This window comes from Pseudopipra pipra, chromosome 9 (genome assembly GCF_036250125.1).
Source record: "Pseudopipra pipra isolate bDixPip1 chromosome 9, bDixPip1.hap1, whole genome shotgun sequence".
In the NCBI taxonomy this organism is placed as follows: domain Eukaryota; kingdom Metazoa; phylum Chordata; class Aves; order Passeriformes; family Pipridae; genus Pseudopipra; species Pseudopipra pipra.
Genome location: NC_087557.1, coordinates 9,250,038 through 9,538,395, shown reverse-complemented (window position 1 = coordinate 9,538,395; position 288,358 = coordinate 9,250,038). Strand labels below are relative to the sequence as shown.

The window sequence follows — 288,358 nt, the reverse complement described above, 5'->3', positions numbered from 1 at the left end:
GAGAGTTCTCAACACTCCAATACATGGGTATTGTTTTTTTAAAAAAAATTAATGTTCCTGGACTGCAGCCGTGTCCCTCAGCAATCAGTTGGGTGAAAGTGTCTACAAGTTTTATAAGCACAAATGGTTAAGGAAAGTAAATTCAGAGGCACAAGTGAGCATTCAAAGAAAGTAGTCAGGTTCAGGAAAAAATATTTGCAATCTGAGCACTTACCCACTTGAAAAACAGAAGCATCAAAGATTAGTTAATCATCTAATTTCAACAGCACACGCCAAGTGCTGGCACAGAACACCTGATGCTTAATTCAGGCAGAACATATTGCTCCCCAACAGCTCTAATGCTCCCCAAATAATCATTATATTTTGGTAAACAATTTTCTGAGCATTAGAAAACACTTTCAGTAGGGAGAATAACCTTTAGAAGAATGGAGAGAGGGTGGCAGTTTGGCTGTAGTGGAAAAAAAAATACAGATAAAGAATAGGAATTCCTGAAAGTGTCATTTTCATTATATTTAAGAGGGAGTACAGAGGCATAAAAAGGGGAAAACCCTAGAACAGTATCAAATTGCCTGGATCTGCAACAATCATTATCAATTTTAACTATAAAAAAACTCCATATGTAAAAAATAATGATGTCTCTAATACTTGGTCCCTGTTCTAAACAAAATTGAGGGTAAATATATTGCATAGCTTAAAGAACATTCATTACTAGTTTTAATTGTGAAAGTTTGTTAGAGATCCAAACAAACAGCTGAAATGTCTAAAGAACCCAAAGAACAGTAATTGCAAAGACAATTTTCAGGTCAGCCAGTGAGAGAAGAGAGTTTTTGAAAAACCTGAAGTCCTCATACTTCCAAACAACTTAATAGATTTGGGTAGAGATAAAATAGAGCAATGAGTGTGTTTTCAACATTGGATGAATAAAATTAGATCTTTTAAAATGCTTTAAAGGTTCCCTGCATTTTTGCCCATTACCAAATCTGATTTTTAGTATATACTAATATTTTAATAATTCTGGCTTTATGCATTTGAGCTCCACTGCTGCTCAGAGAGGAAGAAAAAAAAAATATCCTCCTCATGCTACATAATATATGGCTAAAGCATTAGAAACTGAAAAATCCAAAAATGTTAAAAAAATGAGACAACCACATTTTAAGCATTACTATTTCAGGAAATTCAGAGATGTCTCAACTTCTGAGAAACTTGCCTTTCATTACAGGTATTACATGTTGAGGATAAGATGCCTACTTTCATTTTTCTGTTCAAGTTTTTATATCTTTTTTCTTTCATTTTCTTTCAATAATCCTATAAAATCAAAAGGTCACTAATGATTTTGCCCATTGCTTATATCTGACAAACGTTAATATTAAAAAAAACCCAGTATTTAGTGGAAAACTGGATGTATAAGAGAAAGTTTTAACTAAGGTTTAACTAAGGTTTGCAGCTCCAAAGGACTTCCAGTTCTTTGCACTTTTGCGAACCAGTGAATTTCCTTTTATAGTTGCAAGTTAGTATAACAGCCACATTTATGTTTACAAACTGTGCTTACATATTAAGCACTAGACAATGTTATTAATGGAATTTTAAAAGTTAGCACACTTGAGTTCATTAATGTAATGACATTAAAGGTGAGCATTTTTACTTCTTCAGAGTGAGATGACTTTTTGATTCACATAATGAAAAACCGAAGCCAAACAACCTGGGTTTTCTTTGCAAACCTACCATATGTTTTTCTAAAATAACAAATTTAACCTTCAAAGATGTGTATGGCATAAAAGAGGCAGTCAACTGGTAGTTTACTTTGCTTTTTATAGACGTATTACTCTCTATTTTCACTGAAAAAGGCCACACATGCTATTTTAAAGTCTGATGACTCCGGCCTTTTTAGTGTAAACCCTCAGCCCCTCCCTGCCTCCTCCTCAAATCCTCAGACTGTCCAGTGACTTGAACAAAGTATTGCTTTTTCTGCACAAGCATCTCGCTCCTAAATCAATATACCAAGGTGAAGGTAGCTTGTCATTTCCTGTCACAGGATACCCTTCTAAATTACTCTTTTTAAGAGTTCAGCAAATCATATTTCAAGAAATGACCATTTTTGCTTCCTTTCTGATTCAACATGTTAAAAATAAACACCAGCCACACTTGTGAAGTCCACAGCCAGATGAGGGTATTTCAGATCAAAAATAAACATAAAATTATTTCTTTTCCCAGCTATAGCAACTTACTTTTGGAATCAAAAAAGAAAGCAATCCTTAGGCTGGGTATTTTTAAAGACACTTAGAAAAGTAGAAAAGAGATTTGAAGAAATTACAGCAAAGTATTTCCCCTACTTTAAGATTTTATGTTGGAGCATGCATTCTTGATTGATAAAATCCAAATGTCTAAAAAAAGGCTTAATATATCTCAGTTTAATCTTTACTAATCTGAAACGTGTTGGAATTAAAAGCAGTTAAAGTTACAGGCTTTCATATCAAGATGTTTTGCTTTGGAGTTCACAATGTTTTAGATGAGGAACTGCCACATATGCTATACTGTTTACACAATTCTCATCTCTGAGGAAAAATTACAGCCACAAATTCCATGCAATGATCAAGACTGAAAGTCTGAAAAATGGGGCTCTCATTTGAGCAGCCAAACCAAAACCTTTTAAGAAGCAATAAGCTTAGACCAAATGACAATAGAATATTTTATTTGAGTTGAAAATTAACTAACCTCTATTAAAACTTCATTTTGATTATGAACAGTTTCAAGCTATAAATTAGGACACAGAGAATCATAGAAGGGTTTGGTTTAGAAGAGACCTTAAAAATCATCTAGTTCCAAACCCCCTGCTTTGGGCGGAGACACCTTCCACTAGACTGGGTTGCAGAGGGAAAAGACATCTTATATGATTCTCAAAACCCTGGTATGGAAGATTTAGGACTTCAGAGGAACTTCCCTATCTCTACAACTCTGGTCATGCCAACACATGTTTAACCTCTTATACCTGAGCAATTCTGTTTATTTCCAAAGTTAAGCACACACAGATTCTGTTTCACTTATTTCCATACATAGTTAATTTTATGTCTGTCAAGATAATTTTAGAAATATCTAAAGGTTTAAATCAAAGAAAGTAATCAGTAATCATCCACCCAAAATTACAGCTTTAAAATATTTGTTCTGAGGTTAAAATGAAAAAAACAGTGTTCAGAGTTCTCCCATTTCTTAAATCTAATTAACCAATGCTGAAAAAAAAATTAAAAAGTCCTTTTTTTTGTCAACTAGCATTCCTTAATTTCTTAACTGTATTATTTTACGTCTGTTTTATAACAACCTTTCACTACACTTGAGACTCAAATGTCTCCAGTGGTGGTGAAGGGGCTAAACAAATGGTCATTCTTCCTGTTCTAAATCATAAGGCAAAGTATTGACTCTGCATATCTCCTTCTGTACTCTTCTTGGTATAAAAGAAGGACAAAAAAAGGTTCAAAAACTCTCTACAATCTACTTCAGCATAACAGCATCAATGTGAAAAGTAAAATGATACACTCCAACACAAATACATGCATACATTTTAAAATGGGGATGTTCTGCACAGACCTTAATGTACCTCATTAGCTCAGCCAACTTTTAAGTTGCTTTAGTGTTTTGGTCAGTTTTTTGAGGTCTCTAAGAAGGCCTCCCATCACAAGAATGCATTTTTTTTTTCTTACATTTGTTTAAGATTATCAAACATTACTCAGAATGTAGAAGATTTCTTGTTTTAGAAAAGCACACAGACAATTTTTGAAAAGTGAGAAAAAGCATGGTTTTGTCACATGTTGATTAAGGTTAAGAAAATCTGCAAACGTCCTAAAATTAAACCATGGCTATGGTTGTGTTTTCCACCTTTAAGGGATCTGTCTAGGTTTCACACATGACAGATCTTCATTACATTGTCTATTCCTTCATTATTAATGAACACTCTGATTTTATCCCCTTTCTTGTATAAAGAGTCTCATGAACTTGCAGAGTCTGCTTTTCTTCTCTGAGGTAACCAAGGTCACTATTAGCACACTCAAGGAAGTAATGCAGTGCCTTGTGTACTTACTGCTGTTGCGTGTGTTTGCTAGTGTTGAGATTTCAGTAAAAGCATTATTGCTGCAACATTGAAGTCAGCATAGGAAAACTTGATCTTTGGTGTTTCTTTTCCTTACAAAGTGAAAGAAAAGCTTTAGGGTAAAATATAGCTTTTCCATTAAGCTCCCTTCCCAACTATACAAAATGCTATAAAAGCTACAGTGGCTTTTACTAATTCAGTGGTTGTTAATTTACAGTCAGATCAAAAGGTATGATCAGGTGTTTGAACTTTCTCTTTCCCCACTTTAGCTAATTCCATCAAACAAAATGTCAACCTTATTTTCTCTAACTAAAACTCATAACTTGCTAAAAAAAAAAAAAAAAGTGAGTTTAATAGTTTTCTATTTGGATCCAAAGTACAATGAGGTTAGTAGAAATACTCTCATTAAGCTTAAACAGGCTCTGGCTCAGGCATTTGTATGGTGACAACCAGATAACCAAGAAAGACAGACGTCTTTCATAAAGTGAGGAGCATTTTACATCAGTGTTTGCCATTTATAATGTTAACATATGCATATCAATGGTTTGGAACACAAACAAGAGGCATTACAGTATTTCACTGAAGAGACTAATAGTTATTGAAGTTCTTAATTGATTTGATGAGCGGTCTGCATTTTTTAAACTCAGGAAATCTAAACAGATGGAAATCCTGTTACAATGTATATGGATGAGTATGGACTTAAATTCTGAATAATCACAAACAGAATCATTCATAGATGCCTCATATTTCACCTTTGCCTGCACAAACCTCAAACGTTTTGCTGATTGTTTCTGCCCTTCCCTGTCCCTCCCCTTCCATGTTCTCAGTTTTTCTTCTACACCAGTCAAGCATCAATTTCAATAGGGGTTAATAAGTGAAAAGTCCAATCTTTGGGTTATTTTGAAAATTAATGACAAAGAAAAACAATTTGGATTATAGCCGATTTTTAAATATTGGAAGATTTCAGATTTGATTCTTAACATTTTAGCTTTAGTTTTTAATTTCTTCAACTGAGAATTTTGTAAGAATGCCTTAGCCAAGCAAAAAACTTTACATGGTCCTTAATTTTAGATAATGAAAAATGCCTTAGACTTAAACAAGATCCCACATGCAATTAAGACAATTAATGTGCGTTGCACATCCTAGACAGTTCATCTCAAAGTTTTGTCCTAGTACTGTATGACCACAGTAAGCCACTTACCCACATTGGCACATCAGGTTATTTTGCTTTGCTCACGCATGCAAATACATAATTAGTATTTTCAAATTAGCACAATCTTTAGTCATAACCAGGGAAAATTTACCACACCTATTTTAAACTCAAAGAAGCTGTCAATGCAATATTAATGCTTGCATTCTGGTGTGGCTAAAATAATTTCTGAGACTATAGATTGTGCATCAATGGGTATCTCTGTGATTGGCATGAAATGGCTGCGGTCAGAGTGAGCAGAGGCTTGGACTCCAACAAGCAGCTGCATTTGCCATAGGCTAATGCACCTGCTGCTGCCCACGAACCAATAAAAACCACTAAGGTGGTAACTAGACTTTCAAATCCATAGCACTTCTGTGTAATCCCCTCCTGCACCGCCAGCAACAAGCAAAATAAATAAAAAAAAAAGCTTACCGTACTTAATACTGGTCAGATGAAAAAATTATGCAAAGGAATGGAAGGGCAAAAGCAAAGATGATTGGGATGTTACCTATGATTTCCAATGTGAATTTTTTATTCCAATTGTGTTTTTAAATTATTGTTAAAGAAAAAAAAACAATCTGAGGTCCCAGAAAGCACATAAACACTTGCTCTAAAGCCTTTACTCACTGTTGTCCAGATTTCCCTTTCCTGTCACGTTCATTTTGTACCTCTCCATTTTTCAGACCTCCTACTTCTCCTCTTTATGGCTATAAACACTCAGTGTCCTGACATTTTCTTCCTAGTCATCACTCTTCTCCACTGAGAGGTTTCTTGTTACCTCTAAGGCTCACTCTGCATGGACAGCTTCGATGGCGTCCCCCCCACCCCACTGCCAGTCAACTGTGCTAAATCCAGACATTCCAGATGCCACAGATACTTGTCCATTACATTATCTCCCTTCAGCCCATCTGCTAAAATCAAATTTGCTGGATCGAGGACTAAACAAATGCTTCCCCTTCCCTGGCCTCTGGTACCACTAAGCCAGCTTAGGGTCAGTAATAACAGCAAAACTTCCAACTCAGGACTTTTGGTTTTGCATGAAGATGCCCAACTCAACAAATTAAATTTAAATGAAGAATTGAACTCTCCTGGTATATTAAATACTGATACAGTGTTGAGAATTATTTAGGAAAACTAATCTTTACACTATTTTAGGACCTAAAAGGCCTAAAGTTCAAGCCCTGGAATGGAATCAGAACTTGTTAACAAATAAATAGTAGCAGTAAGTATTTATCAATGCAGTTATCTTTGTAGTCCTCAATAACCACACTGCTATTTTGTATACACATGCACTGCATACCATCTGCTGATGTTTATTTTAATTCACCAGGAAAGGCCTGTGTTTAAGTTGGAATTTAAGTGACAGAATCAGAACAAAAGGAAAAGGGCAGCAGAATAAACTGAATAAATTCCAAATCTGACTTGTAAAGGCAGACAATATAAAAGCTATAATCTTAGTTTAATCCCCACACTTTTTAAACATAGTAATTACTAGACATCTGCTGGTAACACAGCCTTGCTATTGGATAACCTTAATTACCCTGTAATATTTCCTGACACTCCCCAAAATATGCCCTATGGATAATAATTCATTCACGGTTCAGCCCCATTATTAGCTACTAATTCAAACAATCAAGACAAAGACAACGAACAGATGACCTTGAACAATTACCCACTCACTGAACAGAATTTATTTCATGCTTTTCAAAGGCTTTACTGCTTTCCTGGTTTCACGAGCAGCACTCAAAAATTAACAAAACGCAAGCAAGAAAAGAGCTGCAGAACAAAAGATTTGCTGGGGTACCCCAGCTCCCTTAAACATCATTTTCTTGCATTAACAACATAATGGCTACGGCAATACAGTCCATTTTCTAAGATTAAATAGTGACCTAGACAGACTCGGTGCCAAACCTGATACAATTGTTTTATTCCAATAGAGCTGTAAGCTGTTCAATTATCTGCAAGAAAAATATTGGGAAACTTGGAATGAAAAAAAAAAAAGAAAAAAGGAAGAATTAAATACATCTAGCTAAAATGAATGGCATTCATGATGCAACTGTTGCAGAAGCAGATACAGTATCATTAACTTCAGTGCTGAAGCAGATGGCTGGGAATGTCTGAGGCTTCTCTTTGGGCTGCCCAGGAAATATTTCAAGCCACAGATCACACTGTCCTCATTTGAGCTGCCATGACCTGATGCCTTTCTTTCTGATTGTATAGGTAGAATCAAGTGTAAAAGATGGATCATTGCCAAATAAACCTAACTTCTACTACTCTGCATGATTGCTTATCTTGTTTATTTAGAGAAATTACCATTGCAATGAACATGAAAGGCGATATGGCTTTTTAAATTATTATTATCATCATAATTCAATTTTAGACATTCTGTCTTCAGATTAAGATAAGGAAAAGGCACACCAAGAAGTGTAAAAAGCTGTTGTCCTTTGTGCCTCAGTTTGTTCCATCTTTGAGAGTCCTTTGAAATCCATCTGAAAGCCAAAGCATTCAGGTTCAGCTGGAAATGGAACTAGAATTACTGAACTGCTATGAAAACAAGGTTGAAGAAAAAGATAGGGAAAAAAAAAGAAATTGTTAATTCAAATTGAAAATGGAAATTCAAAGTGAAATGAAATCTGTCTTTTCTGAGATGGTTCTGAGAATGACATTATCATTGTAAGAATATAGTTGAATTTCTTAAATACCTTTAAAAGTGAATGGCAGAAATAAGATATTATAAATAAAATTAAAACATAAAGAGATGCTACAAAGTTTCCCCATGCCAAAATCAGAACTATTACTAAAACAATAGTTTCTAAACCCAATCTATTTATATACCTTAATCACAATGACTTTAGAGATAAGATTTTTTTAATGTAAAGTGCATAAGAATGAAGAACCTTGTAAAGTTTAAAGCAGGATGTTTAGTCCTAGGTCCAGCCAAACAATCTGAAAGCCAGAGATAAAAGGACAACTATAGTTCTCCTTGACCTTAAAAGGTATGCAGTCTGCAAATATAAAGCACTTCAGGAAAGGTGGAGTGGAAAAAGGATTTTTTTGTCTCCAATGGAAAGCACGAGACTGCAATATCTTCAAAGAAAAATATTTGTGTCAACATAGCTTTACAGACTATTTGAGACTTCTTGTTGAAGCTATGCTCTCTGAACATGCTTTTCTTATCAATAACGCCTAATAAAACTCCTAAGATATAAAAGTCCACATTCCAGATACGAGGTATACAGGATGAAATTTCTAGTTCTGAGCAGATTTGTTTGTACCTTTCTACTACCCATCTGAATGTCCCCTTCCAGGATGGCACGGAAGTGTCAGCACATCTCTCTACAGTGTTGCACTTTTCTAGTGTAGTAACTGTAAGAGCGAGTCTGTGGTGAAATCCTCACTTCAAGATTGGACATATATACCAAAGATTGTTTTGGAAGCAGTTTCAGTAGCAATATACTGGCTTAAATTTGGTATAGTCTCTTCTGGCCTCAAAAATTGATTAATTACATCAACATTCCTCCTTATCTTCTTTTCCTTTGGTCATTACATCATCCACAAATCACCACCTGGGATTTTCATTAGGGAGTATGCTTTTTATTTCTAGAACTTCTCCAGAAATGAACATTTGACATTTCCTTTCCAAGATCAAGAGCAGTCTCTCAGGTCATAATCAAACATCTAGGAAACAAATTTGTTATCCTGGCTTTGTAAGAACAGTGTTCTCTGTTTCTTTTTCAAAAGTCTCCCATGTAATGGATTATCAACATAAAATAATTTCTTGTGGATAAGACAACAAAATAATCTCTTGGCCATGGGTCAGGAATGGCCTTTTTCTTATGCATAAATATTCAAATTATTTTTTTTGAAGGGAAAGTTTGAAGTACACTTGTTATTAATTTCTATAGAGACCAAATTAATGCAACTTGCCTGAAGCTCATGTCCTTGTTCATTCAGGAACTGAAATGTCATGTACAGCAAGATGGTCTTTTCTTCTAATTAATGTGGTCATGAAACAAATGAAACACAATATGCAAATAAGAGCTATGATGATTAAATAAAATGCTGTCCCTCCAGGAAAAAAACACTCAAAATATACTAGTTTCATACAGTTGGTTTTGAGAGGCCCATCTGTTAAAACTGAAAGTATTTTGCTTAAATTACATCTGGGTACTAATAGGTACTGTGTTTCAATTATTTCAGGGAAACTTAAAAGACAGAAGTTTTTGCTAAAGTTAAGGTTCAGAATGAACGGCATAACTGGTTATCCTGTGTTTAATCACAGATATTGGGCCAAGCTCAAAATTAAATTCACATTTCTGCTCACATCTGAAAAGCCTCCTAGAAGGTCAACATGAATCTAGACAACTTCTCTTTATGAATGTTACACAGCCAAAAGACATTAAAGATTACAGAACCTCATTTTTAACCTCACAATCTTGTGATTGCTACAAAATGCCACAAAGCCAACATAAAGCAACAAAACTTATTTATGGAATGAAGGTCTCTTACAATAAATATGATTCTAAAAAAACCCTACTGTTTTAATTCAGTGTTCTGTTGTTATTCAGCGTGTATGACCTAATCTCCTGGAAAACACAACAGTACCTTGTATGATTATTTTAGAAAATATGCCTTTATTAAGTGAATGTCAGAAACAGGGCATAAAAGTGACCAGTTTCACTGAGAAGAATTCTCTTTGAACCATTTCCTTAGCCAACTAGTTCAACAGAGGATGGTGTCCCCTTTCAGACTGAAGAAGGTCAAGCTGTTTAGTAACATCTTCACAGGAGAAATTAGACCTTCCTCCCTCTTATCCAATGGGAGTTTTGACAATGGATCTAAAACCATTTTCACCTACCGGACCCTTCTAGGGTCCTAGAGTCCACCACATCCTAGAGTCAGTAATTTCCTGTTCTTGATTACAGCTTCACAGAAAACATCTCTTTTACCCTATGACTCTGGAATTTTTATCATAGTTTTTTTAATATTTATGTTCCAGTGATCCCGGACAAGATTAAAGAGAGAGAACAGAAAAGGTGACCCTTTCCTCCAGAAAATCCAGACAGCCAGTCCTCTCGTCTGACATGTAGGAAACCAGTATCACCTGGAATGAATCAGGCACAAGAGCTGGCATGCAACTTTCTCCATCATAAGCAATTGTTGTGACCACCAAATTGTGTTCTCAATTATTTTTGTCTATCAAGACACAAAGATCTTTTCCAACAGTCTCCATCAAAACTCTTGAACTTCCATGAAAAGTCTTAATGTCAAATTATAGCTACTTTTAGTAACACATATTCTGCTGAATTTGATTTTTCAAAGGAAAATATAAAGTCCCTTGAAAAGTTACAAATACAGAAAGTAGTGTTATTGAAGTGATAAAAAAATCATCATCTGTATTTGCAAAGGTGATATTCTGGCAGAGTAGACCTTCTAGCTATGAGAGAGTTATCCAGAACCAGAAAGAACTTTGAGAGCAGCAGAATTATTTTTTTCTCGAGGCTTCAGATCTATTAAGATCTAATTCACACAACTCAATGGAAGAGCTGAACTTCAGTTGTTACCACCTGCTTCTAATTTCTCTTTTTTTCCCAACTCCCCTTCACATGAAAGCTTATTTTTCTTTCTTAGACTGAATGCTTTTTCCTATTTATGTTTTCCCTCTCCTTCCTGATCTCATGACTGCCTACTTTTATCTTCAGTGTAGTCAATTCCAAGTCTAAACCTAAGACTTGTCTAAACCTAAGACTTTGTCTAAAATGTATTTTTTTAAAATTGAAAGAAACAAACCTGCCTGTTTTTTTCGCTTCTCCCTGCTTCCAATACCTTCTCGATTCTCAATGCTGCCTAATTCTTTATTCTTCTTTTCTAAGCCTGATCTCTACTTTTATATCCTGCAAAACTTGTTTGCTTTGTCATGTATACTTTTATTCCATACTATCTTTCTTTTCCTATATTTATTTTCATGCACTGTCTTCAGAGACCAAATTTGTTTTCAATTGTAAAGATTTAAGGATTTCCTCCCCCCAAAATAATACTTTCATTTCTCAGCTTTACTGTGAAGCAAAATGTGTTTGGTTTTTTGAAATTAGCAAAGATCATCCTGCCCTCTTCTTGGTGAATACCAACTTGAATCATACAATCTTCTCTCTCTTAAGATGAGTGTTAAATTCCTCAAGCATATTTAGAACTTGCATCTTTAGTTTTGCCACAGATGCTACATCACCCTGTTTTCCAGTTGATGTGAAATCTCTTGCATATTGTACACTTGTAATTTTAGTCTACTGCAGTACGACTTGAAACATTTCTCCTTGATGATTTTTACATCTGCTCACTGCAGTACAACCTGTAACTCTGCAAGGGACAGAAATCATCATTTCATATATTTTCTGCACGGAGTAGAAACTATAACCATGTGTAAGTTGCCATTGTTGGTATAAGGAGGCAGTTTTAGCAAAACTGATGGTTTTTCCATTGCTATGTTGCCCACCGAAGCTCAAACATTGTCTGGCAACTATCCTCAAGGGCAATTGTCTGGCCAACTTAGCAGCGGGCCCCCTGCCATCCTAACAGATGGGCACCAAGTGTAAGTAGCCATAAGACCATATAAGTGCATTTAGTGTGAAACTTGGGGCATAATTCCCAGCCTTGATCACCATATGGCTTTTCCATACTGAGTTTGTGATAAATGGGATACTCAGTGCTAACTTAACTTTGAACATGAACAGCATTAGGGAAAATAATAAGTAGAATAGCTCCCACTATGCGATAATCAGGGGTAAGTTTGGAATCAGCAGAAACAGTAGAAGAGGAGGATTATTATACATCAACATCTTCCCCACACTTTTATTTTTGTTGATTCATTAAGCTTTCCATGACTCAACTTCTGAAAAACAATGAAATAGGCTCCTTCACTCCCTCCAGACACCTTTACAGGGAAAGAGGATGCAAAATTATGACAACCTATGCCTTCAAGAAAAAGACTTTGAATTGATTCACAGTCTCATAAATGAACTGAACCTACGTTTCACAGTAATTTCAATATTGAATTCTGCAGAACTGTTTTAACAGAGAGGCTCAGGATTTCATAGAATTCTTTACCATAGATATTTCAATGCTTTTATTCTACATTCTTAGTGGATATGGAAAGCACTTCACCTCCCTTCAACACACATTACTTCACACACATCTGATCTAGTGGTCAAGGGAAAAGGGAAGCCAATAGAACCTATGTTTGTGGCCACCATCTTTTTTCTAAGCAATTCCTAGTAGTGCATGCCTCAGTGCCTGTGGATTTTAGTTATTGCAGCAAACTGCATTGGTGTTTGCTAACAGAAGGGATTTAAAACAAACAGTAAGTACTGAAATAGGGAATTAGTTCCAAGAATGGGAATCTTAAAAATTCATACATTGGTTTTGATTATTTTTAGATAGCACTTCTGGGTTGTAGTTATTGTCAACAAAAGATTCTGCTTGTGACCTTTGAAGAGTGAAAAGAATCTAATTTTATCAAGTCTTGAGAAAAATATGAGAACTCTGAAGAAGCATTCATCTAGATTTAAGATTTCAAGTGGTAAGAAATCACATGAAAAAGAATTTAACTGGTTTCATTCTTTCGTTTTCTATCATACTTTAGAGTGGAGATCATGGTTGATTTATACCACTCTAAAATGATGCTAGCAAAAGGAAAGGAAAAGTCTCACCTCTCCCATCTCCAGTTACATATTTCTACCGGAAAGGGCAGTGTTGCCCTTCAATGATGCAGGACTAGAGTAGTTTGATTTATTTACAGAACCACTATCTTAGATAAAAAAGAGGAAGGTTTAATCCAGTATAGACTAATACAGATTTCGTTGGAAACAGTTACAACTGTGCAGCTGAAAGTCCAACAAAAATATATCTCTGTACTTTCAGCTCCCAAATCTGAGAGAGGAACACCTTTCATGAATACTCATTTGAATTTGCGTGCTTTCCAACCGCATTCAAATAATCAACTCTGCTGGCATGAACACTCACAGAAAGCAAATGCCAAAGGTGCTTATGTGAGCTTTTCTGGAAACACAATTTAAGTTGGGCCCTTAGAGTTTCAGTTGAAACATTTATTTAATTAGGAAGAGAGATAACTGACAGGCAGTATTTAATCAGAATCCTGAAGCAAGCATACTAGAGAATCAAACACGGTCATGCTTTTAGTTGGCACATACGACTCCTTCCTGAATAAACTTCCTGCTTACCTGAAAAGAGTTAAATTAGTGCCTCTTTATGTATTCATTACTTAGGCTACCAATAGTTTGTCTCATATACAGTTAGATATGATTAGAGCCCGTTACACTAATTTCCTCTTAAGAAGATTGGATCTTTTAATTTTCTTTTTAACATATAAAGTCTGAAGCTGAATTAGGTTATGTTTCAAAAATCAGGGAGTTAACTGGACAATACTATATTTTTGCAGAGCTATGCATTGACAGAAAGATTCAGTTTATCCATTACTTGAACAGGTCAGTGACACAAACCAAACATACCAATAGAACGTGTCCTAGTCAGCATCAGAGTTTAATTACGAATGAAAAATCCCCTTGGAAATACAGATTCTACCACAGGTATTGGAAGATCGAATTCACAACAGAGAGAATGGCTTTGTTCTTCAATTGCAGCTCTGTTAAAAAATGAGTCTAAAAGTTGCACAGCTTCCTGTTTATTATCTCTCAGAAACTTCCAGGTCCGATTCGCTCAATTTATCTGAAAAGTATTTTTCTCAGTTGTCAGCCCTGTGAAACTGACCTTAACTACGAGTGAAGCATGGGCTCCTTCTGGTGAGTGCAACTATGAACTCACCTCCAAAAATCACAGCTGAAATTGCCATTACTCCCCTTTCATGATACGATTTACTCCATAACCTGTCCATTGTGAAGTCTTAAATATGCCAAATTCAGGATTTGGATAAAGAACAAAAGAAAAACCGACTTGAGTAAGACGAAACTAGACTTGGATGAAGTCAAAATGAACAGCAAATGTGCTCTAACAGGCATTTATCATTCTATAAAAGCAGAAGTACTCCACTTTTGATAAAACTGAAGTTCTAAAAGTTATATCTTTAGGTTACAAACAGAGAGAGACATATTTACGACAAAACTAATGTGTAGAACTCACTGCCTATGAGTGATTAGACAAACCAAGTTTCATTTGTTGAATGGCTCAGATATTTGCATTCAAAAGTATTATAAACTTTTATATAGAATTATTCATTATAATGTTTCAGAAAAGGTTTATTCTGCTTGTGCTTGCTGACGCGGTTCTGATCCTTGTCAGCCAAAACAGAAATGTGTTGTAATTTAAGCTTTGGACTGCTGGGATCCACTCAACGGCCCAGATAACACTGCTTGGCAGTCACAGTTGCACTAAGGGGCTCCCGAGTGCTCCCTGACACCTTTGGGATCTGGGATCAGTGGGACCTGCGGGGGCTGCACTTGCCTGGCTGTTGGTGGTGCTGGGCCAGGGGCTCCCTCCCTCTGCTGCCCCATCCCCAGGGCACCCTGACAGCCACAGTGCTGTAGGTTGCTGCTGACTCCTCCCAGGTGCTCTGATATGAAACACAGGTCAATCCTCATCAGCCTTTGCCAGCCCAAAACTTGTTCAGAACGGAAGAATAGGGGCAGGTTCTGGTTCTGTTTGTTTGTTTTACAGTATTCATCCTAGGTCACGGGTTTATGGAGACTACTGAATAACCTGCTGTCCATAGTCATTTATAACAGCAATGAAAATTTCTAAAGCCCTTTTGAAAAAGTAATTTAAAAAAAATCCTTATTGTCTATCTTGTAATAAGCTGGCAATATTTTAAAATGTGACCAGATTTTTCTCTAATAAGTCTTGTTCTAAATTGTTAAAGACACATAATTCAAAAATTAATGCAATAGAAAAAAAATTTTTTAAAGAAATTATTTCTATTTCAAGTCTTCTTCCCAAAATATTTTATTTTCTAAGATATCAATAATTTGTTCAAAATCACAAACTGGACAGTGTACTGCCCCTTTCAGATTCCACTTTCATAATCCACAGAATCTTTGTGTTTAATCTTTTGTTAGAAGACCCTGAAGTTCTTTGATGCATGCACATTATTTTCTAGTGATTGCCACCACATGAAAAGGGTGTTAATCCTCTGCTAATTAACAACTTGTTGAGGTCAATGGGGGTTAGAACTTTACATTTTTGGATTTGGTGAATTTTTCATTCACTGGAATTTCTTGTTCTCATCTGTTCAGGTATTCTGTAATTTTTTTCCTCAGTATATTTTATTTCATGTCTGTAATAGCATCCCCTTGCCATCTTAGCCCAGTAAGAACATGCTAAGAGCTTCTTGTATGACGTGAGATTCAGTCTGCATGTGTTTTTCTACTCTACAACTACTTTGATTAAAAAGACTGTTGCTTTATGCAGTTTAGGTGGTTTCTCTAGACAGGAGATGGAATTTCCATTGCTTTTGATAGTCATACTACATGTTTATAAAAATAACACAATATTTCTAAAAGATTGTTAAAATATTATGAAAGGTATAAAAACCAATTCCTATTAATGGAAAAAAAATGAAAATGGTCTTGCTGATGTTATTTATTCAGTAAGTATTTATATTTATATATATGTATTTCTTTATTACTGTATTAATCTGATAAGTAGTTTTATTAACTCCAGACAATTTTAACTTCTTTCACTATTACTGTCACTGAGCACAAGAGTTTGCATAGTCAAAATTCTATTATTAAGATTTCAAAAACAGTTTTGTTGTTTTTTCAGCTGATATCAAGACTTAAAAAATGGTAGCTTGCTTTAGGGAAATGCTATAAGCCAAAAATGTTCTTATCTAAGCAACATTAACATGCACCTTATTTTTTCATTCCATGACTGTGAATTGTGCTTTTTTAATAAATACCACATAATATCTCCTCAGAGTCCTTAAATGTAACTATGCTGCCCTATCTGTGTATGTTCTTAAAAAGGTTCTGCAACTCAAAGAAAAGTAGATAGCAAGATAGTAGATGTTTTGTTTTGCCTTTAGTTACCACTAACTGGAAAAGGTGCAAGAGTAAAGGCATCATAGAAACAGTTTAATAAAACATGGTGAGGGTGGCAGAAACTGTGAAGAAAAAAATGGAAAGGGCACCAAAACAGTCCATATCCAGACAGTAATTAAGAAATAGGTCTAGCCTTAGTAATCTTGCCAGTGAATTCCACAATTTTATGACACACTGTATGAAAAAGCATTTCCTTTCATAGTAAACAAATCTACTTCTTCTATCTATTTCTGATCTCTCCAGATCAAGCTGAATCATCCCTTGTGAGAGAGGCAGGGAGCACAGGCATTTCCAATGTCTTCTCTACAACCTTCACTACCTTGCAACTGTTTTTCCTCATGGCTCATTTTAATTCTGTTTCTTGAACAATCTATTATAATCTTTGCAGTCTCCTTCACCCCCCCAAAAATACCTGCATTTACTTGACAGTTTTCATCACTATCTGAACAACCGATATTTCTAAAATACCCTAAAAAGGATGAGGAAATTCTCTTTGGAAACACTGTTTCTTAGTCTATCTTAAAATTAAAACAAAATGCTTGGAAAGAAAAGGAAAACCACCATCACCACAGTATAATTTTAATTACAATTTCTTCAAAAATTCTTTAGAAAGATACAAAACCATCTAAACTGAAGTGCAGGCTTAGCCACACGCCTGTGTAGACACTGTGACTGATTACATGCTATGTAAACAGTATTTCACAGACAGTACTGTAGAGATAGATGATAGACCATTAGGACAGTTTACAAAGGGAAGTGAGCGATCTTACCCTTTTAAATCTTGATTAAGGAAAAAAAAGATGATTGTATATGTTGTTGCTTGGTTTAAAATGATTTTGTTATCTGAAGCTCAGTAAAATCTCAGCACGACAGGGGTGATTCATGATGCAGGATGTGCCTATTTTTTTGGTGACAAACGAAATACCTCCAGGGTGCTGAAGTTCTGTGGCTCTTACTCAGCCATTGGAAGGATGGGAGGATGGGGGTTTCCCTGAGGTCCCCTCACTGAGCGCATACCTTTGGCTCCTAACAAGGCACCAATTAGCTCCATAATTATTTTTGAATAGTTTTGACTGTTGAGATGAGGCAACTTTCAAGATTTCATTTATGCACATATCTGTTGAAGTGAAAATAGCTGAAGAAAGAACACTTGTCTTTCTTTTCATTAGTCTCTTTCCAAAACTCTACTAAATAGTTTTCCCTTTTTATTAAATTATTAAGACCACTTTTAATTCGTTCTGCTATTAATTTGTAGTAATAGATTTTCGTGCAGATAAGCCAGTAATTCACTTGAAAGTCCATTCTCTCCTTAACACAGGAGTCAAGTTAGGAATGTGAGTGTAAATATTGGTATTAAAACAGTGCTATAGTTTCAGCATTTGAAGCAGTTTCATTACTTGAGGAATTGAAGTATCTAGATAAAGTTAAATTAGGCCACAAAAAATATATTTTTTTTTTAAAAAAATGATGACCTAAATGGTGAATTGTGACAGCAGCCAAGTAAATAACTTAACAAGAAAAAGCTTTGCAGAATATTGATTTAATGCATCACTTAAGCAACAGAATATCTCAAACCCGCATTATCCATGCTCTATTTCCCTGTACCTTGGACAGTTTATCTATTCACCTCTCTCAAAGGAACAAGCACATATTTCTACATGGATTGTTTGTCTATGATGTACAGTTTTTAACACTATGGTAAAATCAATCTTTAGTATAATTCTATTTTTTGTGAAAGATACTAGTTTATAGAAATTTTGGCATTCTGGAATTAAAAAGTTACAGAAATTTAACGAAGATACATCAATTATCATCTTTACCCTGTGAAAATACATCACTGCAAATTAGGGATTTTCACTCTTTTAAAAGACCCTAGACAGCATTTCAACTTAATTGCACAGAGTTTGTAAAAGAGCATTAAAAAAATGTCAAAAATCTGATATAAAATTACAATGATTTTAAATTATGTCTTGAAATGCTACACTCAGGACAAACACTATAAGGATAGTGCTGTATCTCAGACGGAGGGACAAAAAGCCGGAAAAAAATACTGGGTTTCTTTTTTTTTTTTCTTTTTTAAAGAAATGAATGAAAAAAATCTAATTTTTTATAACAGACTGTTTCACTACCCAAAGCAAAATCTGGTGTCGCAAAGATTATTTAAGCCAAAACTCAGACTCTATCAGTGTAACACCATTTAATATGCATGAATGACAGCTTGATGGCTAGAGAGGCATCTGATATGAATTCTCTGATTTCCTCTCTGTGGCTGCAGAGCTGGAGCTGCTGCTGCTCCCCGGCTCCATGTCACCCAGCTGCCACAGCAGGTTCTGCACGTAGACAGGACTGCTCTGCAGCACATGCTGACAGAGTTCTACCAAGGTTCTACAACAACTATGAATATTATGCAGGAGGCCCTTCCCTACATGCCTGTCCTGAGGAGGCACTTGAACCACCTATTGTCCAGTACTTCTGATTTTCCCTGATTAAGCACTCAATTTTATGGAAAATGGGCTAAGAGTACTCGTATCACTCAGCACAGTAACAGAAGCCCAAAGAAAACAATTTTTGTGGCAGTTTTCGAGAACATGGGCAGTCAGAACACTGTCCCCAGGACAGGGTTTGAAAAACTTTTATTCACAACACCTTCAGTAATTTCCATCACTGTTGCCTGGTGTCCAAGATATCTCACCAGATATCAGCTAAGAATACGGAGGTAAATTCAGTCTTGGGGAAATGAACCACTGCTAAAATCCATTTTAGCAACATCTATTTCACCAGTGTAAAAAAAAAAAAAATAAAAAATTCTGTTTTAAATTTTCAGGTCCCTTTTCAATCTTAGAGGAGGTGGCCACAAGGTCTTACTGATTTCCCTCCTACCCTTCATGCTGTGGTAAAAATCTCCCAAGCTATTTGCTTTGTAATATCTGCAAAGCAGATTTAAGGAATTACAGAAGTTACCTCCTGGCCAGTTTTATTTATCTTTTACAGCTAAGAGAGGCTATACGAGCATTGTTGGAGCCTATTCGACCACCCTTTGTGATCTCTCCAGCTGAGCAAGGCAGGGAATAAGACTCATCTGTTCACCTCATGTTGATTTGTCATTTGACATCTGTGTCAGAGCAACACCCTGTAAGAGCAGACACTTTGATGCCACTGCAGCTTTATCTCTGTCAGAATTAGAGCTGGGTGGACTATTTACTGTGAATAATTTATTCAGCAGATTTCACCCGTTCTTCAGTTTAAGAGTTCTCTATACATGTTCTAATTAAAAGAGATAATTGGCTTAATACCCAAGCACTTCATTCTTACTTGTTCCCTTTGTCCAGAGGTGTCCTGAATAAAGGCAGGGTGAAATCCTGATGCCACTTAAGACACTGAAACCCACTCTTCTCCTTGATTTCACTAAGGTCAGGATCTCAGTCAAGGTCCCTCAAGCAAAAAACCTCCAGTTTAGATTGTGATATACCACAAATGATGTCCATAATTAAATAGTGGGAAGGAACAAAAGATACAGAGCGAGGGATGGAGTAATAGGATATTTAAATATCATCATGATAGCTCTATTGAAAAAAAAAGTAAAAAAGGTGATGGAGATTATTTAAAGAAGGATGACATTCAGGAGGGCTCAGGGTAGGATTTTATTCCCCTACAAGGATCAGACAAATATGTGAACATACTTTTGTGACTGCAATTATTTGAACAAGTGCAGTTTGCATTGACTTCCTCCCTCTACCCCCTCCTTTCCTCTCCTCTGCCTACACCTTGTTCGTTAACCAAGATCAAAACCCTCTCGTTAAATGAATTCTCCACTCTTTAGTGTATAAGAAATTCATTAATCAATACCGAATATATAATTCAATATATAATTAAAGATAAAATGTCATTACTGGAGTAGCAGTTCTGTTCAACTATATAATAATCTATTTCTGAAAGCATCTCTACCCTGCATGCACCTAGCAAGGATGGGTGCCTGAAGGCAGTATTGAACTATATTCTCTGAAATGCCTAGTGTTTTGCTAGCAATTTCAAACTCCTCTGTACTTCAACATTCAGTCACTAAAGTATGCTGCTTAAATTATTAAATCCTTTTAATTTAAATTTTCATAAGCTACCAGAGGAAAAATGTGCGTCCTTAAAGTAACAGGTCTGGCTTCTTGCAAGGAAAACCATGGTATTAGTATTGCTTTTATGCAGCATTAACACCCCCTTAGGAAAATAACAAAATAAATTATTTCATTAAGGAGTAAAATGTGGAGGGCAGATGGTTTAAAAAAAAAAAATCCTTTTGAAAATGTCTTGGTTTAGGACCACCCAAAATTAGAACAAAAATGGGATAAACTACCTATTATCTTAATCCCTAAAAGACTGAGATATCAGAGGAGAGTTATTAATCAAAAAATGGGAGACCTCATTAGATCGAAATGATTGGAAAAGATGAAAAAAATATCTCCAAGATTTATTATATTGATCCACAAACAATGTTACTTTGAAAAATTTGGAATACATTTTTACTTTAATGTATTTTTACTGAAAAAGATGTTGCAACTGCTATTGGCTTGTTTCCTAGTGATGCTTTAATCTCATCTAAAATACTGCACTTCTGTTGCAGACTCTGCAGCAGGGATGGGACAATGGAGGGAATACTCTATTTAATTTAGTGTGAAATATATATAGTGTTAAATACTGAAACATTCATCTGTTTTCTCTGTGAAGAGAGAGATGATTTTTCCCAGGGAATGATTGATTCAATAAAAAATATCGAGAATTAGACCACATAGGAGTTTTTCAACCAAAAGACTTCTATATTTGAAAGTTGAACTGCTAAATACTACCATTTTTCACCAAATACTAGATTGCAAAAAATTTTGATAAGTTTTAGATTTTGCAACCAATCTTACACTAGAAGGAAATCAAAATGCCAGTTGTATAGTTCTGTAAGGAAATATAATAAAAGTTTGATAGATAATTTATAAAATAAATATGTTTATATATTATTGTGGGTTAACAGGGGATGGAAGAACTTGTATCTGAAATCAGAAAAAGCTACATAACCTTGTAAGAGGAGTCTGAGGGAAAAAGACCTGTTATGGTCACCAAGTCCGACTGCCCCTACAAAGCTTTCATTTTTTTGGGTGAAAACTGAGCCACCCGAGTTTCAGGCATGTGTTTTTTGGGGTAAATAATTTGTTTATACTGAAAGGACTTAAGGGAACAAGTGACCAATGAAAAGGGATAAAAACAGAAGGATTAAAAAAAAACAAAAATTGAGGAAATTACCCAGAAAAAAAGGGCATCATTTAAATCACCAGACTTTGTGGAATACACAGATGTGATATAGAAATCGTTCAAGTAACATTCATTTTAATGGTACTTAGGGGTTTCAAGAGATTTTGTATATTTTAAATTTGAGGTTTATCAGATGAAAAGCATGGTTGGTTCTACCTTTGTTGATCAAATCTTTCTGGATATCATAATTCTATGGCAATCTAAACATAGACAATATTTAAAACATTTGTATCACTCAATTTCATCTGAACTATACTGCAGTTACCAGCCCACTATTTACATAACCTTCTGTTTTATTTAGAAATTTTCTCCTGCAAACACAGTTGCTAACACTATGTTTTAATTTTCACTTGAATAAATTTGTAAAAATTTTAGAATTGATTAGCTGAAAATCCTTGAATTTTTTTCCCTAATATTTTAAGTTCATCTGAATGAGATATTGATGAGATATGAATTCCCCACCAACAATCCTGTAACCAAAATCAGGTTTATAAATACAAAAAACCCAAATAGCTCAACATATACATAAATTTCAGTACACAGATCAGGAACCTATTGAATCTGAAATGTTTTTTTGTAGTGGTTAAATTGCAGCCATATTATCTAAGCTACCATCAAAAGTTGTCCCTGAACAGACAGAAGACCTGCAGAGGAAACAGGAGTAAGTTCTTCTGACTTTCACTATTAGTAGGATACCAGTTTCCTGTCTGACTGCTGAAAATCTTCCCAGTATCTCATGTGGTTTCATTCACTTTTTCTACATAAAGAGTTAGAGGAGAAAGAGGAATGAGAAAAGACCCAGTTGGAAAAAACCACAAACAAAACATAACCCCCCCCAAGAACCCCACAAAATCAGTTATGATATTAACAGCTTAGCTGGAGATTTTTCTTTATGTAAATAGTAGATACTGCAACCTGGCCAGCTGGTTCATATACAGCAGAGATGACTTGCTCAGGCAACATTTCAGCTACTGTCACCCCTCCCAGTGCAGGAGATGAGAGCAAACCTTTATTCACAAAACTCTTGTACCAGATGCATTTGAAAAACAACTCGTGTTCGCTTACGGCTGTTCTTAACTAGGGTATACAAACATTTCCAGAATATGTGCACACACTGCAAGTGATGTACATGTTTCCAGGCTTTGGTAATTACTCTCCATGAAATGGCTTTTGGGTGCCCTTTGTCCACTTGCCCTCCCTCAATGATTTTCAATGACTTTGCTTCTTCTCTGCCTTTTTCCAGTTTCACCCGTATCTCCTGGGATATTTGTTTCTGACTGATTTCTTCTTTGCTTATACACTACCAACATCAAGGGATTTTACTAGCTAATATAGGATTGAAACTTTAGCAATTACCACCTACTGCTGTATTATAAAAAGCAAAGGTGTATAGAACAGCAAGAATTCTCTGGCAAAGTTGTAAGCAAATACACAGTCTTATAAAGTTCAATTATTTTCCACTGAAAGAAAAATGGATAGGATTAAAAGTGCTGGGCAACATGAAATCTGCAGCATACACACAACAGAACTCCATTTCATTTTCTAAGGAAACAGTTATGTTTTCAGAAGTAACCATTTACATAATACAACACATCAACATACAAACTGCACAAGTGCCTTTATTCTAAGTGTTTCTGAAAGAAATTTATCTGAATTTTTGATTTTTGCTTTTCTAAATGTAGTATGCATTACTAAGAAGAAGCCAAGGGGCAAATCTGCTCCTTCTCCCAAGTAGTCATGGAGCTTATATTTACATAGGAAAAAAAATCACTGGCTGATTTGCAAAGTTGTTTGGGAATGCACCCTATACAAGATGTTCAAGTCCATCCTACTTTTCCACACCCTCACACAAACCATATGCTCTCTAATACTTCCAAAGAATGAAAAAGCTACATTAGTAACTATAATTTCTAACTTCATTCATTTCTTTTTATCCTAGAGTTCCTGCCCAGGGGACATTGAAAATTCTTAGGAATAGGTCCTGTACTAAACAGGAATTATGTATCTCTACCAGTCTTTGCTAGATCAGCAAAAAAAGCTGCAACCCCAAAAAACTCTAACCCAAAAACCAGAAATAAAAATCCGTTCTGTCAAAGGATGGTCACAGAGGACCACACAGCAGTGAACTGACAGCCCAGTTCACACAGCAACATGTTATCTCACATGTAAAGCATCATCATAATAACAGAATTTGCAAAGTAATGTTATTTTCCACATTGTGGTAACTTTATGATGCTCTTTTCCGTTGTCTCTTACAGTTATGAACTCTTCCTTGGTAACAATAATGGAGAAAGAAGCAATTTATTATTCAAGGGGAGTGAACATGATATAGCTTAAGTCTTCATTTTGCTTTCTTTCCAATAGACATGATACAGAGAATAAAATGTCCATTTAAATACACAAGTATATGTAAAGATACATTTCTCTCTCTGGAAACAACAGTGAGGCAGAGCATTAATTTGGTCTCCAAAATACCAGGAGTCACAAAGCAGTCACTGTCTGCTTGTGTCATCCTTTGATTCATGGTTCAAGAAATGCAGTTAAATAATCGTTGCTCCAGATTCCCTAATTTTTAATGAAATTCACTCACGAGTTGTTTGAAGAAAGAGCTAAACAATAGTAAATTAATTCAGATGTTTATTCCCTTTCTTTAAATAGTTTTTCAGCATTTTAAAATCAAAAAATGACATTCATGAAGAAGATGTATTTAAGAAAAGACCATGCACTGGTCTTAAAACCAAAGAGTTTACTGCTCTCTGGAGTAAGGGGTTTTTTTTATTAGTATTTCTTCCCTCTTTAATTGAATTAAACGACAACAACAAAAAAGGCAACCAAAATTATGAAGACCACCAGCGCTGCGAAAAAAAAGAAAATGTCTCCCAGGGTTTTCAGTTCTCTTCCCTCAGTGTTCTGGAGTCCAGATGTGGAAAGCCCAGTGGAGCTGAAAACATTTTTGGAGGGTGGAGAGAAAGTTTTGATGCTACTGCTGTAGCCTTATTTTATCCAAACCAGACAATTATCTTTCTTTGTGAACATTAAAAAGCCAAACAACAACAACAACAACAACAAATTCCACCTTTTGTATACTGTTACTAAACATTATTTTTAAGTGAGCCTGCTAAAGAAAAATAAACTCTGCATCTTCTTAGGACTTAGAAGCAAAGAAGGCCTTTGCAAGGCCTTCTTCCTAACTCAGAGTAGAACATACAGCGTATTCATCTTCTCTGAAATCCTGTTGGTCAGGTGTGTGAGTCTATTTTTGAGATATATATTTTCCTGCTCACATATCAAGCAAACACATATTGATTTGCTGCAGCCATACCAGGTCACAGGCTACAGAGGAATGTTTCCATATCTTATGCAGCTACACCTGGAATATGGTGTTCAGCTAAGTGATGACAAGGGTGGTCAGTGAGGTGATGATAAAAGTTTATAAATAGCTTAAGAGGGTGAACTCCAAAGAGGAAGAAGCATTGTTTTAAGGTGGACTGAACAAGCTTGACTGGTAAAAACAAAAAGATGTCCTGACACCCAGGGCCAGGCATAAGGTGCTGAATAAGACCTTGTACATGGTACAATTGGCAGCAGAGCAGTCTGTACTTGGTCTTGCATACACCACAGACATACAATGAATTTACTATTCCAGATTAATTATTCTGGTAAATTTCCAAGCACTTCAACTGCTAAATTAGGCCCCAAGTTCAACAGTCCACCAACAGGAACCACACATTGGGTGTATTTAGAGCTACATGAGACATAGCCCCGGAAACACAAAAGAGGAAATAAATCTGCCCAGACAGAAGGATGGACACAAAACCTGTCGCTCCTCTATTTTCTGTAGTTCTAGGAAAACATGCATGTGGGATTTGGGAAAGGTCTTTTTAATAAGGGTTAATTGGAGAAGTATGTCACACATGACTGAGTACCGTTTCAAATTACTGCTCACGCTGGCATAACTAAATCAGACAAATGACAGAATACCAAAATAGGGGATAGTCAATCTTCTTCCCTTCTATTTAATCTTTATAGCTTCATTATTCTCAAATATCAGCAATTATAGATTTTACAGAATTGGTTACTTCTTCAAAAATATTGTTATGACCATATCATAATATTCCCCAGAGATCCAGAGTTCTGTAAAATCTTTCCTCTGTTGTTGAATTATTAGTCTAGGCTTTGGAACTGCTGGTCTCATTTATGTGCCTTATGTGATGCAAAATTCAAGAGAAATGATCCTGATACAGTCCTTTCTGAGCTTAAAACAAACAAACCAAAACCAAAACAACAACAACAAAAAAAACAAATTGGAAAAGAGAGAACAACCACACTTTAGCAAGCCAGATTAGTTATTCCTGTAAAAATCATTGTACAGTCTCTAACACTGTATTACTCTAAAAGTCAGGTCCCTATCCCTGAACCTGAAAAAGTCACTTCAGTTTCTCTCTGCTGCCCGAGTTAACTGCAAGCATTTCCTGACACTAGGAATGCAGGCAGAAAAAGGAAAAACGTCGACTTGAGAAAAGCACAGCTTCCAATCCCCACCCACCAGCTTCAGTCAAAGGGATGACTTCAGTGCCTTTCTTAACTAATCCTGTCACTGTAAAATCCTACAGTCATTCTTCCACACATAAAGGGAAAACGGACTCACTAGGAGGACCTAGACTCTTTCAGCTTGAACTGTTAACCAATGGTGGAAATGCAAGAATGCTGAAGTTGTGCCTTCAGAGCCAATAGAGTGGATTTGTGTGTCCCACATGACTGTGTTTCCTCTGTCTTTCACATGGGCAGTATTTAGTTCAATTCAGAACTGCAGATAGTATAGCGTGCAGAGCAGCAATGGGATGTCTGAGCACAAGTGGCTGACTTCCAGGCGACTTCAGGAAGCACATTTGTACATTTCTCCTGAATTTAACTGGGATTCTGCACCCTTGACACTCTCCGACCTTCCTTGTCTCTGCAGAAGGAGACAGCGACCTGCACAGCACAACAAAACTGTGAGTACGGGGACTATTTATTTTTATTTTCATGCAGGAAAGCAAATATCTTAAAAATGTCAAAATGTTACGTCCATTAAATCAATGATTACTTTTCTTATGCAATGAGCAAGTATCTAAAGTGATATTAAAATTCAGTAATATTTCTTGCATGCTTCAATAAGAGAAAGGAAAAAAAAAAGAAGAAAAAAGAAAAAGCGAGTTATCCTCCAGGGCAGTGCCTGCATGCACGCTGCATGACACACTGCTTCCTGACATAGCCAGCGTGCTGCTTTGTTCATAAAGAAAAACAAAGACAAAAAGCCCTACACACGTATGTTGTTCACTTTTATTTGTACTCTGTGTCTAATCAGGCCTGATCTGTCCCCAAGGGGAAAACATAAAGGCAAACTTTAACTCCGCCAGCAAGGGCAGCCCAGACTTTCCAGACATCTGACAGTTATTATAATTAGCTATGAAAGACAGCAAAGACACTTTGGGGCAAATAGCTCTTACATTTGGAACAATGAAGTCGAGCAAGGTTCCCATCCCACCCCTTCCACGGGGGGGAGGGGGAGAGGCAAGCCAACGGGGGGAGTGTTAGAAAGGGTTATGGCTGGACTGAAAAAACACTAGTATAATATCTGGACTCACTCAGCATGAGGAGAGGCTTTTTGATAAGCAACTTTACCTCTAGATTGCGGCTTGCATTCACTCAGATTCCTGGTGGGGTGGGAAAGGGTGTGGGGCTCTTCACGGTATAATGTCAGAAAGTCGGGGTGGAGGGGGCAGTGGAGATGAAGGGGGTAGAAAGAAGAGAATATCCATAGCAAGAGACACTGAAATTGCTTCCCAGAGCTTTACTGGCCAGATCTCCTTGAGCTCAAGTTGCTTTCTGGGCAAGATTTATGAGAGTTCTCAAACAGAAGCAACAGACAAAGCAGTGCTTTTTTTCTTCTTCCCCGGAAAAGAAATTGAACCCAAATGAATAACTGTATAATAAACAGCACTGATTTGTATTTTTGCTTTTTTTTCCTCCACATGCTCATTAGATCTTTAATAAGATCTTTCCCCCCTGCCTGCACGATCCTTCCCACCCCCCCTTCCCTACTAAAAGTTGGATTCTGAAAACTACGATCAGAAGGGAAAAAGCAAAGACAATAGAAATCTGACTCAGTCCTGGTTGGGCTGGATCTCAAATAATGCATGAAGTGAAAACAGTTTTTAAGTGAAAGATGAGCAGACTTCTTTAAAAAAAAATAAAAAATTAAGTGCAATAAAGAGAAATTGTTGAAAGACTCCAGACGCTACTAATTATGGCTTAAATAAATCTTCCTGGACAGATGTTTGCTTGCTCCTGCTGCAGGGACAGGAACGTTAAAAGAAGCATTTTTTAAAAAAAAAAAAAAAGGATTTGACGTGAATTTTCTTTACATATGATTTCTTTTTTTTTTTTTTTTTTTTAAATACACCATTTTATTCTTTGTCTGCCCTCCTGTTATCTCCCCCTCCCCCAACCGCCGCCCACTGTGAGCTGAGACACCTGAAGGCTAGACACAATGATCAACAGAGCACTGCGCTCGCCTGTCTGGATTCCAGCCAGATTTTTTTTTTTTTTCCCCTCCACAATCAAGGAGCCTGCACGCAATGCACGGCAAGCCCCTTGCTCTGCTATGTGCAGATCAGACAGAAGTCTGAACCGTGCTGCAGAAAGATTAAAGCCAAACACAAGCCTTTCCTCCTTATGTCGGCCAGGCTCGGTTTCAACTTTGTTATGATTCGCAAAAAATACAAAATAAGAAACTTTGTAAACATATATACACATTATTGTACAAAACATACGCACATGTACACACACTTTCCAACACAGTGTAAACAGGGGCATCCAATGTTTCCCATTTTACTGTGATTTCTACTCTAGCTTTACAGTCAATGCAGTATTTTACGTTAAGTTCATGCATCACTTACATAATTGCCGTGTAGCTCTCAAATACTAGGTAAAGATTTTGTGTATGCACATGATATATTACATAAAGGCAAATAGCTACTGTCCAGATACCCATGCCTGAATGCCCATCAAACTGAAATATTTGAAAACATTTGGGTTAAGATAGATTAGCGAGAGCTCCCAGACAGTTTTATGGTAGTTTTAAACAAGGCAGTAGCAAAATGCTTTGTAAGTAGGTTGTCTTCAAATGAAGAAGGGGAGCGTGGCAGGGGACTAGTTAGCTGGCCTTGCAACCCCTGGCCTTCCTGTTGCCACAGACCAGAGAAATGCCAACTGGCCCAGTGTCATCGTGCCAGAAAGTTGGTTTTGGGAATGCAGTACTCCCCAAAATAGTTGCTCTACGTTTGGTGTGGCTATGGGTGGGGTTAGCAGAGACATACAGAGGAAAAGGAGATTCAAAGCATTTATTCTATTTAATTTTTAAATATATGCCATGTGGGCCTATATTCTAAGTTCTTTGGAATTTCATTGTCTTCTGGTACAAATTACGGTGTGACACACATGATGACCAGTATTTATTTTTTAATATGAACTTTGTGTGAAAAAGACTTAGAAGAAAACATATTTTTAAACACACAACCTACGTACACTGCTTTTAATTTACTCCCTGAAAAGGCTTAAACTATATTTTAGTCACTCTAACAAGTATCTTAATGAAAAGATGGGAATTTTTCTTGGCTTTTTTCTTTAATATTGCTTATAAACACTACGAGGAAAGGAACCCAGCATAAGTATCCCATTTAGTCTTAAAAAAACTTCCTTTCCAAATAGCAGCAGAGACATGCAAACAAAAGGTTGCACGTAGTTGCAGCAATATCCACAGCAAGATTCCAGACTAGAAATTTAAGAAAAATTAAGTGAATCAAGAGCTGCGGTCAAATTTATATTCCTGTATTTTATTTTTTTTAAAAGCAAGGGATATGATGCTTTTCTAAAGGAACACTTTATATAACCTTATATGAAATATACAAGCAAACTCAACAATGGTCATACACAAGAAGTGTGCACTTGTAAGCTACATGTATATATGCATGTTCAGTATATTAAAGTGATAATTTTCTTTCTACTTTACCTGGCATATTATGCTTTAAAAAAAATAAAACGCGCCACTTGTTCCAAAAATGTATTTTGAAATAATGCCTGCAGCTACATTATGAAGTGCTGACTTTCATTTTCTTAGGGTAATGACAATAAGCAATCATATTTTTATCCTTTCCTAAAGGCTGAAATCCTATGCAAATCAATTCCTCTAAACTTCAGAAGGGATTTATACACTACATGGTATTAGAAGGACATTTCAACTGGCAATTTATGTAATGTTTGTCAATGCAAAAGTAGTGACTAATCACATAAGAATTAAGCATTAAACCTGAGAATATGAATACAGGGTCCTTGCCTCCATGTTTAGTTCAACACTGTCCCCTTCTCCCAGTAAGGTCTCTTGGGTTTTGTGAGTGCTGGGTGTTCAACAGCTCTGACTAAAGTAGGTGGAAGATACAAGTGACCAGTGTTTCTATAAGTATGGCATTATCCTCCTGCTGTTGTTGTCCAGCCACCTGAGATTTGGAGCTGTGTGTTCTACCTTTTTAAGCAATGAGTTTATTTACCTAATGTGAAAAATTCTGACCTCTGTTTTTTTGCTGACTTCTTTAAAATTTTTAAAAGCTGATGTTGAAACAATGCAATCATGGAAGCTCATGCATATTTATGACTCCATTCCTCAAAAATTTGGTATCTATTACAGCTTAGCCTGTGGCCTACAATTGGTTGTGCAAACTCCATGGTGCTACTCGCACAAATTTCAACTTCTAATTTCCTTTTTTAAACTTTCCTTTCCCCTTTTGCCCTCATACTTCCTGTTGCATCCTCCTGTTTGAGCCTTTCCTAGTTCAAGTAGAAGTGTAAGTTTTAGTCATAGGAATAAAGTGCTCAGGATTACCCCCAAAACTTTCAAAATTTTGGTAGTTTCACTTATACCTTTGCAGAGCTGAAGTAACTTGAGAACCTACCAGAAACATAGACAGTCTCAATAAGGTAATGGGGTCAAATGAGCTCATGCATTACAGATAGGAAGAGAACCGCACATTGCATTTTTATAGATAAAAATACAGAGTGTTTTAATGTAAACAGATTTCTGCTTGATATTTTAGCAAACTGTTACAAAGCTCAAACTACAGCAGAGCCAAAATGACTTTCAGCATGGTACAGTTAGACCAGATGGCCACGTGTTCTTTTCTTATTTAGATGAGACTTTTCCTTTCAATAACATCTTTCTTCCTGACCTGCTTAAAAATTCCAGCGAATGAAATCAGCACAGGATTTTCAATTCTAATTGACCATGTGCAGAGGAAAGGCCAGTAGAGAAATCAGTAGGACCATTGTAAGGCACACTGCATCAATCTCTCCTTTGTCCTGAATCTTTTCTAGTATGAGATGAAATAATTAAGAATATTTAATTTATATTATTTGTACAGTGCCAAATCTAGTAGCATTCTGGCAAAAATCACGGCAAGTTCCTCTTTTAGAAATGTGTGTAACAAGGAATATGTACGTCTATCAGACACCAGCCAAACAGGTACTTGACATCATTTAATGGCCAAATAGTAAAAGACCCAAAAAACCCCATAAAAGCAGAAACAAAACTGCCAAAACAAACTCAGGCAAAGAGTGACCAAAAAGATTGAAAGGTGTGGGTGAACTAAAGCATGAAATGCTTTGCCTTTTCTAATGAAGGCAGAAAATTTGAAGGATATGGTACTTAATCAAATTTTTATAAGGCACATTTTGGAAGTGTCAGAAAAATGTATTTTTCCACTGTCCAAAATGTTCACCCTTAAAACATCTGTAACCTTCAATTGCTATTAATTTGCCTATGTAGATTTTACATACACACATCCCACCCACACTACGTGGGTTGGTGATCAGCCTCACTTGTGACTGTGTGATCTACATGCCAAGTACAGATTGTAAATACTGTATGTATCACACACAAACATTATCCACAAAATTATATGCACAGATGACACCATTACAGTCTTACCTGCTATTTTGTTTGGCATTAGTGGGATATGTGTGAAGTAATACAACGATATTGGAAATTTAGCAAGTAGAGTTTGTAAAAGACCCATAGAGTTTCACCCACAGATTTACACAGCCCATGGATAAGGTAAGTGGTTAAAATGAATCCTTCAGAAGAAAAGTGAGGTGGGGGAAAAAGACCAATTGGAAGCAATACAGAGCAAGTTTGGTTGGTTGAAAAAAAATCAGCAACAGACTTATTACTGCTGTACTGTTTTGCACATATTAACTCTCCTGTTCAGAGCTTAGTTTGACATTATGCTTGAGTGGTTGTTGGTCTCATCACTATAAGTTTGAATCAAGAAACCACTAAACACCTGTAGAATATAATTTCTGGAAAGTAATAATGAAAATGGCTTCAATAAGACACTCTTCTTTCCTTCAGTTAAACCAGGTTTTCATTAAAATTCCAGTAATTTTTTAAGTTTAAGGTGGAAAACAATCCAGAAGAAAATGCAGTGGGCAGTATGGCCTTTGCTATATGTCAGGCATGCAGTCCAAATAACATTTGCGTGAAGAAACATGCCTGAGAACATAAAACAAAGCACAGACCTTGCGTCTGGCCAGGCAGACATGGTAAAAGGTCTGATTTCAGCTCTCCAGCATGATGTTTCATAGCCTTGGGCAAATCATTTAACTCCCTGGCTTCTCATCTACGTCATATTAGCAGAATTGAAGTTTTGAATATGTGATTATTATTATGAAGTCAGCATTGAGACACCACAGCAAAGGGTACTGTAGACACCTCAGATGCTTGAAAAGAATAAAAAATACTAGACAAAATGGTCTTTTGTTGCTGCTATTAAGTCAGGTCATCTTTGGTGTGGTGTTTCTACAACTAGACAAGACACAAAGCCCATTTCTCAAGAGATTAATATTATTCAGTTCTAGTCTAATTTTCTTAAGTTCTCCATGTACTTGAATATTCACTTTTTTTTTTTTGTAACCTGCAACACAACATCAGAATATAGGATGAATGGAAGGTACTACTCCATCTGTAATGATGCTCTAGATTCAACATTCATGCAAGGCCTAGCACTAAAATGCTGACTCCTGTAACAGGTTATTAATAGACTGTCCCATGGTACCAGTGAGACTCACTGCAGGTTAAAATGCTGCACTGCGTCACCAGGAGTACCAAACCTGAGCCCTAGACACTCACTGCCTCTAGTGTTTGTGCACCAAGGATCTGACCTTGTAATGGCATTGAGCGTATTCTTACTTCTAAAGCCTAAAGGTGACCCAAAAAATCACTTCCATGCTCAAAGGCCAGCATATACTTAAAGCATCATGCTGAAATAGGTCTGTAATTTCAACAGAGCACGTTGCAATGAGAAGCAAATACCTTTGATGGTTCTGCCCCCATTAAATCCCAGTTTCATCTTTCTGCTTCTATTGATGATTCTCTGATTTCCACCATTGAACAGACCAAAAGACAGCACACACGTAATGTAATATTTGTCTATGCTTTATATTTAGTAAGTGGTTTCTAAGATTTTTGAGGTCTATAATTTTAGCTTTGCTGAGGAGAAAGTATAAGCTGGGTTACCATCATATTCAAGCTAGAAACCCTTGGGTAGCAACACTAAAAATCACTGTGCAAGAACAGAAATCAGTGAGCCTGCAGTGACCATGAGATTTGACAGGAGATGCTTTCAGGCCACCATTTTGTGACTAACGGAAATGACCATGTCGCACACATGTAACTGGAAGTTTTGTTTTCCCTCCCTGAGTAAATACACGAGATCTCTGTCCAAAAGAAAAAAAAAAATCATTTTCTGATGAACGTTTCTATGAATCAATATTCGTGCGCAGTATGAAAGAACTACTCAGATTTCTTTCAGGTCTCTGGTGTCAGTGCTGCTCACAAGATGTAAAAAATTAATGAAAAAGGGAATGTGACAGACCTGCTGAACATCTCAGCAGATTTGCAGAAGGGGTGGGGCAGTGAAAAGTGGGCAAGGGGAAAATATCCTGCGTGGAAGTACAGCCTCGTGCAGTGCTCAGAACAAGGAGAGGAAGTGAGCAAAATGTGCACAATTATATGCAACTGATAGGCTGTATTTCACCAGCCAATTTTTACTGTCAAGGCTCCAGACTATATTAGGAGTCTATCCAGTCTCTTAAACCATGGGATGTGGATAATGGGATCCGATAAAATGATTAAAATCAGTTTGGTCTCATGATTTCAGCTACTAAGTGTAATAGACGCAAAACTGAAAGACTTAATTGTATGATAAAAGTACAAACACCTCTTTGTTTTACCTCTGCATTTTTCCAGTTTAGAGAAATTGATGATATTTTTCTGTTTGTTTGACTGAAAAAAACCAACAATGGCAAACATTTCTTGCAGCATCCCAGCCGAAACTGGTTTCATCTATCTAAACAAATAGGCTCAGAAGTAATTGTAGAAACAAATTTTATGCTACATCCCATGAGATATTTTACATAGAGTTTCTAGTTAAGAAACTTCAGAAACAAATATTGCTTTTAAGTAGTTTACAGAGTTTGATAACTGCCTTTTTATAGAAATAAAAATCTAATAATTTTCCAGGATGTCTTATCCATACACTGAGTTTGTGCTACAGTTTTCAAGCAATATTATTTTTAGTTTATTTGAAACAACTTTTCTTAGAGAATAATTTTCAAAAAAGAGGATTTAGAAAGATAAGTCTAGTAAATGACAGCAGTGAAGAAAAGCAGCTCTCAGGGTTGATTAAAATACTTGGAAAGGGTTAAAAATTCAGATCTTTATGTAAGAATTAAAAATGAAAGGAGAGTTAAAAAGGGGGAGAAGCGGGGGAAGAGCTAAGCTGCTGGTGACTTGAGTGTATTTATGGATTACTATGTCCTGAAAAGAAGAAAACCAGAGTTGTAAGATGACACTGCAGGGGTTGTCTGGACTTTTCACCAAGTGTAAAGTCTGTTTAGTCAGTGTCTTAATGCCTGATGCTGACCTTTGCCCTCTTCACTCCTCCCTGCTCCAGGTGCAACATTTTTGCAAGTGCTTTAACTTTACTGGAAAGTTTGTGCAGGTTTCACACGCTGCAAAGTGCAGAGTGCTCTACACAACATCCATTACGCCCACCCAATATCAAGGGTTAGCACTTTTTTTTTTTTTATCCTAAGCACACACAATTATTTGTTTTACACATTTTTCCCTTATTAGTATTACTGCATTAAATTAATAAAAACAAAAGCTTCTTTCTAAGGGTGCTTAATTTGCATAATTCTATACAACAAGATACAAGATTAAGTATAAACTCATGTCAAATACTCCCCAGCACTGTGAATTATAGCGGGAGTATGCAATGTATGGCGGCAACGCTATTGATCTCCCTTAAATTAATTCCCTTTGCTATGGAAATGGAAGACAAAACCAGAACCCGTTGCTACAAAACAGCCAAGCCACTACACCTCATTTTCCTCAGGAAAAAAAAATAAATTGATTTCTTGTAGAGTTATTAATTATAACAGGACTGACTTAAATTTTAAAGGAAAACAGCAGTTTTACAGACTAATAATAAACAGCTAAACTATATAAGGTCTGTACAATTTTGATTTACAAAAATAAGCAGTGTAGTAAAACGTATATTAAATACGAAATGCAATAAATTCTACAGTTGTCAGCGATGCAGATAATATGAAAGACAGCACACACATAACAATGTTTATTCATCTATGCTTTATATTTAGTAGGTAGCTTCTAAGATTTTTGAGGTCTATGGTTTAACTTTGCTGAGGAGAAAGTTTAAGCTGGATTACCATCATATTCAAGACCATTTGCAATTTTGTGTTATTTCTGAAAAGCCTACCATGGGCATTTCCTGCCACTGTGGGCAAGGAACCCATTTTCCCCATTCATACTAGGCTGCCAGACTGATGGCTTCTTTGGATTTGACCTGGCATTGAAGATCATTTTCACTATTAGTACATAATACCATGTACTAAAATTCACCCTACAACATCAGTATAAAACTTACTGGAAATCCAAGACTGTCCAGTATGTTTCCTGCACTTTGTGATCTATACTAGCTAACTGTGCCTAAAAAATATTTAAAATTATGATTTAGACATTTAAAACCTTTAGATAACTAACTTGGCTTCCCCACATTCCTTCCTCACTGAGCTATGCTGAGAAATGTTCATTAAGTTACAGAAAGGAGGGAAAGGATTGGTTAAAATAGGTGAATAGGAGAAAGTAGTTTTTATGGAAAACCCTACTAGTCAGAACTGTCTAGACAAAATAACCCAGGATAACACAGCCTCTATGTACAGCATTACTTCAAGGTGAGACTTGCACAAAAAGAGTTCTGATGAGGGTTTACATATAGGGAATGTCTATGGCACATGTGTTTGCATCTGGACTGAAGCATTCCTTTTACTGGATTGTCTTTTGGATGTGTTAAGTTGCTTTCAGGATACTGTGTCTTTCTAAATGAATATTTTGTTGTTTTTCCTATGACGATGTAATATAAAAATTAATTTAGGCTATCTTCATTATCTAGATAGTTTTAAGGGGTTTGATTTTGGGGGGACATTTTTCTATAAAACAAAATATAGGTGTTACTATAGTTGCTTATTCCAGGAGTAGGCACAGGTCAAGAAGTCAAAAATATTCTGGAAAGTGTGTCCTGAAACAATTTTCTTATGTTCTTTAATTTCATTTGTAACACATAGACTACAAGAGAATCAGGAAAAAAAAGTTGTTTATTGCGTGACAGACTATTTCTAGAGCTGGGCCGCTTTATCTCAGCACAAAGAGTGCTCCTGTTCACAGCACAGCTGCTAACAACTCATCAACACTCCTTGTTTAAGAGTAGGGTACCATTAGAAGTCAAAACTTTAAAGAAACCTGAAAGGTTATTATTGCAGTAAGCTATGCAACTGGATTTGATTTCCAGCCAGACTGTATCCCTTTGCTCCTGACACTGTTTACAAGACATATTTAGTGCAGGTGGTACTCTCCTTAATTTCACTGAAGGTCAAGTGTACTTGTCATAATTGTATTTTTTGCACAGCTGAGAATTCAACTACTTCTGCAGCCTGAAAACAGACATTGTTTCTGTGAAGGAAACACACAGCACTGAAGAGTTGGACTTGAGATAAACAGAATGAAGTAAATTTTCACACTGTTTTCTCCTGCTATCTCATCAAGATCATCACTTTTGAGGCTGCTGTGTATCAGTGCGTGCAGCCATTTGCATCCTTCACTTCCAGAACTTCAGAATCCTTTGTCTGGAAATGTGGTTACTTGCTTTAGGTGACTGCTATAGATTTTTTTTCAGAACTACAACCTAAGGTTAAGTTCTTGCTATGTTTTTAAATGACTGATTTTACAGTGATTTGCAAGTATAAAAGGGAATAAATCTAAAAGTAGTCAAGTTTCTAAATTAAGTATAGAAAAACTAGATTACCTCAAATATAAATTCATTTCATGTTCTGCTATTTTGGAACATCAAAATCTTGCCTTTCAGAGAAGACTCATATGAAGCTTATTCTCTGTAAATTCCAAACTGATTTGTTGCAATCGTCACGAAGTGTACTAAATCTGCAGAAAAAATAGCGTGGTAGAAATAGGACACTACGCTTGTGCCTTGATTCATTTACTCTTATGAATTATCAGCCTCTTCTACGTGCAATATGTGCATCTAAAATACAGAGAGTGGTCCACAGAACCTTTTTCTGTGAGTACATATTTCCCTCATTCTCTAACTTACATCATTCCTAGTGCTTTCGCTACACATTTTACCTGAAGAAAGGAAATTAAAGCAAAACATCTTTGAACTGTGCTTCATTATAGAATTCTTTTTTATGTCAGTTGAAAAAGCCATAACAACAAAAAAACCCCGAACAACCAGGTGTCTCCTTCTCTAAGTCTTATGTAATAGTTCAGTCTTGCATAACACTTAAAAAACCATCTTTCTTCAAGCAAATGACTTCCTAATATATTAGAGACAGGGAGAAGGGATCCTTTGCATAGTCAGGTTTGCTTCAGAGCATCAGCTTATAAAATTCTAAAACTAGAGACAGATTCCTCTCATGAAATCCATTTGCTGATTAACAGCTTCTTATCCATTTCTTCTACCCCCATCCAATCTGCTTCTTTAAACCACTCCACCCTGAATCACTGCGTTCCTCTGCAAACAGCAAAATGTAAAGATGGAAACGTTGGAACTGGTACCATAAATACCAAAAGTTACTCCAATTTTACTTAAAAGTGTAAACACAAGTAAAATAGTGCCTTTTTATGGAGCACTTTGAAAATACATAAATACTTTTATTAAACGGACACAGGAAAGATTAGGACTTCAAATCTGTATTTTCATTATTAGTGGAAACCTCAAAAAATAACCAGGTTGTAATCTCATTAGTTTCTGTCGTCATTTCCTCAAAATACAAAATAGTAAAACAAGCAGAGTCTCACAAAATTTCAGTAAACCAAAATATGGAACATTGCAATTTCAATCCGTGGAATTTATCTGACATTTTGTGTCTAAATCCAAGCTTCCTCTTTCCTCACCTCACTGAGACCTTCACTTTTTTAGTTGTATTTGTTTGTAATTATCAAGTTTTACTGTTTTATGTTATGACCAAATCCACACCTCAATTCCACAAAACACATTCGTTTTGTGTTTTTGTTTTTTGGTTTGGTTTTTGTGTTTTGTTGTTTGTTTGGTTTTTGTATTGTTTTGGTTTTTTTAAAGAGGAGAAAATATCCCTCTAACCACTATCCTATGTCAGTTTTACATTCAGGGAATAAATTTTACATAATTTTGTTTAGAGAATCATTCATCAGGTTATCCTTTCAGTACCAGTATTCTAGTTGAACTTTTCAGACTCAATCTTAAATTTGGGATAACTTAAGATTTTTTCCACGCAAAAAAAAATTAAAATCTATCATCACTCTAATGAAGGAAGCGAAACCTGAGTTACTTAAAAAGCTGATGAAGTTCCTGTCCTTTTCAAAGAGGAATCAAGAGGTTTTTGGCTGAAATACCGATTTAAATTTGTACCCAAAAAATACTGAACCAAAAGAAATAGTTCAAAGGGAAGAGGGACTAACACTGAATGTGTGTGAAGTGCATGAATCTATTTTTTAAATGCATAACTGAGTTGGTTCTCCAAGGAGATGGCAACACATCTGTACCTATGTGGGCATTTTTGTAGCAACTAGCACAGGGAATCCTATTTAGCGTCATCCCAGCAGGCTCCAATGGGTTAGGTCTCCATCGTGTATTTCCAACACGCTCCTGGTAAAAAGAACCTGATGCCTTGTACACACAGGTTGTGAGAACATCAAGGCCATTGAAAGGACCAGTGGGACTTGGCCGAATTCCAACCTTTTTGTTGTACTAACAACTAGATCTCTACTCTGTCCCCCTCCAACACCTCTCTGCTGGGTAACTCACCATGCAGTGCTTATATTCTGTCCTTTCCTTTCCTTCTTTGGAACTTACACAGAACAGACAGCAACGATTTCCTGCTGGATACCCTCAGGATTCACTGTGTGTTTCGGACATTGCAAAGGGAGAGCAGACAGTCAAGAAAATTTGAGACTTTTATGGTAGAGGAGCTTGTGGCCTTTGGCTACAATACCTTAATGAGCTTCCTGCTCCTTTTTTCCTTAGCTCTCTACAACAGGAGATGAAAAGCATAACGAAGACTAGAATTGTGCATCCCTCCTTGCCAAAGATTTGTCGCCCAGTAGCTTTAAATTTAGAATCTTGACTTGGCTGTCATTTCTTTTACTGCACAAATGTAAAAAAGTGAGGTTAACACAGCATGAAAGACAAATGTGGGGGAGACTACTCCTCAATTGTTCTGTTTGAAAACTCATACTTTATTTCATGACAAGTGAGAATCACTGAAAAAGGCATTCTGCATTGAAATATATTGGGCATACTTCATTATATGAGAACGTTTCTAAATGAAGACCTTCTGTATTGTTTTCCATTTCCTTAAAGAAGGCCTCAGACTGTACCACCTGTCTAAACATATTTACAGTCTTTCCACGCTGCTGCAAGCCCACTGTAGTGGAATTTTTGTAAGGGTCAAAGGTAGCATAACTGAGGAGGTTTTGTTTTGGTTAGTTTTTTAAGACACAAAACGATATCCATGCATTTTCTGCAAATGTAGCCACACATAAAGCTGGCTCATAATAGCAACATTTGTTAATCTAATTTAGAGATACAAACTTTCTGAGTGACTGCTAACCATTTTTTAAACTTTTTTTTAGTTTAGTGCTACATTCTGCAGTTTGCTTTTGACTTACATACTTTGTTCTCTGCTGCCCTCTTTTCCCATTTTTTTGTTTGTAAGATGCTAGTTGAGCCACTAAAGCAAACCCTGTCTATCTCCCAGCATACTTGCCAAGTCAATTTTACTTTTACTTCCTCATTCAAGGGGGAGTGGGGGGTGGGGGGGAAAAAAACATTTTGGATTGTATGATACATCCACATCTGAAGCCAGGAGCAGAGATGAAATCAGATGAAGCTTACCTAAAAATAGATAAGCAATTACTGAATAACCAATATAACATATTTATCACTTGAATCAATTTCTCAAAATTTGACAGTTGTTATCTTTTCTGAAATTTCTATTTGGAGGATTCCTCCCCCATCCTCCAGGAAAGACATCTGGCTAGCACTGAATGGAGTTTAGTGTTTGAACATCCCATCTGGTTTCATCATGTTAACACATGATTCCAAGTCATTCAAGAAGTATGAACAATGGATATTGTATTCCATATAGTGCCATGTGGATTTAATCTTTAAAAGATGGTGGCACTGCAGAACTCAATCTTTTAGTTAAAAGTCAAAACATTTGATGTACTGAAAACTCATTTCCCACAGCCTCAGAAGCCTCACATTTTACCCTACTCTAAGAACAAGGAGACAATGTCTCCCTCATATAGTGCCATTGCTGTTGTTACCTATCATAACACCTATCCTTGATAAATCACGAACACATTTCCTAAACATGACAGTTAAAAGCAGCATTAAGATGGCTTTTTCATGAGAATACTCATTATTTTCATACTCAAAAATTACTTCCAGATTGATTAAAAACAAAAGCAGAAGTTTTCTATGAGGCAGATGGAAATTGGGCAAATTTGCTTTCCAGAGCTGGTTACTCTATCTTTCACTGACATGAACAAAATCTAAACAGTCTCTCCAAAGCAAACAGTAAGTGCTTTTTTTTCAACAGACCAGCACAGTGACGCTGAAATAACATCTCATTTCTCTCTATACTCCCAAATAAAAATCCAAATTTCAGTTAATAACATTTCTTACTCAAACACTTCTTTCATATTTATCTCTTCATAAGGATGATTGACCCATGGCCCTGTAATACTGATCTTAACAAGTATTTTCTGTACTTCTTAAATGATCCCTGGTAGGAGCAAGTATTCAATAAGTGGCTTGTTATGAGAAGTTAATAAAAACTGATTTCAGACTTAAAGAGAATTATAGAAACTTCAAGTATAAGCAGGTATTTAAGTATTTGCTACCTGTCCCTTAAGCTACCTAACACAATTATATCACTCCACTAGAGCACTTAGGAAAGTTAATGGATTTTACCTGCTTGGGTGAGAAGATGGAGAAGTAAATACAGATATTTTGGAGGGAAACATCTTCTTAGTTGGGGGCAAACATGCTTTAGACCCCTGGAAATGGACCAGGAAAAATGACTAGTTTATCCTCAAAACTGTGAAGCCAGAGTCAGAGCCGTGTAACAAGACATAGATTTGACTGATGAGAAAAGACAAAGAATTCAGTGAAGACTGATAAAGGCAATTCAATTGCACCATCCAACTTTTTCTAAACTCTGTTGAAATGTATCCTTTCTTTAGTATCACCATAATTATCAGCCAACTCAAAGGCTGAAGTAAATTAGATGTGTGGATCACATGACATCAGGATTTTCACAAAAATATCTAAATCAAAAGTATTTAAGAGGCTACTGATGTGGCTAAAAGATCACTTTGTGTTTTCTGGAAGGTTTCTTTACCTGCTGTGTTTCAGTTGGCCAAACCTATTTAGAGGATCAGGACTATGGTATTTAATAAACAGAAAGGGCAAGGGAATTAAAAATGTGCTCAAATTTATGCAAGTGAATGAATTCCTTGTGTGATGAAGTGGATAAGTTCACAGCAAAGCTGGGTTGAAGGCTTGCTGTATCAGCTGGATTTTTTTTTTTTTAAATCTATGGAGATCATACAGATTGTTAAGACAGTGGATTAGCATTCAACAGTGTCACCTCTAGCTGATTACATCAGCAAAACTACTGAACTCCCTATTTCATGTGATAAAAACTATAAAATGTAAGATTGGAAGACAGATGATCAGAGTTGGCTGTTTTTAACAGTGTCTGTTTTTTCACTGTTCCTATTGCTTCTAATAGCTGAATCTTTAATATATAAGTGACTATATTCATGGATAACCACCTTAGTTTTACAGAACTAAGGGAATTGTTCATTTCCTTTGGCAATACTCCTATCAACTCTTTTCAAGTAATTCTGGTTGAGTGCTCATTCAGCGCAGATTTATGCAAGCTATAGCAGACAGCATGGGTCAGAAAGTCTTCAGAGTCTGTTTGTCTAATTCAAGTACTCTGCCTAGAAAGGCATTGCTTTTGAGTACTCAAAACCTATTCATTCAGTTCCTTATGTTGGCAGGCACAAAATACACAATACTTTTCAGTTTGTAATCATCTGCAACACCTAAATTACTACAAGCACTTGTCATACACTAAACAGAAGAAGGGACACTGAAAAAAGGAACTTCAGGAAACTGAAGTCCTAAGCTGAGTCTCCCTGAAAGCATTATTAAAATACATTAGATTTCTATGACCTTAAGTCATTAAAACCATGCAAGATTCATGCTTAAAAAAACCTAAAATCCTGTCTTCTAGAATTTAGGTAGTTAGATTAATCTTGTTTGGCTTTTTATAGTGACAATATTTGAATTCTCAGACAAGATCCAGAATTACAGTTGGTTACACTCAAAATCAGTTTCACCTAAGATGCAGCAAAAGAAACTTAAGAGACACAGCAAGACTTTCCAAGGGAGATAGAATTCATTCCAATGTTTTACTGCAAGTTTGACCGTGCTGGCCTAGCTAGACAACAAGAACTTGGTGCCAAATGATCCTCAATAAGATTAGCAATATATCCATTTAAAAGGGCAGTAGCACAGTGCCTGATATAGCTCTTGTTACTATATCAGTTCTCTAATGGGTGGGGTATTAATGATAATTTTTTTAGTTCTTGTATGGGGTAAGGAGCATTTTCTAGAAGATTGTATTCAGTCATCTTGCTCCTACCTATGATGTTTAACTTCACTAAAAGAAAGTAGCATGCCACCACAATTCTATCTTTAATTAGGGGAGGAGTATCTCAGCAGTTTGATATGTTTCAGTATTAAGAGAAAACATAAGTGGTTTTATTAAATCTATCTACTCTTGCTGGATATCTGCATAGATTCTACAATAAATGAAACTAACAGGTGGTCCTAATGTGAAGTCTAGAAATGGCAGTTGAGTTTTAACTTGGACTTTGGTTATTTGTAACTCATGTTTAGCCCTGTGGAGAATCTAAGTGCATTATGATCCAAATATCTAAATTCAGACTTAAATCTCCTCTCCTTTAACTACTGTATCTCAGATATTTGTGCAGTGCAGACATCTGATATCTCAGTCTCTCCCTCTTGCTAATACAATCTTGTTGTCCACATATAAATGGCAAGCTGCCAATTAGGGAAGCACACATGCTGCAATGCAAAGGAAAATAAGTAGATATGTCTGTATGTATTAACTACAAGTCAGAGTATTGTCTAGTGCAGCTGGAGTGAAAAACACTCCAAAAAAGCTAATTACAACACCAGTCTTTATTATTACGAGCAAAAGCTTTTGTAAGCTAGGGTTACAGTCCTCACTGCAGCACATTTCTCATTTTAAGTCTTTGTTGTTCTTTTTCCACTGATTTAAACTCTTGAAAATAAAATTGTGTCAAAGCTATTAAAACAACAACAAAAAAACCAAGGCAATTTATCAAACTATAGTACAAAGAATAAAATTGTCTTCATTCATTCCATCACCTCTATGGCCTTTTAGTTGCTTTTATCCATATGTAGAACACAATTTCAACATAGACACCAGAATGACATTAAAATATCTGTTAAAAAATCCCATTGGTATAGATTGAAATGTTTTTATAAGTTTCCTTTTCCCCCTTCCACCAAGCTACTAGTGAAGCCAGCAGAACACCCAGGCTCATATGGGCTTCTGTTCCACGTTCAGAATGATGTAATATGAGAAACTCCTCCCTGTTTATTCCCTGACTCCCAGGCTGTCAGAAGGCATATTATTTCCTTAATTCACCTTACTATAAAAGAAAGCAAACAGACTCTTTTGGCCACTGCTATGCAGTAACAAAGAAATCTAGGTAATCCTGTATGGTATATTGTACACACAGTTGTATATCATGCTCAAAAGCTAGCAGCAGTAATTTAGACCAGGATACTGATGAAAACATATGAAGATAACAAAACTAAAACCCTTGTATGTTCTTTATCTATATTTACTGTACAGGCACTGTAAATATCTTGATTATCTATAAGGTCGCTATATTTGTTGAGCCTGCTAAAACAAACAAAAAATAACCATAATTATATTTTATTTATCCTCATCTCTATTAAGAATAAGAGACTTAGCATAACTAAATTTTGTGGGCTCCATCATATGACTGTGCTGCATTTTCTCCTCATGAAATGGTTGACATCTTCTTGTGCGACACTACTCAGCATAAGCTGCTTTTCTGTAATTCACAGACCACTTCTGTACAGGACCGTTGCCATTTTTCATTTCCAAAAGCAACTATATGAAGTGATAGAACTCTCAGAAATGGAAAAAACTCGTCCTACTTTTAACTTAACAGAAAATGGCATTTCATCTTATAGCCCTGCCAGTGCACTTGTTCGTAATGTGATGTGATGTGTCATGTAGGTTGAAGCAAATTTCTTTGCCTCAAGGATCAAGTGCCACTTCTCACCAAAAACGTAAGAAGATTTCACTTCATGTTTGACTCCTAATTCACAAGTACTGCAGTCTTTGAATATCGGCTTTTCTGTCAAGCTGGAAGACGGTGATTCATAAAGTTAAACTTTGTGTGGAGTTGTACCATTTTTAAAGAAAACTCCTTCAGAAAACAGTTCTAGGGCTTAAAAGGGAATTTATAGTCAAAAACAGCCACACTGACTCCAAATTGCTGTTTTTCATTTAGCAGTAAATCGACTATTTTAAACAGATCTCTTCATTCTTCCTAAATTTCACTGAAATTTAGAGTAGAACAGAACTAGTTTTGAACTCAAAGTTTTGTGGGCTGGAAAAAGTGAGTTTTCTGCTTACCTGTGGTCACAAAATATTTATCAGTATGCTGGTTAAAAAAATAGCAATGAATGGTATACAGTCATTCATTTCTTTATGTGAAGGACTTCATATAAATTAGTAATCCAGCATTCAGTGGTCACATGTCTTCCACATACTGAGTAATGCTACTTTATCTCACCCTCATACAATCATAACAAAGTGGCCTCCCACTAAGTTATTTAGTGTTTAATGTAATGGGCCAGAAGTACCTTAAAGTTGCTTGGCATAATTAAGAGCCCAAGATAGAACTAAATGCAGAAATTGTGGGAAGCTTCTGCAAGCAACCTTATGTGTAACAGTATCTACCTAAATAATTTCTAGTAAAAAAAGCTTTCAGTCCATTTTGGACAAGTACAACTACCTATGCCTACTTTTCTAATAAAATACCCAGTAAAACCATTTAATAAAACATAAAAATGCCTTAAAACCAGTCCTCCAGATAAAGTAGAACTATCACAATCCCAGGTCCAAATGTACTTTTTAGCTGCTTTAAAAGAAAATTATGGATGCTACAAGTTATGCAAATTTATTCATAAATAATTTAGGGAGAAGGAGGGGAAGGATAGTTTATGGACTTTGATTAGTGTAGTCCTGTATTTAAAGTAATTTTTCTGCTGCCAGAAGATTATGCCATCACAAAACAGGTGATACCTGTAACAAACCAGAGAATAAAAAGATGATCTCAACCTCTGCTTATGACCAGAGCTAAGCCAATGCATAGCTGACAAAGGGCATCTGGTACCCTTTTGCCAGGTCTTTGAACCCTTCATCGTAATATTATAGATGAGAATGCTAAAGAGATGCCAACTCTTCTTGAAAAACATCTTCAACCTCTACCAAAATTATTGCAGGCTGCCATTTTCCAAGCTATGGAAGTGTGCTATTTGGATGTCAGACATTATAGAGGACTTCTCACGGAGAAAACTTCCACATTTCACAGGAATTCAGCAGAATAGGCTATTACCACAGCCTTCATTTTCCGTTTTAAATCTATTAAGAGGGCAAGATATACACTTCAAAACAAACAAACAAGGGGGGGGAATGTTTTAAAGGATCTGTAAAGGTTGATCTGTTTGAGGTGTGGAATGAATGAAAAATACAGGTACAAAACCTGTGCATCCTTTGAGCTACCTTCATATTTAGGACAAATGCCTGAGGAGAAATTCCGCGCTGCGAATCATGTGCTGGACTTGCTTTTGTTGGTTTGGAACACTAGAAAGTTGCCTTACAAGATAAAATGTGGGTTGTTTATTACAGAGTTATAGAAAAGAGTACTTTCCAACAAAAGATGGTTGTTTCTTTACAAAGGTGAAATTCCATTAAATTAGAAAGATTTATATGATTAAAAGAGAGACACACAAATATCTTCCATTATTAAGGAAGTACATGACGCTGCGCTTGGGATTAAAAGGTGGAGATTGACTAAAATTTCTTCTGGGAGTCTCATCAAGGTCAGTCACATCCAGATTAAAACACGAAACCAGAACTCCCCCCAAAAACCCACAAAAACCCCTCCAAAAAACAAACCCAAACACGAGTAAAACATTAATGCACGCTACTCTACATACTTCAAATCATTCTCGTACTTTAGGCTGTTGATTTTTTTAATATGAATTTTTACAGAAGATTCTCTGCAAACTTTAAGGCAGAGAAATCATTGTAACACTTTTTAACAAATGAGTATGTAATTCTGCATCTTTTGGTGATTAATAGGAAGAACCTTATTAACAGTCAATCAAATAAAGTAACAGAAGGAACATAAAGGAGGCCTCAGTTTGCTAAGTACTACTTGTCTTTGCTGAGAGAAATTTTGTCTAGAAGCACTGAAAATGCAGAGTCAGAGCACTCCCTATGCCATTTTAGAACTCAGTGTCATGAGGTAAAACGTTTTTCCTGGTATAGAGTTATTTAAAACTTTTCCTCGTAGTTAAAAATAATTAAAATGAACTGTTAAAACCTCTTCAATGAACCACCTTCACTACAGCAGAATATAGTATCTGCTGTAGCATCAACACTGACCAGGGCATGCCCTGTTCTGCACCTTTATCAGAGTGACTTGTGATGGCCAAATTCTTTCAAGCAGCCAGAACTCAGTGTACAGCAACATACATCCTCACAGAGTTTTGTTACCATCCCAACCGTGACCTTATTGCAGGTGAAAAGAGATTGAAATTCTGGAAGTGAAACTAGATGGAGAAGAAACATTGAAAAGTATTACATGTCCTAACTTGAACGCAAGAAGCATTTCAATGTTCATGTCCTTATATGTTAATTTAATTAGCAAAATGAGGTATTAGTAAAAAACAAGACTCATTGCATGCAGCAAAATATTATTCAACATATGGTGAAGAAAATGATTTATGAAAAAAAAAATTGTTGCTAAACATTACGATATACTCCTGAAACAAGTTTGCCATATCTGTCCCACTTCCTATAACAACTTTTTTTGGGGAAAAAGTACCATACAGAACTTGGAAAAAAACCATAAAATTCTGGGTTTATTATTTAACAAAACTCCCTTTCTGTACCAGAAATGAAAGCTTCTACTTCCACCTATGTCAATAACAATACAATAAAAGATGAGGCACTGGCTACTTACAAAAGAAAATAGTATTTGTTCTTTGTGTGAATGGAAAATTATCTCCTTTCAGGGAAAAAAGGAGTGGAAGAGGAAAGTATCCTTGAACTTTATGCTATCTCCCTATATGTTTTACTATAAAAAACACAAAAAATCTACTTATTTAACTGGTGACATTGTATTTAGATTTCTTGGCAGAAATAGTGTTTCGAGAAAGCAGCAGGCCAAGGTAGTTACAAAAGCCTTTACGAGAACATTTTAAACAAACAAAAATCGAGTTTCATCCTCACATATTCCTATCTCCTGGCTTTTCAAAAAAAATACAGGTAGCTGTGTTTAAAGGACTAAAATTGTGCTACACTTCAATTTGATGAAGCTGAACTTAAACTAGGACATCAAGAAATAATAGCAGCAGGTATTCCCCTACTCCTCTGCTGCCAAAAAAAGATGTAGTTCTATTACTTCATCCTCTGATTGAAAGTGGTGCATGTCAGTTTGAGTTTCTAGTGGTTGAAAAGTGCATTATGGGAAATTTTACATTTGTTTTGATTTTAAATCACTGTTGTGTATAAAGGACAAGTTTTAACTTCCGGAATGTGCATTTGGAGTATTGGAATTTGTCTTCATTTTTGATTCCAGTACTGACTGTCATGGTAGAGAGAACACAGTGAGGAATCTCAGGGCATTGTCCCTCCTTCTGAAGCCTTTCTAGGATGTATGACAGAAATACTTTGGAGAGCTGGGAGCCTTCAGCACTCCACAGCATCAGTTGACTCTTTCTTCTGAAATAAATGCAGCAATAAGTGTCCATCCCTTTCAAAGATTCAAAAAAAATTATTCTGTCTAATGTTAGCAGGTATCTTCTGTTCCCTACTTTACAAAGGTGAAACTGAAAGTTTACATCTCTTTTTTAATTGAATCTCTAAAGTGAACAGCTTTGGAAATTAAATGCCTGGACTCACATATCCTATTGGCAATCCATGGTAGTTCAGAACAGTTTTTCCATCACAGTCCTTACTGACAGCCTGGAGAGCTTCTGCACACAGTAGGATGAAATTTCCAAGAGGCAACCAATAGTAGTCATGCTAAAAGTAACATTTGGGGCAAATTCTTTAAGTCTTAATCCATCTGCATGCTTATGCTTTAACACATTCACAGTAATTGAAAGTATTTTTCACCTATACAATCATTATTTATTTTAAAAGGACATTTAACAGAAATATCTTCTTTAAATTATTTGCCAAACTGAGTTTATTGCTTAAAAGAAATCAGCTTTCTAACTTCTGTGAACTAAAGGGATTTTCAAAGGAGTTCCTACCCCAAATGTGGAGCACTATGAAAATAAACCCTTAAAATACTTAAATAACAGTCCTGAATCTAATTAGAAATTTGAATATGAATGTAAATTCCTTTTCCTTTATTTTCTTCTAGTTAGGTTTCTCACAAGGAACCTGCTGCTGAATCAGAAATAAATCTTTACCCTTAAGTTAGAAAATATTTAAAAATGGTGGAGAAGGGATGCATCAGGTCCAATCACAAGCACAGAGACAAGTATGCTAAAAGTAATTAACAATCCTAGAGGACAAAAAGAAATATTGTATTAAAACGTATGGTATAAGCAATTACTTTGAACCTTGCAATGTCAGAGTAGACTTTGGATAATACACTATTTAAAGCAGTCTTCATACTTTGGGAAAAAGGATACCACATAAAATAAACAGGAAATCTAGATAATATCCTGGAAACTGCTAGTTATCAAGAGTTTCCCTTGGAAACTATGTACCTATAAGTTTAAAGATAGCAGAAGTTTGCTACCAATACCTAGTCCTGTTAGGACTGTAGTTTTTCCTATCAGCACCTTTTAGATTAAGCCGGGGCTATATCAGGAACCTTATTTTACATTATTCTACTACTTACTGTAGTCATTAATCTCTCTGAAATATGCATTTAAGCAATCTACATGTACCAGTGCACACAGCACTGGTAATATATAATCTGACAATTCAAAGAATTCAGACTGTCCACTGATGAATCACCTTTCTTTCCAAAAGAAGCACCCTAAACATGGAAATTTTCAACCTATTTATGCAAAACACACATCAAAAGCCTAATACAAAGATCAGGTTTGATATAAGAGTACTTTCTGGGATGTGAAATTGAAGATATTCAAGTTAGTTATTAAAAAGGCTTGTGTATTATTTTCTTTTTAATTAGAAAATTTCTTAACCCTATATGCTGTACCTAATAGATCTAGACACATGATTTTCAAACGTCTCAAACATCCAAATAAATGAAAAATTAATGCCATTTTATATAAAGCTTTGCTGTGTAGGGTAACTTTTTTGTGGTAAAGAAAATACACCTTTTCCACAATAAACTTCTCTCGGGAACTGACTAGTTATTACAGTTCTGAGCTAGGGATAAAAGTTGACATAATACCTTATAGTTACCCTGAAAGCGCACCTTCAGCAGCTGTCTCTGACTTTTTACTGTTACAATAGGCATTTGAAGTGACATCTGAGCTATTTATTTTCAGTAAGAACCCAAGCACTTGTGTCAAGTAGCACCACATTCCACAGGCTGTCTCATTTAAAAGCTGTAAGTCTAGCTAGATACTGGCATGCATGATTCAAGGTGACAGAACTCAGTACTTAGCAGGAGAGGAAAACACATTTAGAAAATAACACAAGTCCAATTATGAACTCTGGAAATATATAAACTCATTGAGTGGAATGGAAGAAGCCTATGTTGAAGGTTAGGTAAGCGGGCTCGAATCTCTCGCTTAATCAGTCAACGATAAAAGAATATCTGCCAGTAAAGATTTTAACCTGACATGGTATGGTAAATGGTATGGCCTTCTTTTTGGATATAGCCTGTTGCTTTCATAGTATAAGCTACAATCAGGGGAAAAAAAAAATAACTAAGTTACGGGATACAATGTTGGGGTACGTTCTTTGAATTTACTGAATTCCTTCCAAAATGCCTTATGGTGGACTATTTAGTATTCATCACCATGCTTCTCTACAGCAACGGCTGTTAATCTTCTAAAATATACAGAAAAGGAAAAACATTAGCTCTACAAACAAGCTTATTTTGTCCTATCTTGTCATTTTTAGTAGAAAGCCCAACAGCTCATCTACAGGGGGAAAAAAATTAGCAGTTCACTGTAAATTAAACAGCTAAAGCAGGAATTTACTGTCTAGTGTATCTAAGAATCAGTGAAACAAATTCACTTTTCTTCTCTTTTCAAGGTCAGCACCAAGATGACAAACAGTCTGTATTACAGAGTTGTATCATATAGTCAGCATGCCAGACGATGAACCCATAATTCAACAAGCTCAGACTTAAGGTCCAGCACAAACACAGAGTTAAATGTGCTTTCCAGTACTTCTGAATATTGCATTCAGTCATTGCTGCTCCCTAGGAAAACAACCACCCCCCCAACTACACACACAGAAACCTCCTCCTTTTCCTTCCCCTTCGACCTCCCCCTCCAGCATAACCCAAAAACCAAAGTCAGAAGTATGGCAGGCAAGGGCCAGACTGAATTTTTGTCTGCACAACGTGGAGTTACTGAAATGACCTGAACGGCTCACTGAGATAAATAGCACTCCTCTGGTTTTACACTGGTACAGAAGAGATGAGGATCTAACTCCCCTTTTGTTGTTTAACTGACTTTAACGAGAGAAATTGGGGAGGGGGAGGGAAAGGTTTGCAACTACTTTCTGAAAAGGTATCTCTGAAGGGAAAATGCAGTCTTCAAAAAGGAAGAAAATTAAAAGCTTTTCCTCAAGTTTCCTTTCATTTCTTATCTTCCTAAAATACATATATACAGTTTGTTCCAGGAAATGTCTGAAATGCCTTCTGGTAGCTTTTAAATAAACATGAAAATCTCCTTTTGAGTTCAAAGAATTTCAAATAATGACAGGGGAACAGTTCTTGGATGGTAACACAGATGTAAACAAAGGTCACGAATCACTCTCAATAATTAAAATGCATTATCGCTACTTTTGGACTTTTAGTCTGCTATCACATAACTGAATTAGACTTGAGCAAAGCTCTAATGTGCTTCCACAGCAATCTTTTCCTGTACACTAAAACCAACAGACCTCAGCTACATTTCTCAGCTAGGAGCTAATGTTTCTGGGTACATGTTACTGTTGCAGTTTCATTTGTCAGTAAAGCCTTATTTACTTGCTTCCTGTTATTAATTATGGGAAACAGGATCTCTTCAAACTGTAGGAGAGGCTCTTTTAACTCCTGTCTAGACTTTTCAAGACAAAATATTGATGAGCCCTTTAATGTTCGTGCAGAGACACAATCTGAGCAAAAAAATCCCATCGCTACCTCAAACAGCTTAAGAACTTCTTATCACACATTCACAATAATAAAAAAAAAATCCTTTAAATCACTCGGGCTCACATCCTTATTGTTAGTCACTGAAGTAAGGTTTCCTTTCATAGTTGGATACTTTCTTCATCTGTCACACTGATTAATTAACAGCTCACAGTATGAGCCCTGGGCTTAAATAGCCTACTGAAACGAGGAGGAGAGATCAATGTTAATATTCCATAAAAAACTGAAGAGGAAAAATGCTTTCTTTAGTCTGAAGGGATCTGTCTTCTAATAAAAAAAATTAACTAATTTCTGTTTGGTTGCATTACACAAGGAGATGAAAGCATCCAGCTTGCAAAGGGAGATTGCAGTGAAGGATTAGGACAAAAGTTAGAGAAGACTTAAACATTTTAGATTAAGCTGTTGGTTGGAAACAACCAGGTCTTGAACACCAGTGAAATTATTTTCATCAAGAAAAAAAAAGAAGCCAGTTTATCAGCACACAACGAACAAATCTATAAAACCACAGTGTCATTGCCTGTAAAGATACAGGGGGAAAAGGCATGCAATTACATGAAACGGAGACTTGTTAAAACCTAAAACCTAAAGGTGGTTTTAGCATTTGTTGTTTCTCACACACACGTCTTTCCCAAACTGTTACAGTCTGGCAATAATTTCATGAGCTTGACTTTCAACAGCTAGAAGTTCTCCCCCTTTTTTAAGCCCCTCCAGTACTGCTGAGTGGGCAAAAATTACAGATGCAAGAAAAGCTGACAAATGAGTGCAAGGCCCCTCCTCTCCAGTGCCTCGACAGTCAGAGCCCCTGCCAAAACATGCCTGAAAGCTAGAGAGGAGACAAAGACACAAAGATTCCATTTTCTCAGAGAAAACAGATTTCATGTAGAAACTACTAGGAAGAAGAATACCACAGTGGCACGTGTGTCATTTCAAAAGCAGAGCAGGAATGAATGTTTCAAGAAAAAATGAAATCGTATTTGCTTATTCAGTAAGCTCAACAAATGCTGTTTAACATATAGCCCTTTATAAACTGCAAAGTGCTACAGGGGGTGGGAGAGGGAAAGCTCCCATAAATCTGGGAAAACATTTTCAGTCATGGAGAACCTTCAGTTTAACATGTTCCAAGCTAAGAGTTCACAGCTGTTACTCTAAATCATCTCCTGATAATGCTGTAGTACACATGCAACCAAAACAAAGTAAATCCAGCTTTTTTAGCTCAAATCTGTTTGAATACGTTTACTATTAAAAGATTCTTCCCCCAGGGTGTCATTAATAAAGTTGCAATGAGTTTAAAATCCTGGCACCTAGACACGTCCAAGTTTTCAAGCTTTTCATAACAAGTTTACTACTTTTGGCTTGTTACACTGTCGTGACTGGCACCCATCACTGAGCTGGAACAGGTCTGCCTCTGAGCAGGAAAACCAACAGCGGGGTGAGTGCAGGCAACCAGAGCAGGAAAAAAGGCAAGAGCATGATTTCCCTTTGAAACTAGTCAGAAAGTTGGGAAAAAGTCCAATTGATGGTGGGAAGATTTGGGACGATTCAAGAGTCTGACTAACTTAAAAATAAAAAGAATATTCACAACAGCATATAAGATTAGAAACTATCATTTCAAGTGTGATTCCAATTCATTAGGACTCAGTGGCAAAAGAAACCACTGTTAAAAATAACATGAGCTCCTACCAGATTGGGAATTTGGGAAGTAGAGGTGTAAAATGGAGATTTAGTCATCAGAAAGGTTTTCAAAGGGCTCCCAGCTCAAGCAATTAGTGCTCATCAACATACAGCATTCTTACAAACCTCATAATATAGCTTTTTTCTCTTATGAGAGGCTGCTTCTACATATCAGGTGTCAGAGGCACCCAAATTCAGCCCAAGTCTTCCAGTCTCTTAGCAAAAACACCAATGAAGTGTAAACAGAACCCAGAAAACATTACATAATGAAAATTCTAAAAATGTGATTAATACCCTGAATTGACAGGTTTGAGCTTGAGGATAAAATACAACTGCTGAGGGCTCTCTAAGAGCACTCCCAGGGCCCCCCCTGCCTGGCAGGGAGCACAGCTCACTGCTGGGCTCACCCTCACGTTCCCCTTCCTTCAGCCCAGCCACGCACTGTGGCATCTCCCCTGCCCACCCAGACTGAGGTCACGAGGATGTGGCACAGTTCTCACTCCAAACCCACGTGATGTCTCACAGCCCTTGCTCTTCCCTTCTGTCTGCTCCTGAAGACTGCGCTGACATCTAAGTCTAGGCATTTTCTAAATCTTCACAGTCAGACAGCATCTAAGCGCTTTTTTTCTTTTTATGCATTTTACAATCAAGCCACTGGTCAGCCCCTCCTAAATGCCATCCTCCTCATGCATAGCTGTTTCCATTTGGTCTCCATTCTCAACCAGACCAAATCACTACCACATATTCATCTTGTTAGTACACTTGTCGCCCCACTGCACAGATGTGGAAAAACCCGCATCTACCAGTGTGATGCTTTTATTAATGCATTCCCCTCACTTCAAATTCTCATCAATTGAATCCCAAACCCTTCCTCTAACCCACACATAGAAAGTAGAACTGCTGTGCTTCAATACACAGATCAATAGTGATATGATTGCCTGATTTCCAGGAATATTGCAAGAGAAAAGGAGACAGTTCTGAGGTCAAATTCTAGAACTGCTAACAGCAGAGCTATATTAAAAAAGGAAAGAAAGGCTGCAGTTAATGACTAGGTAAGAGAAACAGAGCAGAGAATGAAATAAGAAACAAGATTTATGAATACAGAGTGCTTACAAACATGCTTTATCTTATGCAGTTGATAAACTCATTCTTCTGACTACTATTACAAAGGAATCTTTTGAGAGAAAACTCAAGGTATATCAGATTATAAAAGGAGTGCGGCAATTGAAAGTATTATCGCTTCATTTCACATGTTCCCTCACTGGTCTAACATTATTCCTATTTGAATACTTTCAAAGATTACTTAAAGATCAAATTCTAGCATTATTTCAAACTATAGAAACTGCTGAAAGTCAAAATGAAATGTTACATCTTTGTCTAATGCTTGTCATTGCAACTGAGTTCATTTTAATGATCGTGTGTCCAGGCAGTATGTGGCACAGGGTTTGAAAAGGAAGGAGACTTATGTTTTTGTTGGCACTGGTACAGCATAGGTCTTTAGCATAAAATTTATTAGCATTAATGGGCATTGTGTAATTAAAGCACTGTGCTATAATTCCCTAAGGGGTAATGGGTTTTTTTTTCATGTCCCATAAAATAGACAAATAAAAAATGTGAGATTTTTTTCAAAGTTATTTGAAGAATTCAAACTTGCATGTTCCTCCATTAATCATAATGGAGAAGGCACAGCTCAACAAGATGGACTAGAAATTCTCAAAATGTCTTCCATGAAACCGCATGGACGCAAATACCAGAGACCAGTCTTTTTGAGAATATGCTGTATAATTACAGTATTTTGCAGGCCACAAACTCTTCAAAAGGTAACCATTAGACCATTGAAAAGTATAGATTTGAAAAAAAAATATTTTTAGATTTAATTTACCATACTTACTTAACACTAAACTTATTTAAGGGAGTCCAATTTAATAAAGTGCTTTGACAAGCAACTCAAATATTTGTTACTTGAACATTTTCTGTACTGAATGCCAAGAATTTAGAAGGCTTTGAGAATCCCTTCACCTAATCCACTGCACTTCAGGGACAGGGGAGAGTCATTTATGTAGTTATGTGTGCCTTTGAATACCATAGGCTAAGTTTGGAATAATTTTCAGAGCTATTGAAAAACTGCAGGAGTGTTGCAGGTTTCATCAGGATTAGTGCATGTCACCAGTAAAGATCCGAATATTACCTAGAACTGTATTTGAGTAGTTAAGCAGGATTAATTTTCTATAAGAGAAAATTAACTCATAATTACACTATGGAAAAAGACCAATGCACACAGGTCTAGTATTTGAGTTTTCAGAAACGGGTCTTGTCAACACTCATCTGTAGCACTGAAAAATAAGCCTAGAGCTCATTTTCTGGCAATTTTTTATTATTTTATTGTTTTATATGCCTGAATGGTCTCACATGAACAGCAAAGCAGAACAGCATGGAACAATATACCATTGACATATGCATTTATGACATTTAAATTATTGAAACTATAAGGCTTACTGACAGTATTATGTCACAACTTAATATTCTGAATAATCTAATTTCATTTAGAGTTAGCTTGAAGCAAAACATATTTTATCTGAAAATTTGAAAAAAAACCATTAGTACAAATAGTACAAAACCACCAAGACCTTTATAGTGACACTAACGATTTTTCCTTGGGGAATGTCAAGACCAATTATTGGCTGATTTATTGGGCATATCCTAAACTATTACACAAAAATCCTTTATTTCTTTGTCTTCTAGACAAATCACCACAGAGCTGCAGACCAGCAATGAAGGGAACTGGGCAATTTGACCAACATCCTCTGTGTCGGTTCCCCAGAAGTCGATGAAACATGTTATCGGGTCTCCAAGGTACATCCCAGAGATCAGTTGCTGGGCCATACAATTAGTAAATGATTAAAACAAGCTGTTTTCTTCAATTGCATTAAGATACTTGCAGCAGTGAGAACTATTACCTTCTACCAAAGAGTCTACCTTACCAAATTATGTTGTTTATTAGCACATCATTAACAATGTGCCACCTCAGCCAAAAGATCAGGCAGTACAGTGGTCTTGGGTACAAAGTAAAGACCATTACAAAACTCCACCCGCCTCATCTGAGGAAATCAAATATATCTGAATCACAGACTGCACAGAAATATTTGAATACTAGTTTTCATCTCCAGCTTTCTGTGCCTTTTGTGCCAAACCCATAACTTTTCTTCTGAGGAATCAACAAAACTATGCGGAAATGGAGTTAAAAAGACAAGTTTTTAAAAATTAACATTTTTCTTTTCAAGAGAACAGAAACCCAGGTAAATATTGCCTTTTAATACAGCACATGAAAATCTCAATTATGGAAACCATTATTCTAGGCACTATGTGCCATTTTATATTCCCAGCAGGATGTTTTTCATCTCATCAAGAGTTTCCAAGGCTGTTTAGTGTTCCTGTATATTCAAAACACATTTAAGGGCCCCCAAGAAGATCTGCTAATTAAAAAGCCTAGTCAAGTGGTCAGACAGACTGGAACTTGAGGATTATAGGTAAGAGGGATGAAATGAAAGCCTAGAAATTATAATTTCTCTTTCTGTGGTAGCAGCAGAAGCAGCTGTTATAAACTGGGCAAATTAAAGATGTGGCTGACTAAGCCAGCAGCCTGGAAACAAGACATTGCAAAAACATAACAGCAAGTCATCTACACCCCACTTTTAAAAAGCCAAAAGTGCTGACCATTTCTTTTTTACTCTCTCTTCCTGTTATTCTGATCTGTCACAAATATCCTCCAGCTGGTACCCTTCCAACCCTTGCTTACCAGTTCTAGTTTCCCACCCCCGTCTTGGGGAGTTAATAGTAATTCCTAGGACTGTGGACAAGTGCTCCATAGTGGGAGTTGTCAGCAAACAAGAAAGGACATGTTTAAAAGAAGAGCAGGTGAAATAACAGAGTGGCAGTTCTATTTCTTTTTAATTGTTCCTTGAGAGCTGTTTCGTCTGCCCAGTATCTAGGTAAGAAGGTTTCCAATTAAAAAACAGACAGATTGTCACCACATTTTCCAGATACATTGATTAAGTGTCTCATAATTGACTATTTTCAGAAAAAAAATTATTTTTTCATTTTCTAGTCTATTTTTCCAAATATTTTTGAAAGATAATTGTGCCATGAGCTAATGAGGCTGCATATATTTTTTCCATATCAGAAAGCGACGAAGGATTTATGAATTACTGCAAAAATAGGTTACTTAAAAAAACCCAAACCCAACAAACACATCCCAGAACAACCCTTTGTCTTTTCTTGACAGCAAGTATGGACTTCCCTTTAGAAACAGAATAAACATTCATTGCTTTGCTTAGGCAGCGTTTAGGTCTGTGTTGCCAACCGAGAATTTGTCTCAATTTATATTAACATAAACCTGTGGTCTACTTTTTATCTCAGTTTATACATCAGGAATGAATACCTCCCAATCTCTTTTCTCTCTGTTTATTTGTATTCAAGACAAACCCATCATTTCAGATTTGTGGTAGATGCATTTTTTTAAGTGTTGCCATTTCAGTATTACTCTAACAATGTTGTTAATAATGTTGCTGCATTGAAACATTGCATCTGATATGAGGCACACTCAAGCTCTTTGCAAACAATTAATCATTAAATACATTTGAAATCTGGTTATGAGATTCATACCATAAATCTTTTAACAGACACAAAATTGATACAGGCAAGTTGAGTACTCAATTTTTTATTAGAACTAGTTTTAGGTGGCACGGGGCCTTTGTCTGATGCCTTTACCTGAAAAATATCAATTGCCATTTTGCATTTTCATACAAGTCTAAGAGCATAAGAGAACAGAAAAAGAATTCTAAAGGTTAAAAACCATATTCAGTACAGTCTCTCCCCCGCCCCTCTGTTATAATGGGTATTTGAGGAGGTTCTTTACATCTCCTCCTACACAGTTTCTGCTTCATAAGCAGAAACCAGCTGCTGGTTCTTTCAAGTCTAGCGGTTAGTTGACATTTACCAATAGTTTATGGTTTTCATTCTACCTTAACAAGGAAAAGAGAAATATAAAGATTTAGTATTCACTTTTTAAAACTCTTATTCGAATTTCCCCCCAAACTGGAGGGGCCTGCAGCCAAGGTTTTTGGTGGGACTTAAGGACAAAGACAATGCTGTGCACCAGCACAGAGAATAGGACCAGTGAGTCCCAGCTTTACTGATATAATTCTTTCCCCTGGAAAACACTGCATTGCAACTCTTGACCAGCCATGCTGATTTAGTTATTCCCCTTTCAACTTCAGTTTCTAAAAAATGCTGTGTACAGTGTTGATTACATATCTGACTTGACAAGCTTGGCAGGATTATTTAGCAACTGCCATAGTAAGAAAGAATAGTCTTATATATATACCTATGATATGGTGATTTGATGGTAAAGATGGGAGAAACAAGAAAGGTCTAGGATACATCACAGAAAACATTTTATTTTCAAGAGCAAGGAGAAAAAAAACAGCTGAAACACACAGAAAGGTGTCCTGCAAACAGCTGCATAGCACACCTATGTGAAAGATTGCCCCTACAGTTTATCTCCCCCCTCCAGGTACAAGTACACACACACTGACGCTGCCCTGACATCTGACTTCACTCCCAAGCAAACACACTGATACAAGTCTGTTTGAGGTTTGTCTCTCTGAAATTCATTTTGAAAAGAAACTCAATTATGAACTTTAAATACATGAAATTATACTAAAGTACAGGTAAAAAAATAGTAGTGTAATGGCCACTATTTCAACAACTTTCTAAAATTTATTTTCAGATTAGTAGGTAGTTTGAAATCATAATAAACAAAATGTAGTTAGAGATGGCTCTCCTTTAGGGCAAGTTTATACATGAAGGGATGAGGAAAACAGACGTGATCTGATAAACAAAATTTCCCCCAAATCAGGAACTCAAAAAAGCCATACCTGTAGTGTTAACAGCCCACTAAAACCCCCAGCAAACCTAAGTGTAGAAATCAGTCAGCTGGTAACAGTGTGTTTACTTCACGGTCTTTTTCAGAGCAGTAATCCAGACTACAAAAGCCTTTTATCTGATGATATTTACTATCAAAGAATTTTAAAAGAGGTAACATTAACAAGATTGCTGTAGATGCAAAAAGGAACTTGTAACATGCAATTGCTGGATGGCCCCAAACTTTACCTAATGTGTTTAGAGCCACAAAAGTAAATCATCTCAGACAGCTCAGTACACAGACAGCACAACAAAATGCCATACTGTTTTTTCTAGGTCTAGGTCAGGACATTTGAAGGCAGCTTTGACTGAACATGATTTCTTCTTTCTAAATCAAGGCTTCCATAACTGAACATCTTAGAGGCAGTTATAAAAGTCATACTGGCTCACAACATCTGCAGGAACTCAGTAGTGCAGCTGTTTACTGCACATGTGTTAAACAGGCGGCACTAAAAACTGTAAAAACAGGTCAAAGCAAAATGGAAAAGTACCTGAAATGAAGAATTTCACATTGATAACAGGAATAAAACATAGAAACAACCTTATCTCCAGGTCAGCAAGCTAAAAGCACTGAGGAAAAAAAGCAGTTTGCAGCAATCCACACACAATAGGTCCCGAGCATTACTTCCTTTCATCTTGTATTGCACTTATGGGGCACTAGATTTTTCTAAACAGCATCCAAAGCATACTTTCTAGTCTATCCAACAAACATCTGAATGTCACAGCAGCTTTTCAAGAGAAAGTTACAGCTCTGTAAGGACAGACTGAAATATTTCAAAGAGATCAAATATACCCAATGCTACCTCCTCTTGTTCCCTTGAATTAAAAGTGAAGAGCAGCTTATCTGGAAAGCAGAAGCTAATTAAAAATTATCTTTTCTAAAGAATAAAGGAGAAAAGCACCGATTTTTAAGCAAGGTGGAAACTCAGCTGGAGATGGACAGCAATGTCTTTCTTTCTGCAAAGTAATGATTCAGAAGCACATTCAAACCACATTTAAGCGATAAACATTAAACCACAAAGTACTAAAAATGAGGTGCATCCTATGGGAGCATGATCCAAGCACCACCTTTCTTCCCTCTCTGATAGAAGCTTTAAAGAAAATCAGACATACCTGTGTTCAAGTACATAAGAAAAAAGTGATCTGTAATATCTTAGCACACATGCTGAACTTTTAGAAAGATTTCAATTAGCATTTGTACTTCAAAAGAGATGATGTAATAGTCAAAGCAGCCTAGGTTTTTCATGGGTTTGTATGAATTAGAGAGATTCAGACATACCAGACTGATTATTTTATATTCTTACATAGTCACTTTGGCTCTATGAACAGGATTTTTTCCTCGTACTAGTTAACTTCTGTTTGGTTTTGTGTTTTTAAAAGCAGCCCTCACATTGTCCACATTGGCTGTAGACTCCGCTATGCAAGGTCTTTTGTGGGACTTAAGGAAGAGACAAAGACAATGCTGTACACCAGCACGGAGAATAGGACCAGAGAGCCCTGGCTTTACTGTTAAAATAAAGTAAAATAATAAGTACATGTACAAGTGCACTGACAGAAAGGTGCTTCTTTGCAAACCTCAGTGGAATAACCACAAGAATTATCCATTGCTTCAGCACTCTTCAGCCATGGCACCTTCTTTTAAATATATGTACAGTTGCTTCAACTTCATTACTAAGGGCAAACTATATAATTATATTTTTTTTTCTTTACTAGACAACATGAACAATGGATCTACGCATTAATGCTAAGACTGATCAGAAGATGATATTCCTTTCTCAGAGAGATAAAAAGATTTTTAAATTTTTTTTTATTCTTCATTAGATTTAGGGAGGTATGTCTAAGTAATTTTAAATTTCTTTTGGGAAAAGGAGCTTATTATAAAAGAAAGAGGAGGAGAAAAACTAAGCAGCATGATAATTTTCCAGATAGATAGCAGTCTGGTCGTTAAGACCTTCATCCAAAGTATCAGAAACCTGGGTTTCCAGGCCCTTCTCCAACAACAACAGAGCTCTGAGATTCTGGAGGCACACCAAAAACACCAGGCTACCAACCCTTCTGGGGTAGCAAGGAGTCTTTTTTTATTTCTCCCCATGCAAAAGGCCTTCCAGAAAAATGACTATTGAAAAATATATTTCTTCAAAACATCTTGTGTTTTCCCCACAGGGGAAAAAAAAAAAGATTAAGTTTTCAACCAGTTGTACTTATGGTTTTGTACACAAGTGCAATTGCGGGGAAAAACTAACAGAATGAGAAAAGACATTCGTCCTATAAAGTTCTAGTAATACCTTTAATCATGTTACAAGCTTAATGCATTACATTAATTTTCTTAATTAACACAGTTGGACTTTTAGATCAAACAGAAAAAAGAGAAAAGATTGTGATCCAACAAAAGTAAGTTATAAAAACACTGCTGTTGAAAACAGGTCAAGTATTTTCTTGTGCTTGAAGACTAACAAAGGAGTTTTTCCTTAAGGCAGTTATTAGGTGTTTTAGTTTTTATTTAAATGGTAAGATATAATTTCTACCACTTTGTTATATCTGTATTCCTGTGAATAGCAATTTTCTTAAGACACTTTTTTTTTCTATTAGTTGTGATAGGATTTCTTTCTCTCAAGTTTGCATTTTACAGACCACAAACCTCAGAGGATCATTGTGTGGAAGAAACACACTGGGCCAACTCATCCCATCCATCTGACACAAAGCACAGCCCATTTTGGTGTTCTTTCCATTCTGAAGGAGTCTCATATCAGGTAGTGGAAGCCAACTTACTTATTTCTTTGTTGTTGAATGACGTTTTTCCCCAGTATCCCCCCCTTAAGCATAATTTACATTTTAAGATTCTGGAGAACCTTTAAATTGCTGTTGCCAAAGGGCCACAATAAGATGTGGTCAATCCACTAGAGTGGGGGGGAAGAAGGGCCCTGGTTATGGAGACCCCCACATCTTCCTTTCTCACACAGCCCAGTAAACTCCATTAGAACTGACATGGTATGCAAAAAACACAAGAGAGGGCTAATTGAGTTTAAAAGCTATACAGTTGCAACCTCATTTAGGAAATGCCTCCAGGCTTGCTTGAGCATTTAGCAATAAACCTAGACCACAAAGCAAAGTGAATATTCAACTCCACATGCCCAGAAGGGAGAGATCCTTTTCTCCATACTCCTAAGCCCATGTTAGCCCCTCCGATCTTTCACCAACAAAGTAGGATTCTAGGAATCATCACCATTTTTCTTATCCTGAAGGCAGAACTGTTTAATGTTAACAGTTCCTATAATCTTGATTACAAACTATTACAATAATACATCAGTCTTACCACCTGAAAGCTACATCTTGTTAAAAAGCCATTTTCAGCCTAAACCAATTAGGAAAATAGAAATATCCACAGAGAGTTTTCAAACAGAAAAGAAATTCACATTTGATCTTTTCTGCCATAAGTAGCAGCTATAGCTAGTACCTGAGAAGCTTTCTGCCCTGATCCACTGCTCCCTTGGGCATGTAAAATGATTGAAATGATCTGTAATGGCGATTTAAAATGGGGTAATCCACAACCAGAATATCCACAGCATTAAATGGAATAATTAAGTGTGGAAGGAATACAAGATCAGCACTCAACCCTGTTATGAACATGTTCAAGAAATTTGAACACATGCACTTTTAACCATAGTAGAAGACATTCTGAAATAATACCATAAATATGGGAACAACCACAACTAAACCTGTTCTCACATGCTTTGTTTTTACTGAATTCAAGTTTTATTAAGCTCTTAGTGCCCTACAAAAACAGCTCCAAGAAACATAGGAGAAACACTTAAGCTGAATATCTAGAAACTCTTACATAGATAAGTTTATATACACACTGTAACCACGACTAGAGCAAGAAGTAGCACGATGAAGGTGGAGGGTCTGGAGCCCAAGTCCACTCAGGAACAACTGAGGGAACTGGAATTGTTAAGCCTGGAGGCTCAGGGGAGACTATCACTCTCTACAACTACCTGAAAGGAAGCTCAAGAGGAGCATGCCCAAGTCTTTTTTTTTCCTCCAAGTAATATGACAAGAGGAAATGGCCTCAAGGTGCGCCAGGGGAGGTTTAGATTTGATATTAGAGGAAAAAAAACCTCTTCACCAAAAAGGCATCAAGCATTGGAAAAGGCTGCCCAGGGAAGTGGTGGAGTCACCATCCTTGGAGGTGTTTAAAAGACGTGTAGTCATGGTGCCTAGGAACATGACTTAGGACTTGGCAGTGCTAGATTTAGTGTTGGATACAATGATCTTAAGTGGCGTTTCCAACCTAAATTATTATACGAATAACAGGTTCAATAACATAACTGGCTATGTTACCGTATATGCTGCTTTAGATACTGCATAATTCCCCCTTATGTATCCTCAAATCCATGCTCTTCTTGCACTCACCTGAATCATGTGAATGCAATCCATAATATAGTTTCCTTCACAATATATGTATACATTGCAACAGCCACAGTGAAAGTATTTCAACAGATACAACATTATCAGATAGCCAAATTGTATCCCTACTGTCCAACAACTATAGCACTCCTCCCTAAGCAAAACAGGAACATCTAGAATTCCACTCTTGAAAGGGCAGCTGGGACTGCACCACTATATCAGGAACTGAATTGTGCTCAGATTTTCAGTTGTTACAAAATATACTTGGGGCTTTTCAGAGAAAAGTAACAACCATTCTGGTTACTGAAGAAATTACTAGTGTACAAGGTATTCATTAGGAAAAAATTGTTTAAGTGCATAGTATGCTTTTTTTACATGGAGAAATTGTGCAGGTTCACTCTATATTTAAAATCTCCTTGAACGTAAAGAATAGTTCCCTTTCATTTCAGAAATTATTTCCTAAGTAGAAAAATAGTCTTACAACTAAGACCAATTTTACCAAACCTGACACTATGAAATTTTTTTCACTAACTCATATTCTGATCTAATTAAAAACAGCAGTCTGCAGAAATGCTAGCCATTCTCTGAAGTTGTGCTTTGGTGTCATGTTACTCCTCAGAGTTTGCGGCAACAAGTGCAAGAAAAATTATTCATTTTCTCTTCAGACAAAACTGAAAAGTACTGACTACAGTAGCCATGCATAGTGGTTTAAGTAAAATATTTCTTCACTGATATTGAGAAGGAAATAAACACAGACAGCTTTTTTTCAGTTGACCAATGTATCATTTTGCATTTAACAGTTGTTCTGATCAAGACTCCTTCTGAGATCAAAACATTCATAAGATTTGGTTTTGCACATATTAATACTACATTTTGGAAGAGCCTGAGTTGTTACATGAATGCACAGGATCAGCAGAGAGCTATTTTAATGATCACAGATTTGAAAGACCCTGTTTCAGAGAGGTAGCTACACTTGACAGATACCAGACAAAGAGAATTCTGAATAAATTACTTCTGTTAAGATCCAAAGTTTCTAAATTAATGCAGAGGCTTCATTTTTCTTCAATTTTATTTACCTTCAGTATAAAGTAAATCCACTTCTACACCACATGCTTTGAATTTTAGGTATGATTTGTTTTTAAGTGAGAAAAAAAGGTATACATAAGTGCACAAATTTACCACACTTTGAATGTGCGACTTGTACTATAAAGAAAAATAACTTTTCTGAAACTCCCTTCTTATCTCTTTAGTAACATTTAATGTTTAGTTATTTATTCACAGAATATAAATTGGCTTTAATTGTTGTTAACACTGCATGAATATTTCGAAAAGAGTCCATCCACTTAGCCAAAACTGGAAACAGATAGTATTTACATGGTATAGCACCACACTTACACACAGTGAACCAGTTTAAAGGAAAAAAAAGCCTGAGATTTACAAAGGCATTCAAACAGTATAAAGAAATAATGCAACTATTATAACAGTCTCCTGCTAGAAATGGTGGAGCACTTTAAACAAGTTTCACTTACACAGCATTTCTTCTCCTCCTTTGAAATTTTCTAAAAAAAGCTTCACAATTAACATATTGTACACATTTTACAGGGTTTTCAAAAATCAGGGACTGTTTCTGGATAGACTCACTCTACTTGCAAACAATAGAGCATACATTACAGTAAAGGTGCATTAAATGTTTGGCATCTGTGAGGGTACAGAAACGTGCTTATTGCTTACCCACAGTTAAGTTCAATAATCAAAATGAAGTCAGTTATAATTTTAAATGGGGTAAAAAAAAAAGTAAAAAAAAAAAAAGGAGAGCAAGGGAAAGGACAAGAAGTCTAACAGGCAGAAAACATTACAACAGCCAAGTGGAAACAAATGAGATATTATAAGCAGGGTGCAGTCACAGGACTATGTGTAACTCTGTTACAGCTGAACACCAATAGCTTCTGGTGAAATTAGTTCTGTGTGCGACTCGAGTCAAAATATAAAGAAGCATATTCAAAAGCCAACGAGTACAAAGCAAACATAGTCATGACTATTCACAATGGCAAATTCTGTGCTGAATGTGTGAACGGGACATGAGTGAAGCAAAACACAAGCAGCGTCCCTTTGCCTGGGATCTTTGTAGTGACACAGGCCAAGAAATCTGAACAGAAAATGTGTCTCTGTGCTAGGAGGGGAAGACACAAAACACCATAAAAACAAAAACTGCTTTCCTCGTGGAAGAATAGTAACTTTGGACAACATTTGGCACCACAAGTTCAAAGGGCTATTTCATCTGCATTGTAAGTACAGACCCAGAGATTTTACACTATTCCTGCCTCCATGCTATTGTTTTTTGTGCCATTAATGGCATTTAAATTATAGACCTGCTGCAGCCATGTAGTCAAAACACCACATCACCCGATGAGACACTATTATAATGTCAGTGTGTCTGTATTTTAGCGGTGCTTTCATATACTGTACTTCCCTTCAATCACCCTGTTTCTCTGCCAAAGAATAGATACAAGAGACAAGTCTATCTTTAGCTTCAGTGAAATTTCTTACTCAGGCAGCTGCAATACTTCATTCATCACATATTTAAGTCTCTTTATATCAATGACATTTTTAGAGGTACAAATAGTACAGAGGCAGATAAATAAACATTCACGGAGAATTTTTAAAATCAAAATATAGGATGCATTTCGGAAGTTAAATAGAAATAATACACTTTAAAGCAAACTAATTTTTAAACTAGATCAGGTGGCATTTTTTGTTTCTTTTTTTTTTTTTTTAAGTATTATGTATTTTTGGTTCCCACTTTCAATAAAATATTCCAGATTGCTGAAACACTATTTCCCAGAAACAGGTATTTATAGACTTGTACATGCAGTTATTCACAATAGTAAATACTGATAAAATAACAAGTTGCACTTTGACAGCATGTTACAAGAGAATGCATTGAAATTTTTAAACAATTAAATGCAAACAATTTTGCATGGACAAAATCAGAGACATGTCTTTTTCTAAATTATTCCACCAAAAGAGCTAAACTAGTCATATGAAGTCACTATAGAGCTAGGTAGCAAGTTCAGATTTTCAGTCAGCATTCAAAACATTTTTTCATCTCAAAAGCCCTGTTTCAAGGTCACAAAACTGCTGGGGGAGGTTGTCTGCTCCTATAAGCTGGTCTGATGCTTGTAAGCCTCAAAAATGCATCTCCATTTAGGATCTAAGAATTTATTTATATGTCTTCAAGATTCCATGATTTCCTACCTTCTGCAGTACAAACTATGGGCAATTCATCAACTCAAACGCTTGGACCCTCAAGTTAGTGTTTCAAAGTATTCACATTAAAAAAAAAAGATCACCTTAAACTACAGTCAGCTATTTTTATTCTGAATTGGCTTATTTCTTATTTCTAATGCCATATGCAAAATAGCAGTGACTTTTGCTTACTAACGGCATAGTCTCAACTCAGAAAAGCTAAATATCAGGAATCCACGAAATTTTCTGTGCATGTTCTAAACTTGCCAAGAATATCAAGGGCAACTGAATATATTCAACAGTTCAACTGAACTTTAAAAATTGTTCCACTGAGCAGAGGGAAGAAAAAAAAAAAAATCAGCCTACTATTTTCTTTTGAAATCTTGAAATTATTTTACTTTTTTCTAAATGAAAAAAGTATTTTATATTTAAAAGTGACATAGCTTCTTTATTTCTTTCCATTTCCCTTCCAACACAGTGTGATTTATTTCCCCCTATACTCCATTTTCAACATCATCCAAAGTTACAATGATTTGGCATTGAATAGCAGAGTATGAAAGCATAAAAAACTCTGCCTAGCTATTCACTCATCCTTTCTCACAGTCAAGCAAACAAAAGCCCACCACACTATAGGCATTGGAGAAAGTTATGCACACATAGAAAGATCTCAAATGTAATTTTTTTAGAAGTGTCAACAGTCAAAAGGATGTATTTACTATTGCTGACCTTTAGAACAGAAAGCTCAGTATCCTTCAGATATAGAAACTCTTCTCAAACAGCTGACAAACACATGTAAATCGACTTTAAAGTCTTATGTTGTCTGAACTACCTCTATCAACAGAAGTGTCTCAGATGCAGTTCCATCAATCCTTGTGGATACTTACTTTGAATGACTGAAATCAGGGACACTCCTGAAATAAGTGAGGTTAGAAGGGACCTCAGTCCCTCATCTAGCCCAGTGTCCTACTCAAACCAGAAGAAAAAGAAATTTCAAAAAAAGAAAAAAAAATTCAAAAAGAAATGGGTGTACTACTTCTTTAATTCATGCATTCTTCAATACTTGTATAGAAAGAAAAAAGAATAAGTGCTTAAGTCAGTACATTTTCCAACAGATATTATTAATAGAGTGCTGATGGGAATAAGCACTTGCAAGAATCAATGCAAAAATATTTTGATTTTCTTCTCAATTACAGATGAAACTACTCATTTTTCTATTCGAAAATCCAGCCACACATTCAATCATTTCCTTGCACAGTCCAGTAGCAAGCATGTATAGTCAGGGGCATGAGATGGGACTGAAGGAGACCAAATGAAGTAGAAACTCTCTGCCCACTATCTGCTTTTCACTGCTTATCATCGCTCAAATGCATAGGGCTGTAGAGAAACTTGTAGCAGGGCTACCATATCTATATTTTTTTAATACTGTTATAGATTTAGTGATATGAAAATCTACTAATTTGAGTAAAATTTAAGCTACCACACTAGAGAAAGTTTGCATATCAGTTCAATAATTACTTTTATAATAAGACAATTTGCCATAGATACTCTCTAGAGTGAGCATGAATTAGCATAATCTGTGAAGTATTTTGCTGAGCTCATCCAGACACCACTTTTTAAGCTGCAGTTTTAGACACATTTTTAATCACATACATGGCAGTTAAAACACTGTCAGTTTTCATTATTAAATATCTGTGCTTAATTTGAAGAAATGTGGAGAGCTGTATTTGAAAAGAAAAGAAACCAAAACCAACCCCAAATGCAAAAAGACTTCCCAAATCCATAGAAACATCTATGCCTGCATTCTGGTCCTGAAAGAATACCTCTATTTCTTGATGTAGGAAAAGCTTTCTGATCACAATTTTCCCAAATATAGGAAAAGCAGGAAACTATGTGAATATAGTATGATGAAAATGCCAAACCTAAATAGAATCAAAAGTGAATATTCATGACAAGTTTAACAAGAAATTATATAAATAGTGCACTGAATTATCTTCAGCTTATAATTACCAACTAGCTATGAGCCACAGACACACAACCCCTTGCAGTCCAATTGCCTGGTTGCCACAGTTCACAATAGGAGGAGAGCTCCAAAGCTGTTATTTCCCTTTTCCCCCTGCTCACTGTGCATTTTTTGCAACATATTTCTGTGTTTTATCATTAGAGTTCAGCTGGAACCATGTTTCTGTTGCCAACTAGTATTCCTCCCCCATGCAGGGAAAATGTAGAACAGTGGTGCAGTGGTGGGAGAAGCAGGGAAGGTGAAGGGAAGAAATACAAAAAGCAGCTCTACCAGACTTAGGCAGCATCTCTCTTAGTCATAATAGCTCCTCAACTGCACCTCATAGTAAGCTATTACACACCACACCTCTCACAAGCATAGGCATGTTTTCAATGTTTCCGCACCCTCAGTCTCATTTTACATAAGCAACCTTTGTTCTCCTTCATTGTCTCAAGTTAACGAATGAAAAATCAAATGAAAGTCAGCAAGACTTATACTATAGCACATTCTTACAAGTAGTTTTTCCAAGTATCCCTCAAGGCATCTAGAGAAGAGCAACTATGTTAATTTCAGTTACCTGATCTTCTGAATATTAAACAAAAAAATATCAGCCCAAAGTTTCAGTAATAAAGCAGTGTAGCAACATACTCAAGCAGCCAAATATGCAAGGAAACTCAAAACTCAGTTAACTTATTCCAAAGTCAATTAAAAGGAAAAATCCCTTCTTAGAAAATCCCCACCTAAAAAGGAAAGTATCTCCTTATAAGACCAACTGGAGCTGTCATATTCAGAGTAGAAGAAAACTGCACTTTTTAAGGTTCAGCTTTGCAGACAGGAAAGGGTTAGAGCTCTCTTACACTGAAGGCAGATCATAGCATTGAAATAAAGTTTATCAAAGGAGAAAAACTGCCTTAATGGTTACAGGTTGCTTCCCCGAGTAATTCTCCATATTAATAATATTTAAACAAGAAATTTATCTTAGAGCTGTTTTCCAACATTTTATCTCCAGAAATGAGCTTGTAAGGTATAATGAACCTTCTGTTTTCATCTGGGCCATCCAACTGCTTGCTGACAGAGTAATAAATAAACTCTGCAGTTTGCTACATATGAATATTATTTTCTTTTATCTTCTCAGGTTTACTTTCAGTGTGACTTAGCTAAAAGCTAATTTGCATTCTAAAAATCCTTTTCAGACTCTCAAATTCATATGCGAACATTTTCAGCTATCAAAGTCATATGCATAAATACCAGGTTCATATGTTGTATTTCTAGAATTAGCAGTTGAAGCTAAGCCTTTTGATACTGGAAACAGAATTTGGGGCTCTGGCTTACCTGCTAAACCTCTTCCTGGAAAACTATCGAGCTGGAGAAAACACATCCTGCATACAGATTTCTTGGCTGCGCCATGTCAAACATCACCCAGGAGCTGTCACTTCAGCAGAAGGAGCAATATCAACTTAGGCCTATGAAGAAAGCAGAACATGCAGCAAAGAATACATTAACCTCTTAGTTAAGGACAAGAAGAGTCAACCATAACCCACGATCATTACATCCATTTCCTAATTGGAGAGGAAGAGTCCTGAAAATAGGTTCGAGCAACCAAAGGACTGAACTTCCAGAAATAATAAATGCTGTAGTTATCTTTGAAGCTTCTATACCCAAAATATCCATAGAGATTTATATCTAAGCAATATATATATCTGTCTAAAGAACTATACACACAAAAAGACTCTTAGAAGTCTGCAGGTTAAAGATAGTCCTCCTAAATTATACGGGGGAATAATGAGTCACACGTCTAGAACTGCATCCTTGAAATTTTGAATTTAATACTGCTGGCCTTACAGTGAAATGGCCAGGAACTGTCTCCTGGAATTTGGCAATGAAAACACTTATATTCCAGCTGACAAAGGAGCAGGTACTTGTACTGCTTCCCTTTCAAGGAACAGTTTGCCCACCCAGGACACAGAAGACCTGGGATTTAAACATAAATCCACCCCCAGCTACAACCAGATATCGTGATTGAGAGATGCTCTTAAATGATTCCTCAATAAGCTTTCACAATTTGCAAAGAGCAACTAAATATTCAGTTGGCAAAATAGAGAATATGCCTGGCTGCAGCTTGGTAATCGAGACACCATGTTCCCTTGTCTTTAGGATTTGCTCTGATGGTTGCTCATAGGAGCAGAAAGCAGAGGGGAAGGGAACTGTACGCTCCTCCAGCCTGCTGTGCGGGACATACTGAAGTGAGGCCAGGGGGCACTTGGGCAGAGGAGTGCTCAGCACCAGCCTGGCCTGAGCACCAGGGAGGTCATCTGGCAGATATTTTGGTGACCAGCAGCTTTGGTCTCCTCCAGTGAGACAAGCATTGAACAGGGTGATTTGAGAATTCAGACTGAATTTTGGTACTATGCATTAATTAAGCACCTACACCAGCTGTGGAACAATTTTAACAAAAATAATGCAGCTTGATCAGTTTTACACTAGGCTAATTTTGTAATGATTGTTTTAAATGCCTACTAAAAAGTATCTGCATATTGTGAGATTGAAAAATTAATTCTATTCTTTCATACACAATCAAATGGCTCTCAGTATTTTTAGAAATGTCTCTGAATTCTATAAAAATGGGAAATGCCATGAAGGATACATTCACAATTATGAACGGATTTGTTTGCACATTTAGCTTCAGCATTACTTTTTCTGAGTTTAGTTTTAATATAACACCACTTCAATCCTCAGTATGCCAACACTGCACAGGTGTCATCTCGGTGGTGAAAGCTGGGGGCAGCTGAACTGCTTTGTAAGTGCTCTGCTGGCTGGCACTCTGAGCGTGTGCAAGGCAGCATGATGTTGGTGCTTAGACTTGACTGGAAGCAAACCACTTTGTCTGAAACAGAGGAATTTCTAAATTCACAAAACTTAAGTTTTGGCAAGTAAGGAACTAAAGGACAAATACCACAGCAGCTGAGAATAACGGTGCTCCATGTAAGATACCTGGCCACCATTTGTGACCAGAGACCAGTTCAACTCCTTAACCACGCAGGATGGCAAGACATTTGTTACATAACAGCAACTTCAGATGGCATTTTTAAATCCTGCTATCTTTTCACTGAAGAACAGAAGATTAGACTTCTATAGACTCTGAGAGACAGGGATTGGAGCCAGCAGCAATATTTAGCACAGAGTGACTGATTTCTGGCACCATCTAGCTTCCTCTGCAACAGGAATCTGGCAGCCTGGTAGGTGCTTTTCAAAGACGTTGATTGAATAGTTGATACTAGTGCTATACAAAGGCTCAAGACAGCACAAGAAAGAATAAAAAAGAGTAGGTCCTAAGCCTCAAGACTACTTTATTGTTTTTTCCTAATGAAGATAGCGAGGAAAAAATCCTGGGCAAAATACCAAAGCCTAGAGAATTCAGACTGTTCATTATTCAGCTTCTGACTATGCATCTCTGCCAAACATCTATAATATACACGAAAGCATTAGACACAAAGAAGCCATAATGCAAGAAAGACTATTAATTGTTCATTTTCACAAGATGTGGTGTAATCTGAAAAGCACAGATTTGTTTTGACCAATAAAACTATTCCTAATTCCACTCAAGAATTATAAAATTCTGATGAGTCTTTGTACCTATTTATACTCATTCACTATTCTTACAAGGGGTTTTGAACTCTAGAAACTTGCTATCAGCTCTGTATGGAAAACTGCTGACCATATGAGAAAAGCAACTATGATTTGTTGCTGAATGTCAAAATTCATTAATTAACCACCTTTGAGCACTTGTGCACTGTAAAATTCTACAGAAACATATTTACTTGTTGGCATATAGACATGTTTATGGACTAACACTTTGCAAAAGCAGAAGAGAAGACAAATAAAATTGGTTTATATCCTCAGTAGAGAAGGAAATGGCAGAGAAAGAGGAGAGGAAAATCTTTCTGGACTATACCAGACAAGCAAGCACAGTCTCTCCAATTTGGAATCTTTTTCCTATTCCCACAGTGAAACTTTCTTTCCATTTGCCTGAAATCACCTGTAATGTGCTTTAAGAGCTAATCCCTTCACATTTGGTTTACTCGGCACGGGCCCAATAAAAGCAAGGATTCTCAAATGCATAACCAACCCAAACCACTTTCTCACTTTGTCTTTTCAACTACACACATTCACAGCTACTGAAATAGAAAATTAGCTACATTTACACTCAAGTCATACATAGGAGTCTCCTAATGGAAAGAATGGAACATAGTTACACGCTTTTTCCTATAATCCACTTGAAGTAATATTTCTCTCCCTCAGGGTCTTGACTTAACATATTCAATCTGTACAGGCAGTTTCTCAGTAAAGAGGTCTAAGGTTGTTCTGCTGTAGATTCACTTATGATCAGCTTTGTGTTTTGTGATATCATCTAATAACTGAAGTGTAAATCCAAGGGAGACAGAGCTGCCCATTTGTTTTAGTGTATTTCAAAGGTTTTCCTTTAAAGAAGAGTCTTACATTCTCTTCTCCTTAAATATGCAGGTTTTCTAGACTCCACATTTTCCTCTACTTTTGATTGTACAAGACTATGAAGAAACATATATTTTCCATGATGTAGGGACAGGTGATGTCTGAACATTAGCAACTCAGTGTTTGGTGTGGCATGAATAAGAGTATCCAAGTTGGAAGGAATTCCAAGATTTAAACCTGAGTAAGAACTCAAATGAACCCAATCTGAACCGCAGGCAGAAGTCCAAACTGAAGTTTGAAACTACTCTCAAAGTCAGCACCTGTTATTTGAAGACACTTTATGCTCACTGAACAGTTACAGATCAAAATGAAAGAGCAAGCAAAGCAAAATCAGGTAATGGGAGCAAAGCATAGAACATGTCCATAACTGGGAAAGGAAAACTGAGACATCTGTCAACAACATATAACTTAGATGTCTGTTAATGGTTTTATATTCAGCTACATGTTATTCAGTTGTAATTACTATAAAGTGTGAGTGTTTACATAGTTTGGATGAGCCACCAGTTCTAGAACTAAAGTGTTCACCTGAAAGCTACATTGCAATGAATTTAACACATTTCTGTGATATTTTTGCACTCAGATTTCACTCTTTATGAATGCACAAAAGAAAACACTGGGATTTTTACCAGAAATTCCTTTGACAAGAGAAGGGAATTTTTAAAATCCCTTAGTCCTTTCAAAATTCTCTGCATGTAATTTCAGGGGAATATACATTGTTTTAAAAGCCTGGTAGGTAATTTTCTTGAAAGCAGTAAAGAACTTGCACTAAGCCCTTCTCCCCACTTCCTTTCGCCTGATGGGCTGTTAGGCACAGCTATCCCAAAGTAGAGAGACTTGAACACACACACACACTCACACAAGCTCTTGGCTGCCTTTGTGCCCACATGCTTTAGAGGGAGCATGACCAATCTGAAATAATCTGCCTCATAGCTTCTCAGGAAAAATGCTCCCATGATTTTGACTGAAGGTGATATGGCATTGTGCACGGCCTCTAGAAAGAGAGGAGCTCTGCCGTTTTCTCCCACGTGAAGTTAGATTTCCTGGCATGCACGTATGATAACCTCCCCATCAAAATAAAGTCAGATGTGACCTTCCTGTACCCTGCATTCTCATGTACCAATAAAATAAGTTGAAAACTTAGCCAAAAAACATAATGTATTTATGTGAATATTTTCAGAAGACACATGCTATGCAGGTAACCCAATACAATCATAAAGAACTGAATGAGATTCCGATCCCAGTATTCAGGTACTCCAAATAGGTGCTTGAGAATAAGTATTGGAAAGAAGGCAAAGAACAGAGGAAAGAGAAAAAGTGCTAAAGCATTACAGGAACCTTTATATTTGATATTCAGGAGGAGTTTGTCATGAGTAGCCCACTCTGTTTTTGCACTGAATAATTCCCAGCATTTCTATATCACATCTCAGATGCACATATTGAAGACAACTTTCTAATCTTCCAAGTGTGGTTAGAGAGAAGGAAGAGGAGAGCAAAAAATACCAATAGGCTTCCCCTCCCCTCCCCTTTGCCCTCACATTACTGGAAAATACTTCTCTTTTTTCCAAATACCTGAGGAATTCACTGACTATACAGTAGAGAGAGAAGACTGAGAGGATAATCAATTTGTATGTGCATCATTATGCTTGTGGTTTATAATTTAAAAATCTATTGTATATGTGAATTTCTCTAATAACAGCTACAAAATGCCAGTTCCAGAGAGAAAGTTATCTAGGATTTGTCACTCTTACTGACTTTATAAAGGGATTTTACATATTAGAGAACAATCTAGATCTCAGAAACTATTTTTCTTCAAATTCCTTGCGGTTTTTACCCCAGAAGTGGGGCAAAGCACTAAGTATTTTATGTGTTTGTTCTCCTCCCTCACCTCACTGCGTTTTAGATTATATTAGCAGTGCTGTGAACACCATCTGACAAAAATACTGAGCTCTTATGCAAGAACCTCAAGGCAAGGCCCTCACATGCCAGTTAAATGAGTTACATTTCACAACAAGAAAATTAGGTTCCAGAGACATAAGAGACTGGTTATATCCTTTCTTTGGTCATATAATATTCTTCCATTCTATTCACCAATGTATTTCTTCCTCAGTCTTGTATTCCATCTCCCTCAGCCTTCAGTGACAGTCTCAATCAGTGGGATGAGGTCAGCCATCAGATCCATGGGACCAGGAAGATAAGAGCACATTTATCCAAAGTCCAAGTGCAGTGCCCTATTCAGACAGCTATGCTGCCTGTTAGTTATTGGGTTGAATTGAAAACAAAAGTTATATTAAAAGACAGCAGGATCATTATTTCTCCTTTCTGCCCCACCTACTCAAGAGCCTGAGGTCATTTTCCACAACAAAAATGAAAGCCCTTCTTAGAAGTGTTTTTGTGCTAAACAGCAGTGGTTAATTTCTTGCAACTAATTAGTTATTCAAGTGAAAGTATAATGATCCTCCAACATGATTGAAAGTGCTTCAACTGAGTTTCCTGCTAGCAGCATACTTCTAGAAAAGATGCAATAAATCAGCAGGGTTATGGAAATCTTTAAACAAAGCAAGTCTGCGACAGGAGCCCATTAAAGATATAGCCATGTAATATTTATGTACCTAGCTGACTTATGCTTTTAACCTAGCACTTTCAGCTAGAGCTTTTTAGCACCTGGGTCATATTCAATAAGAATGAAATTTGCCCTGTTTGCTAAGAGCCAGCATAACGTTTCTGCACTGGGTGTTTGGAGTATAGTGTTGCCATAGGACTCAAAGAACAGAGCCTTCCCACCAAACGGAATTTCACCCAGCTTTTTCTAAATAAAAACACAAATAGAACAACTGAGCAGCACAGAAAATTTAATCTGTGAGTCTCAAGCTCCCTGATTAACAAGAAAAGAGGTAGCTATCAAAAGAAGAAAGGTTGTATAAATCCATGGAGGTACTGAAAAACAAAATGTCGCAGAATAGCCAACATCACCTATGATTGTTCAGATTATGATTTGTTAATTAGGAGTGGTTATTGAGATGGTAATAGCAGACCTGAAAATTTTTAGAGAAGGTGTTGACTTCATAAAATGTCTTCTACTTACTCCAAAACCAATTTATTCATTGTAGTTCGTGTATTTAAATGTATTGGGTACTGAAGAAAAGCAAGACCCTGGGGTGTAAAAATGCATTTTGACTATGTTTGAGGTTTCTGGATGTTCCCTTTCTTCTGTCACACTGAACAGTGTCTGCATGGGTTTGCATGTATTTTTAAACTACACATAAACATACTATTTGGCTATATGTGCCTTCTCTCATCCCACTCACTCATCTACTTCATTACCAATCTCCCAGTCAGTCTTCTCAGAGTTTTAAGAGACAGAATTTGGATTCACAAACCAGTTTCATTTGAGGTCCCAAATATGATTTACTGGTCTACCCTTCGTTACCATAGCAAATAGCTGCAAAAGCAAATCTTGCTGCTGTGGGGCTGGAAAGAGGAAACTTTGGGAAGAGATGTAGGAACTGCAGTTTACTTGGGACTCTAGGAGGTCGGAGGAAGCAAGAGTGTTATAAGAAAGGGGCAGGAGGAGGGGATTGAAGGACAGAAGAAAAGAAGACCGGACATCACTCTCCCTTCCCAGTAAAATCATCTTTACTATCACTGTAGGTTTTTGGGCCAATGATCACTTTCAACTTGCACCTTCTGTTGGAAAAATAAATTAGGAGTCCAGCTTTATTTTGTCAATAGAAAGTTTAAAGTGGTCACTGGAGCACAAAGCTTTTCAAAGGGCAGCTGAGCTTAACAAGGACAAGGAGGAGAATGTAGAGGAAGACACAAAACCAGGCAGATTATGAACCATTAAAGGGTGCACCATTTTTCAATAGTAAAGATAAGGCCTTTAGAACAGTTCTGGTAATGTTGTATCTCTTTATTGTACATTATTTTTCTTTAGAAGAATATTTATTACTTAAAAATGCCTTTACCAGAGCAGAAAATAAGTAGTTTGTATGTGTATGTTGGTCTTGAAAAAAAAGCCACCAGAAAACAGTAAACTAACTAGGCATTTGCTTCCTGAATACATGGGATTATACTTTGCATTTGTGCTGTAAACCATTGGATCCTGTACAAGCAATTGTACTGCAATGGGTTTTGCTATGCTAAATATTTAAACTGTGTGCCCAGTCCTTCAAAGTCTGAGCTTATTCTGTGTTCAGAGCTTTTTAGAGTTGAGTTAATAGCATATTTGTTTTGAATGGCTGTTCCTAGATAACAGTAACAAAAATCCAAAACTTGTTTACATCATTTAACATGCCTAAAAGCTTAGCTCAAGACATTAGAAAACCACACAACAAGCAAGGAGAAAAATACAATTCTTTAAAATAGTCTTTGCTGTTGAAAAGAAGTTACACCATCAAAAGGCAAAAAGAATGTTTTGCCAGCTCTGGACCAAGAACTGTTTTGCTTTTAAACTGGAGCAACGACGGGCATAAAAAGATTTCAAGGAATTTCCTCTTCTCCCTGGAGATAGCCATGAGCCTTTCTCCTACCCCAGACTTCATGTTGTAGTGATTGCAAGATAGGTAGCCCTTATTTATCAGAGCATGAAAAATGTGTGAAAGAGTAAAAATAGGGCAAATAAGGCAATTACATCAATCCTAAGAAAACTTTGTTCTCATCTGAGCAGTACCTTCAGCTCTGATAGACAGATGTTACCTCAGCTGTTTAGCAAGTGCCTCTACTATTTTCTTAGCTTGTATTGCTATCTTGAGAACAAGATTTCGCCACCATTTACACACAGACACTCATGTAGTGTTCAACATACTCTTGAATTGTGTCTGTGGTCTAAATTCTGTAAAGTATGTTGATATTTTTAGGAAAAAAAATGAAGCGTAATCTCTCATCTGTTTCAAATTACACAGGAAAAATACCAAGTATATTAGCAACAAATAGATATGCATACAGATATTTCACAGAGGGGAAAAATGCAGGAATGCCAAAATACAATTACAGGAAAGGAAATAATGCAAACAGGTAATGATTTACCATCCTCACATTTTCTAACCAAGTGCTGCCTGCCTTTAGTTAGTATCCAGTGCAGTGTAATAAATACAGTGTTTGAAAAAAAATGTGCTTTTTCATATCTATTTGCTACCTAGAAAGCTCCCGATACCTAATCTGGAAGCAGACAGAACTCAAAAAAGGTGCCTCTTTTCCAGTGAAGACATGACTTCCCCTCCAAGGGCCTGGGGCACTGTGCCTCAGATGCTAATAGCTTGGGTTGTGTGCAATAGCCCTATATTGTTTATATAGCACTTCACATGTTCAAAGCACTATGAGATATCAGCCATCACTACACTTTTATGAGGCTGTAAGTATTACCCACTAAACATCAGGGTTCAAATGACTCGCTCTTGATCAAAAGAAACTTTGTGCTGCAGGACCATAATTATTTGAATTTGGTAATTCTGGCAGACCATTCCTATGGCAACACAGAATGAAGAGGGGGATGGGATATTAAAGCCATTTGCTGTTGCACTCTGCTCTGGCAGCGAGATATGGACACATGGAAGATCTCTAAAGCAAACCTGCACTCAGCACCTTTTGATTAAAAAAATCAAGAGCACAAAGGAAACAAAAGATTTCAAAAGCCCCCAAGAGTGTTTTTATGAATATATCTATTTCATATAGTCACTGCAAAGAACCTAAAAGACAACAAGCAAACAGTACTGAAATACTCCAGAAATCCTAACATGGTGTTCCAAATTCATTCTGAATCAGTGTGGCTTTTTTTAAACCAAGGGGATTTGTAGGCAATTTAAAAGCAATCAGTCCATTTTCTTCAGATAAAGAACTACAGTCTACTGTCTTACAGTTGACTAAAGAAGGACTCAATAACTTTTAGAAATATAGAATATTTTTACTGTCCATATTTATACATACTTTCTTCCTACGAAAACTCAGTTTCTATGCTGACATTCATAACTGTAGCTCCAAAGTATCAAGTCTCCATTCCCATAAAAAGAATACAAAGATATTGAAAATCAACCAATGAATCCACAGTATATATAACAACTAAATAAAGACTTGACATAAATGCTAAACAGGACACAGTCTGAAGATTCTTCCCTTTACAACTGAAAACATTTTACATAAAAATACTAACATTGAGATTGAAGACAGAATAAGAAAACTTATCCTCTGCTTTTCCACCCAGTGCCCATCCTATCATACAACATTGTCTTTCCCCACCTCTCACGTTTTAACTTGCACACAGTCTTGGTTTCCACAGATACCACGTGTTCTCAGAGCACAACTTCCCAGTTATTAGCCTTAGAAGCTTGCCTGCAGAATCACGTGGGAAATAGATCAGACTACTAAGGCAAAAATGCAGACCACTACACATAATCCAGATTCATCAAATAAAAGAAGGATGCCTGTTTAAAGCTATAACAGGAAGAGGGAGGGAAAGAAATTCCCTTCAAAGGCAGTAATGAGTGGAGGGAATGACTTACAGAATCTCTTCTGTTTTAGTCAGGTTGATCATGTTGCTATTAATGTTTACCCTCTCTACCTGACAACTTTCACTTGACATTTTTCAGGTATAGGCCACACAGAGCTCTATGCCAGACTGTGCTTGCAATTCATTTTGTCTTGAATTACATTGCCTGGAAAGTTAAATTACTGAAATATTTGCTAAAATATTAAAGTTTAAGCCTAACATCAGTAGGTGAGCATTACTTCATGGATGTAAGTGTAAGAAGCAGTTACCATACTCCATCTACTGATCTAAAGAACAGATGTTTGGTATGATTTATGGACACTGAAATGTGTGCATATCTTCCATAAATAGTAATGTGTTCCAATGACAAAGAGTGGAGAACGGTGATCCAAAAGGCTGGGAAAATACAGGCAGTATAAGAATTTATTTACCAATTTCTTGGCTTTAAGTAAAAAGCAAAGCTTATAGAGCCAGGGCCTCAATCCTGTATGTTGGAAAAGCTCTTATGAGTTCAAAAAGGACTAACAACATGAAGTAATAAATTGCATTCAGGCTCAATAGGTCAGATAAAAAAGTCTGTATAGAACATGAGTGCAACTATGATTTGTTAAATAAGAGTAACAATTTATATTGACTGAAGCACAATAAATCTAAAGCAGTACACAAAAAGACAATATTGCCTTGGGTATTCTTACATTAAATTTGGGGTTAGAAGGGTCTTTAATATCAAGATTTAACACAATACTAATCAGGTAAAATTCTAATGGGCAAAGTACAGTTTTGAGCTCTGCAATTAAATTATTTCTGGAAGTGCAATCAAATATTTGATTGAACTAAAATCATTGCTGCTCCTCACATTTGTTCTGCTCCTAAATTAGCTTGGCTAATCAGCATCCCACCTCATAGCCAGTGTTGTAGACATGTAATATTAGCTGATGGGTTCAATTTCAAGAGCACAGTCAATTTTTGGACAGCAAAACCTAGTCAAAGGCTACAAACACATCAAGTAGGTATTTGTAGATGTTATGGTTTCTGAGCCAGCAGAACTCTGATAGGACTCAGTGAAGTTCGGATCGCTCTGTGATGGCTATACATGTCAAACAAGTTTTAATTTAATTTAAAAAAACAGTCTCGGGGAGATTATTTCACCTTGAAGTATTTTTTTGGTGGGCCAAGATATTTTTCATCCTCTTATTCTATGAGCAAGAACCAGGATGATTCTGCATATCTTTAGATTTCTTCATATCATAACATACAAAAAAGCAGCCCTGTAGAATGCAGAATTCAAACAAGGCAATCCTAGTTTTTCCTCCTGTCTCAGGCTGGCATGCACTAGTGCTTCAAGATGTTATGCAGCTGCTACTTTTCCCCAGAGATGGGTGTAATCCAGTAAATGCTGAAATACTCCCTAAAACATTTCTTTTTTTTTCCCAGCAGAGGTTAACAAAGATGTTTCCATAGGTTTAAGACAACATGAAAACATGGTGATTGTCTAGTTGGATTTCTTGAAAAGCATTAACCTTAGATTTACTGCATCAGTAATCAGGAGCTGATGCTATACTCCAACACACCACAGAAACAACTGCAGTTAGTGTCTGTAGAATACAGTGAGAGTCTTAGATTACAGTCACAGTTATTTCATTCTGTTCTTGCACTTTTTAAGACCACAGAAGAAACAAGCACTTTTCATTTTGTCAGAAAAAGGACTTCCTCTTGATAGCTGCACAGATTTTTTTACTTTCAGCTTATAACTGAATGTCACAGAAGAATAAATTGAATTTCTAATAACTACAGTCAGCTGGATTTAATTCCTTTTGGTGGAAGCACAGCAGTGTCAATACTCAGAGATTTAGTACTATGGCTAATTTATTGTGAGTAAAATGTCAATACTACATGAAAATTTGTCATTTTAGAAAGGTTTAATAAAAAAAGATGAACACAACACAAAACCCAGAAAATATAAGAGCTGATAACTGATCGTTCTACCTCACTTTTTTCCAGATGAGCATCCAGGTGCCAGCTGGTGTAAACGCAGATGCCACTGATGTCAGTGGAGCTGTGTCAGTTTACACGAGCTGAGAATCTGATCCCAAGTGTGCTAGTGCCACTTTTAGATGCTGCCACTGGAATTCACTTTTGCAAGACAATTAAAAAAAAAAAATCCACACATTGCATTTCTTCCTGTCCCCAAGTGTATAACTGGAAATCTGTTCACAGACTGTGGGAGAGGGCAAGCAGGAGGTGGAAGTAGCCAACAACTGTATCCATGAGATAACTTTCCAGTATCAGTATTAACACTGTTTTGTTGTCTTCCTTTTATACGAATGAATATTTGTCTTCAAAAAGTCTGAATTCCAACTTCCAGTAAGAATTAAATATCAGCAAAAGAAAAATGATTCTGTAAACTGTGCAGAATATCTGTCTCAGAAATATGTTAACATACAATGTTAACCAGCATACAATCTGGATAGATTGTTCTAATGCACCATTAGAAAAAGTATCTAAAACTTGAGATCTGTGTATTCACCAAAGTATTTGTTCCTAAGAAAAAAACTCCCTGCTGTACAGGCAGTAAGACTGGTAAAAGTTCTAAGACAGCTGTTTGAAGTGGCCTGGAAGCCAGACTTCTATCTGGCTGACATCTATCATTCATATTTCATCTGGTATTTATATGTGGGAGAGAGAGAAGGAAGAAGGGAAAAGGTGAGGCAATAAGCAGGGCAGAGTAGTATTTGATAGCTCTACCACTTCTAAGCAGGGACAGGGAGCTTTTGCTCCTATTTTACATAAGGCTGTTGTTAAACATGAGTGCACTGTGCTACAGTTGCCAGTATTTACCAGTACAGTGATGGAACACTGGTCTTTTAAAGCAAGATAAAGGTCAAAACAGAAAAGGTAACTAATTAGAACCAAAGATACAGTTCACATAGCATTGAAGTAATTGTCTGTTTGTGCAGCACAACACCCATATCTTCAATTTAGGTCAGGCCATGAAGAGGAAGAAGAGGACTGAAGACTGAGGATGAGATGCTCTACTTCACACAGTTGCCCTCTGGAAGGACTTGCAAAGGCAGTCACTTAAATTAAGTACAGGTCATCAGACAAGATATCTAATCTATTCCTAAAACAGGCAGCTCTAGCAGTCCAAATCCCTATGGCCTTTGCAGCCACATGATGAACTATTTCCTCATGTACCTCTGTCAATTCACGTTAGGTTCCAATTTTTTTAAAGCGATATTTCATGTACACCACGACCCTATTGCTCATAGCAAGGAAAGTGCTTTGGTTTATTTATGACCTACTAACCTTAAATAAAAAAAAAAAAACTACATCCAATATGAATGTTCACATAAGCTTGCAGATCTGAAAAAAAAATTTAAAATAAACCTGGCATTTGTAACAGCCAGCTAAGCCTGGTAAGGGATTTTAAAAAAATGAAAACCAGATGAGAGATGATGACAGCATATTTACCCTGCATAACCTGCACACATCAGGAATTAGGGCTGGAACCGAGGAATACTTTTTGTACCTAGCTTCAGCCCATTTCACAAGTTTCAGCCCATTTCAGAGGCTAGATAACTAAGGAAATCCTGAGGTTTTTCCAGTATATGGGGTGGGAGGCATTAATAATAACCTGTGAAAGTAATTCCTTCTAAGATGCAATCCACCCAGCCACAAGCTCTATGCAGCTTCTCTTCTTCCCCTACCCTGCATCCCGATTGCCAGATAGCAGCCAGGCAGGACCCCATATTGAAATATGAAGTGACAGATGGAAGCAGGGAATAAGAGCATAAGAATAAGTACTGAAAGAAATGACGTAAAAAAGCAAGCTCATAATAGGGTGGATCTAAAACATAAGCAACCCTAAACCATAAAGTCAGTTCATTTGGCTAGAACAAAGTTGAACAGATGCAGATGCACAAAAGACTGAGTTGGAGAGCCTTATTCTCTCATCACTCATGCTGGTGTACAGAAGTCTTCTCATAATATCCATGGAATTAAACCTTTGAAAAACCACTACAAAGAAATGGAAAAATAAAAATAAACTTCAAAGCCAAACTATTGGCAGCAAATATCCCATACAGTTGTATCAGGAAAGAAAGATGTACTGCCACATTTGATTAGAATTCAGATATATTCCTAACCACAGTGGCCTTCCTAAATGAAATACATCTAAACTACATAAAAAAGAAAATTAATGGATTCCATTCTTGTCTAGTTCTCCAATAGACTATATTAATGACTTTGTCTTTCAGTAATATTAGAAAAAAATAATGTTGAGTTAAATGATGTAATAAATACCTCTACATGCAGAGCAATTAGTTGAAAGAAACAGTCAGAACAAAGTCCTTGTCATGGTGTTTGTTTACAAAATAGACACAGGTACCATACCTATGAGCTCCAGTCTTTTGGTGCGGGTTCCTTTTACAAAGTAGAAACAAACCCCCCAACATTCATAAAGACTTACAAATAATCAGAGATTGATGAGAGGGTATAAAACATCTTTTACCAAAAGATAAGTAAACAAACAGCAATTCAAAGAAGTCAATGAATCAGTCACACAATTTCAGCACAGCAAGAGCAGACCTGCAAAAAAAGAATTCTGACCAGCTGAGCATCGAGAACACCTTCTGCAGAAGAACTCTGCTCCCAAATGCAAATAAGGTAAAATTCCTAGATTACCTTGTTTTACCTTCTGATACAGCCTCTAAAACCCTTCTGCAACACAAACATTACAATCCTGCTTTTTTAAATTATTATTTATTTTTATTAATAATTAAGACGATTGGGAAAAAATGTTATGTTACTGTGGAAATTTTTAACAATAAGGACTTTACTTGGTGATGAGCAGTACTGGATATGCACAGCATGCCATCACCTAAAAAAATACATGAAAACAAATTTAGGTCAAGTCTTAATATACATTCACTATTTTTTTCTCCTGAAAACTATCATAACAGGTTCTGCATGTGTGACAATTTGTAAGGAAGAAAAGCCGTCTCTCTCTGTAAGATGTTTATTGAGAAATTAAGCCTCCTTTAAAAAAATATATATTTTTCATCAATCCTAAGCCAGTTTAAATCCAATTGAATCATGTCAGCAAAAGAAATTTTGCTCTAATTGGCAACACTGATTCATAACACTCAGCTCTGTTCATGTATGGAATCTTGTGTTTCATTTTGCTATGAAGTTCAGTCTCAGGAAATAACAGACAAAATTAATCCACTTGTGCCTGCATCCCCAACCTTTATTATTAAAGCCTGAATAAGTGAAATATCTTTTCTTTTCACAGAAAGAAGTTTGGGAAACTGCCAGTTCCTTGCACAAAGACTGAATTACGAGGGGCAGAGAAGGGTGTTGGTAAGAGAAAAATGACTGAAGTTGCATCATCTGTATGCTTAAAATCATTGTGTGAATTTTGATTTTCCCCCCCTCCTTTCAGACATTTGAGGATGCGGTCAAGTCAATGGAGTTCTGTTGTAGTGGTTGCTTCAGTGAACATTCAACGCTGTCGGTGAGTTTGGAATTAAAGTGAAAACCATCGACCGTTGATTGTACCCTCCAGCTAACCATCCTCCTCCTTACTTCATGCTTTCAGGCCTTAACACCGAAGATAGCAACCTAACCATCATATGATGTTTCTCCCCCACCCTGCCAAGCTTTACAAAAAAGGTCACAATCAACATTCATTGCTGTCGGTGGGTTTAACTTTGTGGACAAGCTCACTGAACAATGAATGCAACTGTGGCCCCACATTTTACAGTTGCCGTTGAGAGGAACAGCAGCTCTGAAAGCAGTAGTGAGAAACAAACTTCTTATAAGCTACATTTTTCTGGTCAGAAAAACAGTTGGGAGTATTCACTTTTTGCTTGCTTGTTTTTAAGTGTGTTTAACTTAGCTGACTAGAAAAAAAAAAACCCACTGCCTTTTTCTGGAATATTGTCCTTACAGGGTTGAGTATCACTGAAACCATAAAAACTCTTATTGAGTATGCGTGCAGAAATAAATAACTGTACAGGAAACTCTGTATATCCACTCCTAAGGACTCTGACATAGAAGGAAAGAATATTTAAATGCCATTTTAACTAGGCATTGTGGAATACTTAAAAAGTTTTTTCTATACTTGTCATGACAAATACAAATGGGAGCAAATGAGATTTCAAAGTTATGGATCAAATGTTTTATCAAATAAATTAATTAATTTTACATGAAATTGTTTCTGAGCACATAAATATTATTAGACAACCCTTACTATTGCATCTGGCTTTTTTAGGCATCTGAACGATGACAGAGAAATGTATATCCAGAAATAAAAATGTAAAAGTAGTTAAATTGTAAAATTACTGTAAACTGAGTACCTATGTCACACTCTCAGTATTGCAGATACTAATAAGAAAATAAAAGTGTAAATAAACTCACATTTTTGTCCTTATTTCCTTACAACCCTTTATTAACCTGGTCAGACACACAGAAGGACCAGTCTACATTTCTCACATCACACAATCATTCAAGGTAAGTTCAGTCTTTAGACTTGGTGCAACTGAAATATTTTGCAGCAAGAATTGCTTATGAAGGTTAGGTAATGCCACAGCAGTCATGTCGTTCTTCCTCATTATGAGGGGGTTCAAAAATAATACTTTAGTTTGGTTATTTACAAAGTTTCCTCAGCACATCAGTTACACAGCAATTTATCTTGTGTACTGTAGTTGCTTTTCTTAAGTTTCACCAGGTAGCAACTGAACAGGATACAAATATCAAGGTTGTGATGGGACAATACACCTATACTTGAACTTTGTGTTATCAGTCTAATTAAATGGTAAAGATATATTTCAATCCTGAAAGAGATCAGTCCTTTGTCATATGCAAAACTAATATTTATAGAAAAAAAATCAGGCCCTGTTAAAGGTGTAATCACACTAGCACAATAAATCCTGAAATTATTTGGACATTATTTAAAATTGATATTTCAGAAGATTATCTTTTCTTATTCCAATATGTACTAGAGACAAACCCACAAGGTCTGAATGCTATCATGGTCAGAGACAGAAGAGTAAAGTATTAAAAGGAAGAGTTGCTATGGATGAATGATTTCTCAGCAATGCTGTTCAGAGATAAGCCTGTATCTTTAGGTTTACCCATTTCTACAAAAATGGGAATTTGAATTACTGCAGACTTACATATTGCAGACAGATAAAGATCATATTAAAAAGCAAGACTCAAAGGTATACATTCTATCTAGAAGGAGAAATTTTCAAATTAAGCTGAAGCTAGAATGATTCATGCTGTAGCAAAAACAAAGTTCCTTACTGAAACCTAAAACCCGGGTCTTGGTTTTGCAATACATTTATTAATGCTAGTTATAGATAAGTTATGTATTTTTAACAGAGAAAATACTTATCAAAACAGAAGATTCTGGAATTTCTCAACACTGGAAAGAACCAGTGTCCTGGAACATGAGTGGTTTCTGTATGTTTGCTGTGCTGATAATGCCTGAATGATTAGCATTAAGGAGAGACAGACTCCAATGCAAGAAAAAGATAAAGTTATATCCTTTTCTAAGGCAGTACTAATTGAAGATCAGTGATTCCTACCTTACTAGAACAGGGTGCAGAAACCTCAGCCAGCATTGACCTAGGCACAAATAATCAGCCCATACCCATTACAAATATAAAACAGATATTTTCACCTAAACTACAAGCTTTTATTGGTTTCTGAAGAGGTGACTCTGCAATAACAGTCCTTTTTAATGGTGCCTAGCATTAAATTTATCAGTGATTTTAGTTACATCATGTTTTCATATACAAATAGAAAAATGTCTTCTTAGTATACAGATACATAGTGTTTCACACAGCTTAAAGTCAACCTCTACACACTAGTTATTTAATAATGTTCATTGGAAAGCAATACTTTTATTCCACACCCCACAAGAGATGCTGGCTTGCACTCATCTTTCCTCATGCTGTAAAGCCACAGAACAATCACAATTTGGTGACGATTGCTGTGAAATACTGTGGGAAGGTTTCATGGTAATTTTCCTGGGTTTTGTTAATATGACACATATCTACTGAGTACAATGCCCACAGGCCATAGAAACATTCTAGAAAATTGCTCCTCAGTGTCATTGTAAATAATTCACTCACAGCAATATTTTTAGGTCAAGCATATCAAAGTTGCAGCAAAGGCGATGGACCTTGACATAATAGGAGCACTGGTTTTACAGCAGTGCAGGGAGAGGAGAAGGAATATACTTCCCATACACGAGAGATTAGTTGCTGTTCCCAAGTGTACACATTACTGTGCTTGAAGACAGCAGAGGTGGTACTAAGGGCTTGTTATAAGGTTTGGAGTTGTTGGTTTTTAAAATTACCTCCAAGTACTTTTTTCCCCTTGCTTCTGGCATAAGACGGATCAAAACATCTAATTCAACAGCTTCTGCATTAAGTCTATAGCTTCTGTTTAGCAAGTACAGACAGACACCTGGTTATATCTCTAAAACTACAAGTCAAAGAATTCCTGTGGTAGAAATAGTCTGTGATATTCAGAACCATGGCAGGATGAACATGATAGACTTGATTTTTGGCACAGCTGACACCACTATACTAACATCTCTTACTTTACAGATGGTGAAGTGACACTGTAAGTTAAAGAGTTAAATATAGAAGTAGTTTATAGTTGAAATGGAAGCAGTATCTGGACAATTGGACTCCAATCGTGTCTTTTTGGGGAAGAAATAGAGAATGATTTTTTGTGTCATGTGAATACCATGTTTTTCTTGCTGACCACTTTTTTTCCCTCTTAATGTATACCTTTGTTACTTGCCAGAGTTACAGTGGAAACCAATTATTTTTTTTAAGCACTTGCCTGGTGACATGCACTACAGAATAATTTTTACGTTTTGCCCTTTTATTTAGGTTTGTATAATTTTATTTTAACTTCACATTTTTTCCTTCCTGTGCATCCTCCTCCTTAAGTGTGAGTGCTAGAAATGCAGACCACATTCCAAAGAGCCCAGCCAAGGCTAGATGAAATAATCTGATGCTCCTTTATTTTACAAGCAATCACTGCTCCTTTTCAGCCAAAAATAGCATTTTTAATGGCACCACAGAGCTAACACATTTAAATTTATCTAACATTATTCCATAGATACAGTGTCCACAAGTTCTTTCGTAGTTTAAAATAGATTATTTCATCCCTTTGAAATGCAACACTTGCAATTTTTTGAACTTAGGGATTTTTGTTTTCAAAATATAGTTCCTCCTTCCTCCAAAACATCATTAAGGTTTTGAAACTTAGTGGCAACAATTACACAGTAGCACGTAGTAGTACTTTGAATACAAGCAGAAGCCTATCGTGACTTAATAAAAAAACCCCAATACTTAAAATTGCCATTGAACGTAATTTCCCTCACATTATTTTCATTAACTGCAAAAGAGGCAATAGAAGCATAATGATTTACTTCCCTTCCTGCTGCCTGCACCCAAAGTATGTTTACAAGCTCAGTATTTGACATTGCCATGTTAGAGCCTTCACTTCATAACAACCAGTAATCACAAACTGAACACAAATACGTCTGACAAATACATGTAAGAGAAAGTCTATGTTGGAGTTTAGGAATTATTGATCTGAGGATGAAACAGGGCAAGTGTTCAAATTGCACAGCTTCCAAATATGGTTCTTATAAAAACTGATGGAAACGCCCATTTTCCACATTTTCTGCTTATGAGACTGCCTTCACATTGCCACTAGAAACAAAAATATAGTCTCCTCCTACGTTTGGATGTGAACTGATACCAAAAATTTCAGGAAAGCTTCAGGTGCATAAACTCTAATCCACATAAGTATGAATTAGAACAGAAACTTTATGCCTATGATACATATTCTGACTTTTCCTGATTTTACTTCATGAGATACAGCTGCTAGCCTTAAAAGTAGTGATGTTTTAACAAATCCTCTTTAATCTAACAAGCTCACAAATAGACTATCAAGAGATCTGATGATATAAGTTGCTGGGTTATATTTTGTTTGATGTTTGTGCTTTTTTTTAAATAATCATTAATTTTTTCCATTAGAAATCTCATGCTAGGTCTTTAGGATGAAAAACAAGTCTAAAACAGACCAGATAACACAAATCTATGATACCAGTGTTCAGAATGTTCAGATACCAGGTTAGGCAATGAGGAGAAATAGCTGGAAAGTAACATGCACCTGGCCATCAAGATAGTGGAAGTTTCACCTTGCACTGAAGATAACCTACCAATATACATAACCTATGTATCTAAACTACAGTATCATCTACAGGTACATGCAAGTTATCCCAATAATCATGCTATTAATCTAATTGATTGCATAGATCTATTACTTAGTAATTAAACAGTTAAAGTGCTTAGTCACAGGCATTTTGAAACTCTGAAACAAAAAAAAATAAAAATATTAGTTTTAGTTAGTGAGAGTTGAATCCAAGTGGTTGCCCTCAAAAAGTCAACATCACCATCTGATGTGTAAAACATTCCTAATTCTCATAAAGTACACCCTGAGCTGATTACTGTGTTTGCCTCAAAATAATGAGCCGTGACAAAACATTATCAAATCTCTTAAAAAACCTTGAGTTCATGACAATGGATTTACATTTAAATGCCATCCTATTCACTCAGTATCAATATGCTGCTGTTACCAGACTGACAGACATGATGAAATTAGTGTGTGCTCTCCTACAGACAAGGACAGTAGACACACTTTAGGGAGGCCATAACCTACTATAAGGATAACAAACCCAGAAGAACTTTGAGAGACATTCACAATGTAATTGTAGAAGACACCAGAAAAGAAAAAAAAAAAAAGACAATAAAGACAGCAGCCAGCTGTGGCCTAAAAATTTCTTAAAGGAAGCCTCTATAGACTCTCCAGGAAGATCTCTGTACATCCCCAAAACAACTGCAGTACATTGTTCAAGAAGATCACACGGATCGTGGTCTGCTAACTAACGAATTCAGATTCTCTGCTGGTTTTGGAGTCAACACACTTTTATTGATTTCAGTGGAATTACGCCAGTTTGTACAAGCTGAGGATTGGGTAAGCCAACACACAAGAGAACTGTAAAATAAGTATGGTCCCGCACATCCTACACTGAGGGAAAAATGCAGAGGTAGATGTCACTCTTGGGGGAGGGGGATGAGAGAAACAAAGAACTTGTACTTGGAAAACACATGTTTCCACCTACAGAGAGAGCTTTTCTGCCCACAGACAAACTGTGGGTGGCCCTGGACATACAGCACTTGGACACTTAACTACGTTTGTGCAGATTGCTACTTTGCAGGTACAAATAAGGAGCTTCGGAACACAACAGGCAGGAGGATATTTTTGGGCAGAAACATCACACCCACATTATGATAATCTGGCCTTTGCCACCACATGACAGTCTCCTGTGCTTCATGAAGCTTGAGGTATGTGGGTGGGAAAGAGCTCACAGCTTATTTTTGTCTGACGATGGCTCCCACAGCACAAGTGTATGTACTTGAAGGAATGGCAGCTTGTTTCCTCTCTCTCCCTTCACACTGTGCCTTTCCATCATTTCATCCTTTATTTTCATACAGAGCCAGCAAAACTAAGCCATTCACTGGCTGCATTTGAGGAAAAAAAAAAAATCAATGCAAACATTATCACATCTCTTAAAATACCTTCTGTCCCAATATCCAGGAGCTTCTTTATTTTGGGTGCCTATTAGTATCCCTCTCTGGCCTAGAGCTACATACGGACTTCAGATTTGTATCAGCCTTCACAAGAGATGATTTACGTTCTACAGAATTTTAGGTATTGCAGGTACATGTGCAAATGGTTGTAGCTGCTGACTGAAAGTGCCTTCTGGAACCAGTTGATACACATCAAGAGTGAGATAACCAAACCTCAGGTCTGTTCAAAGTGAATACCACAAACTGACCGTTAAGAGTGAATTCTGAAAACAAAACAACAAATCTCCCTCCTCCCCCTGTCCCCCAAAAAAACACAACCAAAAAAAAACCCACAAAAAATTTGCTTTTTGTATCTCCATTCCTACACCACCCATCTCCATCGATGCTTTTTTGAACGCAGAGAGACACCTTAGACACTTCATACTAACAGGAGAAAAAACAAATCAAACTGAAAAGAAATGAAGCACCAAACCCTTACTCCTCGTTTCCTTACTCCTTATTATAGAGGTTGTTATCTGTTTGGAAACATTACTTCTGCTTTAAACCTTTTAACTGTGATTCCAAGGGACTACTGCATCTATTGCTAGGTAGTCAGCAGCACTGCTCAGGAGAAATCCAAGTCTAAGACATGCATACCTGCACAGAAGGTTTTCTTTGCTAGAACTTCAGTGCATGCCTCTCCAGCCTTAATGTCCAGCACTACTGGCTCCTCTGTACTCAGGTGAGGTACCAGAGCTATATTTTTCTGAAACAGAAGTCTTCCTGCCTTACTCATTTTCTATGAGGACACCATCAGATTAGCTCAGGATACTCACTACAAAATTTTTCACCAGGAGGGCATACCAGCCTTTGCTGAACTGGAACTGAAAGGTAATTCAATGAAAATGCCTAAAAATAACAGACCATGTTTTAAGGGCTCCTTGTAGTCAGACTAAAATTCATTAAAACAGATTATTTTGCCATCTTTCTACCACAAATGAATGAACTGTTACAGGTCAAGTCTACCAGGAAGTTTTTACTTGAATACCCAAATCAATAAGATTACATTAGCAGCTTGCTGTGCTTGAGTTCACAGGGTGCTGGTGCCGCTGTCCTCCTCTAACAGGAAGGGTTTGAACAGGCAGGACCTCCAAACTTGATGAGAAATAAAGTTGGTATCTCTGCACCACACCCAGACGAGACTGGTAGGTTCCTGAGCTGACTACAGTTTATGTACCTTTATCATCATCAGAAACTGTAACAGCCACTGTCAAAGTGAACACAGAGCCTGCCCAGAACAATGCAATATGTGCTAAGGCTCTATGTTCACTCTAAGATTGTTGGCTGCTACATTTTATCAGCTCTTTTTTAAATAAGGCTGCTCACTAACTGCTTTCCAAGCTTTCACATATGTACCATTTCCATCAGCTACAAGTGTAAATTTGCAAGCAATGGGAACACACACATGCAGTCTGATGGAATCTGTGGAGAAGGTAAAGCTGTCACCAGATGGCATTTAAGTTTTACAAAGCCAGATATTCAGAAGCATCATCTGAATTTCCAACGCTTCATTTCTAGTTGGTTTTTTTTTTTTTTTTTATTTTCTTGCAAACTCCCAAAACACAGCATTTGGTCCTAGAAATAATCTTGTGATATTTTGTGGCTAAACCTCCAACAGCTCATTTTTCATGACTACATACCTAGACTATAGGAGCCCTAAATTAGTACTTGAGTACAGACTGCTCAAAAATTCAGTCTATAATGTCAGTAAATAAACTTTTTATGAATATAATTTTGAGTCAGCCCTAACAGTAGCAAAAATAAGTAGGTTGCCTGTTCCTTTCCTACAGGGAAGCGTTGCCAAAAATATATAACTGTCACTTTTCATCTTTGGAATAATGTTAGCTACTGAAAAAAAGGATTCACAATGAGCAATTATGTCTTCAGCTTTCATGTCATTTTACATCATTCCACTATCAGCCATGCTCAAAAGCTTAGAGGCAACATTCTAGGTCAGTGACTTTTGCAGGCAGTGTATTTGCTGTTTGGTAATTAAATTAGATACACTTTAAATAACCAGATTCTGAAACAGACAGCCACTTACAAACACATGACCAAATGTATCACTGGCACTGTTGACACTGGATGAGGAAAATTATGCATGTTAGCAATCATTAACTATCACTGAGGATTATAAATTTAAGGATTATGATATTAAGAATAACTGGATCAGCAAATCACTGCAGAGAAAAATCTTTAAGATGTAGCTAAAAGCCATACTGAAGGACTGACCTACTTTTCATCACAAAGTTTTATTTATGCGTGTATAGAATTTTTTCTTATGTTATGGTTAGCAAAATAACATCTCCCACCAAGAAAGCTCTCAACTATTAAAAAAACTAAATAGAAAATGCTGCAGTAAATACTGCAGTAGGTGTTCAGCTTTTAATAAGGTTTTAGCCTGCATCTCAGGCAAATAGCCACTAGTGCTGTTTCAGATAAAACTTTAAACAGCAAAACAGAGACACCAATTTTCACTTTATATGGAATTTTTATGGATAAATTATTAACTCTTAAGATGTAAAATCAGAATGTTAGAAAAATATTTCATATCAAACACAGCTCAGAGGTATCTACTGTGTAAAAAGTATGCAGCTCTGCTACTTTTTCAAGCCTGCACTCAGAAATGAACATTTAAAAAAAATCAGAAAGAGATCTGATAGGTGCTATAAGATATGTTCTTTGTAAAAGCAGTTCTCATAATTCTTCAAGGGATATCCATTGAAAAAACAAACTACAAAACCCACAATCCCAAACAAAACCAACCAAAAGCACAAACAGCAACTTAAGGAGGTACTGTAAAAAGACAATTTGGCCTTCATTTTGTGTGTGTTCAAGGAGTGATGTTAATGGACCAAGGCATGCAAATGATAAGAGCACAGAAGGAACACAAAGTTCAAGCCAGAGTCTTGTAATTCACACAAGTGATCTCACTTATTCCTCCACAATAGCAGGAACTATTGGTATTCCACTGTTTTGAGTATTCATTTTTCAGCCCATCCACAAGGTTCCACTCTGTTTTTGTTAGCTTAGTTCCCTCACCACCTCGCCCATGATAATCATTTATATGGAAGTCCTCATTTGTGACAACTGTGCAAAAAGGCCCAATTTTAAAATCCCATTTTTCTTTTCTTCTGGAAACTGACCCATTGGCCTTTTATTTCAAGATGGACACAAGCTACAAGGCACAATCGACAGCCACAGACTATTAAAATATCCTGCCCACCTAAGTATGCCAGCAGACCACTAAGAACATTGAAGTCAGCCCCACAATCTAAAGATGACACAACCCAATTGTAGCATTGCCATAGTTACTTCTAAAGCACTGAGCTGGAAAACTAGTCTTAATGTTTGCAGGTATTGCTTTGGCTGAAACACATGGAAAAATTGGCTTTGAGGAGGAAAATGCAACCCACCGCACATATATTTCTGGCCATTATAAAACATGAGACCGAACAAGGGGTTTCTGTGTCCCTTCCTGTGCCATGGGTAGAGGTTTGCAGTGGTGTCACACTTGCTGCCAGCAGGTGTTGCAACGGGCAGCCGTGTAAAGCACCTATTCACTGAACTCTGTCACTCCAGTTATGTGCTCTTTATGGCAAGGAAAACAGAGGAAACAAAGAGGCTGTTATGCTTTAACTTCAAAGCCTTCATACCCCAGGCTTCAGTTCTGTACCTCAGGCAGTGCAGCCCAGAGGAGAGGCAGCACAGTCTCAGGTAAAGATATTTTTCTGCTCCAATGACCTAGTCTCTGTAGTACTTATAAGACAGATTTGATTTTATTTAAAAAAGGAAAATCTTGATATAGGCACACTGATAGCAGAAGGTCATGTGACATTTGCCATTTGACTGACAAGTAAATTCTGTCCTTAAGCTTTCCAAGTTCACAGGAAGGTTTTGTCTGAGACGGCATAGAGGAATCTTAAGTTGACTCGTAAGTGCCACAAGAATCAATGCACAAGAAGTTGGGAGATACTGATCTTCCCAGTTTACAGTTCCTGTTGGAGTTATCATTCTCCAGTTGCACCCATTTCCTCTTCATCGGGGTAAAGCTTTTATGAGATCCCTAAAGCCTGTGTGCAATATTTATTCTGTTAGTCTAATTAAAGGTATTGCTATGTACATAGTTACTGAATCTGTCCCCAGTGGCACTTCACATCATAAATAACAGATGTGAAATGTACTCCTATCGGGACAATCACTAGTATCAATTCTTCTTATGCTATCTCTTTAACCATTACATCACCTCACCATTTTTTAGGATTTTTCTTCGAAGAAAAAAAGATACCTTTAAGATAATATTAGTTTGGGATAATTAAATTTACTAGGTCTTCTCAGGCCCATATGAAGACAAGCATTTTGAGAGGTATTCAGTTTACCATAATGTAAATTGAAATAATTTTACAATATATGTCAGCAGTACCAAGTTCTGATGTTTAATTGCATGGGACTGTCCCAAGATAAAGTTACAACATGCATTCACCAGTATAAAAGGCTTTAATATTTGTCCATGAAACATCTCAGGGTAAACAAACTAACAGCACATAGCATTTTGGTTTTCCACTCCAAACTTTAGAGGTATTCAGGCTTTGGATTTGGAGTAATCCACTTTCTTTAGAATATGGAAGCATATATTCTTTCAGCGAGGAGAAGAGAGGCTGTGACTATACAACTGAATTCTCTTTTCAGATCCATAGAGATTAGAAGTCCAGTGTATGTGTGTGCTTAAAACACTAATTCAGCTGCCTAAATCTAAGGCAGTTGATCTCTCAGCTGCAGATCCTCAATTACTACATGTATGCCCAGCTATACTTCTCACTCAATAGGGGTTCAATAGTATTAATGAGCTATTGTCCAATACAACAATTATACCAGCAACCAAAAACTGTAGTAACAACTTCCCCCTTTATTTTGTACATACAGAATGTATATACTTATGTTTTCACCTACAACAATTCTACTCTACCTAACATTTTTAACAGAATGTGGCATTTTGAAACTGTAAGAGAATTTGAGAAGTCCCATCAAGTCCATCTAATTTTTCATGTTATGATTAAGGCTCTAATATCCTTCTGGGAACAATGTTTCCTCTTCCTACATAGAGGAGTTTTTATATGTTAAGACATTCACCTCAGTTTTCCTGTCTTATGCAAAGTGCTCAGATGCTTCCAGTGTAGATATGTGAAAATTTTCAATGATCTTTTCGAGGATCTCCACATTTAGAGAAGTGGCACATCCAAGATTTTATGAAGTAATTTGGGTAATTCATTACTACTACCAACTACAGTAGATACACTTTCCAACCAGTTCCTCAGTTTCCACCAATATACTTGCAGCTCCCTTTTCCCAATTTAATTCTTAATTATAAAGCTAGTCAAGATGCTCAAGTTCAGCATCAGGTTCTCAGTGAAGCTGTTGAAGAGTTCTGGACTTGGGACAGAACCTTGCACACCAACGTTTAATAGCTTTTCATTTTAAGAGCAAATAACTAATGACTACCTTGAACCTTACTAGTACAAGGCTATGTTATGGCTTTTCTGTTTTCTACAAGATCTATTATCCCATTTTAATAGAAATTTCATGGTTTTCTCCTTACAAATCCATGATGACTCATGCTCCACACATTTCAAGAGACTTTTAAAAGTTGGACCATTTATTCCAATATTAATTCAAGGAATTTAACTTCAGCCAGCAGACAGACAATTCTGTGACTCCTCTTACCCTGTTCCCATTTCTTAAAGATGTGAAAGATGTTTTTCCTTTCTAGGCAGCATTGGTCCTCCACTAAGCTTTTCAATCTTTCCTTGGCAGCACATCTTTCAGTCATTTTTTCATGAAAAATTTTGGGAGAAAAACTAGAGAGCTTTACAAATGATTGACACTGTAAGCACAGGACACTTGGCAGTGAAAAATAAAAATTACTTGAGCAGAAGTATATCAGAACTGAAGAAAAACTTGTAGACAAAAATATTTCACCCACTTTCTTATTGCAGACCAATAGCAAAATGGAATAAGTGACATTTAGCATGATGCAAGCCTGCAGGCATCATTGCTGGGCTTAGGTAGACTTGTTTTGGGACAGCAAGGATGTGCTTGAGCGACTTATGCACTGTGGACACCGATGACACAGGCAGTTGATGGTGCAGATTAGGTCAGGTAGAAATGGGAGGAGGAGGAGGCATGGTCAGGATGAAGGAAGTGTAGTACTGACAGACAGGAAAAGAGCACTTCATAGACAGATTCCAGTGAGAAAAATTTTTAAAAAGTTCTCTGAAATGAAAAGTTGAAAAAAAAGCCATAAGAGAAAGAATACAGAAGCATCAGATGGTGTCTCAGTATAGAATAAAAAAATATAATTCTGTAAAAGGAGGTGAGACATTTTGCAAGAATGGGGAAAACAAGTCAACAAATGTCAGAAAAAAGGAGCACAGAGGGACATGCAGTAAATGGCATGTAGCTGTTGCATCCCTCTTGCTTCCTTCCATATTTGCTAACAGACCTTTGCAATATTAATCCCTTGGATAGTTTAGCAAAAGATGACACACTGACATCCAGCTGGGCTTATCTCTGCAGCAATAGTTCCACAAGCCCACGTATCCACCTTTTCCAGACCACCTCAGATTTTCTAAGTTTACAGTCAGGCTGAGTTGCCTTACTGTGATTCTACAAGTCAGTCACCCACTCCAAAGGCAGGTTTATAGTGGATCAGAGGCTGGCAATGTCTAGCACGTCACTGGCCTTATTCCCTTACACACAGCTAAAGCTGTCTGTCCTGCTCCCCCTGCTCCCTGAAGAAAATATCAGTGACAGGAGAATCTTTGCTAGCTTACTTTCAAAATAAGCTTTCCTATTTCTAGTATTGCAATAGGAACTGAGTTAAAAGGATCAAAAATTTAAATACAGCTTGCTTGTACAACCACCAGGTTTCCTTCCCCTTCTTGGGGGTATTTTTCAAATTGAAGGGGTTAGCCGTAAAGGAAAGTAACATCTGAGAAATCCATCGTGAATTCTGGCAAATCAATATTAGTCCTCTTGTAGCCAGACCAAGGATCAAATACTTAAATTTGTCATTGCTCTATTTATTTATTAAAGTGTTTTGTTTCTGAGTGGATTTTTTGAGGAGGAACATCCCATTCCTGCCAGCATGCTCAGACAGCTATGCCCATGCACAACTGCTGATCCCATGTCTCATGTGCAGCTGCCTGCACTGCCACAGCAAAATAAATAATATTTTTGTTCCCTCATGTGATTAATCAAGATTTTCTCATTTCTTTTGTTTTGAGAGATGTTCACAAGTTAGACTTCTCCTATAACAACTCTTTCCTTTGGGATGTTTTCATATGCAGAAGAAGGTGGGGCTCACCCAGGAAGCACACCCTGTTAAACCCCATTGGCTTTAGACAAAATGGTGCATCAGTACCTGACTGAATTCTTTCATACACTTGAAATTGCTTTCTCCTCAGACATTAGTAGTCAGACTGCTTTTGCTTTCTGCCTCAAAACTTAGCAAAAAACATAGAAACATGTGAACAATAAAGGCATTTGTGACATTCTTACGTGTAGCAAAAATTGGTTTCCGGGAGTTAATTTTTTTCATCTCATTTCTCTTATCTTTAAGCCAATTTTCTTTTTTTTCCCAGACTGTTAGAGTTCGTAAAAAAATAAAAATCTTCTGGCTTCTAGCAAACTTATGTTCTACTTTCATCTAGAAAGGCATAAATGTGTTAAGCCAAAACCACAGTATTCACCACTGTTTGAAACAATCTGTAGCTTTTTTACATCCCTATTTGTAGAGTCCTTGTACAAGATTCAGTACATAACCACTGCACTAACCTTTCCAACTGTCCACACACATCATCCTCTGGGTTAACAGTCATATATAGCATCAATCTGTGGAGGTTTTTTTTGATGACTAGGATCAAAATAGCTCCATCAACTAGTATGTGTGAATATTGCCTTTATCATATAACTGAGACTCCAAAATTAGAATTACAGTGGGTATTTCTGCTGATCTGAAAGATTTAACATCTCTTTTCTCATAAAAAATTCTATTTGAAATAAAAAATTAATGCTTCCAAATCTAGTATTACTGTACACAATGTAGAAAAGAGACAGTAATTCGGTATTTCAATAAATTTTTTAAAAGAATATTGAGCCAAAAAACTCAATTCACACAAATGAGACATTGGAGAAAATTAAAATAAGGCTGTATGACAGGTTCATTTTTTGTATTGTCTCATACGGACAGACCCGACAATCAGTGCAACTCAAGTTTAGAAATCATTCTTCTCTCAGATCCTCTATCTTGAGGAATATATAAAGTAGTTAAACATGCAATGAAGTTCAAGCATTTAGTTTAACTGGACTTCCCTGCCCTCCTCTTCCCCCTCCCCCCCCCGATAAAATAGTGAATTAATCGTAAAAATATTTACTCAGTAGCATAAGTCTTTTGTGATTTCCATTCAAACTGCATGATCAATAAATCACAACTGACAGGGGCAAAACTGGGATCTGAGATTAATTTGATTCAGTATTTTCAAGCAAAAACATTGAACATTTTAATCTAAAAAAATCCCATCTTTTAATATGGATTAAACAAATATAAAATAATTCTTAAGTTAAAATATTAACTTCAGACCATGTATTTGAGTCCACCCAAAAGAAATTGATAGGAGAGCTAACCCCCACCTTCTTCCATCTGGTTTGGTTTGTCCTGAAACCATTTCCCCTCTTTTTCTTTCCAATTAATTAATTCAATCACTGAACTGTAAAAGTCCAGCTTTATTTAACATCTGTGCTTTGATGCACATGCATAACTGGAAGACTGCAAAGCTTTTTGTTAAGCAGTATTTAATTCTATTGCAAATAACATCTTTAAGTTTGTTAGGATTTTATTAGCTGTTGTCAGAGGTCATACACCAAAGTGGCAGGCTGGGGACAGAATCCATACTAGTTTTCTGTGGGTACCACGAAAAAGAATGTCTGATAGTGTACAAACCATCACTTCAGGGACCTGTTGCACTGTAAATTCAGACAAAACTAAGTCACCTTCTTGCTCCCTCTACACACCTTGCACTCCAGTAAGCTCTACTCCTGCTGTCAGGAAGGAGCCCGAGCTGCCACAGTGAAAGTTCTAAACCCCAGATTGTCTTTTTCACCCAGACATTCAGTACCTCCAAAAGCACAAGAACAAACGTCCACATTAAAAGACAGAACTATTTTCACTCATATTAGTCCAAATATAATGTGCAGGAAAGACAATTACAACCAAAATGTGAAGATATCACAATAAATTATGGCACTCATTAAAAATTATCACACCCCACCACCACTAGTTAAAACTGTTTCTCTCCCAAAAAACTTCCAGGGCACATTGAGAAGCCAGTCTCTCCTTCCTGAATCAACCTTCACTCAAAATCTGAGGAGCCTGTTCAAACAGCATAGCACCTTTTAATTGTGCTATAGATCCCCAAGGCTAAGGGGAGGTTGCATGGCACAAAGTGATATAGAGCAGCATTTTTATTCACTTGCAGCTTGCTCAAAATTAATTTGGTTCCTATATTTACTAGTTTTAAGAAGTTATAAAAAGGAGAGTCCTTATAAGAATGAGCTAAGCTTTCATCATTCACAAGAAGCAGCATAGAAACACACCTCACAAAGCTGTTTGCAGGCAACCAGGGTTTGGCTGTGTCAGATAAAGAACGAAATCAAATGGTGTGGCAAATTAAGAAATATTTTGCAGGGTAATTTCAACTGTGCACAAGACACAGAAAACTCGCTGTGTGTTTAGTTGCTATTTGGGCTGGGATTTGTAGTGTTACAGAAGTGAAAACTGAATACATGACTTAGTCACCTGTGAAAATTCCAAGTAATAATAAAACAAACAACAGATAAACATAATCCATTATTTTAGTTCCAAAGGCCCAGCATTTGTTTTCTTCAACCCATGTAATTGCTCAGATATCAAAAACCTGATGAGATGACCTGCTTGCTTGCCATTAGAAAGGCAAAAAATACCCTTTTCAGTCTCATTCCAGAGCTGTTACCCTTATCCTAACTTTGGAAACTGAAATGAGATCAGTAGTAATTTCCATCACTGCTTCTGGAAAATGTTTTCTTCTTTATGTGCAATACCCAATTCAATATTACATCTGAATACTTTTGATATGAAAATGCCAAATGATAGTGCATATGAGCACAGAACAACTAAATCTGCACAGCAGAAGGCAGAAGAGAGCATGAACTGGCATCAGAAACCCAGACTGGAATTAACATCTTGACTAATGGAACTTGCAGTTCACCTTTTTTTTGGGTGAGAGATTGGGGGGTGGTGGGGTTTTTTAGGGGGCTGGGGTTTTTGAGATTAAATAGCCAATGAACCTGAGATTCTAGGTGAGGCTTCTTTGGCAAAACAAAACACATAGTGCTTAAAAAAAATAAGGAGTCTTAGTTCCTTAATACATCCTGAAAATAAATTATGCAAAAGTTGACAGAAATCAGACATGAACTTTGGTTACAATGAAGAATTTCTCATGCATAATTGTTGCATATTGTCAATAAGTTAGCTGTAGAGTTCTCCAGATTTACATAGAATAAAATTTTTAATCTTAACACACTGTTTATATTCCTTGCTGAGACTTAAGATTAGTCCTAAGTATGAGCGAGTGTGCCCATACTGGTTTCATCAGTGAGAGACATGGTTTGAATTCACCCTGACTAACCAAAGATACTGGACATTCAGGAGAGTGAAGGACATAAGTTTGCTGTATGAGCCACCTTATTTAAATTGCAAGAAAAAAACCCCAAACAAACAGAACACATCACTGTGGAACCACAGCAAGCAGTGACCTCATGAAAGCGGAGACTGAAAGAAGGTGATGCAGGATGTTGCTCACTGGCATCCTTTTGCTATATCTGTCACAGGTCCCACACAAAACAGGAAAGGGTTTGTGCAGACCCACTGCTGAAAGACCTCTGTTTCAGTCCAGCAGTAGTAGAACTAGTGCTTCACCACACTTGGGTTTGCTGACCTTCCAGCCAGCTCTCCAACCACAATGGGGGATACAGCTGGCAGCTTGTACTCTGGGTCAGAGAATCTCCAAAGCTTTTTAAGGAGAAGCCACAAAATTGTACAACATAGATGATATTATTATTATGAACTCCAAACAAGCAACAGACCAACTGAAAAAAGAGCAAATATCAAGTTCTGAGAGTTAGTTCTGGAAACAGTCAGTGTCCCACACACTATTCTTAAGCCTATATTTTAACAGGAGAAAAATAGTCCCGAACAGCCTCTCCTTACAGAGGTGGATGAAAAACCCACATGGTAAGCAAAGTTGAAAAGAGAAAATACAATAAAGTTTATTTTTAGTGTGAGCTACAGCAATTTTAATGCTATGCAAGACTCAGGGGAAAAAACCTTCAATTTTTAGGTTGAATTAATCATATTAGGTCCAATAAGGTATGGAAATTAAAGTCTGAAGTCTCAAATCATACTTAATGCTACATAAGGCTTCCCCTTAAAAATATATTACTACTCTTCGATAAGTCTAAGAATTTCCCAAGCACAGAAAATGACCCTGTTAAAAACACAGATATAATACTGATCACCCAGCTTTCAAATATTATCTAAATACATGGTGTGTTGAATTGGTTGAGTGGAAAGCCAGCTCTTTATCAAATTGCCCGCACGGCTTCAAATGGACATTATTTAAAGTAAACAAAAAAAATAATTAGGTTAAGTCAAAGTACTGCAGATTATTATCAACCCCAGATATCAGATTAGGCAACATTCTGATAGACCCTTATTTAGGGGTTCACTGGTTCCTCATCCCTCATCGGGCATGCTGAGATAGGTGCTAATTAAGAAAGTAGTCGCTCAGGCAACAAAAACTGTTACAACTTCAAAAAGGGGTCTTTGAAAAGAGAAAACTCTCACTTGGTGTCTTTAAGCAGCTGTTAAAGACAGTCTCATTTCTAATTCTCAACAGCTCTCAAAAACAGGCACTGGTACTTCATATCATGTACTAGAAAACTTCACCCCTTAAAGCGATCTTTCACACATTGCTTCTATGCTTATCTATAAATAAAATGAGCAATCAGCTCCCACAGTGGTGCCTTGCTGTCTGTCTAGAACTACTCTTCTATTGTAAAATTCTCAGACAGTGCTTTTGCCCATTAATAAACAAAGCAGTCAGGCTTGCCTCAGAGTTTAATCTCAGAATATCTAAGCTGCACACAAACCCATATATCTTTATGAGCAGATATTTGGAACAGAAACAAACTTTAGTAGAGATCTGTATTTCAAGCTACAAATCAGACATGGACTTTTTGATGACCTTTCTTTATATACATAGTAAAAAGTACACCGTTAATAAACAAACATATGCCCTAAATTCCAAGAGTTAGCTTTATAGAAAAGCTGTCCTTATGAACACAGTGTTAGGTCTCCCTCAAAAACCACATTTGCTTAATAAAGAAAACTGTGTGGCAGAGTACATCTGCACCTATAATACCAGAATATGTATATATAAATTGGAGACTACTTTAAATGCATATTCACAAGCCTTGTGATACAATGTTTCATTTCCTATCAGTTTAGCCATCTCCCCTATAGGGACACAGTTGTGGATCTCTTATTTCTCTTGAGCTTGTCCATCCACATTTTAAATCCAATACCTGCTTTAATCCATTTTGTATTTAATCCACTAGAGGTTAAGAAAACTCTTAGAGAGAGGCCTTTCAAGTTTTAACTATTGGAACTCTTACCATGGCACCAGGAACATGGGTGGTATATTAAATAGTTACAGTACCAGATATGGACACCATCCTGTTTGAGTCGGAAGCTGGGATCAGCTACAGGAAAAGGCTAACGGGCAGTCAAAGACAAAGTGTCTGGATTCAAGCAGGGCAGACATTCATTGCAGCTTTCCTGCAGATGCACGTAGAAGAGGCACCACCTGTTTGCCCAGATGTTTACATGCTCCTTTAGCAGATAACTAATCAACCAGCTAATCAACCCTCATTGTGTTACAAGAATTTTACAATTAGTGGATACTCCACGTAGAAAACAACCCCCAAGCTTATTGTATTTCATTTACCCACAGTAATCCCATGAACTTGTAAAAATTAGTTGCATCCATGCTTAAAAGAAATTCTGATGGAGCATGAAAAAGTCCAAACTGAAGTAAAGCTGTTGAAATTTTTTCAGGGAAGCTATGCTCTCTGTAAGTTATTGTACAGCTTGGCCTCCTTTTTTTTCCAAAGGGGTTTCTCAAACCCAAGACAGGCACTGCTCTGTTGGCTTCACAGGGACTACAATTATGCTATTCTAGTCACACAGCCCAAGCTCAGTGACATCATTCACGTTACATAGATGCCCATTTTCTTTGTTACTGGTATTAAAGGCAAAATAAGTGTGTGATATAATGGAGTGAAAACTGTGGCACATTACTAATGCAAGCAGAAATACCAAAAGAAAACCAAAACAAGACAAATCAGCTTAGCAAATCTTAGATACATATGCTTAAGTTTACTACAAGTACTTCAATTAAAGTATCACTTAGTCCCAAGTTTGAGAATTTTTTGTAGCTTAGGAATCTATACAAATATTTGCACCCTAGTGAAGGATGCAACTTAAAACCAAATATTTCAAGAGCCAGTTAATATATGGGTATTTGCAGTTCATACACATTTGCTACCTTGTGTTTGAGATCATCTGAACTGATATAACTCAATTGCTTTCCTTTATAGCAAACAACAATACATGATATTAAATTGGTATTTGGTTTCAGATATTTTGGTGTGTTGATACATTAGTTCAACTTCCTGGTTCAATTTTTTTGAACCCTGTTTACTATAAGGAACTGGAATGCTGACACAAACTGAATACATACCACTTCATCTACACAGATTTTGTATATTTTTGTTTATAACCAGTTTCTTGTTGAAGGGAAACTTAACAATAGTTATGGAAGAAACATAGCCACAGATTTAAGGCATACAGATTATTTATCTTATAAATTACACAGAATAAGACTTCTTTGGAATGCCTATTTCATATGCTGTTTTGTGGGTTTTTTTGTTCCCGTAGCATACACAACAATGTTAGATAGCCAAGAGCACAAATTACTGCAGTATTCTGGGAATCAAAGTTCCCTGATGATCCCAGCTAATTATTATGCTACTTTTATTTCTCTAATTTATATAATAATCATTTCATGACTGAATTCTTACATCAATAAGAAGTGATTTTCCTAGAGAAAGAACAAGGTGTTGATGAACACCACCATACTTAAGCTTTTGATTATTTCAAGATTAGGTTCTCAAACTGCACTTGATTTTGACCTTAGTCTTGGTGTATAAAAATTCCATAGCTAGAATTTAACTCCACAAATGGGAATAAATTTGCTTCCCTGCCTGTCCCCTCCCCCCTTAATCCAAGCAACAACCAATAACTGCTTTCAGGTGTAGCTCCAATGTAAAGTAAATGCACATTCCTATTCTATTTCTTTGTCCATACTGCAAAAGTAAGAGATAAGAATTTTGGAAACCATGTAGAACTGGTAAGGAAAAGAAAAAGATAGGAAAACCTTCTCAGTACCATGAAAGAAAAACTGTATATACAATTGGACTGTCAATAGTAGACATCTTCGAGAAGGAAAGACATACTACTGAAGATTTCTCCTCCTTAAAAAGAATCAACACCTTTAGCTTATTTTCTGAGGCCTATTTAGTATAAGAATATCTTACCTAAGCTCATATCTGTGACAGCAGCAGAAAAACAAATCCTTGTGAGACAACCAGCAATACCAAGAGCACGTACAAGAGATAAGGGCACCAGTCAAACTTCACTCATAAACATTTGTTAGGAATCACGTCACCCTGCAATTAGAGCACAGCTTCACCAAAACCTTTCCCAACTTTCCATATCGACATCATTCAAGGACCCACTTGAGTGTGTCACACGCACGGCCACAGTGTCTCCAAAATGCAAACCCAGCTGAGTGAAGCAAAAAGCCCAGGAACAAGAGAACAGAGATTGGGCTTACCCAGGAGTTTTCCCAAACACACACAGCTGCAAGAACAGCAGCCTTACTCTGAATGTGAAGCCAGAGCCTGCAAAGCCTCAGACTCCAAGTCACCTCCAGACAAGAGGAAACCTTCCCCTTCCCTGCTCCCACCACCCACACAGCTACCACAGCAACCCAGGGCCATGAGAGATGTTAACAGGAGCAACCTACCTGAGTGCACCAGCTCTTCCAGAGGCACTGCCTGGACACGTTCCCTGAAAGGTTTGCTGCTGGCTGGAGACTGGTCCTATATAGCTTCTGCCATTGCCTGGGGGCAGGCTGAGCCCAGGTGCAGCCCCTCAGTTCCCAAATGCAGCCCATCAGTTCCCAGGTGCAGCCCATTAGGTCCCAAATGCAGCCCCTCAGCCCAAGCAGCCTCGCCCTCAGGGCCATGCTATGTGCAAACCTCTGCTAAAGCTACTTCTCAAGCTTGCTGCGTGGGGATAGGGGCTGGAGGGGTTACTCTCTGAGCTACAGCAGGTGTACCCAGTGTGTGCTGCTGAGGGCTCTCGGAGGCATTGCTCTCAGCGCTGGTGTGGAGGAGGATCCGTGCTCTCACGTGTGTTCCCAGCCTGGAGCAGTCACTTGATTGACCACAATTTTTTTTTTAATTTATGTTTTAAAGACAATTACAAAACCTAATGTCTCCTATACTGGAAACTGTTTAACTGCCATATCCCTTCCTGCATTCCTCTTGGTCTCAGCCCATGTCACCTGTTTACATAGTGGTCAGCTAATGTGAGTAAGCTTTTTCACAAGGGGAGTTCACTTCTGATATTAAACAGCAAAAAAATACATTCCACAGTAGTCTATGGGTATAGTGAGATGTTAAAAGTTTTCAGAATACTTTTTGATTCATGCAGACAAAGAGTTTTACCTCCTGAAGCCATGCCTATGGGGGCTTTTTTTGTGTGTGGTGTGATCAGTCTTTTGAGTTACACCAATTCTTAATTATGCAAAGAATCTGTATTGCCTAGCAGCTCTGTCCTACTGTGACTTTAAAAAAGATTAATTCCAAATTTTTTGAGCGTTGCAAGGAATTCAGAATGTTTCTGCATTTAATACCAGGCATCTGTCTAGAAAACATATCAATCATATGATCACAAACAGCTGTTGCATTAGACTTTTAATCAGCCATGATTTTCAAAAGAGACAAAGAATGTTGGATGGGATGACGGAAAGTTATTGCAGAGAATGCCCTACTTGAGAACTCCAAAATCCAATTTTACGGACTCAGAGCTTTACTAAGCATTGTAAAAACTCTTCATGTATAACATACATTACAGACAGTATAGTTATCTGATATAAATAGTAATAGAATGCTCTGACACAATGCACATACAAGCAAGACTGTAGAAGGTGCTCCAGTCAGGTACTTTGTTATTAAATATAAAAGTTATGTACCACTAGCTTGCATAGATTGCAAAGAATAAAGTTGTTGCTTAGCAGTCTGTTTTCTCTTCAAGTTTCATAAATCTCATTAATGAGGTGTTATGAAGCCTTGTTGGAGATACAACATATCTCTTTGCTCAGAAAATGTTGATGGCCAATTTCTCCTCTCAGTAAAGGTAGTGTAAATCTGCATTAGGTCTGTTGGATTCAGGAGATATTACAAGGTAGCTCCTGACTCTTTTTCAACAGAACATGCCAATTTGAAATAGTAATATGAATACTCTGTGTCATCCATCTGACATCAAAACACAAGACTGGAGAAAAGAAAGGTTATTTCTAGAATTCCTTTGGGTTTTTGTTTTTTTTATATCCCAGACTCCTGATATTCAGCTATTATAAATAGCTTCATAAAGTACTAGAAGGGATAAATGATGCAATCCCTTTAAAATACCTTTGAGTCCAGAGCCTTAGGGCATCCTAAACATATCCTCATTGGGAACATCAGGCGTGGTGTTTGCTCCACTGTCAACCTGCATAAGCTTTCTCAGTCTTTGACTTGATCCTGCCTCACCTCCTGACACATGCCTGACTTAGATGTTGCCTGCTGACCCCTTTTTGCCCAGCAACAGGGGCTGGGTGTCCTGCCAGCCCTCTCCTGGACTGCCTATGCCTGCAGCAGAGGTGAAAGTTGCAAAGGCTGGCACAGCTACATGAGAGCTTTGTGTGAGGGATAAATCCTGAAGCTAAGGACTTACGTCAACAGTCAACAGATGTAATGTCAATCAGTAAGTAATATAAAGTTCCTGGCAATAGTCAAAAGCCTTTACTTCTGTTGAAGTCCATGTACTTCTGCTTTCCTTACTCATAGGCGGGTGAGGGCTCTCCTTCATTTTGGGTGGCTCAGGCTGCTTGAGGGAGCTCACTGCAGCTCTTTCTCTGTCTGTCGTTTTCCCCCTTCTCCACCTGCTTATTCTTCCTATGCCCAAAGCAGTTCCAGGTCAAAACACCATGAATAGCAAAGGCGTGCCCACAAAAGCCACTCAGTCACTCCCCTCTTCAGCTGGACTGGGAAGAGAAAATGTAGCAAAAGGCTAATGGGTCAAGATAAAGACAGGGAGAGGTCACTCAGCAATTACTGTGACAGGCAAACCAGTCTCAACTTAGGGAAATTAAATTGTTACCAATCAAATTGGAGTAGTATAAGGAGAAATAAAACCAAATTGTAAACAACTTCTTCCCATCCCTTCCTTGTTCCCTTCTCTCCTGATTTCTCTATCTCCTTCCTGCCAGCGGTGCAGGGGGATGGGGAATGGGGGCTGCTTTCCGTTTACTACACGTTGTCTCTGCCACTGCATCCTCCTCAAGGGGAGGACTCCTCACCCTCTTCCCCTGTAACAATGTGTGTCCCTTCCATGGGGTGCAGTCCCTCAGGAACCGGCTGGGCCCCCACAGGGTCACAAATCCTGCCAGGAACCTGCTCCAGCATGGGCTTCCCACGGGGTCACAGCCTCCTTCGGGCACACACCTGCCATGGTGTGGGTACCTCTGTGTGCTGCAGGTGGATCTATGGACCCCCATGGGCTGTAGGGGCACAGGTGCCTCTCCATGAGCTGCACCACAGGCTGCAGGGAAATCTCTCCCCAGCACCTGGAACACCTCCTTCCCCTCCTTCCTCACTGACCTCGGTGTCTGCAGAGTTGCTTCTCTCACATATTCTCACTCCTTTCTCTTCTCTCCATCTGTGATTGCACAGCATTTTTTCCCTCAGAGGTGTTATCCCAGATGTGCTACTATTGTTGCTGATGGGCTTGGCCTTGGCCAGCAGCAGATCCATCTTGGAGCTTCTGGCACCTTCTCAGAGAAGATACCCTGTACACACACTCCGTACCAAAACCTTGCCATGCAAACCCAGTACAATGCAATAGATTGTAATGTAATTTCATAATGCTGTCTCTCCCCAATAAAAAACCCACGGATTCCTGAACATTTCAAATCATCACATGAAAGACAGATGGAAAACTCATGGCAATGAGTGTTCTCTGGTCTGTCAGAGGTTTTTCACACAGTTTCTAAATAATGTGCATTTCCGAAGGGTTCCCAAACATGATCTTAATTAACACTATAAATCAGATTCATAAAATCAATAAAGTCATAAATCAATAAAACTTGTAGAATTACATAAGTGTGGAGTACAGAATGATTGTTAAAAAAAGCAACAACAAAAAAAACCCCACCAGCATTTATTCCAGGCAAATTAACATGGAGCTACGTTACCTGATCTGCCTGGCTGGCCAGAGTTCTGGTACCAGCACCAGTGATTTACAGAGCTCTTTCTGGAAAAAGTACTTCAGGTATTTCAGATGTGATCTGGGGACCTTCCTTTTTCAAAGCCTGAGTGTCACCATTTTCGCCTGCCTTCATGACCTCCTTTGTGACTGGGTTAGTACTTCATAATTATAATGAAAATACTTCTTTAAGGTACAAGGATATGTTTTTTAATATTGAGTGGCATGAATCAGTCTCACATCTTTAGATGCCATAAGTGCAGCTGGGAGTGGGCTGCTTCTTGAAAAGAAGGTAACCAAACTGTGTGCTGTTTTAACCTTGTCATGATAAATATTGCCAATAATAAGTCAGCAGGTAAAATAAAATCCTTGAACCCTGTCTTAGTGCTTAGCATCAAAAATTCTACCTTTTCTCTACCACCCTTACTTCAAATTCAGAGAGAACTTCCAGGTGAAAAAATGGGAAAACAAAATCAAACATGAAATAACTGAATGTTTTACTAGCAGGATGCCTAAAAGTTATTAAAAATACACAAATATCTAGTTTCCTTAATGTCATGCGTCCAAATGTTCTATCACTGCAGATGACTGGCCAATAACTTTGAGGAGCAGAATAGCAAAGTTGACAAAAATTCCCGAAAGTCATGCTTAATTTCCACTTCTGTTCCTTGAAGTAGCCCCAGTGAAATGAAAAAGTAGTTTTTTGGGGCATTGATCAGTCTCATTCAAGAAATAAAATCCTATCAAGCCTTTTGTTCCATTACAGTAAGAAACTGATCCATAAATGAAAAACAGTATAGCACTCAGTAAATAAAAGTGACAAGAGAGTGGTTTTTTCCCAGGGCAATTAAAATTATTCTGAAACATATCAAAAGAAATACAGGAAGATAGGAATTGCTATACCAAACCAGATCCAAGACAAAAGTGAAAAACTCTGCACTAGGAAAGTCTGAGGTGATCTTTCCACTCTCTCCAGTCCTGGTTCCTTTTCTTAAATCAAATCACTTGATTTGAACCCCATTGTGTCTGGAAGTCATTTATGCTTTCCCTGCTAATGGCCGTTACTTTGCACGTGTATCCCGACTGACCTTCACTTCTGCTTACAGTTCCCTCTTCCACTTAAGTCTCCATATTCGACAAGAAATTAGAAATGGTTTCTTAGCTGTTAGTACTCACTTATAGTCATCTTGGAAATTTGTTACACCTGGGTTGCCAACACCATGAAACACATGTCTCTGACAGCCTCTTAATTTAGGTGTGTTCTCAAGAAAAGCATGTTCCAACAGCTCTTTCACTCTCCACAGTTCCTGCCTGCCCACATTAATGATATGAATCAGCACTCCTGTTAACATGTCTCCCCATTAGCGCTGCTTCTTGTAGAAGTGTTTGGGTTGTTCTTTTTCTGGGTTGATCTTTTTTTTTTTTTTTTTTTTGTAACTCAGACTTTGTACGGCACATTTTTGCACAGAAAACTGCAGACAGTATCTGCTACTTTCTGAACTACCTAAACCTTACTTTGTATTTCTCCAGGGATTCCTGATTGAGATCTTCAGTCTTGGATTTTTATTCCATTAACTGAATTGAAACAGACATGTAAATTTAATGGATAGCTCTGAAAGTCCTAATTTCTATTCTGTACTCACTCTGCCAAACTACAGCAGCATCTGGCCCTGAGCACTTTGTAATGCAGCAGCAGCTGTGTGGTACATATATAGCTCTACAGAAGTCTCACCTATGAAACACAGACTTTGTTGTAGTACCAAGAAAGTACTGCTCAATGTGAAGGATATGGGCAGGAATTAGCCTACCAGAGCAACGTCTCTTTATGATCCCATCAGTCATATGCATGTATGTGTATATAAAATGCTTTCTCTCACTCACATTTTTGTCCTGCTTCCTCTTTGATTCTCACAAAAACAAACCACATAACAATGTAGGGTATTTTTTCTAAAATGCTTGTTTGTTCCCCAGTTACTGAAGAGAACTTTACAATCTCTCAATGGTTTTTTTTATCTTAACACTTACCCGTATTTCAAGGAATTATATTCCTAACTTTCCAAATAGCTTTTGTATCTTATTTCCCAGAGTGACTTGCCCAGAATCACACAGGAGGTCTAGGGCAAAGGAAGGAGCTAAGCCTCTACCAGTGGTCCCTGGTGGGTAGACATCTCTCCAGGTCAGTCTTCTCTGCTCGAAGACAGAGTTACCAAGCCTGCAAATAACAGCTCTGATCCACAAGAACACCATCAGATGAAAGGCTCACATTACCTGGAAAGGTCTTATCAGATTACGTTTCCAAATTCTTTTCTCCTGGAAGCAAACGCATGTGAGTTTGTATGCTTAACTATTACTTAGCTATGTAGACTTCAGAAATAAAATACAGACATACTGTTTACCAGCCAGTCATTTAAAGGATTCTACTGAAGTAAAATTGAATTATTATAGATTAGTGGGTGCATGGATCAATCTTAGATATATCTACTTTGATACTTTATACATATCTATGTGTTCCCACTTCTATTTCCGTTTTTAATATTTGTACATGCATATGATATGGGAAAGGGAACTGCAACTTAACCTTTTTTGCTGAATTCGTACAGAATGGCTTTTCAAGCAGGCGTACTCAGACTATTGCTTCTCTTGAATCTGTACCAAAAAGGAAAAGCATAGGAGCAAAACTGTTCTAGATACAGCCTTCTGCATATGTCTTTGAGACAACTGATCTAATAAACAGTGTGATCTGGCAGCATTTAAGTCAGTACAATTTTCTCAGCACTGACAGCACTTCCGTATTGCCCCAAATAAACTGGCTCAGGTACCAGGCTGTATAGCTGCTCTGTCTGTGCAGTCTGCCCAGCCAAAATCTGTCCTGCCTCTCAGCCAGGCTAATTAATTCTGATGAGACTACAGGAATAACATTGTTATGCTGCATCTAATTCATGGCTCCAAGCTCCGTGGTTCAGCATTAGCTGGGGAGCTCCTATGCTGTGCTCCACTGTACAAAGCATTCAGATACTGCATTTCGCTGAACATATATTGTACTCAGAATCCTAATAACATTCAAGCTTTTGAAAGTTTTGCATTAGTTATATGGGAGATATAAAGAAACCAGTGGGTGACTTGCAGCTTCCCTCTTCCTCTCAAAGAGTTAATATCAGGTACATCCACGAAGCTGTGAAAGATTTGGCACAAACACCATGTTCTCCTCATCCACAGCAACAAAGATTAAATAAGAATCCACTTTATTTATACAAAAAAAGCAAAGCCTATTTGCTTTGGTAATTCATATTCGATATTTTTTTAATTTGCGGGTAAATGTTAGTGAAGTTTAGTGCTCATAAAAATGAGACATTAATCCTGGCCAGAACAAGGCTTGATGCAAGTGGACCCTGTGCAAACTCCCACATGTCTCTGTCAATGTACCTCAGTTAGGAGCGGCAATGAAACGTCTGCTGTCCCAGTACTGGACCTCTCCTGAGGGGAGAGTGCCAAGTCTGCTAAAAAACTCAGTGGTTCACTTGCTTGCAAATAGGTTTCAAGCCCACCAGAACAGCACATTTCATTCCACTTGCCTCTTGTATAAGTCTGACACTGTAACAGGTATGTGTGTGTCCTCCAACTATGCTCACATAATTGGCTCTATCCAGAAATAAACCATGAGGTACCAGAAGTTTGGGATTTTTTTATTACAAGCCAGTGTTTAGTCTACTGGACTTGATATAACAGAAGCCACTTCTAAGAGGAAATTCTAGTTGCCTCTTGCTTTGATATTTTACATGTAAAAAAAAATCCCAGGAAACAATTGATGCAGAGGAAGAGAGCACTGAGAAGTAAACAGGTGTATGACTGAGAAACAGTATAACCAGGTCAGTAGGAATTTCCCACTGGCTGTTCAAATTGCATGCCTGTTTGCCAAGGATTCAGGAGTAACCACATACAGTTTCCCCTCTGTGTGCTGGCAGGGATCTTATCACTGAAGCAAATTATCAGGAAAGCATATTCTTAGATTGCCATTGGCTGAGGACCAATTTGACAGTAGGGTCCAGGTAAAACTTAAACCAGATTATTATTTTTACCTTTTTTTTTTCCTCAAAGAAGCAGAACACAAATGATAACAGCGTCCACCACACACATACCCTGTTCTGTTCTCTACTTACAGGGCAGCTGAATCCAAGAACTGAATTATTTCAAGGCACAGTAGTGTGCCAAATGCACATTTTTATGTAGATGACCTCTGTTACTCCTTTGGTTTTGGGGAGATGGAAGAGTTTATTACAGGGAAGTGCTTCTTACAGGAGGCAAACTTTCTGCATAGAGGCAGTATCTCTGGGACTAAGAGGAAAAAACATATTAAATGTAATTTATTCACACTTGCTTCTCTTATTTAAGTCCCAACTTACTGCACAGCAAAATCACTGGACATAATCCTACTAATTTCAGTTGATGTAGGACAGAGTCCTGGCTCAGAAGAATGGTGTGATCATATTGACATCACTGGGCACTTTTAAGCAATATTGCAAAAGCCGTTTGTCCATGGAACTGCTTTCCCCATGCTCACGATGTGCTTTGTGGAGCAAAAACCCACACTGGGAAAACACAGAGAAGGCTATAACTCAGGGAATTGCTTACGCATTATCCTGTTGGGTCAAAAATTTTGTTTTTCAAGAGAATGTGAAATGCATTGGGCTTAAAAAGCTCTCACTTATATAACAGTTGCCAAAGGGCAGTCTATTCATTAGCCAAGACATAAAAGTAAAAAGGCTGCTCCAAGGCCTTGAGGCAGCACAGTTTCTTGAGCTGCACTTCATAACAGCTGCCCTCCAAAGTCTGGTTAACGTCATCAAAAATGCTCTTTAACAGAGGACTAAGATGACACACTTACTCACAACATCCCCTCTTTGGACAGAAAAAGACATCCTCCGTTTCCAGAGCTCTTCTTTCCAGTGCTGAACTCTGACATACTGGTCTCTTCCTTTACCTCAAAGTAATCACAGCAGGAAAATTTGCTCTTTTCTTCTTTAATATAACCTTCTGCTCTCCTACGTCCTCGATAAACAATGGATTTATTATAGCATGTACTGCTGGCCCTGCATAGTTCAGTCCTCTGTGAGGAGGCTGCTTTGATCTTTTGAGGATCAGGAGCAGCCTTGTAGAGTATGTATGCTTCAGTTTTACAGCAAGTAGGGAGCAGTACAAGGGAGCAAAGGGAGTGAATGTGTTCTTTCCTATCACATGATTTCATTAATTTGCCATAGAAATTATTAGTGCATGTTGCAATTTTTTCCCTTAAATGCTGCTATAAAATTATATAATTGCCTAAAAAAAAAAAAGTCTTCCTGTCTAAATCTGTTCTGCCTTTTTCCAGTTTAGAAGTCTAGCAGAACAGCTGGACTCCTGCATTTGTTTCTTACATACAGCCCCCTTCCCTGCCACAGAGGTGTATCCCATTCTGACTCCTGGGCTGGGTTACCCATGCTACCTTCTAACAGCCCTTTACACATGATCCCCACCTGTGAACCACTTCAGAGGAGCCATCAGCACATAGTTGTAGCTGTTCAGAGCAGTCACCATCACATGGTCACTTAGTCGTGTTTGTGATGTCTCTCAGCCAAGATTGTCAGGTTGCAGGGGAAAGTACTGGCTCGGATGTCTACTGTAGATCAAGCTCTTGCCAAGGAAACCTGAATAAACCTTACAAAAATATTCTCTCCTTCCTATTTATCTTAGATTTTGGAAGTTATAACTATTTAATTTATCAGACTTGATTTACTGAAGTATTTACCTTGGATGTTGTTGTACTTGATGGTTATGAAAAAAGAAATTACTAATTCATAATAACAGTTGGATGCAAAAACTTGCAGCACCAGGAATTAATTAAACAAACTCTTGATTTATTTATATTTTTAGCTACTAGCAAAAGCTTAAAATAATAAAGTGCTGGATGCAATTTTTTTAAAAATACAATGCACAAAAGAACCAAAGCAAAACAAAAAGTCCATAAATAAAAGGAAAACCATACCCACCTGCTCCATCGAAACACTCTGGAGGAGAAAAGGGAAAGGAGATTGAAATGGCTGCTGATAGCATTCATTTGGTGACTCCTGAGTGTTTCTTTATAAGTGTGGAGCCATCTCGGTTCAAGCTGCCTTACTCCTTCTCCAACACTGCCTCCTGCCATGCAGCTGGCACCACTGCTGGACTCATGCCTGCTCTGTTTGGGCTCAAGGAAGCTTCTCACTAAGAAGAGGCATCTACAGGAAGGCTGTGGAGTGTCGTGCCAAAGACAATATTTACAAGTATGCAAAACTCAGGAAAGGGACCTGATATCCTTGAAAACAAGCTACACTCATTTTGTCCAGTTGCACGTATGGCAAGCAGCTTAATTTGCAGAACTATTGCCCTGACAGCAGAATAGACTCCTCCCATGTGACCAGGACTGAGATGGCCATTTTACACCTCATCAGTTCATAGTTGTGCTTCTCACCCGCGCATCGGACGAGAACAAGGGCCTAGGCTTCAAGGACTATAAAACTCAAAACAGCTTAAGACCAAAAAATTGCTATAGCCAAAACTTAACCACCTGCTTGTACTGTAATCTGTCATGAGTTGTGATGCTGCCTGGACACATATAACTGTTGGGACAATGAACCTTTTTCTCCTTGTTTGGGCATAAATGAGGAAAAAAAAGAGAAGTAACTGGTATCTCAACTCTCTCATTTCTTAAAAACAAAGAAGAGGGAAACAGCTCCCTCAGAAAACATCACCAAATATACAGCACATTATACAGCTTTGTGCTTCAACAGGAGACCAGAAAACGAGACTAAGTGCTTGTTAATACAGTTCTGTGCAGCAATGCGCAGTTCATGACTTCAGGAATACTGAATTAGGAATTCAAAATTAGCAAGCTTGAAGCTGTGGTTCTCACAAAACACCATCAGAAAGCTGTTGCTGCAAGATGGAAATGTAGAGAACAAAATATCTGTCTTGTGACTATTTCTTTTCTATCTTGTCTAAGATGAACTTTCAAAATAAAACCTCAGCTACCAGATGATGGGAGGATTCACCTAAGATGCAAAAGATGCAGATGTAGCTCTCAGAATGGAAATGGGCCTTGAAAGAAAATATACACGAGCATCCTATCTGTAAGCCAATGAACTCAGCTAACTTGCTTTTTTCTCACCTCTATACATTTAACTCTTAATTCTAAATTCTGCACAAACTAATACTTTTTCTCAATACAGTTTTGAGTTTTAGTCCTAATATTCAGTTGGGATCCATGGCATTGATTTTACAAGATTCAATAGTTTTCTTGTCAGCTGAATATACAAGACCTCAAATATCAGCACCCTTCATGAAGCAATAAAGCAGGGCCCATGGAATTGTGCACTGTGATACAACAGCACAACTATTGAGAGGCCATGCTGACATCTCTTATTTCACCATTCTGGTGTGAGGTCTTCACGAGTCAGTATGGCACAGGCTCTGACAAATCCCATGCAATGACAAGCAATCAATTTCCGCAATGTCTGGCCAGGTGGCATGGCCACTTTACAAGACAGCAACTCCAAAGTGGAGTCCAAGACCATGAGAAAAGAAGATGTAACAGAAACTTGTATCTTGTCACAGGACAGGAAAGAAGAGGCAGTAAGGTAAGGAGTCCTGCCTAGGCTTGCTGAGCTGTAGGTCTACCTGCACCTGGCCGTGCTCTTGGCTGAGCCTGGCTCACCACCACGACTCCTTGGCCTCAGAGCTGCACCATCACTTTGCACTTGCCTGGCAGCAGTGGACTGCTGTCTGAGGCTGGTTACTGTCACAGCCCTGCTGTGCTCCCCCTGTTTGAGCAGAGTGGGACTGTGCCCATGCGGGTGTTGTCCCTCCCCTGCTTCGCTCTTGAGCTGGGCTCTGCTTACCTGGCAGGGCAGCTGGCTCTTGCTGCTTCCTGGCAGCCGGGATGGGGGAAGGAGCAGGGAGGATGGGGATAGGGCTGGGCTAGGACATGAAGGCTGTTGTGGAAAACAGGTAGCTCTTCAAGTCAATGAAATGCTAGAGCTTCCAAGTAAGGAGAAAACCTAGAAAGCTGATAAAAATATTCAAATAGGAAGAGGTCACAATTCAGTAGCTGAAGCAAGAGCTACAGAAGGAAAAGTCAGAGACTTCATCTAACTGGACTGTGGAGACGAGGGTAAGGATGTCTGCAAGGAGGTTGGCTGTGAGTTGTGTCTGCCCTGCACTGTGACTGGACCAGGGCAAGGCCTTATTTGATAGTGGAAATGCCTTGCTCTCTCTGGAAGGAGACATAACTCTTTAAGGAATAATTTATTAATGCCATTTAAGAAATTGAATTCCTGTTCTGTGAGAATTTTATTTATGCTAAATCAATATATGAAGTCAGAATTTCATTTTATTGTTGAATAGAAATTATATTAAGAAAGCAGCATAGAGAAAGGAAACACTTAACGATACTGAACTGTTTTAGTCTCAAAGTGGTTTCAACGACACAATGATATATTAAAAATAATAATTATTAAGTATTTCAGAAAATAGCAAGAGCAAAAGAAACTACAGTGCTAAACTTAGAGCCAGATACTTTTATTCTCAAAATGACATATTAACATTAGTCAAATAGGATTAAAATGATTCATCATTCTTTTCCTCAAGAAAAAAAAAATCAAAATTGACACTTCTTGCCAAATCTGCATTTGGCAAAAACACCATTTTCCAGTGGTAACTTTCTATTGTCATTTTTTTACCATTTTTCTCTGCAGTTGAAGAGCATGCACATTGACTTCTATTGCAACATCAGGAGAGCTGACAAATACTTATTTAGTAGCCACTGATGCCAGCAGTGATTTAGTCTGTGACAACAGGAGCACTGTGAAGGCATGCAGTCTCCTGTACCTCACCTGTGGCTTATTTTTTGCAAATTCATTTCTGAAAACCACAATTATAAAGCCCATCGGCTGCACTGCCCCACAAAAAAAGTTAGTACAGGCCCACCATGTCAACTCTGTTTTTCTTTCTTGAAGACGAGCAGCTGCCAAATCAACAGCTCATCGTTTTCTGGCTCGGGACGTAATCTCACACTCAGGGCTCTGAACGATGCGTGCGCACACCCACGGAGGCACGTACACACTCTGACTCTGAGCTAGCACTTGGTCTTGGACAGGCACAATCTCTGCAGTGCTGCATAAACAAATGCCATCTTCATTACCTCAAATGGCTCCATGTTACTGAAAATGGAGCAAGCTGGATGCACTGCAGGAGGCTTGGAAGAGAGCAAAAGGCATTTGAAGAGTTTCAGCACAGCCTGCTGGGAAGCTCTGAAAATACAAATGGTCTGCCCCAAGTATTGATATGTGTGAGCTCTGGCTCTCAGCTAACTGCCAGGCAAGGTCAGGCTATCATGAGGGTTCATTTCCAAAACCAAAAATTTGATTCTGAGTGCTAAAATTGATCCAAAATAAAGTTCCTTTTATTTTTTCCTCTGTATGTCAGACAGTCACATTTACGACTACATTAGCACTGCCAGCCATGGCACTGTGCAGATGTGGGATTCAAGGGACAGCCCACCTGTAAATAATTATCCACCTATTCCTCTGAAAAAAGTTTGTTATGTTAATTTTAAAAAAATCAGTAACATTATACATTGCTGATGCTGGCAATCCTGAGTCTGAGGACGTAATTATTTAAGGTTAAAACAATGAGATTAATATTTTACAATAACTTGTACTAGGTATCCTTCCCAAATAACTTTTTCATACCTAGAAAGATCTCTGAGCATCCACTTGCTCAGTACTTTTGTAGTCATCACCTTTCTTTCTTTCACATTGAAAAGACAGATTGACTTAGAAAGCATTGTATAAATTGTTGCTGTACCTTTCAAATGACTGGATTCTATTCTTCAGAAGACTGAAGTTTTTTCTGAAGTAGAGCTGGTGTATAGAGATACGTGCTGTATCCTATAACTGATTTTTTTTCTTCTGTTTTAGTTTTCCCTAGTCTAAAACACAGCATGTTGGTTCTTGGCAAGCAGTTGCTTTACGTATGGAAAAATAACTGTGGTACATCTGTGTAGAGCCCTCAGGGAATTTCTGATATACTTTTAGAGGCAATCTGCAGAATGTACAATGTCAAAAAACCCCTAGGCCTTTGCAAAAGCAAGACATCTTGTCAAAGAGATAAGCATTGCTACTGGAGAGTTTTTCTGAGGAGTGTTAAATAAAGGACACAACTTCCAGCTTAATGAAACACTTGTCTGGAGCCACTACTCTCTACTTTCTGAGCTATCTCACACAAACAAACAGCTCATGATGGTAGTATTTTGCTTCCCTTTTTAACTCCTGTCTTCAAAACTGCACGTGGCTCAGACTTGCTATCCAGCTCGGCTTGTGCCTCTCGTCCAAGCTTTAACCCAGGTTTCCCGGTTTGCAGCAGAGCTCGAAACTCACTGCCTGCTTCACTACAGCAGTGATGTCCTCAGGGTAACAGTGGGAGGTGGGGACCCTCCAGGCCTGGTCTAGCCCCTCGGGCTCCTTCGTGAGCTTCGAGCTTCTCCCTTTCCCATCAGTTCAGAGCAAGGGGACAATGCTCTCCCTTCCCCAGGGGAGGGAGCTCAGTGCCGCTGGAGCTCTCTGCTCCAGCCGGCTGAGAAGTGGGACAGCGAGTTCATGGACACTGCCTGCACGAACGGGTGGGAAAAGGAGCAGGCACAAACATACCCCATAGGACCCCAAATGCAGCAGTGGAAGCTGAGGTGTGGGAAGGCAGCAGGGCTTTTACCACTTCTGGAAGGGCATCCCTGACAAGTAGGGCTCTGTGTGCTGGCCCTGTTTTGTGTTGCATCGTAATGTACACTCTGAAAAAGTTTTAAACTTTAATCTCTTGCTCATTATAGAGCACAAGAAGCAGAAAAAAACTAAACAAAATCTAAACTAAACAGAAGCAAACACACACAGTCCTTTCCCAGTGCAGTTATCTGACCGAGCAGAATCTTTTGTAGACATCTTCCCACACCGGACTCCACCGTCACTTTTCCACGCCCTTTTTTATGTCAGCTTCTACCCAGAAAACTGTGGGAGAAATCCAGCCCCTTTGGTCACATAAACACTTGATTACCTTAATTTGTTTCTTAAACTCCTCTCCCAGTTTATCCGCTGCTTAGTTATTTTTATCCTGGACTTCAGATTACAAACTGCTCTCCAACAGCAGCTCACTCAGCTTGAGGCAGTGGTTAGCAGTCTTTGTGTGGCTTAGCTCTACTCGAGGAAACCAGTATTTTTCATCTTACTTTGAGTGTTTGTTTCTCAGCTTTTAGGCTATGCCATGTCTCCAGTGTGCTACAAAAGTGTTCTTGCCCTGACAGAGCCAGAGCAATTCCTAGCAAAACTTATTAGCTTGGGCTTGATGACTCACCTGTAAAATGCTTCACTGTGTTCCTGGGGAACCTGAAATTAAGCCTAGTGACTATGGAGCATCCAGCACAAGGACCACCTTCTACAAGCTCTGTGTCACCACCTCGTGGATTTTTGGAATCCAAAGGACAATAGAGAAGGCAAAAAAATCATCCCTGACACACATAGAGAATTCCTAGAAGCAATGAGAACTTCTAAGCTGTGTTAAGACAGGCTCCCTCAGTTGTCATACTGAGATTTAATGAGATTGAATTGCACAAAGTGTTCTTTAATTTGAAAATAATTAAAAGCCAAGAGCTCAGTTTATCTCCTTGTGACTGTAAAGAACTTTACTGCAAAAGTGGTTCACATTAGGCATATTTAAGCAAAGCTCTGTTTCTCTGATTAGACTATAATGAAGATAAGCATGAAGCAAAATTTAAGATATTTCAGGACTTTTCTTTCAAAATACATGCACAAATCAGGAGTTAACTTGGCATTCTTTTTTTTTTTTTTTAAATATGCCATCAAAAGAACATCAAAATCATTCTAGAAAGTAATTTAAGAAAACAAAATTCCCAAAATTTTTACAGTCAGGTGGTTCAGGAGCTTAAAAACCACAAGAACCAATTTCTAAGGAATTGAGGTGTATGAGTGCCTCAGATTTAACACAAAATGAAAATTTTGGTGTAATTTTTGGTTTGGGAAACATATCAGTTATTCCTAAAAGTGTGACTAGTCTCTTGTTTCCACACATTTATCATAGGAAGCCTCTTTATTTTTCTACATCAGCTACCTAGAGAAGTTTTACAGTGGCCAAATCTTAAAAGAAGGATCTTCAAGTAATGCTAAATTTGCAATTTTGACATGTTCTTCTAAAACTAGCCAACAGATTTTGGGCCTACAATATTTTTCAGATTTTCTTCCCATTTAGTCCACAGATGACCCGCTCAGCTTTGTTGGTTTATCACCTAACACAACTCCAGCTGAAAAGACAGTTCAGCTGACAGCCAAGGGGAATCCCACTGCCTCTGTGTCTGCTTGCTGCCACTTGTTCAAGCAAGACTGCCAGGAAGCACTTATCTGAGCTCATAATTGTGAATGAAATATTTGATCTAGAGTAACAGCACAATTCAATTAGTGTTTTAACCAAGTGTGACCGTACATGTTGTTTAGGCAGCTCTCTGAGTATTTTCAATTATGTTTTGTAATGAGAAATTAGGAACAAGCAGTGATAAACTAGGAGCACTGAATTTTTTGCATGACTGTTCCTTTAATGGCTTCAAGCAAAAGGAAAAATAAAGTTTCTTTCCTCTGTTCTGAGAGAGTCATGACACTTACCTGGGCATACACACAGTTTTATAAGAATTAAATGGTGTGTTTTCCTACTGAAATTTGTAAATTTTATCCCTGTATGGGACAGCACAAGATTTTGTGCATTTAGAAGCAAATGATCAGTTTGCAGACATCTAGAGAACAAAATAATTTCCATCTTGTCAAATATTAACTTTTTTATTTGTTCTAAAACCAGTAGGCTAAAATTCAGCAAGAAATAGTAAAAATATCACAACTGTAACATACAAAATCTCATTATGAAAAAAAAAAATCCTGTACCAATTAAAATCTACAAAGTTTTGAGGAAAAGTATCAAAGCATTTTCCAATTCTGCAAAGAGTTTGGATGCATACACGAGAGTAGACTCTTTAAATAAAAGTAAGCATAAGAAATAGATGTGCAAGCACGCAGTATTTTAAGCTCTAGGAGTAAACAGAATGTGCTTTCTATCAGAACTGTTGCAATGATTCAAATGCTGATCCCCAAGCTCTTATAGGAGTCTAACATTGGGATATCAGATTAATAAAATGTGGAGCAACAAGGACACCTTGAGGACAGTTAGAAAAATGCAAAAATTTCTCTTCCGCATTGATATGGGAGGATTTAGATTCCTTGTAGGTCTAAATTCCTTGGAATTGTCACTTGATGTAAACTATAAGCTTCTAAAAGTCTTTGGCAAAGTCCTACAAGTCCCACAAGTCCCACAGAGTATTATTAATGCAGAGCTTGGTCAGCACTCCTGAGATGCTAGAATATGTGCTTACCAAGTAGGTTAACTTACTTGCTAAGAGTTTTGAGGACAGACGTGTTCTTGCAACACACTAATCTTGCTGTTCTGAGTTGCTTTTCTCCTTGTTACAGAAGTAAAAAAATTTCCTTCCCACTGCTCAGCATAGTATTACACTGTACATATTTTTAAAAAGAAAAGTATAAAAATCGTAAAAAGGTTTCTGAGGAAGTATTAAATGAAAATCTACACACAAATTAAACTTCCACAGTTCTTTGTCCCTCTCTACAAGTTTCAAGTATTCCTTTAAATCTGTACCTTTAAAAAAATGATATAACTAAACATTTTCAAATTAAAAAAAAAAAAAAAGATGGGAAGAGGAAGAAATCTTATACTTCTTATTTTGCTTAAGAATTTTTGCACTTGAAAAAGCATTTTTTCTTTTTTTTTTTTAAGTATAGCTCTAAGTTAGAACTGGAGTTGTGGGGCCGTTTGTAGAGCTTTCTGTTCCCTTAGTGCTATCTGCAGCTTTGGAATCATCTTGTATTTCAGGTGGCTCATTTTCCTCTGGTGTTGGTGGAGTAAGATCAATAGTGATCAAATCAGTTTCCTGATCTGTTTTTCCTACTTCACTGCAAAATTCAACTTTATCTTCCTGTCGACTGTTCTTCTTTATTTGTCCATTCTGTGCAGGGTAGGTACTGGCAATGGTGTCATACAGAAACTGGTAATGGTCCTTAAAGATAAAGCAAAGAAAGTTAGTGTGAATGGAATGCTCAGAGTCCAAGAATAAACCCATTCTTTCTCTGTTTTCTTGAATTTTAGAAATGTAGCATGTAGTTGGACATGCTAGACTGCATATGAAGCAGCCTGCACAGTTTTTGGCATGCAGAGTGTTGCTCCTATGGTTTGTTCCGATTTCATGTGTATGTAACGTCTCTGAAACTGCCTGCACTGGACATTCCAAGTTGTCACTCAGTAACCTCCTGGTTGATAAAGTACCAAAAATGTGTTTTTTAGAGTACCTAAGCTGTAAGGAATTTAGGAAAGTCACCTAATAACGTGCCCCATATTAGGTCTGGTTTGTTAGTAAACGCACAGTGTGTGCCACAGAGCCTGTTCCTCTGAAGTGGCTGAAAGAAAACAGTCAGTGCAATGGAGTGAGCCTCCTAACTGCAGAACTCCAGGGACACTGCATGTACATCCCTGAAGCAACTGCAGGAACAGCAATTTATGCAATTTACAATTTCATACTATGGAAACTTTCCCAAAGGTGTTACAGAATTGCAGCTCTGGACATCTCACAGACTCATTCATTCCCATCAGTAAGGGCTGATGCCCAAATAGTGGTAAGTGGCTGTGAATGCTACGGTTAGAGTAAGTGTTCTGTATACAGCAATTATGCATGAGGTTATGAGAACATTCGTGACCATGATAAGTAATCTCATAATTTTTTCTGTTAATTTGTAAGATTTACTTACAAAGGTGGGGACCACTCCCAGCCTGGTGCGACGAAGAGCTTTTACTACTTGGAAAACATCTATTACTTCTTCTGTTTCTGCACTTTCCAGAAGGGTCATTAAAGCACAAAATACACCAGTCTGCTGTGATCCATCACTAGAAGAAAATGCAAAATGTACATGTAAATTTACAACATAAAATCAGCAAGTCTTCTGACTTAATGTTAGATATATTTCAAAGCCTTCATAAAGAATTACTTTTCCAAGACGTTTTTTACTGGACTGAAATTGTCCCAATTAAGTGTAAGAGTGGGACTTGCACAAGACATAGTTTATCTAGAGGCTACTTGGATCTCAAATGCCACTTAAGGGGAAGACCGAAATTCAAAATTTCAGATTTATAGTCTCAACTATTGTTAGCAGGATTATCTTTTGGTTTAGATGTTATGCAAGTCTACTCCTGGAAATGGTCCGAAAAAAGCAGACATATATTGGAGCAAGAAATGAACCTAAGAACTCTACTGGATCTTCCTTAGTGTATGCTATAAGTGCACTCTGACATAGCATTTCACCAGAAAATAGCAGTGCCAGCCAAGAGCAGCCAGCTCTTAACACCTATTCTGCACCCATGGGAAGTGTGCTTGCTTTTTAACACTATAATCCAAAAGGTCAAGCTTGAGCAATTCAAGGAATCTTCTAGGGAGAGCTGAATCTCCAGACATATGGAAAGGCTTGGGGAAAAGGTAGGCATCCTGGAATTATGGTTACTATGTCTATGCAGAACTTAGAGCTAGTTGAACACGTGTGCTGAATTTAGACCCACCGGCAGTGGACGACAAGTGGGACACTGCGGGTTCTCCTGTTGTCCTCAGTGACTTGTCTGGATGGAATTTTTTGTTTAACTTTCTCAATCATGCTGACTAAATCTTTGGGGGTTTCTGGAACATCAAAGCCACTCCACTTATGATACTGATACTGATACACCTTCTGTGTTTCTTTTGTCTGAAAAACAGCAGTGGAGATGTTGTCAATGTTCAGGTTAAAATAAAGATTCACATAGTACCTCTATTGCTGCTGATTTACAAAGGAAGAATTATATTCCTGAGGAACTGCAGAATGATGTGAGTTCTACCTCATGAATATGAGGTAGGTAGACATCCAGGCTTTGCTCAAAATACAAAACACAGTCTTTAGACTCCACTACCACCATCTCAGCAACTCACTAAATAGGAAACTTGAGCTAATTTATCATTATTAACTTCTGGTCTGGAAGAGAAACTTGAGATTAGCTCAGCTGGTTAGAGCATGGTGCTAATAACGCCAAGGTTTTGGTTTTGATCCCTGTAAGGGCCATTCCTTTAAAAGTTGGACTTGATGATTCTTGTGGGTCCCTTCCAACTCAGAAGATTCTGTGATTCTGTGAAAAATATTTCCATTTCTTAGAGCGGGAGGTAACTGTAGTGGGACCTACCCCTTCTCTTTCTTTAGGCTAAGTTTATAAATTTGTTTTCAAATTGAAAAATTCCTTTAAAACTTCCTTTCGGAATTTGCAAAGAAACTCCTACCTTCAGATGTGTAACATCAAATGCCCGTATGGTATAGCTTGGGCAACGGTTGACATCTGTCATTTGAACTTCTATGCCATCATGTGTTTGTTTTTCTTCTCCCCAGTACTGTGCACAGAGTTCCTAAAATGGATAAAAGTACAAGTCAGTGATTACCATTCAGATCTGCTTTTATTTTGCCTTCCACATTCACTTACAGAATGTACTGACTTTAAAGCAGTGGGAGTTTCATTGTATTTTAAAATATTCAAAATATATTTAAAATATAGCATCATGGACTCTTACCTCATTAGAATGTAAACTAAGTAGGTAAATAATAGAACAAATTATATTGGAAATACAAATTCCTCATCCTATGAAACATGCTTAACTGCAGCAAGGGAATGAGAGAGTGCAGTGCAGGGTTTTCTTTGCATATATGTCAGTGTGCAGACGATGCCCCCACCTGATCTCCTTCTTTCAGCTCTGTCAGCATAACAATGACTTTGACTTTTCTTTGGAACACCATTTGCCAGAAGTCAGAAATAGTTTCCTGCAGTGGTCCCTGTGTTGCAATCATGGCTTTCGAACCCCAGTAACCCTAAAAAAGATTTTTTTTCTCTTGAATTCATTTGAAATGTAATTGTCAAATAATAGAACTTATTGTCATTTAAGGAATACACAGTGAAATAAACTAATGAACCATTTTGTTTAGAGGGAAAATACACCTATCACAGTACACAGTGGTCTTACAGGAATTCTACTGTTCAACTGACATTAAACTCAATCCTCCTAACAAGAATATCACTTCCAGACTGACAACAAGGTATATTGATGCTGCAGTGGGTGAGACCTCACCCTGCCATTTTCTGCAAAGCATATTTTTAAGGGCTAAAACATTCAATTCTACACAGCCATTTAATTTTGCCACTAAGATATTGTATTTATACCACATAAAGTTGGTGCACCAGTCGGTTCACTCTGAGCAACCTAAAAATAAAGATACATTTACCCTGAATAGGGATCCTAACTGTGCAGAATTTCAAAGTATTCAGACAAATGGAACTTAGCTAGTAATTCTATTAAAATCCATTACTTCAATAGTGACTGATATCTGCTCTCCTTCTTTGGATGTATAATGATACCAAAAAACTGATGGCTATAATTTTAACTAATAGCATTTTTGGTATATGTGAATAACTATACTCATATTTCACTAGCAGGGAAAATATTAATATGGTTCAACTTGTTGGCAGATGCCCACTAATAGAAATACATGTTATCATGAGGCCAGTCTGAAGACTAGTGGTTTTGAACATAGATGGATTTGCCAATCAACTATCAGATCTTTCTCCCTTATTCAAGTAATTCCTATTCTATTTTGAAACCAACCACAGAGTAGGAGCTCAAGTTAGAATATAGTTTTAGCTGAAAGCTTGTGAAATACTTATAGTGGATCCCCTAAATACATACAGTTATGAAGGAAGCATTGATGTATTTGCTTGATTCCTCACAGTCGCTGTCCTCATCTGAGGAATCATCTGAATCATGTTCACCCTCCTTATTGTATTCGTCTTCGTGCCTGATCGGCACTCGGTTAAAGTCATCTGCATGAGACAAAGTGTCACCCTCACAGCACACAGCCCCTCAGGTATGGCATTAGTGGGGTGGGGAAGGGGGGGGAATAGGAAAAGGCCAGTCCTTTCACAACAGACTGCAGAACAAAGGCTGACTTGTTTGAAATAAACACTCCAAATAATTCACAGGTCAAAAACTCGTCTCTCCTTTTTTAAAACACTATGAGAAGTTTCTAATTTTACAGTTTGAGAAAACTAATCAAATACCACAGTGTAAGGTAATTTGTTCTTACAGAAGAAAACAGCTAAAATAAGGGAAGGTTCATGGATATACTTACATGGAATTATGTTGGCATTCCTATTTTTGCTTCTATTTTCCTCACGATTCCCAGTGTTCTGTGTCCGCCACCCCTTATAGGAAGGTAATCGCTAAAAAAAGAGTATGTTTGGTATTATGCTTGAATAGAATAGTTCCTGAGATCATTGCCTCCCCTCGACACTCACACCCTGCCTTCACCTCACAGTGCCTCACTCCTTACTTTAACTCTTTAAACTTTGGTCACATCTCAACCACAGTTTAAAAATACCTGCTACACCGTGTACTATAGCACAGGGCATCATGCACACAGACACAAGTAATCATTCTGTGATCTCCAACTTTGTTAAAAATATCAACACCAAAAGTAGAAATAAAATATCCTTAATGTACAGCTTTTTTTCATGGAGGTAAAGAAACTCTTTCTGTGCTAGAGAAATAAAATAGCACCAAAGTGATCTATTACATACAGTATCTTGATCTCATGACTATTGTGCAAGGTGCCTTCTGACATAAGTGGGAAGTAAGGGCAACTTGAGTGTAATGCTTATTTACCTGAAATTCTGCCTCCAGCAGAGAAGGATCACTCGGATGGTCTTTCCTTTTCAGATTGTTAAGGTAGGAATGCAGCTCTGAGAGACTGACCTCTGTTTCTCCATACTGATTGTATTCCACGAGTGCTTGATGAATAAGGATGTACTGCGACTGGTGTTTCCCATTTGCAGAGTTTAAACATGAAGTTATTAAAGAGTAAAAAAAAAAATCAGATCACTTTTTAAAACCACTCTAAGGAACTATTACTCCCATGGTATCATTAGTGTTAATAATATTAAGCATTAACATTAAATAGGCATTAAATTCAAGTATTAAATACAGGTATTAAAACTGCAAAATACTTAAATAAGTAAAAAACATACTTCGCATCAGACCACAACTTCTGGTGTACTCTCAACTCAACTGAAAATTGCACTTAGGCAGACAGTTTTTAGAATTTGAAAATTAAGTCTGAGCCTGCAATCCCAATTTTGTGTTTGTGAATTCCATGCCAAAAGAGGGATTATCAAATCTAAGTTGGTTTAGGTGCTCTTTTCTAGACTCTAAACTTAAAAAGTTGAAGTTTCTAAAACTGAAAAGTTATCTTGGAATCTTTTCTCTCTATTAATATTTTCTGGAGCTACATTTCCTACGAACAGCTTCAACTGAACTGTAGCAGCACCCAAGACTGAGCAGTGCACTTCTGAGAAATACTGATGAAGCCCTAGCAATGGAGAGTTCTAAGTGACAGGAATTTTAGTGACATACCTCTACTTGAACCATGAGGCATCGCTGCCGACGCAGCTTCACAACGTAGCCGTAAACATCCACTCTGCCTTCTGCATCCAGCCCCTCCAGCATGGCATCGATTCCTATATATGTCCCAGTGCGCCCAACACCAGCACTGCAAAGCACAAAGGGATCTGTTTATTGAGAGGGAATGGCACCCCCGGTCCCACTCTGAGGGCAGCAGTCCTTGAGAGAGGGAAAGTGAAAAAGTGTAACAACAGAATTCAACCCAACTGAACACAGTTCTAAATTAACTGGTAACACAAACAGCGATGAGTTTGTATTTCTAGTATCTTTTAATGAAAACAAGGCAAATATTGCCAAATGTGATGCTTATAGCCAGAGCAGCCCAACACTGGCTGTTTTCCAAAAGTCTGTGTATCCTCACGTTTTACCAACCTGAATATCTTTAATATCCTTCAGAAAACAGGCCTCCTTGTGACTCTCTGGCTGCCTCATTTTCAAGTATTCAAACCACAAAATTTGGGATCAGACACTTTTGCCACCTCCCTTTTTTAAATAGCTTCATTTCATTTTTATTTAACATTAAAATTTTTTTAAAGAATAATATGTATTTACCTGCAATGAACTACTATTGGGCCACTAAAAAAGTTGCTGAGAGCATTAACTCTGCGTCGGAGTTTGAGAAGGAGATGTGGATCCTCAGGGACTCCATGGTCTGGCCAGCTTGTGAACTGAATATGAGTGACATCTCTTCCAGCTGTCCTTTCTCTTCCCTAGAAAAAGTGAAGTGTGGGGGTTTAATATCTCTCTATATATACATATGTGTGTACATAAATCCAAGTCACTAGAGTAAAGCTTAAAGCGTGTGAAGTTTTGAGTCCTACTTTGATATGTCACTGCTAGACTAAAAGAGGACAGAGATTTTGATAAACATGATTATAAAACAAAATGAGAAAAACATCTCAGTGACATTTTTTTACTGGCTAAGATTTAGTATGGCTATATGAGCATTTCCCCGGTAATGAACCTCCAAATTCTTATTCAAAGTTGAATTACCCAGTTGTGGCAGAGTTATTCATACAATTATTTGCCATTGTTTCAGTAATTATACATCATTATTCTACCAGAACTGCAGAAGTCTCCACTTTCTTGCCAGGTACCACTCTTAAATTCCACAACAAATATTCATTTTCTCTATATAAATATGATGTCAGCGGAACAAAGGGCAGACAGCTCTAAAAATATCAGCCCTCAACCTGCTGCAGTCTCTCATTTCTAACGTCAGATTGCTCAAGTGATGGACCAATGTCCTTGTTAATAGTTAATTCTTAACATCCTGATATTCTCACTGACTTCACACTACGTTACAACTTTCTTTCAATCAGACTGCTTCCTGAGTAAATTTTAAAGCAACATGAGACAGCAGAATAGGAATTTCCAGCTGTAATCATGGATAAAGATGGGTGGAGTCTGTTCCCTTCACTGAAGATCTGTCAGCAGATTTACTCTTTGAATCTTAATGCTTTTAGCTATGACTTATGCTCCATTTATCCTCATTGAAACAGTTTTCAAAGGGCCTAAGATTGAGCATTTGGCCTCAGATGGCAAATTTTGTTCTCAATTACACATAGAGCAACTAACATGATTTCAGCTGTATAAAAGGTAGAAATTAACCAGCCTTAATGATTCTACACATAGATAAATGGTAATTTTAAAATACTTATGCTCATAAATGCACTTGGGAATTTGTGATTGTCCCCCTGTGCAATTATCATGAGGGTAGATAATGGTGATCTGTGAGTCACGTTGATTTTAGTTGCAGAGGGTTATGCTGAGATACACACAAACCAGCAAAATTTCTGTGTTACAGAACAAACTAACGTCTAAGGAAACCACAGTGTGCATATTAATTTTTTTACTACTTTGCATATTAGTAGTTTCATCTTAAATGTAGATTGTAGAAAATTAAGGAAAATACATTTTGAAGTTGGGAAATACATATCTAACTCATATTTCTTGCAAGGAAGGACACTAAGTTTTCTAAGAAGTTTTCTTGGAAGCTATATGTTGCTTGGGAAAATACAGCAGAATGTCTTCCATAGATATCTGACTCTTGTCTCTTAAAAGTACAAACTCCAAACAGACACTCCAGTTCCAGTCAGTCTCACACTTTTGAATCAACTTACATTTGTGATGTGTAGTTTCTGAATGACATAGTCTGGACATGTTTTACTTTCATTGATCTTCACAATGATGTCCCCAAACGTTGCAGATCCATTCTCCATTGATGGCCAGTACTGGGCACACTTGTTCTATGAAGATATGAAGTTAGGTGAGCAGCAGGACAGCAAAGCGGCAGAGAGCTGAGAGCTAGAAAAAGGTCTGATTTAAAATAGATGGCAGCTCAGTATAGTTTTTCCAACTTCTCACAGGTCTTGTCCTCTCCTGAAAAGGCTGGCACTGCTTAGGTAAATAATTCCAAATATCCAGCAATTCAGGTCTCTGACCTGAAGTTTATGGTCATTTTGAATTTAATTTCAGATGTAAAGTAGGGAAAAATACATCCTGTACACTAGTTGAAAAAGTGAACAGCAACTGCTGCTGGTGCCTGAAGGCTGTAGAAACATTTTTGCAGCTATTTCCACGGCTTCTTTTTCAGTCTTCAGTGAGGGATGTTGCTCTTGCCTGCCTATAACATCAACTTGGGTGTGCTGTAAATCTGCATGCTGCCAACATCTTTAAAAGCAGTTAAAACAGCAGATCCCCTTCTTCCTGCTGTACCTGGAATAAGGAACAAAAGCAAGCCAGAAGCACCCAACCTTCCAGTTAAATAAGGGGCAAAGACAACAGGTAAAAAATATTCTATTTAGGATTTACGGAGGACATTGCCAGGATGTCAGAATAGACAGAAGAAAAATACTATCCACACCTTTTATGACAGTTCTGTGAGGAGCTAGAGTTCTACCCTGAGCCCTTTTCTGGGTTAATTAATTGTAATTTGGAGGCTCACCCTCTGCTACTTACAGATGTGACTAAAGTGATATTTTCTGATAAGACTGGTAATTCATAAGGCAACACTGTTTTGTCATGCTTTCCAATACAGGTTCTGCCACAACAACAGAACAGCAAAGAATGAAAACAAAGTACTAAGAAGAAAATGTAATTCAGCACAGCACAGCAACCCACTCTGTTTTCAGACAAAAGAAGGACAGAAAGATAGACAGAAGGATAGAAGGATGTTTCTCACCCTCTTTCCTTCCTCACAGCGAGTCACCATGACAATAATTGTTGCCTTCTGTTCCCAGATCATTCTCCAGAAATCATCTGTGGTTTCATCCTTGGGGCCTACCAGGAGATATTTTAAGGGACTTTTTCAGAGTGCAGCCCCATGAAAACACACTGGCCTTCTTGACATGCTTAGCCATGCAGTCTGAAAAGCTAAGCAACCACACAAATAAGAGCCACACACTTGATTTCATTATGGCTGCTGCCATGTGGCTACAGCATTTTAAACGTCTCATATGTATCTTTAGTGCATAGCTATGAAATCTGAAAACTTTTGGTGTTAAATTATACAATATGAGAAATCTGCCTTTGAAGTAAAATTTATTAATCTTCACAAAATTCCCTAAGCAAAAACTCATTGACAACTATTTCATATCAAATTTCAAAATTTCAGACTTTCATTTTTTCCTTTAAATTTACAAATAGGCTTTTAGTACTCTAAAAGAAATGGGTGAATAAAGAAAGCATATTCTTTTAAGGTTAAAAATTACCTTGTGCAGCAATGTATTTTCTTGGTTCTTTGAAGCCCTAAAAAAGTACATTGTTATCAACCTTTAGAAAGCAAGCATGAACAGTCAAAGATTTTCAACTTTAAAAAACAAATTCAATATACAACAGTTCAATAATACTGAATACATTACAAAGTTGGAAACAACTCAAATGGAAATCCTTAAAGGTGTTGATGCATTAAATGTACAGATTATAGGATTTCTTCAGTAGTGTCTAAGATTTTTTTCAGTAAAAGTCACTCACATCAATATGACTTGCATTGATATAGTCCGATCCTGGATCTCCTGGGATCTCTGAGAGCTCAACACGGTTATGGTCATCTGTTTAAATAATTTAAAAAAATAAATTATATTATCTCAAGGCAGTGAGAAATCAAATATTTATAAAATGCACAAAAATTATAGCAAATACTCACATGGAAGAATATCAATGTAACGGTTTTTGTTCTGATTATGGCTCTTTTTGGCCTCCTTTATAGAAAATTTACTGAAAACTCTAGGAATACTCTGTAAAATACAATTTTTCTTTTATTAAATAAGTGTATATTTTTAATAGCTTCTACTTACAGTCAAATGCATATGGAAATAAGTTGGTATTACTGAATCTGGAAGATAATATTCTACTTTATACAATATTACTTCATATATTTCTTATATCTGAAGTAGAAAAAATTTCTTTCCCTCAATATAGATAATATATATATCCACAATTATATATTATTTATATCCCCATGGCTATGCAGTAAGAGTATAAAACATATGCATTAAAAGGTACTTTAAAATGAGAAGTATTTACACTGCTTATTTTATATTTTTGCTGAAAAACACTTTCAGGGAAAAAAAAGTACTGTCATCTTACAATGAGGAGAGATTGGTAGCAAAATTAACTGAGGCCTATTTGACCTTAGATGAGAATTTGCTCAATTTTCTAGATTATTTATTTATTTCTAACTAGTACTTCAAACACGCTCCCAAACGGAATTTTTCCAACCACCTGCCTAAAAATCTGTGGTATATTTTGAGCCAAGGACAAACCTGAAATTCATCCAAGAAAAGTCTTCCTTCATCTGCAATCTTCCTCTTGTATGTGTCCAGCAATTGCTCTGAAGGTATTGGTTCTATGTTGAGAAGTTGCCTCTCATCATCTTTAACTGTGTCAACAAGTTGAACATTTATTGTCACTGATGTTGAAGATGTACATCACATTACTGAAACGTGATTCTTGCATTGTCAGGGGAATTAACAGAAGGACAAACTTCTTTGTTTTAACGGCATGTTTATTTTTTTAAAAACTGGTGTTGCCTGAGCCAGCTGTGAGAAGACAGGCCATGGGAATAACAGAACTTTTCCAGCTCTGCTGCCTGACTGGAGACACCTCCGGAGGAGGCCTCGTGCAGGGACACTGCACCAACAGTGCTTTTGTACCAAGTGTCAACTGCCACATTCAGGTCACACCCACAGCCCCAAGGCCACAGGAGTTACACAGCCTTGCCTTCTACTTCGGTTCTGATCAGTTATTGCCAGTGGTGCAGGGAAATACTGTGCAAACAACCTACAAATGCAATGCACTGCCTGATTTTCCAAGTTTCCTCCAATTTATTCTCTGAGTTGCAATTATCTGTTATATCCTCTCAAATGACAAAGTAACAATTGAACAAGTTTTAACACCTCCTATTAGACATTTATAAATTTTTTATTTACACTGAAAAGTTGTATTTTTTAGTAACTGTGTATCTAAGCTAATGGATTTGAATCTCAACACAGTATGTAATATAGTTAGTTTCTGTGCGTTTAAGTGTTCTAAATAGTTTTTTTCTTTAAGCTTTCTGGTATTGACTGATCCTGTCTTTCTTTACAGGCTTTGAAATCTTGTGCAAAAAGTTGCATAAAACGTTTGGTTTCACATTTGGGATTTGAAAGCCTTCAAAATTATTCAGTAAAAAACAACTGGCTAATGTTTAACTTCTTGTTTTGAAAAAGGCACACAGAAAAGGGAAATTCTGGTTGAAGCTCTATTTGATTCTGGGCTTAGTCTCAGTGTTAAAAATACCACAGACCTTGTCTGGGATAATAAAATTGGGTTTGTAATTAAATACTAACTAAGAATTTTTGAAATACTGACAAACTTTCAGTTCATTAAGGTATAAATACTTGTCCCACAAATTTACTGAAGTATTTTTTCCTCTGTATAAGGTGTTATCATGTTGATATCTGTAATCTGTGTATACAACCCAGAATGTCAACAGTCCAAAGGCGGCAGCAAGACCTGAAACTAATTTTATTTCCACTTGCTAAATATATAAAGACTCACCTGCAACAAGGTTCACATCTTCAGAAGAATTGCTGTAAGAAGCAAAAGCATCTGTAAACACTTTGACCAGTAAGACATATGTATGATAATGAGTTAAATAAAATCAATTTTGTATGTGAACATCAAGGCTGTTCTTAGCCACCAAACTGCATTACAAGCTCTCTGTGAAACAAGTGCAACAACTGTGACTATGCAGAGTTGTTTAAGATCCTTGTCTTCCTACCCTGAGCACTATTGAGGGGGAGAAACAAGGGGACCATATCAAAAAGTTTTGCCCCTTGCATAATTTTGTCCATATCACCTACTGCAAACTTATCTTTAATTTCTTCACTGGAGTGGCTGCCCATACCATCCTTATTTCTCTTGTTTGCGATAGAAAACCAACACATGCATAAAACATAATGAAGTTTAAATGCTAAGCAGCCAAAACCAAGTCAGACTCTTTGGAGCTGTACAAGCAAAAGCAGTTTTGCTTCCCTAAGCATAGAAATTTGCATCTGAGCAAGAGCAGCTCCCTATCCCACTAAGGGGAAGGGAGGGGAAGGGAAAGGGGCTGAAGAGATGAGACACCAAGTTCTGTTGTTGCCAGAGGGCTGAAAGGTTTCAGAAGAAGTTGCCCAAACTGTTCTGTCTCTACCAGCAGCAAATGCCCCCTCACACATTGCACCACCTCCCCTCACAGCAATACCAGAAGTCAGCCTGGCTCGCCAGGACTCTGGCACAGGCATTGGGGAAGGCAATGGCCACTCCTCCATCACCATGCACTGTCCTACAGAACTGCTGAGTCACCTGGAGACTACTGTAATAAACGAAGTCTCCCTCAGATATTGTTTGGGGCCAACAAGTGTTTGAAAGAATTCCATGGAAGTGTGTATTATTTTCATTGCTTTTGATTTAAATCACGAAGGAAACATTTTCCAGGTATTTCTGAATATTTTTTCACAAAACTACGGACAAGACATTTTGTTCTAACAGATCAGTCCTTCTGTGCCTTGAACAAGGGTATAGCAGAAAGATTCTATATCTATTTCATTGTGTTGTCAGACAAACAAAAAAATGAGCTTCTTTTGAAACAATTAAAAGGTAAAAGGATATCTTTTCCCAGTATTAATAAAACATCAAACTTGCAGCATTTTTCCACTATCCACTGAGAAATCTTGTGAAAAAAACCCAGAAAGCTCCTCCCCCACATTTTTGAAAGAAACATGAACCTTACCTAAGCTTTTTTTGGTGAAGATCATAGATTTTGTACAGAACCAGTAGTAAAGCAATTGATGTCACAATGATCAAGAATGCCAAGAATATAATCAGGGCTTTAGAATTGTCTGGCAACAGAAAAAGAATATATTTTTATTATTTTAATTCCTTTTTTTTATCTGTATACTTTCTAGAACCAGGGCTCATTGATTTTTTTTTTTTGTTTGGTTTGTTTTGGTTTTGGTTTTATTTTCAGAAAGGAACTAAACAATTATTTTTATGTGTTTGGTTTAAGTTTACTATTCCAAAATAGAGAAGGGAATTTTATTTCTTCATTTCTTCATTTTATTTCTTCATTAAATTTCTGTTACAATTAAGTCTCTTCATTCTTTATTTCCCTTTAAACTCCCCATGTCCACCTGTTAAAATGCTACAACTCACTAGTTCATCGTTACCACACTTGTCTCCTGCTCTGTGTGACCTGTACTCCCGAGCAGTGGAGCTCTCACTTGCTCTTGACCTGAACATTGGGAATCTCTACCAAGCCACAGATGTTCAGCTCTTGAAATGCAGGATATGAACATGGGAAAGTAATCCTAAACTGAATAATTTAAGCTGGAGAAATTAATTTCTACATGCATTTGAATGTTTCCTGAAGAAACCACAGCTGCGTAATAATTCTGAATTATGATCAATGACTTGACAACATGATCTGTTATATTAATACTTAATTAAGATAATATTTTTAAATGCAGATCAACTATGAACTATAAAACAGGCAGTTTGGATTTTTAATTATGAGCAATTTAATGGAATTCACAATTTACATTATTTATATTATGCTAAAGTCTAAAGGTAAAAAGGCTGTACACATTTACTTACATCTGGTTTTTATGCTCCCCCATACTGCCTCCCCTCTACGTACATTGTTAAACACTGAGATCTGTATGCAGTGGGTGAGAATAATAGAGATGTTAAGATACAAAAAGCAAAAATTTCTGTATACAATATATTTTGAAAATAAAGCACAATGGATATTGAAATTCATCCATCTATTTTCAATTAATCAATCTCATTGACAGCAGCATCTGCTATATCTCTGTATAGCCACTTATAGTGCAGCTCAGGTTTCTACCCAAGTTACAGCAAAATCTAGATCCAAAAATATGGAGATGACAGGAAAAAAAATTAGCAAAACAGGGAACACAGCTTACAAAATCAAAATCAGAGGCACCTCAAGGAAAAAATCAACTTTATCTCTTATTGAGTCTCTCAAATCTAAAAAATAACCATGTAATATATAAAAAAACACTCATTTGCTTCAACAGTACATATACAAATAGTTAACTGAATTTGATATTTTTAATACAAATTTCTGTATAGGAAATAATTAATAGAAGTTTAATTCAATAAGCTGGTTTCTTGCATCATTAAATTTGGATACTTTAATTGGTGTTAAAATACTAACTATGTTTTGCTGTGTTTATGTTTTGTCATATACTTAACATTTATTCAATCTTTTAAATTTCCTTAATAGAAATTCCTATCAGATCTAAAAGGCACTTTGTAGTTTGTATGTCAAATATTTCACGTTGTTTTTTCTTCTTGAGTCTTCTATAATTTGACCCAGGGTCCTTTCCTTACCAGCAAAGGTCATAAGGTTTTCTTTGTTTTTCCAGTAAGAATTGGGCAAAACAAGTGCAAAGCAAAAGCCAGTTTAGAGGCAGAGAAGCAAATGCCTTCTGTAAGGAACACTGCTCACTGCATGTGATGTACAGGAAGCTTACAAGAATGCAGAGGTCTTGTGATATTGGGTCAATGCAAGGATCTCTTGCTCCTATGGGACCTCATCTTTATTTTCCAAATATAAAGCTCTCTGAGCAGAATCTGTCAGGAAACTGCTGACAAAATCTTGGAATAAAACCGAGAGTATTCAAGTTCTCTGATACTGCATTTCTTCAGGTAAAAACAGAGACAAGAGGGAAAGATTGTGGGAAAAGAGTGAAACTGATTCCTAAGAGTAATAAAACTCCATCATTCTTACTGGTTACTTTCTTGCCAAACTTTACTGAGAGGAGCTATCAAGATATAAAAAATATTCCTACTGGCCACAATAAGGGAATCACACAAGATCATTGGTTTTGCAAGCAACAAACCCCAAAAGAGTGAAACGTCTGACAGAAGAGAAAACAGAAGGAGGCCTTCAGGAAAGCAAAGGGTTTGACATATTTTTGACGTATTTTGTATGGAAACAAGGACTGGCTTGTAAGAGGATGATGTAAGAACATAGCAAACGATCTGGACTGTTTTATGTCAAAAATCTTCACAGTGAAAAAATCTGAACAGTTTACTTCTGAGCAATTATCTCAAGACTTAAATCCCACATTTATACTCTGATTGAAATGACAGTCACATATTCATTAAATGAAATATGTTTTAAACACTATGATATCAGTCATACTGAAGAAACTATTTTAAACCTTTAGAAACCTAAAATTTCTCTCTTTTGCAAGTACAAACAATCTATTTAGCTTGTATTTTTCTTGTTGTCAGAACCTATGTGGAATAGCACACAAGGAATTGCTTGATAGGTTAGGCACACATGCATTTTATTTCCAAAATAATAGCTATTTTTTTACATTTGTAGCCTACAGATCCATAGATTAACTCCTCTGCCACTATATTTGCCTTTTTTTCCTAAAATGAAGTATATGCTTCAACAATGAAAATGTTGCAATATTTTATATATTTTAATATAATAAGCCTACTTACCTTAAATGTATAATTTGTCAAGTATGAAAGATCTCCTATTGTAAACTCACAATTCTCTCTGCTCTTATGGGTTTTTCCATCATTCTCCCAAGTCAATTCAAATATTGTTTGTGGTCCATACACTTTTTGACCTTTGCACTTTATTTGGACAGCATTATCAGCTGTCAACTTTGCTTCAACAGCAGTCACTTTCTCTGGAACTGTACACAAAAGAAGTGTTACTGGTACTATTCTCATCATTTCAAACACAACATTTCACACTGTATGTGCTCACATCTGTTTATCTTCTCTCTTAATATAAATGTAACACATTTTCTTCCTTAAAAAAATTCAGTCCAAATTTAACAAGATAAGTAAAATCAGTTTTGACTTAACCATAGGCTTATCTGAGCTGGAAAAGGTGTGAAGTGGAACTGAAAAGGCTGGGAAGATCAGAAGCCTACTGACAGTCAGGCTGCAAACACAGTATGATGGCAAATCTCTCTCTTACACCTGACATCACTTTCTCATTTGAAGAACATGGGATGACAGACAAAACAGGAGGACAAAAAGTTTTCCATATGAGTATTCATTTCAAAACTTCTATAAATGAAATTTCCTGCCAGGAGTTACTGGTGTGTTAAAGCTGGCCTAAAACCACAACTTTTTACTTTTTAATGATACAGAATCCGTTAAGTCTAATCTGTGTTTTCTAACTCTAATTTTGTATTTTGCAGCAAACATGTTTCAGACTGAGGAGCACAGCCCAAGGAACCTTTCACTGAGAGCTTATAAAACCTTTCAGAAAGTAAATAACCCTCTCCATAAGGCAGGCCCATTGGCCACATTTCAGGAGAACATCACCATGGAAATTTTCTTCAAAATAACTTCAACTTGCAAACTACTTGCAGCTACTTTTTTCTTCATATAAAGAGCTAAGAGGTGTGAGGCTTTACAAGCAGATAAAATATCTCATGTGGGTATTTTACTTGGCTGAATGTGAGGTTACGACGTATCTGCTCATTTTTATCCACAGGGCAGATCTGTTATTCCTGTTATTGCACATACTACTGAGAGAGCTGTGACAAGGAGAAAGTGAACTCTTTTGCAGGCAATGTGTTTGTTGAAGATGAAAACACATTTTATAAAATGTAGGGGTTTTCCTGCTTCCAAGGAATTGTGCTCTACTGATACATTGTACTGTTCAAGAAGCCATAAAACTCTCCCACTATCTGCTTGACCATGTCGTAACAGGTGGAGAAGGTCTAATCAATACCACTGATTCATGAAGGAAGCAACTTGTTATTTTCTCAAAAAAAGAAGGGATATGAGGTTGTTTTGAGACCCATAAACTTATACTGTACACTGTAACCTTCCCGAGTTACTAAAATGTAAGTGGAACCCCAGAAAGTGGGGGCTTCAAAATATACTATGTTCAAACAAGATTTTCATAGAGAAAAGAATCGTGATCATGCTCAAACTAGGGCTGCCTAAAAATTAAAGCCATTTTTAAATTTCTGTTACAATTAAGTCTCAGATCAAACTGTTTACCTTTATCAATTAATTAATTTATCAGATTTTTATTTTTGTGGAGCTTCAGTTGACAATTTTGATCCCTGTATACTTCAAACCATAAACTAAAATTTGTTAGCTCAGTGACCCAGAGTAATCAAGGGATTCTAATCTTTACATGGATTGTCTATAAAACTGGCTGCAAAAGCTCTGCATATTCCACAGAGGGATAGGATTCAAATTCAAAACAATAGTCTGCCAGAAGCCCCTGTATTTCCCAAAGCTCTACAGAAGCACATTTAATAAAAACAGCAGTCAGGTTTAATGTTCTTATATATCCATTTCTACAGACTTTCCAGGAGTGCAAAAAGCAACAAAAGACTTAATTATTCCTGTTATTAGGGGAAAAAAGCAACCACTACTTTAAACTATCATTATATCACTATCACAAAGATAATATTTTATTTTTCACTAAAAAAAAATCTTTTGCTTATTCAATGAAATTAAAGGAAATATTAATTTAGTATCTTACAAGGTATAAGCCATCATAGTTTTCCTTTAGCTGTATATCTATATTAGCTAAATCTGGAGGTGGTGTAGCTAGAGCTAAAAAAGTACTGGAAAAACTAGATAAATATGAGGATTTGGGTACATTTGGATTTTGTTTTATTGCTTTTTCCTCAAAGCAGGAACTAAAATAGTATGAGGCTCTACATCTGAAGATTAAAAGGGGGAAAAACCCCAACAAAGTAAAAAGGACTGCATCCCTATTACGCCTTTTCTGCATCAGGAGAATATCTGTGAAGTCTGTTGGTTTGGGGTTTTTCTAGCTTCTCATCTAGATTTATCAATTGAACATGTATGGCAAACAGAGAACCAGGACCACAGGGCTAAGCTTTTGAAAGCAGAGCCCCAAAAATGTGCACAGACCTTTCTGTCAGCATAAGGGCTGGCACACATTTGTCTTTAACCTATTGTTGGAAGGCAACTGTGTACAGGTACACCCAAACTGATCAACACCCAGTACAGACATCAGTGCTGCTGTAGCCTGGGCAATGCAGGTCTGCCTCAAGCAAACAGGTAACTACAGAGCAGAAGGTACAGTCTGCACAGCTTTGTAGCTTGCAAGCCACAAAATAAAACACAAATGTTTTTCATTCTATTTTTGTTTAATTTGAATCTTTTCTTTAGATTGGGACATAATGCTTTCTAAAATCTTGACAAAAATTGCAAATGAATGAAGAATTATTTTTTTTTTAAATCTTATATAAATAAGAACAATACTAATACCAAGTGCATAATTAAAAATAGATTAACATTAAAAAATTAAAGAAGAGACACTGGTGAGTGTCAATACAATTATTTTAATGTTAATCAGTTTCTTGGTTAATAGCAATACCATGTATAAAATATAATGAACTACAAGAGAAGAGTACGTATTCTTTGTGTTATTATCAGCCTCATTCATAATAGTTAGCAAACGAGACTTACCTCCTTCTTTTGTTGTAAAGTTATGCTTTTTGGGTTGACTCTTAAGTTTTCTGTTTTGTTTGGAGTCTGTATATGCAGTCACCCATACAGAAACATTGCTATAGGGTTCAGGTATGTTGAAAGTCCAGTTAGTCGTGTTGATTTCCGTCTCCTTACAAAAAACTGAAAAATTAAATTAATTAATGAAATTAATGAAATCTATTTTATAAGCGCAGGAGCTCTTACACTTTATCAGAGCTACCTAAAACCACTGTCATGTGTATTTCTATTTTAATTGCCTTTTACTTGGTTGCTTTGTCTTGCTTACTAATACTAAGTGAAGGCTCAGGAGGAGGAGGAAATATAAAACCACAAAAGGAAAGACATACCTTCTTCTGCATTCAGCCTGGGAAGGGGTTAGTAGAAAGGTGTCACTCTGCACACTGAACAAGTCTGTACTGGTGTGGTGTGAGAGATGTTTTGTGCTTTCAGTGGTGGCAAGCAGGAGAGAAAGGAATTGCAGGAGAAGCAACTTGGGCAAAGCTATTAACCCACAGTGCAAATGGGGCTTTGGTGGCCTGGGAAACTGGGGAGCAACAGCCTTCCCATGTTTCCTTCTGGCTGATTCAGATGTGACCTCCCTGCGCCCCCACATTACTACCTCGGTCTCCCACACTGGCCAAGCCAAATCAATCACAGAAACTGGTTCATGGGGCTGCCACCCCTTTGGGTAGTGGTCAAATTCAAGGCATGGAGAATGGGAGAGATTATTTGTATCTGGGGAACACAGGACCACGACAGCCTTTGGTTCCTGTGGTAGTCCAGGTTTACATAACCTGCAGTATGTGAATAGAAAGGATGAATTAAGCCAGAGCTAGCTTAAACCTGACACATATTTATTATTATCAGGCTCTTCAATTTAAAAACCTCATTTTCCAGTCCTTGTTTTGAAGAGAAGCTCACATCTGGAAAATGTTATCCCAGTGTAATGACTACAAAATTAACCATTTAAATGTAAGATGGCCTAGACCAGCATCTCTGAAAGGAGTGGTCATTTAGTAGAAGACAATCCTCTAGCTATACCTATCTAAACATGTTTATACTAACTGCCATACTCAGGGTCCCTTGCTTTTACATACATTCTTGTTACTCAGAAGGCAGGTCCTGGTCTTCTCAGAGAATATATTGACCAGCTATAGCAGCATTTTCTGAGACAGAGAGCACCATTCTGCAAACTGATCAGGCAACTGTCAGAACTAATACTTAATACAAGAAAAATGAGAACTGAAGGTGACAGGGTTGTGTCCTGGCGTGGGAAACTGAATAATCTTAACTGAAAGTTCAACTGGAACAACCTCAAAGGAAAGAAATGTAAATGTTTGTTAAAAAAAAAAAAAAAAAAAAAAAAAAAGGCAGTTTTAAGAGATTCCGATATGGTTTGACAGTGCATCATGCTTGGTGCTCTGTAATTATGTACATGCAATGAAGTATTTAACAGTGAATATACTTACTTTGGCCATTCACAAAGCATTGCACAAGGTAGCCATGTATGGGACCCTTTGAAGTGTCGCTAGGTTTCTTCCATGTAACTTCTACATTTGTCTCATTAAATTTTACATCAAGGTTTTCTGGTGCTTCTGGAGCTGTTGGAAAAGAAAAATAACAATAATTAGCAACAAATGAAAATGCAAATATTCCTCTTTTTACCTACTTTGATAAGTTAAATTTCATCAGATACTAAAGCAAGATACCAAACAATGTGAAATATTTATCGTACTCTATTTCATTCCAAGAAATGATACATAAGTATAAACTGAGTATATGTAAAAGCATCATATTACAGCAATTTCATAAATTTAATTAATTCTGGATAAGGTGAATACAACAATATCATATATTACTAAAATTGTCCAACATTTCCAAATATTAACCATTGGTTTTATTCTCTTATAATTTTAACAAAATTAACATGTGTTTGGTCTGCATTTTTACCTGCAGGTTACCTGATTTAGGTTGTTTTCTTTTTTAATTCAGAAAAATAAATCTAAGCTATTTGTAAGGACAATGCTTTGGAAAAACATATCATTTTATATGGAGATATTCTTTGCAATTCTTCTATTATGCCTTTATTCAAATCAAGAATTTAAGACCTGTTTCTGACTAGGTCTGTACTTTTCCTTATATTTGGCCATGTTCTCAACCTCCAAAACAACAACAACAAAAAAAAAATCACAATTTCTGATAGGAGGAGAGAAAGGCATCAGACTGGAAGACTGAGACTGGGCCTGGAGAGGGAAATGAAGTCTGTGACTGCAATCACAGAACAAACACAAGGGGAGGAGACCAGGAGGGAGGAGCTGGAGGAGAACTTGAGGGTGGCGGAGCATGTTTCTCAAAATATACCTTCAACTGCAGGAAACACAGACAGTAGGATTCATTGTAGGGGTTCCCAGAAATACGTGGAATGTAAAGCAAAAATAAGCATTACACTTACCACCATAATCTGTAGTTATGGAGAAGCTTTGGTTGGCAACCACATTTTTATGAAAATACATGGTTCCATAGCAGTTGTACATGCGGTTGGGTGATAAATGGCTCAGACTTTTACATGTCTTTTGATTTGGAGGTATGCAGTCTGGTGAATCTGTAGAGCTTACTGGATCTGTAGACACAAAAAGAGGTCGATCAATTTTTTTTTCCACAATTCCAAAAGTGCATGGCCCCATTTTAACTGGGATTTTCTCTACCATATTTATTCAGTGCAATTTGCAATAAACTGTCACAATATTCCAAACAGAAAAACATACAGCCTGATCCAATGTACAATCCAGTCCAAGTTTTAGGTTCTTTTGAACTTTTTTAGAAAACAGGTTTCCCGAAGAAATCATAATATGTCATCAGAGTCTGGCAGAACCCTGGAATGGCTTCCTATCTCTTCAGTTCCTTGAAAGAGGAAATTTCCAGCCCCAGACATTCATCGGACGTTTTCCTGGGACACTTGAGGACAGTCAGCATCCATATCTTCCCTATCACACCAGCTGCCTTTGAGCCAGCATCTCCTCATGCTGGCTGGCTCCAGGAGCAGAGACCCTGGACTCCCACCATCCAGGAGCCTGCACAGCCAGTTGCCCAGGCAGCCTGCAAGGGATCAGCTCACAGCAGACTCACCAACTGCAGGATTTCCAAAATATTCAGCTCTCCATCAGGCCTCCAAGCAGGACCTCAAAATCTCCAGAAGCCTCCAATCTGTGAAGCTGGTAAACTCAGCAAAAGATCTGTCTGGGTTTGAACTTTCCCCAGATCTGCAGTGTGTGGGGATGGTAGTCCCCAAACTGGTGATACTGGAAATTCTAAACTACACTTCCCTCAAACTGGCACAATTAATTTAAATCTGCCAAATCTGTCATCAAAAGACAACATCAGCATTGCTTTTAAAAATGAATGAATAGAAGTGACTTACCTGTGCAGACAGGAGTCACAACAGCACAGGCGAGTGAGCTACTCCAACATAACAACGCACATGTGCTGTTTTCTTTCTCAACTACAAAAGGTTCACTGTCGACTGAAACAGAATTAATATTATACATCACTGTGACATTGGCTATATTGATTCTTTAAATAACAGTTTGCTCTTTTATATTTTTTACTTATTCTGCAATATAAAGAAACAACTGACATAGGGTAATATACAAAGAATTTAACAACGAATGGAAAGTAAAAGTTGAAAAAGCCTACATGAGATGAAGACATAATGATATTTAAACAATAAATGAAACTTTTAGTCCAAACTTCCAGTGTAAATAGCAGCTTTGAAGTGGTGGCTGGTTTTGCTATTGCTTATTACACTGCATATGGTCAAGGAAGTTAAAGTTCTCTTTTCCCTTAACAATGAGAAAATTACATTTTTTATATTATACTTTACGAAAATACTGAGGGGTTTTAATGTGCAACTTCAAAATATCTTGCAAATCAAGCACAAAGTATGAAAACCTTCTGTCTGATTCTCTGAAAAGAGACAAAAATAGATGCTGAAACCCAGGGAAGCTGAATGACTACATATAAAAAAATCCCCACCAAAATGACAAAAAAAAGAACACAAAACAAAACCAACTAAAAACACCACCAAAAAACCCCTGCTAAATCCCTTGTATATCTACCTGGTGGAACAGTAAGATAATTGTCTGGACAGGATTTAACTTGAACTGTGTATCTCATGCATTTCTGAAGATTTACTGTATAGGTGGTGGAATCCGCAGTTATTCTTTTGTTTTCCTCCACAATTAAATACTCTCTGGATATTGTGAGATTTCTCAGCTCGACGTCAGCCGTGTTGTTGCTGTATTCTTCAATTATGCTACTATCAATACCATCACCTAAAAGAAAAATAGCAAACAATGATTTTATGACAATTTTTAAAAAAGCATTAAATGTTTTATGGCACCCCCATGTGTTTTAAGAATCAGAAAATACTGAAAATTAGCTGCTCCTCATTCTTTATTTTTGTTTTTTATTTATCTTTTACTTAAGAAAAATGTTTAGTCAAAACAGAAAATTTCCGTAGTAAAATATTCTTTTCAATAATTCTCTAGTTAAGGAAATTAAAAATTAAAAATATGTACATTCCAGAAATAGATTTACTTTCATTTAAAATGTTAGATCAAAGTGAAATACTTTGTTTTGAAATGTTAGATCATTTGTTTTTGAAACATTGTTTCATTTGACAGATATTTCACATTTTCCTATTCAAAGCACTTCAGAACCACCTAGTAAATAATGGCTATAGTCTATTCTTGAAAATTAGAGAGGCCTGTAATTCTGAAGAGAGATAAATCAATGCCTAAACTTTAGTTCTACATGATTTACGAATTGCAGTTTGCACCATGTGATTATCACATGATGGGGAAAAATTAGAGAGGGCCTAGTGGGATGAAGTAGATCAATTCTGCAGCCCTGATATCAACAGCTTAATGCAGGGCAATGCAACAGAACTGTAAGTGGAAGTGAGAAGACTAGAACTGTTAATAACTTTATTCCTACTTCTTCCAGAACTGGAAGACATTTTATAAAATAACCCGAGATGCTAACTGATTCGTTTTTTGTTTTCTTTGCCTTTTTTTTTACTGCTTTATCAGCTTTACCAATTTTCTGCATTTGACTTTACTATTTGGTCACATTTCAAGACTGAGGGAGAATAAGAAGTTTGATTCTTACCACAAGGTAATGAAGTTGTCACTGTGGTTCCTATAAGAAAAGAAAACAAAATGAAGGTCTATCTTACCAGGCTTGTTTTTTTCCACAAAGCACTGGAGAAGGGTGACCAATACTGTCCCAAACTCTTCATTGAATATATCCAATACAAGCAAACTTATTTAGCACTCCTCTTACATTTGAAATAGGGAAGAGATCATCAGCTATACATAACCCCATTTTTTAACTAGTTATTTTAGAGATCATGTGTCTTTCACAATTTTCCAATTACATCACTGAACTAGAAATCAAACTGGTTTTATTAATATTTCTGAATACAAAGTTACACAAGAACATTCCAAAATTACACATTCTCATAGCAGTATGATAAGCTATAGCAGTTTTCCAGGATATGTATGGTATGGAATAGGTAATTGAACAGTATAAAATGTCACTAAAGAACCAAAATTTGCCTAGTTTTTGCACTGCCACTCTTACCTTTGGAAAGAAATTTATACAACAGTACAGATCATTTTACAATAATTGTTACACTAAGGTATCCAAAAGAAATTATGAGCTTTATGGTATTTAGAAAATCTGTACAGAATATCTTCATCCTGAAAACAGTGACTTAAAATATCCTAAGGTATAAATATTACCAAAAGAGACTGATATCTAATTTTTTTTTGTAGAAGATAGGCCCTAGATTTGCCTCCCCAGGCTGGGACTCACCTGGCTGAATAGTGACCCTCATGAGAGGGCAAACTGAGAGCATCCATTGTAGACTTACCAAGATTGTTAGGGGCAGAACACCCACAAATAAAAGCTAAGCTCAGTTTGTCAAAGAGCAGACAGCAGCCTACAGCTGCTCAAATAGCAGTTAAAAGTGATGGTAAGAGTCCAACTCCTGGATGTACTTTCCTCAAGCACACACACATATTTTACTGACCTGAGTAATTCCTTACAGCCCAAATGCAATTATAATGTGTGTAAGTGCTTGCATCATTAGATCCCAAGAAAATACTACTGCTGTGTGAAACAAAAGGGAAGCCACCAGAAAACAGAGAAGCACACAGATCTTGGATGTATTCACACTTTTTTGCTGCTTGGGCAAATTTCTGTGAATAACAAGAGGAGTACTGACACAGTAATTGACAGATTTACCCCCCTACTACGTGCCACTGTGTGTAAATGATTTCTATTTGGCACTCGCTTGACAAGTAGTAAATCTGATATCTTTAATATTACTCATTAACTATTAATAAGATTCCTAAAAACACCCTTAAGTTTAATGCAGCTGTATGCCTAATTTATATGCTTAGGTTTGTTAACAGAAATCCAAAATGAATTGCCTCATTCTAGCACATTTTCTGTGCTTCAAGCATCATAGTTGTGGTAACTGTGTGCAAGTTTGTCACCTATTGTGTGAGTGGGGGTGATCCCAGTGTTTGCTGGCGTGCTGACTGGTGAGGTGGTGCTGTGCAAGGATGTTGAATTGTAATCATCTGTAAGGAAATAAACAACATATCAGCATCAAAAGTGAAATGCATTCTTTCATATGGCTATGTCATCAGAAATGTCTTATACCACAGCCCTTCCCTGCTTTTTTTCATAGGGAATTTTTGTAACTTGGAGAAGAGTGCTGAAAGAAAAGTGACGTTAGCATAGCAAATAAAACAGAAAATGAGTATTTTAAAAGGAAGCAAATTTTTAGGAGTATACCACTTACAAATGAATTTTCTGATGTACAAGAACCATTTTTGTTTTTTCATTATTTAGTCATAATCCAGGATGGAGTCAACATAAAAAATGGTGTTACAATTTGTCAATTGGGAAAAACTAAAACATTTTGCTATATTCTTACAGGAAAACACAATTATGAATAGTGCTTGTGTTCTTTCAGAAACAAGAACCCTTTGCCAGATCACGCATCTTGCTCACTATATTACTCACTATATTTCAGTATTTATCCCCCTGCTTATAAACCAGAGACAGGTTTCTGTATTCTTTTTCAGGCCCATTCCTATTGCTCTTACATTAGCAGCAGCCTTCTTGACAGCAGCTGGCATTTTGATACTGCTGTGATGACTGCAAGACTTGGCCCTCAGACACCAGATCCTGGAAATAATCCTGGTATTGTCACTGTGCCAAATTGCAGACATCTTTTCTATCTGCTGAACCATAAGCTGAAAAAGGCTACCTTGATGTTGAACTAAGTTTTCCCCTACAATTCTGAGAGCAGGGAGTGGCATCTAAAGGAAGATGGCAAACCTGATGAAGGACTCTCGGAGGCAATGGGAGTGCGTGTGGTGAGGGCAGCAGTGCTGTCGTGTGGTGGACTGCTGAGTTCCGTGGCAGGGGTGGAGCCTGCGTGCGTGGACAAGTATGTGCTGTCTGCAGGAGAGACACCTGTGGTGAGAGGGACAGCAGTTTCGTTAATGCTTCGAGTCTGCCCGGGCAAGGAGGAACACAGAGCTGTCCACGACACAGGGCACAGTGCTGGAGCACTCGCACACCGGGAGTTTGTTAATAAGCAAAGGCACACTGAACACTCAAAGTGTTAAGGGGTCCAACAGGTGTCAGATGAACATCCAGTGAGTACAACCCTTTTTGGCGCTGACTGCGCCTCCTTCATGCTAAATGCTGTGTTTTAAAATATATTCAAATGCATTACTCAAAACCAGACTTATCTGTTATTCTTGCCTATGCAGACCGCATATTTCATTTCATGAAGTGAATGAAAATGCGTTATACGCCCTGTGAAGTAACCATGTGTGCGCAAAGGAATGAAGAAATTATCAGAAAAAAAAAAAAAATTCAATGCAGTTCTGTCCATGTAAATAAGGTTTCTTACCAGGTGTGGTCATTGTTGTATCTTCTCCTGAAAAAGAGAAAAAGAGAGAGAAAGTGTAAATTAAACTTTCAAGGAATTAAACATAGTCATATGCCAAAAATATGAAAAGACACATTCCTTCCTCCCAACTATCAGCTGATCTTTCCCTACGGAATTACACATTCTTAAGTAATATTTCTTGGATGTAGCAACAACCAGATCCCCTAAAATATCAAGCATATGGTCATAGAATCACAGAGTAGCCTAGCTGGAAGAGATCTCAAAGATCACTTAGTTCAAACACCCCTGCCATGGGCAGAGATGCCACACAGTAGATCAGGTTGCTCAGGGTCCCATCCAACCTGTTCTTGAACAATTCCAGGGACAGGGCATCCACAACTTCTCTGGGCAACCTGTTCCAGTGCCTCAGCACCCTCATAGTAAAGAATTTCCTCCTAACATCTAATGTAAATCCTTCATCTTTTAGTTTGAAACCATTCTCCCTTGTCCTATCACTATCTGTCCACACAATAAATCATTCTCCCTCTTTTTTATAAGACCCCTTTCAGTACTGGAAGGCTACAATCTTTTACTAATTTTGGGGGTTATAAAATTCCACTTTGGCACAAGAATCCTGAAATCCATCCCCAAAGTTCCCTCCAGACATATCCCTTTAACACAGCCTGCTATGCTTTCAGCAAGGAACAAACCCGCTTGTTCATACACTCCTTGCTAGGACTGTTCCATAAACTTTCAGCCACCTGTTTGTCTCTTCCTTTCTCCTCTCTTTTTCTACTAGTTCTTTCCCACTATATTCGTATCTTGGATTTTTATTTTTATTTTTTTTTTGTGGCACGTGTTTTTCAGATTGTGCACTCTGTGTGGACAGTTCAGAAGATCAACAACAGCCACTAAAAAATCCCACAACCATGGGACAAAGTCACCTGCTGACAGTGAGCGATTTCTTTTTGCTCAGAACTGTCATGAAGTGTTTATAAGCCATGATATGAGTACGAATGCAAACAAAACCTAATGTCTTGTAAATATTTTCCTAGTGAGCAGCTGAATTTCCTGTGGACTGCATGTTATTCAGGACCTCTTACTACAAGTTAAAATTTGGAAAAAGCTGGTAGCCTGATATCCTACAGAAAAAGTAGCAACAGAAGTCAAATGAAGCTCAGCTAAAAACAGTGATGCAGAGCCAGCTATTTCTTTCTTTACAGAAGTGGGGAGAGGTGTTGCCTAAAATTTGATCCATGACATGAGGACATGGTCTGCCTACATTTTGCCTGGAATCATATGAAACTGTCAAAATAAAATTGCTCTTAATTGTAAGAGTATAATATCTAAAGAAGCAGTAGACAGACAACAGACTGAATAACGTGGGTTTCGAAGCCACTGTATTAGCAGGTCAAGTATGTAAATTCATTCTCCATATATTCTCCATTGAAACACAGACCACACATACTTTTGAAAGCTACAGAATGTTAGCAGATCTCCTAACATGAGAGATGTTACAGATAAGAAACAAAAACGTAGCTGATCTTTTGAACTATCAATGTACCCTCAGCATTTGAAATCCCCCATCTGGAACATTTCTTTACAACAATTGCATAATCTAACTATATATATTAAAATGCCAAGGAACCTTGTAAAAGCTAGCATTTATATAAACTCATATTTGTTCTGGGCAATTAATTTTCAATGCATTTTCACTTTTTTTTCTAAAATTCAGTGCTTGAAAACTGGCAGTTTTTCACTCTAAATTCCATAATGAGTCTGTTTTCAAAGTTGAAGAATCAATTATTCCCCCTCCTTCCCAAATCTTATTCTGGTTCAGCACATCAAATATACCTCAAGCCAAAACTTAACTTTCTGTGAGCATCTACATAGATCAACTTTCACTTTAAAAACTTTTCCAGGAACAGAATACAAGAAGTTTCAGAAAAACTCCTAAATTAAACTCTGCTCAGAGATTAGTGAAACATTCAGAAATACTTTTTGAGCTATTTACTGATCTCTGATGCAAACATAATGGAGACAAAAATACCCATACATCAAAGTTCCCTCTTCCAAGTAGTGGGCTCATAAGCTTGTCACAGTGTTGTTTCTGGATGCCTCATTCACTTCCTTAAGATTTCTGTGAAAGTAATTCTCCCCATCCTCTCCCTTGTTAAGTTAAGATTAATGCTACTAGCTTAAATTTAGTGTGAGGTTTATTGCTCACTCACAGTGACAGATGCTAAATATTATACATAATCATGAAACTCGAGGTTAGAAGTGACCTCAAGAGATCGTTTAGTCCACCTGCCTTGGTCAGACCAGGGTCTTAAAACAGTTTGGAATAGTCCTAGATTGCCCTTTTCCCCCCTCCAACTAAGCACTGGCGTTTTTAGCAGAATTTCATGGCAGTTTTACGTCCGTCTAAGCATTTTAAAAGTCTCCCGCTCATCTGTGATTCTCTTCTCTGACATGCTTTATTATAGCAATGGAATAGGATGCAGTTGAAAAGAATTCAATAGGTGGCACCAGAACACTAAAAAATCCTCTCAAGCAGCAAAGCAGATACATTTCCCTGTGTAACCTTTTTGAGACATACTGGGTAAAATAAAGGAAAATAAAGAAGGATCCCAATACAGCAGACTGCTACTCCAAAATTAGAAGGTATATTGCTACAATTAATTTATTTTTTAAAAAATGTCCCACAGACAAATATGTCTGAGCTAACCCTGGGCTAAAAAAGTTAAACTCAAAGACAAAACTGTCTGCTCATGTTTATGTTCTAAAACATAACTCTGGAAGATTGAAGGCTGCAGTCTAAAAATATCTTTTTAAATTTAATAATAATATCCAACCCTGCAAAAAACATGCTGTGCACTATGAAAGCCTGATGATTACCAAACTAATGAAGTTTGTATGAGTTTAAACAGGATGCTTTTCTCAAAATTTAAACTGCATCCAGCCATAAGACCTTTTGAAAATAATACTTGTAGATAATCCAAGGGGAAGAATTAGAGCATATATAAAGTTCCTACTACTGAAGGAACTTTTCTAAACTTCCTTTTCCCTCCTCCTGATTTGGCCACCGGTTGGTTCCTGCTGACTTGACTGAAAGATTTGCAACCCATCAGTAACGTTTGAGCAGATCTGGCCGTAAGCAGGTGCCCTGGAAAAAGACATAATCAGCATATCCCACAGGCAGATGGGAACCAGGCTAATGGCTTTCATTCCTTTTCCTCTCTGGCTACCAGTTGGCAGACAGAATGCAGCTGCTGGAAGAAAGAGAGGTTTTAGATGGAATGACAGGCTGCCAGCAAAATACACCTAAAAATGAATGAGCTGACCACTCTCCGCTGAAAGCTCAAAGACACACAGGCCCTGTGAGTGAAACATGGGACGACTGCATTATGAAGAAACCTTTCAATGTTCAACAAGAAGAGAAAATGGAAAAACTGTGAAAGGAACCAGGCCACCAAAAAAAAAAAGTCTATCACTTCAAAGCCCTGGGACAGCAGGCTGTCTGGGTCATATTTGGGAGTACAGGAGCTGCTACATCACCTCTGCAGTACTGACTGCACCCACTGCACTGAACTTATGTGTGGTCACACATAAGTCCAATCATATAAAGAGACAACCTGTTGCTGCCCTCTCAGGAAAATGCTTTCCACTTGGCAGGACCAAGCGACTCAGCAGAATACAACTCGGCCCTAGAATGTGTTAAAAGACACTGTATTTCAAGTAAGTCCAGGGTCTGATCTTCTCAAGGAGAAGGAAGTGCCAGCACACATTTCCTGTGTGTGATGTTATTAATAACTAAAACTCCAGCTGATAAAATGGAAATACTGTTGAATTGGCATTAAGAGCCTAAAAATGCTATCATGTTTATAGGTGCAAAAATACATTAGCTGATGACAGGAAACATGCCTTTTAATTCCATTCTGCTGCTTAATTTGCACAGTGAGTAAAATGGACCCAGTTTTGTATTTCCTGCTGGGCTGGGCAGGGGACTGCGCTCTCATGATGATAGCTCAGGCTGTCTCCTCTGAGTACAGGATTGCTTCAGGATTGCATTCCTTGGTACACACAGCATAGAGAAGTGTGGAAAGGAGGATGCCTCTTCTAACAGTGCATTTGGTGTTTTATCTAGCGTGGTACCATACCAGCTGGCTCTTCACATCCAGCTGTACTCCGCGTGTCTTTGCCAGAGCTGGGAGGGGGCAGAGGAAGTAATCCTTCCTCTCAGCCTCCTGTCTGTAAAACAGTTGGCAGCTGGGTTTTGCTGCCAGGAAAAATGCTTAGTGATTCTGCAGAGCTGCTTCCCTTTTCCCAGGATCTCTCCAGCCTTTGGCATACGGGACAGACCCCAGCAACCCCCACCAGGCAGCATTTTACACCAACAGCTTGTGTAGGTCCAGATTCTGTCTTCCCTCTTTTTACAGCTGAACAGCGCTGTTTCAGGGGGTCAGGGCTCTTCACATCTGCACAGAACGCAACAGGATGTGGTCTACTTGTTCAGATGGAGTAAAGCTCTTTGAGGGGGTCTTCTAGCAAACAGCATAGACATTGCAGCTCCACTGCAAGCCAACACTAAATCGCAAAAAAAGAACAGTTCCTGGTGGGAGGTGAAGGGGTGAGTAAGGCAAGGAGCCTTACAAACTGCTGCCAGCTGCCCTTCTTTGATTTATTTTTAAACTTCAAGTGGGATAGGATGTAATTCACACCTACTTTAAGGCTCCCTTGTGCTGCCAGAACCAGCTAAAGAGACGTTAAAGTAAATGAGCATCAGGGCCAGAAATGTTACTGCTTCTTTTTGCTGCAAACACAAAATAAAGGGATCCATTGCTACTTTATAAACAAATCTAGGCAGACCTAAGAATAGATTAGCAAACACTTAAACATCTGAGTAATTCTACACCACAGAGGACCTCTCAAATTTCATACGTGGGATCATGTGTGCTGAAGTGCTTTCATAATCACAGACTGCAGAATTACACTTTATTCTTTATCACTGTCTCAGGGCAGCGGGGGTGGGGGGAACCCAAATCTGGTCCCAGTTTCTGGACAAAATGCTGCTTCTTGAAAATCAATTTTAAAAATGCCATATAAAATTCATATTAAAAATATGTGAAATTTTGCATGCTCTGAGTCAAAAAAATAAACTACTCATTTGAGTTTACAGGGTAGAATTTTCTCATGTAACTGGGAGAGCCCTAAAAAAACCCCACTCTTGTGGTCATTGAAGCTGCAGCCATCAAATCACTTCAAAGTTATCCATAATCTAATTGGTAAAAGTCTTCATAGCCCTGCAGCAATCATAGGAATTAGAACTAAATAAATATTATAATATCCTTCCCACAGGCAATATTTACAATATTTATTTTCACCAGAAATTAAGGATATAATCTTGGAACAGTAAATTTTAATTTAACAAAACTCAGAAGTGATCTGATTGAGAAATGCCAATTGTTTCCTTTTGGCACCAGGATGTAACATCCATTCTGACTCTTCACAATGATAATTAAAATAGTTTCCATTTGATTTCTCAAAATATTTCCTTTTGTACAAGTTCATTAATAATTGCCTCCCATAGCAACTCCTTAACACACTGCACTGTTGCCTCAGAGCCTGATCCTGACATTCTTTCCTACCACCTTTAATCTTTGGTTAAAACATGTGTCTGGGGAGTCAAAGGCCTTATTGTTCCCAAGACACCTGCCAGGGCTCAGACCTGATTTGCACTGAGGAAGCCTTGGCTCATCCTGCAGAGCACAGCTCAGGAATAAGTGCAGGTTTACACTACAGCTAATGTGATATTACGGTTTTTGTGAAAACTGACCTCAGAAATTCATGCTTGCTCTATGACCCTCTCCTTGCTGCCCACCTTCCAGGACTGGAATTATCTCTATCCTTCTCTATTTCAGAGTCGCCTATAAGCATTAATCAGCATTTACAGCAATGGAGAAGGTGAAAAATTCAAATTAACCAGCAATCAAGTACAAGAGCAGCAGCCAGAAGAAAGAGATGGAATTAAGAATTTATAGCTGACAGATACAAGGAGGAACATAACACTACAAGCTCAGGAGAGAGGAGGGAATACAAACATCAAAGTTTGTCAGCATTCATCAGCTAAAACAAATTAATACCAGGTATAACTTCTGCTAACATACTGAGCCTGTCTTAAGAAAAGGGTGACGAAAAAAGCACAAGAAAAACCCTGAAATAATATTTTTTCTCAATTAAACTGAAATCAAATGAAATATTTCTAGTCACTTACAAAAAGTAATTTTCTGGTTCTGATTATGCCAAATAAACAGAAGAGTTTAATTTTTCCAGAGAAAAATAAAAACACAGAGCAAAACAGACATTTCCATCAAGAAATATTTACTTCATGGAAGCAACAGTTGTTACCAACAATACGTAGAATTTCTCAAAACCATAAACCTGAAGTAGAAAAAACCCCAAAAGCAGCAAATCAAGTCCTTTCTCTCATGTACACAGTTCTTGCAAACCTAAAATAAACATGCAGGAATATTGTGTACTTAGCAGGCAGAAGGAAGGCTTTCCTATCAATTGCACTATACTTTAAATGACATCCTCAGTCTTCATAGGATGACTTTAACTGCAGTAATCCACTTGTAGAACTATAGCTAACGACACCTTTGCTGCTCTGTGGTTTCTCTCATGCTGCTTTACTTCTGCCTTTCTTATACAGAACCCTACTCAAAAGGAAGAGGGTGCAGCTTACTGCGGTTTAGAGCTTAAGTGCTTCCAAATGGTGAAACTGAGTTACCATAGCACCCACATGCTCAAGCAATCAGACCCATGTTAGTGCTAAACCACTTCTCTAGTGCACTCATGAAATTTCCCTATTAACCTCCTTTTCACCACATTTGCATGTGTAATTATTTTTAGTTGTACAAGTTCATTAATATGATGCGGGGGGGTGCGGGGGGGTGGAATCTCTGGGATAAAGTCCAGGCTGCTTTGCAGGGAATACTTGTCACCATGCAAATTGTCTCCAAGAAAGGAGAATATCAAACCCTGATGCAACAGTTACTTCCACTATGAAACACTGGCTACTATCCCCAGTCATTAAGAAACACCTGTACATGAGGAATGTGATATTTGCTCGGCAATTTTGTGCTACTCACAAAAGAATATATAAATGTGTTAATATTTGCTTTGCCCTTTATATATTTTTACTATTTGTGCACACACAAAGTCATGAACCAGATCCACGTTGTTACCATGCTAAATTATCTGCTCCCCAGTTCCTAATTTTAGTCATGATTTTTCTAGCTCTGTTGTACCTTTCTTGATCTTCCTTTCCCACATCTACCATGAGCAGAAAGAAACACTTGCTCCACAGTGTTCTTCTTAGTTATACGGACAGGCTTCTTCTAGATTTGCTGAATGGATATTGTTTATGGCAAGCAGAAGGAGAAAAGATCTTACAACTATTACATTGTCCTCGCAATTCCTGCTCCCATGTTTTTGCAATTACTAACTCTATTAGTCCTGGGGAGCTATGGAGGACAGCTGAAGGCAGCTCAGTTCTCAAGAGTTTTGATCAGAAAAAGAGGCTACAGCTGAGAAATGACTGTGATAAAGTGAGTGTGAGGTAGGGGTAAATCACTTCATCTCAGAATTTTTCATTGCACCGTGGCTTATTTAAATATCTGACTTGCTTCTCTGCATCTCAGAGGCAGATATCTCTGAGCTCTTTCAAGATTAAAGCATTATCTGATTTTGTAGAACTTCCTGATTGCATATTGCTTTTTATGTAATTTTGCCAGCAATAGAAAATGGGTCCCTTGCTCTAAAAAACAGAAACAACTTGAAAATATCTCTCTAAATTACCTTTAATCAGCTCAAACTTCAAACCATGAACAGTTTAGTACCGTATCATGAGTGAGGGATGGAACTAGATGATCTTTAAGGTTCCTTCCAACCCAAGCCTTTCGATGAGTCTATGATTCTAGGATCAACATTTTAGCCACTGACAACATAAAGCCTGTTGAAACCAGAAATATCTTCGGTTTGCTAGAGACCTATTAGCATGAAGTCTTTGCTTCAACAGCTCTGTGCTTACTGGGAGCATTATGTCAGTGAGGACTCTAATCAGTGATTTTCAAAAAGATTTAGCCAGTGCTTTTTAAAAAGAAAAGAACATTTCTTTCAAGAAATGACATCTGCCTGTGAGTTATTCCTTTTTGTAACAGTATTTTTCTCTGATCCTCTGCTATGTTAAAAACCCAAACAAAAATAGCTAACTGGCCTGGAGGAGCTAAGGGAGGAGGGTAAACAGTTGATATTCAGCTGCTCTGAACATCTTTATCTCCAATTGACAACACCTGGATTTGCAAATACTTAGCTGTCCTACAAAATGGGATCAAAACACAATCAAAAATGGAAAGAAAACACATAGACTCTGAAAAGACACCTTAATGATTCATTTAAGCTTTTTTTTTTTTTTTTTCTGGTAACCTTAGATACACATTGCATTCTGAGCCAGTAAAAGTTTTAGATGAAAGTCTGAATTTCAAGGTCAGGTCGCTTATCTTCATTTCATATTATTTATAATGAAAAATTATCAGTATTCTTCAATGTTTGAGTCAGAAAAAGTGGAAAAAAGGGAAAAGAAACATTTCCAATGTTACAAAATAAAGATTAAAACAAAAACAACCAAGCAAAAATTCTTAGAGAAAGCCTATTCTACAAACAGGATCCTCAAACAACATTCTAGTGCTGTGCAAATTCATAAATCCATCCTTTTAACAGCCTCTAAAAACTTCTTTGATTGCTATGTATTGCATATTTCTTAACGATAAAGGACATATAAATGTACCACAGCAGTGCCATGGCTTCACCTTGGCTGAGGGCTGAGGGCAGGGCAAGCAGGGCTGAGTGCTGGCAAACAGTCTCATTCCAGCAGCACCAGAGTGTGATGAACGATGGAGCAACAACCCACCAGAGAGCAACACTCAGTGTTGCTGCAAAGCCGTAGTGGGGTCTTCCTGAGGGCTGCTCTGACAGCCCCTGACTATCAAGACCCTCAGCAGTGCACTGTTCCCACAGTTGTTCTGCTCACAAAGGTGAAGTTCCCAGTAATTCAGCACTGCTGCAAAAATTATACTTTTCAGACAGCACTGTGAATATAAAATTCCTGATACTCCTAGAAGACGGCAAATGGCTCAAAGGAGTGTTGCTCTGAGGACTGCAGTGACATTTGGTGCTACTGAAGCAACTCTCTTAGAGCCAAATGCTGGGGCTGGAGTCAGCTGCTGTCTTTGATGAGAACAGGTTCAAATGAGAATGGTGGAGTCAGAGTTAAGATCTGAGTGAGGATCTGACTTTATCTACTCACAAATTTAAGTTTTAATTGCATTCTCTGATGATTGTTCAGTTCAGGGTTAAAGAAAACTAGCTGCTTTATTCCACAGCAGAGTAATGCATGTGCCATTGCTCTGTACCTCCAGTGCACAGTGCTGGGTTCTACTGTGCTCAGTTACTCTGCCTGCACAGCCCAAGCCTTTGAAAGATTCTTAACTGCCACAGAAAGGCACAAATCAGAATAAAGATGTGGCACAAAAATTTCCTTTTCCAGTGATCTGTCATTTTTATTTCCACAACTTCTTGCTCCGAGCTTAACAGGACCCTCAGCAGTCCCTTTGCTCCCTGAGCTGAAGTCCCAGCCTCACATCTCCAAGCAGCAATGCTCTAAACTATCCTGCTAGTCTCAGTCATCTCCTATGACCCAGATTTCTTCCAGCATGAAGAGAAGATCCTAACCAGCACTGGCTGATAGACAACTAGCTTCTGTTTCTTGAAAGGATAGAGTACAGAGGGAAAAAAATCACGCAGCTCAGTGGAGAACTGTTCCCATACCAACTCTGCCTGCTGGGCAGCTTCCTCGCCCTCCCGGGGCTGCCAGCTGCACCCAGCAAACTCTCTTTGTTTCAAGGGAGAGTGATTTTACTTGGCTACTATCCCCACTTTTTTTATTTTCCTCCAGACATTCAGGCCAAACATGATCGGAACCGAATGTCCTTCATCAAATATGCTACTGAAAAATATTTTTGTTATTCATAAAATATTGTGACAAACAGTATTCACTGACCAACAGCTAAATCAACTGCATGCTTGTTAGGGTACAATTTAAAATGTAGTAATATATATGCACAAAATGTTGACAGGAAGCATCATGTAAGAGTCAGATTCTACCACCATTACTAATTCAAAAATTATATGAAAAGTAAATCATTCAGTGAAGCATCTTTTAGAAAACTTCCTGTTAAAATTTATCAATAATTTTTTATTGAAAATCAGAAATTACCACTATTTAATCAAAATTTCTTGTACTCAGCCAGAATGAGAAAAGCTGGGACTGTGACCAAGTCCTTCTCAGGGATTCCACTTTTTAGTTACGTACTGCATGAGTGGTTGGATGTACCCTTCATTTCTGTGCCTGTGAAACATCCCATGCAAAGTGGAGATAGTGGCATATTGCAATTAGAAATCCATTTAAAATGATGAAGTTTGCAGACAAGGGATCTGAAAGTGACATAAAGAAATATGCTCACATCTGTCTGATTGCATAAAAAGGAACAGTCGTAGGGCTACAGTGAGAGAAACTCCTAGAACTGGAGCTCCCCGAAGGGCCGTGCACACACAAACCAAAGCCTCCCACTATCACCAAATCTTTGCAAAACCTGAGCTCTGGCCCTTCAGGGAAGTTGAGCCAGCACTAGCAAGAAGGGGCCTGTACTTTATGTCACATCAGAAGCAATGATGAACAGATTTCAGAAGAGAGCTGAGTACACACAACTTCTCCTGAATTCAATAAAAAATGTTAAGTGAAAGTGATTTCTTGAACCCCATTCCTTTTTTATTTTTCTTTTGAAATCAGATCAGCAATTTTGGTGCCCAACTCTGGGCCGTTCACTGCGTTTTAAATGCGTGCTTTTTTTCTCTTTCTCTATTTGCTATTTTCATTATAACAAACGTGAGGTGTGAGCTCCAGCTTTAACTAACAAACCATCTGATAATCATAAGCAAAAAGAGGTGAAAATAGTTCATCTGATTTTGCTTTAAATCCTGTGTTGACTGTTCTTTCCTAAAAGATAGAGTTTCAGGAATGTTTCAGGAAATGAAAATAAAGGCTTGGAATGGAAGGATTCTACTCTGTTCACAGGGATTGTGGTGCCCCATATTCCAGCAAAGAACCTGTGAAATCTAAAGCTCATGTTTCTTGGGATTTGAACAAGACTAATTTCTGTACCACTTAAAATAATTCAAGGCAAAAGGAACATAAACATTCTATGCTTCCATCTTTTGTATGTGGCAAGCAATTTTCATTAGCATTTCATAAATAGTTTCCTTTTTTCATTATAATTTTTTATTTTAAAAATATTAAGTGATGGTCTGGGAAAGAAAAGTAAAATCAAAGACACTAGATAAAGATGCGAGATAAGAATTTATGTAGGAAAAGGATTTTATGGACCTTTCAATGTATAGGGACCCAGGGAAAGCCCTGAGGCCAAAGTTAAGAGAACATTGAATTTCATGCTCCAAATAATTTTACACTCTTTATATAGGCACAGCTATGCACAAGCAGGAAATTCCACAGACCTGTAAACATTTCTGATGTCTAATAATAGGAAATATGTATATAGTAGCATTACACATCTTATGACAATAACAAGAACAACTACTACTTGGAAGTGGGAGGTCAGAAACCCAATTTGATCTGTAAAACAAGTATCAGTTTGTACACACACATACACATAGATGGAGCAGTTTGGAAGTAGCATGTGTACTGTCTTCTGGGAGGACAGATGGAAAAGCTGAAGCAGAGCGACACAGAATGTGCAAATGTGGGTAAGATTTGTCTCTCTCAAAGCCTACATTTTACAGCATTTGGTTGAAATCCTGATGAGTATATGACCAAACGACCTCATAAAATTAACTGCTCTTTCATTTTTAACTAAGGAAATACGTACAAAATTTCTCAGTTGTGTGGATTAAGGCACTTGAAGACATTATTTATCACGTATTTAGCATTTCAAAAGTATGCCCCACAAATTTGCTAATATGAAAAAACTACAAAAGAGAAAAAGTTTTGGTAGTTGTTCAAGAAAGTATTTCTGCACACAAATTCATCGTTGACTTAAGTAAGAATTAATCCCACAGTTTGAATAAAGATGACGTGAATATAGACTGCTACAGAGTCTGGCATGTTAGCAGATAACACATAAGCACATAAGAACTCCAATAACCCCCCAGCAACAAACACAAATAGAAGTGGGGACTGACAGTGCTTAATTCAGCCTTCGGCTCTGCTGGCTCAGGAAGGCACAGAGCTTTTTCTGTACCTTCATTTGGGGCACATAGACCAACTCCAGTATGGAATTACCTGGATTTCCACGGGCTCCTCTGAACCAGTGTGTATACTGTTAGTACTTGGATAAACTGAACTATGATCAAAACCCTGCACAGTCTACAGAACCCACACCCAAACTCTTTGTCAATTTGTCTGTTTTGGTAATAATCGATGCTGCAAACTGAAACTTTCAAGGCAGTTTAATTCATGTTAAAATGATGAAAGACAATTTATAATGGTGCCCAACAGTGCCCAAGGCAATTGAAACTACTATACTGAAAGACAAACGAGCTGCAGCATTTTAGTTAGGATTATCAAGAATATCCTCACATCTAGAAACTCTGAAAAATCTATAAAAAACAAAATTCTTAGCTCCTGGATTTCCATTTTTCTGCGCAAGATTGTTTTGTAGGAAATTGTGGGAAAATCCAAGGTCAAGAATGCATGATGCTCTGCCCATAATGTCTGCTGCAAACCCAATCAATTCTGCCTTGTTAACACAATAGGATCTTTCTTTCCTTTTGGAAATAAATTATATTCTTTATGTACATTTACATAGACAAGACCCAAAGAAATTAAGGACAGACCAATGGCATCTGCAGTGATGACAGGATAAAGTCTTCTTTAGGTTGATGAGGACAAAGAAAATATTTACAAATATTATTAAACTTCCAAGAAAATAAGGAATGCAGTGATCAGGGACGAATAGCCAATCCTCCAGGGCCACAGCAGATAATGTAAAAGAAAATTGAATTAAAGGCTGTCAACATATTTTGGCACATATATGGGGCAGACAGCTGCCCCAGAGGAACACAGTTCTCTGATGAATGGAAATGGAACTTTTGAGGTGAGTGGCTGATGGCTGAGTGGGATCCCACTGTGCTTGGTATCACAGGGTACTTCTCAAATTAGAACAGTTGCAATATATTTGACCTGTGAACAAGAGTCTACATTACATGAGGAATGTGGGCCTCTTGCCAGAGCATTTGCTCTCTAGCCAGGAGTGCAGGTGCTTTTACTTGTGCAAAGGTACACAATGCTAAAATGGCTTAATTGCCAAGCTTGATTTGTCTTTCAGTTTTAACTTACTGGCAGTTGCTAATGAAAGTTATCTTTTACTTCATCAACATTAATGAGCTTTGGCACTACACTCCCAAATGTGCTTGTAAAAATCCTGCTTCTGCCACTTGTTGTGTTACTGCTTGTTCAGGGGCCTCTCTGTCTTGCTTTGCTGTACCATGTAGTCGTGTCCTTTTTGACTATGAGTCATTACAGTTAGTCAGGCATTTGGTCAAACTCCCATTTCAGTTTAAATCAACTGCAGTTTAGATTTGAGTAGCTTAATCATGGGAAGGTTGCCATTATCTTGTTAAATTTCTGACTTTGGATCTTAGGGGACAAAGCTGAGAGATCAACACTGGTGTTTACCCATTAGTCAGCTTGAAGTTTTGCTCACTCTTCATACGCAGGTTTGGCAGAGATATAGAGACACCCCACAAAGAAGATAAAACCCACTGCAATCCTCCACCTCACTAGGAAGAGGCAAAATAATTATTTGAACACTTAAAAGTAAAAAAACTGCTAAATGTGTTTGGTCTCTAGCAGTAAGTTTGATCAACAAAATGCCTTCATGTGTTCCTTTCCCAGGCTCTGTGTTAATGCTGACACTGACAACAGCTTGTGAAGAAGTGCTGATGGATGAATGGGCTCGGAGGGGGGATTGGGGATAGCTGCAGGTCCTGCAGGGCTCCTCTGCCCTCTGTACATCCACTACCCAACAACGCTATACTCTTTGCTGGGAAGCCTAAAATTGCAAAAGTCATCTGTGATTGGCTACTTTTTGGTTTCGTTTTTTTTGCCTCCTGCCCCCTCTACCATCCAATGCTTAGAAGCTCCTGATTCCCTCCTTCTGAAGCAGCTTCCACAGATTACCTCTAAACTGCAGTGGTCCTGTGTTCAGGGGGCTGGTCCCTTCCTGCCTGGCCCTTCATTATCTCACCGTCATGCACCTGCTTATGTCACACTCCAGGAAACTGGCCCACGACTATGGTGATGCCTCCACATCACAAATATCTCCATGTAAAAGATGTGTTCAGTCTTCACAGCCTAAACAGTGACCTGTTCTTACACCAGGGTTTCGCTAGGAACTTAGAGCTGCCTGTCATCTAGATTGCCTGTTTAGGGATGCCTTGACAGCTTGCTATCTCTCTGCTAACTTGATCAGAAATTCTGAAATTCAGAGGAGATAAGATCAAAAGATCAGTGCAGTCTTCTACAGAGACAGTAATTTAGGTTTGCTTGCCCAGCAAGCCTGTGACATATAACCATGGCACTAAGTTTATCTTCCTAGTCTTGACCAGATTTCAATGGGATAATAATGTTTGACTTCAGGTAAACTAGAAAGCTTAATTAAAATCTATGTTTCTCTTCAGATGATAACATATTCATTTCCAAATGAGTACTTCAAAAACCCCGTCAGCCCTGTTTAAGTTTATGGTTAAAGAGAAATAAAATTTAAGTTCCTAACATTATAAAATAATAAAAATAAAACGGCAATTTCCCCAGTCTGTAATTTCATCTGAAATGTATAGGTATTTCAAAAATAAAATACATTTGAATTTTTCAATAATTTTAAGCTGTGTATTTAACATGTTTTGTGCAAGGATAAAAACAGACATGGGAACTGACAGCAAATAATGATTACAGATGTGCAAGAAAAGTTGCATTAGCTACAAATTATGGGAATGTACTCATGTTCACCTGCAAACCTGATATGGCTGACAAGTAGCCAGAGCTGGTTTTGCTCCTTCTCTGACACCACCAGGAAGAGACTGGTGGTGTCAGAGACCCAGCAGAAGGTCTAGCTCACAGGGCTCGCTTTCACCTCCACACAGTATAAGGGAAATCAAGCCCTTTGCTGCTTTAACAGTGTTTGGAGCTAATGGACTTCTTTCAATTTCCTGGTAAATGGCAGCCTGCAAGAGCTGTATGGTGTGACAGGATGTGGGTGCCTTAGTTTTATCTCCATTTTGCAGAGCACTGGTCTATAAGTAGCAAAAACAGCTCTCAGCTTGCATTGTGAGCAAGCACCTTCCCAGTCCCAGGAAGGCTGCCTGTCAACCCGCAAATGGGTGAACTTCCTCACTAAGGTGAACTGCAGCAATGTACAAAAACATTAACACTTCAGCCTACATTGTTAGAAGACACAGAATTTTGCAAAACTGAAGTACCAGAAAGTGTAGCTGCCCTAATGACTCATTTTTCATTTTTAGCGTGCTGTTTTAACTACAAAGCACTACACAGGCAACCACCACAATGGCACAAACCTCACGGTGCATTACACTATGAGACAGCTAATATCTAAGAAATAAGACTGTAGTTTACCTTCTATGAGCATTACACAGAATATCCAGTGACTGTCCTGGACTAGGATGATCCAACTTGCCTAGCACAAACATCCAAAGTACTTTTTCCTTTTATGATTCTGCTATGACTATTTCAAGTATTCTTTAATTACTGAAGTTTCATTGATCTAAGGTCCAAAGATGACTTCTATAGTACACTGAGTACCTCCACCATAGCAACTGATGCTTAGGCAGCTGTTTTTTATTTTTATTGAAAGTTCATATTCATAAGTCCTTCAAGAAATGTTGTGTGAATTGCACAACATTCAGCTCTGAAGCTTACTTTATAAAGACAACACTTATAAGCTTTATGAAGAGTTCTTTCCTAAAAGAAATCTTATGTTAGCATCACTTCAGGTGGATTTGCAGCTTCAGAATACCTCTGGTACCTGTACAAACACTCATAACCCAGCTTTTTGTTTTCCTTCTGCCTTTACTGCTCCCTCTCCATTTGGGCTCAGGCACACACTTGCACAGAGTGTTGTCACAGTGTCCTTGCAGGTTCTAGGAGTTCAGTTTATGTTTGCATATTTTTTTCCCATACATTCTAAAATCCCTTCTCCTAGAGCTAACTTTTAAACACTTGTCCAAGAGAAGACTAGTGCTGATATTCCACAGAAATAGCTCTGGGGATTTCAGAAATGTAACTTATACTTCTTAAATTATACCCAGAAGATAGCATATATATTTGAAATACATCACATTTATGTAACATACTTGCATCTTTCATTCTCTAATACCAAGTGTGCATATATTTTTATAAGACTGATTTCAAGTACCTATTTTTAAGGCAAAGCTCTTCATGGTACATCTCTGCCAAGGTCTTAAACTGTGCAAGAAGTCCTTTTTTTAGGTATACTGGGAGCTTTATACTACTGAATAAACTAACTCCATTTCTTTGCATGCCCTTTTTCCAGTCTAACTTAATGGTATTTGCAGAGAGATTCTACATATGTGTTTCTTTTCTACCTTATAATTCCTATGAATTTTTTTTATTTCATAGTTTGCACTATTAAGCTTTTGAAAAATATTCCTATTAATACAATTTCTCTAATTTACATAAAAAACCCAAATAATTCTTTCCGTCTGATTAACAGAATTACAAAAATTAAAAAAGAGCAAAAAAAATCAGCTGACTTCAGTAAAGTTGGCCTGATAGATAGTAAATGGCATTGAAAAGAAATACAGAAAAGTAATTCTGTTTAATGATTAATCTGCTGATAGTACAAAGGTAATGCAATGGACCTGGACGTGTCCTTGAAATGCCTCTGGCCTTTGTAAATCAAGAAAGTGGTCAGAATTGGTTTTTGCAGAAGGTGAACAAGCCCTGCATGTCCAGAGAATCCTTTGAACCCCCCAGACCCAGAGAATCTGTCCTGTATGATGTTTAAAACTTTTTTTTTTTCTGCAACATGCAGATGACAACTGTCTGAGTTGAGAAACTAAGGAATCTTTTCAACTTCCTCTATTTTCCTCATAGCAAGGCTTCACCTACAAAGAAGGCACAAGCTGGGCTAGTGCTCACCAATTGGGTCATTATATTAATGAATTCATCAAAAGTAATATTAAAAACATGCACCAGTAAGATTGCAAACACTGGACACTTAAATAATATAAAATCTAATTATTTTTAGCAAAGAGTCATCAAATGAAAAGCAAATGTTCCATAAAGATAGTGAGCAGAGAGACCAAGGCAGGATCTGTTTGAAATCAAACTGGTTTCTCCTCCAGCAACTGCATTGTGAAGCATCTAGATGGAATCTGTGGTCAAGAAACATTCAACATTTCAAATACTCAGCATCACACACTGTCAGTCATTCCCAGCTTTCCTTATTACAGGTGAAATCTCCTGTCTCTGTATGAAAAGGAGTCATAGGGATTTGGTTTTGAGCTAAAAGCTTTGAAGCACTGTTTGTTCTGAAATGTGGCATCACAATGAATTTTGTGACAGATCATTTCCCTAATGATAACATTTCCTGTAGTGAGACTTCTCATCTGCCTTTATGACTGCACCAACACTGCAACCACATGCACTCTGCAACACCTTCCACCTCCGGTGAAAACACTATTGTATGTCTACAGATTGAAACAGGACTCAAAGAGATGTGTCACTCTGACCTAAGACATGGGGTTAGGACTTTGCACCACCAGCACAGCTGATCTGTTTTGATTTGGGGGTTGTATTTCTTTTACAAAAGTTACAGATGGTAACTTTTATAACAATCTGCCTCACTAAAACCTATCATGATGATCATGTTAATTCTCATTTGCATTTGCCTCCTGCAAGTGCCACAATAATTCCAGATCATAAAATTAAATGCAGCTCTTAAACATACTGAGCCCTGCTGCAAAATTATTAGTGCATTATTGTAATTTCTCTGTTCTTGATTTACTCTTGCTTATGCTCCAGAGCATTTGAAAAGTGCCACCCTCTGATCTGACCCAGCTTTCCAAGAAATCCTTTTTATCTGTGCTTCAATTTGATATCCCTGCCTGGAAGTAGGCAGAAAGTGTCTTTTGAAGCTGACAGCAATCCTCTCCTAGGAAGAAGGGTTAATGCCCTTGAGTCTTCCTGCAATAGTCTTTGCTGAATAGATTAAGTTCTTGTGTCCATCCTTTGGATGACAAATACTTTATGCAGAATGTTAGCCCAGGATTTCTGCAACTAGCTCAGGTGATATACAGGCCTCCTACTGCTTTGCTAATTGACTAACAAGGTTCATTAAATGAAAGGTTTATTATGTACAATAATCAACATTATACTCTTGGGTTGGGTTGTTAAGTATGACTTTTTGCTGAGTTTGCTACAAAGTATGTGATTTCCTTTATGAAATAACAGTCACAACCAACCAACTTAAATGGTTGATTTAAAAAATGCTCCTTCTTTTGTCTTCATTTCCCCTCCTTTTTTTGCTTCTTACTCAGAAAAAGGTCTAGAGTATTTCTTTTTGTTCAACAGCTTTTCAAGTGACCTTTTAGAAATCGGTTATCTGGATCTGTTTCCATTTAACATGGATATAATAACTTTTCTTTGCTAAAGTATTCTGAGCTCTGTGGAACAGTAAGATATTTATGAAGGTGCATTGAAGTCCATTTGTGAAGTAGAAATATGTTATATCAGCTCTACGAGGTGACAATCTGTTATGATGAACAGGTGTCCCAAGGGTCTTTTCTTTTGCATCTCCTTTAATAACTAATGTTTACCAGCACTTACTAAAACAAATATGTGGTCTGATTTCTGCAAATACTTACTTTTCCCTCTAATGACACAAATATTTTTCAGGGTAATACTGTAATAAAACATGGTTTATGGGTCTTTTAAGGAGATTACATTTCTTTACCTAAAAAATGAAAATGATTGTCTCTGACATTATGTTTCACACACATATGTGTGTGAAATAATCAAGGTTCAGGTACATTCCTGAAAGCAGAAATCTACTTCAAGCCCTTCAGAATTACTGTATGTCTACTAATATACATAAAACCACATGCTATAAGAACTGGCATCTTGTTAATAATTTGGGAATCCTGAATGGTGGCTATGGAGTGGCTTGTGTGTCTAGCCTGATAATTATGTATTTTACTTTCACTATAAAAAATCCCACTGAAATAGGCTCAAATTTAAAGTAGTGAGTAACTCTTCTCTCTCAATGGTACAGATTTAAATAAATAAAATAGTCAAATCTTAGTAACACTGATTTTGAAGACAAGCTATATTGTCGCAAACATAGTTTAAGAGCTTCTCCAGGTAAGAATTTTCAGAAGGGACACTACAATCATTTCAGTAGTGCAGCTCTAACCATTATTAAGATATGAATGAGATGCCTTCCTGACTGGAAAAATAATACATTTTTCATAATTAGATATTGCTTCTTCCTCTCTGTATTCATTCTGCACAATACCCTCACTCTCTAGAGAAGAGAGACATTCTCAGCTACTTTTCTGAACAAGAATTCCTCCCCCACACCCTTAAGAATTGCCTGTAATCTTTCTCAGAGTGGAAGAATGACAGTATTCTGCCTACACTTCCTGGAGACTCTGCCTAGGCCTCTCTGTCTGCTTTTATCAAAATATCCATCAAAGGTCAGGTAACGTTCCATACTCATCTAAAGATGCTACCTATCTTGATGAATCAATTCAAGACTGTTAGTGCTTCTCCCTCAAAATGAATCAGATATAATCACTAAGAAAATGAAGTGCATTATTTCCATTACTGTTTCCAAGTGGGCTCAGAATTACAATCCTAGCAGATTCCACAGCTTCTGTGGCACACCAATCCAGCTCTTCCCTGGCTTTGGAGCTGGTGACAGGAGACAAGGGACTAGCAGCAAATCAGAGCTACTTAAAAAAAAAAAAAAAAGGGTAAAAATAAAATAAAAAAATAGGAAAGAGAATAAAAAAGAGAAAAGAGGAAAAAATGCTATCACTGAAGAAATAAGGGTTATAAGCCATTAGGTTTTCATCCTCTTTAGACTAACATGAAATGGTGATCATGCCTTCAATACTTGGTTACTCCTTACATGAGAAAAATCCTCTGATTTTTTTGAGAAACAAATTTTCCTTTTGTTTTAGCATCCAGACCGCAGTTGCTATTAAAAGTTATCAATATGTCAGCACTTTCATTATAAGCCATTGTCAAAATGTCAAAAACCCCTCAGTGACATTGGTTGCTATCTCAGGCCTTGCAGTATGACATAGAGGCTTCCTATCACTGTTTTGTGTCTTTGTCTCTCTGCCTCCTTCCAGCTGTTCCCCACTGCCACATCAGCCCCAGCATCCAACCTCTTCTCTTAAAGAAATAGCTTCATCATCCTTTCTCTGATGCTTTGGGGCAGCAATACTTGTACCATCACATCCTGAGTTCCTGCCCCACAACATCAATCTCCCCTCATTTGGCTTCACAATCTGACCAGAACTTCTTTCTGAAGTTCTGAAGAACTTCCTTCCATGAAGACACTGATTGCATCCACCAACACTGTACAGATCTGGCATCAGCCGTAGATGAGACTTATTACTCTACCAATCATTGCAATGCTTTTCAAAGATTATCTTAAAGATCTGAAGTGATTTTGAAAAAGCATGTAGGGTTACAGTACCTGCTTCCTGCTACCTATGGTTGCTTATTATCACAAGAACAAGCTGCCATAACACACAGAGCTCAGATTTTACATGAAGATGATACTATTAAACAGTTATTACACACATATTACACAATACAGCTCCATTCAAGGCTCTACTTACAGCTGCATCTTATGATCAACTACTGCAATAGCAAACAGAGCCATTCCAAACCCTTAGCACTTCACAAAAAAACCTTTTCACTCAAACTTGCAGCCATCTAGAACCCAAATGTCATTATGACCCTGAAATCCAACACAGCAAATAAAAAATAATCAATTTCACAAAAAAACCCAAAAAACCAAAACAAAACAAACAAAAACCCCAAAACAAACAAAAAAAACCCCCTAACCAAACCTCTGTAGTACTCGATATTTTTAAAAATATTCTATACTGTAGTATGGATTCACGTCACACTTGAATTAGTTGCAGGCAATCCCTAGAGTCTATAGAGTGCACCATCTGATATTCAGGAAATGTGATTTTTTTTTTCAGTTTAAATAAATCTCTTAGGTCAATTACAGGTCAAAATTAATTTATTATTGTTATTACTATTTATGAGCATTTAGATATGAAAATGCTGAGTGCAATCTAAATTTTTTTTTAACTGAACTGAACAGAATGTGGTCCCTCTTTTTCATATCCAGATGCTGTTCATGTTAGTTCATCCCCTGCAAGTTGAGTAACTGCTACAAGGATTGAGAATCAGAAGGGTGAGATTACATTCTCTCCCACACAGGACAGAGAACATGTGTATGTGTGTTGGTAACACATCATCTACACATTCTGTCGTTTGTTTACTGTATTTCAGTCACTGGTGAGAAAATGCAACATGTTAATGAAAGGATTAAACAGCTGGAGAAAATAACCATTGCAAATAAATTTAGTGCCTTTGTATGTGACCTGATTTTTTATTGTTTCTGTATAGCAAGAGAGGAGCTTTGGAAGACTGTAAATTTTTACCTGCAGCAATTTTATCATTAAATGTTGTTTTTCAGGAATACTTGTACCAGTTGTCATGTAAAAAAGTCATAAGAGCACAATGTGATACCTATAATACCTGGACCTATGTAGGAGAGTGTATTTTAGATCCTGGGAACAATCCATCCAGTTGCTTGATGCTTTGAAGAAGATGTAGTATGACCCTTTCTCAGAAAAGGAAATAAATAGCACAGGGGATTATGCAAGTTCTTTGGCTGGGTACATATGCTACTATTACTTTTTCCATTATCTGTCTCTCCTCGTGCCTCTGTACTACTTTTTAAGAAATATCCATGCTGTCCAGAACCAGATCAGAAGTCCTTTGAGGACAAGATCATGTTTGATCCTAGGTTTCTACAGCACCTGGCCCAACAAGAACACTTGATCATGACTGTGCCATGTGCCCTAATGTAGACACGTCAGACAGTCAGTCACACACACACAGAGGAGCAGTTCCTTCCTGACTTTCCAAGTATTCAGTATTCACAACTTCATAAAAAGTTTCAGAAAATATTAACATGCAGCTGTACACTACAATTTTTTCATGTTGTCTCAGCAACCAGCACATGGAAGTCTTCTGAAAATCTGATCATTTTCGTCTATGTAAAAACAGTTCCCAAGTGTTTTGGAGCTTATAGTCAAAACCAGGGATGTCTCCCCCAAACAGTTTTCTCTGGGCAGCTAATAGGAAATCAGAACTTGGAGTTTGAAGACCCCTGGTAGGTTAAAAAAAAAAAAAAAATCCTGTAAGACAATTGGAAGCCTTTTCAGAATTTCCACTGATGTCACTGCTAGGTGAAACTCAGGTAAGCAGCAATTCTGTTCTGAAGAGAAACAGAGAGCATCAGCTGCAGAGAGAGAAGTCAAAAATGGCATCTCTGACATGGTCTATGTTAAATATCTTCATTGCTCAGTGAAGAGTGCGTTTTTTAGAAGCTGTGGTTTGCAAGCAATCCTTCCCTTGCCATTTAAGGCACCCTCCTGCAATGACGACACACTTGTTGACATCTCTGAGGCTGAATCACTTCCACGTTGTAAATGGTTCTCTTCCCAATATTAACACAAAAACTTCAACCAGCTATGGCACCAAACACTTGCCTGTTTATTCAGGGCAGTGCAAAACTGCATCTTAGCAGGCCCTTAAGCACAGCATTAATTACAGCAGGAAGACAAATGCAGCTGTCACTTTTTTACTAGCTTTTGGAATAGTCTGATCCACGAATTTTGGAATTTTTGGGTGACCTTTACTTCTGAATTCTTGTATGATTCCTAATTAACTTAATACATCCCGTGTTGATTCAAAAGGCATCTGTAGGTGAGTTCCATAAATCGTATGCCTCTATAAATAGTATCTCACTACATATTTCATCACTTCAAAGGCCTCATGGCCAAACTGACCGATCTTCAGAAAAGCATAAAGTGCTAAACTTGGAAGTCCAAGGATCACTGGATTTAATGCAAGTTTCGCCTCTGAGTATTACAAAACCTTGATCCATTACTGTCAAGGATAAATTACTCTTTATAGATTTCACATTCATTTCCTTGAACTGTCTCCCTTGTATTCAGCACAATTCCTCTGTAAGCCTTCTAAACTGTAGGTATGGAAGTTGACAGTGGGTTAAGCTATTATTATTCCTAACTTTTTCTAAGAGTAAGAGTAATGAATGTCTCTCAGAAACATATAATTTTAAGTCATTTTATCAGCAGACTTGGAGAGCAAAATCAGAAATGCTACTAATGTCAACTAATGCATATTTCTTTCTGCTCTTTCACATCTTTCCCTCCAACTTCAACCACATTTCTTACTTCAGACTAACACACTAGACTGCAGGTGTGTGGAGGATGTAGAAAGGTCTTTCACTTCTGTTGAGGCAGCACAGTTGAGCACAGAAGCACTAATGAAGCTGCAAGCAAAGTCAAGCTTTTCTGTGTACTTAGTAGGCAGTCTGAAGTATCACAAATGTTATACTTCCACTCACTCAGATACATTGCACAGGCCTGCACATTCACACACGGTGTTTTGGGATGAGGGAGGTTGTATACTGCACACAAGAGATGTAGGGCAGTAATCTCTTACTGCCATCAGGGACCAAGGAAAAAAAATCCACGTAATTTTAAATATATGTGTTTCATCATTTAAATTCTTCCAAGAATGTGTGAAATGAATAAAGAAATCCTCAAGATACTCTATCCAAAACTCATTAAAACTGAAAGATTTCTCTAAGGTGTATGCACAAGTGATTCTGCATTCATTTTAGACATCAAAGGTCTATCTAGAGAAGACTACCTGAACTGCTGCAGAAGCAACATTGGTCATCTTTCCTTTGATTATGTGAGTGTACGATTTTAAATCATCTGCTAACAGGCCTATTGTTAAATTTACCCTTAAGTGTGGAGGATACTTAATAACACGAAGCCTTTTGCAGCTATGGTCTGCTAAGCACACCTTGTCGTCTCATCCACAGACACAGGAAGTAAAAAACTCGCAGTCCTGTTCTTGTGTGCAGTCCTGTTCCTGTGTCTCACAAGACCTCATTAAACAACTTCAGCTATTTCATCCAATATTGGCTAAAATAGAGACTACAGTTGATGTGATGATGTTTTACAGAATTTCAGATTTGCTGAAGTTAAGCACAGTATGGGTTGTTCTTACTCAGCACTAAAGTATCAGCTCCCCACTGACAACACCTGTGCTTTAGGACTGAGAACAAGGTAGAACTTTATGCACAAATCATTTGCTTCATACTTCTGTTTTCTTTGCTCAGATACACTATCCTAAATACTCTAATGCACAGCCAGGTTCTTCAGATTAATTGGTGGTAGTTTACACGTTGCAAGACACAGACATAGCTGTAAATATTTGAGGAATTAGGACTCTACATTTTTTAACAAGGTAAGTCTTACTATCTTCAACTGACAGATGACGAAACTGAGGTCTGGAGAAATGAAAATACCTTAAAACTTCACACCAGGAGTTTCTGAGACAGGCTAGACTGCAGCTGACTTCTGTCTCTTAAATCTTATTCTAGAAACCGGACTATGCTTTGCCATTTATCATACCTTATTTTCCATCTTCATAGTCTTAACTCACAAGCCTATAGAAACAGTTCAAGGCCTAATACTACCTTAAATATTCCATTCACGTGTTCTGCAATGTATATGATTACCTGGAAAGGCATCACTAGCCCTATATTTTTAATACCATTTGAGCTGAGGTTCTGTGTTATACTATATTTCCCTGAGTGTAAAATCTTTCAACTCATATAGGACATATGCTTCATTTAATGAACTACTATTTCCTTATATATTCTACAAAAAGCTTCATTGTATGGCTTCATTTTTCTATTAGACAGCTAACTTGATTATTTCTCTTACTGTCAGGAAAAGAATCTATTTCAAAAGGCAATTAAAAACATTGCTCCATGGAGCCCACATTTTTGCAACAACAAAAAAGTCATTCATGCACTACAAAAGATACCTCTAGAGCTCTGTGCAGGGCAGTGGGATTATGAATGAAGCACAGATAGATTGTAAGAGAAGTCTTTGAAACTAGAGAATAGAAACCTAAGCAAGCAGGCTAGCCGAGAAGGCACTGACACAGAGGGAATAACTGGAAGAACAGTACTGCAAAGTAGTGGTATGAAAGAAAAGAAGTGGATCCTGTTAGCTATACAACACTATGGATAATATAAGCTAGCACTGAAGTGCTCACAGCTAGTTTCTGAAATCTTGGCATTGAAGGCCCCAAACTGCTTTACTTGAAAGGGAAAAAAGCCAGGAAATAGATAAAATGCTGTAACAGTTACTGAAACACCAGTGAAAAAGATCTGTTTGCAAGTGTATGGATAGCCTGGAAATACATCAGGGTGCACAGTCTGAAAGAACAGTCAAGTTGCAGTGAAATAAACAACTTTCGTAACTGTATCTGTTATTTTAATCTTGATATTTACAGGAGGAAGTCAGAGTTTTGCCACTCTTCAGACTTTTTATCATTTTTTTGCACAGAAGTGCCTCAGGGCCTAAACTGAACTTTGAAGAAAGCCAACTACTTCCTCCAAAACATATTGGATGTATTTCATAAGTTTGTCTGAAAGAAATAACTGCATGATTTCTAGTTATATATGATCAAAGATAAATCAACGTGAGCAACAGACATCTCTGCATGATGCAGAAAGCAGCAGAGCTCAGAGACAGTCACTGTCTCCCAGGCAGGACTGGCAGTCACAGCCCCAGCAGCCACCTCAAAAGGCCTGTCTGTTCCGAGCAGGGCACAAATACACAGCCCAGCTCTAAGCCATTACACTCCTGTAACACACGTGCTCTTGCTAGGCTTTCAAAGGAACTCACAGCCACAAAGAGCTGAACTCACACTAGCCAGCCTTGCCCAGCACATCACGCCTTCCTGCAGCGCCTCTCATTACTTTGCTGGCTCGTGTTGCAGCTCTGCATCTGCGGAGAGCCACCCCCGTGCTGTGCTCTCACACCCATGGCTCTCACCCCCGGCACTGACAGCACAGTGGTAACAGCACCCAAAGGAAGGGCAGTGACAGTGGCAAGACTTGGGGCAAGTCTGCACTGCACGGGACAACGCAGAGACATTTGAACGAACTAAAGGAGGTGGTTGACTGAGCACAAAGAGAAGTCGAGCCATGACAGCAGAGAATTCACTGTGGGTTAATTTGCTCTGCCTTCCTGGTGGGCCAGATGTATGCTTATGAATATTAACTCTTAAAACTAAATCAAGAATGTAAACAGAGGACAGAATATTTTCGTGGCCTGCTGTTCTCCTTTCCTGGCTCCCAGCATGGTACAGCGTATACCACGAGGCAGCTACACAGCAAAAGAAAACAGAATAATTTTTAGGCAGTATATACAATGCATTCACAATTTCACTGTGGAAACTGCTACTTGTTCGATGCATACACATGCTCCCAGGCTGGCAGGCAGTTCTGCAGATAGGTTATGAGAGTCAGAAAAACAGAGCTTGATTCCTGATAGTAGATAAACTTTGAAAAGTCATTTCATCCTGTTTCCTCCTCCCACTTCTTCTGTCTTATCTCATCATGTAGTGTTTCTAACACTCTTGCTGTTGATTTGTTCTTCAGAACCGAAATATATAAACATAAGTTCACCATATTGAAACTAAAGGAAGTGGTTCCAAATACCATGCCACCAAGAGCTGGATTTTCTTTAGAACTGGTCTCTGCATGGCAGTTTTTTATTTGTAAAAGATTCTTAGTATACGAATATATAGTATACGAATATATGGATTTTCTTTAGAACTGGTCTCTGCATGGCAGTTTTTTATTTGTAAAAGATTCTTAGTATACGAATATAGAGGTGTGAGTGAACACAAAATGACTAGAAAATGTCTTTTCCATACTATGTAAGAAAGACCCATTAGTCCAAAACCAATGTCTGCATCAACAGATATACCTATACCACACTAACAAACCAGCCATCTGCTTGTTATATTTGTGCAGGTCTAGGCGAATGGATAAAGAAAATCACATGTTTAGTCCAGAAACCATGTTGCTCAACTAGAGTGCTGCTGAGCTCCAATGAACTTGTGTCCTGCCCATGGCTTAGGTATGACACCATAATGAAACTAAACAGCTTCCAGTTTAGAAGTTGCTTGTGTCTGGCCAGCCCAGGAAGCAAAAGGAACTGCTGCCATCTGTGCGTGCACAAACGCTGTCGCAGCTGATTGTGAATAAAGTTTTGGAACAGTGCAAGATGTGTAAAGCAAGCAATTTGTTCCAAATGATTAAGAGGTCCCTGAGTGCAGGACTTTGGGGTTTGCATTTCAAAAACCCCTAAATGCACCACTAAAAAAAAAAAGAACAGTCCTAAACAGAACCTCCAGTGGGGCATCCGTAAGAGGACAATATAAGAGCTGATGCTCTAAAGTTTTCACTTCATTTCCTTCTATCTTAATATACATCTTCCTGCTAGAGCAATTTCCCTTATCCTTTATACTGCATATAAAATGAACTTGTATTACTAAGTTTCTCTTCTTAAAAATTAGGTCTGCCAAACTCTTTCCAAGGGTATAGACCAATCTGTGAGAAAGATTTTCACAGAAAATCAAGGCCATAGGATGAGCTATGCTGATGTCTGTGCAAAGAAAACATAACACTTCCAACTGGAAACCTCCACAGCTGTTGGGCATGGAGACTGTAAAACTAGATTTCACTCGTAAGCTGGTTTTGGCTGGGGTAGAGTTAATTTTCTTCACATTATCTAGCATGGGGCTGTTTTGGATTTGTGATGAAAAACAGGGTTAATAATCCAGGGAAGTTTTCCATATTGCTGAGAGGCACTTACACATTCAAGGCCTTTTCTGCTTCTCACACCACCCCACAAGAGAGGAGGGTGAACAACGATCTGGGAGAGGAAACAGGTGGGACAGGTGACCCCAACTGACCAAAGTACCATACCATATGACATCATACTCAGTATATAGAGCCAGGGAAAGAAAGAAAGAGGAAGTGGGGACATTTGGAGTGATGGCTTTTGTGTTCCCAAGGAACCATTACGCATGATGAGCCCTGCTTTCCTGGAGATGGCTGAACACCTGCCTGCCCAGGGGAAGCAGTGAATTAATTTCTTCATTTTCTTCCCCTATTAAATGGTCTTTAACTCAACCCATGAATTTTCTCACTTTTACCCTTCTGATTCTTTCCCCCATCCCACTGGGGCAGGGGAGTGAGCAAGAGGCTGTGTGGGGTTTAGTTGCCAGCTGGGGCCAAACCACAACAGCCCTCTTTGGCCCCCAATATGGGTCTCAAAGGGTTTGAGATAATGATAGATTTGATTGGAATGTGTTAGATGGAATTTATAGCCATTATTGCTGTTTGGCTGCTTTGGGCAGGGCTCTTGTGCTTGCCCTGGGCTCAACTGTATGAGAGTCTGAGCTCATTAGTGGCTGCTCTTTGCTTGTTGTGCTGCTGATCACCTCGTTCTGCTCTTCCTGGGAACATTCTGATAGCAGCAGTGGTGATGCACAGGGACTAGCAGATGGCTGGAGCATGGTTGCTGTTTGTGCTGCTGCACTGGTCATGCTCCAGTGTGAACTCGAGTTGAAGGGACTGCAACTTATGGATGAGTCCATGTGGGAGCAGGACATCCTGAAGATTCTGAGGGCCATGAATAAGTCCACGTACCAGAGCAGGTACATCTCAAAGCATTTGTGGCTATAAGTGTGCCACAGGAGGTCCACCTCTGAAGGCACTGTGGCCCAAGGATTTGCCCATGCTGCAGCAGACACACCTCGAAGCATGCTGTGCATGAGGTCACACTGACAGCACCTCAAACCATGTGGCCATGGATAAGCCCACAACAGAGCAGGAACATCCCTGGAGGTGCTGCAGCCAGGGCTAAGATCGTGTTGGGCATATTTACTTCTGAAGAGAGGGTGGCTGTGAGTAAGGCCACACTGGAGCAGGTCTATCTCTGAAGGCACTGTGGCCCATGGGTTGGGCCATGGTGGAACAGGTGCCCCCCCCAAGGAGCTGTGGCTGTGGATAAATCCATGCAACAGCAGCTGTCCCCCTGAAAAGACTGTGGATCATATACAGGGCTACATTTGGAGCAGATACAACCCTGAGGGACTGTTTATTCAACAGATAAGTTGAAGCTGGACCGAGGGCAAGGGGAGGAGTTCATTGCAATGCTAAACCTGGTAGGGAGTGGGGTAGAGATTGTAGTAGAAATACACTTAAATTGTTGTAACCCCTGATTCAAGTTGCATATTATAGGAATTGTATATATATATATATGTATATATATATATTATATATAACAAATGTATGTAATATAAGAGGAACTACCCAAATCAGTGGAGGAGAAGCCTTACAAGAAGCAGAGCAAGTGCAGCAGGGACCAGACCAAAACTGACTTTGGCACCCAATAACCATGCAACAAACCACCTCTCCTGTCCTGAGTGACCACCACAACATGGAGCCCAAAGTCATGGACTAAATGAACTCGATGGACATGTTGTGGACATTTTATGAACATTTGGCAGAGGTAGCCAATAGACTAAGTGAATAATATCTGTGTATTATATCAAAGGGTGGGAAGTCAGGTGGTTGTTAATGTGGTTGTACTGGATAGTGTGGGACATAAATGGTACAGAATAAAGAAGAAATCTCTGTATTACCAACACAGTTTAGAGCACAAATCCAAACCAAAGTCCCATAGTAGCTACTACGACAAAAATTAATGCTATCCCAGACAAAAGCAGCACAGTCTGACTGCTGGAGCTGGGTACTTTTAACCTGGAAAATAAAAAAGTCACACTCAAAACTATCAAGCAATTATTTAGTTTCCTGACATAAAGGAAGTGGCTCAGGGGTTGGGTGAAGGCTTTTGAAAGCTGTCAAATTGCTAACACTTTTGTGGAGGAGGGTGGGAACCTGAAATAGTGATCTAATGGAAAAAGTGCTTGTCCAGCAAGCATTTCTTTTTTCTGAATGGAAACTAAAGTGTTTTTCAAGCTTTTGTTGGTTTGGGTTGGGGTTTTTTGGTTTATTTTTTGTTGCTTTTGGATTTTTTGGAGGGAGAGGTTATTGACATTGGTCATTTCTTGGGGTATTGGATTTTTTTTTAATCGAATTGGCTAAGGGTTTTTTGTTGTTTTGGGGTTTTTTTGGATAAACAGGCATTGACGAATTGTATCAGGTATGTTCGGATAACTTTCTTAATTGGGAAGTCATCCTAGATACTATAACGTGTTATATTATCAAGCTTACACTAAAGATTTTAAGAACTACACATCTGGCAACTAAAGATTTTGATAAAGTTAGCTATTCCATGTAGACAGAAAGACTAACAGTGCACAAAACACTGATTAATTTAATGGGATGTTTCATCAATGCAAATGTTTACAAGGCCAGACTGAACTCCAAGTTTGGTGTTTATTAGTACCATATATTGGTACATCTACAAATAGCACTACACATCTGTTTCTTACCAGGATAAGCAGTTGGATACTTAGTTTTTATTTGAGGGATTTACACAGTGAAAAGGCCTTTGTGCAGGCTATAGCTTAATTTGTTTGGTTTGGTTTAATGTAGTTTGATGCTCTTAAAAGTGGCTTGGTGATTACAAGAAATAAGAGATGTTTTATAGGATGTCTGAGCTTGGGGAGGAAGTTGAACAATCTTAAAATTTCCCCTGCTAAGTTTTCAAAATCACTAGGTACAATAGGCCCTTGGAAAATAATTACAGTAATAACAAAAGAAGTCCTGATGCCCATCCTACACTTACAATCAAGTGCCTGAAAAGTGATTGCCATAAAACCAAAGCCTACGCCACCATTTCAAAATGCTGCTCCCCCATTAACAAACCCCTCCCCAGGAGACTGCCCAGTGCCCCACAGCTACAAGGCAAAGTAATCTGCACAGCAAATGAAGTACAATCTTTCTGTCACTCTGACAGGAGAAGCAACCTCTGTGCCAAACTACATGGTAAAAACAAGGTCTGTGATGTTGAGCACTTGATATTACTGCGGGAGACTTAATTGCTTCAAGTGTGGAAGAGAGGAGTTAAAACTTAGCATTTCTTTGAGGCTCTTCTGTTTAGTAAATGTAGAGAGGAACTGGCTCTAGTTAGACTACTGTGTGTGGACAGAAAAAATAACTATTACTTGAAATAAAATACTATTACCTGTCTATCCACCTTCCTGCCCTCTCTGTTAGCTGACATGTTGACTGACTGTGAAGGTGGTTGAGAGGGCAGACAGTAACCTGCCTTTTCTGGAGAAAAGGGAGCAGCAGGAAGTCTCAGAAAGACTTATAAAATGGAAAGTAGGACAGCAGATAACAAAAAAAAAAGACAGGAAAAGAAAGAGATTTTGTTCTTTTCCTCTACAGTTCAGCATTCACTTGTTTTCTTATAATATCCAGCAGCTATCAACTAGATTTATTCAGTGCTGCCTCTCTTCAGAGACTTTGAAGGACAAGAGAGCTAATGCTCAGGCTTCAAATGCTCTTCTTAGCTGGTTATCAACTAAAGGCAGATCATTTTGTTGCTTACATCAGTATAAACCTGGAGTTACTATAGTGACATGAGGATAGAAGGATGCATAAATTCAATGTATATGAAAAGAGATTTCAGCCCTGCATATAACTTACTGCCATTTCAGAAAATATATTTCAAACCACTTTTTAGGGTCAACGTTACCCTAGAGAAAAAGCCTTTGTGTCTGCCATCAACCATCCCCAATTACATCACTAGCTAAACTGATGGAAGTAAGAATGGAAGTAAGAACTGATATACGTAAGAATGCTGCATTTTCTTCAGAAGAAAATATTTTCTTAAACATAGATAGGTTTTTGTCTTTATATGAAGTATTACCTCAAGATTAATTGCTTTTCTTGCTACTAATATTATCTGTTGCATCTATCATGTTTTGCAAGATCATCCTCTTGGGCTCTGTCTTTCTCTCATAAAAGTAAAAAAAGTGAAGCGACAAATTCACCCAGAATGGGGAAACTAAACATTCTGAAGACTCTTTAAGGTGCAGTTTTTATAAAATAAATAAATAAATAAATGATGTCTATTTTACAAAATGAGTGATTTACCAATTGTAGAGATTAATTTACAACATTTAGATTTTTTTTACTAACCCCACTGCAGTAAAAAAAAAAAAAAAAAAATCAAAATTTGAGGAACTATAAGCAGATTCTGAGATCAGGGAGTGGCTAACACTGATGGGAAGATTTTTTTCATGAAGGATTTAAGCACAGAAAACAAAGTACTGCACCAGGAGATGAAACCAAACAAAGACTGTAATGAGCAGGTTCACATAAGAGATCTAAATGCATTCTTTTTCAAATACAGCTACAAATTGGGGGCTTTTTTTTAATGGTGCACATAACTCTCGCATATGACCACGCGGAAGACATTTTAGCCCAGCACATTATGCATTAACCTTCCTGATCTAGGTTCTGATACCATTGCATACAACTGTATTCTAATTTCTGAACCAAGATCTTATTTCTCCACTTTGCAAAGCTTTCCATTGGTTTTACATCTACAGAGGATACTCAGGGTTCAAAATGAGAGAAAGAAATATCAGTTGCTACCTACCTTTGAGAAAAGCATCCTGTCTCAGAAGTGCAACACCAAATGCTAAGAGTTTAAGCCACAAAAACATGGTTATTTCTGGAAATCAGGCGTATCCTTATGAAACAGCATGTGTCTCTCTCTGCAAAGCAAAATAAATGTTATCTGTCCGCAAAAGAATTTCTCCACAAAACTTGAAGCAAAAAGGAGAATAAGTAGGCACATACATTGCCTGCTTATCTGTGAAGGAGTTGCTTCCTTCTCTTACCCCAAACTAACCACCCGCAAACTCGCTGTGCAGTTTAGTGATGTCAGAGACAATTACTTCTTCAAAAAAACTTCTTTCAGTTTCCAGGAAGTCAAAAGGGTTTTTCTTAAGTTCCTGCAGTAATACTCAGCTTCCTTAATTCAAATTAAATAGATTGTTTTTAGCTATTTCTTCCTTTCTACTGAGGAGCTACACAAGACCTAACTTTTCAAAGGACTGGATTTAACAAAGTCATACTTTGTCTTCATATTGCATACATTCAGTGAGTCCCTTCTGTGTTATGGATGCTTCTTGAGATTTTTGTTGAGAGAAGGAGAAACTCAAACCATCAGGAAACAGAACATTTAAACTGACAACAAGGCCTTCATAAAAAGGTGCATCCTCAAGTGAAGTAACTGATGATTAAATGAAAATCCTTTAAAAATGGGGTTGGACTAGATCATCTCCAGAGGTCCTTCCAACATTAACTATTTTCTGATTCTATGGGATATACTTCTGAATCTTTCTACAAGGATGACATTTTAGGTATGAGAGTAATATATAAAAAATGGATAGGGACAGTCTAATTCTGTTTTCTGTAATGTTCAGTACCTGATTAGGTAGCTCAATGCAATTCTTTGCCACGATAGTGCCAGAGGATTGTTGTCCTTCTCATGGAGGTCGTGCAAGGTACACCAGCGACATTTTCCCTCACTGGATGCACTGAGGTAGTTCTCAACTTGATAACAAATGCCCATTATATAGTAGATTACAAAAGGAATTAATGTTAGGATTGCTTGTCTTTTTGAAGGTTTCAAAGGTTTTAAAAGAAACAGCAGAACCCTGTCGTGAGGCAGATAAGGGAAGAGAATTCTTCTGTGCTGCCTCTTCATAAGTCCTCCAGAGACTTCCTAGGCATCTCACAGGAAAAAGTTGCACAAATTCAAATAATAATTCACAAATGACATTAGTGAATTGAACTCACAAGATTAAACCCGTCTTCTACAGCTTTGAGACAAGTCTTACAACACAGGCCAAAACCTTAACTTCCATTAAATAGTGCTTCTCTGTACAAACTTGCTGCAATAATAATTATACTGTAAATGTGTTCAGAACAAAACTGATACAGTGATAACACCCTGATACTCCAGAGACTTTGATTTTGATAATAACTTCATCATCCTAGAGTTGTCACAAATTAAATTTGGACTATAGCCATACATTGTCTGCAGCACTGACATCTTAGTCCCTTTTATCCTATCCAAAACCAGGATAACAGCCTGGCTGAAGTGTGCTATCTAATGACATCCTCTGGAGAATTTCTCATAAAGGTTCTCAAAAAGAACCAGGCTCCATTCCCACCTGACCTTCCCCAGCAGTTTTATACAACCTCCAATCAACTCTTCAAGCTTTTCTGGTGTCCCCAAGACAAATTCCTGCACAGCAGACCTTTTCTGGCTGTGTGGTATTTCTATTAGAGCATATGAAGTCTGTTCCCAAACATAAACTGCAATCTTCTTCCAAAGGTTAAATACAAAATCCTCCTTTCAAGGGAATGGGAGAGGATTAATTATTCTACCTGCACATTAAAGAATGGGTTATTAAAATAAATCTTTTCTCAGGACAAAGTCTCTCTCTTTTGTAAGTTATGAAAAGAGCCACAATAGCCCCCAAACAAACAAACAACAAAACTGTGTAAGAGGCAAATATTACTCTATCCTTACAACAGATTTCTGAAACAGATGATTTAAGGAGAGAGAAAAATCAAATTATTCCATGAAAAGATTCAATGAAAGTTCACCTTGGGGTTTTTTTGTGTTGATTTACACAATTCACATGTCTCAGATAGGAATAGTAAATGATGACTAAGGAGATGATGATAAAGGTAGCATCAATGCTTATTCCAAATTCTTTTTCTCTCTCACTTCTGAGTCAGTCCTAGGGCTATTCAATCATCCCCCTGGGTAACCCAGAGTGGGGGGTCTGGTTCTCTCACTGCTAATGAGACCACAGCACTGGAGCAAACAGCTGTGAACCTCAAAACACTACACACACCCATCTTCCTGCACAACCTCTCATAACACATCAGAAAAAAATGCTGTAGTTACTCAGTGACTGATGTTAGACAGTGCAAAAGCTCTGCCCAGAACCCAAACAATCTCAGAGCTTGCTGAGAGACACCAAGATCTCTAATAGCCTCCACAGTCACTGCCAACTTGCTTTCTACCAGGAGGTGTTTCTGTAACTCTGTTTTGTGAGTTGTGCTGAACAAAGGAATGAGATTACAGAGTGCACTGGGCATGGTGTGATCTTCAGATACTACTACACAAAGCATTTCACTTTTTTGCTTCTGAAGGCTTAGTGATGGTCCTGCCTGGCCATCTTATCACACTGTGTAGGCAACAGCAAAGCCAAGAAAAATTCAGCTGCACATGCCTGATTCTGTGGTTAAGCACATTTCCTTTCCCAGAGTATTTCATCAACTTTTGAACAAAACCAAAAGGACAGCCTTGGATGTACCTGCTCGTGCAGAAGCTCACAGGGAATGAAATCACCAATAAAGGTAACTACACAAGTGGGAAACCTGCAAAAAGGGGCCACAGCATTTTCAGTGCATCTAAGAAAGGAGAAGGATGAGCAGTAACTGAAGACTGAAAAGGTACCCATGTAGGCCTGACAAATATAAGGACTTCTCCATAGTTCCCTGTTCTACAATAGCTTTACTAGTGGGCAGTTCAGGGCATATGGCATCTTGCTCATTTCAGCACAGACTCTGGCCTTATTTCCTCCCTCCAGGTAACAGTGACTCTGTGTGATAGAGAGGAAGGGAACAAGCAGGCATGCATGACAGTTCTGCCCCAGAACAATTTACCTTATGCAGCTAAAAGGCCTTACTATTCTTTGGGAAGAAGCTAAGGAGCTGGTTCCTATTCCAATGGAAGGTAGAGGAAAGCAGAGAACAGCCATAAAACCCACCACTACTTACCCTAGAGGCAGGGAGAGCATGAACTCTTCATCCATGTAAGACTATTTTGACACTTTCCTTTTCTACCCCACAAAGCACTCCCCAAACCAGTCCCTATCTCTGCCTGGTACCACAGGACCAGGAGGAAACAGACTGGAAAGATGAAAGGAAGGCAGGAGTAGCAATAACCAGGGTACGAACGGCATTTTTGTACAGCCACAAGCCAAAAAAAATTGTCTCAGGTTGGATTATGGCAGGTTGCCCTCAAAGATTGGCCCACCCTGTATCTGTTATCAGGTATCAAACAACAGCCACACTTACCCTGCACATTAACACTTACAAGGCCTGTGCCACCCAGAAGTGATCATTTCTGGTGCTCACTGTGTTCAATGCATAGGAACTGTGACTGAAGGATGCCAGAGAAACCCCACTCTCTTTGTTCTCTCTCCTTACGACTTCATGGAGCTCGGTTTAACCTTGTGTTCGTTTCCCTAAGAGTTTAGCTTGATAACACTGGGGCATTTGTCTTCCTCACACAACACAACTTCCAAGCCCAGATTATCAAAGTCAATATGGTGTCACACTGGCATTCATCACAGAGGATTTTAATTGGGTTGCATTTGTTTGTTTGAGGGTTTACTGGGGAGGAGGGTGAGGGTTAATTTAGGCAATGGTGTTCTCCCCTAGTACCTAAACCTAATGCTGTTTTGTGTTTATGTGTTTACAAAATGGAGTATGAATTAGTTTTCTCAAGAATTGTGTTCTTGAGAACCCACCTGTGTTTTCTTTTTCTTCAGAGGCCTTGAAAGAGTAAAGTACAAAGCAATAAAAATTAAATTCTCTGCAGACTCCACACACCACTTGGATTTAAAGCATAAGTTACTTGGATTTAAAGTTATGCAGACTTTTTTTGCTTTGTATAATTTCCCTTGCATTGAAGTCATCTCATATGGCTCAGCTCAGTTACATTGATATTCTGCATATCAGAATTAAACTGTTCCACAGAAACTGAAGGCACATTTTTGCAAACACTAATAGATAAATTCATCCCAAGGACAACTCTGTTTAAATCAAGGGGAGTTACCTGCATAATGCATTTCATCCAGCAAAATTAATTTGACAGTGTTACTGTGAAAATGTTGTTCTTGCTAGAGATTATATGTTATAATACTCTTAATTTTTCATTGAATACTTGCTAAGGAGTCGATTTTGTACATACTTTTTCAGGCTTGTTTGCAATTGCCAAGAACTATTTCCTGAAGAAAGAAAACATTTTTACTTAATATGTCGTATTGGATCAAATTATTTTAAGGTCAAGAGTAAACAATACAGCTCTTTGTGCAAGCATACTGCTGTGCTGCTACCAACCCTCAGGCGATGATGATTTGACATCTTCACTTCATATGGTGCCTGCATGATCTGTGCTGTACCTGCTCAGGACAGAGAACGTATTCTGGTATCCCTGAGGCACTATCCACAATCTGGCCCAAAATGAGCAATAAGTCTAAGATAAGCTCTCAGAAGTGCCAGGCACCTACTTCTTGCTTACACATAAAATTGTTCCAGGATAACACTGTGATATTTCTTGAATAGCTCCTTTCAACATGTCAGTTTAGAATTTGCCACCCACAAACAGTGGCAGCATACCTATAAGCACCAACTCAGATTTGTGCTGAACATCCTGGTTTTGAATGAGTGCTGGACACTGAGAACAGCTCAGGATTTAGCTTTGTATATGGTGTTCAGATATTTCAGAGTGAACAAGTTCATTTCCCATTATGAAACATCAAATAAATATTTTTACCCATGATATCTTTTTTTTGTGTTCTTCCATCACCCAGTTTGAAGGGGAAAAGGAAAAGGAGGCACAACATTTATTTGAATATTTGCTATCCATGGACCACTCCTTGTTGAACTCTCATTCAGAAGAGCTCTTCAACACTGGCAGATTTTTCCTTCTCTTAGTCTGATTCTTCTTTATTCCTCCAGTTTCATTTCTCCTAGTACTAACTTCTTAGATTCTTATAGACACTCATATGACTGTGTCTCAGCAAATGAACTACCACAGCTTTAAAAAGCAGTGAGCTGAATGGCAGACAGGGAGCTGTGCTCTGTGCAATCACACAAACTCAAGAGTATCACCACAGCTGGAGGGACTAAACAAGCTCCCTCTGTGCAGGGTCTCCCCTATTACCTTCACCAAATCTACCCTGCCTTCAGCAAAACTTGCTTGCTGATTGCTTCTTATGAGCCAAATCTGTGTCTGCTAGATAATTTTCCCAAATTATAAGCAAACTTATACACTGTTATATGACACTCTGCAGTAAATGCTGTCTTACCTGCACCATATGGAAAGTCATGGTTGTGTAATGTTTGCAGGAGGCCTGAGAGAACATGAGTCAAAGCAATAGTAACACCTGCAAACCCAAAAGAGCCCCACACAGAAAAAGAAGAAAATGCTTACAGAACAATCCTTCCCAAAGTATTTCCATTCTGGTTTCAAAATAGCACTCACATACTTCACTGTAGTTCACTGGACATTCCCTTATCTCTTGAACATTGTTTCCTGTGTGCTCTGTAGAAAACTTAAAGACATGCCTGTTTATTCTAAAGCTAATGCTTGAAATAACCAAACAAGGGTAGGTTTTCCTTTTTTAATCTTTTTTTAAAGCTCAAATTTTGCTGAAGCAATCCAGAACCGGTGTCAGGGTAGGCTACTGAACCTGTGTTTTGGGCTATCTTTCTACAATAGGATACTTCTGAGCTAACTGGTGGTTAGTCTGTGTTGTAAAAGAGCAAACCAGCTTGTTTTCTGTGAGTTCTCTGTCCATTTTTCTGTTTTTCCCAAGTAGGTATCTTCTGTGATATTAACTTCTGTATTCTTTGCTTCTAGCCTTGTATCCTGCTTTCCACCTAGGATGCCAGATTCATTGTCACACACTATTAGCTGTGGTCTGCAAGTCCTCCCAGTGTTTTATTATCTGTCAGATTACGGTGCTTATATCCAAGAGTATTTGTGTTCATTTTTCCAATAAAACACAGGATGACTTTATACCAAATATTTTTCTAACATCTCAGCTATGTTTATTTTTTGGATGGAAATATAGTCCCACAGCTGATTGTAGTTATTATTATGGTACAGAAGCACAAAAATGCCTCTGAGCAAGGTATTTATAAACATAAACCACAAATATTTACCTAGAAGGCTGGTCTGCTTACAGTGATGCTGTCGGTCGTCTTCTGATAGCCCATCTCTTACCCTTCTTCATATTTTGACATGATTTTTCTCTCTGGGGCTGTCCAAATGGGTTAGATAGATATTTCCAAAGATAAACATGTGGCAGGCATTACTTCTTCCTCAGTGGCCTGTCAAGAAACTACTGTTATACAGCTAAAAGAGTCTAGAAGATTTCTATAATCTAAACTCATAATAACCATCTTTGAATTTGAAACAGTTAGGAAACAGTTTGGTTTCCTAACTGTAAATCTATGGTAAATCCCATAGATTTACCTTGCACATCAGGGTTTATGTCACATAAAACTCCCTTAGTTTCCATACCTAAGCCATTCAACTTATATGTTTCACACACACACTGTAAGCTATCTTAAAATGTGGCAAGTTCATAATGTTGATACTCAGAAAAAAAAAAAACACTCTGTCTAAAGATACACTGGCTGCCTTTGTTTATTCTCACACTATAAAAAAAAAATATTTAGCACAGGGAGTAAATTCAAAGCTTCTTTAAAGCAAAAGAGTCATCAAAACTAGAAGGAAACATTGAAAAATAATTGACTATAAGGGCAAAAAATTTTTCTGAGAAGTTTTTGTAGCATAAAACAACTTCTGTAATGTGGAAAGTCCCTTGAAGCTACATCCTAGGCCATACATCTTTAAAATACATTTTTAAAGTATTTTCCCACAATAACTTTCTATTCAATCTTGCGAAAGTCCACGTACCTTGGTTATTTGCTCCTTTAGTAGAAGTGCTAAAAAATCTGATATTACCATCACCAGCTCCGTTGCCCTTCTCTGGATATGCTCCAGCACCTCAATGGCCTTCTTGTACTGAGGAGCCCAAAACTGAACCAATGCATTGCAGCAGCAAGGAAAGAAGGTTACTCGATGCATGTTACATGTAGTTTTGGGTCAAAATATTTCAAATTGATCTATTGTTGGCAACAACAGTCTTGTTAAACTACTTGCCTTCTCATTTTTCTCATTTTTCATAGTGATTTCGTGCTTTCTTTTAATCAAGAATGTTATTTGTCGTGGGACACGGAAAACACTGCAGATGAAAAACTACAAAGAAAGAGAAAAACTGAAGACAATATGAGATTATTCAGGAAAAATGGGATCTGAAGTTAGGACGTACAAAATTTGAACTTTTTAGATTCATATTCATTTGGCCTTCTCCAAACTTCTAAAGTATTCAGAAAGTTCAGGGAAAATCGTCCTATTTGGGTAGAATATTTTCTAGTCTGAATGAGAAGTGCAAAAGGTAAATTTGAGGAAAACTGAGACTTGGTTAAGTATTTTAATTTTATTAAAAATATTAACATTAATATTATGGAAAGGTCATTTATGCAGCTTCAAATGCTTCTTTATCACTTCTTGTTAGTGGGCATAATTAGAGTCAGCTAACAGAGGTGCAGAAACATTGGAAATATATACTTTGAAAGTAACAATCATGCAAACAATAGACTCTTGTGCAAGACAAATTTTGGTAGAGACTCAAGAAAATACTCCAGTGATTTACAGACAGGTAAAAGAAAAGACAGCGTTGGGAAATCAAACACTCTGAAATAAATTTTTTTTTGTTATTTTGGTTTTATAGCTTATTTCTCTTTCTCTGTAGAATATTTTGTAATAAACACTTAAAGACTTTTAGCACAAATTGGCTATTTTAACTGTGTCAGAAAAGCTCAAGAAACATTTTGTGAGGCCCTATAAACACATACAACCTTTTTACTGCACACAACACAATGAAAGAGCCAAAAATAGCCAAAAGAAGATGGTGGAAGGGGAGTAGGGAAAGCTGGTAATCTATCATGTTGAAACAGTCCCTGCTGTGGTATTCCCAAGACACCTGGAATTCTCAGAGTATGTAAACAATTGAATCACTACAGCTTTAGAACTGTATCATGTTCCTTTAGTTCAAGAAAAAAACCCTTTCATGTGTTTCATAAAATAGGTCTCAAAGAAATACCACAATTTCACAACAACTATTTTTATAATATGTGCTCATGAGTACACTGCCAAAAATCTAGTCTTTGTCATTAAAAAAAAAAGGCCTGGTATTGCTATTGTTTCTTCATTTCTTTTCTAAAAAGTGATAAAATGTTAACAGTATAAATTCTGCTATAGCAAGAATAGCTCATTTTTCCCATACCAAGCTCAAGCTAACATACTAAGTCAGTAATGTTCTTTCCCTCCCAAGGTCAGCATAAAATATTTGCACATCCTCTTTCTGCCCTATAGCAAGTGTTACTTCCTATACTTTGTAAGTTAGGAAATATCACAGAAGATGAAACTTCATGCAACAATTATTTAGCAAGAGGCTCTGTCTGTTTTTGTCTTCTTCTAGTAAGATCCTCTTTAGAGTTTATGAAATTCTGTGTTAAAATACAGAGGTGTTATTTAAAACTGATTTTGATGCAAAACAAGAAAAAATTGTCGGCTTAACATTGCCAGTTCCTAGAGCAAAGTCAGTCTGTGAAGGCTGTAAACTGGTAAACAAAAATTAAGGTTTTTTCCTTCAGACAAAGGTATACTGAGAAATATCAACCTCATTTCAGTGTAACATCCCAGCTTTATTTTCAGTTTACTGATGTTCATAAAGTTGGCCAACACTTATCAATGGAGACACATTCTGGAGAGGTGAAGTTTCTGAGGGACTTTACCCCTTCCACCAGCACACTGTCATTCTAGGTGGAAGAGACCAACTACCATGTAAAAATATAGATTCACAAAGAAGACTTTCTAAGAAAAGCCAATAACTTGCTCATTTTCCTTTCCTTCTTCTACTGTAAACAGGAACATAATTTAGAGACAGAAGATAGTAAACAAAATGAGGCCAACCTGCCCTCACAGTCTCTGACCTGAAAAATCCTTTGTGCTATTCCTTACTCTCAGAGCAATCCTTTCTCCAAATTTCCCACATTAGCCTGAAAAAAATATCTGAACTACCTCACTACTCTTCACAGATAGCTCACCTTCTTGAATCATAAGCCTGTCAGGTCAGACTTACGTACACTCCATTCTAGCTGGAAATAATACCCGTCACATACTACTGCAATATCCGTGCAGTGAGAGCACCAAATACCAGTCCTGAGGAAAACAAGCTCCAATCAAACCCTCGAACTCTGGGGAGTTTGGGGTGAGGTGGGGTGTTCAGTCTTCATTCACTTTTGTTGTTTGTGTGAGGAACACAAGGAGGGTGAGAAAAGAGAAGTCTGAAAAGGAGGTGGGAAGAGCTTTTCTCTGCTGTTTCCACAGTGGCCTCCGCTCTACTCCAAGGGGTAACAGGAAGTTTAAAAAGTGTTTTTGAGACAGTCTGGTTTTTATACATGTCTTCGCTCAGTATTACAAAGATGACCAGGCTGAAAATGTACATATTCGTTGTACAACCACACAACCATGTGAACTCCCTGAACATCATGCATCTTTACTTATTTACCTGTTTTAATGAGTGTTATACTTTCATTAACAGTGAGATTAATTATGGGGGAAAATAGTTTGTTTTGCATGATCTAAAATAGTTTAATTACATGAAACCAGTTTTATAAATTATATACATCAGTTTTCAAAACCTCCCAAAATTGTTTATTGAACAAGTAAAAGCTCAAAAGGAAAAACAAAACCCCAAAGTCCTGTCAAATAGATTATTTATCTTGAATCTAATAAATACCCACTTAAACTACTTTGCTACTGACACTATTTTTTATGCTGTAATTATCAATAGTTTATATATTGGAAGCAAGTTTTGTTTAACAGCAACATTAGATACATATAATGCCCTTACTGTCTAATACATCATGAAAGATCATCAGCAGTGTTTTTCAGGGCTGTCAGATGAAGACTATTAGGCCAAATACAGCTAAAACTGAAAAGAAATAAAAACACCTGACTGCTGCTTTCTGCTCTTGCCTCAGCTTGGCCTGCAAAGCAATGCTGCTCTCAGCTTTCCAAGCTGGTTTTACATTCTGGTGTCTGTATGATAATTACCAAGGTCCTGCAAAGGTGCAGAGCTGCAAAATTCATAACTGACAGCCCAAATATAACCTCCTTTTCTAGGTAAGTGAAATGCAAGCTGCACCAGTGAAGCCACACACAATTTCGCTTACGTTGTCTCCGGTAGAACTCTCTAAAGATGGACTTCCTGGAGACCAGCAGCCCAACTGCTGGTCCCTGCAGTAAGAGATACTCTGGGAGATGAAAACAGCAGAGCTGATATCCTGGCCCTTGATCCCCAATCTCAGCTTAACATATTGAAACACTTTAGGTCAGTGCACGCCTTCTTACCTTTGGAATGAAAAGACTGGTCCTTTGGGGACAACCTAATTAATATCTCAGATTTCATTCTGTACATCAGAGGTACCAAGCTCCTTTTCACCAGCCTGGCTTTGTATCTGAATTCCCACAGGTGCCAGCACTTCCTTACTGAAAGCAGAGAAGTACAGAGAAAGATAAATACCATCCATATTTTCATCTAAGAACTACACTAAAGATTCAGCAAAACTTTTTCAGTCAGATGCCTCAGGTATTTCTAAATTGATAAGCTGGTTTCTTAGCTCTTGTCATGATACATTGGATGATTTGAAGCTTGCACTGAACTAAAGCACACACGACACTGACTCCCAGGTCCTGCAGGACCATCAAACCCTGCCCTGGGGCAGTGGAGAGGTTGCAGAAGTGTGCAGACATTTGAAGTTCTGTCCAGTCCAAGTGCTGAGCACACATCTCTCACTCTCCCTGGCCCCTGGCTGCCTTCAGCCTGTCGATGGCTCCCATTTGACAAGATAGGACTTGAACACATTGTACAGAATGAAATGATCCATTACATAGCCCTCCCAATAACACTTTTGGGCAGTACATTCGATGGGATGCATTTGTATCTCAGTGTGTCTTGGCTTCTAGTTTAACCACGTATTTTAAGCTACCTATGGTATACACAGTTACTAGAATCTCCTCCTCTTACCTGCTGATGAAGCCTGAAGTTGGTTATTCTACATTTAAAAAGACAAAGCTGTTGCTTTATGGCTGCTTCTGAAGGATTATTTGGAATAATTTGAACATTTTCATTTTTGGAAGACATACATTACTACTGCAGAGATCAATGTTGTCCTCCTCCTAAGATGGGGACCAGCAGTGACAGTGTCTATCTTTTTTCACCAGATGTTCCCTGACCACACCACTGTTCAGGGAAATGCATGCTTTGATTCATCAGCTCTGTGCAGCACAAGTGTTCTGGACAAGCAGTGCAACTGTGTGTGGGAGGGAAGTGGGAGGAGGAGAGCAGAGGAGATGAGCAGATCCTGAAGCAAAAAGTGGTGATCACTCAGAGCTCTGCATATGCAAGGAAGATGATGGTAATAATCTCAGTAGAGAAAGCATGAACACTGGTACAACACAATGTGCTTTACTACATCCAACTCCATCTAGATGTTAGGTTGCTGTGCTCTACCCTCAGCCCTACAGGCATTTGGGAAGTCCCAAGGAGTGTTCACAAGGGGCAATAATACACAGGATTCTCAGTGTATCCTAGGTATATACAGGAACATGTACATGAGTATGTAAGCATGTATGAAGCTGTAAAAAAGTCATCACTTTTAGATGAAAGGGTTATCAGGCTGAGAGGATCCTTTACCTGCTTTGTGCTCCATGTTACACAGAAACCTTTGAGCATCTACTTGTTTTAAGTAACTCATACTGCCCAGCTCAGCAAGACTAATGTTCAAATTTGCTGCTAAAACTAATGTTGATAGCATTTAAAGGGTCACTTCTTGGAAGCTTTAAGCCCTAAGAACCAGAGAAAATACATATTTAGCAAGAGACACGGTAACTTAGATTTATAGCTTGACCTTGAATTATGGGAAAGTATTTTATAACATTCCAGATTTATGATTCTATTTCCTGGAGACCCTGACTGTAAAAATGAGGCTGGACTTAGAGAAGCAAGTTCACTTCTGGTTTTCTTAACAAGAAGGTGTCCTTGAGCTGTAGGAATCTTGTAACAATTCAACATGAACCAGACAAGCTTTCAAGTAATCTATGTGCTTCCCTAATTGTCTTATAGCTAAAGGCTTTAAATCCAAGATGAGGTATGTACTTCCTCATGTCCACAATTGCATAGAGACACTAAGCAAAAATTCTAGCTTTTATCATGAAGATTTATTGAAATTATGATATTATTTTTCTCCATATCCAAATTTTAAAAGTACCTTTTCTCTTTTGGTATTTGTAGCCTACAAAACCTTTGCATTGTAGCATATTGGAATTTTCAAAATTATATCAGAAAATAGTCATTCCTAGCCACAAAAAGAAATTAAGAGGTAAATGCCTTAAAGCCTTATATCCTCACTCCTGCATAATGTGTAAAACAGACCACTTGTCCTGCAATCACTAAAATCTGCTAGAACAGGATTTCACTATAGAAAACTCAAATACAACTGTTATTCATTTGGCAGCTTAAACTGATAATGATTCACATGCTTATAATTAATTAATTTCCTCTGTTTAGAAGTCAAGGCAAAAACCTACCTATATGTTATTGCATTATTTTCTGTTACAGAGTTCTGAACTTCTCACTCATCTTATTTATAAAAATACAGGAAATGGGAGCACAAGATGAAGAAGCAGAGAAAGCAGCTCCTAAATTAGAAGCTTACAGTTACTTTCCCTTTCTTGGTTGCCAGGAGTAACTATCAAAAACTCAGATTTTATTTTTTTTCTTCAAAGGGTTGCTAGGAACAGAATTTAAGTTATGAGAGGTTTCCTTTCTTTTTTAGGGCCACTGACTGACCATAAGAAAAATGTATTGAGGCATTTAGATGTATTTGTTTGAAATACCTGATATTGAAATTCAAACAGTTCTTCAAGCAGAATTCCTAACAAGAAGGATTTGTGACAGGGAGTCTACAAGATTTACTTTGAAGAAAAAAATGTGTGTTTAAGAGGCCCTCAAACCTTCAAAAGAACACCTCTTTCAAAAGGCCCCACCTCGCAGCTATAGGGGGATTTTCAGAAGTTAATGTATTTACATAAAGTGTAAAGACTTGCAAAGTGTACAAGGCAATTACTGGAAACAGTGGTATAGTACTGAACAAAATTGTCCTGATTTTCCTTAGTTTTTTTCAAAGAAATCCATTATTTCTTTCATCTACACTAAAACTATAGGCCAAATCCTGTAGTTCTTACTGAAAAAAAAAGTCATTTTACAGACCCCCTGCTGTCTTCTGTGCAAAGAAATTGAATACTCCAATGAGGTGAAGGAAAGAAAGAAAAGGAGCTTGAAAATGCAGTCCATATGAAAGAAAAAGTGTATTTAAAATGCACCCAATAAACACTAAAGATTTATTACCGTGTATTTGAGCAGCTTTTGTTGACATTTATGTAACTATTTGTATGTGTCTATACAGACACATATATGCACATGTGTACACACACACACTTCATTCCATATAAAGCTATCCACATTAAAAGCCTGCCCCTTTTTATTTTCAGTCATAATGCACTGAAACCAGCATACTCTTTGGGATCATCAGCTAATAGTTCCCTGAGATAGGACTTCACAGTGTCTTATTGCTGCATGTTTCAAATCAGCTTTGTGAACTTATTAAAACTGTATTTCAGGAAGAGAGGGGTATACAAGCTAAAAGATACACATAAGCAGTGGGTAATTCAAAGTGATTAATGCATTTATTTTCTTGGGCTTGCAATCAATCAATGCATTTATTTTGTTGGGCTTTTTTTTAATTTTAAAAACAATTTTTCTCCCCTTCTTGTTTATGCATAATTATTTTTGCCTTCTGAATCCCACCTTTATGTTTCTCCTTATCTCTGGAATCAGCCTGAAGATGTTTCGGAGAGAGGGGGAGAGACTTTAAAATTATTTTTGCAACAGAGTAGAAGCGGTAGAGCTTTTCATCAGCATGTGTGTGCACATGCACACATGAGCACATGTACATACTAAACTTCCACTGAAGATTCTTCCTTGGTCCACAACTGCCAGGGACTGTCTTGACTAAAAAAAATTTCACACTGCAAAACACAGTAGAATGACTGTCTGGTATTTTTGTATGGAAGCTCTCTAGATTTCATCAAAGGAATCTCTTCCCACAACTGTAAACACAGTAGTATCACTCAGCCTACACACAATAATATATTTTAATCTGGCAATACTTTCTCATGTGGTAAGAACACCTAACAAGCAAGATAAAGCTACACAATATCTGAATCCATCTGCTTTAGTAATCAGGAATCTTTATTTAATTAAAAATCTGATTCATTTTTAAAACTATCTTAAAAAATTTAGAAATATTACTAAGCACAAATCAGCTCCCACTAAATCAATCACTGGCTAAATGCTTGAGACTGTTTAAAATCATGTTGCATATTTGAAGAGCAAAAGTATATAAAAGTTCTTTTTTCTACATTTCTTGCCCAGCATACAAAAGGTATGAAAAAATCAAAATCCATATGGCTGACCAAGAAGATTATAGACACAAGCATCTCCTAATTACTCCCTGCATAATTAACAAGAACGCTCTGAAATTCTAGGACTCTGAAGTGACATTGCATTGAATTCTGAAATTTACTTTATAATTTCAATAGTGAAGAAAAAGGTTTCCATTTATGCCACTCTGGAATGGCCCTAACTGCTTTTTTCCCATTCTTGTGGGAATCTGAAATATTTCTGCTGTGAAACACTGTTTTTGATATGAGGGTTTCCTCCAAACACAGAGCCTACTGCCACTCACCTGCTAATAAAACTCTGAACTTTAAAGAGTCTGTGTAATCACTGCAGTAAATGCAATGAAATCTTCAAGCCATCTCCCAATACTCAGACTTGCTCAAATTTTAAGTCTTCCACTCTACATTTGCTATGCAGAGGCTGTGATTTAGTAACATAACTGAACACCATAGGCCTGAAAACCTTTAACTGAGCTCTTGGTGATTACATGGGAAGAAATACAGCCTCTAAGGCCTCTCCAATTTCCCACGTGGATATTAGAACACTAACTCTAGGAAGCAGTTAGAAGCTAGATGTATGCAGCAGTTTTCCCTCTTTATATGCCTTGAACAAACCTTAGAAATGAAATTTTACTGCTTTTTCCCCACTGCTGCCTGCAACAGTTTAGACAACCTGAAAGACATCAGGAAAGGACTGGGTCATCTCTGCATCCTCTCTAGATCAGGACACAGACAGCCCATAGACTGTGCAATAGAGGCCTTGTCATGCCATAGCACTCATAGTTCTTGACCCTGGAGGCTGAGGATGCCTCTTTGCTGTCCCATTAATCTGCTGCTTCAGACCTCAAGCAAACTGCTGGTAGACGTGGAATTAAAACACTTTCATCCTCAAATGCTGGCAGGAGTCAATGTGCTCAAATCACGTTCCTGCAGAGAACTCTGGATGTTTCCCTTGCAAAATAATTTTTCAGGTCAGTTTTCTAAAATAAGCAGATGCAAAGCTGCTATAGAGATTTGTAAGCCCAATAACAGCACAACACCTAACCACAGACATAAGCATATTTTCACACAAACCTTTGATGTGTTGGTAACAAGCTTATCAGATACTGTCTGGGGAAGGGGAAAGTTCCCATACCCAAGTCATCCCTTTATATATTTAACCTGCAAACTTCAAAACAGCAAAAATTTGTGTAGAGGAAGTCAAAGTTACTGTAAAGAGTCAGGTTTCTGAACCTCTTACCGTCAGCTCCCCTCCTACCCTTTAATTCACGCACCTATTGACACAACTTTCTATGCTGTAGAGCCTTGTTATTTCTTCAGTATCATCAATACTTGTAATAACAAGCATTTCACATACTGCAGAACTGCAAAAACAGAAATGAGAGAGGATCAGAAGAAACCATTGATATCAAAGAGATATGAGAGGAGGCAATTTATACTGGGAAATTTCAGGGAAGTGATAGCGCTGTACCTGTAACGCTTCAAAGCAGTCCCCAGTGTAATCACACATATTCCTGTTGTATTTTTTCTGGACTATATGGGACATGATATGCACATTATAAAAAATATATCAACCTGTTGTTATTAGAGTCAGTTTACACAACATCCAAAAAGCCTGATACTGTAAGACAACAGTTATTCGATATGTGCAGGTGAGTGCTTCCCTACTTCCCCCTGTACCTCGCTGAAGCTCACAAGGAGATAGCCCTGTCTTTTCATCATCACTTCTATCTCTCTTCTTCCCATGTGGGATTCACTAAAAACACGTCTGTAGGAGCCAGCAAAAGGTCTGGCAATGTTACACCTGCAGGTGGGTACAAAAGCCTGACTGAAGGCTGGACTCAACACGAGGCTCTGGACAGCCTGGACACTGAGAGGGAGCTGCTGGCACCTGCAAAATGAGGGCACTGCTCTTCACACTGTCACAGGTTATTTTATAAAAGGAGAGTTGTTTTTGTTCTGAAGGCAAGGAGGAGTCAAGTGGCCAGAAAGAGGTAGTAAAAGAGTAATTTCTGAGATTCTCAGTACTTTGCATAAGGTGTCACCCCTGCCTAGAAAAGAGGGAGAAGTGAAATGAACAGATGAACTGCTGTAATATCCTGAATTCTAGGACACATATCTACAATCATCTCTGCTGTTAAGAGGAGAATCTCAGGTGGCTTGGAAGGGAAAGATCCAGTAGAGCACACTGACAGAATAAAAGCTATTACTTGTTAGGCCTTTACTGAAGAATTTCAATGGATTTAATTTAATTTCAAGAGGGTTTTGAGAGCCAATATTGTGTAGTCTTTTATCAAGGGTTACGTTACCATAAGCATGAAGCTTCTTTTTTTAATGTATCTTTTCAGGTTTTTCAAAGAAATGATTTTTTCTTTTGAGAGGCTTCTATTATAGCCTCTGCCATACTCCATGAGAGAAGGTTTAATCCATGCTGCTTTGGCTGTTACCCATAGTGTCAAAAAAGAGCAACGCAAATATTCACAATATCCTTAGACAGAAATACAGAGAATTACTTTGTGCTTTCATAGTAGACTAATTCCAATTCTTTCTCTGAAAAAAAAGAGAAATCTTTCCAGGCATTTATTTCAAAGATAAAATAGGCAGCTGCTCAGAATAGCCAAATTGATAATAATTTGCTTTATTTTTGATTCCAGCACCTCCTGTCAGACCATGTATTTAGTAGAGCAAACTTTTCATATTAACATTAACTGCATACAAATGAAGTTCCATTTAATGTTTTTTTTTTTAGTCATCCACTTTGTTTGTGTGATGACTTTAGAAAAGCATAGATGGCAGTCAGGCTCCCCTTTTTAAATGCCGTGTGATACCAGAAACCTTGCGGCTCTCTGCAGTGCGAAAATACTCTCTGTGGGTAGACAAGGAACTTCCAAAATGTTCCTGCTGTACAATACTTTGTTCCTCCTTGTTCTCCCAGAAAAAGCTTGACCCCTAGAACTTCTGTGGAATAACCATAGAATTACAGAGCCAACATCCCCACACAGGAACTGTGAGGGAAGCCTATGAGGAGCTATCCCATGGTGGACCACCCCACAAGATCCACCATTATAAGCACAATTCCTGCCAGAAATGCATCTTTTCAGTCTATTACACTTCCAGGACAATGACACACATCATTTCTGAACTATCTTTGGATCACCATTCCTGTTGTCTTCCATCCCACACAAACGACAATTTCAAACAACTCTGGGTCAAAAGCACAGTTTGGAGCCAAGGTTCACCCTTCCTTTGGGAAGGTGTTATGAAGGCTCAGCTTCTGCAGCCGGCTCCCACCAGCTTCACCTTCCATCCCAATCCCGCTACCTCAAACCAGGCCCATAACACACCACTGGCTCCCTTCCCTCCCCTCTCCTCCTCCTCCCCACCAGGTCAGCCAGAAGCCCCACAACAGGGCTCGGGCAGCACGAGACAAGGGGAGCTCTGTGGGACTCCACACCTGTCTGGGAGATGGATCATCTCCTGTGTTTCACCAGGAGCAGATCACTAACGTGGTGGCCTGCGGAGCCGGGAGCCAGCTCTCATCCACATGGCAGACCTTGTTCCCTGCATGTGCTGCTGCTCTGCCAGCCACAAGCACTGCTGAGCTCTGACTCGCCCATGTTTCCCTTCACAAGTTCAGCCACAGTATTTGCACCTTAAAAATGACTACACATATAAGGTAACAGTTTAAAAATGACATGATTAGAAACACTGACCAGTTGATGACACATCATGCCATTGTCCAAAATATTCACCAGGGCTGCCTTAGGCAGAATAACCTGATGCCAATTTTTGAGGAGGCAATCTATCAGGAAACCTATCAGGAAGGTCTGAGATACAGCTCCTTGCTGGATAAAGCAGAAAGATTCCCCAGGATAGGAGAAGGTGAGGTGCGTGGGCGCAGCTACCGCCCTGCACGCAGCACAGTGGACAGCCCACTCCTGAAGGGGCCTGGCGCCAGAACTCAGCACATGTTCAACACACCATAATGGTGTTTAGTTTCACTAAGCTCTGAAGTTACTTGCAAGTGAAGTGTTTGAAAGAAAAGCAAAACTAATAGTGAATTTTGACCTTTTTTCCAAGCCCATAAGAGGCAAAAATGCTCTACATTAAAACACACAGAGATCCTCATCAGCAGAATTACCTTCTGCAAAGCAAAACTCAAGCCCCAATGAGTTACCAACAGAACAAAAAAAAAAAAAAAAGTGTTTACACTGCATGAAGGCTTGACAAGAAAAATCCTTCCCCCTCTAAGATGAGGAACTGCCTGACACAAGACTCACTACTCTCACAGCCACATGATGAGCAAGAGAAACAGAGAACAGAAATACCAGAGATGTGATGTAAAGCAGTGAACAGGCTAAAATTGGTTAATGTTCTGATTTCTTTTATGAAGGGAGGGTGAATTCTATTTTTACTTTTTTAATTATAGCAAATATCCTAGAGGGCACTAGGAAGTGGTGGAAAAGAGATTTTTAAATCTCAACACAAAAACACATCCTTGTGTACACACACATGGTACTAACATAAGTACATGTACGCATTTCTTGTTTCAGAAACACTAATTCAAAAGCAGGTATTACGAAATAAGGAGAAAAACACCCCCTTTACATTCATAGTTGTATCAGAACAATAGGAAATTTTACAAGGACTATTTTAGCTAAGGCAACATCTACTCCGGTCTTAAAAGACAGATTGCCAGTATGCATCATGTTTTCCACTCCAGGTTTTGTGTCTTACCTTTCCAAATAAAGTTTCCCTTCTTCCTATTAAAGTATTAATATTTTCACTACAAGAAAGGAAATTCTTATTCCTTTTTTTCACTTTCAGTTTAAGCTGGTGTTGCTCAGGGGTGGAATGAAATACAATGAAATGACTGAGTAGAAAATTAAGATTTTGTCAGAGGTCAGAGAACTGGTTAAATCACAAAGCAGTGGCACACAGGCCTAGCTCCTCTAGGCTGCAAAGTTGAACTATTGTCTTTGTGGTATATTTGTTGATCTTGACAAATCTAATTTGAGACAGCACTGAAATTTTCTGGTATACTACACTCAGTTTTCTTCAAGTTAATGTTGAACTGTGACACGGATGCGAGTTGTTGGCTAGCCTACACAGTTCAAAATATACTTACATGACTCTCCACTTCCCCTCCCTTCCGTGCCTGACTGCACAAACACACTGGTGAAGTTGCAAACTTCTTTTGGGAAAGGCAGCTACACTAAAATCATAGAGAGGATGTAATAAGTGAAGAGGCATGATTGTAGTGCAGAACAGTAGGAAAGAAAAGAGCAAATAGCTGCACTGGGAAAAGATAAAAGGAGAAAACTACTTGAAATGAAACACTGTGTGCTGGGTCTGGTTGCGATGGAGTTAATTGCTTCGTTGCAGCCTGCACGTTTTCGGCTTGCGACTAAAATTGTGTTGATAGCACACCAATGTTTTAGATGTTGCTGAACAGGGCTTGCAGGTCAAGGCTTTCTTTGTTCCTCAGCTCTGTCCCCCACAAAAGCAGGCTGGGGCATGCAGGAGGCTGGGAGTGGTCAGAGCCAGGACAGCAAACTGGAGTGACCAAAGAGATACTGCAAATAATGTAATGCCAAACTCAGAAACATGACTGGAGATCTGGCCTTTCCACAGTAGCCTCTATTTGGAGGCTGACTAGGCATTGGTCTGCTTGTGGGAGGTGATAAGTGACTTTGCATCACTTTGTCTCTTTCTACCCTTTCCCCTCATTTTTAAAACTGTTTTGACCTTGACTCAGAAGTTTTCTCACTCTTGCTCTTTTGATTCTCTCCCCCACGCCACCGCAGGGGAGTAAGCGATCTGCTGGGTGGGGGTTTGCTGGCTGGGGTGAATATACCATATACTAAAACAAGGAAATAATCTCAACCATACTGATGGTCAAGTTATAAATTAACCTGGAAGTTAATCACAGAGACTACGCCTTTTTTCCCTTTTTTTTTTTGCACATTTTTAAAATTATTACTATTTACTCTGCCCAAATTTTCACATGCATATTAAAAAAAAAAAAAATCCTAATTTTTCTCCTGGAAGTTGAAGAGCTTTTCAGAAAAAATAAGTACATACACAGCTCACACTGGCTTTCTCTGAATGCTAAACTCACTATAGTTGCAAACATAATTACTCATATTAAGACACAGGCCAAATTTAGGAAAAAATATGAGTTGGTTTAAAGTAGGTGTTCAATATAGGGCCGTCAGACTGCTATGGCAGCTGAAGCTGGAGCTGTGTTCCAGACTTGGCCAGCAGTCAATAAGCTCACCCAGACAGTATGGCAGCAAGCTGCCTCTAGCAATATTATACTATTTATTCATCTTTGCATACCTATTTGTCCCCCTATTTTTCTGGCCTATGGGTGAAATTCAGGCTGCTGAGATGAACTGTGCTGATGACAACAGAGTGAGAATGTCAGTGTCAGAAAACACTGAGGCAAGAATCTTAGCTTGCAGGCATAATTACAACTTCAGTACAAAGTTCATAACTTTTTCTTCTAATATAAGCAAACATGGCTTGTTGAATTCAGAGAGAAAAGGCCAGGATTTTCAGATACATGTGATGGGTTTCACTGCATACTTTTTAATTGGTGTACAAAGACTTTTTGATATGAATGCTAACAGGAGCCCATTACTCTTCCTCAGCATGATAGGTCTTACTCTGTTTGAAGGTGCTCCATTTTCATCAGAAAACCAGTCCCCATCGTGCTGCAGGAAGCCATGCAGGTGTGCACCCTGCTTTTCCTTACTTAGGCCTTTCTAGAGCAACAAAACAAAAGGTGCACAGAAACACAAAAGCACCCGCAGCAGCTGCCCTGCCTTACATGCTGCTATCATCGAATCAGTGTCGCTGCTTTGAAGCTGCATTCTGAGCAAAGGTTGCTACTTAGCAGTCCTTGCAGCTCATTTGGAAAGGATTTGTTTTATAATTTAAAGAAGCAATTAAAAAAAAAAAAAAGTGTTTGCTTTGGGAAATACAGCCACAGAGGCAATGGGAAACCTTCTACTTAAACACATTTCAGCAGAAACTCTGCCTGCTGCCCTCCTACATACCAGAGAATCTGTGCACACTTAAACCACAATAAAAGGGTGCCACAGCACTGCTTTTACTGCACAGCAGTAGGTGGACTGACAAGTTAGTACACTCATGCTAGGTAAGGCTCAATCTGAGTTACAGCAAGCAGATTTTTTTCCAAATAAAATAATCTGAATTACCTGGGGTGAACTTAGCCACTGTCCCTGACCTTCCCTCTGCAGAGATAAAACAGCAGCTGCACAGCCTCCACCTAAACTAGAAATACCTGATTTAGAGTGTTTCTGCTGTACAAGCTGTGGGTGAGCAGGGAGAGCTCAGCAGGGTCTCTCATCCCTTGTAAGACTCTTCGTTTCCTTGCTGTACAGCTTTGCTTTGAGGGAGTGAGAATGACAGAACTGAGCCCATTTTTCCCATTCTGTCAGTGGGGATAGCCAGAAAAGACTCAGGAAATTCTGGAGACTGAGATAGGTAGGCCAAACGCTGAGAAGAAAAGGAGTCTTAAACAAAACTAAAAACACTTCTCTCTGCCTTCTCTCACTCTGCTAACACCTCTCCTCCCCCCATCACCAGTCATCACATTGGTTTCTCTTCTCTAATTTAATGAGTCTGGAGCTGGCTTGGAAAGAAAGGCAGCAACTACGACACAAAGAAGTTTCTTATGAGCTTGTGTGATGAAGTAGGAGCCTGTTTGGTCAGTCATTGGCTTAACCTACTTTATTTTAATGAATTATCCATGAAGTGGGATTCACAGAGGTGCCATGTCAACATAGTCTGAGATCACCACCGACATCATCGGACAAGTTTGAAATTAGTTCTAAGTGGCAGTACTTTGTGTGGAGTCTAACAAAACCTATATATAAGCACCAGCCAAATAAATTATCATCTTCTCCCCTGCAGAGGTGTACTAGGTGCCTGATGCCATGAGGAGTGCCAGCATGGCATGCCACCAAACTGTATGTGAACCAATCACAAGGAAAATTATAAACTGAGATTTTTTTTTTAATTCAGAGAAATATTGAATTGTGTGAACTGTGACATACACAGTTCAAATGATCTACTGAAGGACTATATTAATTTTTTTCTCAATAGAAAAGTTTCATAGTCTGTTGAAGGGTGGATTTTTTCCCATAAAAATTCATTATATAGAACTATTTTCTGTGAAATATTAATTAACAGATTGTAAATATAAAAATTCAGGCTGTTACTGAGGCCCACATAACATAATTATGGCATTGAGAACTGCTCTGAAAATTTATAAGGTTTGACCCATGATGCTTTCAACCAAGTCCAAAGCTCTGAAACAGTTTAATTTCCTAGCAGTTTTGTAACATTCCTTGTACCAATGAGATTTGCCTGACAAGACCCTTTGCCTGGAATATACTTTTGATGTCTGAGACAAGCCTGACATTTCCACTTCCTATTTAATTTTTAAGTAACTACTGCTTTAAAGTTTCCTGCCCCAAGTAAACCAAATCTCTTCATTTTTTACTTTCATTTTCCACTTCTGCTTTTCTTTGCCAGTAATATCACTTGTAGCTGAGTACCAGTGGCACAACAGGCTTCCTAACCCTACAGTTTCCACATTTTCTGTAGAACTGATCATCACTTCGTCTTCTGAGTATGAATAAAATAAACTTCAAGGCTATGCATTAAAATCTTCTAAAAATAGTACCATGTCTCTTCTCCTGCAGGTACAGCGAACCCCTGATTTCAGTGCTGGAGATGAGAAAGCATCTCACACAGTTTCTGGATGAAGAAAAAAAACATTTACATCAGAAGGTGATCTCTGATTCCGGCAGAGCTCTATCTTGAATAAATTTATAGTAAATAAACTTGACTAGTGCTATGGCATACTTTTTTACAAAAGTAAATCTATTTTAATTATGCAACTTGACAGGTCCCTCTCCTATGCAATGGCAAGAGTACCTTTGAGAGTGGGATTTGTTTTTTCTAATAAGGATTGAGAATATGAACATGCTGCTTGTTCATGTAGTAGCGCACAAAACACTGTCCTTCTGTAGGGAGTAGGATGTGCATCTACAGCCACCTCAGATGTTCATTTGACCATTGTGTGTGTTATGACTTAAACCTAGGCTACCATTCATACCTTCCAAGAGTCTGGATCTTAGAGCTAATCCCACAGCTTTCCACCCCAGCACTCATCTCCATCGTGGCAGATTACAAGGCAGAGTGTACCATCACTGCTTTTTTAAACTTTAGTCATAATAAATTCTTTTCTATTGAAGATTTTTTTTAAGTGAAAACCCTAAGTATAGTGTTAAGAAGTAACACCAAAGAGAAGTTTACAAGCAAGAAGTTTACATGGTGTTCAACCAAAATTAATTGTTGACTGAGTCTGATTCTTCACATTGGGGGAAAATTTAATTAAAAGAAAAATCCAATAAACAATTTTTTTCTCCTCAGTTCCTCTGACAAGATCAACTATACTCTACTTCAGCAAGAAGAGATTAAAAAAGAAAAAAAATCCCCATTAAAATATAAGCTAATTGAAATGTTCCTTTTTTTTTTTCTCCAGTGTGTTAATTGGACACTTCAACATCTCTGTGACCCTGAAGAGGAGAGAACATTCCTTTCAGCCTTGCTGCTGTGTTTTTCCAATTGCACTAACAGGCCTTTTTGCCCAGCAGCAATCCAGGCAGAGCCAGCTGGTTTGGTGCAATCTGGAAGCTTGTTGTAATAAGAGGCAGAACAAAAAACACAAGGAAGAGCCTGGCAGCTGCATAAAACTCCCTCCCAGCTCTGTTCTCCACAGAAGTTCACCAGCCTCAGCAATCAGCATGACCAGCCAGTCTCAGGGAATCCAGCAGCTTTTGCAGGCAGAAAAACGTGCCAAGGACAAACTGGAGGAAGCCAAAAAAAGTAAGTAGCTGGCCTGGTTTTACTGTACTTCTCAAGTGCAAGCTCTTCAGAATTACAGTAGATCACAGAAAAACATTATTTCATCTGTACCCATGCATTAACACTGTGCCTTGACTGCAACCAGGCATTTAACCAGACCTGAACATTCAGAGTTTGCTTAAAATTCTCTGTTTGTGTGTGTATGCACATGTGCCTTATTATGTTAAAAAGGTTTTCTTTTTTATATTTGTCCTGTCAGCCAGATTTATTCTTGCTTTATCTAAATGCCAATAATGTCATTACTGCCTTCCCTAGCTATTTAAACTAGAATTCTACATGCTTCTGGCTTCCAGCTCTGGAGGACCAGACTCCAAACACTATTTTTCTCCCTAAGTTCTATTAAAATGTTCCTCTTTACTTGCAAAATCTAGTAACTTGTCTCCTAATCTCAGCTGGACTTCAAAAAATTATATGAAAACAAAAGGGAGACTTCAGCACCATGATAGCAATCAGTAAAATCACAAGCACTCTCAGTACTGTACTAGAGCATTTATAGAAGTTTTATTACATGGTGCAAGTAATTATTCTCCTGAGTGTAGGCACCAACCACTTGAGTCACTGACCTGCATTAGCTGATGAACTATGATGAAACACTGATACTGTTTCATGGAGTTACCCTGCTTTGGAAACCAGCAGCGGGAAACAAGGCTGTGCTGCAGAACTCAGCTAAAATGCATGACGATGTCATGCAAAGGAATATATTTTGTTTTCCAGGGAGAAATGGAAGCCAAACAGAAATAACTTCTGTAGTTTCCGTATCCCTTCTACACATGAATCAGCATTGCTGTGTGTTCATTAACTGTTAGTGTGACATCTCAATTTGTATAGCAGCACACAAAAAAACATGTAGGAAGGCAAGTCCCCTTCCCTGAGCACCCAACCACTGCCTGTGCCTTGCAGAAGCAATAGAGAGAAAAAAAAAATTCTCTCATCTTCATAAAACAGAACTCTCCCAAATGCAAGCCTGAGAGCAAAGGATAATGAAGAAGTGATTTAATCCTTACATAGCCAAAACAGGTGCGCTGGGAGGGGTGTGTTTTCCCTTCTTATGTAAGGCAGAGGAAACACACTGTACCCTAAAGCAAGAAAGCATATGACCTGGAAAGACACAGCCCCAGTGGAGGGAGGGGGAGTTTGGTCTGAACACAGACTGCCTTTAACTATGATAGCTTGAAGTTGATTACCCCTTGCTTTTGGTTTGAGGTTTTTTTGTTGCTTTAATTTCATTTGGTTTTGTTTTTAAAACTGGATGAGTCAGTTTAGCTTTTTCTAAATCAGACAGTTAAAAAAGAGGCTTCAAACCTTAAGGAACTTCAAAAATGAAAATTATCATTAGAACATAAAAGTAATGACTGAAGATGAATGTCTTGCAGAATCCAGACACAGTTGCAGGTGCATTTACTCTACTCTGTAAAAGACACACTCCCTTGTTATCATCTCAGCCTTACTTGGAGTGCTTGTGATAATCACAGGGTTTCTTACAGATAAAGTATCTTCAAGATCACTCTGAGTCAGAAACTTCAATTAAACCACTACCTACACTTACCTCAACACTAATACAGTGGTAGGAGTTAATAACCAGCTACAGAAAAACAGCTATTTAAAATTTTTCTATCAGTAAAAATGTTTAGAGTGAAAATAATTCATCAGTATGACTTTCTTCTCTATTCCTTTTAAGGCCATACTTTTCTTGCATTTACAAAAATTATTAAGAAAAATAAAAGATTCAATAAACAAATTTAAATGTAAGAAAACAGATCAATAACTGCGAGGGAGGAACAGGCTGCCCAGAGAGCCTGTGGAGTCTCCAATCTCAGAGATGTTCAAAACCTGCTAGATATGGTCCCCGTCAAGCTGCCCTTGCTCCAAGCAGGGCTTTGGAGCATACCCTGTAGATTCCTTCCAGCCTCAGCAGCTCCATATGATCCCATGAAAAACTTCAGGAATTTCCAAAAGATTTTATTCCTGGGTATAGCAGATCAAGGGCAAACAGTTTCAATAAATCCACCAAGCATAATAGCTAAACTAGCAGAATAATTATACCTAGACAATCATTACATTCAACATTACAAGAGGTTTGCAGTGAAGCTACAAAATAAAATTAAAAAGTCCTATGTTGTCATAATTTCAGTATTTTCATAACAATGTCACTACACCACCTTAGATACCTAACTATACCACCATAATTCAAATCCTATGGGACAAGGACAAAAGGGATTCTTTTAGAGGAAAATCTGGCTGTGCCAAATTGGAATTACTTCAACAGTCTCTTCCTTGGAGTGATTCTGCAGTAAGATCAAATTGCAGAGTTTGTCTCTAAGAATAAAAGCTAAGATGAAAGGAAGTATATGAAATGCAACTGATATATCCAGCACAAGTGGTTAACCTGGGCACAGAGTTCGGTGAAACAAGGCAAGGACGTGCTGCTTCACCCCAGAAATTGCCAGCCCAGATCCACCCGGTACCAGTTCAGATCAGCAGCTTCTGCTCAGGGCCTGGGCTCAGCAGGTCTGGGCTGCAAGTGAAAGCAATGAACCCGTCCAGGCAGTGCCAATGCAGTCCTGTCCCTGCTAAACTGTACCTGTGACCTCCTTTGTCACCACAAACAGGCACTGCACAACACCCCTGTACCAATGAGTCTGGCTGTCCTGTTTACACTGCAATGTCAGGAGAACGAATGGCAGGTTGCTCATGGGACACAACCAGGAAAAGGCATTTTCAAGGAAATGTGAATAGCAAAACTACCCTTCAGTGTTTACAGTTGATACATAACCAGATCAAAATGTAGTGTGAACACACGTAATGTTGTATATAAACAGATAATAGGCCTGGTTTTTGCTGACATATGTGCAGTTGTTTGTAATTCAAACCCCACTTGAAATACCTGAAAAAACAGTAAATAAAATTATATTGATAGACATGAAACAAAGCAAAAATAAAGCTAAAGCTTCTCTATACATGCTTTTTCATACTTCTAGCTCAATACCTTTTATCCTGGCTTGCAATATCTTTACTGTATCATTAGCCCATATCCCTTATACCTGACAAATTAATAATAGTTGAATTAATTAGTTAGTAAATGCACACGTGCAAGACTGCAACTATTAAATCGATTAAACACAAACCAATCCAGTCTGCAATTCTTTGGCCTTTAGAATGTGGCTCTGCTTTATCTATCATTTTTACTTAAAGCATAATTTGGATCCCAGAAATAACTGAGCGTTGTCAGAGCCAAGACATCAATTCCCGAAAATCCTTTTGGTTAAAACAAGGGAAACAAATGTGTCATGAAGACTGGGCTTAGCAACATTTGTTTTCCTATAGATTTTTATGGCTTGGCTTGAATTTCTCGTGCCTAATAAAATGAAAACTGAGATGAAAGATTTCAGGAAATCAGATTAAAACCAAATGTTAATCAAAATAAGATATAATAAGCAGAATTATATCCATGGCACTCTCTTGGATAATATCCAAGACCTATTTTATCTACTGAAAAAAACCCTATATATACTGATCAGCTGCTTCTATTGTATTTTATTAAAAGTACAAAAGAGTCTTCACAAAATGAGCATCCCCAAATCCCAATTTGCAGACAATTTAGCACTCTTGAAGACAACTGAAGCTGGTCTATTTTAAGAAAATATGATTAATTTTTCACAACTTCTTCAAATGATTTGATTTCTATGCAGAAATTCAGCTAGAAGCCTAGATGATATGTTTGAAAACAAAAAAGCCAATTTTAGCATTGCAGCTTTTGGAAAGTAAGACAACTTAGTGTTTTGAACAAATTAGAATGCAAAATTTTTGCCTCCTACTGTCTTTTTCTTGTAAGATCTAAAAAACCCCAATAATCTAAAATACACCAGTTCTTTTGGATCTAACCAGAGCTAGGTATTTCATTACCATCACAGAAACACCTAGAAAGAAGAACACAGCCTTTCTCCATGCTGATAATACCTTCCCACGTTAGGCAAGAAAATCTAACACAGGGCTGGCTTTTACAGCAGGTTAAGATTTGGCCAATTTTACATGATGCCTAAAAATTTATAGGCTGTCAGCTACCATAATCATGGACAAGAGTGGACAAGGAAACCAAGCATAGCACAGCTGCTTTGCTGCTCCCTGTCTTCAAGGATGGAAGGAGGTACAGAGGGACAGTAGCAAACCAGAGGGGCAGGGCCCCCATGGCACCCCCTTTGAGGCAAAATCTCTTCAAACTTGGAGCTTTATGTACCTGTATGATCATAGAGATTGGTTTGTCCATCTTCCTGTATTTCTTGTCCTCTTTTTGCATGATCTTGGCTGAATTTCAATGCTTTGCCACCCTTCAGTGGGTAAGGGTTGATTTCAGCTTGTCTGCGCTCTGCACAGAACCCAACGCAGCAGATCAGTAAGGCTTTGAAAAGGCAGTCCCCTACTGCACAACTAAGGTAGCAGACAAGTGGTTAACAACAGACTGATTAATTAATTTTGGTTTGTCTCTAGTGGAACAGCAGGTTAAGCTCTAGTTTCTGCTTAACTTAATCAGGTGCAGCATATGCACTGTCGCATATGTTGGCAGTTGCCGATTCTGTCCACAACGTTGTTGAACTAGCAGTAATTTACTCACAGCTTTTCCACTTAATTAAATAGGAAGCAGCAGGTTCCTGCTGTGCCAATCCTAAAGGCATCATGGTAAAATGAAATGGCTGTTGCTCCACAGTGACACCCTATGTATTGTGCTTACTCCAGTGCACTGTCAAGAGCTGACATGTAGGTATATATATACTTTTTGGTTCACTACCTACATTGTCAGAGGCAAGTGAACTGCTGTTCTACAGTAAATCTCTTTCCATTTTGTGCATTTTAAAAGGATATATTTATCTATCTGGTGGCCAAATATGCAACATATTTACTACAGATGGCCCCCCAGATGGAATTTGAAATTAAAATCCCACTGATTTTGAAATAATTTAATTTGATATAGAGATCCAGTTCCTCAGCTGGTGAAATTGGCAGAGCTTCATCATAGTCACTTCCCCCGAATGCTAGCTCCAGAGAATCACCCCCCGGCTCCACTCCTAGAGGAAAACTCTACAAAAGGCTGATAAGCTCCAAATTTGGAGAGGAGAATAAGGGAAACTTCAAAATATAGACCTAAACCTGGTTCCAAATTTTGTTGTCCAGACTGATATCAGGCTCTTACACAAATCTGTCTGTTCACCCAACACTTCACACAGTGAGTGGCAGAAGATGGTGGAATCAGCCTTTATCCAACACATGCAAACTCTGGGAAAATACCCACTAAGTTTAAAACTGTCTCTCTCCCCTTCATGCATAGGCACAGTGGCTCAACGGCAGAAGGACTCTGAGAAATATAATTTACTACACAAGAGAGCCCTGCACTCATGAACTGAGAGTCAGTAAAGCTATCTAGTTCCTCAGTAGTTTGCTCCTTCCTGTAAAAAGCCTGTATACAGCCACACACCCAAGGGTCCACAATAAGCATGGCCACAAAAGCAAACAGTCCAGGAATCAAGACTTGAAAAGGTAATTCACATTTCAGGCATCTCTCCACTTCTACTCACCCATCTGCAGGTGATGACTTTGGAAGAAGCCATCAACTGGGCAAGTAGTTTCCTGCTGGATCAGGCATTTTACCCAGGCTTTTGCTGAGTCTCAAATGTATTAAAACCAACAGCCTTCCTCTCGAGCTTCCTCATTGTGCCATGCTCAGTGGAAGCAGGTTGCTATATGCCACACCTGATAAGGTTTTAGAAGCCCAGCTCAGGTGTAACCAATTCAGTATAATAGCCTAGAGAAAACAAATCAGAAATATTCATGGTCTTCTTCCTAGCCTAGGTGGAGAACATTCCTTAGGACTTCAGAAAAGGTACCTTTCACCTTCTATGCTTGAATTGGTTACAATAAGTAAATTAATTGATGTGTCACACATGAAATCAAGTTGCCTAGGATGCCCCTTTCATCCTTGTGATATCCTAATTTAAGCAACTAAGCAGTTTTTCAGACATCAAAGATATTTCTCCTGTTAAGAAAAGGGAGCAAGCTTATTCCCCCCACTCCTAAAACTGTAGCCATACAGAAAGAGACTCCAAAAATCAGCATCAGCACAGGTGTTTCAAGTATAACATATCAACATTCAATGCAAGAGGTTTACAGTCCCATCAGTCAGAAAATGACTTTTTCCTCACGAAGTAGTGTAGCAGAATCCACGCAACTTTACCAGCTTTATACAAAACAGGCAGACAGAGAAGACCACAGGAGTTTTTATGACATTTTCACCAGCTCCTTCATGTAAAACCTTAAACATCACATTCCCATCAAACCTTTTATCCTTTCCATAACATACTTGCTAGACCCAGGAACTACCTTATGCCCAGTCCTGCAATTACTTATGTGCACTTGATTTGACAAATCCATAGTGTTTTACCTAAAACAAAGTAACTATTCTCAGCAAACAAAATTAAGTATGTAAACACACATGGTCAGGAGGAAGGCTCTTGTTTCCGCTACACCCTAAAATGTCACCTTAAAGATCACCTTCTTCTTTAAAACGAAAAGGAAAAAAAAAAAAAAGTTTTTCTGAATCGCTTTCATATTTTCTGTGCACTGGTAGAGGATACCATTGACCTCCTCTTAATCACTCACCTCTGCATTGGACAAAGCTTAGGTAGGAAAAAGGTGGGGGAAGAAAAGGACAAAGCCTGAAGGTTGCAACTCAGATTGGTAATGGTTAAGATGTATCTTGCAGTATTCTGGAAATTTGCCAGCTCCAAGAAGAATCCAGTTGGTGTGGGATGAAGGGATGCTGGCAACCAATCGATACAGCAAATCTTACAGAATAACGTCTTTTCCCATCAGTGACAACTAAAATCTGTTATCTGGCTGCTACTATTGCTGATAAAGAAAAGATAGATATTTATTTAAACACCAAGCTGCGATTAAAAAAATGCATTTGTGTTACGAGAAAATGTGTAGTTGCAAAAAGACTTCTGTTGTTAGCAAACCCACAAACTTTTCATTTGATGTGTGCTTCTGCACTGGAAGTTGGTCTCAGAAGATGGGTCCTTGCATGACTGGCTGTCAATCAAAAAGTACTCTACATAAATCACTTCGGCTGTTCTGACCACTCTTGTGTAAATAAAGCTGATGGACGAAGTTTTCAGCAAAGTCAGCATTTTACTATGCCATCTAAAATGCCTTTGTTTTAGAGAAATTCATCTTTTGGGATGCAGTGATAGCATGAAATAAATCAGTTTCTTCCCCCACCAGGAAAGGGGAAAAGGCTGAAGCAGGCCAAGGAAGAAGCCACAGCCGAGATAGACCACTACAGGTTACAGAGGGAGAAGGAATTTAGGAGCAAGCAAACAAATGTAAGTAAGAAACATGCATATGTCCTCTTGTAGTGTCAGTCTGCTCAATGGTAAACCAAATTGCTTCCAACAATATTACATGGATACTTCTGCAAATCAATGTGATCATACTTATTAAACACAGAGATATCACCCTATGGTGTGCATATGCCTAATTTTTACTTTTTCACAGGCTTTGAATGCATATGTAGAAGAAATTGTGGACTCTTACCACTAAAATTGTCCAGATTCCATATTTGGTTCATGCTTGTACTTTGAAGACATATCTTCCTTAAGGAAAAATACTTTGGGTGCTCTTTCTATATAACTGCAGACAGACCTCATTCCTGTCTTGAAACTGGAGGTTTCAGTAAGGTGGATGTCAGTAAAAGCAAAGGTTTAAAATGTTTCTTTCTATTTCTGTTCCACTTCAGCTGTCTGATACAAGACTGCATCTTTTATCAACTCAAATCACCAAAATTTTAGAGTTTTTCCACTATGTTTCTAAAGTAGAAGTGGTCTGGCTGATATTTTGATATCTGAATTAAAGCCATTTAATACATTTATGGCACCTTGCATTTTTGTCTAGTATTTTCATGAAAGTTCACAAACCATTCTCTTTTTACCTGGTGACCTTCCTCTTATGTATTTGCTCTTGTTTTTTCCCCCAGCTTCTACTGTGCAAAGGCAGGGAAACTACTTGTGGAAGCAAGTAGTTTGGCTTTTTTTGCCAACAAAAAAAGCCAAAGAGGTGAATAAAAACTGCTTTACAAACCTGCCATAAACCATTTTCCAGCAGGGATCACAAGCCTTAGGAACATATATAGACACAAAGTCTCTAACATACACTGCCAGTACACACTGTCACACAAGCAGGCCAGGTAGAACTGTCTCATATGTACAATTTCAGATGTTTACTGACACTGAAATAAAGTAAAAACACCTCTAAAATTTGTTCACCTTTTCAGTCGAGCCAGACTTCTTGTTTTAGGTCTTAAATAGCAAAAGAGTACAGATGCTTTGCTGTGAACTCAATTTTTTCATCACAAACAAAAGTAAAGCTGCAGGGAAAGGCCACTATTTGTCGACTGAACATTTCACAGAAGCAGGACAGAAGACATATTGCTCCTCGAATGACAGCATGTTGTACAAGATCATCACAGTCCTCCTTTACGTTCCCTGACCCCATTATGTCGAACATTTATCTACCCAGACAAATGTCATCATTATTAACCTGTGTCTGGAAGGCACTCAGGAGATTCAGCAAAGCCAGTGCAGGGGGAGATCTGATGCCCAGTTCAGTTTACTTGCTTGGGCATTTGGACACAGGTATTTTTAATTCTTTGTCACAGTTTCATTTAATGCTATTCCTTCTCTTACTTTGCGTTGCTCATATCCAAACTGGGGTAAGTTTCCTCATACTGTGAGATGTTCCACATCCATCCAGAATTAAAAAAAGCAACAGAAAATAACAAGTAACTTGAGTTTAGAATGACAATATGGATGACACTTTCTCAAAACATGCAAAATTTTTAGCCTGCATCTCAAACCAAGTTTGCTGGTGTTCATGGTGTTTGTACTCAGGGTCTGAGATCAGTGAACTCTGGAGAAGTGCAGCCTAATTCTGAATTTTGTGGCTTCCAAGTCAATGTAATATTTTAGCAACTTTGGAATGATGCTGGCATAAAACCTCTATAGGCAAAATAAGGGACAGACCCTCAAGGTCAGCAGGAATCATGAACTAAGCAGAGCATTGTCTGCATTCTGAAAAGAAAAGGGTCTCCATATTCAGAAGCAGAAAAAAGGGGGGAAAACACATAGAAGAATAAGAATTTACTATCTCAAGTTACAATGTTAGCATGAGCTGAGAGAGCAGGTCTGCAGAGGCTCTTCTTAAAATTATAATACTTTTCTTGAGGTTTTTGAAAAGTATTTAGTAGCTGGATAACATGCAACCATCTGGGATCTCTACAAAGTTATTTTTCCCAGTGGAAAAAATCAGCTTCATAAATCTGGCCTAAGCTGTACAGCCTTTCCCACATCTGACCCTTGCAACTTGTCTAAAAGCTAAAATAAAATGTCAGCCAAAAATAGTTACTATAGAAAACTATAATCTTTTCCCAGTACTTACTATAATGTCTACAACTTACATTTCTTCCGAACTGAAGTATTTTACATGTGAGTTACAGACCAATGTCTTACTACACTGTCAGGTACTGACAAATGGAACTGCGAGGGTGAGCTGAGCTAAAGATCTTAACTCAGTTGCTTTCCTTCTTTTAAGCACTAAGTTGGGCTGAAACCACATGGAAAATAAAGCTAATGACCTTGTTTCTGGTCATCCTCTAGGTATCCCACTAATGTATCATAGGTTAGCTTCACCTGCTAGTCCACCCCAGAGAACCACGGCAGGAACAAGAATATGTTACTTATTCCCTTCTTATTCTGCCAGCACGCAGAAAAGTCTCCTGCTTTCCCCCACGGAATTCTTTAGGTGAAAAACAATTTCTCTACTGGTATCTGAAGGACTTTTCCATAAGGGAAAAATTCAAGGGATGTTGGGGCATTGGGGGAGGAGGGAGCAAAGTCACAGATTTGGAATGTGTGCATCTGTTTATAACATAACCTTGCTAAAATGTTCAGCGAGTCTAGAGTCAATTAAATTCTAAGCGAATGTCCTGATATTAACTGTGCCAGAAGCTGTCTGGTATTTCGCCAGATAAGAAAATGTAACATTAAAAGACCTTGTCTGAGGCCTGTTGAGGGTTATACATCACTAACTGCTGAAGACATTTCAAGTACTCTGAAACTGTAATTATGCATTGTCAGGAAGGCTTTCCCATGTTTTGCTCCCTAGATGTGCTCATGTGCATTCTCAGTGAGGCCAAATGAAGCACACGGGTGATAGAACTCAGTTGACTAGTCATTAAAATAGAAAACAAATTAAAAAGAGCGATATAAAAGACAAAACATTACGATGTTGTTACTACACTGAGCTGGGAAACTTTCATTACATGGGGAGATTCCCATTGCTTGTGAGCATATGAAAGAATTGCCTTTAATCCTGGTTTTGTGTGTACAGTTCAGCCTAGATCATACCCTTACTGTTAGGAAGCACTGTGACGTGTTTGTGTTATGCTTATGCTAGATGATGAAAAATAGTACAATAAACAGTCATATATAACCTTTTATTTTGCTCAGAAGCCTTCTGCTTTTCAGGTAATGGGCTCCCAAGGTAACCTCTCAGCTAAAATAGAAGAGCAAACAACAGAAAACATCCGAAACCTCACGAGCAGCTACCATAAGAACATGGAGAGCATGATGAAAAAGCTCTTGAACACAATATGTGACATCAACCCCGAAATTCACCCAAACTTCAGACATGCAGTTTAAGATGTGCTATGTTCATAAAAAGTGGCCTTCTTTCTTGATAAGCATGAATACTTCCTCATGTATTGTTTCTGCATGTGTGAGAAAAAAAAAGAACACTAAAGCCAAAAGCACACAATTCACACGCGCTTTTGATGTGACAGGAATTCTACAGGGTTTTGCAAGCATTTGTTGTAATATTCTGTGGTATAGTCCTGTGGTCATCTAAGACTGGGCAGGTCAACAACTGGTCAGCATCACATGAGAATACACCAGCTTTTCAGTGGAGTCTTATTTTTCCTTTATAAAATGTTCTGTACTGGGGATGTTGTGTTTCATAAAGTCTGTTGTGGCACTCATTGAACTGGGCCCCCCCTCGTTGTGGGTGGGGAAAGGGATCCAGAGTCTGTTTATCCCAATCTTTACGGTACTTCAAGAACATGAAATAGAATATCACAAAAACTTAAAAAAGAGCATTTCTGTTTTCCTTATGACACGTGGAGTGATCAGGTTATGGACCATAGAGGAACCCTTTAGATTTTGGTCAGAAAGGGTCAAAACATTTTCAATCTTTCTATGCTAATTTAAAGCAAAATACAGTTGACTTGTACAAAATTTTGTTAAAAGCCATACTCAAAATATTGTCCTGTTGCTTAACTACACCACAAATTTTATATAGCTTTGTTAAGTGTGAAAAATGAGGTATAATCATTATTTATGAAACTGCTTCAGAGCAACGGGCAGACTAGCACATCCATCATTATACAGTTACCCTGAAAGTACAGAAATCCATGGGCTCAAACTCTACACCAGTTATGCTAAATGGTACCTGAATCCACAGGTTGTTTACAGAAATCACGTCAGTTAGAGCTCATTTCTGTTATTCTAAGTCACCTTGAGCAACACTTCTCTCTGCAATGGCACAGGTTTTCCCTGGAATAAATTCTACTGAAGTTACAAAAATATAATATGATCTGTGCTTTCAAAGTGAAGCCCATTCAGTCTGATGGGAGGCACTGATGAAGTGGGGATCTGACACACACCTGGTACCATGAGCCCCTTTAATGCCTCTTCTCCACTACAAAATGATACTGAATTAGAAAAAAAGCTTGAGAAATTGCAGCAACTGGAAAACAATAGCCATGATTTTCAGTCCACATAGACACAGAGAAATCATTTCAATTTCACAGCAGCTAGTCATAGGCAATCTCCTGTTCCAGCGAGGTTTACACAGCTGACATGCTGTCATGTGTAAAATGACTGTAAAGATGTAGTCAACCTAATGTCAACAAACATGACTCCTCAAGGCTGTGCCTGGATGCTACATAATCCCCAAACCCTGATTGTTACAGTCTCCTGTGCTTGATTATATTCTCTGGGGACCCAAGGATGCCGAGGAGTGGGCAAGAGACTAGAAATCCTATTGACATCAGCTGGGAGGCTCATTTATGTAAGGGCGCTTTGAATCAAGCTGTGATAGCCTTTGATTTGCTGAGGGGATGAAGGAACTCAAGTCCCAGGCTATGTGCAGGACCTAATACAGGCACCCTCCTGCATAGTTTGGGGCACTCAGGGTTGCCTCATTGCCCAGGCACATGTGCCTCTACTTTGGGTCACGGCTGCAGTCCCAGTGCAGAGCTCAGCTGTGAGATGCATTCTTTGTGAACCTAAGCATTCACCAAAGTGGACTCTAACACCTGACAGGGTCTTACTGCAGTGCTCAGGACTTCTCCACTTTCCCTCTGGGCTACCTCAGCACACTTTTCTCCAGCTATAACTTCCAAACATACAGAAATGTTGCAGGTTCAGCTGCAGAACTAAAGCAATGTGGGTTCCATCACCAGCTGCATGGGATAAAAACACACACCCCTGTACAGCAAGAGCAGAATTGTCTTCTGCCACCAACTTCTTTTCTTGCAAAGCTTCTGTCCTCCTTTCCAGGCTCTCTCCACACATCTGGTCCGAACGGCCACACACACATCTCTTATTTTAGTATCTTCTTTAAAATACACTCTCCCATGAATACCCCTTCCTTGACAAAAACACAAGCACATGGTGGGGGACAGCAGAAGCCACCAGTAGCAAGGATGAGCACTGTCTGGAGGGGATTGGGCAGCTTTGCCACTTCTCATGCAGCGACACTGCACTGCAGTCACGGCCACAACCTGCCTATAGCCCTGCTATCACCTGTGTACCTGAGATACACATGGAGTCAAGTACTCAAGCCTTCTGAACATGATTATGTTCTCCAGCTGCGGCCGGCTCATGGCTATCTCTCATGAAGAAGGAGTGAATTTGATATTATTAGGTCTTTGATCTTGAGAGAGATAAATCTGAGAGCTTTGAGCGCTCTGTGCATTTCCTCTCTTCTGCATCCATTCCTTCTTCTGGACAGGGAATGGGTGGTCATACCACCACTTTTAGCTGTACAGAGGTAAAAGTCAAATTAGACTTCGTATAACTTGGCAAGATACTAGGTTTTTCAAATGAAGAGTGTAAAGTATCAGCTACATCCATGGAATATTGAGGTGCCAAGAAAACGCATGCTGAATTTACAAGTGCACAAAATACCTTGTATGTGACAGTCATATACTCACGATAACAACAAATAATCATTCCATACAAAAGAAAAAGAAGAAGCATGTTTAATTTCAAAGTGTTTTTAAATGCATAAAAGAAAGGTAAAAATGTTCAGCAGTCACCTACCAGGGATGATTACAAATACACTGCCATCCTCCAGGAACATCCTTGGACTCCAGGGATCCTCCAGCCTTCGCAGTGCCCTGACACTCTATTACCTAATATGCCCCAATGCAGTTGCCAAATAAAATGGCAACCTATCATATATCAAAACACAAACAGATTTTAAGAAATAGAAAGCCACATATAGGTAGCACTCATGCCTGTATAAATCCTTCTCTCATAATTGCCCCTGAAATCGTGGTCTTGGCAAACACCTGAAGAGCTCCTGTAAAAGCTTCCATCTCTCCAGCCACGTTTTTCCCTTGGAAACGGTGGTTACCTGACCATGACACCACTTCAGACACAGGGATTTTCCCCATGTCATTGGGAGCCAACTCTGTAAGGAGTAACTAAATGTACATAATGACAGTGATTAGCACTTTCAGTATTTCAATTAGTAGCTTCTAATTATGAATAAACAAGCAGGCAATAAAATAAGTGAAGCTGTTCCCATCAAAATCAACTGCAAAACTCCCACAGTGTGAAATATTAGGGTTGAAACAACAAACTTGAGGAGTTTCCTAGATCAGTCTAATTCTTCACTGACTTAAAGAGGGGCTTAACGAGGCTTTTGCTGTTTGGAAATGAAGACCTGTATTATACAATAAATTCAAAATCCACTGATTAAAGTGTCTCAAACAACAACTGGTGGAAAAGTTCATACCAGTGGAAAGTACAAGAACTGTTCTATACAACTCATGACATGGACTATGCTGAATTTCTCTAGCTGTTCTCCCTCAATGTTCTCTTCTGAATTATAACATATGAGGATGTAGTGATGTGGTTCCCATTCATGGGTGATGAGGGAAGATCTCTGAACTCATGCCAGTAGGGCAGAATATCTTTCAAGTCTAAATAAAGTAAAATGAAACAGACACAAAGAATTAATACTACGTTCTATGTAGAAGGCTCTCTACCAACTTTCCCATTAATTTCTGAAGAGTTTGGAAGCTGAGGTTTGGGAAATCAGAACCAGATGTTAATCTATTACATGGATTATGATATTAACTGAAATTTTTCCATATTAAAATATATTTGGAAGTTCATACAATCTGTAAAACATAAGTTGTTCTTGTAAATGATCATATGTAGGATATAAGTGTATGCATGAAATTTTTATGGAATAAAATATTTCAGTCCTTGAATTAAAAGGTTTTGTAGCTCCAGGACTGTGAGCAATGTCTCCCTGTAAGTTGGGACAGGATGACCTGCTGTTTTAGAGCTCAGGAGCCACCACAGGGCAGGTGAAAACAGACTGCTATGTCATACAATTACAGGAGATGTGTACCTGCAGATCCATACTTTCACACATAGCCTTGCCCAGAAGCATCCTTAACTACAGACAAAGCAGGAGAGACGTCTGTGTATAAGGATACACTGAGCAGCCCTGCAGCAAGGGGCTGTGTCAAACTTCGGGTACAAATCTAAGCAGGGTGAGACATCAGACTGAGTCTGGGTATGAAATATAAATACATTTTTAGGCTACTAAACAATACCTTCCAACATTTGCAGTGGCATTGGCTATTAGCTATATGGACAGGCAAGTTTTACTGTCATCAGTACATGTGAACAGTACATGTGAACAGTAACAACTCCCAAAAAGAAAGAATGAACCTTGCCCCCATGGTCCATTAATGGGAATCCATTATGTTTAACTGGAATTTCTCTGAACTGTATGCATCTTTCAACCATGAATTTTGTTTTTTCTCAAAATAACAGCATGCAGACTACCTAGACACAATTTTTCTTTACTCTCAGCCACAAGTCAGGATGTGTCTAGGATGTCCCCACCAAAAGACTAAGCCATGAGAATGGTATCTTTGTGGCATCTCATTGTCACCTTCTCCGTATCCTGGGGCAAAGAACATTACCCTCACTGTCCAACAACTGAGTGGGGAGCCAGGTGCTACTGCAAATAAACATAAGGGAAAGAAAGGATATCAGGCAAATATTCTGGGGTGACAGCAGCAATTTTAGTTCCCCTCCATCCCAGGAACCCCCCACGGCCGTGTGTTAGGTAGGAAACTTGAGCATTATGAAAAGTTCTGCTTCTTGTATACAATGCATATACTTCAAAGCAATTTCCTCCAGTTCATCATAGAAATAGAGGGACTGCCTGTTACACAATACACAAGTGTCATATATTCCTGCCAGCTTCCCAGTGGCCTGTCCTTCACAGATTTGATTATCTCGCATTTTATGGCAGCATAAGGCACTTCATACCCCGAGTCTTCCCTGAGGAATGTTAACGCTTGTTAGAAGTACATGACCCAACCAGTATTACTACAAAACACTTGGAAAATGTTACATTGGAGTACTATTAATAGACTCTATTGCACTTACAGGACATGACTGCATGTGGAAAATCTGATGACTTGCAAGCTTATTAATTTACTGAGATTCCTCATTGCTTTTATGAAAGATATGTCACAACTGAATTACCTGACCCTGGGTGATTCCTGAAAGTCCCTCTTGCCCCAGATATCTGATTTATTTCCAGGTACATGAAACTCCAATATGCTAACAAATTTCCATATCACTTTTGGAAATTTTTTGGATTTTTGAGTAAAGCTGTGCTCCAAAAACAAGCTTTGCATAAAATATGCCAGAAAAATTACCTCAAAACTTGTTATTAAGTAGACTTTGCTTTAAGAAACACAGTATTTATAATTCAATTCACTTGTAACAAACCAAATAGCATAAATATTAATATAAAACAGATCATCAATGTCAATATAACCTAATTCGTAAAACTTCCTCTATATATTTCATGTAAATATTTATTTTATAATTCTGTGGCATTGATTTATTGTAGAAAAGAGACAGCTAAAAATAGATATATAACATAAATGTAATCTAACCATGTATATGTCACTTCAGAAAATAAATCTAGCATTTTGTGTCAGTCTTCTTTCCTTTCAGACTTACTTGTGGGAAATGAGCAAACCCATTGCTGGCAGCAGGATGACTCATACCTGTGTTTAAAATTAAGTAAAGGTGAAGTGTGGTGGCAGCTCAGAGTGTAGAAGTGAGACCTACCAACAAAGACAGGTGGCCAGGGCACGGCGGGTGCTCAAAATTTCTCCTGCCATGAATTCTGATCCACGTCTCCTCTCTGAGGGTCGCTGCTCTCCACCTCACACTGCCACCACTGCTCTACCAGCACAGGAACATACACCCTTGACTCTTCAAAAACCTGCTTTATCAACCTGGTTCCCTAAACATCAGGAGGATACATTTTACCTCACGGTTTCCCAGTTGTTAGCAGTAGTGAAGAACATTTAATAAATGAAATAATTGTGCTTTATAACAGATTAACACTTCTTAACAACATATCTACTAATATCAGTTTCAAGGGGAAAAAAAAGGTATTGTTTCCTATTAACACTTAACTGCTCTGTCTGCATATGCTATGGGAAATGTTTCTTATGGCACCGGCTGCCAAACCCGTTCAGAGTATTTTCCCTAATGGCTTTTCCATTCAGCTCTGGAGTAAGCAAATAAACATTCAACACTTTGCTCTTTTGTTTTTTAACCATTTTTCTTCCATATCCTTTGGAGTCACCCATAAAGTGACATTGAGACAATAATTTACTCCAAGATGAAAAGTCTGCAGAATATTCACACATTTCTTAAATACTCCAGCTCCTACTAACTTACACAGTTTTAACTTTTTGATACTTATATATATGAGCACAAATATGTCCCACATGTATCCTCTGTATTAAAGAAGTTAAAGTAATTTTCATTATTCAGTCAGTTTCTGGTTTTGACTATAATTATTTACCTTCCCTGGAAAAATAAACAAGAACTACTTTCCTACTTGTTCGTGTCAAATTCAAGCCTGAATGGTTCATCACTTTCCACTTAATCACTGCTAAAACCAGCCAATATTCACCATAAAGGATTTTAGACCTGACCTAGGAGAATGCTCTCCAAAGCAATTACAAGTTTCCTGGAAATATTCCTTCCAAACTTCTGGTTATGTAGAACTATTGTGAGAAAAACACCTAAGACTTGATTGACAGCCGCTGGAAATCACTGTAAGTCAGATGACACCAATGCAGTAGCAATCAACTCAGTTTTGTGAAATCTCTGAACTCTGCATCTACCTCTGGCATTTACTGTGCTGTGCTCTTCCACAATGTCCCAGCATGCCTGCTGCTCTGCTGATGCTATTGCTTCTATCTGAAACCAGACTCGGCAAGAAAAACTCCTTGTGATGGGGGGAGTTCCTGGACTAACAAGGCACAAGAATAAAATTATGTGCATGGTCAGAGTTTGTGCTAGGTCTGTGTGCAGTCACTTTGCCACCCAAAACAGTCCACTGTCAATGACATAGGCCGCAGGACACACCAGAGAACTAAACAGAATTTCAAAGTGCGAGTGTTTCAGGAAAATTGGTACATTCTGAGAGAATTTTCCGTGAAAAGTTTTTCCATTGGCTCAAGCTTTAAATTGTGACACTTTCTTATTTTCAATGAGACTAACTTTAATAAAGAGAACTCATTCTGAAGCACACTGCAATACCCTCTGGACTACAGTCTGCTTGAACAGAACAGCCATGTTCAGTGAAACATGAAGATTTGTTGCAGCTTTGATCTGTATGGAAATTCAGTAATTCCACAATATAGCATGGTGTTTTAAAATGATTCACTTGTTTGAGATGTGACTCGTTCAAGCACTAAGACCAATATTTATACTCTTTGGTGGTTAAGAAAGATGCCATAATCAGAAGAAAATATGTTCTACACAGAAGCATGTGGACTTGTCAGCAAACACTGAATGCAGTCATATATACTAATATGTTATTAATTGCTTTGTGGATAGTAAAATAAAGTCCCTGATGTGCTTCAGAGTGAAAATATCTTTCCTCTCCTTGAAATGGTGAGCAAGCTTCTATCCTACATACAAACATGGATGCCAGCGTTCCTCAAAATCTTGCACAGCTTTTAAATTAAACTTGAGATTCATTTTTTAATACCAGCTGGAAAAAGGTAAGATTAGATGTGTACTAGTTAAGGCAGCATGCAATTAAAATTCAAAGCATTAACAAAAATGGCACTATGCAGTTTTCAGTTGAGTTGCAGACATAAAGTTTAATGAGCCTCTGTTTTCTCACCCCCCTGTGACTGGTTCCAACTCTTTTAACTGTTCTTTTGCCTTGTAAACTTCAGGTCCATGAGAGGTGAAGATCCGTTTGAAGGGGCATGTAACCTAACAAGCACTTCTGAGTTTGCATGTCAGTGCCTTGCTTCCACTCAGCTGCTCTTGTGAGACTGGAGCCTTGCAGAGTACTAACAGCACTCGAGTACAGAAGTCAGCCCATAAACTGGCACTGAAGTACTTACAAATGTTTGTGTAGACAAAACATTAGTAGTACATGCACAAGCATTTGCTGACCTTATAGGCCACTACTTGAGCTCAGACTTCAGCATGTCTATGAAAGAGCTGGGAATTGACAGAGCAACCTGAACAGAGACCTGTGAACGAGAGGAAGCACGCTCCAACAACATGGGTTTGTCAGAGGTCCAGTTCTTGACTTTAAGCCTCAGGCTGATGCCCTAAGAAAATTGCTAAAAGTGCAAGATCCTGCTCCTCTGCTCTGAAGTGGCTTTCACCAACCACTGGGGTGCCCTATATTTTTTGTGCACTTGTTCTAATACAAATGAGGCAGAGAAGGCCTATTTCCAAAGATCACACTGCTGATGTGACTGAAAGGGCTCTCTCCATAATTCTAGATACTGAATTCACCTCCCTTCCACAGGATTCTTGCTCAAATTAAACATATTTACCAAGGGAGACCAGATGTAGCAATTGGTTTGTTGATTAGTCTTTTTCTCATAGCCATAACTTTCATTATAAAAAATAAAAAAACCCAAAAACATAAGACCTCCCCAAATTTTCCTGGCTTTTTACTTTCATCAGACCAATGTTTTCTTTCTCATGAAATGTAACCTGCTTTTCTTTACTTCTAATGTGTATCCTAATTTATTCCCACCAGAACCTCCTTAATTTCTGCTTACCTTATGCATCCAGCTTCCATTATCCTCTAATTACTTTTTCAAATCAGTATCTTCGTGCTTTCTCCTTCTCTAGCAGGAATTCATCATAGACACACATCACATTGCTTTATTTTCCTCCTCCACACTTCTAATAATTCTACCAAAAGAGCAGGACAACCATAAAACAAATTGTGTTAAGAGGCTACTGACTATCATATTACTCAACAGCATCTCAATAATTTCTCTGTTTTGTAATAGCCCTATTCTTCTGTTGCCATGTTGTGCTACAAACTCCTGGAGAGAGAAACCATCCTCCCCTCCAACCTCAGCTCCAAGTCCCACCCTCACTGTAGTCCTGGTCTGTGACTGTGGTACCTGGGAGTATCAAGCACAAATTATTATTATTAAACAACAGAGTTTATACAGGGTTTAATACAACAGAATAACTGAGGACAGTGATCCCTGCCTTGAGCTGGTCTGCAACTCTGCTGCACGTGTGGGCATTGATGAACTCACGCACAGCATCACTCCCTGTGAACCTGACTTTCCTGAAGTGTCATGCAACAATTCTTTTACAGCCTGCTTACATTGACATATCTGTACCAAAATTCCTACAACTCGAAAAAAATATTTGCTAAAATCAGCTTAGACTGCAAAGTGGGACAGGCATTGGCCTTTTTTAAATTGAGAAGCAGTAGGTAGTTCTAGTCCATCCCTCTTACACTTGGTGGAAAGCACAAATATTCTGTGTGTTTATCCCTAAGGTGGGATCAAAAAAGCAAATTATTAAAAAAAAATCCCATTTGCATTGCTTTACTGAAATAGTTTAATTTAACAGGTCTGACCTGGATTAAAAATGATGAACTTTCAAACTTTCTTTTTGTAAATACTGGCTATCCATTTATAGCATAATTGGAGCCAGTTCTTAACTTGTAGCTGGCTCCCCACCACCCGCCATTAACAGCTTGTGCAAAGCTGAACCTAATTGTACAAGGAGAGGAGGAAACCATCAAAGTTATCTCTTTACCAATCTATCATCTTTCATGCCCATCTCTAAGCATGCCACTGCACTGCTGGTAGGCAGCCTAATCTCCCAGATATATAAAGAAGGGAAGGGTCTACCGTTTTGCCATTACTGCTGGTTAATCTTATTAAAATAACAATATCTGTACAATAATTAGATGTCAGAAATAATGGGTACTGCTCTAGTTCTGCCCTCTTCTTTCTTTATTTGACTCCATATTTCAAGAGAAAGTGATACGGTGGCCTCTAGTTCTGACCTTTATCAAGTATTCCTGAGATCTGCAGCTCAGCTTTTCTAATCTTACTTTGACTCCCCTCCAGTGACCCCCCGTTCCCCATTACAGACTTCCCCAATTACCTCAATATTCACAGTATTCCCTAAAGCACCGCTACATGGAACACTATTATCTCTTATCTATTTTATCTATTAACCTTAGGAACACCAGCAAGCTATTATGGGCAATCACTGTGCTTACAGAACAAGGACAGAAAAGGGGCTGTGCTTTAAAAGTGTACATGGAAAATGTTTGCCATTTTGGATACATTTTGTGTTTTCTTCTAAAGGAAAAAGAACTAGATATTTTAGAAGCAAAGGCAATGTATCTCAATTAAGCCTCTTGGCTCTTTTGCATTCAGTGAAGTGCTCATATATTTTTTAAAGATGTTTCTACTTGCTTCCCATACATTTTCTATTGCTCACTCTTCAGAAAAAGCCCATCAAAAGGCAAGAGCCACCTGGGAATGGAGGTGTCCTGGATCTCTAAATCTTGCCCCGTACCCTGTTTTCCAGGTTGACTGCCAGGCTATTAGGTTGGTGACACTGTGCATCTGCCTGGGGATGGGAAACAAGCTCCTGAAGAGCAGACTGCCTCAGGAGAAATAGGCAGTTCAGGAGAAAAGGAGCAGTCAACAGAGGAGAGACAATAATAGCGTGAGACAGCTAGAGGAGAGATCTGCAGGAGCAAAGCTCATCCCTGTTCACATACCATCAGCAGAACCAGCAAATTATTTACCTGTTTTCCAGTCAAAAGGTTTGGAACTTTTGGAAATCTGAAATTTAGAAATATCATCCATAAAGACAGCTGAAATCAACTTTTCCCCACTCCCTGGTGGTCTGTTTGGTTTGTCTTTAAGTTGCGGATTTGGCCATGTGATCATATTGTGTATATATTCCTGATTATGAATAAAAGGGGGAAAAAACTGTCTGCTTCACAAACTCAAAACATAACATTTTGATCTGGTTTTGGTTACTGCTGTTTTTTTTTTTTAAGAAAAGGAAAACCCTCCATAATCTTCCTGTTTTCCAAAAAGCTCAGAATGTTTTTGAAAGCTATTTCTCAATCTGAGGGGAAGAGCAGGGGTAGAGGTGTACAAATGCTCTGAGCACAGGGGCAAGGAGAAAACCTTCAGACTCCACTGTACTTTTGGGGTGATATTTTGGAGGTACAGATCTATATAACAAAGTAGTCAAGGTGATTTAGAGGTACTGAGCTTTTCTGGTGGGGAAAAAAATCCAAGTATTTGGTGATTTCTGTGTAAAGATGTTGTTTAATCACCACATAATTAAATTTTATTTTGAAATAGATAGTGCAGAATGCTATTCTCGACTAGGACTCAATGATAATTCCATCTCTAATCAGCAGATGGCACCATGAATTCGTCAAACAGGATGCAGACCAGAAAGAAGTATAAATTTATATCCAAAAAAAAGAGGGGCAAAAAGAAAAGGAAAAAAGCATACACCCAACTTGACACACATAAATCAGGAATTAAATTCAGAGGGTGTAACTTTCCCCTCATGCCACCCTTCCAAAAATAAAACTGGCTGTGTGACACCCTTATACACAAAGAGCAGCTACACCTAAAATGCCCTCAGCCTTGCCCTGTCACTGACCTACATTGTCTCATGGCCTCCTGTGAGACTGAAAAAAAAAAAAACAAAACCCAACCAAAACTGAAATGATTTTAAAAAAGAAAAAATAATAAAAAAAACCCAACTTTCCTTCTTGCTCTGAACAATGGCACCTCTGGAGGAGAAGGCCTCCCCCTGGGAGCAATCCCCCAGGAAACTCCAAGGAGAAGCTGCAGGCAGAGTTGCAGATGCAGCTCGAGCTGGCATTTGGAAAGCCTCACCTGTGTCTTCTGTTCTACTGCAGCATGAAGAAGGGGTGTGGAGTCCACCCAGCTAACCACAGGCTGAGTGCAGACAAGTGGAGAGGAGTTTACTTTTTTCCTACACCCAAACAGCAGAATTTCCACTTGGAATTCAAAGGCTGGTAGGTGCAGCCTCACTCTCCCTCACCAGTGCCCTCTGTCCCTGTTGGAGCACCACGTGAGCCCGCAGCTCCACAGCAGAGCCAGGAACTCCTGCCCAAAGGAGCAGTTCGGTGTGTCTGGGTTTCTGCTCTTCCCTTGGTCCAGCCGCGCTCATCCCAACCCACACTGGTACAATACCTATCTTGACAGGCATGGAGCTGGCACCCATCTGGCACCTCTTCTCACCCACCGGGCTCCCACAGGGCTTCACTGGTGGGCTCCAAGTGCCATGAGAAGGTGTGTTCCTGTGCACACACCAAGTGATGTGCAAGATGTGCTCACCCTCAGCAAGAATCTGCTGCCTTAAATATGGGCTCTCCATGCTCTTACATATGAACAGTGAGTGTGAAAATCCTGCCTGTTCATCTGTTCCTTAGAGGTTTCTTTCTTTTGCTGCATGTGAGAATTTCTCCCAAAATCTTCTTCAGTGGCACAAATCACATCAGTGACATTTATAGGTTAAGCAAAGAGTATGTTGCTGACATCATCTAAGCACAGTAACAGGCACAGTTAGGTTGTCTGTGGTTAGCTTTAATGCTATGGACTTCAAGCTCCATTTATCTTGTTCTCTAAGAGTAGTAATTAAAATCTACAGTAACAGAAGTATTGCTCTGAGAAGCAATAGCTCTACCACGTGAAGCGCAGAAATTTTGCCAACAGAAGAGAGCATTCAATCAACAGTTTCAACCAGGGCACAGAAGTGAAAACTCTGACGTTTAAGATTTAGAGAGGAAAGCAGCACAACAGTAAAAAGATGAGCTTACCTTGCATTGCATGGAGTCATCTTGTCTCAGGTCCAAGGAGGAGATGCTGTAAATTTTTGCCACCTCAGACTCTGCACGTCTGGTTGTTGCAAAGTGATTTTTCTTCCTGGCCATTTCTTACTATTTTCCCAGCCTGCCTAGCAGACACAACTCAGGAATTACCAATACCTCAGCAGTGACACAATTGATTAAGCATGAGCAATACCAGCTTGGGTTTTGCATTCAGTCAGAGCTCTGTAATGGCAGCACAAGGGGCCTCGCTTGTTGAGCAAGAAGGGCTTTATGTCACTCGTCCCTAGAGCAAGGCACAAGTGAGCCTGACGGAGAAGGCAGCAAACATACTGTCAGAAGCCATATTCGAAGGGAAAAGACAGAACAATGGAGATTAAATGACAGGACAGAATCAAGGAATTAAATCATCCCTGAGGCTCAGATATTCCAGGCTTCCCCACGACACCTGCTAGAGGCACAGGGGAAGACCTGGAGCAAATCCCTGCTGAGGTCTTGCCGTCTGTACCAACACTCTGATGGAAAACCTGCAAAATTGCTTGTGGCTCTTCTAAAAATCATGGGCCATACAACCTTGTGTTCAGCTGCACGCTCACTTTTCAGCTGGTTTCCAATCTGAAAACTGGACTGGAAAACAACAGTAAGATTGCTTCAAATACAACTCTTTTTTTGCTCTTTCTCTCTGTTCAGAAGCATAATTCCTGCCGAGCCTCCTGCTGTACTAGTGTAGTTCGCTTCCAAGTGGTTTTATAAGAAAGGAAAATAATTGTTTGCTATAAATTGAAAGAGGTTATGTAGGCCACTTATGCACTTCTGGCTTGGTACTAGCACCATTCTCCAGAGGGACAGGAGGGATCCTGAACCTACACCTGCCCTTTCAACAGCGTGACCAAACCACCCTAGCAGGGTACTCTGCACCTGAGCATCTTTTCCTCTGGATGTTCTTCCAGCTTAAATGGACCAGTAAAAGACTTTTTGGCTGGGAAGACGGTAATGAGAGATTTAGGATTGTAATCTGAGAGACAGAACCTCAGTTCCAGCCCTAGTGCCAGGGAAGAGCTAAGTTTTCAACAGACAATGAAAAAGCTGTGGGGAAAAGGGAAAATGAAAGGGACCGGCTCTGTCTGTAGCAGCCTGATAGACACCCCATCCTCCCAGGCCAACATGAAAACACTTTTGCTTCATACATGAAGACAAACCCCTGGTCTGAGTCAGATGGAAAATTTAAACGTTGATATTGTCTTTCCCAGAATTGTGCTGGGAACAGTTTATATACCTGTGCAAGAGTGAACAGCAACATTTCAAAGTCCTGGTAAATAAGCTCAAGATACAAGTACAGCAACTTACTCCTTCACTATATTGAATAAGAAACACTTACTTCTGGGGAGCAATGCTTCAGACTGGCTGTAGATTTGTGAAGTTCCTTGTTCCTTTTGATGCAGTAATACATGGGGATGATGGACACTGCTCACTTCATAGCTCTGTATGCCTCTTCCTGTTGGTGTGCAGCCACCACCACCCTGCCTTTGCGCATCATCCCTCAGGTTGGTACAAGATCAGAAATCCTGTATCTGCTCTCAGCTGTCAGAGACACTGCAATTTTAATCTTTAATTTTTACGTAGCTTTTCCATCTCTTGCCTGTAAAGTGGGAGTGACAATAGTAATTACTTAACACCAGAAAATTGACTGTATTCATAGGCAGATTCTCTGTGCCCTGTTTTCCAAAGAGCTTCAGATGCTAATCCATTCAGGCATGAACCCATTCCCCTCTTTCTCCTTGCTATTTATTTAGATTCAAAACATCAAGGCAGGAAAGTCTGCAAACAATCAGCACAGTCCTGTTGCCAGTGTCCCATTGCCAAGCCTCTGAGCTTGCAAGGAAGTTCCTCCATACTGATGCTCTTGATGTTTACAGGGCTGTGCCCCTGTAGCAGCTTGGGTTTTGTGTGATATCAAGGACTGGGGGAATCTTAATTAAAACCTGGGGTCTCTAATCCCCACCAGTATGAGACATAATCCTCAACTGGTGCCAAAGTGTCTGTAGGCCATTCTCAATGTCTACATCCAACCAGCCTCTTCTGCCTGCTTTTAACAGTTACAAAACAGGAGCCATCACCTGTTTGGTAGTCAGTCTGAAACACAGCTGCTGTGGCTGTTGCTGTGCTCTGCTCAAACAAAAGAAGGGACTTGATGTTACACAATTCAATAGCAAGGAGAAAGTGTGCAGCAGCACCATTAACAAATTTACACCATGCATTCACACTTCTTCTCAATATGGGACTGTTTCCCATTTACTTTTTCCTGACCAAACAGGTTTTCTATGCAATTTTCTCCCAGTTTCAAGTTGGATACAATCTTTGTAAAACTATCTGCTTAAAAGGAGAGAATCAACCTCTTGGCAAGGCTTTGGAAAGTTAACATCGTTTGCATCACGGTGTATTAGTAGGATATCATGGGGTATTTTGTTTAGCCAGAAAGGCAATGTTTAGGCTAGTGACCAAAACACATCTTTGAGATACCCAGTGTGCACATATCTCTGCACGGTCTGCTGCTTCCCATGGGGGATCCTTGAGGCTGGCACACCCCTGCTGCCACCCCTGCACCTCAGCACAAGGGGACGTGTCTTTAGCACCAGCCTATGGTTTCCACAACCGCTGATATTTCCAGTTTTCCTGTAGCTGCAGCTGGTTGTTGTCTAGACAGCTTCTACAATATTAGAGAGTAGCAATGACTGATCTCAAGCCTGAAGCAGTATTTTCACTGCAAGCACTGTTGTTCAGCCCTTAGAAGCAGAGGTAAGTAATTCAGAGAGAATTTTATCTGACAAATGTGTGGTATGTGTGAATTTTCATTAATATTTCACAGGAAGAAAACAAAGCCAAATTAATGAGATATGTATTACAATTTAGCCACTATCTCTGCTGATAAGCAACCTCACCAAACCCACAACTCTCTTCAGTTCACTCAGTTTAAAATTATCAAGGATATTTCTATGTGAACAGCTTTTTGCTCACCAGACCTGTTCTCAAGAGCTTACTTACATATTTTGGTTTATAGCAAAAGTATCAAAAAGTTTTCTTTTAAGTTCTCTGTCTCACATTCCCTACTCTGAAACAGACAATCCCTCCAGGGCCCTTCTCAGACCATGCTCCCCTTCACTGCTGCAGCTGCCCTTGCTTTACTGGACCTCCCCTTGCAGGGCTGCACAAGGCACAGGAGAAAGGAAGTCAGCTGGCAGCAAATACAGTGATAGCTGCAACCCACCAGCCACAGAAGATGATGGAAACAAATCCCACCAGCCTCAACAGGCTTCTATCTGCTAGTAATAGAAAAGCAATCATCAGAGGGTACCTGGCCTGTGGAGAAGCCAGAGGTCTGAAGTAAAATTGTAGGAGCTGTCCTACAGGTTAGTACCAACTTGAGAGGCCCAGACAGCTTCCAACTATGCAACCACTAAGCTGTGGACAATCTGCCTAGATTCTGCGTTTCATTGCAAAGAAGCACCTAACTCCTCAAATGTAATATTGAGCTAATGTAAACATTAATCTAGAAAATATATAGCTGTAAAACAGCAATTTGAACTCAGATTTCAGAAGCAAGTAGAAAGTATTATACTAACAAAGTGCACTTTATGACATAGTCCACACCTAGTTTTAGACACCTCAGAGACCCTTAATGGTTTGGGGCTTTTTTCTTAGTTGGGGGTTGTTTTCTGGGTTTGGTAATATTTCATTTACAGGAAGGTTGAATACTGTATGCCAATATATGCACTTGTACCATATTTCTTTAAATATGTACCAGGAAATGCCATACTCATGAACTGCTCTGTAATGTAATCCTTCAGACTGGAGCAATTCATAAGATCCCAAGAATAAAAAAAGCTTTTTCAGCAGGTATAGTTAATCAGGAAGTGAGTACATGCCACATTAGAATCCCTGCAGGGTTTCTAGTTCTCAACCAGAGCATGGCCAGATTGTTGTTTTGCTGGGAAAGCTGTCACAGGACAGACATCCTCATCAGAGCTCCATTTCCACATTCTCTGGGGTTTGGAGCAGAAGCTTTGCCATCTCCGTTCTGAGACCTTCATTGGTTGTAAACCAGCATGGACTTGAAGGAAAATTCTCAGCCCTACAGTCCAAAAAGTTCACAGTGTAAGAAGCAATTCACACTAAGGATAAACTGTGAAATGCATTCTTAAAAGTGTTTTATTATCATTTTTTCTTCGAGTCTGGTGCTGGAGGTGGATATATTTCTTTGACACAAAGCCCTTTGTCCCACTATCAGTGTAAGAGCTCCAGGGACAAAACTGCAAATTGGTTTCCAAGTCTATTTTAGGAATGATTTAACAATCAGAAGAGGAAACGTGATATTCAAATCAAATGGCTAAATTTTTCAGTATTAAAGGTGCTGGGGTGAGCTCTGCTCTAATAGCACAGAATGAAGAACAAAATGCAAATATTCTAGTGCAGAGCAGCTGTGCATGGGCCAGTGCTCTCTGAAGTCATGCATTTCTACCTGCTGACTTTGGTAGGGGATAGGGGATAAGGCTGTAGGGGAGCCCCTAGGGGACAGAAAATCTGGGGGCTGGGGCTTGCATCCCTCTCCTGGCACAGCATAGCAGTCGATGGTGAGGAGCTCTCTCGCTGCAGCATGCAACCCACAGTACACCACAATAAAGCCCAACAGCCTCCAGCAAATCATCCACCAGGGAACACTTATACCCTCCCATGAACACCCCAAGAAGCAGTAGTTTGAGGGACACAACAGCTTCTCACTGCTGGAGCAGACCCAATTAGAACAGGATAACGAATTACATCAGGCTGGCACATAAGGCAATAACCCTCCCAGCACAGAGTTACATGCCTCTCTGGAGCCTGGCAGGTGTCAGCAGGATGTGGCCTGTACGGACATTCTCATTTCAAACTCTTTCCAAAAACTCCACTGAAAAGAGAATACAAATATACATGAAAGTAAACCTAGGTTTGTTTACAATTAGCAGAGAAAGGTTTCTTAGTGTTCATAGTAAGCTTTTTTTTGATTGGTATGGTTACTTAGTGCTCACTTGCAAAAGCAGAAGGCTTTTTAGCATTTTGCCAGAGAAATAAAACAAATGTTATCAGGCGATAACAGCATAACTCAACTGCCCCAAAGAGAATGGAGCAACACTAATTTACATGAGCAAAGGACCCAGCCTCCAGCATCCTCTGTGTATTCATATTAAATGGACACACTGCAACCTTTTGTCTGGTATAAAAAGTTCTGAAAAAATCGCTGCAGGTTCAAAACCAGCTGTGCCTTTGTACTGGCTTTTCCTGTAGAGCACATTGTACGCATTTTAGTGGCCTGATTCACAAAACAAGGCACCCAACCATACACTGCACAGCAGGTCTGAAATCTAGCTACTGTGCTGCTTTAAGTGTATCTGCATATACCATTGCTCAAAAATTTAATTCTTGGTATTATTGGCACTGGGGTCAAGTTGGTGCTCTGAAACATGTCCACTTATGGGAAATGGATACTACTCATCTAAGGGTTTGTCAACATAGGGGAGATTTACTGAGGCAATTATACTGCTGTAACTGAGCAGTGACCCGCTGCAGTCACACTGATGCAACTCCCTAGTACTGAAGTACTTATTTGCAGTTCATGTTAAATTGCTTTGAATGCAATTATATTACACTGACATAATCATAAGAGCAAATATCCCTTTGCAGACAACTTTAAGGAGCGAAAGGCTTTTCTGCACTGGAAAAAATTACGCAGTAACAACCTATGTATCATCAGATTTTTTTCTTTCCCTGATTATCCATGTCTCTGTTAACAGTCTACATGTCAGGTAGCTTGGGCTAACAGACTGGGCATGGGTTTAAGACACTGAGTATCTCATCTCTGGTTTTCACATGCTGAGTGGCAGCAGGTAAGTCACCTGTGCTTTTTGCCTTTGGGTTTGTTAGTAGCACCAATATTTTTTCTGGCAAGTCAATAGAGGAAAAAATGCCAATTTAGTAGTCACTATCTAATTTTGCCAATTCAAATACTTTTTCTTAACACTAATTAAAATAAACCAAGACATCTATTGTTCCAGCGTTCCATGTCACAACATTCCCCACACAAATATGCCTCCTCTGTTCAATGCATCTGGTGCTGACAGTTACAAATGATTTGCACATTTAGAAATTATTTGAGCTCAAAACTGAGGTCCTCTGTGTGAATCTGATGTAACTCTCCAGAGACAGGTGAGGAAGAGCAAAGACACATTTGAATACTGTTCCTCTTAAGTCACAGAGGAAGAAGTTCTTTGTTTCACCATGGCATTATACCTGTAGTGCTGCAGAGATGCATGTGGTGACTGCCCAGATCTCCAAAACCAGGTCTTACTACACTATCTTGCCCTGCTAGATGAATGGGATTCTCAGTAAGTCCACCATCTGATTTAGATGACCTTAAAGTCTATTTGTTGATAGGTCAGTGTTGGTCTAGTCTCAAAAACCACTCAAAAAGCCTCACCACGACCCAGGAGCGGTGCTGTGTCACTACTCCAGAGCATGATGGGCCACTGCAGAAACAGCAGCACCTCCCAGCCAGGCACTGGGTCACAGGAGCCCATGGACCTCTGGAGACTCCGACACAGCATCTCCCTGATTCCTTTGTCAGCCTCTGCCACGGCTCCCTATTCCCAGTAAAGGCTTTATGTGGTCTCCATAGGCACCAGTCTATGCTATAACTAGGGGGCTTTCAAAATTAAGGGATCAATAATGTCACATATTTGAGGGCTAGATGCCTGGACTGTCAAAATGACTTCAGGCTTCCTTTGGGGTAGCTAAGTCAGAGCATCCTTTTCTGAGATTGATTTTCTTTGTTTGCTTAACTGACAGGTGGGAGCTAGGGGCAATCTTCCTTCTTATTTTCAGGGGCCTGCCAGCACACAGGGATGTGGGCACAGCTGCCAGATACTCCAGCAGCTTCCCAGTCACAGTGAGAAGCAGCGAAGCCAGCACCCCTGCCTCTCCACAGCATCATGAGGCATGCCAGGTAGGGAGTTCCACAGTGGGGACTGGTCAGCCTGACATCAGAACTGGGGGAACCACACCATGCTGCAAAATGCCCTGTCACGAGCTCGGCTGCCCTGTGCCCCTCACATCGTGTCTGGACCCTGAGCGATGCCCTAACTTGAATATACACTGCACCCTGCCCATGTTTCACAGGGGTCCTGGCATGCATGAAGCATTTCAGAGACAAAGAGTCACAAGCAACATGAAGGCTAAACAGGTAACAGCTTGACACGCATGACAGAAAGACAGTACCCCCTTCAAACCCAACCTGCAAATAAGTGAAAAAAGCCAGTGCTCCCAAGGCAACAGTCCGAGATGATTCAGATTAAAAGCCAGTGATGTGCCATTATACTCCTGAGTACACCTTGGGATATACATTTTCCCCCTTGTATTGTTGAATAGCAAAGTGTAAATCGTGTGAAAAGGTACGTGTGTCCTTCTCCATCCAGCTGCCACAGGCCACAGTTAGCAGGCTAGAAGAGATGATGTATCCTGTGAAAGGCCTGTGAGAAAAAAACATGGTGAATGTGCCAGCACATCCCAATAGGAAGAATGGAGCAAGGCAAGAACATGCTGGCACCCAGTCCTTAAGGTCAGTGAGGAACATGAAAATATCAACCTCTTTTTTTTTTCCTCATAACATGGAAAATGTCCATCCATACTGTTCTTCACAAAGCAGCAAAATGAAAAAAACTGGGAACATCTCACACAGGAACAGTTTTGGATAAATAAACACAAAGGTGGGGATACATAAAGATAACACCTGCATGCTACCTATCCAACAGTCTTGCACACCAAAATGTCTGCATGAAGTCCTAGACTCACTGAGATTCAGAGTCAGTTTTACCCACTGAGAATAGGTAGGGTCTTACATTTAAGAGAAAAGGGTTTTCAAGTCACCAGTGAGGGTAACACCTGGAAACTTTCTGCATTATCACATATTTGCTTTTTAACACGAAAGTATCCTGAAATGCTTAAGTTAGCATCTCTGAAATAGTCACAGCTTAGTAAAGTGAAGCTGTCATATGCTGCAGATATTTGCTTTACACAGTCAAATGATCAATTCATGATCTTGCATGTCCTAAAATGTGCACACAGTTATCTGATATATTTTAACAGAAGAAATCCAATTTCATCTATGTGGACAATGCTCTCAGGCACATGGTGTGATTCTTGGGGCGGGAGTTGTATTTCGATAATCCTTGTTGGTCCCTTCCAACTCACGATATGCTGATTCTATGATTCTATTAGCTGAATGAAACATTTTAAAAACAGTATTCATTATTCTCAAAGCATCTAAATGTAGGAGTCATGTAAGTGTTGCATCACAATCTAAAGACCAAGGTAACCATATGACTTCATACTTCTGAATGTTTAGTTTAGCAAATATGAACAATCTCAAACATTTAACTCTCTGAAGGCATGGAAAATAGTTTGAGACATTAAGTTGTAAGATGGAAAAAGACAAAGAGATTGCACAAGCAAAGAGATCACAAAGACATGTTAGATCAGCATGACATGGCTACATCACTTCTGCAGTACTTTAAAGAAAAGTATTAGATCTTCAAGAGATGCTGATTATTTACCTTCAGAGAAAAAACAAGCCCATCTGAAGGTGTCAGACAACCAGCCTGCCCTTGTGATAGAGGTCTCAGGTTTCACTTCCACTGCACCAGGAGACATTCAGCTTCACCTCAGCAAACCCCTAAAAAATCTTGTAAGAACTATGATGGAAGGTGCATTATTCCAGGACAAATGGACATCACGGCACTGGGAGTCAAATAAATATCTGGAAAAGAGTCATCAACCACAGCGTGAAGACTAGTTTCCTTCAGGATTTTTCTTCAGCTTGTTTTCAGTTTGGTGCTTCCTTAATTTTCAATCTCTTGCTTGGAAACCCAGCACTGAGTGGGGAGCAGTGTGGGTCATCCTGGGCAGCATCTCGAGCTCCACCGCTACGAGCGGCTGCTCCAGGCAACAAGAAAAGGAAGAGATGAAGGGCATTGTGCACTTTTTAGGCGTAGGTTGTCAGCGAAGTTGCTACGGATGACACTTTTTTGGTACGGGCACTCGTTTCTAGGAAACACTTTGGTAAACAACTTTGAAGTCAAAATGAAAAATTACAGCCTGAGTGCTTTTTTCGCTTTTATCCACCGTACCTTCATGACTGTACTAGTCCATTTAAATGGCAAAGCAGTGCTGAATGCAAACAGCCTCCTTCTGCAGGCTGTCTCCACAGTTCAATTACCAGTGCTTTAACAGTGCTAATTAGCATTCCTCAGAGCTAGATCTCTTTGAGTGACAGGTAACCATGGAGAGTCACAATCCTGTAGGTGATCAGCAAGAGTCTGACTTTTCTTTTTAATTAAAAATTAGAAATGCCTAAAACAAAAATAATAATTCACTGATTTATGCTATTATCCCAGGGTTGCCAAGCTGGTGAGAATAACATTAGTGTTGCAAAAATGAAACAATTTTTAAATGAATAGACTAGGGCGACAGAAAGGAGAGCAGGTTTATTATCTGTAACAAGAGAATGTACTCGTAATGATGGTACAAAATAGTAGACACTTCTCCAGAGAGTTGGCATGGAGACCAAAAATAGGACACTCTCCTGAATGTTAGATGGGATTGCCACAATTTATTTTAGATTTTAACATGATAGATAGATAGATAGATAGATAGATAGATAGATAAATACTAAGTCTGTTGCACAAATAGGAATTTCACAGGGATATCATTTCAGTAAAATTTAACCATGAGGTATATTGAGAGATAATATTGCATCTGGCCCAAGTGAGAGCCAAGACTGGGAATTGAATCAGCCGGATAATCAATTAGTGCAAATTGTTTTCAAACGTAACTATGCCATTTCCCGCCAGCTAATGATCCAGTTCTCTTTCCAGAAAAGGACTCCAGCAGTCAAAAATCCAGAGTTGTACTTCTGAAAACTGCAGTGGGTCTAAATCAGCAGTGTTGACCCAACCTAAGCTGAAGGTCAACAAATAATAAGGAAAATTTTTAAGGTGAACTTGCCAAAAATAGGAGGATGGATATATGCATATTTGTAATTACAAAATATTTTCGAAGATCAAGTCATCTCAACTCAGCAAACTCTTTAATTGGAGATGCTAATGGAAATAATTGCATGTAGACAATAAAAGGAAACAGATGATTGAGCAAAAATTATTCTAATAACCAACAATCATAATGCAGAATTCTAACCATTGCTCACAGGCAAAATCATGGCTGTTAATTGTGAAGCATCTATTCAACATGGGTTTTTTGAACCTTCCCCGTATGATTTCTTTCCTATATGCAAAACACTCCCCAAAACTCCATGGTTAAATCAATACGGTTCTTTTTGATATAGAGATATTTACATCTTTAAAGTAAATGAGAGTAAAATTTAACTCTATATGGGAAGAAAGAAACTAAAGGTAACTGCATCCCTATCAAAATTTCTGTTGGACTGCCTAGTACTATTTCAAATTAAAATTAGAATGTCAACCAAAAAGTTAATTTCTACAAGTACAGGGAGCAACACTTTCCTAAAAACACAAGTAGCTTTCCAAGATAGCTTTCCAACTTACCAATTATAAATTTATAGTAGGCACTAGTAAAATAAATACCCAATTTTCAGCTCATTTATTTAATATTTTAAGCTTACCAATGAATAACAAAAATGTCTATCTATAGCTGTCAAGACATGTAAACAGCCAGGACTAATCACAGTTTTACCGAAGTTGATAATACAGTCAAATAAAGAAAGAAGAAAAAAAAAAAAGATGAAACAGGTCTCTGAGTGTAATGTTATCTTTTAAGTTTTTTGTGTATTTACAATAATATTGTTCACTGACGGAATTTTAACTCCACTGAATGCTCTGAACTTTTTCTTTTGTAAGGACAAGTTTTAAAAGCAAACAAATCCGAGAACTGGCTTTGTGCCGTCAAGAGACTTAAGCAGTACCCAACCCTGCAGGTTCTTACCCAAAGAGCAGATCTCAGCAGACCCGGCAGCACAGATCTGACTCAGCCTCAGCCAATCCCGATGACTCCCAGTAAATTCAGTTTGACTCCTTACTAGTTATCCACACACACGTGAACATCTCCAAATATTTTAGGTCCTGTAATCTTCTTCTTACTCTGATATTTCAAGGATATAATAAATCAAGTTTTATAACAAAGCCTAACTTCAGTCTGCTTATGTATCCATGTAGAACAGTTCATTCGAATGCTGCAAACTTCAGTCACCAGCATTGACAGAAAATTCTTAATAAAAGGCAACTAATTGGTGGAAAATAACTCTCAGAATAAAGGCAGCCTGCTCTGGAGACCACGTTCATCAGTTGTTTTTAAAAGCTGTTCTGCTTTCCTTGCAATCCAAGGGGAGCAAGCAAGGGGAGAGAGACAGCTTATGCAGGAACGAGGGAGGAAAATAAACCCACCACTCTGTCTGGCCACAAGTGCTTTTATCCTTGCTCTTGGAAAGCAACTCTCTCTCTTATATGCGAAACTATCACCTACTTAAACGGAAAGTAGATTTGGGCAACTTCAAAAATCACAAAGATTCCTGTCAGTAAGTTCCAAACTTAAAGAGGTAACAGAAATAATCATCATCTCAAACGCTGAAGAATTTAAAAAAAAAAATAATGTGTTTGGTTCAGGGTTTAATTAAAAACATTGAAAATTAAACCTTCTGTAATATTTCTATTTTGTTTAACCATTTATATGCTGCTTGCTTCACTTGTCTAAATAATCACATCCTGGCAAGTTTAGGGTTTCAAAGATTAATTATCCTACCCAAATCATTTGCCTCAAGAACACTTTCCCTTCATACTGGTAAATTCATAAGCTATCAACATGCTTATTTCCTACTAGTAGGCTATAACCCAGTCCCTGCAGCACCAAATACCATTTGAAATATGAAACAAGCTCTCTGCTAGCTCTTAGCTGAGGGATGAAGTTCACTGACAAAGGAAGCTGCTTAATTCCCCTCCAAAATGGCTATCAGAAATTCTTAGCTACACCTCTCAATATCACAGCCTCCATGCCTTGCCCAGTGGCTGTGAAGCTGGAAGGGCTGCTAGCTGGAATCTCTTGGGTTTTTTTGCAAGATCTTTAACAAAATCTCCATTGCCCTCATCCTTCCCCCCAAAAAAATCAATGCAAGCAATCAGACTGCCTTCAGTAGAATTTGTGCCAAGACTTAAATGTGCTTCTGTTACTGATTCTGTGATTGATTCTGGTGGATATTTTGGTATTTGTAAATATTTATAAAACTTCAGAATTTTTTTAAAAGCTATTATTTCTCCTTTTCCCTGACAGAAACCCTCTGGCTATGAAAATTGACTGGCATTTTTCTGAAACCATACTCTGCTTCTCTTCTTTCAACTCTTGCCTCAGATATCTTACAAACAAAAAGAACCTCAACCCAGTCCAGTCTTCCCATTAACCGTCTAGGTAGGTATCATAGGGCAATATCAACAATATTTTCTTTTTTTTTTAAGGGGTCCATAACTGTTCACCAACCTTTGACTGTGGAAATACCTCCCCAAAGCAAGAGCCTTTACAGGTGATGATTCAACACACTGTCTCTGTCCCTGCTGTGATAACCTCATCGTGCTTTCATGATTTCTTTACACTTTGAAATGTTTACAATTTGATACAATCCAATTTCTGAATAACATTACTGGGAGTACATAAATCTGCTGTTTAGAAGTCCCTCTGGATGAGGGAATAATTCTATAGCTGAAAATACTTCCTTCAAGATAAGAAACAAAACATACCGAAAATATTAAATTATTAAAGTGAAAAAATTGCTTTCCTGAAAAATAGAATGCAATTCTATAATTTGTGGTTTTTTGCTACAAAGTCAACCCTGACCTGAGCTCTGTCCCCCTCCTCGGGGTTAAGGCTTACCCTGGGAGCTGGGCCCTGCTGCAAGCCCTCAAAAGTCCCTGAGCCACAGAGCAGGGGTGTCATCTTCTCCTAATCTAAATTACACTCAACTGTATTTCTGTCAGCTTTGGAAGAGCCCTCAGGAGTGTTCTGCAGCCTGAGCTCAGAAGCAGGTACACTGCCAGTGGTCAACAATGAATCCACCTTGCTCCTGACTCTAGCACAGCCTGAGAGGTCAAAAGTTGAGTGTGGCACTCACTGCTATTTTTTTTCCCCTATTATATTTTTTTGTTAGGTCTGTTTTGGGATCATTTTACAAAGGTGGCACATGCAGGAATATTGTTGTTTTCAGGTGGCTAAGCTTTGCTTAAATACACATGACACGAGGAAAGAGAAGATGTAAGTCAGACATTCAAGAAGACAACTCTTGCATCTCTCTTTTCAAGAGGCTGTTGGAAAAGCTGCTGGCAGCTGCAGAAGCCCTGCCTAGTTTGGATACTTCTTTCAGACTTGGTGTCAAAATGGAAAATTTCAGTGCTGTCCAACATAGATGCTGCATTTTGACTTTCCCAGGAACAGGATAGCAATTGGACACCAATGAAAGTGTACTCTACTTTTTCCTTTGGCACAAAGAGGCTGAAACACATCTGAAAGCCTAGAAAGAAAAAGAGTAGGATACGTCTTCTTATTTCAAATAAGAGGAATTAATTGCAAAGTAAGCAAATATCACAAGTTCACATATTGAGTTGAAAATTTACATACAGAGGTAGCTGTGCATGTTACAAAAATTCCAAATTCATAAGGGATAAATTTAAGTTTCGGCAATGTTAAAAAGCTGTTTGCTAGTTATTTCATCAGGCCATAAGTGATTTTTATATTCAGACAGAATGTATTTCTTTTAGGTACAGCAAACTGAGTATCTTGCAATGAAAGGCTGCATTGTTTTGTTCAAACTAAGGAGAAATAGTTGATGAGTGAATAAGAGCATGATCCAAAGCCTATTGAAATCAATGGAAAGATTCTCATTGACTTCTCCAGGCTTTGGATCAAGCCTCAAAAGAGCAGCTATTTCTCTCTGATACAGCGAGGAATCAATTCCCTCTCCCAGCGGTACTCTAAATAATTCAATATTTTGTCTCAGATCATTTCCTAAGAAAAATGATGAGGATGTTGTTTAAGTGGGCGATACCCTGAAGTGACAGAGTTTACAATGCACTCAGCCATGTAAAATGTGCTCTGTGCTGCAAGCCTGCACAAAGGTAGGGCAGACTCTGAGCAGCCCTCAGACGCCCAGGAGTGCTCCCCGCCCACCGGCTGACGGGCAACACACAGTCGTGCTTCCCTCTCGCTGCCCAGAAAGAGCTGTAGGAATTTTGCTCAACCTTGGAGGAATGCCTGCTCTGTGACAGTTATTTAAAGAAGCAACATTATTTTTCTCTTTGCGGTAAAATCACCCTCTCTTTGTGCAATTTGTTTCGATGTCCACAGAAAGGCAAAAATTGCCATGCTGATCATGTTATTATTTACCAAAAAAAAAAAAAATTCGAAGCTCTCACCATTCTCCAATGCTTTTGCCTTATAGAGCAAAACACTATATGGAAGTGATAATCTTCTTTTCAAGCTCTTTTGTTCCACAAGAAAAATTAATCTGTGCAAAGGAAACCAGCATTAGATTAAGGAACTCTGCCCCAAACCACAGCAAAACCTTGCTAATTTTTACTTCCCTGCCATAGTCAGGTGGCCTTCTGCACACTATTCACTTTCTTCTGTAAATTGGAGAAGGCTGTTACAAGTTGTTTACGGACAGCTCGGGATGAGCCGCAGCATCCGTACTGTCTCCCAGGCAGGCTCCCAGGCAGGAGCACAGCCTTGCTCTCAGTCATGCTTCCCTTTGCCAGTGGCAGAGCAGCACTGGGATGTGTTCTCCCCATTTGCACAGAAGGACAGCAATTTGCAATACGCCGTTTTAAGAGTGGGGGGAAAAAAAAATCCCACTTCTCCACTCCCACCAGTCAGCTACCTAGCAACAGTTGACAAATGGGCAGGATGAAATGGGTACTGAGGTACAACTAGAGTGATTATCCCCCTTCCCGATCACTTCTGATTGAGTTACACCTGGGGGAAGCAACTTGCCAGCAGCCCCTTTGATGACTGCAGACATGGTAGCTCTGTCACATTTGCTCTCTTCGTTTCCAACACAAAGCATAGCCCAGTCTTCCATCATCGTTTGTGGAGAAATACTTATCAGCATGTGTCCAAGTATGTTCCTGTTTCACTCCCAGCCTCCTTGCTGTATATGTACATGTGCACTCACAACTTGCTCACTGTGCATTTCAACTGCTTACAGCACTGGGCACTACCTCAGGTGCATTGTGGTGCCAGTCCTACAGGCTTGTCCTGACTCCTATGCAAAGCCTAGAAATCCTCATGCACAGAGAGAAACCCACTGCCAAGGCCAGCTTCCCCTGCCAGCTCTTCCATAAAAGCAGGAAAAGACACAGGCTCTTCCCCTCATCAGTGCTGCTCAGTGACAGGTTTCGGAGATCAGCTGGGTATTTGTGCCAAAGCACACCCAGCTGCTGCTCACCACTGGCACAGCTGGGACAGCCACAGGGCATGGCTGACTGCCCAAAAACACTCATGAAATCCTCCTCAAGGGTGGTAGAAAACATACGTGCTCTCCTCTCAGACACCAGGAAGCGTGTGGTCTTGGCAAGGCCAGAGAAGGGGATCCTCAGCACCCTTCCTCTGCCATTTGCCTAACAATGCCACATACAGCTCAGCTTCTCATCCACCCTCCAAGTATTTCTGCTCCAGCTTCAGAAGACTATATTTGCTAAATTGAGCTGTTACTCAAAAAGAGAGACTCAGAATATTTCTGACACATCCTTCAACTTTGTCAGAAAGTGCCCTTTTGGTTTCTTATGGTATCGAGACATTTAAGAATGATGAATTCCAAAGACATGATAATAATCAGACACTGAAAAACAAACTCTGTCTACACTTCTAGTCAGAGAATAAACTTCTCTGTAGATAGATGAATGCATTCTAGCAATTTTGATTGTTGCTTTTATACTAGGGTCACCACATCACCTACTTTTCAAGAAAAGGCTTAAATATAGTGCAGCAATAAGCCATTAGTTTTATATAATCTCATTTAAACAGCATTCCTAAACCTTTCAAATCAGAGTCTTCCTCCCAAATCAATTTCTTCATTCAACAATTTGTTACAATACTGATGGGATTTGGCAAAACACCGTAGTTAGAACTCATTATACAAAAAATATGAACTATCTCTATGATTTGCTGTGTATACCTACAAAGACGAGTTAATATCAACATCATTCAGCCATTTGAATTGCCATAAAAATGCTTTGTGAGCAAACTGTAAGACTAAAAACAACAATTTGAATTCCTTGTTTTAATTGACATTTTGAGTTGGGTTTTAAAGAGAGCATAAACACCTTTTTGCAGGCTTTTTATGAGGAAATGGGAATAAATATTATAGTTAGAAGCTTTCTTCAAGCTCAAAACATTTAATCTGTTTTATATATGAAGCATTTCACCTTTTTGCGTGGAAATTTAGGCACCACAGGCAGAAGACACGTTTCTTCCTCCCTTACCACATAAGAGAACCAAACTGAGTATTCACCCCCTTTCATTGTGCCTTAGACCCCACAGCTTGACTGTTGCACTGAAAAGACCACAATACTCACCTATGTGCATCACTACAGCCTCATCAACAAGGGGCAGAGTAATGTCTACATGTACCTCTGCCCTGCACCTCCAACCATTTCAAAGAATAAGATGAGAGTTTCACAGTCCCACAAGCAAAGGGGAAAGACAGCACAAGAGTTTAAGAGTTATAGTCATCTAACCACAAAAAGAAATTAGCTGCTAAAACACCACTTCCTTTTCTAATGAGCAATTTTACACAGCAATGTATAAAACAAATTTGAGAGTTGCTATTTATTGCAAGGAAATTTAAAATGCTCAGAGCACACAGAAAGCACATTTATTGGGGAAGACACTGCATCCAGTTCTCAAATGTATTAACCCCTAACTCAGTCGAGGGAGAAATGTTCAGCTTTTTCTTGAACCAACCCTGGTTCATGTTATTAAACACTCCCCCCGCTGTTGATAAAAACCAGTGGCGCAGGAGACCCCACACTAGCTGTCTTGCCTCTTTTCCACCCCAAGCATAGCTCTGCCTTTGGGAGGCTCCCAGCCGGATCCCACACTGCCAGGAGCATGTGTACGCCCGGCTCTGCTGCCAGACACACAAAACCTCATTGTAGCCCCTTTGATTCTGTACTTTCTGTCCCTGCCTAGATAACTTTTCAGAAGCTGACAGAGCCTTTACAATTTAATTGGTGTTGACACCTTTTGAAGCAATGCCTTGAGGCACTGAGGGTCATTGTCTACTTTATCCTGCTTTTCTGCCGCTGCCTCCATTTGGCTACCTTGCAGCCTGTGGTGCTCTGGTGGCCCCTGCACTCTTCATTCATGTTTGTACTTGTACTGGGTCCCGTTACAAGGACCCTTGTTAAACGCCCAGCAGGCAGCACTGAATAGAGATTTTGACTATCTGGGATTTGAAGGCCTCTAGCAATAAGGGAAAAAGGCCTGTAAACACAAAAGTATCCCAGTAGCAGTGGGGTGTTAACGTAATCACGCATTTATGCCACAGGACCTCAGGACCAAGCTCCTTACTGTCGATTCACTGGCTATTAAGCCTTGGTAATTAGGTGGTTTCCCGTGACTTTTCTTTCCTGGGATTCACCAACTATCATTTTCCATATGTCCCTTTTTCCCAGAGCAGCTATACACCCTCACACATTCAATAAGCCAGGCAGATGGTACCACATTACCAGGCTCCAAGCAGCCAAAGCCAATTCAAAACAAGTAAAAAGATTTGGCGTGGCATTCCCAAAGCTGCCCAGGAAACCTGGATCCAAAAATCACAGAGGTCACACAGCCTCATGAGAGCAAACACATCCCTCCAGGTTCAGCCCTGCAGTGCCTTGTAACAAGCGAGACACTTCTGGGCGTTACATCCCCACAGAAGGCGAGCAGGAGAGAGCACTTTGAGAACCATCTTTCACTTCATAAACAACTTTTAATATGGATTTCTCTGATGTTTTCCAGGTTTAAATAATTAAGGCTCTCAAATTTCCTACTGAAAATGCAAAGGACTCGCTCACTTCATTTGGTCCTAAGCGCCAGTCAGCTTGGGGCCACATCTCAGTAAAACCCAGCCTGTAATAAGACAGTGAATAAATGAGAGCATAACCAACTAAAATGGAAAATAACATTTCAGTTAGGTAAATCCAAGATATTAAAGCGTGGCCAGAATGACCTCAGTGGCAATTTCCTATTTGAAAAATTCCCTGCCCTCCCAAAAAAACAATCTTGCTAGTCAAACGTAGTGGCTGGGTTTTGCATTTTCCAGCACTCTCTGTGCCACATTTCAGAGTCTGCTTTTCCACAGTCATTCTGAATTCCAGCAGTTCACCTACGGAGCTCTGACAAAGGAGACTGGTAATTCCACTATGATGCTGCCAACTCCTCCCACATTCAGTATCTCTTGGTCCTTTGCCATCTGGGGGACGCTTGTCCCTGTATCCATGATCCTATTGACCCCTTGCTTCTACTGTGGAAAAAAGCAATCAAAACCAGGCCTCTGTGCATGCCTGCATCCCATGGAAACAGGGATACAACTCCAGATCTTTACTCCTTGTTGCCTCTCTCCCTTGCAGTCTTGCCTGCAAGCCTCTTGTTCACAGCCAACTGCAGCCATTCTCCTTCCCTCTGTCCCTAGCATTCCTAAAAGGCGGTTGCACCTCCGGGCTCTGCATCTGAACCAGTGCCATAATGATACATTTCCATTACCACAATTAACCTGCAATCATAAGCTACCAAGGTTCAGAATAAAAACAACTTTCCACACACTGACAAAGTTGCACTCAACTGTGACAAAGGACATACCTTTCTTATGCTTTACGAAACCCCTTTGCATCTTTCCATATGCCTCTCTGCCATGGACACAGGGTTTTCTGGAAGTACATCAACATCCAACAAACAGGGGGGAAAAACAAATGTGTAGGCACAGTGTGAAAGCAGCAGTTCTGGAGAGGCCAGGCCAGCCTGGTGATGAAAACACATGCTAAAGAGTTCCACAGAAACCACCCCCAATGACAGATATGCTGTTTCAATGAGCTAAATGTAAATAACGCCAAGAACAGCTTCCAGCTGCAACACGCTTCAGGCAGCTCTGCTAGGAGAAGTTTCCTTTGGCTGACAGAGGCAGAGGTCACCTGCAAAGCACAAGTGTCCCACAAACAGCATCCGTGGTAACAGTTTGCTGCGCTGGCAGCAAAGAAAGTCACGGGATGAGAGTTGATTAAGCCCGCCTTGGCATCTGCTTCCTTGAAGACTAAAGTCAATCCAAAGGTCACTACAGCTGAGCTAAGAGCACGTGTTTGGGCAGAACTTTGCTTTTCTTCTATTTTTATCATCTCATCCGGAGTCTGCAGGTTGGGATGCCAGCTAGGAAATAAAAAGTAAAGAAGCTCCTCTAGACTGGTCACTCTCTATGGTGTAGAGTTCAGCTCAAGCTGTTCCTTGCAACAATTAAACCAAAAACAGAACTCTTTCCTCACGGAGGCAAAGGCTTAACAGAGTCCATTGCATGGTACAGGATATTATCCTTGTATATGAACAACACCACATCTGCTCAGATGAGAGGCTGACCTTCCTTTTTCTGTAAATGGCCTTTGTGCACTTTTATTTATTAATTTTATTTATGCCTTTACATTATGCTTTCATTATGTGCCCAGCTTCTTTCCAAGTCCATGTAAACTTTTGATACCCACCACCAGATACCCATCCATTCCATAATCATGATGCTCATTTAGAATATTTGCTGTTTTCCTAACAAATAATACAAAACAGCACAAAGTTCAGGAACTGTTCTCTCAGCTAGAACAATTTTCTCATCTTGCACACTTGTCTTATTACCAGAAGGCTACGAAGAAAACATTAATTTTATTTCTGAAGTGTTCGATATCCCTCTTTTGTTGTTTTTTCTGGTTGGTTGGTTGGTTTTGGTGGTGTTTTTCTAAGGCAGGACTGTACTCTACTCAAGGACTTCCACATACAGAATATGCTGAGCCCAAAGAATCCCCATGTCCACCCTTCCTCTGACACACTTCATGTGGGAGATCTCTCTCACCCATCTTTCCTGCCCTACACACAGGCAGGCAAGAAAGGATATCCCTGTTCTTTTAAGAGCTAGCAATGGTAGGTTATGTTGAGGTACAGCCTGTGTCCAGCAAACCACAAAGGCTTCCCCAGCATCTGCTACTCAGACCTGTATCCTTGGGGCTAAATAGTCATGCTGATTACAACATGCTCCAAAATCTGCTCATTTTAGGGAGAAAAGAACTAAAAAAGCCTAACTACATTTACAAAGGATTTTGCTCTCCTTTGGGTTGGATTTATATCTGTTCTGGTGGTCTTCTGGGAATTTACCTCTGATCTACAGCACACTGAGGATGAAGTTGTCCATCTGACTCTAGTTACCAAAAAAAGCAATACTGATCCTACCAGGCATCCAAGGGGAGATTATAAATGAGGGAAGGAGCCACCCCAACTGATTAGACATACTTCTAAATCCTTTCCTTTCCGCATCCTGCATTTGCTATTTATTAAAGCACAAAATAATAATGCGGTGTTTACTTAGTGCACAGGGTAGCTGTAAAATTTAATTAGTCATTGTAGCTTAGCTTGCTGAGATTTTTTTGAATGAAAACACCAATAAAAATATAATGCCTGCTATAAAGAAAACCCCTCAAAATTTCCTGACTTCCTGCTTTGGTATTGTACCTTATGGGACCCGAGATAGAACATTACCTACAATTCTGATTCAGCAAATTACTTGAAAGTAAGCACATACCTAAGCCAGTGGACACCAAGGCACGCACTGATACAGTTGACTTGGGATGAACTTAAATTGGTGCCCTATAGACTGTTTGCTTCCACATTTCCCATCCCCTTCCAAGGGAGTCCAATTACTGATGAATCCTTCCTTTCTCACTCCCAGATTTCCAAACACAGAGTCAAAGCATGAGCCCCTATTTAATAGTACCTTACTTCATGAATATGCCTACGGGTCTGGATGAGTGGGTACTGTTCATTGTGATCAACAATTTATTGTGAACAACAATTACATCTAGGATTTCTGGCCTAGGAAAAGCAAGATCTCCCTTCCCACACCTGCCTCTGCCCCCCCCCCCTTCCCCCTAAACTTGCCTGTGATTTGCCCCAAGGTGTAACACATGAATGCACATCGTGGTACAAAAGATGAATGCTGTATCTCAAGTGTTTCTTTTGTCTTCTGGGTAATTCAGTTTTATCATATGAATATATACTGTTACAAGTTGATAATCCCTACAGATCTCCTTTCCTCTCAATCAGATATGCTAGAAGACAGCAAATATTGTCTTTTCCCCCTAATTTACAGCCTTAAATAAAGATTAGGACATAGGGATGGGATGAGCACAGAACATTTCCTCCCCTTACAGATATTATTTTCCCTGCTCCAACTTGAACAAAAAAAACCTCACAGGTTAATTTTTTTTCAGTTACAGGGAAAAGCAGAAAAGAAGAGGGCCCTTAGTGAGGTACAATAACATGTGCAGGTTTTCTTGGATCAATTGCCAGCATTGACACTGTATCCTTCAGCTAGCAGTCTGTGATGAATGGTACCCTGTAGCATTGGAGAGAGCAACAGCAGCCAGGCAGCATGGGTGACTGCATGCCCTCCTAACTGGCTGATGAATCAGGAAACTCAAGAGAGATTCTGAGTGTGGGAGCTGGAGTGGTAAATGTTTTCATCTTTCTCTTTTATGATCTTCCCTTCTCCATTTATATAGGACATTTTAGAGATTGAGCTTTGTTACAAACTATTAGCCCAAGGCAGTGGGTTGAGGACGTGAGATCTCATGGAAAGACAGAGCACAAGAAAGAGTGAACAACTGGAACTACATGTGATATTACTGGTTTGTTGTTGAAGGAATTTCTGTTTGGATTGTAGTTCAGACAGTTGCCTTGATGTACTGGAATGAAAATCAGCACCCAATGTGCCTAGAGACAAACCACAGAACTGTCAAAAAATACTTGCCTTTTTATCTCCCAGAATCTTGAATTCAAAATGAAAAGTCCCCATTCACCCACAGCACAAAAAACACAGCTCACCACTCACAGCACTGCACAGCACCATGCTACAGAAAACAAGAAAAAGCAGCTCCCCCACAAGAGCACCACAGTAAGACACTGGTGTATCCAAGTGCCCAGATATACTCTGTCACTCCATGACACTGGAGAGCCTAACTTCAAGCAATCCCACCTCTGGTAACAGCCAGGAGCCTGGGAAGCACCCACTCATATTGACCAGATATCAGTTGGGCACAACTAACAATTCAGTTTTCATTCCATATTTTCTTCCACACAATAGAGAAGAAAATGGTATTTGCTAAGTATATCATGACCCATGTGTGAGTAAGGCTTTAACCTGTGCCTGATCAGTTTGTTCATCTGTGTTGCAGCTTCAGCTCAGTCTGTAAGCTCTCTATCCCCCAGGAGCCACAGATCCACACAGGCCAAGAGTACAGGCTAGTGCTTGCACACCACCATGAGCTGGAAGCAACATCATTCTTTGTCATGTATTTAAAACACTCAGCTGCAGCAGAGCTTGTGCATGGAGGTTGTGCAATGGCTTCCCAGAAAACAACAAGAAACTGCACACACAGGTGCTCATTTAAATGGCAGTAGGCAGTCTACGAGTGCCAGGAATTTCTCTGGTCTCTTAACTAGTAACAGCTCTTAACTAGCAAGATGAGAAAGCTGGTGCATTGAAAACAATGTCTTTCCCAGCACTGATGGCAATATGAGAGGCTCCTAAAGAACACATACATAAAAATCCACAAGGGGAGTCCATAGATGGAAAGGGATACCTGAGGAATGTTTGATTTCTCTGATGGAATGGCAACCTCACTCAAAAATTTTAATTCAACTGAGAATCACAGTGATGCAATGCTGTGAGGTCCTGCATGATATTTGCTTGGGTTTACTACCACAAGGCAGGAACCACTGCGTGACTGAATCCATTCCATGGGCACATCACAGAACTGTGTTAGATGGCTGAATAGTCTTGGAGGAGCTCTGCAACTGACCAAAATCAAAAATATTGTCTACAGCTTGTTAAAATAGTCTGGTTTTTTTCCTTTAATTGTGAGAAGACTAGTTGTAATTAGTTTCCTTCCTGTCAAACAAATAGTTTGTCTTCCACCTGAGGCAAACCAAACTGCCTACTGGGAGAGCCCTCCAATGGAAAAGGCTGAGGAATGCAACTCCCAGTTGTGAGGAACTGAGGGCTTCGAACGAAGGGAAATGTTTCCTTATTACATTAATCAGTTTACAAAATATGAGATCATAAAGGAAAAGGGGAGTTCCCCTTGTTAAATATTTCCCACTAAATCTCTGCAGGGACTCCTACCATAAATCAGAGAAGAAAAGTAATTTATTTCCTGCATCATGGTATACATGATGCCTGCAGGATGGGACAAAAATCTTCACACTGAAGGAAGCATTGAAGATGGAACTGTCTCCTCCTTCTGAGTACACCTTTGAAGGGCTTAGTTTCCTCTCCTCTTTTGCTCTCTTTCACTAATTTCTATTAAATTACTTCATAGGAAAACTTCAGATCCCTGCACAAAACTTTTAACGACAGGAAACTGAACGAATCAAGGCCAGGCTGGATGGGGCTTTGAGAAATCTGGTCTAGTGGAAGATGTCCCTGCCCACAGCAGGGGAACTGGAACCAGATGATCTGTAAGATCCCTTCCAACACAAATCTTTCCATTATTCTGTGAATGTTCACATTTAAATACAGAGCGTGATTTTCAAAAGCATATGCTACAATTAATGAATTTACGAACCCAGGTTTCATTTTCTATTAAAGTTATTTTTTGCAATGCTTTTTAGTTTGTTTTCAGAGTATTTTTTAGAACAATTCTGTATTTTGTCTGCCCTTGCTTATGGGAGTGGGAAATTTTTAGTTAACAAAACAAAAGTAACTTCTAGGTCATGGAACATGCATGTTCTACCAAAAAAAAAAAAAAAAAACAACCACCCCAAACCACCAAACTAAGCCACAAAACCACAAGGAAAACCACCATTTTCACACTTAGGTAGAAAAGCATTTGAAAAATTATAATAGTAAACCCCCAGATAGAAAGCAGGGTTGTTACCAACCTAGGAGACATTCAGTGGCAGACAACTGAGTGAGAAAATCCCACATTAGAGGTGATTTCACCTACACAGTCAAAAACAAAAAAATTATCCAGGCAATTCTTGATGTCCACGAGTATTAATGACATACCTTTCTATTTTACCTCAACAAGAAAAAAATAACAACAAAAAGGCTTCCTTGGTCTACCACACCCATCAGAACCTGTTCCCATCACCTTCCAAACATTCCAAGCAAAGAACCCATTGACCAACTGTGTTCAGCCAGGGGAGCAGCAACAAGGAGAAGGAACTAAGGCATCAGTGAAGACAACACAGGACAACTAAGAAACCCAACGGCTTGGCTTGACAAATTGCATGTTAAGCTGTCTTCGACAAGTCAATATTCTGACTGGTGAGGGTCACCCTAAGTAAAGGTCACATTTTGTATATTTCTACTGGAATATAATAGAAAGAAGGAAGAAGTGTCTGAGGAGGCTGACAGAGGAGCCCAGCGAGAGTGATAAATGTTTTGGTTACAGCTGCAAGTTGCTCTAGCAACCATGTGAGATTCCAGGAATGCTTTCATCCAGCTCTTGCCCATAACAAAGCCTAAACTTGCCTGGAATATGTTTAAGTTTCATGTAGTTCAGACCACCTCATTTGTAAATAGTCTGTGTCACTTTTAATAGAAATACTAGAAATACTTGTTATCAAAACAAGACCAAATAAAGTTGCCAGAATTACTTCAGACAGGAAAGCCAAACTTTCCTATAATTCCAGTAGATGGTAAAGTTCTGCTGCCATCAGCCCTCAAAGTCTGGTCCCAAAAGATGTCGCAGTACTGATGGAAGTAGCTGTCAGTGGCCGAGTCCTGAACTACTCCAACAGCCACAACGTGTTGTACATAATGTGAGCATAAGAATCAGTGCCAGACTCGATCCATCTCCTTTAGCCTGACTTTGGCTGGTGGCCTCCTATCTACTGGTTCAGTCTGGGAACCAGATAGAGTCCATGTCTCCATTAACTAACAAGAGGGTGCCACAGGGAGGGAAGAGGGGAAAACGTTTGCATTGACCTCGTGGATCTCTGTTACTGTGCCACAAATCCTGGAGAGAACAGGGTCAAAACACACCACTGAAAAAAATATAATTACCAGCCTTGAACTTCATCCATGCAAAGGCCACCTTTTCACCTCCAGCTCTCTACGATTTCAGGCCAGAGCAGCCTGTTATTGCCACTTGGGTGCTAAATGGAGTGGACAGAAACTCATTTTGAGCAAAGCTCTTATGCAGAATAACCAGTTGTCCTCCTGGCCTAGGCACTCAACACTGGATGCGGAAAATGCAAAAATGGGCACCCTTAAACAGCCTCAAAGGCTCGTTCTTCCAAAGCAAAGATGAGGCATAGTGAAAAATGAGCACTCACTATACTTATTTTAACAAGCAAAAGATATCTGACTTGGCCTGGTTGGTGCTGAATCTTTTTGAAACACTTAGAGCTTGATTTTTTTCTGCTATATGTCAATAAGGTCAAACTTCCAGAATTAACCCCTCAATTTGCATGGCAATGAAACTCAGAGAAAGACATACATTTATCAATATAACTTAGAAAAGGTAAGATGATATAATAAAGAATTATTTCTCATTGAAAGTGAAACAGAAGGGCTAAATAAAAGGAGTCCACCTGCTTTTAATTTGAACCCACAACACAAGGGAGAAGTTAAAACTCAAATAGGTACATACATTCCTTTGAAAAGCTAGATCTGTGCCTGAACAAAAGAAAGAGGCTTTTCACCTACCTCCTGTGGTATCAAAGAGCCCATTAAAAACCAATAAAATATTATGAAGCTTTTTCCCTTTATGAAAAAGTGCAATTAATATCCTTCAGCAGATGATTATTGATTTTTATAAAGCAATTTACAGGCTTCTAAAGTCATGATTATTCAACCCTCTGGAGGCCAGAAAGGAAGAGTTTTCAGAAGTAGGAATCGTATTCTCATTTCCACATCAGCACAGCCAGAATTTACAGACTTCTGATTATTTTTTTTTTTTGCCCCCAGGATATTTTTGTTGTTGTTGATGTTGCAGTGCTCCAGCACAGGATTAACCCTTTTATTCTCTCCCACCTGAGACAGATTTTTTTCGTGATCTGTTCTTGAAGTATATCGCCTGTCAGATATTTATCCGCTGCTCACGGCTGGTAGGTTGGATGCTCAGCAGAGTAGACTTCGTGTCAGAAAATCAGCAGCTGCTCATATATCACGGTGGTCATTAGTAGAAGATCATTCTGGACCTTTGCCCACAGCACCTTGCTATGGCAAGAGAAAGGCTATAAAACCCTAGGCCCTGTCAGCTGTTGTCATTTAGGTGAGAATTTATCAGGTCTCAGAGTGCCCTCTGACTGGATTATTATGAATAATGAATGAAGCTTTATGCCACACTGAGGCATTAATAAGACTGGGATGACTGGGAGAAATTCAGTGCAACATCATAGCAGTAACTTTCTGTGAGCAAGTACACAGCTGGTGGGCTCGCTGGATTCAGCTTATGTTAGAGACTGCGACTGAAATGAGGAGCTCATTTAATTATTAAGCAAGTAGCACAGTGCTTTTGGTTTAGCCTATGGGTGGTATTACTGGCCTACTCACAGAAAGCTCACAACAAAAGCCTTTCTACCCTCTAACCAAACTCATTTGCTGCTCTTAAGAAGCTGAATCAGGGAACCCTCCCCAAAAGAGAAACAGTGAATGTCAATCTTCATATTTACCAACTTAAAAAAAAAAAAAAAGGATGCATAAGAGCAACCAGTCAACAATAACTCCCTAAAATCTTCTGACACAGAAGTCATCTAACCTTTTGGTGAGATCTCTGGAGATATTAGCCAGGATTACCAGTTTTCTTCCTTATTTTTCCTCAGTTCATTCAATATGTATCCCTATGGTGCACAAATGAGAAACAGAGAAGGAAGGAGACAAAAAGACAGCCACTGATCTAACTTGGAGGAAAAAAAAAAGCAACAACAACAAAAAAAGCAGATGCACAGCAGAGACTATTGGCAATAATCAACCTCCTGGTGCGGCAGTTCCAGCTGCACTCCAGAGGACTGAGCCCACAGAGCTGACAAGTACTGGAGGCTGTCATTTATCTTGGTACCAGCTCCACTAGGAAAATTATTTTATAGGGCCGGACACACTTTTACAGACTCTTTAGTACCTTAGGTGCATAATATCATTAAAACCTTAGGCTCTCAGTATCTCATATTACCATGTTCTCAGCAAAAACAAAACCAGCATGGCCTCTTTCAAATAAACTAATTTTCTTTTTCTTTTTCTCCCTTTAATTTGGCATGCAGTCTCCAGCAAATCCTTGCTAATATTAGGCCAGATCTTCGTTCTTCCAACCAGCCCTTTTTAAGAAGTCAGTGAAGCAGGAGCCAGCCTGAAGAGCACCAATTGGAGGCACCACGTCTCGGAAACACAACCCTCTCAGACAGAAACACGTAATTCAGGAAGAATATTGCAACTCATTACTCATGCACGGGCAGGCAGTGCTAGGACTTGGCCTAGCTCTCACATCAGTCTCTCCATTAATTGTTTTTACAGCAGAGCCACTGATGCACAGCCAAATTATGAACAGAGAGAAACTTTATCTATTTTTTAAAAAGGGAAAATGCCTTTTTGGCAGGGTTTGGACATAGGAAACACCCATGTGAAAAGGTTCAGTTTCCATTCTACTCACACAGTCACAACTGAAGAACAGAAGAGCGTCAAGAACCACAGGGAAAGGCAGACTGGGGGCACAGCACTGATGGTGGGCAGCCTTCCAGAGCCCCTCCTGCCACGAGGGACAAACTTGGGCACACACTCACGGCCCAACCAGAACTTCACAAGCAATTGGGTCAGAGAGGTTTATGAAGCTTTCCTCTGAAACATTAATCAACTTACCAACTTGCATACAACATTAATGCTGCAAGTCTCAAAATGCACTCACACTGCAGCAGCTCTCAAAGCAAACATCAGGCACATTAAAAGGCCTTGACTAGTCCCAACACAGTTTTTTGTGTTTTGATCCAAACTGTTTGGACCTCCCTGACCCTCACACAGGACTCATTTTCCAGTACAACATTCAAGATTTGGTTATTTAAGAAAAATCTAACCAGGAATAAGAGAGAAGTACACACATACACATTTAATTTTTTTTTAACAGAACCTAACAACAGACAGCAAAGTTCATTGTAATAGAGAAAGACCAGTACAATCTCTGATTTGCAGTGACAACATGGCTCTTTTTCCACACTTCTATTACATTTTTGAGAAAAGCAAATCGTAAAAAGATGACAACCCTTTCATTCCTTTACTACACAGAAATAATGTTAAATGGTTCATTTTCATTATTTCAGTGCAAGACACCTTTAATTAAAGGAAAATTTGGTGTAATCTGGAACACTGAAACCCCACTGTACAACTCCTACTGAAATAGCAAGATTCCTATAGATTTTTCCTTTCACTGGATTTAAAATATTTATAATTACTATCATTCACCGTATATTTTTTGGATAATAATATCTTCATATTTTTACTGCTTTGATCTAGAATGCCTCATATTTGCATCCTGCCACTTTTGTTATGTATAGAGAATTTAAAGATGACAGTGCAATTGTGTATGGTTTCTTAACTTGTGGATATTTTCATTTATCAGTCTTTCTCACAGTGAGTCAAGAATGTAAATAATCTATGCTTGATTCATATTGGTGAAATAAGCTTTGAAAAGCTGTTTAAAAAACTAGGAAAAAAAAAACAAACGAGTTTTCTCTCTCTTTTTTTATTTAGTAATCTTTATGTCTCAAGAGGGTTTCCATGAGAGTAGAAAGTTTCTTCTGTAAGCCCTGGGCACTAGCACTGCCCACCCAGCACAAGGACTGTTTTGAAGGGAGGATGTGGAATTCCACTTTGCTGAGGGGAAAGGCATTGGCTGGGGCACCAACCTCACACCCTGATTTTCTGAGCACGTTAAAAGACAAAAGGAAAAGCGGCACTTTGGATACCAAGCATTTGCTTAAAGCATACTTACAAACGGGGTTACATATCCTTAAAAGACATCGTCCTTTCAATGGTGGAATAGGGCCAGGAGAATCCCACCCAGCCTTAGCAATTTCAATCCTCCCTATCTCAGAAGAAATATACCAGTGGCAAACATGTTTGTAGAACTAGCAAGAAATTAATTTTAGTTTCTTTTGTGATTTTTAAGCAATCATTTGATATTACAGATGTCTTGCTGCAAAGTAACATTGCCAGTGCCACCTAAAATGTGAGAAACCGATGAAACATAACTACACTTTTTTTTTTTTTCTTTTTAAAGTCATTGCACTGTGGTAGGTGAAGGTTTACCCATGCAGTTACTCCTGAGTGATCATAATGTTTCAAGCTGTTCTCATGTTTAACAAATGATTACCACAATTCACTGGAAAATTACATTTAGAGGCAAACCTGATCCCCCTCCCCCTCTGGGGGTCTCTCCAGAACTTACAAAACGCAGAACAGTGATTCTTGAGGAAAGAATGGAAGAAAGTCTGTAATACGTGAATAATTGCCAAAAATTCAGCCATGGAGGACCTGAAATAATTTGTGAATACAGTTGCATTTTGACTACTGAAAATAACTAAACACATACATAAGAGTTTAAGTTGTCTCTTCTGTGCAATGTTGAATCTTCACTCATCATCTCTCCTACCTTTTTTCTGGTGTGCCATTCTAATGGAGACAGTATCTTAGGGAGAAAAACATCCACTCAACCGAAAACCCCTAGCTCAGATCCCACGCTCACAGTCCTTGCTTCACAGTCACACATGCATCAGCCCTTTGGAAAAAAGTATCCACTAGTGAAATTGGGACAGATTCAGGAAACAAATCCTCCTCCTCACCCCTCCTCCCTCCACACAAATCATCCAGCACCTTATGGCAGAGTCGTCACAGCTTCTGGATCACCCCAGGCTAGTTTTTGCTGTCAGTAGGGTTCTGCATTGTTCCATGGATAGCTCTCTGAATCTCCTTCCCTAATTTGGGCCAAAAGAAGTAACAGAGATGAGTCCCGCTGAGTTTCACAGAATAACAGTCACAGAATGGGTAAGGTTGGAAGGCACTCCAGTGGGTCATCCAGTACAACCTCCCTGATCAAGCAGGGTCAACCCAAGGCACATGGCACAGGATTGTGTCCAGACAACTCCTGAACATTTCCCATGAGGGAGACTCCACAATCTCTAGGGGCAATTTGTTCACACAGGAAAGTTCTTCCTCTACATCAGTTTCTGCCCACTACCTCTTGTCCTATTGCTTGGCACCACTGGATCCATCCTCTTGACACTGTCCCTTCAGAGACTGACAGACTTTGATGAGGTTCCCTCTCAGTCATCTCTTCTCGAGGCTGAACAGTCCCAGCTCCCTCAGCCTTTCCTCATAAGAGAGATGCTCCAGTCTCTTAATCCTCTTTGTGACCCTCTGCTGGACCTGCTCCAGGAGCTCCCTGTCTGTTGCACTGAGGAGCCCAGAACTGGACACAGCACTCCGGGTGTGCCTCAGCAGGGCTGAGTAAAGGGGCAGGATCATCTCCCTGGAACTGCTGGCAGTGTTCTTCCTAATGCCCTCGGGGATACTATTTGCCTTCTTGGCACAAGGGCACACTGCTGGTCATGGACACCTTGTTGTCCATCAGAACCCCCAGGTTCTTTCCCACAGAGCTGCTTTCCAGCAGGTTGGCCCCAGCGGTACTGGTGCCTGGAGTTTACCATTAAATGTGCCTTCCAAGTCATTACAGCAGAAAGCACAACTATAACCTCTTACTTACAAATCCCTATAGTTCTGCTACTGTAGAGAAGCTAAAAATCTGCATTTATTTTACTTTTTCACCATGTGGAACTTTCATGTATTTTCTCCTGCATGTTGGAGCTATTTTCTTCTTTTATGATGTCAAATTTTGGTTAAGCTGAATTTCCATGAGTTCTGTTGTTTGGCACACACTCCAGCTTTTTCTTTGGACATAAGCTACAGGCAGCCACGTTCACATATCTCATTTTAAGATGAGACTCTTCATGCAGGAAGACAACTCTGCATGTTTTAACTTTTAGGGTGTATAATCTAGGAACATTGGTATAACCACTTTTTGATTGCAACTGAGCTAATGGACACATGTAAGAACACAAATACTGCCTAACCAGCTTTATTTTATTATCAGCAATAATGAGCAGCAACCCATTAATTTTAAAAGCTGAGGTATACACTGTAAAGTTAATGAGAATCCAGAGTCAATTAAAATAACAATTAGGGCATTTTACTGATTTTTCAGCTACCTTTTATCTGTAGTAATTTTGTAGCACACACCACACTGATCACAAGATGGTCAGTGTGGTGTGTTTCAATGGAGATGATCAATTCCATTTTAAAACTGTTTTACTTTACTATGATTGAGCAAAACATGCTGTTTAAAAAAACCCTGGTTTTATATCTAAACTATGCCATTTATTTATTTTTATAAAGCTTAAAACCATTTTTCAAGCTTAAAACTTCTTAAAAGTTGGATTAGAAGAGTCTAGGATAGGTGAAAGAAGAGAATAGTCTTACCTACCACATATTTTGTATGTGCTAATTCAAGGTTCTCTTCTGGAGAAGAACTTTTTTCCCCTAAATTTATTTCCAACTACTTTTGTTTTCCTTGAGGGACCTTTGAAACACTATATTGCTACTTTTCATGTTTTTTATTTGCCCTCTGGAACAATAAAGGCTCAAAGGTTCATAAATATGCATTCTGTAAATGTATTATGCTGACAAAGTGTTGCTCAGATAGCTGCTCTTGCCTTTAGGGAATGAATAAGTTTACAGCATGCTTAAACAACAGTGTAAGGGGAAAGAGAGAGAGGGAGAGCTGTGTCAGCGTGTGGGCTGAAAATGGAACAAAAGAGTTATCCTGAATGCACAGAGAACACAGAAAATAAAGTTAGATAAGACACCACAGCTAGTACCCTGCAATAAGCAGGGGTGGGGATTGAGGGTGTTACTCATTAGGGATGTGCTTGAGAGGGCATTGTACCTTGTTTTCCAGCCAAGATTTCAAAAATCAAACTCCGTTTGCTAATTTTGGCACATCAATTGGGATAACTCCTTTGTTCTTCCCAAAACGCTCAGTTCCCAGTAGGGTCCTTGTCCTGGTTAATTCTCATCCCAGACACAGATCTACTTCTGGTTCAGTCATCTCTGCCTCGCTGGAACCTTAAGGCTGATGACTGTCAACATCTGCACTTTTGGCAAGAAGAAAACATTTAGCAATTAAAAATACCATTTAAACCCATACCTCCAAACTGGCTTATTAATTAATGTTGATGTGACAGGAGGATTTGACAGTTAAGTCTCCAGATCAGGGAACTGGTTTGCATGGAAAAGTTTTGCTAGCAAGGGACTACAAGTGGCTTCTGTAAGAGGCTGCTGGAAGCTTCCCCCATGTCCAACAGAGCCAATGCCAGCCAGCTCCAGGCTGGACCCACCACTGGCCAAGGCTGAGCCCAGCAGTGATGGCACCTATGGGATAACACATTATGGGGTGGAGGGGGAAGAACTTCATAATAGAAACTCCAGCCAGAGAGACAAGTGAGAATAAGTCAAAGAAGCAACTCTGCAGACACCGAGGTCAGTGAGGAAGGAGGGGCAGGAGGTGCTCCAGGAGCTGCATCAGAGATTCCCCTGCAGCCTGTGGTGCAGACCATGGTGAGGCAGCTGTGCCCCTACAGCCCATGAGGGAGCAGGGATCCACCTGCAGCCTGTGGAGGGGACACACATGACAAATAGCAACAGACATGCTCTGCCCCTACTCTTCACAGGATGATAACTTCTCCAAAGATTAGTATCTGTAGTTACAGCTAAACAAATATCCAGTACTGTAAGGCTACAGATGATCTCTTAGACCCACAAATTTTAAGTCCCTGACATTTCATATGGATAAAATCCAAAGGGATAATGTAGCCAATCAGGTGCTACTTTCAATTTTTTAACAGTCTTTAAGCTACTAGCTAAAAGTCTCCTAAGCACATATACTTTCCTACTTCATCTTCTAGGCTTGTGTCTGGTTCTTTTTGAGGAGTGTCGTGGGATCACCTATCTTTTATATCAGTACTGGCTACTAAAATTATTCTTTGTGACTAGAGATTGTCTTAAGCTAACTTGGTCTTTCAAAAGGCAATGTTTCCTGTTCTCCTTCATCTCCATTCTTCATTTTATGTTACATCTCTCTTAGGCCAGGATTGAATACCTTGATATTTATTTCATAAGAATTTTTTTTTTTCAGTCTTGCTTTGTTTCTTTTCCACTGTAGGAAAAAGCAATTTCCATTTGAAGAGTTAAAGGGTGCTCCTTTAGCCATGTAAACAATTAATAACACTTGCAAAAGTAAAATATCAACAGACTATGAAACCCCCTTCAAATAATCTCTCACCTTGTATTATACTATCCTCAAAAAAATCCCTCTAACTTGAAACCCAGTTAAAAACCTCGTATGAACTACATACCACGAAGCAAAAATAAGTTTCTAATCTAAAGTTTTTCTCTTAAGAGAAGGCAAGTCTTAGCAAAAATAATCACGAAGCTACACCTCAACCACTTCTCCATATGCTGCAAAGGAAGCACTGCAAAATGTGTCTCCCCTTACAGACTCTCCAGGTAAGTCAGTCTGCTTTGCTGGCTGGTGTTCAGCAAAACCTCAGATACTGCTTAGGGCAAGTTTGGGTGTTGGAGAACATAGTGTCTTCTTTTAGTGCTCGGATTATCCCTGACACTTATCCATCAGGGAGAGCCCACATTCAGTCTACATCACAGTTCCCAAACTGGAGTGAATGACGCACGTTCACCTCGAAGTCTGGAAAGGTATCTGTGCTGCGTAAAAAGGACTTGAAGGGAGCAGTGAAGGCTGTCTGGGAAGTCTGCCCTGTGAACGAGGATGGAGAGGCAGTCAAATAATCACATCTTCTCTTGTGAAGATATGGATTGATGTTCCGACTTTCCCCTTCTTGCACAAAGCTTCCATGAGAAGCAGCAGGGGTCTAACAGCCTACGAAGCCTCAGGTTTAGCCTGAAACTCTCTCTGAAAAGAGCGTAAAGTTTGAAATAGAAAATATAACTATTCCTCTAGTCCTCTCTGTTCTTTTAACTCCACTGCAGGCTGGCACAGCTCTGGCCACATGCAGCCAAATCCCAAATCCTGAGGCTTTTTTCCTAATCTGAATCTCGGGTCAATATATCCTTCCACTGCCACTTCTACTATTCCCATTTTGCTTTGCTGAGAACCACTTCATCTGTTTGAGCATATATTTATTTCCATACAGCTCAATTTTTCTGAGTTAAAAGTGATCAAAATTACCATCTCTGATGTACACTATGTTCCTGTATCTAAAATTGAAATGTTTGCCCAGTTACTTCTCTGCTCAATTCAGGCAGTGACTCTGGATTTAACGTAAAATAAACTCTCAAACAAAGGCCTACTTGCAGAGCACAGAATAAAAAAAGGATTTGCCTTGCTTAGGAGGGGACCAATCTTTCCCAACAAGGCAGGATCAGTAAGTTTTCTTAAAAGTTTATCTCAAAAGAACTAAATTAACTCGCAAAAATGGAGCAGCGCGTTCCAGGAATAAATCTGAGACAAAAGCATTAAAAAACTCGCAGTAAATATATTAAGGATAAGAGAGCTTTAATGTATGTTTTCAGAGCAAATTTCCATACCCATTCAACTAGCAAATTAACTTAGTACCTCCTAAACTCATGCAAAACATGACTTTGACCTAGAAGCAACTACTCTGTTGATAGGATGTCATACAGAGGTACCACAGCAATGCCAGGAGCTTTCTCCCGTGAGCCCTGAACTGTGCCAGACATCTACCCTGAGCTCTGGCTGAAGACACAGCCAGTATTGGCTGATCAGCCTGGAATGATTGCATGCCACTCATTCCCCTGAAATGGCACCGATTGCAAATGAGTGAATGAAGTTAAATTGTTGGCCACTCGTTCAATTACACCCCTTGACAGTACAAACAAGTTTTCCTGGTATGGAGCAGAGTAGGTTTTACACTGAAATTGTAAACAATAAATCTGTGACAATCAATTGAGGATGAGGGAAGGGCGGATACAATAATCCAGTTTCCAGCCAGGTTGTTCAGTCTGCAAGCATTCATTGGCAGAAGAAAGGTGAAAGTCCTAAAATGAAGAGGGGACAAAAAAAAAAATAGGCTCCTGGGCTATTCAAGACAGAGACAGACACACTATGAGGGTTTCCAATAGAAAAGTAACAGATCAAGACAGGGGATACAGATGCACACATGTTCTGCATCTCTCCCATAGATCTAGTTTAATAAAGCACAAATGATGATCATTTTTTTCTTTTCTTTTTTTATCTATTAGGTTTTTCAAGTGTGTAAGTGTGTCTTAATCAAAAGAACAGTTCCATACAGCTCTTGACATCAAAGGACAGCATTTCCAAAGCTATTACAGTATCAAAGTAATATTCTGTGCAGAATCTAAGGTGAACCATTGGAATAGTCCTTCTGGGATAGAGATGAAAAAGTGCTACATTCAATGTTGCCCAGAAGCATCCAAAGCAATCTATCAAAAAAGACAAAAATACTGGGCCACACTTACTGGATGCATGTACTCACCACTACTATTATTTTCCTCCATTTTCTCTTTGTCTGGTTAGCTACTAATCTTACCTTTGTCTGAAAGTTCCTGCTGTACATATGAAAGTACCAGAGCTGATTAGTGAGTCACAGGAGGAAATGACTTCTGATGTGCTTCGAATCCACACACCTTTTATGTAGTTGAATCATATTATGAAAAAAGGTCTTATGGCAAAAATAGCAGCATTGTAGCAGCACTAAGGTGAGACTGCCGGACATGAGCAATCCTTTTCATGTGCCCTTCATTGATTTTCACTGTGCTGAACTCAGTTATTAGCGACTTCTCTTCTGCTTATTCAATATATATTTAATACTGAACTATATTTAACTACAGTAGTTTAGTTGGATAATCCATTTCAGCAAAAGATTCACTAATCCAACCATCAACTTAATTATAGGCACTCTAAAATACACACAGATTTCTCCCTTCAGCTGTGTGAGTGAACCACCAGTTCACTTGCAGAAGAGATGGGCAGTCTGGTAGCAGCTGTGGTCAAGTGAACAGACGGGGTGGGGGAAGAGAGGGAGAGAAGGTAAGGAGAAGGTACCAAACACAAAAAAGCTATTCCATCTGACAACAGTTGTTAACTTGTCCTTGAACTTAACATCTGGTAGCATTTTCATCTTCTGCAAACTTGTAAAACCTTATGGTACTTTAGACAGTGGGAGTTCCTTTCCAAAAAGAATTTTAACAGTACAAAGAGACCACAAAAACCATTTCTTACCAGGCCACAGGATTTTCTAATTCTCAACTCATAGCTTACTTCAAGAATACCTCAGAAGTTCTCCATTTGCGTATTGTTTTTTGAGAGTAGGTTTAGCATTAATTTTCAGCAGTCACAATATGCATACATGGAAAGCTTATCTCTTACAAGCTTTCCTTATCATAAAGGAGTAAATGTGGGTAGATTTAGATGAGATATTTTTCTCCTTAGCTGTCTAATAAGGCCACTATGGGAACCAGAGAAAACTTAATTGCTACCTAAACACATCTAAAATTAATATCCACAGAGGAAGATACAGTATTTTGTGAGGCTATGGTTCCCACCTTTAAACACCTAACTGGCAGTGCCAAGGGCCTGCAGGGGGAATGGGGCACAGTGGCATGGATGCTTGCCTGCTGCCACAGGAGAGGTTGGCAGCCGATGGTGTGGGGATGCTGTGCCCTCAAGTGCGTGCAAACAGGACCAAGGAAATTAAGCCAGTTACAGGCTACCATGTCCTAATTTCTTCTTTCCTACCAGTACTGCTAAAGCTATATTGGAAACTGGATGTGGGGTTAAATGAAGCCAGCAAAGATTTGTAGTTTAATATTAGATGAGCTTAAAAAATTCCATCACCACCAACATGCAAGCAGCATCGACAATCACCCAGCCACAAACACCAAGGTGTTGTAGAAACTGTTTGCAACCAAGCTTAACTTAAAACACAAATCAAAAACTCCCTTTAAAAGGGTTTCTTTCCTACACATATGTATATTGCTGCATGATGGCTGTCCTCAATATGCAGAATTAACATCTCCTTCTGGGAAAGATTATTTTAAAGAGGCAAAGTATGTGATTAGGTGAGGATGCCTTGGTGACTACTAAGTAGCTGGAATGGCAGCACACATTGCATTTGCTACTCTCTCTAAATTAGCATCACTCCAAAGCATAAAACAATCTCATGACTGTAAGAAAAATGTGAGCCAAACCTGCTGTGACCCAAAATGCAATAATTTTGCCTCAGTCTATGATACAACATGTAATAAGCAGCAAACCTGGAATGAATACTAGGCTTTGCAGAAGTAGTACTGCAATTAACATAGGATTGAAGTACTTGCAAATACTACAGATTCATTAAGAACCATCAAGATTGGAGAAAACTGGGAGGAACTGAAAAAATTCATTTATCAAAAGAGTAACATGTATCAGAGGAAACATTTTTCACTATGGTCAAACACAAGATAATGCATTGTAGAAAAATAATGGAAAGAATAACTTTTTTCCCTTCCAAATTAAGTTTGTTCCAAAATTTATTATGAAGCAACTGTAGAAGCAGACACACCTGCAGACAGATCTTTAAAAACACGCTTCTACATCAGACAAAAGGAGTTCTAAAATGAAGGAACCAGACTTCAATTTTAGCAATGCAGATGTAATCTATGAAAAACACTGATCCTGAACAACCTCAACCACTAAACTTAGTGTGCTTAATCTGAAAGTGGGGCAGTGGAGAGAAAAAGTTAACACATCAACTTTTGGAGCAACATTTGTGAAGCTCACAGTCAAAACCATCCTTGTGAAGTTTATACCTGTACTACACAAGGGAAACTCCCCTCCCGAACTGGGCTGCTCCTTGCTCTCAACATCCTTACTGTATTTTCCTTAACACATATTAGGATGCAGCTGGGCACTCAGGACAAGAAAGAGCTGCTCTGGATGTGGGAAGCTTTCCAAGTGAGCTAAATCCACCACGCTGCTACTTCGCAAAATTTACTGAACTTGCACTTTCCCCTTCACTCATGCCGGCTCCACACACACAGGGGAAGAACATACTGCACACCTTCAGAGGGAGGGAAAGAATTAACACAGGCTGCTCTTCCATCTCATCCTATTTGCATCAGTGTCTTGTGATGGATTTAAAAAAACTTTTCTAGATCTCAACCTTCAGGAAAAATAATAAGCTGAGGTAGAAATTTGCTACGTATTTGTCACCATGCTGCCCTAGATAGACTAAAAAAAAAAAAAAAAAAAGGTAAAAATTGAGAAACATGTTCATAGACAGTTCCCCCTTAAATCCATGTATAAGCATTTGTGCTTTTGAACAACTGCACAAATTACTGATTACTGAAATTAATTACACAAATTACTGCCTGAAACAAAATGAATAACCCTGTGTGGTCAAAACACAAGCAATCACTACGAAACTAGAGTGAACTGAGCAGTTCTTTATAGCAAGCTGTATGCTTATATACTGCATTTAGCATAGGCTGTAACTTTAAAGATCATTATTTAAATCTTTACTATCTTTTATGGCTTCTTATCTGCAGTACAGAAAGCAAGCATTTTAAGAGAAGTGAAATTATACATGGAGCTATTTATTACAGATAAAATGTTTTACATATTTATTTATGGTACCTCAACTATGGTGTAGATAAAATACCACGAGAAACTGAACCCCTCTGGAGACAAGATGGAAGGAGGCAGTTATAGAAAAAGATTTCTATCCCATGGAAAACATCCCTTTTTTTTGCCTACATATTTGAGAGACTCATATATTCTCTTATTTCCTCTGCCTCACTTGTCTACAAGATGACAAGTGATGCCCAACTACTTTGGCATATCATATTGCATTGTGTCATTCCACCACCTGCCAATGCCAGTGGCCCATCAAGCCTGAAAAATCAAAAGCAGCAATTTGTTAGAGACTGGGAAAAAGGAAAAAAAAAAAAAACAACCACACACATTTAAGCCAAAAATAGAAACAGCCATTTTGTATTAGTAAATAGACCATGAAATATTGATCTACAAAAGTAAGTGATCAATTACTCCTGGAGTAATTTAAGGAGTAATTTAAGTATCAATCTCATAAGCAGATTCAAGGATATAAAGGCATTTCAGTATCTGTGTATTGGTAGCTGTGTGGAAGACAGCATCTATCTCAGATCACATACAATTCTGCAAAACACTGCTGCTCTTTATACTTTTCTTTAAGGGAAGCAGATCTTGTGATGAAAGAAGAGCTGAAGAAACTACAAGTTTTAGTAAAAAAAATTATTATGGAACTATAACCAAACATGCAGCTATCTTTGCTGGCAAAAATAAAAGGAAGTGCCATTTGAAAAAAAAATAATTTGCTGCCTAGATCCTCATTTTTTCTTAAAGATTAGTGCTAAATCAAAGAGAATTATTTGTTATAGAAGCACAGAAAAATCCTCCCTTTTTTATACAGTACACATCTACCAATAAAATCATCTTCCAAGAAAAAAGGAATCACTATTTGCTTTGCTCTGCAGTGAGTATTAAGAGATAAAATATAGACAGTGAAAACAACACATTTACTGGTACTAGCCAAATTATAGCAATAATTTTGAAAGGTGCTATCCTTGGGGTAATTGCTTTGTTCCTTGCAATGCTGCACAAGTACTCTTCACAAGAGTGTTTGCTTAGGATCTAATCCCACACTATCCTAGAGCACTACTTAAGAGCTCCATTCAGGCAAATTTTCCCCTCAAAACCCTCCATACTGTGGCCTTTCAAATTTCTCAACAGCTGCCACGTTCAAATTGTTTTGTAATCGTCCTTTGTGCTCAACCTAAGTAGCACAAAGCTTGCTCAGAGGCTCCTAGTCCAACTTCTGCATAACCAGGACTCTGGCAAAGTAGCTTGGGATGTTACCAAATTCTCAGAATGGAAACAGATTCTTATGTCCCACTAGGGAGATGGGGAAAAGAAATCACAAAAGCCATCTCATCCTCAAATCACAGCAGGAGTACATGAGAAAGCAAGCACAAAATTACTAGGAGAATAAGAGAAGCACAAGGTTACCAAGCCAGCAGCTGTGAAAAGGCCGTAACATTGAAAGGAAAGGTTCTCAAAGCACAAAAATCACAGGACAGAGCAAAGCTAAGAGGTAAAAGGCAGAACTGACAGCTAAGCACGGTGTGAAATCCAGGATCCCACAGAAATTGGGAATGCTAAAAAAAGGCCCAAAGCACTGTAGGAACTGGCTACACTCCAGAAAGAGCAGAAACCAGAGCTACAAATATACAAGAGGAGGGCAGTAGCTGTGAGGTCTGCAAGCTGCTCCTAAGTTTCTGGACTTCTTTAGGACGCCTGCTCACTTAGACAATTTGCTGTGAAGCATTCTGCCTGGCAACATCTGCCTGGTTCATGATGAAAACCCCTACTGGGTAAGTTGCACAGAAAAATAAAATGGAAAGTGAGACATCATTACAGTCAACCTGTGCAACACGGGGTTGTTAGGGTAGTATGTTTTTCCATACTGAGCAGCAGATCAGGCTTTCCAACAGCAGTCAAGCAATTCTTTCAGATACCCAGTTTAAAATCATCTACAATACTCACATTCACATAATAAATCCTTGGCACATGTAAATAATCAAGTCCCATTACGGTGGACAAAGATGGGCATACATAGAGTTCAACAGAATGGATATTCCCATGCCATGCACCTAAACTCACCAAGCTGACACTGCCTTGCCTGTAATGCACCCTGTGGCCAGGTAAGGGCATAGTTAGAGGCTGCACAAGCAGAGTTGCCAGAGGGGGAGTTCACACCACAACCTTCCCCAGAACGAGCCTCCCTCTTGCTCACGTGTCAATATCTTCATAGGCAAAAGGTACCACTGACAGTGCAGATGGACAAATCTACTGTATGTTAATATCTCTGGACAGACTGAGCTCGGAAATACCACTTTTATTCCTTTACAAACTAAACAAAATGCTACACAAGCCAAAACAGCCCAAGATACAGTGTTAGTTCATGTAATCATCATCTGTTAAGAATTTGATACTTTTTTTTAATAAATGTCAACAAAAAGTAGTCCCGAGACTGTGATAACATGATTGTCAAAGGAGAATTATATAAATTAATTTCAAATGAGGCATGTATATGCTTCCTATTTATGTCCTGTAGCAGAGCAAAATTTATTCTGATATACCTCCAGCAGCGTGTGTTCCTTGCAGGGTACACATAAATTATTTTAAGGGAATAATACATCTCCAAGGACATTTTAATGGATTAAATGTCAGGAATGAAATACTGCATTTCAACTTGGTTAGGACCTTAAAGAATGAATATAAAGACAATTATTGAGAGGTCTGAAGAACACAATTGATTTCTTTGCAATTTCAACTCTGAGGCCCTTTATGCAAACAGAATTTCTATTTCAAGTTTTCATTACATAAAATTATGAAGTATGTAAAGATGTAACACTATTTCAAGTTTACGAGAGAACTGCAGAATATCTGATTTAAAAGGAAGTTGTATTTTAGAACTGCATTTTAAACATAGAATTTTATGTTCAATTACTGTGAAATAAATTACAATTATGATCTACAGTTCTTTTAGCAGTAGTTTGACGGTCCTATGCAAAGCCAGAAATTAGATATCATGAGGAAACAAAAAGGCCAAATTCCAACAAGAGCTCCATAAAGTAAGAAGTTATACATTTTGGAAGGTACTTTGCTGCAGGTAAATGGCTGCCAGCATTCCAAATCAATGTGTAAGGTAACTTACTGCAGAAATATCTGTGCTCAATACAGAAAATATTCTCACACAGATACACCACTAAGTTACAATAGAATTCTGATCATAATAATGGCTTTTGGATTCTATGCTAATAAAAAAGAAAAAAAATTAGGCTGTATCTAATTTAAATTTCTTACAGAAAGAGAAATATAAATCATTAATTGAAAAATATACACAAAATTCATAGCACACCATATTAGAATAACTAAGTTGCCTTTAGTTACCCGTGGCGGTTTTTAGACCTATCAGTGCTGTTTAAAGAAAACACTCAAGACTGAAAACAACAATAAATGGGAAGAATATATGACCTAATAGAATTAATACATTCCATTTCATGGGTATTACCTGAACACCATCTGTTTCTAACCATTTGGGACCATTGTCATAAACCTGTGCACCCTCAGAAAACAAAAAATAATTTTCAAATAAAATAAAATTTTATAAACAGATTGTTTAGCATCATAAACATTCAATTACTGAACAGGCAGAACTTTTCAAAGAAAGTACTACAGCTCAAAGCAATCACCACCCTTTTGTAACATAACTTTAAAAGATGACAGCTTTCCAAGTACCGCATTGGTAGAGTTTCACAAGGTCTTCTTGGGATTTGTGACACTGTGAGGGATGGCCCAACGTTACAGCAACAGATAAGGGTCATCCACACGAACCTTTGCCCTTTTGCTTGAGCTGACAATTCACGTTGAAGTGCCCACCGCTTCTAGAAACTCCAGGCAAGTGGGTCATTTCTTCCAATTGGTTATCCCCAGAGAGAAGTGAGGGATGGGGGAGGAAGCACTGCGGCCCAGAGGCCCCGTGCCGGCTGCTGGATCAATGGCCGGTGTCAGCAGGCTCCCATTTAATGATGCTCGAGCCAGCGCCAGCCTTGCTCACGGCCACGCTCACCACTGGCACCCACACACAGCAAACTGCCTTCTGGGAAGGTCAAGTAATTGCCTCATTTTGCAGTATGAGGAATTTTTTTTAAAGGTGTACGCCTTGCATTTTATGTTCACAGGACCAGTCCTTAGATTTTAATGGAAAACGCGTTCACGTTTGCAACAGTGCCATGGGACAGCCAAGTGCAGCTCGCAGCAAGTACATCTGTGTGACTACAGATCAACTTACAACTGCTCACCCTCAAGAAGAATGCAGTGTTTTGTAAGCCTTGCTTACATATATATATACACATATAAAAATGTATATTTCACACATAAGGAACAATTTTTATTATCATTTTCAGGTCAGAAGTGTTTAGCAAACAGACAAAAGCAATCAAAAAATAACAACAAATACACACCACAGGAAAACATGAAAACAAGACAAGGGAACTCTTGTCCTCTTTCTGTTATACAGGGATGGAGTTGTTGAAGTCATCTCTGTATCCATGCAAGCTCTGGAGTGGAACAACTACATTATGGAAACAAGATGACTGTATATGGTTCTTCAAAATACTGACTTACTATTATTACTGGATATTCCATGCAAACTACCTACAAAAATCTCCCACTCAAGTCAAGATCGTTAAGCCAGGCTGTGTTTCAGCCCCAAACATGCAGTACAGGCCTCTCAGCTGAAGGAGAAAGGACAAGAAGCCTTTTCTTTGAATTCAGCCTAGTGCATTCTGCAGCTGGACACCCCCATATTTCCAAAGCCTACCTCAGAGGCCACGACATTAAAAATACTCTCTACAATAATAACATTTTAGGATCCCTTTTTTCCCCCACCAACTCATTAAAATTTTTTAAGTAGTCCTCAAAGTTGCTTTATGTTTGTCCAGCAGTGCTTCTGCCCTGGGAAGAATCCCTTCCAGCTACAGGCCAAAGCATTTCAACAGCTCACACCAGACTCAAGCAAGACATGCTTCTTTGGGGGTTGAAAGCAGTGCAACTATCTTTGGCTCTTCCTAGACTCCTGAATTCCTCCTATCTAGGGAGGACAAGTATAGCAGGAAGAACTTTAGTCCTAACACATCACACTATGGACAAATCATGATCTAAAATAATTACTTGTCCTAGAATAAGGAACAAAAATTGCTATTTGCAAAAACGCACGCTGAATCCTGCAAAACGAAATTACCTTACAAAATACTCTCCCACAAGAGTAAAAGCTCTGAATCATTTGCTACTCCTTTTATTTTTTTCTAATGTTTGAATTGCAAACAAATAAAAATCAGAAAAAATTCTGCCATGGTGAACTCGATGCACATCAGGAGACATGTGTTTACACAGGACCTCTAACTGTCCTGTTCCCTGGTGTCAGAGGGTCTGACCTACACAGCTAGTGCTGGGAAGCAAGAGAAGGGAGCAGCACGTGCAGCTCCACCCCATGCCAATACCTGCTTGGAAGCAAATGTTACACAAGGCACACTCACCACCACCACCCTGCCAGACTGGTAACTGTTAAATGATATTTTATAAGATTGAGAAATTATTCTTGGTTTAGAAAAACTGTTTCCTAAGACACTTTCCGTCAAATCTGAAAATGAATCTACTTCTAATATTCCTTATTTGCTTCCAAGAAGTTTGTGGTCAGAAGTTTCAAATTTTGAGTTCTCATTTAATACATAGAGAAATTTACCAAAACCAACTACGACTCTGAAAACTTCCCCCACCCCAGTAATTTTTCTCCTTAAATTTCAGTTTTGATCAATCTCTCTCAGGACATGAGAGTTTAAAACTAGAGTTCCCATAACCACCAGTTAACTTCGATGCACATTAGCCTCCTTCCCTTCCCATCCCCAGTGGTAAGCCACCTTCCCCAAAGCAGGCTCCAGAAGACAGAAACACAAAGTTATATTCAGGATCCCAACTTCCCTGCTTCATCAAGGTGGGCAGAACTGTGATCTGCCACAAAACATCTAGCAGATTTGAAAAGTAACAAGAAAAATGAGAATTCTGAGAAAATCCAGGCCATAAACATCAGGGAACTTTTATATCAAGTTTACTGCCAAGAATTTTATTTTACACTCAAGTTGCAAATGAATATACTGTACATGTCATACACAATGCACAAGTGCTACGTGAACATAAGTGTTAGCAACAGCAGTTTCAGAAAATAAAACATCTTAAGTTCTCTGTTTCAGTACTTGACTTACCTTTTCTGCAATATAAAGAACATCTGAAGAGTGGCAGAAGAACAAAGAATGGCCATAATTTGTAACTGAGGAGTTTCTGACTGAATGTAAGGAAGACAAGATTTCCAGTGAAGCCAGCTAAGTTTTGGAGCAGGCTGCCCAGGGAAGCTTCACAATCAACATCCCAGAGGCTTTCAAGATCCAACTTGCTGAAGCCTTAAGTCCAGGTCTGAATTCAGCACTGACTCTGCTCTCCGCAGGAGGCTGGACTAGAGACCTCTCTCAAGATCCTTTCCAATCTCAATAATTATATGATTTGATTCAAACACAATCAGGAGCCAAATTCAAACAAATCAGTGAATGCCTCCCATTTTTCCCTCTCACAATAAAAAAAGCAATACTCATCTTTAATCATCTTTACAACAGTCCAGCATTAACTGAAATCAAAGAAACAAGCAGCAAATGAAGACTATAGAAGAGTACCAACACCACATTAAAAGGCAAACTAAGAGCCTAAAATTCTCTTTGTAACAGCAAACACACATTTTTTTTAATTGCTCTTTACATATCTGGAATTATCAACTGCATAACAATACCAAAGATATTCCTAGTGATTTTTAACTGGGAGATTCGCTATCCACACTAAGTTTCTACTGGCTCTTGATAGCATGGCAGTGCCAGGTCCCCTGCAAGTGCCCCAGGGAAGCCAGAGAATGGGAGGTGGAGAGGAAGCAGGGATCCCCAAAACATCCCCAAAACATCTCTACTCTGTCCTGGAGACCATTTCTGTTCCTGTTTGAGAGCCCTTAAATGAAAAGTAAGTGGAACTATCAGGAAGGACTCAATGCACCAATAATTTCTTAATTTATTTTTAATTCCATATGATAGAAAACTGAAATTAGACAAAAGATGTAAGGCCTCCACTCATCACTAGGGCAGCTGCAGAAGAACAAATTAACTAATGGTAGATGTGATACAAACAGGCAACAAAAGTAAATATAAAACCTGAAAATTACTAGAAAAATTCTTAGTGCCAACAAGCAACTGACACTCTAAAAGAATTATTCTGGTGCAAATAAAAAGTCAATAAGCGCATATATACCCAGACACACCAAACTAAATCTGACATTCTGCTCTATGTACATCCCACAGTTCCAAAACACTGAACTTCTTAGTTTTACAGAGAATTCTGTTTCTCAATCTCAACACATACATGAGGATAATTATGAGCAGTGAAAGGTCAGACAATTTGATCAACAGTGAATCTCTGAAAATATAAAATCCCCCAACTCTGAAAGCCTGCTAAAACTGTGAATTTAGATACTGCACCTCCTCCAAAAACCATGCAGCCCCCACCACAGAGGTAGGTCTGATTTGGTTTTAAATTTGTTTTTAAATGGATAGAGAACTTGTTCAGCACTGAGCTTCGTTCTAGACCTAGAAGATGAATAAACATTTTGCTGCTGATAACAACTTGCACTATTGCTGCAAGAACACAAGTTACACCTTGTTTTCAGCTGCACCACCCTGCAGTGTAACAGTGTCCCTGCAGCCAGGCCAGACACAGGGGACAGCAAGGAAGAGAAGCCAGAATTAAGGTGGGACAGGAACAAAGAGGAGCACTGTGCCTTAACGCTCTGGATCCAGCCAGTGACGCTCTTAAGCATATTCTTATTTCAAGCAATAGCTAAAAGCACTGAAATGAAGTTGCTATAATAAGAAAAAAACTGTTAGCTGGACATGCAGGAACAAGACAAGACAAAGTTACACACAGTAAATACAAAGCAATTAAGGGAAAAACGTTTTCATCTGAAATGACAGAAAACTAAATTAAGGTCCAAATTCAAAGACTTCTGAAGTATTTGAAAAAACAGTGCCTACTCCAGACTACAGTTCAGAAATAAGACCAGATTTGTGGGATTCAGGTCTCTTTAAAACACAAAAATGTAGTAATTTGGTGGAGTTCCTTCTTCAGTACACAAAACAGTGAAAGCCCAATGACAGTTAAATCCTGTCACTTTTGATACTTTGAAGGGAGAAAAGAAGTCAAAATGACACAGAGGTTAAATCAGTGAAGATAAAAGATAAGAAAGAACATAGTGAAGAGGGCTGGAATCTGATACATCTAACTTTAAGACATTTGATACACAGGCATGGGAGAAATGTCAGAGATGGAAGGTTGTGGCCTTGGAAAATAGGCAAGTAAAATTGTCAAGGATGTTGGAAAATAGTCCAGAGGGAGTCAGAAATAAAAATTACATCTTTGAATCTGAACAGGTCTGAGGCTGGCTGGATACTAAAGGAATCATCTGGAGATAGAACTACCGGAGAACCAGACTGGTGGGGAGGGGAGGGGGAAGCACTGGACTTTTGAGGCATTCAAATGAAAGTGTAATGTAATAAACAAACTAGTGAGAGGGTCTTCAGATACATGAAATTAGGAAATAAGAGGAGGAAAAAAGGACAAAGTATAAAAAAACCTCAGGATGACGGGTGCTACCCCCTTAAAGACAGAGGAAAGAGAAACTTGGTTGCTAGTGAAGGAAAAAAGTCCTTCAATGAACAGAACGAGAGGCATAAAATATACAGAAATAAGAGGGGCAAATTTGTACAGTTGAGAGGCAGCGAAGTTCAGTTCAGAAACAGATCCTGAAAATGAAGAACAACTTTGAAAAGGATCTTGTCACGCAAAAAATCAAGATTGAAGATTTCATTTCAAGAATGAATGGAGAACTAAAATGAACAGCAAAATCTGCAAAGCAAGCTCAACAAGAAAAAAAGGGTGAGATAAGAGTGGTTAAAAAGTTCATTTGGGAAGAGAATTAAAGCAGGCAAGGCAAAGTAGAGTCCAAAGCTGTGTTACAATGACATACTCTTCAGAGATATTCAAAAAAGCTGGAATGGAAATTAAGAAATTACACGAAAAAAATGTCTGGACGGAGGAATGGGAGACAAGGCAATGTGAGAAGCAACCAAAGATACCACGTATAGAGAACCAGATAGAGATGAAAATAAAGACCAGTGAGTCAAAAGAAGCGAGACCAATGAAGGAAGGAGGCAGCTGAAAAGATAAAGGAGTCAAAAAGGTTAATAGACTGGAGATCCCAAAAGGAGTGAGTGACAGGGTAAAGGAGAGAGAAAGACAGATAAGCTGAAAGGGAGCAGGTAGTGATCAGAGAAAGGGAATTTAGAAATGAGAGATAATAAAGGGAACAGTATTTAGTAAAGACAAGGTCATGGGAACGATTGAGGCAGTGAGAAAATCTGTCTGAAACTAGAAATCACAGGCATTGGGCTGGAAAAACAGGATGAAGAACAGCGGAGTAAAGTACTTATTGGGGGGGAAGGCTTGCCCATGGGGAGGGATAAATTTTAAGAAGACAGAAACGGGTTGAGTTTAGCAAAGTTACAAAGAAAGAAGCAAAGTAATGGCCACTAGGAAAACTAGACACAGAAGACTTCAAAATCATGAAGAGGGTAGAGCAGACAACAGGACCAATCAAGCAGAAGAAACAGAAGACAGGAGTCGTAGAACTGTAGAAGTGAATATGAAAGGAAAACACTTTTTAAAAAGCATGAACTGCAGAAAAAGGGTTCAGGGAAGGGAGTCAAGTTTGTAACCAAACTTAACCTGCACTTAAGTCACCTTCAGAAACATAAGTAGCACTCCACAGTCAGCACCTGTCTTTCCCTCCTTGGGTAATCTTGCCAGAAAAGTTTAGTTACTCACCCAGACCAAGCCAGAGATCATAAATTAAGAAGACCAGTACTGCCACTGTCTAGATGATGTGGGGATATGGCTGGCTTGGAAAAATTTTGACTGTTAAAGAAGTACCAAAAAGTATCGAAAACATCATTTGGCATCTGCTATCCAGCACCTTTACTTCCAGATTAAACTAACTCTTCACAAAGCAGACCTGAAGGCCTTTGTTGATTCTCCCTCACATCAACCTCCTGTTCCTAGAAACTCAAAATACCCAACGCAGCATTCACCACCAGCATTCAAATTCAGCCATTAAGATTCTCATCTCGCTGTATAACAGCAAAGATAAGAGATTAAGTAGACAGATTGTTGAAAACAAACATCACTGTGATTTTGGGTCCTATTCAGAGCTATCTGAGAACCACCGGCATAAGAAGTCCTTCTCCATTTTCCAGGCCTCTGTCAAGAATTTCAGTCTGTGGTTTTCTTAATCATGAGCATGAATAAAACACCAGCCTTCTCAGACACTTCTAATACTGCATTTCATCTTCTGGTATACTGGCATGTTTTTAAAGTTTCTGCTCATTACAAAAAGACGACACACTTCTACTGCCTGCTTGTACAACTGGTAGCTGGATCATTAGAGTGCAACAGAAGAGGGGAAAAAAACCCCATATTATTCTCTGCTACCAAACCAGTGACATACAGAGAGCATAAAAAGTGAGTATTTCTACATACACTACTGATTGCTATTTATTCATGTGTGTAGATGAGGTTCACTCAAAACTACTGAAACTACATAGAAACCAGCCAACCTATATATTTTCACATGGTATGAAAATAATTTTAAATTTATTTTTAAATTTTAGATAAAAACACTCCTTTGGATTAATTGTCAATATACTGGATTTAGTATTGTTAGATAAACTTTTGACAAATAATACAAACAAGTTTTTTTTTTTATTGTACTATCTTTTGTTACAGTCAAGAAATCTCACCTAGAATCAACTACTGGAAGCAGTTAAGTTGTCCACAAGACAAGGTAGCATCTACTGTAACATATATTATATATATATATCTAACAAGAAAAGTCCGAAAAAATATCATAGAAATACTATAATTTTTATATTGTATTTAATATCTGTGTGTTTTATTTCTATTAGACTACTGCACAGAAGAGGAGTTTCCAAGACAAAAGAGATTTTATGCAATGTCATTCAAAGCACAAAGTTCACTTCTGAAGCAAGTTAATACCAGAGCATTACTGAAATAAAAGGAGGAGCTAGTCAGACATTTTGGGTAGAAATGTAATATGTTTTCTTTAAAGAAAATAAACATATAATAACATAGCTTAAAATAAATAGTGCCATATGTCATCACCAACATATGAAAAAGAGAATGGTCGTTTATGAAAGAAAATATTTTATTAGTATGTAGGACACATGGGAGTGCTATAACAGACTTATCACTTTCATATGTTACCAGGTGCTTTACTTTAGGGATAGATTCTACAGTCCCAATTATGTAAGCAGTTCTATTAACCCACATGGGTTTTTTAATTATAAAGTTTGGTACCAGAGTCATCTGTACCATTTGTTTTACAGATTTTAAATCATGAACAACTATTTTTTTTCCTCAACACAAGATTTAATCATAAATACTAAACCCCCCCCAAACCTAAAAAAAATTAAATGCTTAAGCATGCACATTTGCTAACTCTTAACTCATCATTTTTTTACTCTACATATCCTCCAGAGGGAGAGAGATCTATTATCGGTTTCTTTCAGGAAAAGTTCAATACTCTATGCATAAGATTAGATAAAAATAGCCTGACTGCACTGAGGGGTTTTTTCAGTGATTTTTAAATGTTCTAGCCCATTTCAGAAAAAAAAAAAAAAAGATTGTGTGAGTACTTGTGCATATTAAGAGTTAATCCTGGCAGTCAAGCAAATATTGTGCTGCCTTTTTCAATATAAAGCATTTCATTCTATGACATATGAAATATAGTTACAGAATATAACCATCATTTTAAAAATTATACAATCAGATAACAAAAACAAATCTAGAGGTTTTAAGATACAAACCAAGGTTTCTCAAATACCTCTTCTCCACTCAAGTCCTACAAGATTAAGTACACACAAGTGAGAAGGAAAACTATGGTTTCATAGAATTCAACCTACAAAATCTGGAAACAAAGATTTAAAAAATATGTATCAAGATAAGCTCATGATCTGGCACATACTATTTAAAAACTCCTGTATTTTGCCAAATACAATTTCCATACTATTTGCAGTTTTAAAAAATACAAAACTGGAAACAATCCTGACCTAGGCTGAACATTTCGTCCACAAACTCCACAGACAGATTTTTATTCTTTGAGCATTATATCAAATCAAAAAATTAAAGCTGCACAGAGAAACAAACAAGCAAAAAAAAAAAAATCTGAGCATGCAGGGAAGTGACTGCATCTAGAACCTATACATGTATGTACATCCTGCTGCTTTTATTTGAACTAACTTCTTTTTACCCACGTTAAGGAAAAAGATTTAACCGACTGTAACAGCTTCTTAGCTGTTATCACTGAAAAGAATTACGCTTAGACAGTTCTGTATAAAAAGTTCAGTCATGAAACTCTAGAAATTTCATTCCACTCTCCATTTTTGCCACATTTAGAAACAAGGCACATTCCTTCCTTAACAATAAAAATATTATTTAAACACACTCAAAAAGGCACTAAGGTCTAACAAAAATATTCAGCATTTCCTTTTTAACTAATAAAGTATTTGTAAGACAGTTTGCATATATATTTATTTCCCAAATGAAGGACTGGTAACTTTCTCTTAAACATAGAAGCTAAAATTCAATTTTGCTAAATATAAAACTAATTCTCAGGATACAGTATACAAAAATTATATATTTATGTAGAATACATTTTGTTATACTACAGTATTATATCTTTCCCAAAAGATTTCTGTACTTAAAAAAAACAAACACTTTAAAATTTAAATACATTGTAAGGTCATTCAAATTATTTTAAACACAAAAATCTACAAACAGTGACATATACGCAAACAGTTGGGAAGTTGTAACCTAAAGATCACATCTTTTAATCAGACCTGCACAAATGACAGCCTCAGAAGAACCCCTCTTTGCTACTAGAAGCATCTGCATGGTTTTAAGACTTAACTACGCAGACTCCTATTGCCCCAGGGCAGTGCTGCACAAATCTATTCAAAGCCACCAGATTCGTGAATCAACAACCTTAAATTTTCCCAGAAAACCTCCAACAAGTGTTTTATGTGTATTATGACAGAATAACAAAACAAAAAGGGCTGTTACAAAAATTTCAGCATGACAAATTTTCCTGAAACTACTTTTCCATCGCACTTGGTAAGCGGAGAACTAATCCTATCACCTGTCTACTCTTACAGCAAGAACTGCAAACTACAATTCAACATAAAATACAATAACCTTCTATAATAACTATGTTCCTCTCAGAACAAAGATTAAAATAAAGTTAACTGTGCTGATTCATACTTTCCATAAATTACTATAAAGGTGAGAGATTCAGACATTTTTCTTCTGGATAATAAGCCTAATATCTGTATCATGTGCAAAAGTGCAACTGTGTTTTAGAACTGAGGCCCAACTGAATACAGTTTTGTTATTACAGAAAATATACTTGAACCCACATATCATAGAAAACAGTGGTTCTTGGTATCTTGAAATTACGCCTTACACATTTAAACCTGTTGTACAACTGCAAGTTAGTAAAAAATACAAACGAAACCCCCCAGAAACAAACAGAAAACAACAAAGCTTGTGTATGTAAATTGGTTTACGATTCAAAGCACAACGGTAAGCTTCAAATAATTACATTTGTGTAACACACAGAGGGGTGGGATGAGTTATTTAAAATACTTGGTTATCTCTGCTCTCTTCCTCCTGGTCTGGCATCAGTTCAGCTGCTGGCGGTGTGTGCGTGCATACGTTTCGCTACATCGTACACGTAGGTGATGTCTGGTCGCTTCTCCGGGTCGGGGTTGATGCACATATTAACTAATTGTCGCAGCTAGGGAGGGGAAACAACAGCACAGGATCGTTGGCCTCCTTACAAGCAGTATTTGTGCTTTATCTAATTCAAATTAATAAAACCAGCAAAAATTAGCCAAGCAGCAGTTCTGCATAAGCCCACACTCGACCCTCCCTCTCTCGACACGCAGTTTTATGCAAGAATGTATGCAAGGTGCTCCCAGGATTTTTACGTTTTGCACTGCTGTGCACTAAAATCGATGAGCAAATTTAAGTTCTAATCCTTCTAAACGTACAACTTCAGGCGTGCGTTTAGTCCAATCACACATAACCTACAGAAAATTCCCATGTTTTTGGAGGGGTGTGCCTGCAAGCCTCAGAAGGCTGAGGCGAGGTAAATGAGGACTGCTTGTTCATTCACTCAGACAAGAGTTCGCCAGCAATAAATGGCATTTCTGCGTGACAGGTTCCAAGGAACAAAAGGCAGCGGTTCTCCTTCTAACACACAGTTAACCCGCAGAACCTCCTGCTGCCAGGAGCTACCAAGGCACACACATTCAGAAAGCAACTGAGCAAATTAAACCCACTGTGGGCTATTTGTTATAAAGACTTCACCCCCGAGGAAATTTCTCAACTTAAAACTGGAAGCTGGGGAACAGCACACATTATATTGGCCCTGTTACTTCACTTGTCCACTGCTGAAGATACTATATTGGAATAAATAATCTTTGCTCTATATCCCAGTATTTATTCCTTCAGGCTAGATCATTTATTGTGTTCCTTATGGAAAGGACATAATTAACAAATATGTTCACAAAAGCCTGGAAATAAACAAGCCACTACTCTAGAAAACTCCATGTTTCCACAAACATCATAACTTAATGGGCCTTTTTAATGCACATACTCAGCAGAAGCAACCCCAAAAAGCTTCCCCATCACCTGGATACCTTTCATTGCCTGCACAAACTGGCAGGACAGTTGCAGGCTTTTCTTCCTCCATTTATACACCCAAGAACTTCTGTCATTAGAACTTAATATATTGTCTGGATGACCTTCTGATAGGGCATCTATTTTAAATTGTATGCAAGTCCCAAGTGTTTTTTGACATGGAAAATACCTCTTTCATGATGACTTACTAAAATGTTTACAATCTTTCGCAAAAACAACCAACTCTGAAGCTCTTCTTTTATGCTTTTTAGTTTTGTCAAATCCTCCTGGATCTCCTTATAGCATTAGGGACAGGTGGGGAAGGACACTCCAAACAACACATTGTGATCCACCCTTCTATGCCAATATGTCAAATTTGGTTTGGTCTCCCATGCAGTACTGTTAGGTACCATTATTGAAAAAAAATCTGTAATTATTGCAACTAACACAGAGCAACCTCATCACTCTGAGTATTCAAAAGTAACACAGGCTGCCTCTTTAAACCTGCCATCAGAGAGCTTCCTTCCTACCTTTTATAAAAAGACCAAGAAGGATTTTAAATTATAATTCTACTCCTTTCACTTTTCAAAAGATTAATTTAAATGCATGGAAACAGTAATTCCTGAAGTTAAGGAAGAAGCATTGCACAGCACTATATAAAGCTTTGTCCATTAGCCCTTGCAGATAAACTGCACACAATGTACAGGGATTTTGTACTTAACAACACAAAATCTACGTCACTAGACATCCCTATTCCCTGGCAAAAACAGCTTAATATTTAAAAATGAGACCATTAATTCTGAAGGTAGTGGTCAGTTTGCTGAATTGAAAAGAAACATATTAAATCAAAATAATCTGTAACAGACTTGCTATTTGAATCTTAAATATCTTAAATAACATTCTGACTAATGTAGTTATAAAAGCCATCATACTGCTTCTGGCAGTCAATAAATAAAATACAATGCCAGTGAAAAGAAAAAGTATTAGCCTGTAATAACTCACAAACATTTGAAGAACAGAATGATGGAAATCATTAGCTACTGTAAGAAATAATAATTGCCAGCATGTAATACAAACATGCAAAGCACAACAGTCTCCTGCAGAAGAAGCAGGTGGGACACAGTGTAAGCAAGAGGCACAGTACAGTGTATTAGCAGGGATGAGCAGCTTGCTACTTAACACCTCAGACAGCCTGCACAGAAAACAGGAAAGACTGAGGAACATCCAAAACCACCAAGCCTGAAATTAGCGTCAAATAAGCAAACATTTTGTGAGGAGAATACAGGTGTAATTTATCTGCAATATACAACACCTAATCTTGAACGTATACATTTCTCTTTCTCTGTGAAGACTTCCATCTGTACTGCATACAGTAAATAGTCTTTTTAAGCATCTTTGAGGGACTGAAATCTATAAAGCTTGCATCAGAGGGAAAGCAAAGCATTCTTTCTCCTGTTTTTCCCAGTTGTTTATCAATAACTTTACTGCATGTAGAACAGCAGAAACAG

The 288,358-nt window shown here is 38.3% G+C and overlaps 3 protein-coding genes and 1 long non-coding RNA gene across 12 annotated transcripts in view; 2 read left to right on the top strand and 2 right to left on the bottom strand.

The window, feature by feature from the left end:
• Positions 1-26,187: 26,187 nt before the first annotated feature.
• Positions 26,188-86,760, top strand: LOC135418819 (uncharacterized). 5 transcript variants are annotated; one of them, XR_010432682.1, is made up of 6 exons: positions 26,188-26,619; positions 56,463-56,573; positions 62,318-62,452; positions 83,324-85,006; positions 85,635-85,702; positions 85,785-86,760. It is a non-coding gene; the product is annotated as an uncharacterized LOC135418819 (long non-coding RNA). The 5 variants fall into 5 exon arrangements; XR_010432683.1 differs by having other exon boundaries at positions 83,299-85,006; XR_010432684.1 differs by having other exon boundaries at positions 26,206-26,619; positions 84,913-85,006.
• A 36,938-nt stretch (positions 86,761-123,698) lies between these two features.
• Positions 123,699-241,914, bottom strand: PTPRC (protein tyrosine phosphatase receptor type C). 3 transcript variants are annotated; one of them, XM_064664476.1, is made up of 31 exons: positions 184,692-185,338; positions 184,489-184,606; positions 151,528-151,554; positions 150,945-151,082; positions 150,092-150,178; positions 148,698-148,727; positions 147,644-147,859; positions 146,947-147,048; positions 145,981-146,148; positions 144,998-145,129; positions 143,508-143,669; positions 140,526-140,725; positions 138,636-138,696; positions 137,773-137,881; positions 136,557-136,588; positions 135,281-135,396; positions 134,662-134,752; positions 134,490-134,566; positions 134,228-134,264; positions 133,699-133,796; positions 132,638-132,763; positions 131,067-131,224; positions 130,467-130,602; positions 129,720-129,869; positions 129,187-129,277; positions 128,745-128,878; positions 127,738-127,872; positions 127,293-127,415; positions 126,551-126,729; positions 125,749-125,884; positions 123,699-125,003 (listed from the first exon to the last, which is right to left on the bottom strand). In XM_064664476.1, the coding sequence occupies exons 2-31, from the start codon at positions 184,553-184,555 to the stop codon at positions 124,731-124,733; spliced, it is 3,591 nt and encodes a 1,196-aa protein (XP_064520546.1). In that variant the 5' UTR covers positions 184,556-184,606; positions 184,692-185,338; the 3' UTR covers positions 123,699-124,730. The 3 variants fall into 3 exon arrangements, with proteins under 3 accessions (XP_064520546.1, XP_064520548.1, XP_064520547.1); XM_064664478.1 differs by lacking the exons at positions 150,092-150,178; positions 150,945-151,082 and having other exon boundaries at positions 184,692-185,334; XM_064664477.1 differs by lacking the exons at positions 150,092-150,178; positions 150,945-151,082; positions 184,489-184,606; positions 184,692-185,338 and adding an exon at positions 241,554-241,914.
• On the top strand, positions 209,123-220,209 carry ATP6V1G3 (ATPase H+ transporting V1 subunit G3). Its single transcript, XM_064664474.1, has 3 exons — positions 209,123-209,295; positions 216,607-216,707; positions 219,906-220,209. Exons 1-3 carry the CDS (start codon positions 209,214-209,216, stop codon positions 220,077-220,079), a joined length of 357 nt encoding a protein of 118 aa, XP_064520544.1. The 5' UTR covers positions 209,123-209,213; the 3' UTR covers positions 220,080-220,209.
• A 37,127-nt stretch (positions 241,915-279,041) lies between the features above and the next one.
• Positions 279,042-288,358, bottom strand: part of NEK7 (NIMA related kinase 7) — a 65,836-nt gene continuing 56,519 nt past the window's right edge. For all 3 annotated transcript variants that reach the window (XR_010432678.1, XM_064664471.1, XM_064664472.1), the window contains one exon: positions 279,042-285,963. Coding sequence is in view for 2 of the 3 variants with exons in the window: in XM_064664471.1 (XP_064520541.1) it covers positions 285,853-285,963 (111 nt within the window). In the remaining variant the exon portion in view is untranslated. The remainder of the gene's footprint in view (positions 285,964-288,358) is intronic.

Bases quoted from the DNA above. Each gene is read 5' to 3' on its own strand.
- ATP6V1G3 (XM_064664474.1), top strand. From the start codon at position 209,214: ATGACCAGCCAGTCTCAGGGAATCCAGCAGCTTTTGCAGGCAGAAAAA. The intron at 209,296-216,606 runs GTAAGTAGCTGG...TTCCCCCACCAG, and splicing joins ACTGGAGGAAGCCAAAAAAA to GAAAGGGGAAAAGGCTGAAG. The intron at 216,708-219,905 runs GTAAGTAAGAAA...TCTGCTTTTCAG, and splicing joins TTAGGAGCAAGCAAACAAAT to GTAATGGGCTCCCAAGGTAA.
- PTPRC (XM_064664476.1), bottom strand. From the start codon at position 184,555: ATGTTTTTGTGGCTTAAACTCTTAGCATTTGGTGTTGCACTTCTGAGA. The intron at 147,860-148,697 runs GTAAGAATCAAA...TTTTTCTTTTAG, and splicing joins GACAACTTCATTACCTTGTG to GTGATGGTATTGATAGTAGC. The intron at 126,730-127,292 runs GTAGGAGTTTCT...GCTGTTTTTCAG, and splicing joins TTGATGTTACACATCTGAAG to ACAAAAGAAACACAGAAGGT.